The sequence below is a fragment of the Triplophysa rosa genome, linkage group LG17 (genome assembly GCF_024868665.1).
Source record: "Triplophysa rosa linkage group LG17, Trosa_1v2, whole genome shotgun sequence".
NCBI classification, from domain to species: domain Eukaryota; kingdom Metazoa; phylum Chordata; class Actinopteri; order Cypriniformes; family Nemacheilidae; genus Triplophysa; species Triplophysa rosa.
The window spans coordinates 10379958-10604429 of NC_079906.1; the positions used below are offsets into that span (position 1 = coordinate 10379958).

The 224472-nt window shown below is 38.2% G+C and overlaps 13 protein-coding genes and 1 long non-coding RNA gene across 23 annotated transcripts; 6 read left to right on the plus strand and 8 right to left on the minus strand.

The window, feature by feature from the left end:
• Positions 1–40897: 40897 nt before the first annotated feature.
• Positions 40898–42416, minus strand: gadd45ga (growth arrest and DNA-damage-inducible, gamma a). The gene is made up of 4 exons (XM_057356859.1): positions 42283–42416; positions 42103–42204; positions 41779–41989; positions 40898–41679 (listed from the first exon to the last, which is right to left on the minus strand). The coding sequence occupies exons 1-4, from the start codon at positions 42333–42335 to the stop codon at positions 41566–41568; spliced, it is 480 nt and encodes a 159-aa protein (XP_057212842.1). The 5' UTR covers positions 42336–42416; the 3' UTR covers positions 40898–41565.
• A 2135-nt stretch (positions 42417–44551) lies between these two features.
• Positions 44552–48643, minus strand: creb3l3l (cAMP responsive element binding protein 3-like 3 like). The gene is made up of 10 exons (XM_057356730.1): positions 48542–48643; positions 47725–47856; positions 47061–47394; positions 46864–46961; positions 46684–46776; positions 46467–46573; positions 46113–46181; positions 45898–45982; positions 45650–45740; positions 44552–45392 (listed from the first exon to the last, which is right to left on the minus strand). Exons 2-10 carry the CDS (start codon positions 47854–47856, stop codon positions 45004–45006), a joined length of 1398 nt encoding a protein of 465 aa, XP_057212713.1. The 5' UTR covers positions 48542–48643; the 3' UTR covers positions 44552–45003.
• Positions 48644–49949: 1306 nt separating this feature from the next.
• Positions 49950–57818, minus strand: nim1ka (NIM1 serine/threonine protein kinase a). The gene is made up of 5 exons (XM_057356361.1): positions 57698–57818; positions 53050–53594; positions 52315–52672; positions 51500–51768; positions 49950–50917 (listed from the first exon to the last, which is right to left on the minus strand). The coding sequence occupies exons 3-5, from the start codon at positions 52610–52612 to the stop codon at positions 50162–50164; spliced, it is 1323 nt and encodes a 440-aa protein (XP_057212344.1). The 5' UTR covers positions 52613–52672; positions 53050–53594; positions 57698–57818; the 3' UTR covers positions 49950–50161.
• A 172-nt stretch (positions 57819–57990) lies between these two features.
• On the minus strand, positions 57991–61906 carry znf131 (zinc finger protein 131). Of its 6 annotated transcripts, none has more exons than XM_057356360.1 (7): positions 61428–61705; positions 61043–61199; positions 60840–60941; positions 60532–60676; positions 59755–60440; positions 59539–59669; positions 57991–59383 (listed from the first exon to the last, which is right to left on the minus strand). In XM_057356360.1, exons 2-7 carry the CDS (start codon positions 61167–61169, stop codon positions 58868–58870), a joined length of 1707 nt encoding a protein of 568 aa, XP_057212343.1. In that variant the 5' UTR covers positions 61170–61199; positions 61428–61705; the 3' UTR covers positions 57991–58867. The 6 variants fall into 6 exon arrangements, with proteins under 6 accessions (XP_057212343.1, XP_057212341.1, XP_057212340.1 ...); XM_057356358.1 differs by lacking the exon at positions 61428–61705 and adding an exon at positions 61804–61906 and having other exon boundaries at positions 57992–59383; positions 59755–60443; XM_057356357.1 differs by having other exon boundaries at positions 57992–59383; positions 59755–60443; positions 61433–61704.
• Positions 61907–64373: 2467 nt separating this feature from the next.
• selenop (selenoprotein P) lies at positions 64374–68031 on the plus strand. Its single transcript, XM_057356364.1, has 5 exons — positions 64374–64501; positions 65234–65461; positions 65656–65868; positions 65965–66082; positions 66522–68031. Exons 2-5 carry the CDS (start codon positions 65259–65261, stop codon positions 67119–67121), a joined length of 1134 nt encoding a protein of 377 aa, XP_057212347.1. The 5' UTR covers positions 64374–64501; positions 65234–65258; the 3' UTR covers positions 67122–68031.
• Positions 67951–73716, plus strand: LOC130568324 (growth hormone receptor-like). The gene is made up of 2 exons (XM_057357110.1): positions 67951–67971; positions 70568–73716. Exons 1-2 carry the CDS (start codon positions 67951–67953, stop codon positions 71498–71500), a joined length of 954 nt encoding a protein of 317 aa, XP_057213093.1. The 3' UTR covers positions 71501–73716.
• Positions 73717–80183: 6467 nt separating this feature from the next.
• Positions 80184–130442, minus strand: LOC130568119 (growth hormone receptor-like). The gene is made up of 9 exons (XM_057356790.1): positions 130178–130442; positions 119798–119901; positions 88309–88441; positions 86993–87156; positions 86608–86786; positions 84531–84684; positions 84330–84420; positions 84012–84081; positions 80184–81905 (listed from the first exon to the last, which is right to left on the minus strand). Exons 2-9 carry the CDS (start codon positions 119895–119897, stop codon positions 80973–80975), a joined length of 1824 nt encoding a protein of 607 aa, XP_057212773.1. The 5' UTR covers positions 119898–119901; positions 130178–130442; the 3' UTR covers positions 80184–80972.
• Positions 94375–97792, plus strand: LOC130568120 (uncharacterized). The gene is made up of 3 exons (XR_008964670.1): positions 94375–95115; positions 95810–95978; positions 96064–97792. It is a non-coding gene; the product is annotated as an uncharacterized LOC130568120 (long non-coding RNA).
• A 5466-nt stretch (positions 130443–135908) lies between the features above and the next one.
• Positions 135909–140810, minus strand: fbxo4 (F-box protein 4). The gene is made up of 7 exons (XM_057356370.1): positions 140484–140810; positions 139995–140230; positions 139603–139826; positions 139439–139514; positions 138479–138645; positions 137905–138092; positions 135909–137778 (listed from the first exon to the last, which is right to left on the minus strand). The coding sequence occupies exons 1-7, from the start codon at positions 140613–140615 to the stop codon at positions 137695–137697; spliced, it is 1107 nt and encodes a 368-aa protein (XP_057212353.1). The 5' UTR covers positions 140616–140810; the 3' UTR covers positions 135909–137694.
• A 579-nt stretch (positions 140811–141389) lies between these two features.
• On the minus strand, positions 141390–144749 carry rimoc1 (rab7a interacting mon1-ccz1 complex subunit 1). Its single transcript, XM_057356376.1, has 6 exons — positions 144554–144749; positions 143549–143658; positions 143194–143340; positions 142812–142943; positions 142613–142727; positions 141390–142235 (listed from the first exon to the last, which is right to left on the minus strand). Exons 1-6 carry the CDS (start codon positions 144642–144644, stop codon positions 142000–142002), a joined length of 831 nt encoding a protein of 276 aa, XP_057212359.1. The 5' UTR covers positions 144645–144749; the 3' UTR covers positions 141390–141999.
• A 150-nt stretch (positions 144750–144899) lies between these two features.
• Positions 144900–187163, plus strand: oxct1a (3-oxoacid CoA transferase 1a). The gene is made up of 17 exons (XM_057356368.1): positions 144900–145089; positions 146787–146895; positions 147035–147125; positions 150843–150978; positions 151759–151908; positions 152259–152365; positions 153031–153091; positions 162815–162922; positions 163016–163130; positions 163302–163396; positions 167306–167354; positions 167490–167562; positions 172287–172362; positions 179308–179397; positions 182080–182160; positions 186327–186428; positions 186612–187163. Exons 1-17 carry the CDS (start codon positions 144991–144993, stop codon positions 186645–186647), a joined length of 1578 nt encoding a protein of 525 aa, XP_057212351.1. The 5' UTR covers positions 144900–144990; the 3' UTR covers positions 186648–187163.
• A 549-nt stretch (positions 187164–187712) lies between these two features.
• On the plus strand, positions 187713–201831 carry plcxd3 (phosphatidylinositol-specific phospholipase C, X domain containing 3). The gene is made up of 3 exons (XM_057356371.1): positions 187713–187929; positions 194077–194785; positions 197029–201831. The coding sequence occupies exons 1-3, from the start codon at positions 187728–187730 to the stop codon at positions 197183–197185; spliced, it is 1068 nt and encodes a 355-aa protein (XP_057212354.1). The 5' UTR covers positions 187713–187727; the 3' UTR covers positions 197186–201831.
• A 206-nt stretch (positions 201832–202037) lies between these two features.
• Positions 202038–213213, plus strand: c7a (complement component 7a). The gene is made up of 18 exons (XM_057356367.1): positions 202038–203397; positions 203774–203835; positions 204234–204336; positions 204442–204583; positions 204685–204826; positions 205026–205164; positions 205874–206017; positions 206157–206400; positions 206526–206642; positions 206728–206894; positions 207063–207291; positions 210465–210636; positions 210761–210848; positions 210934–211066; positions 211189–211377; positions 211520–211613; positions 212502–212686; positions 212776–213213. Exons 1-18 carry the CDS (start codon positions 203395–203397, stop codon positions 212958–212960), a joined length of 2538 nt encoding a protein of 845 aa, XP_057212350.1. The 5' UTR covers positions 202038–203394; the 3' UTR covers positions 212961–213213.
• Positions 213019–221638, minus strand: rgs7bpa (regulator of G protein signaling 7 binding protein a). 5 transcript variants are annotated; one of them, XR_008964659.1, is made up of 7 exons: positions 221252–221638; positions 221030–221188; positions 220211–220377; positions 218254–218384; positions 217868–218012; positions 214757–217776; positions 213019–214486 (listed from the first exon to the last, which is right to left on the minus strand). XR_008964659.1 is itself a non-coding variant. In XM_057356380.1 (7 exons), exons 2-7 carry the CDS (start codon positions 221159–221161, stop codon positions 214862–214864), a joined length of 738 nt encoding a protein of 245 aa, XP_057212363.1. In that variant the 5' UTR covers positions 221162–221188; positions 221252–221638; the 3' UTR covers positions 213019–214861. The 5 variants fall into 5 exon arrangements, 4 of the variants coding, with proteins under 4 accessions (XP_057212363.1, XP_057212361.1, XP_057212360.1 ...); XM_057356380.1 differs by having other exon boundaries at positions 213019–214953; positions 217706–217776; XM_057356378.1 differs by having other exon boundaries at positions 213019–217776; positions 221312–221638.
• Positions 221639–224472: the final 2834 nt, after the last annotated feature.

Below are 224472 nucleotides of genomic sequence, written 5' to 3' on the forward strand. Positions count from 1 at the left end.
GGACTGGATAAATTATGACAGGTTGGAGAATCCCATGATACATAAATATGTTATTTACAGATTAAGGGTACAGATGCCTGCAAAACATTTGAATCCCTTTAGATGGGTAATTTCCCCACCTTCTGTCCTGTGTAGGAGCAAAGATGACTCAGAATCAGCAACCATGCACACATTCTTTGTTTTCCGAACTTTGTACAGAAGAGGACAGCTGTGTCATTAAAGACTTTGATCAGCCGAAGACACCTGTATATATATGTATTCACACATATGTCATGTTTTGCATATACTGCCTGCAATGTTGTTGATTCTGTGCTCTGAATGTTGGGGGCATCTGTTTTTGTGGGTGAAATACTAAATCTCATCAGCCATTCTGGGAAATAATGAGTCACCATTAAAGGTCCAAAAGAACTGTAGTGTACCGAATATCAACCTTTGCTCTCCTAAACTTAATCATATGGTCATCTGAGAATGAGCTCATCTGCAGAACCCTTGTGTTACTGTTTGTCACTATGGTTTGGGAAAAAGGGCATTCTATTGTCCATAAGGAAACCCCATGATCTAAGTCACCATGGTAAACATCATAACAGAGTCAGAAATCACCCTATATTTATCACAGATAATGGAGACCAGTGTGACCTAAATGGAGTGAAGTGTCATGATGACCATAACAGTCCTGTTCTGTACATCCAAACAACCCGTTGTCCATCTAAAAATCACATATAGAATAAAAACTTAAGAGCACATCATGTCCCTCCCTTTGTGCAGCCAAAATGTTGTTGTTTTAGTTCAGTTTTAAAGGGGCATGGTTGGGTAATTCTCCTGGAGTCACTTGTGTTCCGAGAGTAAAAACATAATATTTTACAATTATCGCAATTATTGTTAGCTTGTAAAGGTGTGTCTCCTTTGCTTTCAACGTGGATTATATTTAAAATAGGCTCAAAGCAAGATTTGAAGCCCTTTACATTTTTATGACAGCCTGCTAAATGCATCAGATTGGATAACACAAATGCATCAAAACAGCATGCTGAAGTGATGACTGCGCTAATCTCGCTCCTTAGAATCCAGAGACATTGCCAATGGCCGTTTACTGTTACAGGCGAATGGGAAGGGCTGGTAATGTCAGTACCGCTCTCTTCACTAATAGATATTGATTGCTGCATGGTTTCCTAGGCTGTAGTGGAATCATTTCTTAGCTCAGAGCCATTTCTGATCATCGTGAAAAACCAGAAATTAAACAGGTTTGTGCTTTCCTGGAAAACACAAGCCTGCTGCGTGGCAGTAATAGCTTGTTTTCAGTACACACAGGAAACCAAGATGTTAAGGGGAATCCTGACACAGAAAAGACCCTCCTTAACTTACTCAGTTGCCCGCCCTCACCTCTCTCACACTTTCACTCACAAACACAGGCAACGCCTGAGTCATTATTTCACATTCTTTAAAACTGAAGTTATTTTTTCAAAGAAAATAGTGAGTTCTTACAACGGCTGTCATTTTAAGTCTTTCATTTAGTGTGAATTTAGTGCCACACCAAGGCCTTCGGATTGAATGCAATGATTGGACGAACATTTATGGACCTGGACCTTCCACAGAAGATTTACTTGGCCGTACTTACTTACCTATTAGGATGTGAGACTTTCCAACAATTCTATTTTACAAGGTGGCAATTTTGAAATATTTTTGTGACATATTCCGAATTCCTGTGAGACCAGGTTGATCCCTTTCAACCAGTAAAACAAAACATTTCTGGAAAGAGTCTTGTACTCTGCTTTTAAAACATGTAAAGTTTTAGAAAAGCAGTGATGATAAAATGGAAAATGATAAAACTTAAATAATATAAATATAATCATTTATATAGACCACTTGGCAAGGTGTAAACACTGGTCCAGAGGCACTTCAGGTTTCATTTTTATGTTTCAATTCTTACATGCATAATTAAATCTTTAAGATATTTGTTAAACATTTTGATTCGGTTATAAATGTTCTGTTGGTTGTACTTTGTTCAAACGTTTGTGTAATATTAAATACTGAAACGGGAAGTTCTTCTGGACCAGTGTTGAACCAGCGTTGTTTACGTCAACTAAATTGGTCTTTTCCATCTTATATCAACAATGAAACATTTTATTACATTTTTGTCAATTAACACATTACCACTCTTCTTATACCAACAATTTAACATTTTACTAAATTTCCTATCAATTGACACCTTACCACTGCACATCCACAAGGTCAGGCCAAATAACCCCTTAGGCTGTGTTCAAGAGGCAGACTAACCCGCATATCCTTAGATCAGCCCTAAACTTAACCCCAACCTACCCATTAACCCTCCACTGATCTTGACCTCAACCCTGTATCTGTCAGCTCTAAAGCCAGGTCATGAGCCATGCCATAAAGAGACAATTAATGCCTAAAAGCTGCTCTGTGAAAAAGTCCATTATGTTACTCACTAGCAAGTTACAAATCGTCATAAATAGCACATTGGTTATTTTGCAGGTTTTCTATGAAACTATTTGTGCTTCTAGGAGAAAATATGGCTTGCATGTGCATACTCATCACTTGATGGGGTCAGCTATGGGACAAACAACACTGTGTGTTTTCACAATTGCTGCACTGCAGTTTATCTTTGAGCTAGGAAAGATGATCAGGCCTTAATGCAAATGCTCTGATGAGTCAGAATAAAGTCCCGAAAGTACATCTCAACCAGGTGCTGCCAGATGATCTACATTTGCTTCTGCAAATGTCAGATGGCATTATGTACAACAGGGTTTTATGTTTCATCTGGAAGTATTGATTCGCTATAGTATTTAAAGGACGTCCAGTATTCTCAATATAAGAATATCTGCCTCTGACAAAAGATGTGCACAATGCACAATATATACAAAGATATATAGGATGGTTCTAAACACACACCTGTTTAGTGTAAACGTATAATTTTCACATGGCTTTTAAAAATCTTGTGCTGTACAGTGGCATACACAAAGGGTAGCATAGATGTGATGCCTCATACTGTAAATGACAGTAGTTTGTGGTGCAGGTGGCAAATATCGACCATTAAAATCTTGACATACTGTCAGTCTTAGCTGATGACTCACTGTTGTGTAAAGGTTTTGGTCAGACCGCACACACTTGCGGTCTAAGTATGGATCAGAAATTTGTGGCTGACATTTAATGACCTTCACTGTAAACTTGAGAGGAGTTTGAAAACATCCTTGTAACATTTCAACGCAATATTTTTTGTTGACATACAATATTAATTCAGTACTCTGCTATTGATAATAATTCTACCTGGGAGCTTATAATCTGTAGTTAAAATATTGTACTGATAAATTAATTGAAACTGTGTTTAGACTGTCTTTGAAATGAGCAGTTTAACTAGATTCCAGAGGTGTCTATTTCAAAGAACTGCCTATTCTTTGTCAATGACCTTTCCTTCTTTTTAGCACAAAAAAAAACTTTCTCTTGTTTCATTCAAAGCAAAGCTAAAACGAAAGCCCCTGGGGATGACCATTTGAGCTGTTAGTTTTAGGGGATCTCTTTTGTTCCTAGAGAAAGACCAAGACATAAATATGAGTGGTGTTTCTATCATCTTCTGAGTTCGTTGGTATGAGCATTCCAACATTTGACACACACACAAGCACAGACATAAACTTGCAAATATATTCTTTATATTTAGCCTACACATAGACACTAACTGTGTAAAATTAAACTGCTAGTATCCATTGTTCAAAGTTAGAGTAATCTCTATGAACAATAAATAACTGTTCGCAATTGAATACTGTGGAGATGTTCTGTTCCAGATATCAGTGAATTACGTAATGTGTGATGCTCATTTTTGGTTAGGACAAAAACCATGCTGACTTGGAATAAGAAAAGCTATTTCACATGAGTTGATTTTTCCTCTCAAATGTCTTATTTCCTTTACAAGTTACATCAGCTTATGTATTGACGTTCAGTAGTCTTTCAAAATGTTTAATATTTTGATGTCTGGGTAGGGTACATTCAATTTCTTGCTCTCCTTGTGTAATGTTTCTAAAATCTTGAAGGAGCATTGCAACATCTGTCAGCTTAACCTGAATGCTTTATTATTCAAGGTCCATTCCAGTGGCAATACATAAAAAGTGCATGTATGCTAAGTAATCAAGTGCCCTTTGTTGACCCAAAGGTATTACACACCACCCATTTGCAATGCTGTGGGCACAGACTTTGGCCTTAGGCAGAATTTGTCAAAGGAGCTTGTTGCTCAAACTGCCATCCATCCTGCACTTAATGAAATTAAATCTTTGTTAATAAGAGCAAAGGCCTTCTTTTTAACTAAGCAGGAGCCTGTCTGAGCCATAAGGTCCTTGTAGTGACAACAAGGCCACCAAATCTGCTCCCTGTTTCAATCCTCTCTCTGTTTCAACCAGACCATTCTTTCATTAGAGCAGTGTGTCAGTGTCACTCGTAATAGTGAAAATGATTAATCTGGTCACTGAGACCTCTCTTTTACTTAATCAAGACTGTCATATTGGGAATGCATTGTGATGGTCATGTGTGCATATACTGTATAAGAACAAATACGGAGGAACTGGGCTAGTTGTCACGTTGTACAAATGTCAGCAATACATATCTATCAATGAATGAGCACCTAATAAACACTGATACAGTACATCAAGGAAGAGCTCTGCATATAAATAACAACACAATGCTTAGCATGTGTCCTTTCTCTTGCTCTAAAATGAATAAAAAAAATGCTTGTTCAATAATCTTTTTTAATAAATAATCATTTTGATGACATAAATCTAAATGTTTATGCATTAAACTAATAAATGTATACAATTTATGAATAATAACATTTGTTTTTCAAAACCATGCTTTGATATTTCCTTAAAGGGGTCATATGGAGGAAGTACGTGTTTTTCTGTGTTTTTGGTGTGTTATAAGTTGCCCATGCATGTATTAGACACGTAAAATTGCACAAATGAAAGTGTGGGAACAAAAGATGCATTCTATCTAAAAGCGAATGCTCAACCAGACTTGCCTGAAACGCCTCGTGTAACCACACCCCGGCGAATCTACGTAACTTTGTAACATGATTTGACTAAGACCGCCCAAATCTACACGTAGTTAAAGTGGGCATAATTGTAAATCTCATTGTATCGTCTGTCAGTACAATTGCTTTGGAACCTGATGTTCCGAATATGGTAAGAGGCGTTACATTTCCGTGAAATGCTTGCAGTATTTGACCAATCACTACGCACTGGTGAACTGGCCAATCATAGCACACCTCGCTTTTCAGAGCCATGAGCTTTGTAAAAAATCAGCGCGTTTCAGAGAGGCGGGGCAAAGAGGAGATACAAAGATGCACGGTATGTGGAAAATACAGCGTTTTTTAAACTTTAAATGCTGTATACACATTGCGTTACATCTAAAACAAACAATAATATTTGTTTTAGCCATGCAATATGACTCCTTTAAATATATATTTTTGTTATTTCAAACGTTTTAGCACTTCAACTGCAATTTAATAACAATTAAGAAGGTTTGAATTTTAAGCAGCTGCTCCACATGAATTGAATTATTGTGGAAATTGTGTCTATGTGCAGAAGTAGCATTCGGCAGATGCTTTTTAATTGACTGTCACTACACTAATAACATGACCAGGCTCCCTGAAGGAACCTGCCGAAAGTGCTCTGTGACATTTAACCTGCTACACTACCTTTGTATTAGCAGCCTAGATCTTCAACCGTTACGTTACCCTGTCCTCAGCCTTACCTGTGGCACGTCCTGCCAAGATGGCACATTCTCTCCTTTGTTTTTCCTGATCTGTGCATTTTACTGCTGAGCACTGTGCTGTTATTCATATGCACTGCAACATATCTGTGTTTTATATCAGAGGTTTGTGCTCATGCATTGAAAGTAGTTCAGCTGACATTTGTGTATGTCAGCATCAAGGTTGTGAAATGAGACGGCTTCAGATGAGCGGCGACTGCACTTCGAATCACGGGCTTCCCCTTCAAGACCATACAAACCACAGCGCCACCCCAGCACATCTGACTATAAACCATGCAGAACTTCCTCTCAAATGAGAAAAGTGCAGCCAGCACTGCAAAACTCACAGGCAATGGGAATATTCATACTCTTGGTAGTAAGGTTAATTTTAACAGACAAACTTAAAATAAAGCTATGAAGATACGCAAAAGTTAAACCCTCTACGCAGGAAGTGTGTCAGTAATGTCCGCATTGTTTCTATCTCCAAGAAGCAGAGTAAACACTTTCCTGAGGGCGGCATATGACCACCGTCCATATGGTTGCTTCTCACTTTGATGCTAATTTAAACAACCTGGTGTGTATATTTGGGAGGGGAACAAATATTTCAGGCTGGAACGTTACTGCATTTGGAAAGTGAATGAACTAAAGATAGAAATCATAGTCAACAACTTACTAAAAATAGTCCACTTTGTTCCTTAAACAGATATAATGGTACTTAAATAGACTTTTATCTCATTACACTAAACCTGCTAGTTACCCAGTGTACTGAGAACATTCCTTTAATCATCCTGTGCCTTTTAACTGGGCCATTCTAAAACAACACTAGTCACATGATAAGATTTTGCACTTTTTTTTAAATCAGCACTTTCTATTCTTAGAGCGTACATAGAGAGTACATATTAAGATCAAAATGTATTAAAGCGGATGTAACACACACACTTTCTGCCAATCTCATATTAATCTTGAGTACCTATAGAGTAGTATTGCATACTTCGTATCTTCGAAGAGTCTTTAGTTTGATCACATTTATTAAAGACGGATACATACAGCTGTACGATTATTTCAGAAATCAGATGTCCTCCTGAACGCGTGCGGGGGGGTGGTTAGAGTGGGGGCAGAACTGAAGCACGAGCACATGCACATCGCATTATCTCTGCATAACTGTTGATTCACTATAAGTTCATGTGGTGTACCTTATGCACATATGCACCGATTGCCAACAAAACACAGACATTTGACTCAGTGTCACTTACCGCGTGCGGTTCACGACCAGCATCTTTTACCGCTCCATCTATCAGTTTCAAACGATCTGCGGATCCAGCGTTATATCCACCGTTTATATAGCATTCCACACCCAAATGCAGTGAACAAACAAACAGCTGAACTTCGCGAACGAAGGGGCACATTGATGGGCGGGATCTTTCTCCCACTCTCCATGGTTGACGCGTGGGCGTGCTTTTCCGGGAGAATTTCATGTTCTAAAATTTGTATTGTATCGAGCACAAAAATACTGCATCATACGTCCAACTTGTTTTTTGACAAGTTGACCATGTCAAGCAAGAAGCCAGCACATTTAACATAGTGAAGAAGTCAGAATGCATGAAACAATGTGGCAACCCCCCTTTATGGGATAGTTTACCTCATTCACACACCCTTATGCATGCAAGATATTTTGAGAAATAGGGACAAATGTTGTTTGGTTACTAACATTCATTTTTGTGGTGAACTATGTCTTTTCTATCATGTAGTGAAAGTGGGTAGGCACAAGAGAAAATACAATGCTAACATTTTTTAAATGACATTTTGCGTGGCCTAGTTCCGGACATTTAGTTTGTAGTTCTGTTATGTTCCTGTTTTCCCCTCATTGTTACCATCAGTGTTTTGTAAGCTCCCTTAGTCCTTTATGTATTCAAGTCTTATGTTATGTTCTTTTTTAACTTTAATGCATTTTTTATTTTTCTTATTCTGGGCTTTTTGTCATTAGACCTACTACATTTGGATCTTGCCCTTTCTTTCTGAGAGACTTTCTGAACTCTGTTATGTTACCAACACGAGGGTGAGTAAAAGACTCCCAAAATGTTTGGATAAACTACAGTATATACTTTTAATATGTACAGATGATTTTACTTAGATGTTATAGTTCTACCCAAAGTTCATTGCTTGACTAATTGCAGAAACGCAAGCTTGTGTTCGACTGTAACACAACCTTTGATGAATTACACCAAATGTTTTGCTAACAAGTCCTCCGACCAATGAGAAGTCATAAACCACCAAGCATTCCAACTATTTGTGGAACGTTTTAAACTGCGTGCTGCATCTGCACAGCTGTGCTGAAGAAATAATGTCACTCACAAATGCTTCCACTGATTTTATCAGGAGAGGACAGAGACAGCTGTGTTCATTAAAGAGTCATCTCTATAATAATGCCCCAGAATTCCCCTTGTGTGAGTAAGTGTGCCTTCTGAGCACTTTAATCCTTTGAAATCGTAGAGGTTTTATATCATCATCTTGACAGGCAGCAGAAGTGTGTTTCTGTGGTCTGGGCAGTTGCTGGAGTGAGCGGAGATGAGGCCTACACCTGTTTCCCCAAAAGACTCTCCAGAGGAACTGAGCTTACGTTAGCCAATGCTCCTTCATGCTTGTTGAAACTAACCTTTAGCATGAATCAATAGAGCACTGCAGACATCAACCCCCCTTGAAAATTCATGAGGTGACTTTTTTGTACAGGTGAGGCAAGACCATGGAGAAGAGAACAGTGATTTCATGCACTAACCACAGAAATACTGTACTCTAACGTGAGAGTCATTTCTATACACACTGACATGCTGAAGTGGGTCATGTGTCCTCAGGGATCAATAAGTTATTGCGGCTCTTTTGTATTTAGTTTGTGGGAATGAGTTCAGATTTAAAGGTGGGTTCTTCCAAAAATCTAGTTGCTTTTTATTTGTAACCTGCTATTTTTATTATAAAAGAATTTAGTTTTAGCCATTAATCTTTTTTTACAATTAAAGATTTCTAGCTCATGTTCACTCTTTATCAGAATCGACTCCTTGTGACAAAGGGGACACTTAAAGCGTTAGTTTTTAGGTTAGGTTTTAATTTGGTCATCATTTATTCACCCTTTATTATTTCAAACCTGTATGACTTTCTTTCTTCTGCAGAACGCACAAAACGCACAAAAAAAAAAACATATTTAGTAGGGCTGCCTAACGATTAGTCGCAACTAATCATTTACAAAAAGTTTTTGTTTACACAATATACAGTATGTGTGTATATAATAATTATGTATATATAATGTATATTTTAGAAATATTTACATATTTACATAACGTATATACATTTTTATATTTATATATAATTTATATTATTTATAAATAGGCTATAAATATTTAATATAATTTGTTTTATTCTGCAAACGATTAGTCAAGACTAATCGTTAGGCAGCCCTACTTTGAAGAATGTTGGTAATCAAACAACGGAGGTAACCATTCACTTCTGTTGTATAGGCACAAAACCAATGCAAATCAGCTTAATTACGTGGTAGCTTAATGAAAATACTTGTCTCTCTCATTACACAAACTGAACAGCAAAAATTAGTTAGCAAATGTGGCCAGCAGAGATGCTACATGGGATGCCTGTGCAAAAGCACCTGTTATTGTGCAAATAGTTGAAGTTTGTGTGCTGATATCTTATGGAAACCTGGAGGATCTGAACGCGAAATGCATATCCTGTGTGTCACATCCTTCTCATTTTCTGTGTTTATCTTAATTCTTCCTTTGGTTTTCGCAACATGTGACAATAACAATCAAGTGTCACTTAAACTAGGTCACGTCTTACACAGCATATCGTTAAAGGAGGTCACTGTGGTACCAGGTTATGCATTGCGAGTGCTATGTATTGACCCACTTACACATAACCTGCATGCATTCTTTTGTCCTTTCAGGGGACACAACAAAAACGGGAGCATCTATTCATCGACGTGGGGCTGTCGCTTTTTTCTTTCAGTTTACTTTGATGAGTAAAGCCCTGTATTAACAACACAATCCCTAATCTGAAATCGTGATGGATAAGGTTACGCTGAGCTTTTTTCCACCTGCTTCTTTGTGTCAGGTGTCATAAATGGCTTGAATTTATGTTGCGCATTTGTGTTGGTTAGGGACAATACAGACTATATCTAATATGTATATTTGCAGGAATTTATAGCAAACTGGGTGAAATGAATGTGTGCCCTAAAGTCCAGAATATAAAAAATATATAAATGTCAGAGGACCCTGCATAAATGTTAAATGTTACACATTTGACGCAGCATGTTTTATACATTATCTGTATTGCTGATCTGCCTCCTATTGTGAAAGCATCTATCCTTTTTGCAACCCATTTGCAAATTTGGTGTGATGACACCACTGGCTATACTGTACATGCTCACTGTCTGCACGTGTTTTTGAACGGAGCCCTGGTTGTCTGAAGCGTTCTGCAATCTGCATTTGACCTGCTATAAACTTTTCAACTGCCTTACACTGACCTACTCGTCTGTTGCGATGCTGTGCTGCGAGACTACAGCAAAGTTCAACCGTCTGTGATATGGCTTTTGTGGTCTCCGGCTCTGAGATGTGTTTGAATAAAGAGCATAAAGAAATCTGATGTCAGTGTGTGAATTATTAGCCACTGGATAGATAGAGCACTGAGTTACAACACAAGCTGTTCTGCACATGTTTTTTAAGAACAAGATTTACAAATTCACGGTCAGATGCTTTCAGTAATAAAGCAGTTTAATCTCTACTGTGTATTTAGAGAGAGAGTTAATGTTGAAATACGTTCATGGGTTTTCCAAATCCATTTGCAATAAACTTTCACCCATTTCGACTAATGCATTTACAAAGCTGCTCAATTATTCAAAGTCTGACTACAGGGTCCTACATGAACACTCATCAAGCTGCAAATGAGAGACTTGAGAGGATATATGTGGTGAGATACTAGTTGCTAATAACTGCAAAATTATTTAAATATAATTGTAAGTCTGACCCCTGATGATGTAAGTGCATGATTCAAATCAAAAACTTACAAACTGTCTATATGAAGGAAAACATCTGTCAAGATGTGTGTATTCTCTAACAGCAATTACTTCTATTGGAGATTTTCCATAAGACATAAGTTGTTTTTCTCCAGAATTCTATGTGGCAATGTGTTTAATATCTGCTGTGTTATGCCACCAAACCAAAAAATATGAGGAACATAATCAAAATCAAACAATGTGTCTTCTTAATGTTTTAAGTAAAGATGCAGTTCCATAAAAACTTCTGGTCTTCTTACCCAAAAAGTAATAAAATTATATAAACTTCAGTTTCATGGCTATATACACTGAACAAAATTATAAACGCAACACTTTTGTTTTTGCCCCCATTTTTGCACATTTTAGAGTGGCCTTTTATTGTGGCCAGCCTAAGGCACACCTGTGCAATAATCATGCTGTCTAATCAGCATCTTGACATGCCACACCTGTGAGGTGGATGGGTTATCTCGGCAAAGGAGAAGTGCTCACTAACACAGATTTAGACAGATTTGTGAACAATATTTGAGAGAAATAGGCCTTTTGTGTACATAGAAAAAGTCTTAGATCTTTGAGTTCAGCTCATGAAAAATGGGGGCAAAAACAAAAGTGTTGCATTTATAATTTTGTTCAGTGTATTTATTAGAGATGCTCCGATCAGGAATTTTGCACCCGATAACGAGTACTGATTCTTGCCATCACGATCTGCACATACGGATCCCAATTACGATGCTTATGTAACTGATATGTAAGCTCTCTGATCAACGATAACTTTTTTAAAGATAAAGTAATACCATATGTTGCCTTTGTTATATTTTTTTGGTTAGTATATAGTTTTTACAGTAATTAATCTGGAATTTGATTTCTGGAACATATAGGGCAAATTTTCATTGTTTCTCGAATTTTCATAGTAATTCCACACTGGTGATGACATGACTGCAGCACCAAATCATTTAATGTCCTCACGCATCATGTATGTCTTTACGTGTTGATGTCATCAAATTGCATTCAGTTTGTGAGGTCGACCAAGTTTAGTGAGTACCGATCAAGTCATAAAATGTCGTTATTAGCCGATACCAATCTGCGGCCAATCGATCGGAGCATCCCTAATATTTATCTATCTAATAAACATGTTTATTTCAGTAATTCCAATTTGAAACAATATTAATGCTACACTGTCCAGCACCATATTAAACTATTTTGTTTCCATCTTTGTTGCAACAGTTTTGGAAGGGCCTTGTTTTGTTCTGCATTGATTGTACCCCAGTGTACAAGTCATTGATGGGTTTGGGTGATGAGTGTTTGGCTCAAAGGTGTTTAGCTGGGTTCAGGTCTGTGCTTTATGCAGACCAGTCCAGTTTGTTCCACACTGACTGAATTGGTCATTGTCATGTTGGAATAAAAAAGGGCCCTGCCAAAACCGTTACTATAAAATTAGAAGCAAACAATTCTATAGAATAACATTAAATGCTGTACCATTAAGGTTTGTGCTCATAGAAATGACTATAGTAGTAAAACTTGTTCATTAGAAGGGGGCGTTCTAATATGTTTGTTTGGTAAAATATTGGTAAATATTTATTTTTTCCCAGCTATTATCTTTACTTTTTGGTATTGCTAGCTATTATCTTTACTTACTCTATACAATTCTTATTCGTTTTATAAATAACCTAGCTGCTGTCTAACAAAAACCTTGACCCTGCTGATGACATTAAACAAGCCATGAAAGAATGTATTTATTTCACGTTTCACAACAGATTAAAAATCATTCACACCCCACACACTTTGAGCAGATTAAAATCTAAATGTAGAAACTTCCCTTTTAAGGCAATGCTGACGTCACCAGTGGATTTGCCACAAAACGCAATGTTTCGGCACAATGTGACTGTGTCAGTGGCATGTGATGCTCAGATGGCTATTTCTAAAAATAAAGCAGAGCTGGCCAAAATAGCCTCTCTGTATAAATACTCAGTCACCTACATTGGATAATGCAGTTTACATGACAAATTCCCCATTCGTCATTGTTAACGTGCAGAGAGCAGCTTGGGCTCGCCAAACAATGAATGTCCAAATTTTAAGACAATCACAGATGATTTCTCAAATCTTGTCTTTATTTTGGCATTGAAGGCTTCTACTAATTGTTTATACTTTTACTGCTAACACAATGCTCTTCCGGCTACAAGAGCTACTACTTTCTAGTAAATATGTGTTTTTGATGTCTACAGTATATGACTAGAGCTCCATTGCAATTTTTAGATGGTGCATGTACCTATCTCTGTGCATTTCATGCTTTGCGAATCCCCTCCAGTATATGACGACTTACTGCAGGACTAACATTTGCAGAAGGTGGGGTTCCAACCAATTACCATAAGAGCCATTAAGCCATTTGTCCGTCTTTGTCTAGGTGGGACTTGTTTGTCTAGATGAGCTCCTCAGTTACATCTATGCATCTAATGCTCTAAATGACAATAAATTAATTCTGGGGCTCATCAGTTAAAATTGCATTGAATTTGCTTAACCTACATAACATAAGCAGGATGGACATGATTCGATTCTTTTTGTGGTCTGACATGGAACAAGAATCCTCCTCCCTCTCCATGCATCAGTGGCTGTGCTCTCCTGTCTTTGGAGGTCTAGTCAAAACCTTAAAGAAATATTGTTCTTTGGTCTATTTAACCACATCAAACAGACCAGGTGATACACACTGTCTGTGTTCAGTCCTTTCAGTTAAATGCATTAACCCCCACATCTGCCCTTTCACATCTCCTCCCACTCTGTCTCCCATATGGAGCCGAATGGCCCCAAGGCCCCTGCACACTGCTTACACAGCAAACACACATCAGACAACAGAGATACTCCATACAGAAGAGATCCTGACTGGATATATTGTAGTGAGGTGTGAGATTGAGTCAGACAGCTGTGTTTCAAAGAAAGAGAGAGTGAACAAACCTGCTTGGCATAACTGCTTTTAACAATTTATTTCCACAGAAGGACATTAAAATCATGATCTTTGCATTTTGTTAAGTTATATGTCTAGAGTTTTTTTTGGAAATCATAGATGGCCATATAGTTTAGATTCTCATTTATCATTTCAGCACCACTGTTGTCTGTTTTATTATTTTGCTATACATATTGCAACTTGAAGTACTGATACAACCAGGTTGACCAATACAATCGTATGACAGTTCTTAACTATTTTACGAGGAGGCTAATTTGTATGACTTTGCATGATCTCATTTATAAGTTATACAGTATTATGATCTGCTTTCAAACTAGTGACATTAGTTTAAGGAATGGGACTTCCACCTGCTAATATTTTTAATACTTGCATGCTTTTGTATGCTTCATATCACATTTGAAGTTTATTTGTCATGTGCACAGATGTGGGTGACAATATGTACATTGAAATGCTTGTTGTGAGAGTCTAAAATAAGATAAAAAAAAATAAATAAAAAGCAAGTAAAAATAAGACAAAAGAGAAAGAAAGGTGTGCAGTGCAGGTGTTTTTTCAGACTTTTACATCATACACATTCATACAAACCCTCTTGTTACATTTACCTTTGAGATGTGGTTGTGTTGACCATAAGTGATGAAAGAAAGAGAATATTTTGTTGAAAAAGTCATCATTTTTTAGTTATTCTATAAAAGTTGAAGTGAGCAACTTTAAGACCTTTTGGAATCATCATGGTTTCAGCGGAAACAACAAACAAACGATATTTGGTCCCAACTTAACTTCCGGTAGACCTCAGCAAACAACCTATAACTGCTGAGTAGTCTTAATGAAGTTAATGCAATTAATACACAATTAAATATTAATATAAATTAATATTACTACAAAATAAACCTAAAATAAGTTGTTTATACTGTAAAATAAATAAATAAAATCACTTTGTAAATGATTAAATACTGTGTTGTCAAAGGTGACAAGCACTTATTAATACTTTTTATTCATTAGATATTTGCAAAACCCAGAGACATAAAGGCTGACTAAAAATAATGATTTCTGGCAAAAAATAAAAATCATGAAATCTGTAGATACGAGGTTTCAAAAGAACAATAGCAATATGTACATTGAAAAACAATAATGTCTACATATTGTTGCACCAAAAGATTTCAGTATATAGTTGCGTTAAGCCACGCTTTAGATTTACATTTGTAGAGAATTTGCTCCAAATATATACTTCTTTATTATAATATTTGGTTCCATACTGAAAGTAGGTCAGTGTGCCACAATAGAGACCACCGGAGTGGCCTTCTGTTTAAAGCTTTACAGATCACCTTATCTGTACAACAGGTGAAAGCACAGCTGGACTCTTCATTTATCCCACTGTATCCCACTGTGTGTGTGTGTGTGTGTGTGTGTGTGTCTGTGTACGTGTCCTGTAATCACTTATATGTGCTGTGTGTCTGTAAAATGAGCACGGCTTTTATGGCTCATAACAAAGGGACCGTATGCTTGCAAATGCGAACGTCATAAAACAAATTTCAGCTTGATGTGGACACTGTGTATTCATTCTCTGACTGAAACATTCATTCATACATTTAACAGATGTATTTTGTGCATGAGTTTAGAAAGCTTAAACCTTGATAAGAGCCACTACTGTTGCAAGTATTTTTGCAAGCATGCTATTTGTTGTCGAGATTAGCAAATGTGGCTTTATCTGTTTTTGATGTGGTTAACGATGATAATCCCTTGACAATTGTTTCTTAGAACAGGATTAAGCACCAAATTTAAAACCGCTGTTTCATTTCTTAACATGTGTCATGTTTAGGTCCACCTGATATGCAAATCCCTTGTAAAGATGTGGATTTAGTGTTGGGCCAACACCCTTGGAAACACAAGGAGTTAAGAAGAAAAAGACACAGTTACAGTTAACTACTAAGTTTGTAGTCCATTCATACTTTGCAAACACCCCTTTGCATGCAATAGGATTATGTGTCATAATTTGAATAATACATAAAATCTGTTAATTATTAAAATAAAAAAATGTTTGGCCTTTATAAATTCCAGTTCTCAGCTGAGCAAATGAAGGCTAGCTCTAGTCTCCATATGACACAGCAGATAGCAATAATGCCAATGATGTTGATCATTCTGACAACTGTATGCTAGAATGTAAGTAGGACGACAGCCCCCGGCTCAGACATCAGAGAGCATTCTTCTCATGCCTTCCGTCCAAGCAACACAGAGGCTGGAACTGACCAGGCCAGGGGAATCCCTGTGGGCTTTACCCATCTCTCTACTGTCACAAACATATACCTTAACCCTTACATAATAAACACAAAAAAGAAAGAATAAATGAACTCCACAATTCTTTTAAAAGCAGAAATCTAATTATTTTATACTTGTTCATTTGTTTAGTTCATAGTATCCTGCAAACAGAGGCATTTACATTAGAGTTGGGGGCATCATCTATTGGTGGTGGGGGGATTTACTGCTGCCTTGTTTTGAACACAGTGTTAAAAACATATTCCGAACAGCCTGTGCCCCAACATAAACAGACCATCTTTGTTCTCGACCTTGAACTTTGACCTTGAGGCTTTTCATTTTTGTGGCGTTAACTCTTACTGTTAGATGCAGAAACTATTTTACAAGGAGGGGTTATTGTCCAATCAAATTTTTTTTGTACATATCTTTCACCCATGTGATGGTTTGATATAGGGAATGGGTTCATTCTTGCTTTTATTTAATAATTGTATGATACACAATTATACATTGTACAATTCACATCATGCAAATTGTATATCCCCATCTTGTAAAAAACGTTTTCCATGCAATCAGGTGGAATGCAGTGACATAACAGTTAAACATTAAGTTATTATTTAAATAAAAATTAATCTATAAAATTGGTTGATTTAAATAGTTTAAATAATATAGCGTGGCAGGTCAAAAAATCTTTCTTGATGTACCCTGAATATCTCATACTGCTTCACCTCAATCTTCCTTAAATGTTGCTTGAAGGACCATTAAGGTTTTACAAGATTGCATTCACTTCTCCTTCATTTTTATTATCCGGTGTGACCAGGGGCGGATTAAGGTGGTCAGGGCCCACTAGGCTGCTCTTTTGGGTGAGGCCCCTTAGGTGGCTTTCAGGTGCCTTTCACGCTTGCAGTTTAGTTTGGAACGGAGCACGGTTTGCATGAAAAGCCGCTAATGTAAAAACTGTCACGCGAGCTCAGGTGCGCACCAGGGTACCGAAAACTGCGCATGCGCTTTAGCCGGTTACAATGTATTCATTAAAACACGTGTAAGAAATGATAGCGTTGGTAATTTAACTTGGATTTGAGCAAGAGTGAGCCTGCATTGTTTTGCGCGTTGCGAGTGGAATCAGAGCGACAAATGAATAGTAATACGATGTTTCCAGATTTAAAAATAGTCCTGATAAATAGTCTGTTTGCAAGCAGCAGAAAGCTCTGTTAAGCGAACATACAGTAAAACCAAGTGTTGTTTACTCTGGGCTGCGCATGATAGCATAAAGTCATTAAAAACAACAAATTGACCAGTGTTCTGTTTACTATCATGTGTCATGCACGTTCGTGATGACGTAGGATGAATGCAAACGCACCAGGGTTCGATAGAATCAAGCTGAGACACAAACCAACGCTGCGAGGGGCGTCAGAACAATCGCACTGACGCACTCGGATAAACACCCACATCCAATACTACAGTGTTTCCTCTTCGTTCCGGGTTACTTTGCAACGGCAAACACCACGAGAGCGCAAACTCCAGTTTTATACAAGTATACGCGAAATACTGTATAAACGGCCCCTAATAACGCCTCGGCGGATCTTTACTGAGACACAAACCACTGTGCATTACATAAACTGTGTATAAAACAAAGACATAATTAAAAACCAACCTGTGTAATATGCGTGTCATTGTGGAATAACTCCCTGAAATATTCCAGATTACATGATGAGCTAACTGCTGCAACAGCTAAGGATCTCGCTGCAGTTGTTTCAACCGCAGCACCGATGTTAGCCAACGCGAGCTGCCAGTCCTCCTGCTGCTATCTTAGTCACGTTGTTCTTTAACCTTTGTGTTTTCCATTTTTGTGCTCCACTATTGTACTTTCTTTCAGACATTTTGCCGCTATGCCGTCTAGCAATAGCAGTGACGTAAATGAAAATGATTGACATGATTTCACCAGCAGCTGATTGGACAGATGTGACCCAAATGTAACATCTATCCAATCACCGGTTTATTTTTTGTTATATTTCTTATGGGCCAATGAGGGTCTATTTTTTATTCGCGCTGAAGTAAATTCAAAATAAATAATCCAATCAGAGCCCCCTAAACAGGTGAGGCCCCTAGGCTGCAGCCTAGGCAAACCTGTGCGTTAATCCGCGTTTGGGTGTGACAATAAACATGATCTGCGTCTAATTAAAGTCATCAAGCATCACTGTGGTCCAAACACAGTTTTCCTGAAGGTGAGGATCATTCCTGGTGAATACACATCACTTAATTACATATTATGTATGAAATAAAAAATTCAAGTTTTCATTCAGCAACAGATGTTATGTCGGAAATACACATTCAAAAGATAAATTAATGGTCCAGTTAAAACATCTAAAATAACCAGAGGGACTCCAAACAAAACAAAAGCTGTAAGGACTAGACCTAAATGCTTTTACTGGTTTGTCATATTCTGCAACACAAAATCTAGAATCTAGAAATTAGAAATGGTATTAAATAATTTATTCTTTAACAAAAGACCATTCAACTCGTTCACAGTTTCAATAATGATTATATAGCATTTGTATAATTTAGGTTATTTGTATATGGAGGTATGGAAACACAATGGAATTTGATTTAGTATTGTAATTGATTTTCTAGACTGGGAGGGACAGAAGGAAGGTTTTGATTTTTGTTTTGTGCTTGTTTACCTTTATAGATTATAACTCATAATCCAGATGACAGATAACTGTTGTTGATGCCGTGGTCCGAGTAATCTCCACAGCTGGATGCTAATATCTACCTGGCTGGGGTGAAGGGGGGTCAAGCTGTTTAAAGAGACTCAGAATCAACAAAGGCAAGTCCTACTTATGTCATTTAATTTATGGCAGTTTGTGATTGCTGGGTTTATAGATAGCTGTCGCTAGGGAGGATAGAATGGGATTATGACAGATTCTCCTCGGCAACAACATGATGGGGATACTTCCCATGAATAATCCACATGGAATCCCTGAAGAAACTGAGGCCCTTTTGTTTATGCATAGAGAACTGTCAGAGCAACTGTATGTAAACATGAGGATGTTTCAATGTTTATGTTACATGCACTATATTTGTTATGCATTGCATGGTGATGGTACGTTGAACAGTGAATAAAATAATTTGTTTTATATACACTGTTGGTAATAAAATGGTAGAGCGCCAGAAATAATCTGTAAAACATTTTTTTTGTAAAGTAAAATTACATGTTTTTCCTATTATTTTGTAAATTGGCAGTCTATTTCTGTATTTGTCAAAATACGTGAAAATTCTGTAAAACAGTTACATTTTTACAATGTATGTATTTGTGGGAGGGGGTTCCCTGCTGACAAAATATTTTAAAAACGTTTGCTAACATTACTAATAAAAAATAGTTTTAAATGTATTTAAATTTTAATTATGAATGTTCTACTAATGATTAAGAATGATATTTTTATTCCGACATTTTTAGAACATTTTTAGAATGTTTAGCCAGAAATATAACATTGATAAAATGCTCTTTTAATATTATTCCAATAAAGTTTTTGACAACTTTGAGAAAACATTTGGAAAACGTTAGCCAAAGTTCTGAGAACAAATAATGCATGGTTTTGTTATTAAAATGTGTAAATATCTTTATATGTGTTAGAGCAAAGTCCATTTACGGAAGTCGTGCCGCAAGGGGGGCCATGTTTGCAATGCCTCTGGGCAGTTATTTACGGCATAACAAGTCAACAGTCCTATCTTCTTGAATGGTGGAAGGCAGAAATTTCTAAAATCGCTGGCAAAAAGGCTAATCATCAAAATTTTGACTATATACAATAAGAAGTCTGATTAACATTAGCTTTGTATCAAGAATAGCAGCCTATGTGCTTATTTAGATAGCTAAGCGAACATGTGTGTCCGTCCACTTGTGTAAAGAAAATGTGTATCTGAGAAACAGTAGTTGCCGATGTGACTAGTAAAAAGCAGCAACATTACCTGTTGTGCACATTATTGTGTGATTCACACACAATGCAACTCGCATACAGAAAGCAAGTCATCGTGGACTGGTATACAGTCACACAGCTGACGGGTTCCCCTACATGTGTGTATGTGTGTAAGAGTGTGTGGGCACATCTCCGTCACTGTTGGCTCTTTTGCGTACATGAGAATGAGGTTATCCAAAAAGCCTCTCATCTCCACACATAACAAAAATTGCACCCCCGGAATGCGTCTACAGTAGAATACCCAGTGGACATGAAAAGGTTCACTCAGTGCCCACTCTGCTTCATAAATACTGGCTTTTTTACGTCAAGAGAGCCTGCAGTGCAAACAGTGAGGACTCTGTTTGGACTTCTCAATGAATGAGACATGAGTTTGAAAACTGAAGAATATTTGTTTTATGGTTTACGGTCAGCCCTGCAACACAGATTCTTTTCTCTGACATAGAGGAGTGTAAATGCATTTTAATACATGCACACACACAGGGCCCAGAACTATTTTTTGAGCCTCCTCTTTCCCAGTTTTTGCATATATAATTTACTCCTCTGTTTGAATTCCACTGATGTTTGACAAAGTGCATAGAGATCAGCTACATGAATGTATATGTTTTTTTCTTGTCTTGGCCTTTTTAGGTAAATCTTCAAATATTGTTGAAGTGATCGTAAGTGATGACATCTGATCTGTTTGCTCAGACTGTAGTTAATATCTGGTGTATCCACAGTGTTGCTATAGTAGTGATGTAAGTGTCAGGAATGAGCCAGGAGAGGAAAGAAATTTTGAATGTAGGCCTACTCATGTGTAGCATGACACTCTACAAGATGCATAAGAGAAGATTAAAAAAAGCATTACTGTTTTTATGCACTTTATGCTTTATAATGTGTCTGAAACAAATCAGTTGTTCAATCATTCAATATGTACTACACAGTGAATGTCAGTTTGTTATATAGAGTGGTGTTAAAAATTGTATTTTGTGTGCTAAGCAGCTTTTATGAGTTAGATAATACAAAAATCAGACTTTTGCTGCGTGTCCAATCCACTTCTCCTATAAAGAAACCACGGTGTCTTTTTTCTGCTGTTGATAGAACATTAAATCATTACTCATATGAGAAGAAAATTGGATATTTAAATAAAATCTTGAAAACTCATTTTCCAAATGTAAATTAAAGGACATTTTGTTTTCTGCACTTACTACCACCATCATTATGTTTCTCATCAACAAGTTCTGCAGAATAATGAAAGGACAAAACCATGAATTTATTCAAATCTTGAAATACACTCTTAAAAATAATGGTGCTTAAAAGGTTGTTCACAGCGATGCCATAGAAGAACTATTGTTGGTTCCACAAAGAACCATTTAGACCAAGGTTCTTTAAAGAACCATCTCTTTCTTACCTTTTTATAATCTGAAGAAATCTCACTTTCTCCCTTCATCTTTCTCCCTTAAACGTACTTGGCACTATTGTCACCTCTGTCCTCCAGTGTACACAACATGTGCTAGATTGTATTACCTGCTATGCGACAGAGGACACGTTTAGGCACTGGTGCCTGCACCAATTTTATAACCCTGACACAATCCGACCCACAGCACAGATTTCATGACATACAAGATGCTATGGGGGGCTGGAAGGAAAAAGGCTTTATAGACGCCATGTGAGATTTAGGAAACAGTTACATGGTTTCTTTCAACCTATAGTTTCTATGCTTAGTTTGATGTATTGCAACCACTTAACGAATTATGCAGCGCGTATCCTTTATCTCCATTCAAAAAGCATAACCTAAAATTGTGACCTCCATGCACGTCATCTAAGACTTGCATCTATTGTGATCTAGTGATAGGCCTCTTTCTAGGGAAACACGTATACCAACCACACACATAACCCATCAGGTTATGTCAGAGTACTGTATATATGAGCAATGAGCTCATATCGGTTAGATCTTGGTTTATGTGTAAAGTTCAGTGTTCGGCTGTACTGTATGTAACAACTGCTCTTTATGCATTATCTGTACTCCTCTGGCTCTGCCAGTGGTATTGTTTGCTTGGCATGAATAAACCACTGTTTATAAATTCCTTCCTTTGTCCTTGTTGCATCTGATAAGATAAGCATCATTACCTGCAACAAATCCATAACAACTGTCAGAGGGGAAAAATCTTTGTCTATTGTTGTTGTGTGTTGCTCCTTTAAAATAAACTGAAACATTTCTTTTATACTCAACAGTAATTGTTTTGTCCAATCCCAGCATGCAGCAGCGATGCTAGGCATTTTAATTGTCTTTCTTAAATGCCCAGAAAAGGGGCGAGTGTGGAGGCCAGCACGTTCATCATAAACGGCGATAAACCCGCATGAAACCAGAGCGCTTTTACAGCAGCTGTCGCGTGCAGCTGGTAACAGGAGAGACCCAAACATGTGGCGCTACCTGTCCAATTCAAATTTCATGCACACAAGGCAGCTGCCAGGGCTCTTAAAACAAAACAAAACAAAAAATACGAGGAAGGGCAGACTGTAAGACTGTAATAGTCATCCGCTTTACTAACGGTCCGCTGGGATGGTTAGCATGTGTCTAATCACGTCAGGCAAGCTGAGGATGGACAGAAGCGCTGTGGCACTCATTGGTCTGCTAACATGCCACAGTGACACTTTTTTCTTCTTAGTTGGCGGTCAAAACGTCGCTTTGGATAAAAGTGTCTGCTAAATGACTAAATGTAAATGTAAAACAGTAGAAACACTTCCCTTAATTAGTGAATATCATTGTCAAACGTTTTTTTTGTTATTTTTAAACGTATATAGTTTATTTGATAAACAAATGTGTGAAAAAAAGAAACTTTTATGGCACTTTTCTGATGATTTAGAAAATAGCTGTAGTGTGAAAAATTGTAAGACACCCTTACAAAAACATTTATTCAAATGTGCTATTTTAAACTAAAAATAAGAAAGCATACTTCCAGTCTACTTTTTGTGTATTCTCAGAAATCTACTTAAAACAACACTTAAGTATAGAGGGTATGGACGTGTCGTCCGTTTACCGTGTGAGCACGCCGGAGCGCGCCACCGTGGGTGGCAAAACACTCCGAAAAATATCAGGAAATGCAATTCCGCGCAACATTTCAGTGTCCAGGAACACCTGATTCCTTTGTAAGTCGTAGTGAAGCCTTAAGGATCACCGTCGAGTCCAGCTGCTTGTAAATTCAGCAAATAATTGCGTGTTTTAGTCCCGGTTTCTTTGTTTCTCCTATTCTCCTCAGCCATTTTGCTGGGTGTTTTGCCACCCAGGGGAGCGTGTCCCAGGGCGTGTCCCGACATGTTCACGTGAGAAAGTGACGTCAATGCATACCCTCTATACTTGACAAATACAGAAAATTCTTAGTATGACCTACACTTGTTTCCCATCTTTTATAAAGATATAAAGTATAATTGTTTACTCTTTACGCCTAGAAAATGCCAATTAATGTAAAAACTACTAAACTAGTAGCTTACTGAGCGTATACTTCAAAGTGTACTTTCATACAGTACAAATGTACTATAAGTATTGAACTAGTAAACTAATCAGTATACCTATAAATTCACTCGTAGTCGTAGTATAAATGCAGTACATGACAAACGTACATAAAAAAGCGTAGTTGTAAACTAGTTTACTACCCTTATACATGGGGTTAAGTATACTTACAGTATAAACTAAAAAGTACACCATTTCAAGTAGAATTGAAATAGAACACTAAACTTTATTTAAAGATCGGGTAACACACGCAGTTTCTGCCAATCTCATATTAATCTTGAGTACCTATACAGTAATATTGCATACGTTTTATCTTCGAAGATTTAGTTTAATCAAATTTATAAACGAGAGATACAGCTGTACGATTATTTCCGGAAAAAGACTAGCTGATGGAGGCAGGCAGGGGGGACAGAACTACAGCATGAGCACACAATACATCATCACATTAATCCCTTCATGTTTTTCACATTATGCACGTACGCGACATATGACTTAGTTTGACTTACCGCGTGCAGTTCATGTCCGACATCTTTTAGCGCTGGGACCGCGCCATCTATCAGTTTCAAACGATCTCCGAATCCAGCGTAATATATCATCAATCACTAAAATGCCACGAACAAACAAACAGACCTCAACTTCTCTCACTATGGCAAGACTAACGAGCTGCAGCTGCAGGCCCACAGTGCAGCCAATCTTGATGCAGCACAGCCAATCTTGATAAGCGGGTTTTCCTATCACTCGTCGGTTGACACGTGGGCGGGCTATTTCTTTCACCTTGCCGTGGGCGAGCTTTTCCGGGAGAATTGCCCAATAAAAGGAATAGGATCCCTGTTACGAAACAGGGATCCAGACTTATAAAAAACTTTCCGAAACAAGTTGGAGTGCTGGGGGAGTGTATCAAGCACAGAAAAACTACGTCCAACTCGTTTTTTAAAAAGTTGACCATGTTAAGCCAGCACGATTAACCGTGTGAAGAAGTCAGAATACATGAAATAGCATGTTACCAGATCTTAAAGTATACTTATTAAAATGAAGTCTACTTTTGTCCAAGGGAAGTCTTGACTATTTATAATGCATATTTTCCTGTATATATTTGTGTTATTTCATAATTTTGTTAATTTAATATAATTTGCTATTTTTTAGGTATATGAAGAAAATAGTAATCATATAATGTTTCCAAACATTTAACTTTTGTCTGTGTATGCTGATGCAAATGTATTAATAATCCGCTCCAAAGGGAAAGCTAAAGGGCAAAGGGGGGATGAGTCGGACAACTTCACTTTCATGTGGTATCTGACAAATAATCAGGTAATATGTAAGCTTTATGTGTTCTTCAGAGCATGCATGATCTTCACATGAGTCAAAACTTTGTATTGAGTCATATTACTACCATAGCATTAATCTGTCACTCATACTCTCGCGAGTCCCAAGAGCTTTTTAACAAAGCCCGTGCCATTGACAAGAATTACATTGGATCAGTCATCCCAGCCCCTCAATCGTCCCCTCAAAAGAGAAGTTCTTCAAAAGTGTGATCAAAGAGATTTCTTTGGATCTTAGCTTTGTCTTTTCTTCTCTGCTAACTTCAAAGTCTGGTATCTTACAACAGTTATGTCTCAAATAAAGGAATGAAGTACACACATTCAACACTGTGGACAAACATTATAAAGCCTCATTGAAGCTCGGTTTCTACTCTTTTTTTTAATGCTTTATCATTTACAACCCACTATCTTTCTTTTTTCTTTCTCTCCTTTTATCTCCCTTTCTGTTTTTGTGTTATGTTATGACAGTATGGTGAGTCAGCTAGCTTAAAGAGCGTTGGACTTTCCTCGCACTGCAGATACTAGCAGCACTTCCCGTCAGCCGCCCGTGGTGCATTAACCCTCACCTGCCGTTCACTGTTCACACACACCGGCAAACTTTCTCCCCCCCTACTTGGCTCTGCTTTGCAGCTCTGTATGAATTCAGCTCATGCCATGCTGACAGAGAGGTGCGTGTGTTATCAGCTCACCGAGAGGTTATGCCACACCGTCTTTCACGTGCACTTGTGGAAATAAGGTTGAAGTGCTTCTAAAAATGTTGCATATTCAGGAATGACTTGCTTTAGGTTTACTCACCTGGGAGACTATCTGGATGAGCTAATAAGTGTGTGAGAAAAGTCGATATTGCTCGAAAGATTAATCACAGGTATACCAAGGAACAAATAGACGGTAAATAAAAAATGAGCTCAGAGGCTGTTAAAAGAATTCTTTACCCAAAAATGAAAATCCATTACTCACCCTCTTGTCATTTCAAACCTGTATGACTGCAGAATACAAAAGAAGATATTTTGAAGAATGTTGGTAACCAAACAACGGCAATACCCATTGACTTGCATTGGTTTTGTCCATACGATAGAATTGAATGGGTACAGCCGTTGTTTGCTTACCAACATTTTTCAAAATATCTTCTTTTGTGTTCTGCGTAAGAAAGAAAGTAATAAAGGTTTGAAATGGCAAGAGGGTGAGTAAATAATGACGGAATTTTTGTTTTTGTTGAATTATCCATTTAATGTTGTTATTAGATATATTTCATTAGGAATAAACAACATGTTCGAAGTCTATATGATTTTTTTATCTAGCAAAATATCTATGAAAAAGCTACGTTTAGACTTTAAAGGTGAATAACGTTTTCCATAAAAGTGATCCAAACAATAGAGAAAATGAAGCAATACAACAGCTTTGTGTGAAGAACTGATCAAAATAAAAACCATTATTTACTATAAATCCTGCAAAAATGGGTTTATTGAACATTTTTAGATCAGCAGACGTTATTATCAGAAATTTCCTTGCATTTGCACTCTTACATTCAGTCACCAACACATGCAAATCCTCTTGCTGTATTGAGTGGAAATAAGTTGTGGAAAACAACACAATCCACCCTCTTCTGATGTTTATAATGGACACACTTCTAATTCTTCAAGAATGTCTTCCTGATTGCCATCTGAAACAGAAATCCGCAGGGACTGATTTGGGTTTTAAGTCAGGGTCGGTACGTGTCGTTCAGTGTATGCACACACAGCACCACATTGTGCTTTCACTGCGCTGAATGAAAGCTGTGTAGCCCTGGCGACTACATCAGATACTACAGGCAGGCAGATACTCGCTCTGATCTCTATCAATCACAGACTCCTGTGTGCTGTTATGAGTGTAAACACAGAAGATTCGGTGGCCAGACAATAAACACTCGGCTCAACAAATTGGCTTTGTTTGGGATGGCAGAAGTGTGACCTTTATCCCCAGCATAATGCATTTGTCGTGGGGAGGTGATAAAAATCTACAGCATGTGTCACAGGTAAACAGCAGGTTGCTGCACATTGAGAGCAATGAAAACCCCTCGTGTTTTTGTGACAGGTCACAGTCCAGCTGTAGTTTTACACAGCTGCCAGCTGCTTGAGGACAAACTGTGCTAATGTAGAATGACTAAGAAAAGGCCTGCTTGATAAGACCTACATGTGTCATGCTTTGGATGCTATAGGTTAACCAGTACAACTTCCTTGCTTAGCCAGTTTGATTAGAAAGACAGTGCTGGTAGACCAAAATCTTTTTTGGTAGATGAATTACATTCCCTATTGAGAATAACGTGAAAAGCAGTATCTACTGTATGGTAAATTAAAGACCTTTACCCACATTCCACCACTAGGAGAAATGATGTAATCATTCACGCTCAGTCACTCACTCACTGATGAGTAGAAACAAGACCTGCTTATCTTTGACTTGATAGCAGAAAATCCCCAATCATAGTATTAACCAAACAACCCCTATTTTTTACTGCTGTATTGCAAAAATGTTCAAGACCTCAGAGCTTTACACTCAGTTCAGAACTGTTTCCACAGGTGTAGAATGCACATGACTTTTTCTGTTGAAACTTGGCAGTGAAGTCCCTCTTACAGTGCGTAACCACAGGCAGCCTGATCTCTGTGCAACCCGTGCAGGTGTCTGGGCAAGAAGTAAACACGCTTTCTCTGATCCACAAGGAAGGAAACTACCTCTTATGTTATTTGATGGAGATCCAAAAACTGGATTAATTCTTACATCAAACGCTTTAATATTCCTTTTAAAAACTCAAACATGTCTTATACGAAGCTTTGATTTCCTTGCTATGGAACTTGGGAGAGTTCTGCTTATTGACAGTTTGAGGTCAAGTCAACATGCAGAATTGCTTTTTCAGGGTTTATGATGTTTGAATCTGATAGATCATATCATTACATTTTTTTGAACTACACTGTCTTTAAAATATAAATCAATTATATACTAAGGAATAATGTACAGTGAGTAGGGTCACACATCTAACTTATATCTATAAATGTCTAAAAATGCATAAATCAATTAACATAAAATATATTTAACTTATATAACAAAGTAAAAAAATTGACCAGAGTACAGTATTAGAGAGTCATAAGGCTGTCAGATTTTTTTAAATATTGGTTTTAAAACAGCACAACATCTAAAGCAAGAACCATCACCACTTAGAAATTAAACTAATACACTGTTTATCTTCTTTGTTTTATCAAACTTTTCCAGTCCAGAATTAACTGTCATTTGAGTTATTGGAGCGTTTTACTGTGGCAGTGACTCATTCATTGTAATGTGGCAGACGGACAGATTGTGTGGGTTACAAAGTGATCTAATGATGACTGAGCTTACACCAAGATTTTGCCCTGAAATATCTCAAGAACTTGCTGTATGCTATTCGAAAGCAAAAAAAAAAAACAAGTATTAAATGTTTGTTTGGCATAGGAAATAATGTGAAAAAATGCTAAAAGAAAATGCACAAAACTACCACAATTGAAATGATCCAATCAGGGGCGTAGTGTCATGGTTCTGCCTCACCTAGTCTTGGATTTCCTGGTCTTGAGGCAGAGCCATGACAAAGTCTTTGGTTTTGTGTGGGAAAACCATGGTGTTTGTCTTTTTGACTCTCCATGTGTTTTACAGTGTCTTGTCATTGGTCCCGCCCCTCTCGTTTCACGTATTGCTTCCCGTCCGTGTTTCATTAACCTCACCTGCCCTGTGTAATTATCCCTCGTTTGTCTCCCCTATTTAATGCCCTCATGTTTCTTTGTCCTGTGTTCGGTCATTGTGTGTGCGATGTGCCTTGTGCTGTATCCAGTTAGTCTTGTTATTCGTCCAGCATCAACCGTCTTTGCCCATTCTTGTTCCCGTCTGTTGCTTCCTTATCTGCTTTAGTAAGTGTTTAGTTTAGTTGAGTTTTTCAAGTGTTTATTCAGTTTAATGTCAGTTAGTCTCCGTACTATTATTTATCCTGTTTGTGTTTTGCCCCATCGTGGGTTCTTGTTTTGTGTTTTATTATTTAAATAAACTGCTTGTTTGTTTAACCCCTTCATCCCCGCTGCCTACATTTGGGTTCTTCCATGCAAACCGTGACACGTAGCTACATGGTGGCCATGGGTGGCCACGGCTACCTCCGAATGATGGATGGCCACCTATCTGGCCACCTCTGTTGTGCGAAGCAGTTTTAAGATGCGTGTCGGAGTTTACGGAGTGCGTATGCACTGAAAGTAACGCGAGAACATTACTCTCGCGTTAATATGATGTCATACGCTGACGCAATGACGCAAACAGTCTGAGCGCTATAGCTGAACAGCTGCTAACCGATTCGTGACATTGTCTGTGTGCCATGGAAGTTCATCGCGAGCAGAAGGATCAGGTCAGTAAAATCAGTCTTGTTTAACTGGATTTCATTCATTGATTAAAAAAGTTTAAGTTGGGGTACTGCAATGTTTATTTTCTATTAAAAAAAGCTAACTTACTGCAAATGATAGCTAGCAAATTATTTTAAAATAATGTTAGCACATGAAAGCATTGCAAATAAATGGTTTACTTTACGTTCTTTGTGTATGTTTTTGACCAGCAAACTATGTGTAATTGAAGAATTGGTGTAAATTACAGTAGAAATTAAAGAATTTCTGTCTGTAAGGATTTTTTGGTCACCCTAATGAAATCACTGGGTCTTACCTGGCCACCTCTAAAAAAAAGTTCTGGCTACGCCCCTGGATCCAATGCATACATTTCCATTAAAAACGCCCTGCTTATTAGTTTGGCCATGCACACTTCACTCAGTCCGTTAAGTCTTCCATTGAAAACGAGCACACTTTTTCCAACAAAAGAGTTTATAATAGGCAACATTTTGCAAGATGAGTGTTCGTTTTCATCCAAATTAATCTTTTGTTGAGATGACGGCTGACCCAGTAGCGTGAACAACGGCTCCATCATTGTGGTTCATGCAAAGCCATCTGCCCAGCACACGCCCACACAAAGAGGGTGATTGTAATTTAATCACCGCATGGTCTGACAGTGTAAACTCGCCTAATTACTACACAAAGCAGAAAGCAATTGAATGAGTGCTGCCGAGCAGTGTGTTGTGATATGTCCGTTATTGTGCAACTTATTAGAGACGTCAGAAGAAATTATGACATTGAATGGAATGGATTGTCTTGACTTTATGATGATAGTCAGAGCATATTTTTGGGTTGTGTATACACTCTTAAAAATAAAGGTGCTTAAAAGGTTCTTCACAGCGATGCCATAGCATAGAAGAACAATTTTTAGTTCCCCAAAGAACCATTCAGTCAAAGGTTCTTTAAAGAACCATCTCTTTCTTTCTTTCTACAATCTGAAGAACCTTTTTTCACCAAAAATAAACTTTTTTGAAACGTAAAGGTTCTTCAGATGTTAAAGGTTCTTTATGGAACCAAAAGGTTCTTCTATGGCATTGAAGAACCTTTTGAAGCACCTTTTTTAAGACTGTAGTTAATGCATCGGCACAAGAATTATTTATAGAGACAGAAAAAATTCACATTGTAGAACATTTCCATAATTTTTAGATACAAACATGCACTAAAATAAGATTCTGGGGTTAATGTTTAACATATATAAGGAAATCCCAATTTGTAATTAAGAAAATTAGCCCACATAGACTGTGCAGTATTTTATGCCAAAACACCACAATGACTATATAGGCAATATAATAATATATTCATAGAAATGGCAATCTAATAATAATTTAGAGCCATAATTGATTTGTTACAGTAAATCAGCACAGCCATACGTATAAGTCACCCCTTGTGTAGCGTCAATGGAGCTGGCTGTCACATGATTGTTTTTTTCCTCAATGGGGGTGAAAGTGTGTCTCGCTCTGTGATCCAGCTCGTTCTTTTCATTTGCAAAGCAGCTATTTGGGTCAAAGCGTGCCTTTTCTTCTCAGTCAAACCCACACACGCTTCTCTCCCCATCCCGGACCACTGTATTCACTCGATTCATTCGGCCGGCCGTGTGTCTGTGAAAGTAACCAGAGTCAGATTTCGTGCACAGGGACAGCAGCTGCTACTGTGGCACACACCAGAGCTTTCAGCACACTACAGAGGGCTTGAGTCAGACGGATCAAACTGTCTCTCTCTTTAGTCTGCCTGACTGCTGCTGCACCCTTTTGTCTTTTGCATGATGTATCTCTGGTTGGGTTTATGGAGCCTATACACTGTAAAAATGTTTAGACTTAAGTTCAATACAACTGAAACTTGTTTAGTATCTGGTAGCATTAAAAAACAGATCTAATAGATTTTCTGTAAACGAATGACTTTGAGTTGTATGTGAGCTCATAAATTAAAATATTTGTTTTTCTGCATCTTTAAAATATAGCAAATATAGATTTTGTCTAAATCTAATAATCCAATTATAATTGAATAGAACATATATTATAAAATCATTAAATAGCAAAAATTACATTAAATAAATGTTCCTATTTTGGGAAAAAAATTTGCGTATGTCATCATATGCCAACATTAATTTTTATGCCTGGCCACCTCTCTTTGTTGCAAGGACAGAAAAAAAGAGCAAGAAAGAGAGAGAAAGAGAAGAGAAGAGATGGAGCTGGGAGGTGCAGGTAGTGAAGGGGTCTATGCATTGTTTTTGCTTGGAGCCAATGCACACGTGCTAACATCTCTCTAATCTTTCTGAGCCAAGCCACCAAGGCCTGAGGCAAGGGCAGCTGTCGAGGAAAAGGAGAGAAGAGAGAATCAGAGAGAGAGAGAGAGCGAGAGAGAGAGAGCGAGAGAGAGAGAGAGAGAGCGAGAGCGAGAGCGAGAGCGAGAGAGAGAGAGAGAGAGAGAGAGAGAGAGAGAGAGAGAGAGAGAGAGAGAGAGAGAGAGAGAGAGAGAGAGAGAGAGAGCACAGCTGTCAGTTCTCTCAATCTGCCACTCATTAGAAACACTAGAGCTGTAGGGTCAAGAGGCCCCGTACTTTACCAAAATTCACTTTAATGTCGACTTTTCAGCAACAGTTTGTGACATGTACTGAACTGATACATGACACCTCTAAAACCATCCATCATGCGTTCAGTGATAGACCAAGCCACACATACTGTTATGTTACTGTTGAGGTAAAGAACGCTGGAGCGCCTGTGGTATGGAAATTGGTGTATCCATGCTCTTTGGAGAAGAGGCTCTGTGGTGTCATTGAATGATGGATAGCCCATCTGACATACAGTTTGTGACATCAATGCATGGTGCAGAAGATCAGCTTATACTGATGGCAGAAATACATCACAATCGCAACAATACATCAACAATGATTTGTGCATTGTTTCTTTAAAATCACTGATTTGTCTTGTCATTGTCTTGAATGTGTGTACTAAAAGCTTCCAACACCAAAGAACATTCCATGTGTATGCAAGCAGAAAGAAAGAAAGAAAGAAAGAAAGAAAGAAAGAAAGAAAGAAAGAAAGAAAGAAAGAAAGAAAGAAAGAAAGAAAGAAAGAAAGAAAGAAAGAAAGAAAGAAAGAAAGAGACTCTACATGACTCAACTGTCAAGGAGATAAAAGCCTTTGAAGATATCTGACTGGATGGATTTCATAGCAAGGTGAGCCAGCCCTGACATGTGTGTGCGCGCGCATGTGTGTTTGATGACAAAAATCTTTTTTAAACTCTAATACAGTTTTGGTTTTGGAGGAGTGTTATGTTATGGGTAAGTAGTCATTATAACTAGCTTTAAACATTAATCTTGCACCTGATGAACCCACTGGACATGAATTTCTGCACACATTTCGAACGTGTGCATGCTTGAGAGGGTATAGACATGTTCTGCTTTGATGTGCCTTGTGCAGATCAAGAAAGCAACGTTATGCATTTCTTTTGAAGAGCCCTGTTCAGTGGGGTCTGTCAGTGGGTCTGAATGGGAGTTCTCTCCCTCGGGCTTCAGACTAACGGTAGGAACCGCATTCCCATCTGCTTCTCCTTGGGACCCCCAAATGTCATGAAGGGAGGGAGGGATGAAGGTGAATGAGTGCAAAGGGAGGAGAGTCCTTAAACGGGGTAATGGAGAGAGCCTGTGATGCACGGTGCAGCTCATGAGATATTGGCACAGATATACAGTATGCAGTCTGAGAATACATGAAAATCTGGGATTTAAAAATTAAACCTGGATATAAAAAGTATATTGTAAAATGTTTAAAAAAAGGAAAAACAATGATGTTACGAATGATAGCTAATATATAAGGTTCTGCATTATGTACATATCACTAATACGATAATAAATAAATGTGTGATGTTGGTCCTTGAAATCAGCTTGAGTATGAAATTTTCTATTAAGATTTTAATTCCCATTTTATTGATAGTAATAGGCCTACAATTGATAGTGAGCATATTTGTATCAGCAAAGTACTGTAAAAAAACAAAAGCATTTTCTATATTGGTGAGGCTTTTGATGTGAATAATGACCAAGAAGAAACAACAGCTGACAGTCAAGCCTCACAAAATGAGGCTTTGATCTAGACACACTTACGTAAAAAAAACTTGTAGGACTGAGCAGGGTTATGTCCCAAACCTGTTCCCCTGCCCCACTTTCCTGCCTCTGTTGTTCTAAGAGGAAAAAGCCAGATATTTAAAAATTAAATACAGTCCGAGATTCCTCTCAGCCCACCCCTCCATCACAGTGGCCAGGAAACTCTTTAATTTGCCAGACATTACAGCCCACCGTGGACCCTCAGGCACAGAAAAAGCCTTTGTGCTCCTTCCATTAGCTCTGTAAGAAGGTCCTCAGCTTCGCATAAAAAGAAGCTGACCCACCCATCTCTGCTTCTGTCTCCCCCCAACAACAAGCTGTGTGCTGTCTTACGGCTCTTTATGATCTTGTTGGTGGATGTAGACTCAATTCTATCTGGTAACCAAAGTGGAGCTGAAACACGGTGGATGATATCTAATAACCACAGTGCAACTTCTTCCCGTTTCCGCTTCCTCTCACACATTTAACCTATTACTTTATGTCTGTATTTACTCTTTTTTTTTTATTGTGAAGTGCAGTGTTCTACACTCTCACTAGTGCAGTTTTACCAGCTGCATCCTGTGTGTTAAAAGCCGGGTGCTTTTAGCCAGGTTAGCTGTTTACACAAGCAGCATGTGTGACCACACGTCCCAATTCACACACACACACGCACGCACACACGCACACAAACACACACACGCGCACACACGCACACACGCACACACACACACACACGCACGCACGCACGCACGCACGCACGCACGCACACACACACACACACACACACACAAAGCAGCACCTGCGCCTGCACACAACATCATGCACTAGCACAGTGGTGGAGTGTTTAAATCCCTGTTGTGAAATTTTGACTGATATTAAAAGAACACTCAATTGATTTTTGCTGCTTCTTCTTTGTTATTGTTGTTGTTGGCACTATTGTTATTGTGACAGCCTGTAGTTTACTCAGTGTCATGTACGTTATCTAAGTGTGAGGAAAGTTTTGAATGACTTTCCACTCTTGAACTCTCGACTGAGTCACATTACACTTTTTTGGTAAGTCTTTCATAATGCGTTTTGTAAAGCTACAGAATTAAAACATGCCCTATAAAAACATTATGAATAATGCGCAGTTCCAGCGTTGTGGATGTGACATTTTCAGTCAAAACTTGAAATATAAATTCTCAGAGTATGTATTTTTTACTTATATATTGAGTCATCTGTTTATATTTTACGAAATCCCTGATGGTAGAGTCCAGACATGACAAAAATATCAGTCTATGCATGGGTTTTCTATTTTTAAAGAGAGAAAAATAATGATAAAAATGATAAAGAAAGATTATCCTTCCCACATGCCATTCAGTTATAAACTGTACTATTCACTGTACAATTTTCTCTGCCGATCTCTGTGTTTGCTTTTTCTCATAACACTGATGATGATATGTTTACTACAGTATTGCAGGATTTCCGGAGGGCTACAATCAAAGTTGCAACAGTCCTCAACCTCTGATTGGCTAACAGCTTACCCTGTCTCCAAAGCAACAGTCTATCTCAGGGCATCCACATTCAGCCGTTTTCAGTTTGTATTGTCTTTTCATACAAAACTGTATGAAATGACCTTGAACTTAAATTGACAGTCAGAAAAACTGTGTTGGACCCTCACAAGAATAGTTTCCCTATGCCCCGTAGGTGTAACGGATTACATATTAACGATTACATATTAAAGATTTTTTGTAGACACCTTTGAAGGCTGAAAATCAATACTGCAATCTGACCTGTGGCACACGACCCGGTTTAGCCGGGGATCAAAGACTAATGGTCTACTGGGTGATGTAGACCTGACCTCAGGAATGTGAAAGATAAATAATAAACACATACGACATCATCAACAGGAGGGTAAACTATGTTCTCCCTTTTTGAGCCAAATAAAAACAAGCTTAATAAAAAACCTCTTTTGATAAAAACAATAATATCTCTGCTGAAAAGTGCCTTCTCTTTGACACCAAACACGGTTGAGCAATCCTCTAACAACCAATCAGAGCTCTGTTACCACCAGCAACAACCCGTACACCAGCAAGGCAATGGATTCAGGCTTATGATTGGTCAACATTCCACAGGCACTCAGCTGGCAGCCCCTCCCTCTTTTCGCTCTCGTCCACACAGATTAAGCAACATCATCAAAACAAATAGAGCTTAGTTTTATTTTCCTTCAGTGGCATGGCTTCACATAACAACAGCGGGCAGTGTTTTGCTGTTTGGTGGAAAGGGGGTCTCGTGCAGGCAACAGGAAAGAAATAGGGTGAATTCTTGTTGCCAGGGCTACAGCATGCCTTGAGGAAACAGGAATGATGATATCAGGTGAAATGATATATGTGCTACAGAAGGCAGAGTGTTGCATCAGATATATGATTTGACCTACAAAATGAAACTTGCAGTTAACATATACAGTGCATGTAAAAGTTGTGTGTGATAAATTGCAGCCTGTATATGTGATGGTACAATATATTGAGCAAATGATTTATATGCAAATAACACATTATTAGAATGATCCTTATGCATCACATTTATTGTTGAAAAACTGTGTGCAGTAACAAATGAAACAATATTTATTTTGAGATATTAGGACAATACATGCAAACAACACATGAAATAAAAAATTTTTTTTTATTTTAAATTATTTTTTTAATGGATCTGCTAATAACCTATTTTATTTATTTATTTCAGCTAATTGAAAGGGATTAATACAATGGTTAAATTAAAATTAAAATATACTGCATATTGCATATTGTAATGTGACACAATTGTAGGATATGACTGCATACCCCAGTTTATTGCAGTTTATTATATGCATATTGCCTTATAAATGTTTGTATGTTCTTGTTGTTCGTTGTAGATCGTGTAATAATGTCACACAATTGTAGGATATGACGGCAGTCGAGGGCTGTAAGCAAACAAGCCAACTGTACTTCAAGGGATGTTGTTGTGAGTGCATTAAAGAAGGAGGAACATACATAGAGTCTCACTATTTGCTGTTGCATGTTTGGGCATGCAAGAGACATCAAGTGGTGACCCTGACCTTTCAGACAACAACACTTCTTACGTCCATCTGTAGCTGTGTAGCTTTGATCCAAAACATCATTTTCTTTGCAGCCTATCTTTGTTTGCTTTGTATTCTGTACATCTGCCCGTGTGTAACTCACCTGTATGTCTCCTTTTTGTTTCATCTCTTAATCAAGTCTTTTTGTGGATCACACTGCAATGGCTCGGCTGTTAATAGGTTTTTCTGCGTTTGTCTCTTTTTTTATGTAGCAAAAGTCTTTGATGACAAGCAGGTGCATTTATGAGTCTGTGGAGTTTAGACCATCATGAAGAGCCATGGAGTCAGCAAGGCTTCTAGACTGCTTTGATACCCTCGAGTAATCCTGTTAAACTCTAGGGCTTCTTGTACCAGGACAGTTCTATTTTATCCTTTTGGATTAGCGAACTATCCCTAGTGAATTGGAGAGACCCTTTAATCTGATTCACTGAAACAGGCAGACTAGAAATCACGGATACTATAACATTGTTAACTTCAAACCGTTTCACGCAGGCCGGGGCTGTTCCTATGTGCTGTTTTTAAGAGCGTGCAACATTTAACAGCTGGGGTGTGCAGTGCTATATGTTTTAAATGGAGATATGTCTATGAGCTATGTAAGTTATACTACTTTGGGAACAGCTGTTAATAACTTGGCCCGGCAATGCCATAATTTGAGTTTCCATAGTGGGAAAAAGTGTGCACCAATGTAAAAACATTTGTAATATTGTGTCCAACAGGTCTAAAATTACATCGACAAGCCACAACTGTATATAAAAGCTGCTGAAGAAATTCATCTCATGCTTTTCATTGCAGCCAAGTGCATTATCCTAAAAACTCCTGAAGACATTTTGTGCATTTTTGTGTAAAAACTATTCAACGTGTTTTTCACATTAAGCTCCATATGTAGCAGGCATTTGGCAGTCCTCTGCCATACCTGCAGTGGCATCTGCCGCAGATATCCCAGGCATGTAAAGAGGCGCATACTGCCGTTATCACGACATACCTCCTGCATTTCACGTCTGTACGGACTGATCCTCCATTTTTGTTATTTGGTTCTGATATTTCACTGAGGTTAGATTTACATGTTAAAATAGCACACAAGCACGCTCACAATGACATATTTAGACTTTGACTTTTAACATTGACTGTGCCAACGTTGTGATCACACCACTACCCCGATGACAGCATTGCGCAGACATATGACTGGACTTCAAAAGATAAGTGTGGAAAAATGTGTGGAATGTTAACACTCTCTTCCACCCTGCAGTAATTCCTTAATAGTAGATCAATGCAGAGGAATGCAGAAGAATCTGAGCAGCATGTGACCCATGTCAGTGCTGTACTCATTCCACACAGCTTTGTACTGAATGTAGAGTCTGTACCCTGCCTCTTTAATACTGTTCTTTACCTAATACAGCCTTCATAAAGAGCAGGCTGTAGTAAAGCAGGAAGGTGGGAGAATAGGCTTATTCTTGCACATGCAACATTTCTAACATTTCTTGGTTAAAAATACAGCATATGTTGCGTTTTTGTGGTGACCAATAATTTCCATGTTGTGCTTTAAAAAAATGCTGGGTTATTTTCAGAAAATGCTGGGTTAAAGGTCAGAAAGGGATGAACCCAGTCGCTGGGTTAAATTTACATTTAAAATGATTATATTTGACCTAACAATGGATTAAAACAAACCAGCATTTTGGGTTGAAACAACCCAGCATACAGTACGTTAAACTATAAACCAGCATTTTTAGATTGTGGTCGACCAGCAATATCTTGTCCACCATTAACCAGCATGCTTGGATGGCTTCAGCAGGGTTGTGTTTGTTTATCTGTTTTATGATGCTGCTTATACATTAAAAAAATTGTATTTTAAAATATAATTTTGAAAGGGAACACATTATTTTGCATATCCATGCAGATTGGGCTCAAAACGTCTCCATGAGGTTGCACAGTATTAGAAGCCTTTAGACCACTACACAAGCTGTAAACACTGGTCAAGAAGCAATTTTGGTTTTTATTAAAGTTTTGTTTAAAATGTTATTGTTTTTTTTAACCTGACATATATAGACCACTTCGCAAGATGTAAACACTGGTCTGAAGTGGTCTATAGTCAAATCATAAAAATATTTGTTTAACAATTTGATTCGGTTATAAGTGTTCTGTTGTTGTATATTGTTCAAACATTTGTGTAGTGTTAAAAAATTTAAACAGAAAGTTCTTCTGGAAGTCTTGTGAAGTGGTCTATACTAGATATACTAAAAAAATTGTTTAAACTGCATGGCTGTATGACCTCCTGCACATATACACAAACACAACCTTATTCATGACATCAATCTTCCAAAATGAATCAGAATTCTGAATGTCAAATTACGTTTGAAACAGCAATTTTATAACCATCTGCAAAACAAAAAAGAAATCTACTCTCATATCAGCACATCGTACTGTTCCTGAGTCATGAGACAAGAAGAACGCTATGTCTGTGACTGGTGATTAGATCAGGCAATAGTGCTAACAGATGCCAGTACTACTGTCTGGCTTGAGTCACCATAGCTGCAGGGCTCAGAAAGGAGGAGCACGTGCTGCACAGACAGACACACAGACAGTCAGCCAGCTGCAAAGCGGTTTCGGGGTGAAGTTTTCTTTTCCCTGTGTTTTGAAACCTTGTGCACCTGTGGACACAAATAAAAAGCCATGAAATGTTTAAATCAGAGGGGAGCAACAAGTCATTGCAGTTTACACAGTGATCAGTTTCTAATGCTGAAACTTTGAAACACGACTAACCACTACCTTGTGCGCAGAGAAGTCCTGTGGCCTGTTGACTAACGTTTCCTGAAAAGTTTCATCTCACTGAAGCTTTGGTTTTCACAGAAAGTCTCTTGGCCTCTGAGAAAAACCATGCGCTTTGGGCGGAAACAAAGTGAGAAAGTTATTTCACATTTAGAGCATGTGAATGCCCGTCGCGTGTTATCACATGCAGCGAGCTCTCTGCTAAGCAGGTGATAAACATATGTAACTTAACTTGTGAAGAATTGTGTTAGCAGTGCAAAGGTCGTGGGTTTGATTTTTCAGGGGACACAAGTAGTGATTTGGACTGCACTGTAAATCACTTTGGATTAAAGCGTTTCCCAAATATAATGCATCTTTTATCTAGCTGTCTTGAGGTAGCAGTCTGATTCTGAGAAAATTTGTGATGAAAAAGACATCCGTCCATGATCATGTGACTAGAGAATTATTAAAAGTCACTCTATTTGTGTCACTGATTAGTTTATAGTTACTCTTTGGTTCATGTATTTAAAAAAGACAGACTCATAACTGAAAAATGTTTAATATTCCAAAAACAATGCATGTCTGCATACTCGTGCATTGTTGCTTTCTTTGAAAAGGTTTGTGGGTCATTGTTACTAGAATGATCATACGACAATCTCCACTATAACCTCACTGTGTAACTCATCCAGTTTATCGACTTCAATGCAATTTTGTCACAATATATGTTAGTTGAAAGGTCAAAAGATCAATCATTATTATCCGTGCGAGGGTAAGATTGTTTTGAGAAATCTCTTTGTTCACTTGCCTGCTGTTCTTTGTTATCAGGAGCAGGTGTGTGTGGCTTTGAGTCTGCATGTGTATGCATGTCTGCATGTGTACGCATGCGCTTTGCAGGATGGTGTAGCGCTCTCAACGGTTGACTTTTAAGAGCTCCTTACAAAGACTTTTCAGCCACTACCCAAAACGCTCTTTCAAGTTCTGATGCACTTTGCTTCGGGCATTTGGCATCGGTATACAACACCTGGTGCAGATATTTGCTGCGAAATGCATGCAAAACTTCCCAGTGATGTCACTTCAGTAGTATTCTGAAGATTGAGAACTGATTGGCCAGAGTGACTAGATGCGAAAGATCAAACGTACCGCATTCGAGTATCTGTCTTACGGGTAATGTGCAACCCATTCTCTCGTAAAACCGCAAACTTTACACAATGAGTTGAAATTGCTTTCTTTTAGTGAGTAAGAAGTACTTTCATTATTGTTAGTGTAGAGTAATCTAGATAATAGTACACTCACATTTAAATACTATGTTTTTGATATTACTGCACTCCAGATGGTGCAAAATCCAAATCATGTTTTCTTTTGTGATTGTTTTACATGATGTTGGAATATTAACCTTCATTGCTCAGCTAATTGTGTTTGGCAAGTTCAATTAGTCATGTAACAGATCTGTACCCTGCCTCTGCTCCAAATGAAGTGTGCAAAACCTGCACAGATCAGAAGTCGGTCTGGATTTGCAAGGGGGCCCCTCAGTTGAGCAAGCCGTTTAAAGACAGCAGCTGGTGCATGGGTGGTGAAAGGTCAGGCGAGGCCTGGAGACCTGCCAGCATCTCTTGTGCTATATCGCAACATCTTTCTCTCTTTAATGCACACTCGATTATTGAACTGCTGTGACCTTACTACTGTGATGTAACAGTACCTCAATAGTGCATTTCTAACTGGGCGAAATAAAACACATTGCATGCCAACCATATTAAACAGCTTTGAAAAGACACAAAGAATCGTAGTATTTTTAAGGCATTTATTTAAATTCAATGGTGACTTTATGCATCTTTGCCATAATTTGACATTGCATTGTGAATATTTGACAAAATAAAGCACAACTTCATAATAACATAAAACATGAAAAGTCCATTTACATGTTAAAAGTGCAAAAGTTACATTAGCGTCCATGTAATTTTAACTTCTCAAGTGTCCATTAGACCACAAACCAATATGCTTTTCAAAATGTCTTTTGTTTCCTCTTTAAAATCCATATCTTCACATTCCAAGAAAGCCGACTCCAATTGCCTCCAGCCATTTTTATATTGTGCCGTTTCTCTCTCAATCCACATGTCCTTTCTCTCTCTCTCTCTCTCTCTCTCTCTCTCTCTCTCTCTCTCTCTCTCTCTCTCTGTCAGTCCTCCTGTCCTTTTTGTCCTCAAGCCTTCGTGACACCGTCAACAATAGACCTCAGTGGCACCATCACTTTTCCATGCTCGTCCATAAAACAAACAAACAAACAAAAGGTTCTGAACCACACTGGCCAACTTTCCAGGACCTCCAACCGTATGCTGGGACAGTCCACATTTAACCTCCTGAGTCGCAAGGGTAATCCAGACAATATCTTGTGTACCCTTCAGGATGGACGTCTTCCACTTGTTTCCTGCTTCGTACATGTAAACATGTTCAAGCCGTCTCCTAATCAGCGTTCTGGCAGGGTAATAGTAGGCACCCATTCATAGACATTGCGGCTCTCCTCGCAGAACATGCCCAGTTTCTCAAGAGCAGAACCTTTCCACGAGTCACTGTTGGGGCTCTTTGAAATAAAAAGAGAAGCGAAATTAATATCAGGTGCACAATAGATGTCTAGCGTGTAGATAAGGTGTAGATGTATTGTGACGAAAAGTCTACTCACCGTTACCAGAATGCAGTGCGCGTCCTTAGGCTCGTCGGCTTGATCGCCGCACACGATGTCAGCAAGCCTTTCAATGTCGTGAACACGGACGATGTTGATGTCGTTATCGAAGCAGAAGGCTTGAATAAGAGTAAAGTGGATTTGGAGTGCGATGTCACACTCGTACTCTTCATCCGTAGCGAGGACGCAGAAAGCCACACTGTCCGGGTCACTGAGAGCGCGAGGAGAGATCGATAAGTAAACGGTTTGACGTTGCATGCGCGTGCGTGCATATAAACAACAAAATAACACAAAGTGTCATTTGAAATACTAAATAACACTTACACATTCATAACTTGTGCGGACTCGTACACCCCGACGGTGAGACAGTCCTGTTTTTTAGCGGAGACCAGGAGCTCCTCCAGTGCTGTTCCTGCACTCTGCATTCTGAAGAACAAAACCGGAGCATTAGTCAAGGTTCACAACATTGCATTTAATAATAATAATACAAAATATTAAACATACCTATCGCCAGTGGCAGCCGCGTTGTCTTGTCCACTAAATTCTTCAAAAGTCATTGTTTAAGTCCAAGTTAAGTCTCGGGGTCGTTCAACGTCTCTTCGCTGTGAGCTTTATGTCTGTGTGGTGTGATGTGTCAGGCGCTCGCTGTGTTATATAGAGGATCAGCTGAGTTTCTCGGCAGTGGGCGGATATTCCCCTCACGGCCCTCTCTGATTGGCTATCGGCACGGGTGTATGTAAATCGATCATCTGATGCAAGCCCTTTGACTGTAAACAGCCCACGTGGGTGTTTGACTATCACCCCGACCCCATCGACACAAAGCACAGCTCGTGCTCTTTCTTACCGCACAGCTTGTGTGGTTTTGGTTAAAAACAGTGTTAATAGTTCGTTAAATGCTAGTCCTCGATCATCGAGAAAAGAACCATGTCTGCGATCACGTACAAACAACGACTGTCGAGGCACACGCCGCTGTTTTGCATTTGTATGGGAGTCATCCTAATTGACCTCTTTGTCGTGTGCCTCTTAATGGAAGCCTGGCGAGCACTAAGGACGAATAATAGCCCCGTGTCCCACCTGCCCTTTGGGTTTGTTACGCACTGCAGAAAACGTGTATGCCAAGACGACCACAAGTGAAAACTTTTGTTTGCATTCATTTCGTGAGTGAGTTTAATTCATGAATAAATGAAAACAAATACCAGATAGGCAACATGACGCATGGTTTAACTTTTAGTACCTTTCACATGAAAGGTCTACACTGGTAAGCAGTATTTTTCCCGTAGAGTTTAATCAATTACTTAGTTGCATCTCACAAGAGCTGCAGTGTGAGTATCAGACTACCACATCAAGTCTTGTTCAAACCAGTCTAGATGCTGTTGTAATTTTGTATGGACTACAGTGTGCCTTGATCTGTTCGCAACGTTAGATGCACTTCAATGCACAGTCAATCTGAGGCGCCATCTAGCGGATGCGCATATATACTGCGCGACCTTTCATGAACGATGCGAGGGGTCTCGATAAATGCGGTTGAGTGAGTCACGCGATACAGGAGAACCATTTTCTCATGTACTCAAATATCAGAGATGATTATTTGCTTATGTTAAACAGTAAACACCACGAATTCAGCCATCTGAAATTCAACCTGCCGGTATGTTACCACAGTAACTGTACAGCTGAAGAATGAAAGAAATTATTATTGAAGCAGTTTTAATTGTCACCACTCCAACAATGCAGAAAGTTACCCGACATCCTCTGGCGTCATCTGCTGGTGTAAGATTGAAATTAGAAAAACAATCCATCTATCCTTAGTAGATGCTTGTGTTAAGTTTTCCAAATTGTAATTTTAATTAAAAATGTTTTTTCCTATTGTTTGGTTACGAGCTGCATGCCAATGTGTCCTTATTCTTGTGTGCTCTACATAGCAACATATGTTTAGAAGTTACCAAAACAAAGTATACTGTTGGTAGATTTACATCTCAGCGTTGTATTTTGGTCAAAACATTTGCTTTCAAGTCAGACAGATTAATTCCGCTTACTATGGGTTGCATGCAATTTGTATTGATTTGCATTTCTTTTTAGCAGTCTAGAGTGGACTATCTAGTTGTACATGCTTGGACAAGTAGCCTACATTTATAAGCTCGTCCCAGTCTTTTTAGAGCACTACTGAATAATCTTGTATGTAAGTAGTGCTGTTATAAGTGTTGTCATATTTAAAACTATTAATCGTTAGGTAAAATGCATTTATCCTGAGATAAAAATGGAAAAGCAAGATTTATGCCATGTTTCATTTTGCATTCTGCTATTTATTTGTACAATACATTCAGCGTGATGATGAATGTAAAAAAATAACAATTGTCTTGATGTAAACAGATACATTTTAATCAATATGTCCAATAACATGATCAGGACAGAAAAAAACAAATAAAAATGTCATTTGTGTAGACACATCAGTGCATCATATGATCACAGACCAACACAAATCAACAGGTAAATAAAAAAGACAATAAAACATACCATAAAGTAAGCCTTTAAAAGGACAAAACAGAATTTTAACATAGAAAATAACTTCTTAGGTAGATATATACAGACATTAACACTATATTTTTATTGTGTGGATATGTGCAACACAAAACCCCTCTAGAAAATTACAATTTAAGCCAAAATGTACAGCAGTGTAAAAAAAGGGGTTTTAAGCCACAAACAATGCACAATGAGAGCAGAAAACAAACCTTTACAAAAAACAAGCTTATCCCTTTTCTAGACAGAGCCCTGATCACTGATCTATATTCAGTAGTAGAATCTCTTTAAGCATTTGCCTCCCTAACTACGAGGGGAAATAATATTCTACACAATACCCATTTGCTTATAATGGCTTAGTCATATTTACACATGAATACATTTCCTGAATGTACTACTCAATGTGGACGCAATGCAGAGTTCAAGACAATCAGACTCCTTCACATTTCCACTGAAAGAGAGTCATAATGTGTGCAGACGGAAACAAAACAACACCATTCTTACAATTGGTTGGGTATGAAGAAAGTGCTACAAAAGCATATCAGTAGATTGTTATAAGGAAGAGAAATGCTTTTGATGCAGGATTTATACAAATGTATAGTATAATGCAATGTAAGTCGCTTCGGATAAAAGCATCTGCCAAATGTATAAATGTAAATCTATTCTAAAACAACAAAACAAGTGTTTTAGATAAAACGCTCCGCTGTGTTCCTACATTTCATCCGAGCGATGTTGCTGTATTATAACTGAAGTGGGTTTCTGCTCTATCCAGGGCTCCTTGGTCTTACTCTGGCTGTCGTAGATAACCGAGGATGCTGCCGAGTTCCTGTGGGATTCTGAGAGCGCTCCGTCTGATTTGAGATCTGATTGGCCAGGGGTGGGGAAGTCGGCAGATGAGTTGCTGTTGACACCAGACTCTGAATCGGACTCCTCGACCCGCTGGTAATCGGGTGTGTGGTTCTGATTTCCTGACAGCAGCACCTGGTTGCTCTCTACGGTGCCCACCAGAAGGAGCTCCTGATCTGGCCCTTCTTTGGCAGGTGTGGATACAACGTCCTCTTTCAGGATGGCTGGATAAGATCGCAGGGCTCGTGACATCCCTGGAAGAGAGCAGAACTATATTAATAATGCGTATTTCATAATAAAAACATAACAGTCGTAGATTTTACTTTATTGACCACTGTAGATAGACATTACAAACTGCTTTGAATCATTAGATGTTACAAGCATTAGTATCGACCACTGACATTTTGGTTTCGTGACAACTATATATAACATAGAGCACAATACATGTTAGCGCAACCAGAAGCACAACATTCTATTACAAACAGAGAACAATGACAAGCTGTGAGGTCACCTGTAGATGACGTATATAGATCTTTCTGTCCACTGCTGCCAAAAGGATTGACTGAAGGAAAAATAATCAGACAGAAAGAAAGCAGGAAAACCTAGAAAAGTGAAAACAGAGAAGGTCAGGACATGAGACATCTTGTATTCCATTAAGAATACTCTGAAAGTTTATCGAAGGTCGTACGTGCAAGTGAAACACAAATGCTAAATGCATTTATGACCAGTAACAAAATAAAGACCGTAGCAAATGCTCACCATAATACAAGTGCTGGTTGTGGTGTTTTTCATTGTGGACATTGTCACAATACTCTGCAGTTTTCTTAGCTGTTCAATAAGGGACCTAAGAACACATAAAAATAACTTATATTATGATAAGGTTATTATTAAGAAAATGATTAGTTTGTTTTCACTAGATTTTTAAATTTGGCACAACAACATGATCTGAGTAAACGTACAAAATAAAAACTTACATGTTTTGCTTCTGTAGCATCTCAACTTTCTTTTGTAATTCCTGGTTTTGAGCAGTGCAGACCGCCACCCTACGGAACATACAATGTTTAAATAAGTACTAAGTCACTGAAGGCAACGAAATACAGATCACAGCACTAGTCTGAATACCCAGAAGAACTGGAGTAATATAACAGATCTACAGTTCTAAATACAAAGATACATTACAATTTCTGTAATTTTATTAACTGAATTATTCAAACCCTAAATATAAATGTGCATTGCGAGTTAAGAATGAAATGATATGATTATATGATTGGTAAGTGTCGGCTAAATGACTAAATGTAAATGTAAGTGTCAGTTTCCTTCAGTCTAACCTGTTCTCCAGGCCGTCAACATAAACTTTCTTCTTCTTGCGACTCTCTTGAGCAGACTGCTTGTTTCTGATTTTCCTCCTCACCCTTTTTAGGGTTCGTTCCTCTGCCTAAAGAAATGTTATAAATTTAACAAGCATATAATTTGTCACATATATACAACCTTTTAAATAAACACAACCTCTGCATCTGAGATCGAAGAGAATGCCAAGGTATTTACCTTTGTAAGAGGCATATGGGCTGGAATGGAAGCACCTTCTTTGGCCAGAAGTCTTTTCTCTTCATCGGTCAAAACAATATCTTTAAACTGGAACTGGAGACAGAATATATCACGCTATGTCTCAGACAGCTATCACAATAAACACAAGCTTCATTTAACCTGAATTGTTTTTTCATGTACCTGGTTGTCTGTTTTGCTGCTCTGTGTGTAATCTTCGATTGTGAGTGAGCAGGGGAGCTCATCTGAGAAATCATCTGTCATATGAACATCCAAATCATCTGACGGGGGAAATTAAACTTCAATGAAACTTGAATCTACTTGGTTTATTATGCACACACATTCATAGAAAACAGTAAAAACCATAATACTCTTCTTACCAACATCAATAAAGACATCTGAGTCCGGATTCTCTGATCGGACGCTCAGCAGGGTCTCTGTGTCCTGTGGGAGGGTGTAGCAGTGGTCTGTCTGCACCACCTGTGCCTCATAGCTCTCTGTCACAAACTCGGGATAAGACAGGGGATCGAAACCTGGACTGGGTGCAGTATCTGTCTCACTGCCGTCATTTGGACTTTGACAGTGTGGGGGAGTGGTGTCCTCTGAAATCCCACTGTCACTGCCATGAGGAGAGTGAGACAGGCAGTTGAGACCATCATCTTCCTCACCCAGCAGAGTGCTCAGAAAGTCCTCTGTATCCATTCCATTCAGCATCTAATACAATAATGCATTTTAAAATTATCACAAATTATAAATGTCTGTGGACTTTCTTAATTAAGATTTTTTTACTAATATTAGCCTCCAAAATAAAGAATAGCGTATGCCGATGTCCTATAAATGGTCGTAATGTTTTTCTTTTTCAAGGTTTTAACATTTTTGTAACTAATTAATTTGTCAAAGAACAAACATTTAATTTGATGTCTCCTTTTTAATATTAGCAAATGAAAGCAACATGCATGATACAGTAAATACAGTTTTTATTGGAGTCATCTATAAATTATTAAAACATGCTTTTAGTTTTCAGATCACTTGAGGAATACATACGTCTTGCTCTGAAAGCAAATCGTCCAGCAGGCTGTTCGCTTCTGAGAGAAACAGGTCGCGGGTACCCCGTTCTTCATCTCGAAAGATTAATTCAAACAGGTCTGTGTTATCGATATCGTCATTAACCGACATCTGAAAGGAATTTAGATATTATATTAATTACACACATCAAAGGAGAGAACATAACACGCTACAACCGCAGTGATACTGCGCACTGACAGCTCGAGCTAATACAGACCCCGCCCACTTATCATGTGACTGGGGCTTTTCTTAATGGAAACAATGGAAAAAACACAATTTCACCACTTTCAAGGACTGACAGTCCAACGTATATCACAAAACAAATTCACAATAAAACAATAATGAATGGGATATATTTTTAAAAGAATATTTAAGTCTGTAACATTACGAGCTCGATCTCATGGCTAATGTAACAATGTATTTACATTAGTTACAGTAACAGCAACAGCATTGTTGCTACATGGCGGATGCAATTTTTTATAATGACTTATTCTGCTTCATGGTCAACACAGTCGACAAAACTCGTAACACGTACTGTTACTGTTATAATAATAACAATAACAATAATAATACTCATAATAATGAATTCATATCAACATTTACAATGGTTGTAGGCTTATATCAATATATTATAAACATCACGTTAAAAATATTTGTAGTAAAGCATGCGGAAGGCTTTCTGACATTTGACAGCATTCTATAAATGCATTCTATAAGAAAGTATGTAAATGTTTAGATTGAGGCAAGGAATCAACCTCTAACACACATCAAGAAAAGCTGTAAAATAAGAGCTTACCTTTCTTGATCCTATAGCCAACCAAGATACGTGGACATATACAACAAATAGGAAGTCACTTCGCTTTGTCTTGAATCTGTCCTGATGAAATCACCCTCCAACGAGGCAAAAATTGCGTCATCACGTAATGCGAGTCAGCAAGGTCACGTCGTCCTCGCAACGCTCATTGGGAGTTGTAGTGAAATATCTCTCCTCGAACAATGTAATATTACAAGTCCGTATAATTTTATAACTTTTTATAAATGTTTAATTTTAATATATTATAAAGTATATATATTATTACAATATTATTTTTTAAATAATATTCAAGCCTGCTGTACGCTAATAGATTATGTAGGAACTCGACTTTTAGTAGGCTAATACAATTGGCAATAACTATCTTTACAGAATGTCTTAAGCTTTATCAGTCCTTCGACTTCAGAAGTAAATTCATGATAACTTGTATAAAATAATGTGTATTGCATTATTAAATGCTAAAATAATTTTGTCTGACTGCTCCTCTCTGTTTGCATTAACATCATTTTTCAGGATCAGGAGTTTCCCAATATTTCACAGTGTGCAATTAATTCCTTACGATCTTTTAGAACATAAACTTTACATCAACCTAATAAATTAGTATAACCATTTGGCACACAAATAACATATTTCATACAGCGTGGTTAATTAATCTTTTTCTTATTTTACACATTCAATTTAAAATATATGTTGATAATATAGCTAAAGTATTTCTAGCTCATCTTTTGAAGGCTGGCAATAATAACATGAGAGTTGTACTCTACAATATTACATAGTATACAATGCCTATGTGTGTGCTGTACATACAGCCGCGGAAATAATTAAGAGACCGTTTCAAAGCATCATTACAGTTTTTCTGAATTTACTATTTATCGTTCTTGTTTAATCCTAAATTTCAAATAAAAATATTGTTTCTATTTGCATTTATTTGCAGAAAATGAGACCTGGAGAAACAGGTCAAAATAACAGAAAAGATGCTCTGTATTTTATCAGACCTCAAATACTGCAAAGAAAACAAGTTCATTTTCACTTTTAAGCAATACAACAGTAATATGTGTGCATGTATTTAGGGAAAGTAAAAAAAATTGTGATAACTTTGATCAGAAATGATGATTAAATTAAAACTTGGAATGGTCTCTTAATTTTTTCTGCAGCTGTATTTAGGTTTATATAGATACATATGTGTCTGTATACATATATTTGTTTTTCCTTACCATCTCTATTTCATTTACTTTAAGTTTTATCTTATTCTGCGTGTGTTCAAAATATTTAGTTTGATGCTGTTTTTGTTCCTTATCTTTTGGATTTGATGCAATACAAATTGTAAAAAACGCTATAAAAATACATTTGACTTTGACTTGATTAAAAGGGTAAAATTCAAAACAATGCAGTCAAAAGTACTTTATTAAATATCTGAAATACAACTTTCATGACATCAGGACAAAAGTCTTGCTTCGCTCAAAAACATTCAGGCCAGCTGCTGTCACACATTCCATTCAAGGCTGAATTCATTTTCAATGAAAAAGATAACAAAAGAGGTATATCAAACATAACTACTAAGTTACCATCCTTTATACATAATCAAAGGTTTCCCATATTTTAGCATCATAAAATGATGCAGAGTTTGGACGTATGTCTAAGGCTCCGGTATGCTTTCAGACGGTCCTTTTTAACTTCAGTTGCATTTACTACATGGGTAACTACTGGCATACTCTCCACTGCTTGTCGTTTATGTGCCCGGTGTAATAAAATCCTATACACTCCTGTAATGGAGCTCCTACAGTCTTTGCCCTGGTTGTTACGAATGTGGTCTGCAGTAATGCCAAGGTTCTCCAGGGCGTTCTTAACTTCAATCTCATGCTCCTCCAGCTCCCTCGGACCGGACTCAGCCAAGTACAATGGGTCTAGTTTAAATGGCTCCATGGCTTTGGGAAACTCTATCGGCAACAGCCACTCACAACCCATCATCTGTTCTACACTGTAGCGGTCAGACGGTTGCGGTTGTAGGATTCCTCTAATCAGCTTCTGACACGGTTCGGGTACCCATGTAGGCACCGTGTACGTCCCATCCAGTATACTACGTTTCAACTTGGCCACCGTTTCGGCACGGAAGGGCATGGTGCCGGTCACCATGAAATACAGCAGGACCCCCAAAGCCCAGATGTCTACGCAAACACCGATGTAATGTTCATCTCTGAATAGCTCAGGGGCGGCGTAAGGGGGAGAGCCACAGAAGGTGTTGAGGGTTTCATCGCGACGGCTGACGGTGCTGAAGCCAAAGTCACCTACTTTAACACAGGTGCTACAGGTGTAAAACACGTTCTCTGCTTTCAGGTCTCTGTGAATGATGTTGTTGTCATGCTGGACAAGAGAAAGATCAACAATTATTTTATAGTTATTTTCAAACATAATGTTAATAAAGTAACAATTTGGAGTTTATTTAATGCATTCACAGGGCTGAAATGTACTTTTATGATGTTATGGCATGGTGATAGAGTGTTTCATAAAAAAATAGATCACAATGAAATCTAGGAACATGACTGTAATTTTCTTGAAATACCAAATCATGTAAAATATTTTTTATTTGTACTCCTGGCTGAAAACTGAAAAGTTGGACTGAAAACAAGGCAAATGTACCATGATGACTTTGAAAATCAAATCAGTTTTAATTTGCGCAAATAGTTTAACACAGTTTAACAGTTAAGATACATATTTTTAAGCACACATCTCACAAATCTTCCAAATATAATAATATAGATATCAGACCTTTTTCAAAGTATTTGCTCCTATCTTAATACTGTAATCTCATCAATTTAACATTAAATTATGATTCTTTTAATAGACATTTTAGGGCAATGTTCAACATGAATCTTCCTACAAACATTCTTTACTTTACAAGGCACTCAAATGAACATGTCCATGATTAATTCTTTCATAACTCACCATATGTTTCACAGCTGAAAGAACCTGAGAGAAGACAATCTTGCTGTCGATATCAGAGAGCTTCCCCTCTGTGCTGATCTTTGTGTAGAGTTCCCCTCCACTTGCGTACTCCATGACCAGGTGCAGACGGGTCAGCGTCTCCACCACCTCATACAGACGGATGATATTCGGATGGTGCAGCTTTTCCATGCTGGATATCTCACGTGAGAGCAGCCTCTGGGTCTTCTGATCGAGTTTGGTCTTATCCAAGATCTTGATGGCCACTTTGTCTGTTGATGACAACGTGAACAGTTTCTTAGATATAAACATGCATTGCTTTTTACTGTTTATGAATATATGAATCATTCAGTCAAGACAGAAACAATAATCCCATGTAAGCAAAGAAAGTCTTGGGATAAGATATTGGGTGCCATGCCATATGGATGTCATTCTAAACCCTAACAATCCGTACAAAATGCTCGGTACATGTACTTCATATCGCTTTGTAATGGCACACCACAGGATCCTATCACGCACACCAATCTTTGATGAGACCTGTATCAATTCCAAAGGTCTCACCTGAAATACAACACTTCAAAACAATCTGATGTCTGATTCAGACATTTGGGCTCAGCTTGACCTTGACCAAATTCAAAATATTCTGATTTGGGCTATGTAATTGTCATAAAAGCAACTTAACACTGCAAAACACTGTAACGTTTCAAATAACAGATTTAGTTTATTATTAAATCTGAGAAAAATCATTTGCTTCTCTAGAAATTTACCAAGTCGCTCTTACGAACAGGTAAAATAACAAATTATTCATCATCACTCACCTTTCATCAGAGCGTGGATGCCTAGTTTGACATGGGAGAAGTTTCCGCAGCCGATCTCACCGCGTATCTTATAGAAGCCAATGCGTCGGCCCACAGTGAGCTCTCGTACCATCTTCTCATCTTGGCACATGTCCAGATTGAGCTTTTCCAGCGGGGTGAGGCGACGCAGCTGGGGTCCTTCATCGTCTGTGCAGATGTCAGAACTGTCCTGTCGGCTCCATCGTGCGTAATGCTGGGGGACCGTGGCCACGGCTGAGACCCCGACGGAGCCCCCCCCAGCCGGGTAGACAGCAGTCATCCTGCCACAGGCCACTGGGGGGCTTAGCTCATGGCAGGAGACCTAACCCTACAGCACCACCTTAAGGTGTAAAACGATACACAATCAACAGAAAATGTAGAATTACACCATGGCAACTAATTTACAAACAATTGTTAAAAATAAAAAAAATATGAATTATTTATCTATGAAAAATGTCAATGATACAATGGCCCCATGTATTTAGACACTTGTTGACACTTAAATCACACGTAAAATCAAATTCACTTATTTCTTTGCTATAATTTTACCCCATCTAGTCTCAAGGTTGATGTATGTTTTTGTAAAAAAAGTACATTTGTGCTATATTTTAATTAAAAATGAATTTCGGAGTCACTGCATATGAGTGAAAAAATGAAAAATGAAAAAATCCACCACTTATTCACATGGGTGCAATTTTTAGATACAACCTTGCTTACCTTCACATGTTGTTTTGTACGCCTGTGTCAATTTCCTAAATTAGCTTTTCACCTCCTCATCTCGACTCAAAGTGACACGCATATCCAAGCGCAAACGAGCAGATGTCTAGAGTCGTCTGTTTCTTCAGCCGAGCGGCCAGGTGCACAGCGACAGCTTTTCCTGCCCCTCAATCCCACATCTCCCCGGCCCTCATCAGATGTTCCTGATTTAATTGGTGCGGTGTATTACCAACGATAAAAATAGACAGAAGAGGGTTGTGATTTTTGCCTGGGTGCTATAATGAGGCTCCGCACTGCTCTCTCTGGTCCATGCTTCTCGTACGCCGCTTCCTCTCATTCAACATCTTTGGCTGTTTGGTCATTCAGAAATGGGGGCCTCACGTGGAAAACAGCCACTCCCTCTCATTTGTTCATCTCTGTGTGCTTTTTCTCTGCTTCCCACGTGCGTCTTCTTCTCTGGGATTAGTGTGTACACAGATCCTAATCCCTGTCTTTTTTAGTCACACACTTGTAACTGAAGGATGCCTAGACTGAGGACTTTTTACCTGGAGAGAGAGGGATAAGTAGTAAATATGGACCATGATCTTTACACTGGACTTACCTCAACATTACTTAAGGTAAAGGTAGTAAAACATGTGAATTACTATTTATTGTGGATCTGTTTATATACATAAACAATGATCTGAAATGAAAACTATAATTACATGAAAATTTTAATTAAACATTTAAAATATCTATGAAATATATCGTTGCTGTTCTTCTGAGACCTAAGATGTTCTTTCTGTACTTTTTAAATTATTAAATAATGTTCTGTCAAGGTTGACAAGCACTTTTATTGGTTAGATATTTGCAAAACCCAGTGACAAACATAAAGGATGACTAATAACAATAATGATTTATGACAAACAATAACAATCACGGAATATGGAGGAACAAGGTTTCAGAAGGACAGCAGTGATATCCTACAAATATCAAAACAATAGATAGACAGATAGATAAATGTGTTTGTTTGTTTGTGTGTGAGTGTGTTTTCAGGATGTAATTAGTGAGTTTGCTGATGGAGGTTCCGTAACAATGTCCCTATAGTGCTGAATATATGAACACAGAGTGTTCTCACCTCACTCTCTAGAGCCACTGAGCATCAACACTGAACATGCAATACACACATTTCCATATTCTTATGATGCTTGAAGCAATATCAATTGAATATGTGCATTTTTATGAATTTTAAACAAAATCTCATCAGAAATTGTACAAATCTAATTGGTAACATCAAACATTCCGTCCACAAACGGCTACCAAAGAACACATACAGAAAACAAAAAACTTGTTATAAAAACAACACCAAGAGTGTTGAACTGCAGAAGTTCATCTCGCACCTGCATCAACACTTTTAAGTGTAACAATGTGTCCCTTGATGCTTGAGATCAGAGGTGATGCTGACAGAAAATGCTGAGCTTAGTTTTGCGACAGGATTTATTGATATAATACAAACAAACTGTTTCTGGTTTTATTCTTGCTGCAAAAACTCCCCAAGCATCAACATCAACACAAAACAACCCTATTGTCACAAAAACGTATACGTGTGTTTGTGTGTGTGTGTGTGCGTGTGTGGTACATATTTGTGTAATAGCCAAAACAGTGATTGGACAATCCAATAAAAGACAAACAGCATGAAACGGCAGGATCTCTTAATCCCTTCTCATTCATTCACTCACTCAGAGTAAGTGTTTAATTCCAAATCGGGAAATCACCAAAGGCCATATAAGCAAGACCTTTGGTATGAAAATATAGAGGTTCTATGCCGATTCAAAAATGTAGATTATTTGAGGTAGATATTTGACCCACATTATATATTATTATATTTTATTTGAGATCGGGTGCTCTTTGATTCCTCTACTTCACAAACTCTATTGAGTACAAAAAATCAAAGTGATGCTTCTCATGAATACTCAAGGTCCTCTGACTTCAAACGTCTTTCTGTATATGTGTGTGCACCACTGTTGAAGATTCAGAAGCAAGCAAGAGTCCTAAAACGACCCTTTCAAGTGCATAGATGTCCATGTACCTGCATAATGATCCCTCTCAATCCCCAGTGCAAGTGAATATAATCCCCAGCCAATTGCATATAAAACAATTTGTACTTTTGCACAAAAATGATCACGTCTGGTTCATTGAACTCTGGTCTGTAGGGTAAGTAAACTGCAGATGGGGCTTAAAACAAGAATTGTATATTCACTAATGTAGTCTCTATGTTCAGATATCAAGCCACACATCATTATCAATTTCTTCAAAGTAGAACAATCAAAAACATTATTATCATGAGCCCCCAGAGCAGTATTTAAGATGTGGTACTTCAACTGTGAATCCCTTCATGCCCCACGGGACCTGAAGCGCTGACTGTGTGACGCACCATCCGCAGGGGCCTTTCTACTTGATCTGCCTGTGATCTAAACACTTTTCACAAGGGATATGAGTGGCCCTTGGGTAAGAAAAAGCCCGGTTTCATTAAAAGGTTTAACTAGAATCTTCTGAGAAGATTGTTGAGATAAATGCAGGCGCATTTAGAAAGAAAATCATTTTTACTGCTTCTTTATTCAATCATTTTCCTCGCTGTTTCTTCAACATTCTCACCATGTTCTCACTTCTCAGAACCATTCTTTTTTCCTCCTTTGCTCCCACACTCTGTCTCTGTGTACACTCAAACCCATAGCTGACTGCACAAAGCTACCCTGTGTGTGTTTTGATTGAGACACAAGGCCCGGAGGACAAAAAGAACTCAGTAAAAAGACAAGGACAATAGGGTGTCAGTAGCCGGGGGCCGGAGGAGCCGATCTTGAATCTTCAAGTGCAAATGTAACTTTGCCTCTGTCCGAACGCAGCTGCCTTGTTGGTCAATGGCCTCAAAGACATTTTATGCTTAAAGGTGCATCATAAGTAAACTAGTTTGAGCCTAGCTTTAAATGTACCATAATGTCTATTGACATTAAATACACTGAAAAAATTGTATTGTACTTTTACAGATAAGATTAATAGTCCACAACCACCAAACTGTATACTCAAAACTGAAAGTTACTATATTCAGTCTTCAAAAATCAACCAGATGAAAGAAAATCAGAAGACAATGCAAATGTTTAATTTGGACAAAAGCTAAAGCAGCATTTTAGCCTTGATAAATATCTATGCCCCGGTTTCACAGACAAGGCTTAAGGCTAGTCCCAGACTAAAATTTTGAGCGGTTTTAACTGAAAATAACTTGCCCTGACACAAATTAAAATATATCAGAGCCATTGTTTCGTCTCAAGATGCACATCAGTAATGTTTTTCTAGGGTATTTTAATAAAAGCGACTTAAATAGGCTAAATTCATAAAAGGCATAGTCCTGTTTTAGGCTAAGCCTTGCCTGTGAAACCGGGCCTAAATTTATGTGAATTCAAACTTAAATAATGATAATAAATAAAATCCTAGTGCTTTTAGCTAATTATTTTGACTAATCTCCTAGTCCAATTGTCTCCAAAATCACTAATCTCCCTGACCAAGATTAAAAAAAAAGATTAGGATTAACTATGCATATGTGAAATTAACTGTATGCTTTTTATTCTAAATAAAATGAATTCTTAATAATGGCAGTATTAAAATTTTGCATAAAACCACAAGCTTCATGCGTTGGAACATATTCAGATTTTGATACATGCCCGAGTATGTCCATATTAATGAGTCTTTAAATAAGGATTATAATTAAGGAGCTCAATTGATGTTTGGATCTTTGAGGAAAAAACATGCAGATTATGTGGCGAAACCACAAAAAAGCAGTTTCCGTTGCATTGTGCCCTGGTAATGTATTCGCAACCCATCAAAGCAGCTTTAATCTCAGTCCTAAAACCAAAGGCTAAATGTTTCATGTCATCCAACTAGGAGTCATCAAAGGAGCCTGAACAAAAGTTGACATCAATCTGTGAGAAACTAGAAAGGATCATTCAATATCATAAATTAAAATTACAATATCCACACTGGATAATTAATATTCCTATTCATTGGGCATTTGGGATCAGCTATTCATTCAAAGATGCACACACCTGCACCTTTGTCCGAAGTGATGTGACCTTACAATATAGACATGAGACCCTCTGTAGCAAATTCCAAACAACTCGAGTTTTAAATCATTTAGCTTATAATTGGCATCTGGGTATTGTAGTGTTTAGATGTAAGGGTCAATAAAACTAACAAAAAAATTATTCTCCCCTTTTTGTAGTTTTTTGTTCTCAAAATAAGCACTAAAAGCGATACCAGACGAGTTGGGATCATGTTTCTGGAGTCTATTATAAGTACTGTATATTATGTATGTTCAATATAACCATAAAACACGTCTTATAATAACACACAGCTTTGTGAAATAATGACGCTCTCATCTACGCCAATGATGAGTTGTAGTTTTACGCGTCCATAACAACCGTTGATGGGAAGTGAGTAAATAAATAGCAATATTTGGCGATTTTTATCCTAACAATTACGACATTTATTAGGTGAAAACGTACGAGAAAGCATGGATTGATTCTGCTTTTATGAATTCCTTGCCAAGGATCCCGTCATAATAACGGGACCCGCTGAAACCCAACACATTCAAAATAACACGATAAATACCTCTTACCTTTCTTAAGCGTTGTCTCTTCATCTCATTTTATTATTTGAGAGACAATTTGATCTGTTTTAGATCGGTACGTCTCGTCGGCTTCCTCTTTACAGCTAATGCGGCTTGATGCGCGAGGACTTCAGGCACAGTCACAACAGGGAGGTTAATTGATTGACGTCTCTATTAGCCAATGAAAATTGTTTGGGGGTGAAACTAACGGTAGTCTGAAACCAATCGACTATCGGCATATTCCAGGATTAAAAACATATTTTTAATTACACTAATCTAAATTATAAATATACACATATTTTTGGCGGATAGACAATGTGGTATGTAATAAAAACGTCATTACAAAGAACAATTTCTTTAAAAAGCAAACAGTAACTGTTCGTGTAACTTGGAACTATCCAGGGTCCTGATCGTTTGTGATTGTTTTTCCCTTCCTAGAAAAATCTGAACTTTAATACTGCAATGACATTTGGAGGTGAAGGTGATACTGTAGTCAATTTACACCAGTGTGTATAATGACATCCAGCAACTACCGACGTTTTATCAACAATACAATTATTTTAATTCAGATTCACATTAAACGGCACTACTGAACAGTCTCACTACTGAACATGCCTCAACGTGATATGTGGGGAGAAACATTTCGTACATGATTTTATTGCTCTGTACAGCCCAAAAGCAAACTTGCTTTTTAAAAAATGAAGATGTGGACATTCAGTTTTTGCTTATCTGAATGAAAATGGAAAGTTGACCATTGTAATTTAGCACTAAGAAAATTTAGAAACAAGCCATAATTGCATTTTTAGCATTTCTGAACCAGTTGCGGGCAATCAGTTAATTCTTTTAAGAAAATACGTTTCTTACACACATAAACATAACTTACAAAAAAAATCACATTTCCTCCACCCCAAAACAGTCATGGCGACATGCATTACTCCTGAAACAAATTGCACCTCTTACAATCGTTCCTATCCACAACATGTTGAAAGCATAACAAACCTTTGATCAAACTCAAAGATCATATCAAAAACACAGTTTTCCTGGTGAGCCCTTTGAGAAGAGCAAAACTGGAAACAATCAGTTTTTTTCTGGATGACATCACACTTACCAAGTGCCTTTGCACATTTATGACAGAATTAAGGGTGGAAAAAACAGATCTGGTTAAAGCATCAAGGCCTCTCATACATTCGCAATCTCAACATTTTCATTCAAACTGTCCACAGCCTCTGGTTGAATTTCAGAGTCTGCTGTGTCAGATACAGTCACCTGTTCTATGTGGATTTCCACTGGCTGTTCTCTTAGTCTCTCGTCCTCTACTTGTAAAACCACTGCCTCTTCCACCCCGCCCACAGACGGAGAAGCCTGTAGCGTTGTCTCCTCCTCCACCACAAGAGTCTCCTCGACAGCAACAACGTCCATCGGTTCCACGGTAATATGTTCCACCCTCATACCATCCTCAGAATAACCCTCCTCCACCTCTGCCATGGTTAAGACTGTGGTTGGGTCTGCAATAATTACTTCCTCCGTGACAATGACCTTTTGCTGTAAGCCGTGGAATTCTAGTAGATGGGTTTGGAGGTCTCGGGGTTGCGTGAACCACTGATCGCAGATTGTGCAGTGGTTGGGTTTCTCACCCGTGTGGGTGACCAGATGGTCCTTGAACTGATCCCAACTATTAAAAACACTGCTGCACACCTGAAGAACAAGACAGAAAAACAAATGAGGGCGTGGGCTGATTCAAAATAAAAGTCCCCATTGCACACCTGAAAAACTTTTAAATAAGGCTTGCTTTCTAATTAAATATGCTTTTTATTGGTACATAACACATCCATAGTTGAAATGTGACCAACCTGACATTCATATAATTTTTTTCTGCCTTTTTTGGCACCAGAGCCATTTTGACAGGCTGACATATGGCACTTCAGTGTACTGTTCCTGGCAAAACGTTCATGGCATTCTGGACACTCAAAGGGTTTCTCACCTATTACATGATAAAAACATTAGCAGCATTTTAACTTACAGCATAAAAAGTAAACTTCTTTGTAAAAATAAACAGTCACACATACCAGTGTGCTTCCTTAAATGCTCTTTGAAGTGTCCAAAATGGTCAAATTGCTTTTCGCAATATTCACAAACGTGTACTTTCTTTTTCTGCCGTCGAGACTGTTCCTCTGCCTCGAAATGGTAATTATTTAGGTGCTGCTTAAGGGCTCCTTCACGGGCGTACGCTTTTCCACAGTGCCTGCAAACAAAGCCCCTTTCCGGGGCAGCTGTGTGACTCTTCATGTGCTGTTTGAGATGGTAATACAGCTTGAAGCAGCGATCGCACTTGTCGCAACGGAAAAGATTGTCCAGCTGAGAAATCTGGACCTCCACCACTTCGATATTCTCAAGCGTCTTGGAGGCCATCACAGTCTCTTCCTGCACGACCACTGAATCATCCTCTTTTTTAACCACGTGGAGCGTCTGCTCTCCTTGCTGGTACTTGCTGGTGATGTCAGCCAACAAGGCCAAAGCAGAGTCATCTGAGGAGGGTTCGGCAGTAGTCCTGGCAGCATCCACCACTTCCACCAAACCACTTTCCTCCACCTCAATATGGTCCTCGCCAACTTCTACCTCGATTTCAACCGATTCAGATTCTACAGAAGGGAGGGTCTCTGTGATCACATTGAAGGTCTCCGCAATCTTCCTTTTCTTAGCTTTGCTCTTTCCAGCTAGGCCTTGTGGCGAGTTTGATGAGGTGGTACCATTCCTTCTGGGTAGAAGAAATAAACATTTATTGAAAAATTTTATTTCTAAAAGATGGCAGAAGCAAACTTTCCAAAACTACTATGGTGAGTAACCTGTTATCTAAAGCTTTGATAGCCTCCTGCATTTGAAGATATTCTGCAGCTCTCCAGACATCATTGACTTCTGCCTCACCATTAACAGCTAATGTAGCGGTGTATGTGAACTCCATCAGGTGGCGGAAAGCGGTGTTGCTAACCCCTGTTTAATACAAAAATAATAAACAACATTGTATAATTTTCATAGCGTCAAAATGTAAACCGTGTTGTCACTGTACTTGAATTGCATGGGGACCGATATCTCTTTAAGCATATTTCCATGTTTCACAGACACTTCTCACAAAGTTGTATGTCTGTTTACATACCCTCAATCTCCACTAGAGGCTCTTGAGTGAAGTCTTGAAAGAATTTGTGGAAGAACTGACTGCAGGCAGCTAGTACAGCTTTGTGAGCTCTGAACTGATGTCCTGTCCAAATAAAGGCCGTCATCAGCAACACCAAATATTTAACCTTACAACATTTTGCAGAAAGGCACTGAAGTGACATATGCACTGCCAGGCAATCTTACCATCCACAATGAGAGTGATATCTGTGAACTGATCCAGCTGACGTTGCTCATTCAGTTTGTCAAGCATCACTTTGTAATGGGCTGGAAACTCGTGCCCACAGTCATCAACATCTCCATCAACAGACATGATTCAGCCCTTTCCCTGCTCATGTAAGTCCTAAGAATGACAAAATGTAATTTGACATAAAATATACGCAAGGAATTTTAATATGCTGGTATTACAGCTAGGAAGCAAATGCATGCAAAATAAATACGCAAACACATATTGACATCATTTAAAACACAAACTGAACACAATTCCGATTCCATAATCCATTAACCGTTATAACAGTGAGCTGCAAATATTATTCTGACAGATTATTTTGAAAGCAAGTTTCTCACATACTGTACATTGTAATGGCCCATATGCCAGCAGATCCACAGTGTAGCGATCATATTTGAGCCGCATGCAGAAAAAGCGCGCATTTCTACACAGAAACTCCACACGCAAGATGAGCGAATTTAACTGCTGCAAAAGCCACGCAAAGCCACTGTACCGTATAAACATTCTACAGAAAAATAACACAAGCAGTAGCGTTCCCCAGTCCGCTTCATGTAACTTCCACGCTGGGCCTATGACTAGTTACGCACTCGCCATTTGTTTTTTGGACCATTGTCGTTACGTCATCAAATCGCGCATTAAAATGCACTTTTAATCAGACATATTCCAATTCGGCTGAACTATAGGTGACACAGATCGCATAACACTTCGGAGTACTTACCCCAGATGAGCCTTTGATGCTCAATGCAGCTGTTTATGTGCGTCGCAGGCCTGAAGCGATCAATGTGCTGTTTTTCCTACGCTCGTCGGAAAAGGGCGGTCGCTTGCGCTCTGGCCTCAAGTTCCCAGAAATCACCGCGAAAAGACTCTATCGCGTATAACAATACTATATAAATATATATCCTGACAAATATAATTGGCATACCCTTTGCATACACTGCATGATAAAAGCCGAAAACACTTGTGTAAGCATTTCAGCTTCTGTGAGGCATCTATTAATATTTATTTTTTCATCATCTGCATTTTTGACAGTTTGAAAAGGCGCTATACTGCCCTCCCGAGGTGATACTGAGATTGCACATCCCAGTACCAGAGGGGTTTCAATCCTCGCTAACCCACTAAACTTATTTATGCTAAATTTATCAGTACATATAGACTGCATGCAAGATAACATTAAAAAAGCAGGACACAAAATTGTATATTACATAAGCCTGATACCTTTAAGCACAATGTCTAGGAAGAACTAAGATTTGGTTACTGATTTTTTTTAATGTTATTTCTTTTATTTACAGAGAGGATAAATGTGACCCTGGATCACAAAACCAGTCTTAAGTAGCACGGGAACATTTTTAGTAAAAGACAAAAATACATTGTATGGGTCAAAATTATCGATTTTTCTTTTATGCCAAAAATCATTAGGATATTAAGTAAAGATCATGTTCCATGAAGATATTTTGTAAATTTCCTGCCTTAAATATAAAAAAACTTTGTTTTTGTGAGTGGATGGCCTGCTACAGTGCCCCTGATTAACAACTTCAAAGGCAATTTTCTCAATATTTTGATTTTTTTGTGTGCTCTCAGATTATCTCTGTATTATTATCAGAGTATCTCTGCCAGATATTGTCCTATTCTAACAACTCATATATCTATAGAAAGTTTATTTATTCAGCTTTTAGATTATGTAAAAATCTCAATTTCAAAAAATTGACCCATAAGACTGGTTTTGTTGTCCAGGGTCACAAATATGATAAACCATTGCCAGTTTAACTTAGACCAATTTACAAATGATTCTCCTAGAATGAAAAACATTAACTGAACAGGATCAGTCAGATGGGGGATTCTCAATGGAGGTGTCCTAGTAAAAAGCTGAACATCTCGGCTGGCACGTCATCAGGTGCCATCGAAGACCAATTCTTTACATAGATTCCCAAAACACTGTGGGAAACGAGCTGATATTAAACTTGCCCAATTTCATTTCAGAAATTAATTTATTTGTGCTGTCTTTTATTTTTTGAAAAATTAAACACATAATTCTAAACTGTTCATGTTATTAAGCCGTACATCCTTCCATTTGAGAAGCACCTGCTGCAGAATATCAAGAGTGATGTTTTTGGAATGTGCACCAAGGTTTGTGGGTGATTGGAAGACATGAAGGAGATACTTCATGTATTATTCAAAAGAGGCCGATGAAGGACACAAAATGAACGCTGCCTTGTAAGGTTCGTTCAAGTTGAGATGGCCTTCGACATCGCTTAATGACGTCACGTGGCAATGAAGATATTCTTTAAAATATGTTCTTTAGTGTTCTGCTGAAGAAAGTCAAATCCCTTTAATAATATTACATTTTTGAACTGTCCAATGATTATTTTCATTATTTTCTCTTTCCATTGTTTTAGTTAATCATAAAAAATGCCTTTATAATAGTTTCCTCAAGTTAACCATGATCTAGCCAGACACTTTAAATCTTATGTGTGTATCTAAATTGCATCACTAGGAGGTCAATGTGTCCTTTTAATGCTTACTAAACAGATCATGAGACCTGATTTTGAAGATTAACTGCGTGATAAATTGTTCAAGGACACACATAGTGGTTGTCTAAATGTCAGAAAGAACTTTGAATGGTTATGAAAGTATTAAGCGCCATCTTCCATAAGAAAACACATCTTTTTTTTTAAATCATTGTTTCTTCAGTTTAGACAGAATCGGGTTGTTTACCAAAGTTCAGCGATGAGACAGGAAGCTCTCAAAGTTTCATCTCAGCAAGAAAAGTGCTGACACTAACTCAGCTGTGCACTGCTGCACAAACAGTGTCAGGAATCATGTGAAGATTAACACAAGAAAGCAAGCAGTCTACACTAAGCATGTAGAAACGTGTAAATACATGGATCAAAGACAAACAAACAGATCTCTATAAATGATTTTCAGTTACAGGGTTCTGATAAATAATTACTTGTGGTTACTTGTCAATGTTACATGCACCCCTCCCCCGCTCTTTAGCAAAACATAAGTCTGGAATGCAGTGTACATTAACCATTTATTTTCTGGATACTTTTTAACAAAGAGAAAAAAACAACTTTGGTATTAGAATTTGGTTGTTTTTGATTCCCTCAATAAGATGCGCTGAGAAAACAAAACAGACTTATGCAAAGACACGAAAACATTTATAACCCAGTTGATTGGTTTTCAGCTCCACTCGAACGCATTTTGGAGGTACACATATTCATTGTTTATGCATCAGTCTCCTGGAGTGAATACGTGAGCTATTACAGTTTTTTGAAACAGGGACACGGGGAACTTTGCCCTGCTTTGAGTCAGGAAAAACAAGAGGAGTATAAATAGGAGGAGCCGTGCTGCAGTGAGTTGTTTTCGTCTAAAGGCAGCTCAGTGAGGATCACTGCTGAAGGATTTTAAGTGAACACGTAAGTGCACTCAAGAATTATGTGACATAATAAGATTTTGTCCTTTTAATTATTTTGTAAAAAAATAAATCTTTGCGTGTAATGTCTATTACAGTTTTCTTTGATAAATGGGTGTTACTTTGATAACGTTTAATAACTTACCATTTTGTGAACATTAAATTGATAAATGCCAAAAGCAAATGGTTTAGTAGTATCAGGATGGACTATGGAATTTGTCCAGATACTCAACAAACTTTCAGTATATCCTTGTGACTGCAGGTTTAGGTAATTGCTGAACAGACAGCATGTTTTGTGTTGCTCGACCTGATTTATTTTGGCTCCTGACCAAAATATATGGTCCTGACCAAAAAAGGCTGAAAAGGAGTTTGTTTCCTTTATGCTAACTCTGCAAAGCTGCATGGAACTAGTCTGAAAAATGCTATGGAAATGAAATCGAATAAAACAAAATTTTGGAAAAAAGTCCAAATTAAAAATGATAAAAAAACATATTTTTACATTATGATTTTCAATAAATAAAATAAAATAATGAAATAGAATAAAATAAATCACATAAAAAGAATGTGATAAAATAAATAAAATAAAAGGCAAGTAAATATAATAAGTAAATAAATAAATAATATAATAAAATAAAACATATATTACTCTTACTTTGGTTAGAATTGTATTAAACATTTCAAGTCTACCATTGTAGTCTCTGCTTGCAGTCTCACTGCTCATCATCTTTGTCTTTAGGTCAGTGGGTCTGTTGGTTGGAGGCATGTGGAAGGCACTTAGCCTTACTCTGGCTCTCTGCCTGCTAGCGGGCTGCAGCGCAGAGAGCGAAGGAGACGGAGCCCGCTGTAAACTCCCCCCCGTGTGGAACATAGGAGAGGCAGAGCCCATGAAGGAAGCTCTCGGACGGGTTACAGTGGTTGCTTACCTCCAGGCCAGCTGATTATTCTGCTTGGAGCAAGCATCAAAGTGAGTCGCTGAAAATAACAGCAATGCAAACCCATTTATAATAATAAAAAAGTCTGACAACCACTTATTATATGACATTACGATCAGACATGACCTTGTTTTTCAAAGCCTTATCAGGTCACATTTTGATCTGTTCTCTCTGTACTGTTTACACGGAGTATTTTCCTTATACAACTTGTTGAATGTTCTTCAAGGGTGAACGGCTTGCTCCTGAAGTTGGAGAACCAAGGCTATGTAAACATAACTTACATGGTGGTAAACAACAGAGAGGAAAGGTCCCAACGGCTCCACCACTTGCTCAAGGAAAGGTTGTCTGAGAGTATCACGCTGTACGGCCAAGACCCCAACCAGCCTGACATCTGGCAGGCGGTAAACGCTGTGAAGGATGACATTTTGATCTATGACAGGTTTGGAACATCATCCAGTTTATTTTACCTGATAAACCCACAATGCAATCATTTTATTACTTTATCAATATTTCACTAAATACTCTTTTCTGACAGGTGTGGCCGACTCACTTACCATCTATCTCTTCCTTACACCATCCTGAGTTACCCATACGTGGAGGAGTCTATAAGAAGTACTAATTGTAAACGTATTTGTGGAGAGTGCGACATGGAGGTAAACACTTCTTTATTTTAAAAGCCAAATAGGCCACACCCATCCCATTTGCCATTGGATGGACAAAAAATCTCCACCCCAAACTCAAGCCACTCGTTGACCCAAAAGAATCTGATCAAACTAACAAAGCTTTTACACTTAAATTAGTATTTTAACACAAAAAGGATTTTATTTTACAGAATTTTTCTGTTATATATTTTTTCACAGATTTTCCACATATAATGTAAAAAAGTGTAATTTTACAGATTTTCATGTGTTTTTGAAATACGGTAAAAAAAAAACAGAAAAAGACCGCACATTTACAAGAGAAACAGGGACATTTTACAAAAACTGTTATTTTGCTGTTTATTTCTGGCGTCCCAGCTGCCAGAAAATGTTCATTTTCACTGAATTTTTTAGTGTTGGAAATAAGTGGAAACTTTAATTCATTTCATTTCAGACTTCATCTGAACTCGAGGAGTGCAACAAAACAGCAGATGACAAACCTGAGGAGACTCGTGTAATAGCAGAAGAAGAGCGTACCAATGGAGAGCCCGATCGTCACCATCATGGTCATCATGGTCACCACCACCATCATGGTCACCACCACCATCATCGGCATCACCAAGACACACTGGAGAGGCAACCCCAACAGCATCGTCATGAGGGTCACCAACACGGCCAACAACAGGTTGATGTGGGTCAAGTCCAACTCAGCCAGGTAGACTTCGGTCAGGTTGCCCTCAATGAGCCACCAGTCATGAAAAAGCCTTGAGCTAAGCACTTGAGGTGAAAAGTTCAGTACAGCTGACAGCAGGGGGCAGACTCTCCCTCGGTCAGCTGATGCTGACACTGACGACAGCTGTTTTCTGAGGAGGGCAAAGGGCACTCGGCAGGTCTCTGACAGTGTGAGGAGGCACTTCCGGCCTCCTGACACTGACAGGGCCTGAGGGGGGAGGAAAATCAGATAAGAGAGACCTGACAGTGACGTACCGCCCCCCCAGCTGAATGACAGCTGTCGCAGCCGATCTGAGTCTGACCAGCAGGTACCACGAGTTGAGTGTGACAGGAGAAGTAAACTGCTGGTCAGTGCTTTGGATTGTGCTTGCCAACTAGTATTTACACCTCAGTGTGTGGCGGCACTGGATTTTGAAATTCGATTTCCAAATTGGGTCTTAAAAATTATGTTATCAGAGTCAACTAAGAAACATCTGAAAAGCATAAGGTTGACATCTTGTTATTTGTATTAAATCGGTGGGGCAACAAACTAGTCCAGTGTCTGATTCCTCCTGAGAGTGTGTCGGGTGTAGTCATGTGATGGTTTTTCGCCTCTATAGGCTTTATGTGGCTTTTATGAAGGCAGGTGCAGAAACTATGTCCTAGTGGTGCCTGTCAGATGTTAGTCCACGTAGAGCGGAGGGCAAAGGCCATGTAACATTCTGCACTCTTTGATAAACCCAAAAGAAGTTACTATGCAAACATATTGGGTAATATAAGAAGTGTTTTAATCTGATATTCAAAAAAGATGCTATTCTATATGAAAGTTGTATGAAAGGTTATTTGGAAGTAGGCAGAGAAATTTTGATCAAACTAGAACCAAACACTGTTTGAATACAACATAAAGAGAAATCTCTGGAATTGTTTTTTATTTTAATCTTGTTACTAACACTGACATAACATACTTTATATTACAGTTAATGGATCATAAAGAAATGATGAAAACATCTAACATATGCTACACATTTATTAATAGTTATTGGTATTGGTAAAGGTTAGGTCACGGTTGGCTTGGGGAGAATTGTTTGGAACGTTTTACATAGGCCTACTTAATGAAAGTTTTCTGGGAAATGTTTTATCACCTGGAAGACCTGAAAAAAACTGTATGCAAAATGTATGTTGTGTCAAAGAAGGTATGTGGGAAGTATGTTTGTGACCAAGATCAAATCAAATAAAGTTTTGACTTACATGAATGTGCATTCAATCATTCACTTTTTTATTATATTATACTTATTTTTTATTTACTATTTATGTATTCATTTGTATTCACATGTATCAAATTTTAAAATAACAAAGTTCTAGTTTTTATAAACCAGTATAAAGTGTCGTATGCTCTCATACTGAAATCCACCAACAGATGGCGAGCACGCATCTATTATTCTAGTCCGCTTTGCTCTCCCATTTTGAGCCCCCCTAACATTTTTCTCCCAGGCAAGAACTGGGTGTAGAATCTGTCTGCGGCGTTTCCTTTTAGAATATCCGTATTGACCAACGTGTGTCTCTACATGTGCAACTTTAATACTGCACGCATGCAAAACAGAGAGACGTTTACCTTAAATTGCTCGCAAAACACTTACATTACGGGTAACATTAAATATTAAGTGTGCAGATCAAAAAGTGCAGCAGTTTAAGATGTTTCTGTACGCACGCATACCCGTTGTGTTTCCAGGTTTTATGGGGACTTTCCATAGACGTAATTAATTTTATACTGTAGGCCTACAAACTGTAGCCTATTCTATCGCCTAACCTCTAAACCTAACCATCACACAAACCTTTCTGAAATTGTACATGTTCAAATAAGCATGGGCCTAATTTAGTTTGATTTTTAAGCTGTGTTCCTCATGGGGACAAAAAAAAAATGTCCCGACCAGGTCAAAACTTACTGGTAAAATTGACTTTCTATCCATAATACCTGCTGTTTTCACTTCTTTAAATTCATCAGTTCATAAAGAAACACATTCTTATGCATGCTGAAAAAAAACATCAAAGAATTTCTAAGAGATTTAAAGGTTATAATAGTAATGGTATTGGTTTTAATGGAAACTCCACTGGTCTCTGTGGATCTGTGGTGCAATGTGTTGGTAATGTATACCCCTACTGGAGTGTATACGGTTTCAGCAGCAACAACATTAACAAACACTATGTGGCCCAAACTTAACTTCCGGTAGACCTCAGCAAACTGTTGAGTAGTTTTAATTTAATACAATTAATATACAATAAAATAGGAATACAAATGAATATTAATATTAAATACATTGTTATATTATAACCAAATACAGACCGTAAGTTAACTTCGGGTCAGGTACGTATGCTCGATGCAACCGTATAAGCCCCAAAACACACTACATTAAAGAAATGGTTAATGGTAAATAGTTGTTCGGTCATAAGGGAGTTTGTAGTTTTAAACATTGTAAATTAGTTTTGTCAGCAGGGCTATCATAAAAAAACCACAACCTCATAGGACTGTAGATAGAATAGAAAAACAGCAAGGTCGGTCTGGATGGCATAGCGTATATAAGCAGCAATTTTACCCTGAAACTGTAATATCAAGAATCAAGTCACCTCCTCTTCAATAACCCTTGAGAAACCAGGTAAACATCACTTCCTTTAAACAAATCTTAACATCCCATTCACAGCCCACAATGATAAAGGTCAACAAGCACACAGAGGCAATCAATGGTGAGGGCGGTCAGTTTGATAGGCATAATTGGCTTGAAGATACAATACAGGGCTACAGGGACTCGTGGGCAATTACTTACAATGTCCTGACAAGCAGGCTGTGAGAGTGGGCGACACAGATTCAATCAGCATCACGCAGTGTTGTTAAGTAAGCAGCACTCGCCAAATTGCCTGATCTGCTTTCGCCATCATCTAGTTCCTATCTCTTCTGTATCCACTTAGCAGAAAGCTCCCATTCGGTGCTTGCTGGACGTCTGCTCTTCCCCTGTTTCTCGTACATTAAGGCTTCAACGGTGTTGACCCGGCCTTCATAATGCACCGAGCTCTCTCAACAGCATGGCTCTGAATGATGTAGTTAAGCATGTCCGTCATACACATCAGACAACACCAAACTAATGGACCCCTTTTGCTGTGGGTTCCAGTTTTTTCCAGTTTTGCATACCCCGTGAAATGAGGAGGATGAGGAAAGTAACTTGTTGTTTTATAATCTGGATTTGTAATACGTTTTTATTACTCATATCGTAACGGTCTCATGTCAGTCTCTTGTCCACTGTGTCAACGATTGAATACAATATACTGTCTATTGTCCTTTTGTCTAATATTGTCCTTTTTGTCAAATGTGTATTGTCTCTCACATATTTATTGTTTACGTTTTGTTACCTGTGCCTTGTCACTTTTTTAACCTGTATGTGTGCACTGGAAGCTCCTGTCACTAAGACAAATTCCTTGTGTGTCCAAGCACACTTGGCAATAAAGCCCTTTCTGATTCTGATTCTGAATACTGTCTAATAAATGTTTAGATGGACAGTTTTTTCTTATCAAGAATATAATCTTACAAATTCATACGAATTAGCCATCTTGTAAAAAAGTTGTGAATTCCTGCGAGATATTGTTTTGAACATGTGATTATTTCAGATATATGAACATTTNACTGTGTATTACATGTATTACACACATAAACACTGTAAAGTCAATCTCAACAGAATAATTAATTATGTAATACAATATCCCATACATAATAATTCTTCACATTTTCTCCTTGTCTGACAGAATGGAAAGTTAGACCAGCTTAATTCCTTGCTGAGCAGTCAGGAGATGTACAAGCCTGGCTCGTACCATGAGGACCCATGGGTGGAGTTCATCCAACTGGACCTGGACGACCCCGCGGAGAAGAATGAGAGTTCGGACACACAGCATCTTCTGGGCCTGTCCCGCTCAGGTTCTTCTCACGTCATCCATTTCAAAAGCGACGATGATTCCGGCCGTGCCAGCTGCTACGACCCGGAGATCCCGGAAGACATGCTCACCGCTTCCCTTCTGCCTGGGTATTCCGGTCGCGGAGACCAGCACCCTCTGGTTTCTAGGAGCAGCTCGTCCACCCCGAGCCTTACTGCTCTTCAAACATCTGAGGGGGCGGAGACACCTATTAAACCCACTACACCAAGTTGGGCGAACATGGACTTCTACGCCCAAGTAAGCGATTTCACACCTGCGGGAGAGGTGGTACTCTCACCCGGGCAACTAAACAGCCCTCCGGAGAAAAAGAAAGAGGACGACAAGAAAATCAAAGACGACGTGAAAATACAATTCCAGCTTCTTTCCGACGGAGCTTATACCTCGGAGAACACCGCGAGGCAGCTTGCCGCCGATGTGCCGTCCAACCCTGGACCCAATCAGGGGTACCAAACATTCCCACCTCAGGCTGTTGAAGGAAACCACGGCTGGAACGTAGAGTACCTGGCTCCTGTGGACGTCTCCCAGATGCCGTACCTTCTGCCTGTAGCTCCACCAGCCTCAATACTGCCACCGGTGTCAGACTATACAGTAGTGCAAGAGGTGGACGGCCAGCGCAGCCTCCTCCTTAACCCTTCTACCCCACAGACATCAGTGTGCACACACAGCCCAAACAAACAGCTCCCTGCCATGCCAAACATGCCCATGGGGTATCTCACGCCCGACCTCCTGGGGACCCTGACCCCGTGAAGTCACGCAAGTCATCGCTTGATGATGTTCTACCTTCTGACTGCTGGAAGCCAAAGTTGCAGCAATGATGGGACAGAAATTCCATCGCGCTTGCTGCGGGATTCTGCTAATGTTTCTAGGCTTTTCTCTGCTGTAGGCTGTAAAGACGATGAAGCCAAAAGCGTTTCTTCTCTGTTGGCTGTTTTGAAGCATAGTAGTGCCTGAAGCTTGCTTGCCGGGAGAGTTTAAACACATTATCAATATAAAATCAATGACGTTGCACAGAAAAAACAAGTCAATACAGAATATGCTGGCTTACTTTATCAGAACAATTTTTAAGATGTGTTTGTCATAATACATTGACAGAGATCTAGAGCTGTGGCATTATAAAATAGATTTAAACAGATTTAGATAAAAGCAGACATATCTTTAGATAAAACTGTTTACACAGAGGTAAAAAGACTTTTATTTTATTTTGATTTAGCGTCCCAGCTGTATATGGAATGTTATATTTGGAAAAATCTATCGCATTATTTCAGGGTTGCTTAATTTTTTTGGTCTGGCCAAGTGAGCAAATTATGCCCTGACAGAAGATGAGTCATCCTTTGGACGACGCCATATTTTTTCCGACTGAAATTTCTGAACAGCCTTGATGTTGTTACGAGAACCAGCATTGTCAGATTTATGGAAGCCATTTTGAGCGCTTGAACAATCTTGCTCATTTTAACCAGCTCATGTAACTACAACGGCCAGATGTCTAAACGGTGGAGTTTCATACTTTTCTTAAACATCACTGTATATGGCTGTGATATTCTGCGATCCTTAGAAAATATTGTGAACTTGTGATGATATAAGCCCAGTGAACGTGTCATTACCTAGTTGACCTTTCTGCTGTTTGTCTTGTGGGTTTTGCTTGTTTAGAAGCAAGCAAATAACACTCTTTATTTGTATTAATGTGTCCGGGGAAATGTTGACAACACTAAGTGCTTGTAGGGTGTAGCCTTTGCTGTGCCATGCAAACCGTATGGCAGATTTTCGAATGTTACCTTTGTACAGCAGTTTTATATCGATGAAGACAGTTCTCTTACACTACATACATTTACAATGGGAGTTACATTGCCAACAAGCTGGGATAGAAGTGCCAAATTTTTGTACTGGTTTTAATGGACTTTAGGGTCTCAAATTGTTGCCTGGACAATTTATTCAACAACATGTATATAGCATCATGTAATGCACCACAGCCTCTACATGTGGCAAAAAGCTGCTTTTGACTAGTTATTTTATAAAATCATGCATTGTAATATATAATGAATAATAACTGGAGAGTCAAAAAATATTTTTATTCAAAATTATAGAATGGTTTACTTTTTAAGTTACACAGTAGAAGCATAGCCCACAGATTTCTCACAAATGTAATTCTATGCTGTTTGTTTGTATAGAAAAGTGCTGGTTGGTTGTTATATAGATGAGCTTACTTTGAGCACTTTTGTGACTTGTACATGTTCTCTGTTTTTAGAGAAAAACAATGGAGTTATATGATGGTGAAATGGCAGCCATGGGGACTATAAACTCAGTTGGTCCTGGCTGTGCAAATGATGCTTGAATCCTGGATCCTACCTTGTTTTAGGTGTCTCTTGTACATTTTCCTACATTGCCTTTCAAAACACTTTAAAGGGGACAGATTGCCAAATTTAAATCCCATATTTTTTGGTTCTTGACCTGTGGTTGGCTTTGCTATGTAGACCACAAGATCTGTGTTTTGCGATCTCTGGTCAGATCTTGAGTATGTGAATGGTCTAAAATTTGCATGTTTAAGCTAGAGGGATAGTTCACCAAAAAAACAAGATATTTTGAGAAATTACTCTGTGGTTTTGTGTCCAGACAATGGCAGTAAATGGGGGCCAATAGTGTTTGGTTACCAACGTTCTTCAAAATATCCTCTTTTGTGTTCTGCAGAAGAAGGAAAGTCATAAAGGTTTGAAATGGCATGAGGGTGCGTAAATGATGAAAGAATTGTTTTTTTTGTGATAACTATTCCTATAAAGAAGTCCACGAAGAAGTTTTTCTTTAATCTTTCTTTAAATTTCTTTTGGAAGGCAATGTGTGTGTTTTCATAATAACAGCTCAGGCTAATCAAATGTATTGTCTGATTTAATCATTTATTTTTTACGACTCTGGTGTTTCATTGCAGTGTCGTAGAATGGAGTAAATTGTCACTTAATTGCATGCTAAGCCTCTGTTATCTGTTATTACCTGTGTGCAAACACACAGGTACACCTAAGACAGTTGGGACCAAATACTGTCGAACAATGAGCCAGAGGAAAGCACTTGATGCTGAAGCTTGTAATCTGTGATAGAGAAAATATGGTACAGTTTGCGTTGGAGAACTTGAGCTGGAAAAAATATCAGATATTTTGGACATTTTTGAGATAATAACATATTTTGTCATGCATTATACAAATAGGATCAGATAAAAGAATGAAGGTAAACCACTTAGACCCCACAGCCCACACGTATAGTACAGAATAAACAAATAAGCTAGTGGTAAAGCATAGATGGGGTAATTATGTCACATTACTGTAATGTTTAACAGTTTCACTTGGAAAGTCCTGCACACGTATATATGTGTTTATGATAAATAGTGGACTTATATGTAATGCATTCAATCCTAACACTGTGCTAAGCGACGTGCCATTCTTTTATATGTAAAGATATTGCCTTACTAAGGAATATAAAGTATTACACGCCTCTTCTGCTGCTGGCATCGCTGTGAAATCAGCATCTTCATGTTGAAATGGAAATGTCTTAAGCTGTGTACGACATGCATATTAGCTTGTGCTGTATGTTTCAATGCTGCTCTTTCTGTACTTTTCCTCTATACTTTTCCTCTTTATGTAGCATCTCTCAATTTTGCTTCTTACGTTCTTGAATGCAAAGCCAACTTGGCAAAGATATATGTGTGCATGTGCGAGATGAAAAATGTACATGATATTTTGACATACTAGTACTATTAATCCTCTTCGTGGTTTGTCATGTTTGGGACTATGTAGGTTTTGTGCCAATTTTTATATCAAATGATGTGTTTGCCTAACATGGATGCACACACGGCTAAGCATTCGAGACCGTATGAAAGAACTTAATTCAGGTTTGTTATTGGAACATTTGTATGGTTTGCTGGTTGGTTGAATTTATTATACCTCAAATGAACAATTTTCAGTATTTGCTTTGTTTTCTTCAGTTTAATAAAGATGGCTTCAAACAGTTGGATTAATTGCTGATTTATGTATATTTGTTATGTTATGGACAGACTTAATGTAATATTGGTAGACAACAAAATGTGCCTGTGTGTATGTGTCTGTACTACTGTTAAGTAGTGAAGATACTGGAGAAAAGATTGTGAAGATATATTTCAGGTTTTCAAGCATCAGTTTTGCTGAAAGTTGAGGGCAGACTGTGGAGAATGAATAGAAATGGCCCTGATTTTGAGTTTTATATAGAGAAACCTGCCATGTTCACAATTAATTTATTTTAAGAGAAAAGTATCGAGTTACAGTGAGGGAAATAAGTATTTGATCCCCTGCTGATTTTGTAAGTTTGCCTACTTACAAACAAATGAAGGGTCTATAATTTTTATGGTGGGTTTATTTTAACTGATAGACACAGAATATTAAAAAAAATCAGGGGAAAAAATGTTATATAAAGGTTATAAATTGATTTGCATTTCAGTCAGTGAAATAAGTATTTGATCCCCTACCAACTAGCAAGAATTCTGGCTCCACAGATTGGTTATGTGCCTATATGGACCACAGATTAGTCCTGTCACTTTAAGAAAGTACTCCTAAATCAGCTTGTTATGTATATAAAAGATGCCTGCCAACAGAATCTGTATCTTCCAGTTCAACCTCTCCAACACCATGGTCCAGACCAAATAGGTTTTAAAGGATGTCAGCGACAAGATTGGAGACCTGCACAAACCTTGAATAGGCTACAGACAGAAGCTTGGTGAGAAGGAGACAACTGTTGGTGTGATTATTTGGAAATAGAAGATATACAAAATAACTATCAAATGCCCTTGTTCTGGAGCTCCCTGCAATATTTCCCCAATGGGGTAAAGATGATCATGAGAAATGTTAAAGATCAGCCCAGAACTACACGGAAGAAGCCTGTTAATGATTTCAAGACAGTTGGGAACACAGTTAGCAAGCAAAACATTGGTAACACATTGGTAACACGCTATGCCACAGTAGACTGAAATCCTGAAGCACCCGCAAGGTCCTCCTGCCCAAGAAGGCCCGCCTGGCTCGTCTTAAGTTTGACAATGAACATAAAAATGATTCAGAAAAGGCTTTGGCGAAAGTGCTGGCACTGCTGTGAGACCAAAATGGACTCCTGTGTTTGGAGGGAGAGAAATGCTGACTATGAGCCCAAGAACATCATGTCTACAGAGAAGCACAGTGTTGGAAACATTCTGCTTTAGGGCTTTTTCTCTGCTACAGGTATACAGGATGACTTCACCGCATTGAGGGGCTGAGGGACGGGCCCATGTACCGTAAAATCTTGGACGAGAACCTCCTCCCCTTAACTAGGTCACTGAAGATGGGTCATGGATGAGCCTTTAACATGACAAAGACGCAAAACATATTGCCAAGACAACCAAATAGTGGCTTAAGGAGAAGCACATTAAATGTCCTAGCCAGTCTCTAGACCCTAGTCCTATAGAACCTCTGTGAAGGAGGCTAAAACTCCAATTTGCTGAGCGACAGCCAAGAAACCTTAAAGATTGACAGAGGAGTGGACTAAATGTATCCGGACACATGTGCAAACCTGGTGACCAACTATCAGAAATGTCTGACCTCTGTGCTTGCCAACAAGGGTTTCTCCACAAAGTACAAAGTTATGTTTTGCTTGGGGATCAAATACTTATTTCACTGACTGAAATGCAAATCAATTTATAACCTTTATATAACATTTTTTCCCCTGATTTTTTTTAATATTCTGTGTCTATCAGTTAAAATAAACCCACCATAAAATTATAGACCCTTCATTTGTTTGTAAGTAGGCAAACTTACAAAATCAGCAGGGGATCAAATACTTATTTCCCTCACTGAAATTCCTTGTGTGTCCAAGCACACTTGGCAATAAAGCCCTTTCTGATTCTGATTCTGAATACTGTCTAATAAATGTTTAGATGGACAGTTTTTTCTTATCAAGAATATAATCTTACAAATTCATACGAATTAGCCATCTTGTAAAAAAGTTGTGAATTCCTGCGAGATGTTGTTTTGAACATGTGATTATTTCAGATATATGAACATTTTATTATTTACAATTTCACAAAAAACGTGCTTGCAAAAAATAACCTATAGTTTATTTTTAGGCTATTTAAACCAAAAAACACCCTGCAATGTTCTGGGAATGTCATTTTCTGGTTGCAAAATAATATCCAAAAAGAGAACCATTAAGTTGACGCGTGGGCGGGCTATTACTTTCGCCTAGCCGTGGGCGTGCTTTCTCCGGGAGAATTTGAAGAAGTTGTTATGTAACGGTTTTTTGCGTTAGAAAAAAACTTTCCGAAACCTATGAACCTTGGGGGAGTGTATCGAGCACAGAAAATCTTTCTTTTTACAAGTTGACCATGTTAAGCATGAGAAGCCAGCACATTTAACATTGTAAAGTCAGAATGCACGAAACAGCGTTAAAACCTCCCTTTAAAAACACTTTGCAACGTTCCGGGAACGTTATATTCTAGTTGCAAAATAGTAACCTAAAAAGAACCATTTGGTGGTCAAAATAATAACCCCAAAATAACCGTAATGGAACGGTCTGTATAAGTTATTTTTAGGTTATTTAAAACCTATAAAAACATTAGGGGAACGTTCTGTGCTTGCTGGGTTTGACAAATTTCTTCTGTAACATTATGGGCAGTACGTTTAAATACAAAAATAGATTCCCAGTTGCCCATAACTCGATACTTTTCTCTTAAAATAAATTAATTGTGAACATGGCAGGATTCTCTATATAAAACTCAAAATCAGGGCCATTTCTATTCATTCTCCACAGTCTGCCCTCAACTTTCAGCAAAACTGATGCTTGAAAACCTGAAATATATCTTCACAATCTTTTCTCCAGTATCTTCACTACTTAACAGTAGTACAGACACATACACACAGGCACATTTTGTTGTCTACCAATATTACATTAAGTCTGTCCATAACATAACAAATATAATACATAAATCAGCAATTAATCCAACTGTTTGAAGCCATCTTTATTAAACTGAAGAAAACAAAGCAAATACTGAAAATTGTTCATTTGAGGTATAATAAATTCAACCAACCAGCAAACCATACAAATGTTCCAATAACAAACCTGAATTAAGTTCTTTCATACGGTCTCGAATGCTTAGCCGTGTGTGCATCCATGTTAGGCAAACACATCATTTGATATAAAAATTGGCACAAAACCTACATAGTCCCAAACATGACAAACCACGAAGAGGATTAATAGTACTAGTATGTCAAAATATCATGTACATTTTTCATCTCGCACATGCACACATATATCTTTGCCAAGTTGGCTTTGCATTCAAGAACGTAAGAAGCAAAATTGAGAGATGCTACATAAAGAGGAAAAGTATAGAGGAAACGTACAGAAAGAGCAGCATTGAAACATACAGCACAAGCTAATATGCATGTCGTACACAGCTTAAGACATTTCCATTTCAACATGAAGATGCTGATTTCACAGCGATGCCAGCAGCAGAAGAGGCGTGTAATACTTTATATTCCTTAGTAAGGCAATATCTTTACATATAAAAGAATGGCACGTCGCTTAGCACAGTGTTAGGATTGAATGCATTACATATAAGTCCACTATTTATCATAAACACATATATACGTGTGCAGGACTTTCCAAGTGAAACTGTTAAACATTACAGTAATGTGACATAATTACCCCATCTATGCTTTACCACTAGCTTATTTGTTTATTCTGTACTATACGTGTGGGCTGTGGGGTCTAAGTGGTTTACCTTCATTCTTTTATCTGATCCTATTTGTATAATGCATGACAAAATATGTTATTATCTCAAAAATGTCCAAAATATCTGATATTTTTTCCAGCTCAAGTTCTCCAACGCAAACTGTACCATATTTTCTCTATCACAGATTACAAGCTTCAGCATCAAGTGCTTTCCTCTGGCTCATTGTTCGACAGTATTTGGTCCCAACTGTCTTAGGTGTACCTGTGTGTTTGCACACAGGTAATAACAGATAACAGAGGCTTAGCATGCAATTAAGTGACAATTTACTCCATTCTACGACACTGCAATGAAACACCAGAGTCGTAAAAAATAAATGATTAAATCAGACAATACATTTGATTAGCCTGAGCTGTTATTATGAAAACACACACATTGCCTTCCAAAAGAAATTTAAAGAAAGATTAAAGAAAAACTTCTTCGTGGACTTCTTTATAGGAATAGTTATCACAAAAAAAACAATTCTTTCATCATTTACGCACCCTCATGCCATTTCAAACCTTTATGACTTTCCTTCTTCTGCAGAACACAAAAGAGGATATTTTGAAGAACGTTGGTAACCAAACACTATTGGCCCCCATTTACTGCCATTGTCTGGACACAAAACCACAGAGTAATTTCTCAAAATATCTTGTTTTTTTGGTGAACTATCCCTCTAGCTTAAACATGCAAATTTTAGACCATTCACATACTCAAGATCTGACCAGAGATCGCAAAACACAGATCTTGTGGTCTACATAGCAAAGCCAACCACAGGTCAAGAACCAAAAAATATGGGATTTAAATTTGGCAATCTGTCCCCTTTAAAGTGTTTTGAAAGGCAATGTAGGAAAATGTACAAGAGACACCTAAAACAAGGTAGGATCCAGGATTCAAGCATCATTTGCACAGCCAGGACCAACTGAGTTTATAGTCCCCATGGCTGCCATTTCACCATCATATAACTCCATTGTTTTTCTCTAAAAACAGAGAACATGTACAAGTCACAAAAGTGCTCAAAGTAAGCTCATCTATATAACAACCAACCAGCACTTTTCTATACAAACAAACAGCATAGAATTACATTTGTGAGAAATCTGTGGGCTATGCTTCTACTGTGTAACTTAAAAAGTAAACCATTCTATAATTTTGAATAAAAATATTTTTTGACTCTCCAGTTATTATTCATTATATATTACAATGCATGATTTTATAAAATAACTAGTCAAAAGCAGCTTTTTGCCACATGTAGAGGCTGTGGTGCATTACATGATGCTATATACATGTTGTTGAATAAATTGTCCAGGCAACAATTTGAGACCCTAAAGTCCATTAAAACCAGTACAAAAATTTGGCACTTCTATCCCAGCTTGTTGGCAATGTAACTCCCATTGTAAATGTATGTAGTGTAAGAGAACTGTCTTCATCGATATAAAACTGCTGTACAAAGGTAACATTCGAAAATCTGCCATACGGTTTGCATGGCACAGCAAAGGCTACACCCTACAAGCACTTAGTGTTGTCAACATTTCCCCGGACACATTAATACAAATAAAGAGTGTTATTTGCTTGCTTCTAAACAAGCAAAACCCACAAGACAAACAGCAGAAAGGTCAACTAGGTAATGACACGTTCACTGGGCTTATATCATCACAAGTTCACAATATTTTCTACGGATCGCAGAATATCACAGCCATATACAGTGATGTTTAAGAAAAGTATGAAACTCCACCGTTTAGACATCTGGCCGTTGTAGTTACATGAGCTGGTTAAAATGAGCAAGATTGTTCAAGCGCTCAAAATGGCTTCCATAAATCTGACAATGCTGGTTCTCGTAACAACATCAAGGCTGTTCAGAAATTTCAGTCGGAAAAAATATGGCGTCGTCCAAAGGATGACTCATCTTCTGTCAGGGCATAATTTGCTCACTTGGCCAGACCAAAAAAATTAAGCAACCCTGAAATAATGCGATAGATTTTTCCAAATATAACATTCCATATACAGCTGGGACGCTAAATCAAAATAAAATAAAAGTCTTTTTACCTCTGTGTAAACAGTTTTATCTAAAGATATGTCTGCTTTTATCTAAATCTGTTTAAATCTATTTTATAATGCCACAGCTCTAGATCTCTGTCAATGTATTATGACAAACACATCTTAAAAATTGTTCTGATAAAGTAAGCCAGCATATTCTGTATTGACTTGTTTTTTCTGTGCAACGTCATTGATTTTATATTGATAATGTGTTTAAACTCTCCCGGCAAGCAAGCTTCAGGCACTACTATGCTTCAAAACAGCCAACAGAGAAGAAACGCTTTTGGCTTCATCGTCTTTACAGCCTACAGCAGAGAAAAGCCTAGAAACATTAGCAGAATCCCGCAGCAAGCGCGATGGAATTTCTGTCCCATCATTGCTGCAACTTTGGCTTCCAGCAGTCAGAAGGTAGAACATCATCAAGCGATGACTTGCGTGACTTCACGGGGTCAGGGTCCCCAGGAGGTCGGGCGTGAGATACCCCATGGGCATGTTTGGCATGGCAGGGAGCTGTTTGTTTGGGCTGTGTGTGCACACTGATGTCTGTGGGGTAGAAGGGTTAAGGAGGAGGCTGCGCTGGCCGTCCACCTCTTGCACTACTGTATAGTCTGACACCGGTGGCAGTATTGAGGCTGGTGGAGCTACAGGCAGAAGGTACGGCATCTGGGAGACGTCCACAGGAGCCAGGTACTCTACGTTCCAGCCGTGGTTTCCTTCAACAGCCTGAGGTGGGAATGTTTGGTACCCCTGATTGGGTCCAGGGTTGGACGGCACATCGGCGGCAAGCTGCCTCGCGGTGTTCTCCGAGGTATAAGCTCCGTCGGAAAGAAGCTGGAATTGTATTTTCACGTCGTCTTTGATTTTCTTGTCGTCCTCTTTCTTTTTCTCCGGAGGGCTGTTTAGTTGCCCGGGTGAGAGTACCACCTCTCCCGCAGGTGTGAAATCGCTTACTTGGGCGTAGAAGTCCATGTTCGCCCAACTTGGTGTAGTGGGTTTAATAGGTGTCTCCGCCCCCTCAGATGTTTGAAGAGCAGTAAGGCTCGGGGTGGACGAGCTGCTCCTAGAAACCAGAGGGTGCTGGTCTCCGCGACCGGAATTCCCAGGCAGAAGGGAAGCGGTGAGCATGTCTTCCGGGATCTCCGGGTCGTAGCAGCTGGCACGGCCGGAATCATCGTCGCTTTTGAAATGGATGACGTGAGAAGAACCTGAGCGGGACAGGCCCAGAAGATGCTGTGTGTCCGAACTCTCATTCTTCTCCGCGGGGTCGTCCAGGTCCAGTTGGATGAACTCCACCCATGGGTCCTCATGGTACGAGCCAGGCTTGTACATCTCCTGACTGCTCAGCAAGGAATTAAGCTGGTCTAACTTTCCATTCTGTCAGACAAGGAGAAAATGTGAAGAATTATTATGTATGGGATATTGTATTACATAATTAATTATTCTGTTGAGATTGACTTTACAGTGTTTATGTGTGTAATACATGTAATACACAGTACGTTTAGGGTCTCTTCTTTATTTATACTGTATATATTTTTCGACATTTACAATAGAGATTAATTGATACTGAATTTCTCCCCGATAGCGATTATTCAGTGTGATATCTGCCGATACCGATTCTTTAGATTAAATTAATATTTCTTAAAGGGGTGATATGACACGGCTAAAACAAATATTATTGTTTGTTTTAGATGTAATGCAATGTGAATACACGATTTACGGTTCAAAAACGTTGTATTTTCCACATACCGTGCATGTTTGTATCTCCTCTTTGCCCCGCCTCTCTGAAACGCGCAGATTTTTTACAAAACTCATCGCTCTGAAAAGCGAGGTGTGCTATGATTGGCCAGTTAACCAGTGCATAGTGATTGGTCGAATACTGCAAGCGTGTGACGGAAATGTAACGCCTCTTACCATATTTGTAACATCAGGTTCCAAAGCAATTGTACCGGTATGCCCACCTTACTTGCGTCTTAGTCAAATCATATCACGAACTGACGTAGATTTGTGGGGGTGTGGTTACACGAGGAGTTTCAGGCAGGTCTGGGTGAGCATTCGCTTTTAGATAGAATGCATCTTTTGTTCTGACACTTTAAATTTTGCAATTTTACGTGTCTAATACATGCATGGGCAACTTATAACACACCAAAGACACAGAAAAACGCGTATTCGCGCCATATGACCCCTTTAACTTTTTGAATGTTACAAATTCATATAGACGGTTTCAAAGTAACAACATAAACAAACATTGCTGCGCATGCACACATTTATTAACTGCCCTTAACTTTCAGTACACATTCACAAATAATAATGTAGATGATTTCTGATAACAAAAAAAGAAACCGAGAAGAACCGTTACTTGGCTAAACTTGCCTCTCCATTACTGTGAATTTAGACTGCGATACTAAACAGATAATTTTGAACATCAAACTGGTGATGTTTTTTTACATTTTCTATATACAGAGCCCAAATTCATTGCATTTTCCTGTCCTCTTGTGATTGACAGGATATATCAGCCCTGATCATCGATAGACGATAGTGTGAAAAATTGCTTGTATTGACCGATTATTGGACCAATACATCGGTGCATCTGTAATTTACAATAATAGCAAACTCATCAAAACTATAAAATGACACAAATACAGGTTTTATAAAAAACTAAAGCAAAACAATGTTATATTTTAGCATCTTTGGTGTAGTCACCCTTTGTCTAAAAATGTAGAAATGTTGTCTTGTCACTTTATTAATGTATTTTGGTCTTAATCCTAAAATGCTTTATAAACAGTCCTAAGGGAGGTCTCATATTAAACAAATTTTCTTCAAGTCCTTCATGTATTCTTTAAAAAAAATTTATGATATTTTTATTTTTATGATATACTCTCAATTATATTATTATCTACAAACTAATTTCTAACACTTAAGCATAGACCTTTAGATAAAAACCAAGAGAAACATTTATTGAAGTGACCCTAGACTTTTGAATGGTAGTGCAGATATATGTAATATTTAATATGTATTACAATATTTTCTATTATAAAGGGGCAACATTTAAAGGATTGTTCTGGGTAGGCATAGGTGTGTTTGTTCTGTGTGTTTACCGCTTACACTGCCCTCTAAAAATGGAATATGAGGGTTGTTTAATGAACAATTCCCAATGCTTTCAGGAGGCAGAAAATTACAGGAGAAGACCCACAATATGTCAACAACTATGACCTTTTTAAAACCACCTCGCTGTGCTATAATTCATGCCACACTGCAGATAGACTTCTCGTTTCAACTTTATTATGATTGAAATAATGCTTTTGTAAGATTTTGCATAATGTACCCATTCATAGAGGCATCCCTCATTGTTTTACTAACAATTTTGGTTGTAGACCTTTGTCATTCACACAAAACAACATTTTTAAGTGTAATATATTTCTAAACAAAAAGTCTTTGTACTTTACATTACTCATGCTAAACACGGTACATGTTTAACATTACCTTCAGCAATTCTGAGTCAATGCCTTTGATTTTAGGTGCAGGAATAGGTGGTAAAAAGATTACCATCAACCTGTGTAAAACAGCAAAATTTGGTTAATTTATGCCTTAGTGTACATTGAAAAATAAACAGTATTTTTAGAGTATAAAACTAATTTATGTGCATTATGACATTTTCATAAACATTATGCACATTTCCCTAGTAATACAGTAAATAAAAATAAAGTATATCACTTAATTTAAAGCTGTAGATTTGTTTGAATGTGGTTCTTCACACTGTAGGTTTAAAAAAAGTCACTATTTTTCCTGAACCTCCCTCACCTCTGCTGCTGTGAGAACACGAGAAGGATGAGAAGAATCACCACACCTACCACTCCAAAAACCAACACCAATGTAGTGGGGAATGTTGATTCTGTGTGAAGATAAAAACTTGTAACTCTCGCACCGATGATTCATCACGCTTCAATCACCCATGACTTCACTTTGTGCAAACAACAGTCCAGTTTATTGGCATCGTCTTACCTTTGCTCGGTATTTGTGCCACATGCACGATGATGCTGTCGCTGAACTCGCCAAAGTTGTCAAAGGCTGACATCTTGCAGCGCACCCACACTTCGTACTCTTTGTCAGTGTGTAATCCATAGATGGACTGCTGCGTGCCGCTCTCCAGTTCCAGCTGCAAAGTAAACAGAAAAGGGGATTTGTGGGTAGGCCAATATGTAAAAGGATATACTCATTTCATTCTAAAACCCAGCTTTGCAGGATTGCATTTTTGTACTAGGACAGATTCAGTAAGGCAACTGTCACTAAAATAAACGTTAACGTTTATAACCTGGAAGACACCAAACAGCTAATGTACTAGTGTGTGATGTCTGCAGAATGGTTCCCCTCTGATGTGTTAAGGCCTGCCAGCATACGGCAGTGATTTACCATGTGGCTCAGTGTGGTTTCCCTGTGTCTCCTCAGTCTGGGCAGGCCGGGGAAAGAGTCTGTCGGTGTGTAATCTGAGATGGCTCCTCAGGATTTTGCCAGATGAAAAACTCCCACAGCAACAGGCCTGAATTACATAGCACATCTGCGCTTTGGAGCAGCGTAAACCATTTTAGAACGGCTAGATAGTACCATTATATAATTTATAATGATTCATTTTCACATTATATTTTTAGTCATTTATATTGTTGTATTTTTGTAATGTTTTCATGTAGTTTTTGTACAGTTACAGAATAGAGTACTGCAGAGATTACGTATTTTTGTATGCAAACTCCGGAAGCGAGTTAGCATTTTATCGCTTCCATTGCCACAAAGTCTATTCCGTTGTTTAGTCTGACGTCACGCACCACCATACTGTATATTGAAGGTCATATTTCCGGGTCCAAACGCTCAATAAGATCCTATAGGCAAACAACAAAAAAAGGCTAATATATACTCATGGCGAGCTGTAAAACTATCGGAAAACCACGATCCTAACCTTTATCTTCGTAACAAAATCCCACATGGCCAGTCAGTGATTCATTTTTCATAATTTATTCAAATATTGATGTCGGAGATTCTGTAAGCATGGAGACTGTAGTGTATACTGTGAGTTAATAAATTCTCCGCTGAAATATGCGATGTGAGAAAACAGTGCTCATTAACAGCTGTTTAAGATGTAGCCCCGCTTGAAATGAATAGATGATTGGACCCGGAAATGGTATTCCATACGCCACAACTTTACAACCGAATAGGTTTTTTTAATGGGTTTTTGGTTAATTGCCTGAAATCAGATCTCTCAAAATATTTTCATGTTTTCATCTGTTTTGTTAACACACCAGTTAAAACCTACTCGTAATGCTTTAAAGCTTTATATCATGTCTTAAAAATGGTGGTTGCTAACAAGCAACTACATTCTTTGGCAAGGGTTACACGTCATCGTGCATATAAATCTCACAAATAATGCAACATGGACACAAATCTCTACTAAATACTTCTTCATACTGAAAGTCTTTAGCCGCTTTCTTTGGTCAAGGCCTGCCCAAGAGGCCATATGACTGACAGGTCAAGCAACCAATCATGTTTCGTTTTGTGCCACGTCATGTTTAGAAAAGTGTGTCTTATGCATCAGATGTTTAGCCAACGGTCCGTGGGCCGAGACTACACAAATCATTACCCAATCAAACATCAATGGATTAGAGTCATTTTCTTCGTAATTTCATTAAGTGTCCATTTGTTTTTTTGTAGTTTCGGTTTAGTTTTCAATATGATGAACTCCAGCTTTTATTTCCGCTACCCAAATATAAGTAGGCTCTTATTTTTCCATGAACAGAAATAACAACCTTGTTCGTAACACAATAAACATGTCGATGAAGTACATCCATTTCATTTAAACTGCAGAGGAAACCGCTATTCAAGTTCTATAGTCACCTAGAGAACACTGAACTCTTATTTTTCCACATGTATTCGCTAAACACATTCATTTTATGGTCATCAATGACAATAAATGCTGATTGCTAATTGTAATCTGCACAAAACAAGTACAAGTTTGAAGTTCTAATTAAGGTTTCTTGAACAAAGTGTCTTAACTCATCAATTCCTTCTTCAGTGAATGCTGATAAAGACATACCGACTCCCAGTGGGAGGTGTTCCTGACCCGGTACTGAACCTGGTACACCAGACTCATCCAGCCCATCTGAACATCCGCTGATGGAGGGGCGGCCCAGCGCACGAGGACGTCAAAGTGAAGCCCTGAGCGGCTGACGTTCAGCAGGGTCCAGTTGAGTCCAATTGGTGGGTCAGGATGCACTGGAGGAAGTTGCCGGAAATATTAACGTTAAATGGAGTGAGCCAATTCTAATTGAATCAAAATCTAATACATGCAACAACAGCTGAATTACCAGCAAAACTGCTGTCTGTAAGCCAATTTCACAGACATTAAAAGAACAGTCCAGCCATTTATAGAGGGTGAACAAACCGAACAGATTGACAGAGACTTCTTTGTGCCTAATTACCTATGTTTTCCACTGTAAAGCAGTGTTCATCATAGGTTATGTTCTGGGGAACTGAGCGTAGCTGCATGCAGTAAGAGGTCCAGATGTGTGTGAAGGTCTTGTTGAAATAACACTCGTTCTGCACAGTGGGTGTGTAGTCTGGACACTCCTGCCATTCAAGGGTGCTAGATACCAAAGCATAACGAAATGAATAACAGACATATACAAACGTTGTGTAAAATTCATAGAAATGTAATTTATAAATAGTTTAACAACATCTCGGTGAACTACACTGCATAGATGAAGACATACACAGATTAAAATGCTTAGCTAAACTCACAAGATATAACATATTTAAAAGGAATTGGATTGTTAATAGCAACATAAATCATTAGTTTACTTAGGAGCCATATGGTCCAACAGTTTTAGTCAACCATGGCTAAAAATATATATATTTAAAGGGGTCATATGACACGGCTAAAACGAATATTATCGTTTGTTTTAGATGAAATGAAATGTGTATACACCATTTAAGGTTCAAAAATTATCCACATACCGTGCATGTTTGTATCTCCTCTTTGCCCCGCCTCTCTGAAACGCACAGATGTTTTACAAAGCTCATCGCTCTGAAAAGCGAGGTGTGCTATGATTGGTCAGTTAACCAGTGCATAGTGATTGGTCGAATACTGCAAGCGTGTGACGGAAATGTAATGCCTCTTACCATATTTGGAACATCAGGTTCCAAAGCAATTGTGCTGACAGGTACGCCCACCTTACTTGCGTATACATTTGGGCGGTCTTAGTCAAATCATACCACGAACTGACGTAGATTTGTGGGGGTGTGGTTACACGAGGCGTTTAAGGCAGGTCTGGGTGAGCATTCGCTTTTAGATAGAATGCATCTTTTGTTCCCACACTTAAATGTTTGCAATTTTACGTGTCTAATACATGCATGGGCAACTTATAACACACCAAAGACACATAAAAACACGTATTCGTGCCAAATGACCCCTTTAAAAGAATAGTTCAACCAAAAATGAAAGATTCCTCAGAATTCACTCACTCTAATGGTATTCCAGATGTATATGACTTCAAATAAGTTGCTGAACATGCTGAAGTTACTGACATGCCACTGAAGTGGATTATTTTAATGATTTAAGCACATATAAGATAACATGATGGGATTTTAATATAACATTGTTTTATGTACACCTGAATAAAGTCAGTCCTATACTGGAATGACCTACGGGTAAATGTGTTTACTATTTTTTATCTTCGATTAAACTATTCTTTGAAAATGTATATTCCATGGCTGGAAATTGGTGTCTTTCTCATACTTTTTTGTCTGGTAGAATACTCTGAGAGCTCCAGGCTGAGTCAGATTCTGGAAGATGCCGGTGCTCCACCAGCATCTGAAGGTCTCCTGCTCTCTAGAGCGGCAACCAGTGAAATGAGGTCCTCTGGATGGATCTGAAGCAGAAGGAAAAATAAAAAGGCATGTTACAAATGAAGAAAAACATAAGTGTATGCTTTCTGCATTATACAAAGTGAGGAAAACTAGATTTTCTGGAAGAAACTGTAAATGGGAAATGAGGTGGGCACAATGTCAAAGGCAGAGTCACATGAACGTTCTATGGAAGTATGACATATTTGGTGGGTGGGTTGTGAGACACCTAATTTTGGTTACAGCCTTTAAACTGTAAGCACAAGCTGCAAAACAACAGCGGTACCCATTCACTTCTATTGTATGGACACAAAACCAATGCCAAACCAAAGTAAATGGGTACCGGCATTGTGCAACGTTCTTCAAAAGATCATCTTTTGTGTTCTGCAGATGAAAGAAAATCATACAGGTTTGAAATGACAAGAGGGTGAGTAAATGATGACAAAATTTTCATTTTTGGGTGAACAACCCCTTTTAATAAGCCTTGCGTGATTTAGGGTATGAATCACTGTTGGTTGCACCCACAGTATGGGATGAGGTAGACACCAAAGTTTAATAACTAACTAATATGGATTTGTTTAAATCGCTAAATCTTTGAGAAATATATAACATTATACTACACAATATTATATTTGCAATGTGCTCATATGCATATAAAACATATTTTAGCATACTCTTTGCTCAGTCCTCTGCAGTCGAGCTCCTCTGGTTGCCAAGTTCTTCATTTTGCGCAGCCATAAATAAGACTTGGAGGGTGCAATTGATTTCTCGCCCTCTATTTCTCCGCTCCTTCACTAACTGCAGTATAAATCAGCCGGACTCGCATGTGGCAGCAAATCAGCTGGGTATCAAGATTTTCTATGACACCTTGTAGAGATTACGCTTTTATTTGATGCCCTTCTAAACTGCACCTGCTGATGTACATCTAGTTTAAGCTAATGCTGACTTTGGGGATTGGGAGGGCTGTTAAACATCAAATTTACTCTAAAGCAATTTTTCTGCTAAGGAACCCCCACACACAGTTTCTTCTTTCAATTTCTTTCATCTAGTCCTCTATAGTGACAACAAGATGTATTTCCCTTCTGTCCTGCAGATGCTGAGCAGTACAAAACAGCACAGAGATGTCTGGTTTGTCAGTGCATGGGTATACAAATACACATCTGGGGACATGCACATACGCATAGAGGCAAACCTAAGCCTTGCTTGTAAAGGTTTGGGGATTACACTACACAGAGAAAAAAGTAAGTGCTGTTATACAAAATTATTACAAGGCTCGTTGGAATGCTTGATTCTGATTGGCCAGTCGCGACATTTGCAGGTTCGTTATTCCCAGATAACAACCTCTCAAAACTAATAACACACGGTAACCCGGATGCAGCAAATAATTTTGACAGATTTTTTTGACAAATTAAATATTAATATGTATCTTAATAACATATATGACATTATATTTACAAATGATTAAACCAAATTGCCTGTTCATGACATTTGAACGTCGTTTCTTACCTTAAAACCGAAAGTAAATGGCTTTCCTCGTGGAAGATCTGCATTCGGTAATGAGCTAAGAAAATATTTCAAATTCACATTTCATATCCAGTTTTTTCTCATGTGGCAAGTAGACGTGTAATAAGCGGGATAATGTACAAGCAGCCGGCTTTTATCGCGAAATAAGCCCCTTCAGTGTGATACAAGCTCCTGATCACACTGTCGAGGCTTATTTCTGCGATAATAACCGGCTGCCTGCACATTATCCCTTACGTAAAGATCTGTTTGCTGACTGTTGGCAGATGGGAGGAGTGTCACTGAACTGTTTGGTTACGCTAGTGGGGTGAAAATGACACACTTCAGATATATACAATATTTCCCTTTATCTTACAAAACCTCTTCTAAAAAGCTAAATATAAATATGTAATATTTTCATAAGAGCATAGTTATGATTTGATTCAGTTGTCCCCACCACTTTAAAGCTCCTGACATGGAACTGATTGGGTCTGAGATGAACGGCTGATTTGGGGAGCGCTGAAAAGAAGACAACAGATAAGGATATTATCACCATTAAATTGTTCCTGGTCAATATTTGCCTTTGTGTTGAAAGGGGGGCAAACAGCATGGCAGCGCGCACAATTCGCTTTCAAAAAAAGTTGCGAAAGCAGCTGTAAAAAGGGTCAAATTTCAACACTGGGAACAGATACAACTGTGTCAGATGTCATTTTTTATGTCATTGATACATTTGTTTCCTAGTGACAGAAATATCAATACAATTTTGTAATAAACTCTATGGGACACATGTTAACTCTAAACTAAATAAGAATTTAGTTATTAATATTTTATTGTATTTTTCTATGAAATTACCTGTTATTTTTATTATCTTTATTTGTAAAAGGGGATCGTTCACAATTCTTTTATCATATACTCACCCTGCAAAACACAGAAGATATTATGATGAGCATTTGTATCCAAACAACACTGGCTCTCATTGACTTCCATTGTATGGAAACCTCCGAGACATTTCTCAAAATATCTTCTTTTGTGTTCCACGAAGACATTCACATTTTAAAACACATAAGAGTGAATAAATGCTGATAGAATTTTTATTTTTGGGTGAACTATTCTTAAGAACAAACATGAAATTTTCATTGTTTTCTACAATGTGATGGGCACATTCACAATGCAAATGGCATGTCACCTGTGGTATTTGTGATTCTCTTTCTAAAATTATACAAACTGTTTTGCTTCATGCTGTTGTGAGCTGTGAATGCTCAGCAGTCGGAGCCTTTGAGCCAAAGTACTTGTGCAAAAAGGTAATCTATCACTCCGATGTTTGGCAGTGTTGATGAATGTTAATCTGTGTGCGTGCTTGTGCAGCTGTGAAAATTCTGGATCTGTACTGAGCTGTGATTCCTTGCAACTCAATAGATATCACAAATCATCCTGTACCGGGATGTTGACTGAAGAATTGAAATCAAAATATCTTAATGCCCATAAACAACAATCAAAAAGCATCAAATCAATATCTTTTCACTTAAGCCCAAATATTTTTTTCTTTAGAAATGAACATACAGTTGCTGAGACACACATCTCCTGCTTGATAACCCAAAGCAGCAGCTCGTATTGGTGAAGGTTTCCCGCAAATGATAAACATGTTTACTCAGCTCCCTGTGAAGCCAGACCACCGGTAACCAGGATACCAGCCCAGACAGACAGTCAGGATTAATGTTTTTCACTTCGGCAAGCAGCAAACTTCTGAATAAATGGCCCCTTTAGGCAATTAAAGCATCTTGATGGATAACAATAACTCCTTTGAAAAAGCACCTTTATCTGTGACCGTCAAGTAAATGTCTTGACTGGCTCAGAGTTTATGAGTTGCTGAACAATCTTTTCCACCTCATTTGATAAAAGGACAGCATTAGTGGAGTTTAATAGCAGAATCAGAGAGTGTTTATCGTACTGACACTAAGAGACGAAGAGCATCGTCTGGTAAATGGCTTCACGTCACTTACGTAAGTGCTTCTGAGTATAACTCTACAGCTGTGCGTCACCCAAAAAACATGATAAACCAAGCGGGAAAACAAAACTTAACCCTTGTCTGGTGTTCGGGTCTGCAGGACCTGTTTCCAATGTTCATAAAAAGATGTAATTAGTAGGGATTTTTTACCCTGTTTACCCTAATTATATATAAACATGTTTTTTTGCACACATATACTTGTTCGGTACTTTTTTACAAAAAGAATAGCAGCTTGGTTTGAGGTAAATGACAAATATAAAAGGGATAGCAGGGCTGTACAGCATGCTACGAAAACATCGGTCTGTGCTACGAATAAAATGTAATAGTGTAGCACACGTGCGATACAGTTTGGCAGGTGCATTAGACAGAGCCGCTTGTTTGTGTGAAGTGCGTTTGTCGTTGTGCTTGTTCGTGTGTGAGATTAACTAATGGCGCACCACTCTTTATTTTCATTTTGCGATTAAAACTTGTTTTCCGGCTGCATCGAGTCCATTGATCTAGAGCCCTATGATCTGCGCGATGTGGGAAAACATGGAAGGAATCACGAAAGTGGAATTCTACTATTTAAATATGTCCTCTGCTTGTTCTGCATGTCTATGAGTGAATTAGTTGCACACTTTAACATGTTATAAGCGTGACACTCGTGGATTTGTCTGTATCTTACTATACAAGGACATGAACACATGAACTTCATCCACAGAGTTGTTCTAAGTTTATTTTACGAGCATTTCACTGTTTGTGTGAGGCTACTGTCAAACAAGCTGAAGCTCAAGCATCTTTGCGACCACCCGCCAAAATAAAAGTCAGCTTAATTTGAACCAGATGATAAAATAATTAACTTGTAGTAAATTTATAAACTGTAGTAAACACTATAGTATATTTTAATATTTTTTATAGTAATGTTCAAATAAACTATAGTACACAAGAATTTTACTGCAGTCTACTGTAGTAAATACTATAGTATACAGTATTTTTATGGACAAATGTATTTACTACTGTATAGTAGAGCATTGAAAATACAAAACTCAGAAAAATTAACAAGGAAAATTTTAAATAAAAATTTATTAAATTTAAATAAAAAAAACACTAACCCTCTCTCTTTCTCTCAACAGGTAGTGGTCTAGCTTTTGTTGAAACTAGTAACTTTGTATTAGCACCTATTGTATTATTGCTCCTGTATGACATATGGCTTATTGCTCCCTGAACTCTCTGTAAGTCGCTTTGGATAAAAGTGTCTGCTAAATGACTAAATGTAAATGTAAGTGTGCCTGTCTAACAGGTAGGAAATATACAGAAAATAAATAAAGTTCTCAAACACTTTACAGTCTTTACTGAAATACAGTACATGAAATACAGAAGAATCCTCATTAAAGCTACAAAATCAAACTGATTTCTTCTTTTCTTTTGTTCTATGATTAACATTAGTGACAGGAGTCACAGCCACATGTTTAAGAACGCAGCCCCTATAAGAGCTGCCGCTCTAAGCAGGTCTAATGCACTTCCTATTTTCACTACTCTTTACATTTATTTAAGACTTTATTTAACTCGTTGAAGACTATGCTTGCGAAAATACTAGACAAAATGTGCTTTCTGGCATAATCTTGTGTGTTTTTGTCCATTCTAGCACGAAAGAGAAGTTCATACTGGTGCGCTGTCTGACAGATTCTGACCCGGCCTTTAGCCCATGTGTATACACACTGTAAAAAATGTATAGATTTAACAGTAAAATACCGTATAAATGCTACAGTATAAAACCGTATTTCATAAAACATGCGAAACCCGTAGAATTTACAGTGGAAAGCTGTAATTAGTTTTACGGAGTAAGACCGTACATTTAACAGGTAAAAACATATGAAAATACGGTTTATTGGAGTAAAACATTACAGTACACTGTATTATTTGCCGTAAAAAAAGAACGTCTTAAAAATATTCTTATTACAAATAGGCTACATAAACATATCTGACTCCCCTGTGCAGTGTGCACTTAAACCAGTTTTAATATGTGTTATAAAATCATCTTTTTCTGTGTAAAGTTGTAATATAATGACTTCTATACATTGTTTAGCTTAAATTGTCTGCCTAAACCCCCCCAAAAATTTCACCTTGACATTTGTCACTTTTGATAATTTAAATATTGTTTTTATGTAATTAGCAGTGCTTTTACATTTTTAGATTGTGTGAAACAAATTTTTTGTCTCTGAACTCAAGAATGTATTTTATGGTAAAGCAATCAACTCAACAAGCATTTAAAACATAACCGTTAAGCATCATCCAATCAAGATATACGTTGCGCCTTGGCTTCGTGAACAAAGGATGTGATTGGTTGAATACTCATTGGCGCGGAGCACACAGTAACGTAAAGTTTGCGTTCCCGCGTTTCAACAGTGACGATTCTGATGAAGCACTGTCGGAGCTGAACTACAAATCAGTGGAATATATATATATATATATATATATATGTATATATGGCATTGGGCATATTGGTAAGTTGGATTTAACGGTTTTAGCAGTGTGTGATTTTAAACACGAGTAGAATGTACACTGTTTTCATGGGGCATAAACATATTTAACTAGCCAGCGCATGTAGGCAGACTTGCAAGTCCTAAAGCGTGAGAGCTCTTGATCCGTGGAAATATTCTGTAAAATATATGTTTGTTAAGTACTTTTGCTAAATAGAATCAAGCAGTGCATCGTTTTAAATACGAGTAAGTTAGCATGTAGGCTACACTGTTTAAACATGTCTGGCAGCGGATGTAGTAAAACTCGCAAGCTCTAGATGTCCTGCCCAGTTTGTGAAATATAATTTATGTGTTTGAAACCGTAGTAGAGTGTGTATTTGTTCACGTAGTTTAAATGTTTAGCTGTCAGTTCTGTGTGATATCAGTGCAAATCCTTAGGTAGCATGTTTTACATAACAAACTTCACCTTAAACCACGGTGCGTGTTCAAGTGTGCATTTTTACCGTAAACAAAATAGATTCACGTGTTGCTACTCCACATGCCCTTGCTGTCACAAAACTAGAAGTTTTGAGAGTACAGAAATGGTTGCTCAGAGGATGTGAAAGGCATGATTCTTCTACCTCTCTCCTGTTTTGATGAGAAAGAGGAGCTCCTCCATTATGTAGAAGAGACAAGCCTGGCAAAGGATGTGGAGTTAGAAAACCTGCCTGTGACGCCTTGCATTATTGTGTGTGTGGTAAGTGAACGTTTTGTTAATATACAGTAGAACCCTAAAGCTTTAATGATTAAATGTTTAACTATAAAGTTGAGTTTATAAGTTTACATGCCCCTTGCAGAGTATGCAAAATGATAGGGATTAAAGTGATAGTTCACCCACAAATGAAAATTCTGTCATCATTTACTCACCCTCTTATCATTTTAAACTAGAACACAAAAGAAGATATTTAAAAAAAATGCTGGTAACCGAACAGCAGTGGCACCCATTCATTTCTATTGTATGGACACGAAACCAACACAAGTCAATGGGGGCCAGTTAACAACATTCTTCAAAATTGTGTTCTGCAGAAGAAAGTCATACAGGGTAAATGCTGAGACAATTTTAATTTTTGGTGAACTATCAATTTAAGAAATAAGATACAAATCATACAAATTGCAATTTTTAATTAGTTCTGCACAGAACAAACTGTTCCACATAATATATGTTTTTACATATATTCCACAACACAGATTAATAACTCGGTTTACACAAATCTAAACTTTAGAACTGGTTTATTTCTATTATTTCTAAAATCTATTTTGTGAAATGGTTATTTCAGGGCAGTACTAAATAAACTGCAATTTGTATAATATTCTTGCCATACTGTATATGTAAATACACAATAATCTTACGTTCATAAATTTATGTATATTGCATTGAAATGTATCTACAGGACCCTCCTGCTATGCTGCTGTCCGATTCATGCTAGCTGTGGACCGCAAGATTGTGAATGATGACATCACTTCTTTCATCTCTGCTGTTTGCCTAATGTTCTGCAGTTATTACTGCTCCAAAATTAACTACCCTACTGAACTGGCGTCAGTGCTTGAATTCCTGCAAAGGTATGTAAAGAGACTTAGGAGGGGAGATTCATTACGGTGTAGCTTAATTTACAGACTTATAAATGTTTTTTTTTTTCTTTTCAAGGTGTTTTTTTCATCATCAATCCGGAGAAAGGGAATAAAGGAGGTGGAAAAGAAAAACAAAAAGCTACTCCCAGTCTTCACCCTAATCGCTGACCTTTCTGATCATGAATGGCGAGAGACTTTGTAAAGGTGGTCTGCAGACTGTTTCCAAGTTTATACTCGGGGTGAGAGACTTTGTAAAGGTGGCCTACAGACTGTTTCCAAGTTTTAATCTCTTAAAGGGTTATTTCAGGCTTGAATCAAATTTTCCCCATGTTTTACTTACCCTCAAGGCATCCTAAGTGAATGTAACTTTCTTCTTGAGGAATAATGGAGTCAGAGTAATAATACCACGTATCCTTTTACTTCCAAGCAGTAGAATGGGAGTGAATGGGGGGCAATTTTTTAAATCTCCAAAAAGTGCATCCATTGATCAAAGAGCGGCTCGACACGGCTCCGTGGTCTTAACAAAGGTCTTCTGAAGCGAATCCATGCGTTTGTTTAAGAGAAATATACATATTGACAACGCTATAAAGGATAATGTCCAACATCCGCTGCAGGCGAGCGAGAGGCTTGTTTCTCCGGCAAATGACGCAGAGTCTTCACCCTAAGTAAGTTCCTGTGACGAACACAGCATTTTTCGTTTTCGCCAATATAAACACCGCCTCTTCTGGGCGGGAGCTTTCGTCGCCATCATTTAACGGAAAAACAAGCCTCTCTTTCGCCTGCAGCGGCTGTTAGACATTATCCTTAATAGCGTTGTCAATATGCATATTTCTCTTAAACAAACGCATTGATTCGCTTCAGAAGACCTTTGTTAAGACCACGGAGCCGTGTCGAGCCGTTCTTCTTTCATCGATGGATGCACTTTTTGGAGCTTCAAAAAATCCCCCCCATTCACTCACATTCTGCCGCTTGGAAGTCAAAGAATACGTGGTATTATTACTTTGATTGCATTATTCTTCAAGAAGAAAGTCACATTCACTTAGGATGCCGTGAGGGTAAGTAAAACATGGGGAAATTTTGATTTTAAGCATGAAGTATCACTTTAAAGGGATAGTTCTCCCCAAAGTGAAAATTCTGTCATTTCCTCACTCTCAGGTTCTTCCAAACCTGTATACATTTTTTGTTCGGTTAAACAAAAAGGAAGCTATTTATAAGAATGTCAGTAACCAAACAGATCTTATCCCTCATTTACTGCCATAGTAGGGAAAAAAAATACTATGGGAGTCAATGGGGGATGAGATCTGTTTGGTAAATGACATTCTTACAAATATATTCCTTTGTGTTTAGCAGAACAAAGAAATATATACAGTACAGGTTTGACATGACAAGAGAGTGAGTAAATGATGACAGAATTTTCATTTTTGGGTGAAGCATCACTTTAAATGTAGACTGGACTGAACGATTTTAATTAAACCACTGTATACCAGTTGAAACACGAGAACAGAAAAATGCACTAATATTTTGTCTTAAATGCCTGCCAGTCTTTATTAAAGATACTTGGGACCTCACTGATGTCTTTGTCTTTTATAGATTTTGATGGGTTTTGATGATTTGATTTAGGTTTGCAAATGTAAGATATTTATCAATTAGTTTAACAGTAATTTTAATAGTTTCTTAAAGGTTAAATCTGAATGTTTAGCAAATAATTATAGAGTTTAACTGTAATTATTACAACATAAACCTTTAAATTAGACAGTGCTGAACTGTAAAAAAGATGGTTATGAACCGTAATTAATACAATGTAAATCCTGGAATTTGACAGGTATAAACTGTTTTTATAACAGCATAAACAAGTAAATTAGACAGTTATGAACCGTAAAAAAGAAAATTATCAACTGTAAAATATACGGTACAGTGGGTGCAATCCCGTAAAACCAATAACGTTGCAACCGTACTTTTGACGGTAAAGTTCTGGCAACCACAGCTGCCGGTTTTTTACTGTAAAATTTACGGAATATTTTTTACGGGACCGCTGTCGCGTTGAGCTGTGTTTCACAGCCAGAAGCTGTCAATATATGTACTGGACATGTCAATACGACCATTTCAAATCGCACTCAAATAGTTTAAAGGCCTTTATATGAATAAGAGCGTGATTATATCATGTAACGCTAGACAACGATGACAGAAAAAACTGATGTTTCGTTAAGGCCGTTAAATATTTTAATGCGTCAATCTAAAAAAATGTATCGCATACGTTAAAGCGTTAACGTTGACAGCCCTAGTTTATATAATAAATACAGACAAGGTAAAAATATTCCATATGCTGTCTATGCTCTTTGTTAATAGGATAAGGTAAACATGCAAGTAGCCTATAAGATTATTACAGTTTACAAAAATTAAACTATTAAAAAAAATCTGATTACTGAAATCAAAATATTGTTCTATACATTATTTGAAAAACTAACAATTAAACAGAAATTAGAATTGTTATTGGAAAGGAGGAGGAAACGGCGCGACCTGTAGTTTCCCTGCCTTCTTTTAGACGTGACGTAAAAATACGAATTTGAAATCTGAATAAGTAATAAATAATGTTTGTATTTTGCGCGGGTATAGCAGAACGGATTTATGTTTAGCAAGACACATTTATGTGGCCAAGTGCCCTCTTTGAATATTAATCCTCGCTGGTGGTAAGCAAATGAAATGCCCTTTCCGAGGCGTTATCTCTGCATTTCCGGGACATCCATGCCATCTGAAAGGGTGTTTTGGGTTGCGGATCTAACCGTCAACAGGCTCCAGACTGTCCCCACAACACGTAAACATGTTATTTTATTAAATAAAAACTAGCCAAGCTTTGGATTGAGATAGGCCTGCTATTTTTATTTGATGAAAAATCTTATGCTTTGGATTTACAGTGAGGGAAATAATTATTTGATCCCCTGCTGATTTCAGCCTTTTCTGAATCATTTTGATGTTCATTGTCAAACTTCAGATGAGCCAGACGGGCCTTCTTGGGCAGGAGGACCTTGCAGGTGCTTCAGGATTTCAATCTATTGTGGCATAGCGTGTTACCAATGGTTTGCTTGGTAACTGTGGTCCCAACTGTCTTGAAATCATTAACAAGCTTCTTCCGTGTAGTTCTGGGCTGATCTTTAACCATTCTCATGATCATCTTTAACCCATTGGGGAAATCTTGCAGGGAGCTCCAGACCAAGGGCATTTGATAGTTATTTAGTATTTCTTCTATTTCCAAATAATCGCACCAACAGTTGTCTCCTTCTCACCAAGCTTCTGTCTGTAGCCTATTCAAGGTTTGTGCAGGTCTCCAATCTTGTCCCTGACATCCTTTAAAACCTCTTTGGTCTGGACCATGGTGTTGGAGAGGTTGAACTGGAAGATACAGATTCTGTTGGCAGGCATCTTTTATATACATAACAAGCTGATTTAGGAGTACTTCCTTAAAGTGACAGGACTAATCTGCGGTCCATATAGGCACATAACCAATCTTTGGAGCCAAAATTCTAGCTGGTTGGTAGGGGATCAAATACTTATTTCACTGACTGAAATGCAAATCAATTTATAACCTTTATATAACATTTTTTCCCCTGATTTTTTTTATATTTTGTCTCTATCAGTTAAAATAAACCTACCATAAAATTATAGACCCTTCATTTCTTTGTAAGCAGGCAAACTTACAAAATCAGCAGGGGATAAAATAATTATTTCCCTCACTGTATTATTATTTATATTATTGTCCAAAACGCTGCAGGCTCGTGAAAATGTAATAATATGTGAATGTAGGTGCTGTTGTTGATCTATTCGTTATGCTGCTGTTTGCATGTTCAAATAAATTTGTGAAAAAAATGTTTGGATTTTTAACGTGTCACAGACCATCGTCAACTGTAGCTGTGTTTCATTTCGAAGTCTGCGTCCTCCGGATGTCGCATGCGAAGGCATATGCGGCCGACTAACGTGACCTCCGGAGGACGCAGCCTTTGAAATGAGACGCAACATGTATTTTTATTTAATTCCAATTTAATATTAAAATCTTATCAGTTACGGTTAATATTCGGATAATGAGCGCCGGTTCTCGGTTAGTGAAATTAACCGAAATGAGCATCCCTAGTTAAATTCCTTGTCTTCACGTCATCTTTGTTTAAATCTGTTTATATATTTGTATTTAAAGATACTGTAGTTCTGTTACAATTGTTGAACTATAACAACTTTGTTTAATATGTTTCACTTAATAAACACTGCTACACTTAAATTAATAAATTGTCATTTTTGTTTTATTTTCACTTGTCAAATTACAGTGCTATTACAATTTTTACACCAGTGGGCTCATTTTCAAGGTCTTGCCTAGGGCCGCACAACCCTGCCCTGGGCCTATGTTCTCTACATTCTTATGGGCAGTCTTCTTTGTAAACAGGTTTTTCATTCGCTTTTGCTTTTGCTCTGTAAGGTATCCCTTTACTAACACACTGCATATTTTCTATTAAGAAACTTAGAATATGAGGATATAGCTTATTTTAAGTAATATTATGGGGAATTATATTGATGAAAATGCCATACCTTATACAGTATATAAACCGTTTTTGTGTTGCATTTGTTTTGCACAGTTACTGTATTGCTGCACAGATATTGCCTTATTTTCGTTTCATTTAGACTCGCTTTGTTCCGTTGTCATTTGTATTGAGGCTCCGTATGTATGCAGGCTAAACAATTAGCTTTTATTTATTTTTGTTTGACAATTTATATTTAACTTTATATGCCTATAATGTGTATAATTTTTTATGAATTAATAATTGCACCTGTTGTTCCGCATTAATTCATAAAAACAAAGTGTTCAGATGCAAAACCCTTTAAAGCCAACGCCGTCAAAAATGATTTCACGATTTTGAGTGAACGCTCTCCACACATAGTATAGCCTATGTAATTCAAATAATTTTGCTTCGAAACCCGCTAAATACCACACTCGCCCAGTCTAAAATATCTGATATTAATGAAAGTAAATATAGGAGCCTGATAAAAAAATGCCCATTTAAAAGAAATTAGGTCTGACGGATTCAGAGGGTTTTGCATCCGAACTCTTCATATACAGTATATTTCCCGTTATTATTTTAAACATAAAATAACCACAAAAAGGTTACTTATTTCTTTGATTATTTTAGCTTATTTCTTTGACCTTTGTCAGCATTTCTCTCATTGTTTCTGCCTGTATACTATCTCCTGTCACGGACGAGGAAGGGGAAGAACCCAAATGCAGGCAGATGGTGGTGAAGGGGTTAAACAAAAGAGATTTTAATAATAAAACAAAACAAAAACCCACAATGGGGTGCAAAACAGACTGGACTAATTGTACAAAAATGCAAAACAAAGACTTCCCGCAAGGGGGAAAAAAACAACAAAGACAGGAAAACTAAACTTACACGACGTACATAGGACTGGGGAACAAGGCAATATGGGAAACGAGAGGGGCGGGGCCAATGATGAGAGAAGCACATGGAATGTCAATGGTAAACACCCCATGACTTTCTCACACTAAACATAAGGGATTTGTCACGATCCTGCCACAAGACTAGAAAATCCTGAACAAGAAGGCAGGACCATGACAGAGCCCCCCCTTAATGAACACCCCCAGGTGTTCACCAAAGGGCCGACTAACAAGACAAGACAGACCGGGACAGTGACAAGAACCAGATACACATAGAAAACATAACTAAGGGCAACACAGCAATGACAATAAATGGGTTGGGGTGGGACAGCAAGAATAACAAACATTCAAGACAAGGGTTCATAAGGGGAAGTCCAAAAGGGTGGGGACTCAGGGGAATAGTCTTAGTCCCTGGGGGTGCTCGCATGGGTGGAATCCCAGGAGACTTAGGGGCGGCCGACTTGGCTGCCGGCCGGACACGGCTAGGGGCCAGACGAACTGCCAGCTGGGGTGCCGGCTGAGTCACTGGCTGGAAGGCCGGCTGGAAGGCCGGTTGCACCGGACTGGACGCCGGCTGCACCGGGCTGGGCACCATACTGGGCACACGACTGGACACTGAACTGGATACCGGACTGGACACTGAACTGGACCCCGGCTGCACCGGGCTGGACACCGGACTGGATGCCGGCTGCACCGGACTGGACGCTGGCTGGATCACCGGCTGGGACGCCGGCTGGATCACCGGCCTGGACACCGGCTGGATCACCGGCCTGGACACCGGACTGGATGCCGGACTGGACGCCGGCTGCACCGGACTGGACGCCTGCTGGATCACCGGCTGGGACGCCGGCTGGATCATCGGCTGGATGCCGGCTGCACCGGACTGGACGCCGGCTGGATCACCGGCCTGGACGCCAGACTGGATGCCGGACTGGACGCCGGCTGCACTGGACTGGACGCCTGCTGGATCACCGGCTGGGAGGCCGGCTGGATCATCGGCTGGGACGCCAGCTGGATCACCGGCTGGGACGCCGACTGGATCACCGGCTGGGATGCCGGCTGCTGCACCTGCTGGGACGCCGGCCGCTGCGCCGGGCTGGGTGCTGGACTGGACACAGGCTGCACTGGAGTCCGTGCCCCCCTCCGCTGCCTCTTCTTCTTTAACCGAACCACAGGGCCTGTGGTCGGTTGCGAGGCAGCGGAGGAGGGAGTGGCTAGCTCTGCACCAGAGGAGTCCGTAGACGTCCCCCGGACGCCCTCCTCCCCCGCTTGCCGCGGAGGGTCGTAGGAGGTCCAAGGGCCGCGGAGCTAGCGGAGGGAGGTGCAGAGTCCCCCAGGGTGACAGTGGCCAGTGTGCAGTCCTCCGGTTGACTACATACCGGACCATGTCAGCGATCCTCAGGGGTCTCAGCGTCCTCCTCTCCCAAGGCGTCAGACGGTGGGTGAGGCAGCCATCAAAGATCACCTGCAGTTCAGCGTCTCCGAAGTCTGTCTCCCTCGCCACCACCGTAAACGCCTCGGCGAACTCCTTGGTCCCGTAGTCCCCTTGGTGAAACCCGAACAATAGGTGGGCCTCGCGGGACCGCAGGAACACCTGGTCTCGGTCCATATTGCCTGCTGGGTTCACTGTGCTCGATCGTTATGTTGTGTGGGTGAGTTCTTGTCCTGTTAAGTGTAGCTTAGTCTTGTGTAATATGTTATAGATGTTATTTTATTCTTGTTTAGTGTAGTTAGCCTTTGTTCTTATTATACTCTTGTTTTACTCCCTCGTGGGTTTTTGTTTCGTGTGTTTTATTATTTATTAAAAGTCTTGTTTAACCCCTTACCCGCTGTCTGCATCCTCTCTCCTTGTCTCACCTCACCCGAGAATCGTGACCTCCAGTGCGGCTTTGATGTCATTGATCGCAGCAGCCAGTCGTAATATTAAACACGTTTAATAAAATCTTTAGTGAGGATGACTGCAACGACTGGCTCATAAATTCTAAGACTAGAATCATAAGACACCACACACTGAACGATCTTTTATCTGCGATTCTAAACAATCACCGAGCACAACTGGAATAGACCAGGCACGATTATTGGTGATCAAATTCCATTTTAAATATTAGTAAAATCGTTAAGTGTGTTCCCAGCTTTAGGAATTTATTTTCCAACAAGATAACAAGTTTAAAATATTTTTTCTTATAATTCTTAAGGAAAAATAAAAAGTCTATGTTTTCTGTTGCTGCTGTTGCCATAAACACTTTACAAAACATGTTTTTTTCCCCTGCAGATTATACTGACCTCAGCATCAATGGATTTCAGATGCACTGTTCATAAACAACACCAGTAATATGACAGCCGCGATTATGCCATTTTCCTTCTCTCTGTCCTTTAAAAATAATTACCAATTACACACATACACACAGTGCTTAATGAGCGCATATCTGAAAAGCCCCTGACCCCAGCGCATAACCGCAACTAAAGTGGTTCAATATTTACTGAGAAATACAATTCAAATAATCAAATAAGTTTCAGGAGAGCACGAAGTGCAGCATCAAACCGCTCCAACAAAACAACCCTGATGCATGATTAGTTTTGCAGTGTAAACAAGAGTGATAAGCCACTACATGCAACAAGAACATGCTACCAACCTAAAAACATGTGCAGAAATTTAACTACAAATTCAGATGAAGTAACCATTTAAATGATCCAAAACTGTGTAAGTGTTTGCTTTTTACATTTCAAAAGAATTTTCCAAAACCAACAGACATAGAAAATCAAACTTTACCTTTAATGTAACAGTCTGACTAATATCCTAAAGATGCTTCCATTTTAGTCTGTCTTTAGTTAGTCCTACAATGTGTTTTTTGTAAAGATGCTTTGTTACAATACAAATAGTGAAAAGCTCTATATGAGATAAACACAAATTGAACTGAATAAAACACAAAAAACAGTTTCTAACACTCGAATAAGATTTAACGGAAAGACATACTTTATGCCAGGGGTCACCAACTAGCAGACTCCGGTACGAATGCGGATGGCAAGATGTGTCCGTCCGGACCTCAAAGCCTTTTGACATAATAAATAAATGAACGGCTAACATTATTTTCTAATGCAATCAAATTTATACCAGGCACATCAAGGTCCGCTCAGTAGCAGTTTGGGTCCTATGGCGCCACGGACAGTTAACATATGCGCACTGTTGCTACGTTCAGACTAGGGATGGGCGATACCACATTTTTTTGATTCGATACGATACTGATACTTTTTCTTGAAATGTTACCGATACCGATACTGATGTTTTTTTAAAATAAAAATCTAATTACAATCAAAAAAACAAATTACATACTTGTACTGGCTACTAATAACAAATAAAAAAAAGCAATTTAAACAAATAAATAAAATGTTTAAACAACCTTCTTACAAAAATATTGATTAAATAACATAAATCTTAATAAAATGAACAAAAATACCAACAACAAAAAATGTGCATTTTTCACTGTCTTATTTTTAAACAGGCCATTTTTCTTAGGCTTTAACATTCTTTTTGTACTATTACATACAGTATTTAAAATATATATATATATTTATTAACTAACAAAAATGTAATAAAGTTAATACAATTAACAACATTACAAACAACATAAACTGTGCATACTTTCACTTGTGTTTCACTTCAATTGCTGATTAAGAATTCCTAATCTTTAAATTGTAGATAGGAGTTTAAGAAAAGCAACATGTCAACATCTCCTCTGTTTGATGCGGAAGTGTGCAATGCATGCGTGTTATGTATGTGTACATGCCTGAATATCACGTGACCACGTCGCTCACGCTGCGCAGCCGGAGACCGATCCGTGTGTGACATCAAACTGCCGCGAGAGCTACTTTCATAACATAGCGTCACTGATCGGCATGCGCAGAGCTAACAACATTTAGTTATGCTGAAACTATTAATGTAATTAACAAGATAATTGATACTTTTCAGAAAATATCGATACCTAAATAGCAGCTTTTGAGTATCGATGTATCGATACTGCAGCATCGATGTGCACATCCCTAGTTCAGACGTCGATGAGTGATGAGAGCCGAGACAGAGTCGCTGCACAACGCGCAGACAGATGTAACTGTCAGTGACGGAAAAACAATCCTTTTCAAAAGTTAGAAAAGTTGACGCTGAAAACCATGTTTTCCGATGAATGGGTCGAGAGATTTGCATTTATTCTTCTTGCATCGACATGCACGAGTCCGGTTTGTCTCATTTGCTCGGAGTCTATTGCAGTTGTCAAAAGTGGAAACCTTAAATGGCATTATGAAACTAGACATAGACACTATGAAGAGACTTGCCCGCAGCAGTCCGAGGTAAGGACACGGAAAATATATTAGCTCAAAGCCCAGTAGGAGCGATCTACACGGGTCCTCCCTCACTCACTTACCGCCCAACAACAAGCATATGAATGTTCCCTAAGAATACAGTGGATCTTAGGAAAACATAAAAAGCCCTTTACTGATGGGAAAATAGTAAGAGTGCATGGAGGCTGCGTGTGAAACACTTTTAGAAGGAAAATAAAGACATGAACTAAAAGAAAATATGAAACAAACCCCCCTTTCAGCTGCAACAGCCACAAGAAGAGCTGAAATGTTATCAGAGGATGTTCAGTCACGACTTGATGCTGCTATTTGTTCATCTCAGTTCAGCAGAAAACAACACTTTAGTTTTCTTTTAAAGTTGTTAATGTTGAAATGAATGTATGTTCAGTGCAGGTTTAGAGATTGGGGCATTTTGCACATTTGTCAGAAATTGTTATGCCGTCGTATAGATATGAAAATACATGTTTATTTATTTGGTCTGCCAAAAACCATCAATTCATGTTTTAAGGTATTTAATTGTGCGGACCTCGGCTGGTAAGGAGGGTTCGTTTACAGGACCTCAAGCAATTTTAGTTGAAGACTCCTGCTGTATGCACATGATGCACACAGAATCATTTTAAACAAACACACAATTGTATGTAGTGGCCCTGAAACATACATGCAAACATATAACAAGGCAAACACTCATGTAAAGGTATGAATTCACCTTATGTTTGAAATTACACTACACACTGTTTAAAATTAAGAAAAACTAGATATGGACCGATACTAAATTTCTCCACCGATACTGATAGCCTATTATTCAGTGTGAGTGATATCTGCCGAAACCGATTCTGAAGATTAAAATAATATTTCTTAACCTTCTGAATGTTATTAATTCATACAATGACTATTAATATTGAACATCAAACTTTTTGCATTTATTGCAGAGCGTATTGCCGATAGCATGAAAAATTGCTTTTATTGGCAAATATATCAAGGCATCTCTAATAAAAGCTTAAAACATGTTCATATGATCAAACACACCTGTTGTTATCCTACTAAGACACCTGTGTGAACTTGAAATGAACGGGATTTCATCACTTGATTTTTTAAATCTAAATACAGTACAATGACATCCAGACCTTTTCAGAGCGGCTTGTGGGGTCACTGTATATTGTTTTACATCTCTCGGCTCACCGCAGGGAGAAAGCTGAGACAGACGTGTTTTTGTGTCAGGACAAAAGTGCATTGAGTTTTGCCAGCACAAGAATTTGTGTCAGTGCAAAGGAAGGGTCAGACTGCCATCAGACCTGCACATAAAAATACACACGCTGCCATGACAGCTTGGCACGTGTATCACCTGTTGTGCTTTATCTTTGAAAGCAGCATGATGCTGAAATGGGGACACAATACACTTCTGACAATGTCCTGGCCCACAAGTTGTCGCTACATTGTTGATCTTAATAGCAAGTCATATATTGATCATCATCCTACACATCTGAAATATCAATGTTTCATAAATTTTACAGGATTTTCATGTTTCTATTTACAAGGTTTTGATTCTAAACAGTTCAATATGAGTTTTCAGAGCATGGTGAACAATGTGCTCATTACGTGAACACCCGTGAGACAAAACTCACCCTAAAACATCACACACAGACCTCAGAAGAACATGTACATGAAACAAGACAAACTAATTATTGAACGATTATTTAAAGTAGAGGAACACATGTTTTCCAACGACTAAACATGACAACAAAGCAAACTGTCAAGCAATGCAACCATATTATTATTATTAATCATTTAAAAGTATTAAAACAGTGGACTGTTATTCAATAAATCATGCACTTGTGTTATTTCATAGAGCATTCTTTAAAATTATTAATTTATTTGAATTATTTAGATCTTCGAGTCATTTGTGTAGAATAGAAAAAACTTTTACTGCTCAATATATTGTGATAATCTACCTGTCTTTGTATGTCTGCATTTGTCTCTGTTGACTTTCATTTTGGTGTGTAGAATACAATTACCACCAACTAATTTGCGTGGATATAAGGAATATCTTGGGGTGAGGTGGGGGTTTAGACTACAGAGATGAAAGGTTTGAAGAGCAAGTGAAAAAGAGGGTGGCAGAGTGAAAAAGTGTCTTGAACATAAACGAAAGGTCCAATGAACCCATGGATACTTACAGCAGAATGTAAACTGGTGTTATAAATAACTGGTGAGAACACACACGCAGTCTACACTCAGTAACCTCGCAAGTGTTCACTTAATGCAAACACAAAATGTAGAGAGGAAGACCATTATAAAACAATTCCGGTCCTCTAATTTGATAAGCAAAAGCAGCACTCCAAGAGTGCTTATATGTAGTATAACAGCACTGGAAGGCTTTCCTGTTTGTATGCCTTTGCTTGTCTCAGAAAGTGGCTTTCCAAGATCATTTTTGTTTACAAAATACACTGGACTAACATTGTGGGATGAGAAATTATAGTATTGTTATTTATACAATGGCACATCACACGTGTCAGATATACGCTTTGGGCTCCAAAATTCTTGTTGTGTCATGGACAAGAAACAGTGTCACATTATGTGGCCCAAACTTAACTACTGGTAGAGCTTTGCAAAGAATTAATAAATGTTGAGTAGTTTTAATATAATTGAATAGAATTAATGAAATATATGAATAAAACATTAATATTAATTAGTTTTAATATAAAATAAACTGCTATATCATAACCATCACAGGCCACAAGTTAACTTCGGGTTAGGCATCTGAGTCAGATGAAACAGCATACAGTACGATACTTCCCGACACGCAAAGCTTTTTGTCTTTGCCGATGATGTCCTCGAGAAAGGCAGAACTAGTGTGTGACTTCCACAAACAAGACAGTAAACAAACAGTGGCTATTAATGCAAGTGTGTTTTGTACTGGTCGTAAACCATGACAAACCATATAGTACGAAACTATCGAATCTTGCCTCCCGACACCCCACGTTATTTAAGGATCACTACAACACCCTATGACACAAATCGTGTCAAAATTACATTTGCCTGTAATATTCAGTACACAGCTTTCTATGGTCTTGTGATATTCTCACACATCTATATCAATTACTGAAAAGCCACTATCTGCATTTTCCTACATGCATATAAATTAGGGCTGTCAAACGATTAATCGTGATTAATCGCATCCAGAATAAAAGTTTGTGTTTACATAATATATGCTGGTGTTCTGTGCATATTAATTTTGTATTTATAAACACATACACATAAATGCATATATTTAAGAAAAATATAAAATATAACTATTAATGAACTTTTATTTACAATTTCAATTATTGGTAAATATAAATTAATACATTTAAAATTTATAGACAAGTATGTGTATGTTTTGTCTTTATAAATACAAAATTAATATGCCCAGTACACAGATATATATTATGTAAACACAAACCTTTATTCTGGATGCGATTAATCACGATTAATCGTTTGACAGCCCTAATATAAATGCTTTTTAAAATTTAACACAAAACGCAGAGAGCTGTGAAATACATCCATTATTAATGCAACTCAATACACAAATCTAGACCTTCAGACAGAAGTACAGCAGATTTGTGTAGAGTGGAATGCATGAATCTACAAAAATGACTATAATCCTTCCTAATTCCATAACAGCAAGACTTGACTTTACTTGACATTACTTGAGTTAATCTACTAAATAATTTCTCCAGTGGCATTTTGCAAAAGATAATTCTAACTGACCAGAAATGCTCCTGTAAATAGCTTGCTGTTCTAATTTTTTATTACCACAGATTAAAACCTTCACAGTGCCATCCCTCAAAATCCATCCACAAAACCTTCGACATTTTCCCCTCATATTTCCGCAAACTAATATGCTGATTCTGCAAACGTGTTCACCGCAGTTCTAAATGTTTTAAATACGCATTCAGAATGGTTTTATTTGCACGCTCCTTGTGGTGAAGTGGAAAAATGTGTTGCATGTGAACAGCCCTGCAGTCCCCACTGCTTTCTATTTGGTAACTGGACTCAATTTTGTAAGACCACTGTCTTACATAACGCTAGGCTCTTCGCTGCCCTCCGCTGTTCCACTTTCTCCCCAGGTCTCAAAGACAGCGGCCTCTCCTCCCGATTCCTCCCCGCTGCCTAACGTAAATAAACTAAAGTCCAAAAGCAGCTCCGCCTGTGTGTTCAACTCACTTAGTCACAGGAGCGGGCTCTTGTGTTCCCCTCCGCCCACAGCAGCCTGTGACGCGCGAGGGTTACGGCTATAAAAACTACAGAATCGGCACGGCAACATAACATAACTCTCGGGCCTTTAAAACAACACGCTCTGTGGAGAACATCATCTCAGGGGTGCAGTGGCTTGCGGCTCAGTGAATGTATTGCTAGTGGAGGTAAAACAGACAGACTTCCAAGAATCTTCCCGTGTTTCTTAATATTTCCTTTGTACACACACAATGCTGTGAAGTCCTCGGCGCTGCTGTTTGTTTATTTATTTATTTAAAGCACAGTCCCCTTGAAGCAACTTGGCCTTGATAAAGGATACAATGGTAACACATCAGGACTGTGTTATCAGAAGCAATCTTTGGGACTGCAGCGGATATATTTATGTACAAACCCGATTCCAAAAAAGTTGGGACACTGTACAAATTGTGAATAAAAAAGGAATGCAATAATTTACGAATCTCATAAACTTATATTTTATTCACAATAGAATATAGATAACATATCAAATGTTGAAAGTGAGACATTTTGAAATGTCATGCCAAATATTGGCTCATTTTGGATTTCATGAGAGCTACACATTCCAAAAAAGTTGGGACAGGTAGCAATAAGAGGCCGGAAAAGTTAAATGTACATATAAGGAACAGCTGGAGGACCAATTTGCAACTTATTAGGTCAATTGGCAACATGATTGGGTATAAAAAGAGCCTCTCAGAGTGGCAGTGTCTCTCAGAAGTCAAGATGGGCAGAGGATCACCAATTCCCCCAACGCTGCGGCGAAAAATAGTGGAGCAATATCAGAAAGGAGTTTCTCAGAGAAAAATTGCAAAGAGTTTGAAGTTATCATCATCTACAGAGCATAATATCATCCAAAGATTCAGAGAATCTGGAACAATCTCTGTGCGTAAGGGTCAAGGCCGGAAAACCATACTGGATGCCCGTGATCTTCGGGCCCTTAGACGGCACTGCATCACATACAGGAATGCTACTGTAATGGAAATCACAACATGGGCTCAGGAATACTTCCAGAAAACATTGTCGGTGAACACAATCCACCGTGCCATTCGCCGTTGCCGGCTAAAACTCTATAGGTCAAAAAAGAAGCCATATCTAAACATGATCCAGAAGCGCAGGCGTTTTCTCTGGGCCAAGGCTCATTTAAAATGGACTGTGGCAAAGTGGAAAACTGTTCTGTGGTCAGACGAATCAAAATTTGAAGTTCTTTTTGGAAAAATGGGACGCCATGTCATCCGGACTAAAGAGGACAAGGACAACCCAAGTTGTTATCAGCGCTCAGTTCAGAAGCCTGCATCTCTGATGGTATGGGGTTGCATGAGTGCGTGTGGCATGGGCAGCTTACACATCTGGAAAGGCACCATCAATGCTGAAAGGTATATCCAAGTTCTAGAACAACATATGCTCCCATCCAGACGTCGTCTCTTTCAGGGAAGACCTTGCATTTTCCAACATGACAATGCCAGACCACATACTGCATCAATTACAACATCATGGCTGCGTAGAAGAAGGATCCGGGTACTGAAATGGCCAGCCTGCAGTCCAGATCTTTCACCCATAGAAAACATTTGGCGCATCATAAAGAGGAAGATGTGACAAAGAAGACCTAAGACAGTCGAGCAACTAGAAGCCTGTATTAGACAAGAATGGGACAACATTCCTATTCCTAAACTTGAGCAACTTGTCTCCTCAGTCCCCAGACGTTTGCAGACTGTTATAAAAAGAAGAGGGGATGCCACACAGTGGTAAACATGGCCTTGTCCCAACTTTTTTGAGATGTGTTGATGCCATGAAATTTAAAATCAACTTATTTTTCCCTTAAAATGATACATTCTCTCAGTTTAAACATTTGATATGTCATCTATGTTGTATTCTGAATAAAATATTGAAATTTGAAACTTCCACATCATTGCATTCTGTTTTTATTCACACTTTGTACAGTGTCCCAACTTTTTTGGAATCGGGTTTGTATTTGGAAGAGGCTTTGCCTTATGAAAATTAACCATGGTTGCATTATAGTAAAAGTATAACCATGGTTTTTTTGGCAGAAAACCGATTTCACATTTTACTCATTTTATTAACAGTTTTATGCTTTCTGAGTCCTGGGGTGTTGATTCTAATCTGATTAATTTTTACATCATTTACTCACCCCCATGTCATATCAAACCGATGTGACTTTCTTTCTTCTGCAGAACACAAAAGAAGATATTTTGAAAAACGTTGGTAGCCAAATAACATTGTCCCCCATTGACTTCCATTGTAAGGACACAAAACCACTGAGACATTTCTCAAAATATCTTCTTTTGTGGTTCACAGAAGAAATAGTCATATACAGGTTTTGAATGACATGAGGTGTAATATATGATGACAAAATATCTATTTTTGGGTAAACTTTTTCTTAAATCTACCTTTCAAAGCACAACAAATCTACATCATAATCAGCATCTCTCTCTCATTACAGTCATTACAGTACTGCATGAACATGATTTTTTGCCAAGCAGTGGAACAGCATTCACAACATTGCCTTATATCTATAATTTTTTTCAGTATAGATGTTTATTTGCATGCACACATCATCTTAACAGCGCAAGCCTGCCACAGCTGGTTCAGCCACCGCCAGCTCATTCTCTCCTCCATAAGGCATCCTCATGTCTTTGAAATTCCGGCCAAAATCGGAGAGTCATGCTAGCCAGACCTCCTTTGGAAAAGAGTCCACAAACATGGCCCCTGTCCGAAGGAATAACTCAAGCTGTATAAATGCTGTTGTCAAAAAAAGTGCACTCTGTCCTCAGAATACCTTTGAGATGTGTTTATGAGGCATGGCTACAACATTTTCCTTAACAAGCGAGGTGGGGGTTTATTAAGCAAACTAATGCACATTATGATGATGAGCTCATATGGTGCTGAAAACTCTGGGCATCACCTCCTGCACCTACAGGCCTGATTTAATAGGACAACATGTTGAAAGCTTGAAATAAATATATTAGACTGGAAATACAGATTATTTGCACAAAGCCTGGCGACAGTATACAGTATAAGCCCTTTACGGGAAAGATTTTCTTTTTTAAGAACATTGTGACATGATGAAACTCACAATAGCTCTGTTTCCATCCACCTGTTTTTATGCACATTTGGGATATTGCATATTAAGCTTGATATAGATTCTAAAAATATGTGCTAAAAAATGTATATGCTTAGATTTTTGGAACAAATTTTCATCCGATAAGAAAAAACACACAAAAACTATTTTGTCCCAGAAAAGTCCATGTTGTGCATAAAAAAGTCATGTGATGTGTCTTCAATGGACAGCAGAACTGGACTAACCAGCATCCGATCTTGTTGTGCAACATCTGTAATGTTGTTAAACGCTTAACCCAAAATCTGTGAAAGTGGTTCAGTATTACATCCCATAACTGTCTTTCACGACTGCATTCCTAAAGAGCATGCATATGCCCCCAAAAGCTTTGTTTAGTGTGTTTCGTCTGTGCGCAAGTAATTTATTATATACAGTATATATATATATATATATATATATATATACATAGATTTTTTTATCTAAAAAAAGACAACCCATTTTGTCTGATATTTGGTGCAAGTTTATTGAGAAGTTACGATTTTGTTCGGTTTTTGTGAATGTTTCCTGCGATATTCCAATTTTGCAAACTTTGAATGGAAACATAGCTGATGAAATGGACAAATGAACTGGATAAAATGTTAATGCAGTAGTGGGACTGTATGCTGCACCAATGACAGTGCCTAACAGACCTCAAGTTCCAAGTAAAAATATTTTATTCAGCAGTAGTTAAATACTAACTGAATCTATATTCAAGCAGTCTAATTTCAAACATAAAACACTACGATGAACTTTAGTTTAGTTTAGTTAAGTCTGTGCTACAATTTATGTGCACCTACTGGGTCATTATTTCAAGAAACTTCACTGCACACCTAAAAGTCTATTATACCATATGTAAGGTATTAATGTCACTACAAAGAATGATCAATATTTCATTATTAATCTTTTCACTTTTTTTGTATCCACGTTTTTCGCAATTATTATGCCTTGCGCATAGGGCTAATGCTTAAGACTTCCGGTTCGCCGCTTGATCCCATTAGTTAGGCATTACCGAGTTAGCTTGAAAGCTTTTAAACTGACGTTATAATGTAATTTAAAACAGCATAATGTCAAAGAACCGTGTCTAAATTATTTCACAGGGGTCGCACTTTTATCCTTTTTAAACGTAAAATCCACAAACCTTTTATTTTATGCAATACATAGGTCATAGCTCTTTCTACAGTTTTTCTAATGCCCGCAAAATCTCTTCCCTGCGTCAACATGAGAACGACATCTTTTTGTACTGTGGTGGCCACCGTCGTGTTTGGACTGAGCGATTCGTGGCAAATCTATAATACAACGCTAGTGGCCGCTGTTAATTAAGAACTGCGCCTTTAAATACATACATTACATACAAAAAACGTTTAAATAGTGTGTATTTCCTTCGTCATCCAATGTCAATACGTATGTTTGAATACAGCGCAACTGTAACTTAAACTTCATTTGATATTATAATAAATTATTATAATGTCACTTAGCCCTGGATGTATGCTTCATGTGTTAATAGTGATGTACTATGCAATAACAATAAAGTAAATAACGAAGTAAACAATATGTTGTGATGTTTTTGAGAGGTGCAGAATGCAGTAGTCAGAGCTAAGACCGAGCTGTCTTTAAATGTTATTAACTTTACGCTCTTGTTGTGTCACGTGGTAACACTAGTTCGTAAGGTCTGTGGCTGTTGTTACAGCCTTTTCCAGCAAAAATTCTTCGAGAAACTTTATTTTTAACCATTAAGAGAAATGTCCTCTAACATAGTAACAAATACAAAATGGAAGTGTGGAGCAACAAAAAGGAAGTCACTCACGGTAATGCCGCCCTCCATGGAGAAAAAGGTGGATTTCATCAATAATTTGCTACATGCGGTGATGCCATCTGTATTGGCTCATCGTCACTCATAAGCACCACTGTATCCTGTCCCTGGACTTTGGATGACCACAGTCAATGTGTTTACTTTCAAACAAAACTATTTATTGAAGGGTTGTTTGACTAGACCAAAGTAAAATGTTCTGTGTGCTCAAAGGTGAATAATCTTGACACAGGCCCAATGATTTTGCGATAATGATCTGGCATATAGATTTACAATTTTATTCTGTGATTGATAAAAGGCATCTTTGCAAATGTATGCATTTATAACCAGTCTTGGGGAAAGTTACTTTTAAAAGTAACTAGTTACAATATTTAGTTACTCTATAAAAAGTAACTAAATACGTTACTTAGGTACTTTTTGTGGAAAGTAACTGAAAGTACTTTTGCGTTACTTTTTCTCACCTAACTGATGCTCATGCTTTTCCAGACTTTGCTGTTCTTTAGTGTTTAACACTGTAATGCATTTAACAATCCTATATAGCCTATAACACACCTTTAGAGGCTGTGTCCACCGAGGCGTTTACGCCTGTGGCCGGCGTGTTTTTTCAATTGTTTTCAACGGAAATGCCGTCAGTTGACGTTTTTTTCCACGCTCAGCGCTGGTGCTATGCGTTTTTCCCACGATCAGCGCCGGCGTTCGACCGGGCGCCCAGAGTTGAAAAATGCTCAACTTCGCTGTGCCTGTAGCGGGCGTTTTCAGCCGAGCTCCTGCCGTTTTCAGCCACGTAAATGCACCTCGGTGGACACAGCCCCTTATTTTCTTTAAAAAACACATTTCAAATATTTCCTGACCAGTAGTCCTCCACCACATCAGAGATCTGTCTACTGTTGACACTGCTAACTTCGGTGTCACTCTCCATATTTATTGTGTTTTGACAGTGCGGCTAGTTGCACAAGATGGCGTCGGTGAGCTTTTGGGACGGCAGAGTCGGCAGAGTAGTTTCCAGTCGTATAACACTGTGTGGGAAAAGGAGGATTTTTGGCCGGCAAATATGGGTGTTTTTTTTAGATTTAAAAAGTAATATATAAGCGATATGACAGATCCTTTTTTGCATTGCTGAGCACTTCGTTGAGCCAAAACAAAATTAATCTAATATATAATATATTACTAATATTATATAATATTATTTTGAGGGGAAAATGACACTTAACATATTATGTAGTCAGAGATGGACAGTAACAAAGTAAATTTACCTGAGTACTGTACTTAAGTACACTTTTTGAGTATCTGTACTTTACTTGAGTATTATTTTTTCTGAGTACTTGTACTTTAACTTCACTACATTTGAAAGACAAATATCATACTTTTTACTCCACTACATTTATAAAAAGGTCCAAAAGTAGAAAATGGTTTCTATGCAGCGGGGTTTCCTGTGTGCGCAATTTATCTGGTTTGCGATCTGCCAGAACCTTTTACTGTTGCCAAGTATTTCAGTTTTTCTATGCTCGCCGTTTTCAGGCAAGCTTTGAATGGCCATTTGGCAGATTTTTTATTAACACAAATCTGGCAACTCTGGGATCTTCCCCGCTAAACTAATGTAAACGTAGGCGCTGCTACACCATTGATAGCGCTCTAAAAAGGCAAATAGAACAATAAAAGACAAAAAGGCACATGTTAAAGTGTGGTGTAATCATCTGTGGGTTATGATCAGTCAAAGATCGTAGAAACATTGTCATGAAAATGATCGGCATAACGGCTAAACGGTAAATAAGCATCACATACACCTTGAGCTACACGTGCGTGTTAACTTCTGATCTGCTGCTATATCATTTAAAGCGATTTGGAAAATAAATGATGTTTTTACTGAAGTTACTATAGTTGAAGTATTCCTGTTGAAATAAAAACAATAGAACCCTGCCCAAAATACAACAGAAAATGTAATGGATTTAATGGTTATAATGGGAATTGTACTATGGATACTTGTTGTCTAGTTGTATGTGATGGATTCTACTGGAATGACACGGCACGAAGTACATACACGGTACAAAGTACAATCCACAAGCACAGGACAAAGAAACAAGAGGGTATATATAGGTAAGACAAACGAAGGATAACGAGCGAGGGCAGGTGTGAAACAAGACACGGCAGGGAGACAATACAGGAAACGAGAGGGGCGGGGCCAATGACGAGACACTGGAGAGAACCATATTATTGTCAAAAGGACAATAATATGTTTCTCTCCACACATAACCAAAGGCTTTGTCATGGCTCTGCTACAGGACCAAGAAAATCATGACTAAATGAAGCAGAGCCATGACACATAAGGTATACGACAGTAAAACAATGCACAACTGACATAAAGGAAATTTACTTTTAATACTTGAGTACTTTTAAAAGCACGTACTTCTGTACTTTTAATAAAGTAAGAATCTGTCTTTACAACTTTTACTTGTAGTGGAGTAATATTTGACCAGTAGTATCTGTACTTTCACTCAAGTAAGGAAGTTGTGTACTTCGTCCACCTCTGTATGTAGTATATATGCTGGTATTTGGTGAGGAGACTAACAGGTGACAGTTGTTTCCTCTCTTTCTCCCATGCTCCGCCTACTCCCCAACCCTTCTTATAACAGAGACCATGCCCATTTAAATCTGCAGATCTGTCTGTGCGTGGAGCACCACAAACAGTCGAACACAGCTTGTTTACATTCACGAGACATGAGACCATTGATTGCTGTTGCGTGTCATGATTTTGGTAATTTTGCGATCTGAAAGTTATATTCCAAACATGATCGGCATTTGCAGGACAATTGATTGTTGTTGCGACTCGTGATTCGCGCTAATTTCACGATCTGAAAGTTATCTATTGAGCATGACCGGCATTTGCAGGTATTTTGTCCATGGTGGCGAGTGCGGCCACACTATAGAGGGTATATGCACGTGTCGTCACTTTCCCACGTGAACACGCCAAAACGCGCCTGCTTGAGTGGTAAAACACTGGGCAAAATGAATGGTTACAATATCAGGAAACGCAATTCCGCGCAACATTTGAGTGTCTAAGAACACCTGATTCCTTTGTAAGTCATAAGGTAGTCGTAAGGATCACCGTCGAGTCCAGCTGCTTGTAGTTTCAGCAAATAATTGCGTGTTTTAGTCGCGGTTTTTGTTCCTCCTATTGAATGCAGCCATTTTGCCTTAGTTTTACCACTCAAGGGAGCGTGTTCCCGTGGGAAAGTGACGTCAATGCATACCCTCTATAGCAGTGGTTCTCAAACTTTTTCGTTGTAAGGCCCCCTTTGTGTTAAGTGCATCGCTTTGCGGCCCCCCATATAAAGACACATTCAGTTATACAATGCTGAAACCTCAATTCTTTTGGTTGGTGGTGTCATTTTTCTGATGTTTGATTGCATAAAATCTATGATAAATTTCTATGTTTCATAAAATGCCACAATATATGTCGCCCCCCTAGATCCATCTTGGGGCCCCTCAGTTTGAGAACCACTGCTCTATAGCTCCGCATCTGAGCTCTGGCCTCCCATCGCTGCGTCAAGGGTTGCCAGATTTGCTTAACAAAAACGAAGCCGGAACACTGCAGCACTGCAGACACGGCAACATTGCCTATGTCTGACTAGCGGCTGTTTCTGTGCAAGCATGAGCGGTCATGTCTACACTACTTTTAATTCAGAATTTCACTTCTGCAGTTTAAAAAATGTTCATATAATCAATGATTAGACTGAAAAGTAACTTGAGTTACTTGAAAAACAAAGTAACTCAAGTATTGATATGTAAATTTATAAAGTAACTGCGTTACATTACTCGTTACTTAAAAAGTACTCTGATTACGTAAGGCACGTTAGAGGTCGACCGATATGCCTTGTCGATGTCGATATAGATTATTACAGGTCAAGTAGACCGATAACCGGTATTTTAAACCGATATATATGTCAGGTGTAAAAATGAAAAATATGTTCAAAATTAAGAATAACAAGAGCTTTGACAAAAACTTTGCCCAAAAACCATGGTTACTACACGTTTACTATAGCAACACCATGGTAAACAGTAAGGAAATAAACAAACAATAGTTAAATCAACATATTTAATGAAGATTATTGCTGTTTTGTTGTGCCATTGTTTGGGGCTTGCGCGGATCATGTGAAATATGAACTCAATGCGAAAATAACTCAATCTGACACTTGTTGCAAGCAGTTTGAGTGACAGCTGTGTCCCGTTTGCGCGTGCATTTCCTGAATGCATTGACTGAAGATCGTCTTTTGAAAGCACGCGAGTACATGATGCTTTAAAATGGTTTGTGATTGGCATGACTTAAAATAATGTTCAAATGCCTATTCCGTCAACTGATGCGCGATCACTGAAGCAGCTCGAACTAGCAAATGCTTTCAGTACGAGTAAGTCCAATCCTTCCAGTGCCTTCAGCCTCCCGCGTTGATTGGCCGGACTTGTGACTCCCAACAAATCAGATGGGCAGTGGGTGGGCATTACTCTAGGCAACAGACTAGAGTGCCGTGTTCCGATGGCTCTCACTAAATACTTGGCTGCATCAGAGCCAAATAGCGCATTTCAAAATTAAATTCCTTTACCGATGTCGATAATCGAAAAAAAGCTTAATATAGACGTCGATAATCGGCCAGTTCGATAATCTGTCGACCCCTACTTGTAACGCGTTACCCCCAACACTGTTTATAACAAATAAAATTCTGCTTACTCAATAAATTTCTTTCTTCAAAAAAAAAAAAATATATTAAAGGGGGCCATGGGGGACAGCTGTGGTTAATAAAATGAGGATAGATAGCACAGGTGAGCAACATTAACCCTGTCTGTGATGTGAAATGTTGTGATGAATACGGTACCTGGTGCAAACAGCTCGGACCCTCGTGTAGACACGTTCCCACACAGCAAGCCCAGGTACAGCAGACTGAGAGAGAGCGTGTGAGCCATAGCCTCTGCCATATCCCTGTGCCGCAAAAGAAAACAGAAAAATTATCTCATAGATGACACTTCTCTTCGAATTACCAAGCTGAAATCCACAGACCCCAGGGTCATCTCAGCCAATTAATCTAGTCCATTTCACTCCTCCATGCCAAACGCATTGGCTGTGACCAACATTCATTTTTTGTTGGTCTTTGTGAAACCCTATACTGACACCAGACAATTAACATCCAGACACAACCCCAGCAATGCTCATTACTCTCAGACACGAGATGGTTTGTCATTACCCGTGGGTTCATTTTAAGCATGCTGTTATGAGGATCCTTCTGCTTGTTTCTGAGAACAACTTTCTCAAACTTTATTAAAAACGTGTTCCCTGATAAGTAATTACTCTGTGAATGAATCCCCAACAATGATTTTACACATTTGTGCACATGTTGCATTATTTGTGAGCTTTATATGCCCGATGACGTCTAACGTCCCCACCAAAGGAAGTAGTTGCTTTTAGCAACTTGTTAGCAACCGCCTTTTTAAAGACACAATAAAGGTTTAAAAAATCACAAGGGGGTAATAACTGGTGTGTTTTATGTAAATATTTAGAGGTTTTTGTTAGTCACCTTTTTCAGGCGATTTATCAAAAACCCATTCAAAAAAACCCAAAGACTTTAGGGTGATGGAACTGGAAGTCTTATAGAGCGTTCCCATAAATCGCGCTATTCCCGCGTAGTTGGACGCTTGAACATTTTGAGTTTACTCGCGTCATTCGCGCGTGAAATTCACTTCACAACAGACGCGAATTCGCGTCATGGGAGGGGCTTCTGCCAGGCGGCTCCAGTCTCGTGTATATATATATATATATATAGCTCAAATTGAGTAAGGATAATTTTTTACAACTTACCAGATTGTCCGACCTGCTCACTCACTTTCTTCCAAGCAAGATCCTTTTTTCGGATTTCTGCCTCCGCTCGCTACGTCATAATCACGTCACTACTAGAGCAAGCTCCTGATTGGTTAACGCGGCGCGAATTTTCGCCAAAGTTCAGATTTTTCAACTCGCACGAATCACGCGTTACACGCCTCATTCGCGTGTTACGCGCCGCAGGATGTCTATGGCGTCTTTGCATTGACTTAACATGTAAATCACTCGCGCTTAACGCTTCATTCGCGTTTGGTGGGAATGCAGCATAAAAATGCTAACTCGCTTCCGGGGTTTGCACACAAAAATATGTCATCTCATCTCTGCGGCACTCTATTGGGTGTACACTCTTATTCTTCACTGGCATTCAGGCTGTGATTAAAACCTGACCTGTCTACTGCAAAAAATAAATAAATAAAAATACATAATTTACATTATATGCAGCTGAGCATTTTAATACCTTTTTATAGTTATCTTTCCTTAAAAAACACTATATTTATCACTTCATTTGTTATGCTCACTTGGAAACGACTCAGTCTTTCTGTTCCTCTGAAGATCTGCACTGCTCCAGGCTTTTCTGCTAAACTATTATTTCCATTATAAAATTTCATTAGACTGCCTGAATTCAGCTTCACAATCAAAATGTCAAACGCTTGTGCTGTTTCAACGAGACATCATCGCATACAGAATGAATAATTTAAACTGGATAAATAGAATTTATATGAATGCAAGATGTGTTACAGAAACACTGTTGACAGGCTGCCATGCATAAACCACCATTCACTTTATTCTGCCGAATGCTTTTTTTGCTTTGTCAGCTTTACTGCATTCCCTTGACAATTTTAAGTTTCATTTAAAAATCTTTAAAAAAAAAGATTTGTCTGAAATGACATTGTGACAAAGTACTTTCTAAACCAAGTGGAATAAACAGGTTGTTTCAAGCTCTCAAGAGCTGAGCTAAAAATAATCAGCTCATTCTATTTTTGCTTTGTCACACCACAAATCATTAAGCTATGAGACAGGTGACCGGTGTATCAAGTCTGACGATTTCAATTTCATACATAGATTTATGTAGACGGCCAAATAGACATCTTATAAAGGTAAAAAAAAACACAAGAGCAATATTATAAATGTGCACCAAATATTTAACCTCACACTTGTAGTAATTTTAACAAAAAGTATCTGGAATGGACTGTGTTGTGCGTTTATAGATTCAGTTTGATTAATGATGAGTTCTAGACTATGGTTTGGTTTCAAAGCTGAAACCTGGTTTTGTCATGCTTTTGTCATGCTTGACCTGTAACTTTAACCTCACCATCGAAGCGAATTAACAAAATGCATGTGACTACAACGCTGTTTATGGTTACACTTATACTGAACACTTTCCATCCCTTCTCCCTACCGTTGGTCAAGAACTCTAGAGTCAAGTAGTATTCTGCCCTTGAATGCTGCTACACAAAGCACACCCAGACTGACAGCTTGTCCAAACATTGCTATCTGTTCTGTTGTCACTAGTAATGAGAGAATCACGATTGTGTAGCTTCGGGCTGGGAAAGTAAAATGTGGCTACTGTGCATTAACAGCCCCAGACCCTGTGAAAATAGATACAGTGACTTAGTGAATGATGAAGGCTACCGTACGTAGTGAATCAAGTCCAAGTGGTCACAGATTTACTATGACAAATTCCGATGATGGTCTATCGCTCTTGACAACTTGTGATTAGATTTCTCGAGATGAATGTTACAGTAACACCATAAAGGGCTCGGCATAGTCCAGGCGAATTGCGCTTTCGTTCTGCGTTTGGGGGTAAAACGAAGCTCGAAAACGTATAGTGTTTTCGAACAATCCAACACCCCTTTGTTTTTTTACATGACATATGCAAATAGAATAACAGAAACAGAAAATACGCAATTCTGTTTAACTCTTGTTTTTAATGTGGCATGTACAAACTGAGCTTCTCTGCTGTAGTATATGGGAAGGCCTTGACTGTAAGAAGGTTCCCACCCCACGAGGGATTTCGAGGGGCCAGTCATTCAACACAGAAGACCTGATTGTCTAGATAGCTGTGAGAAGGAGTGGAAATTCCTTGACTCTCATTGGATGAAAGAATTTCCCGCTCCTGTAGAGCACATGCAGATTTGCTACAGCAGCGCATGCTATTTGTTTGCCAATGTAAAGAAAATGTTAAACAGCTCCTCTCTAACCTCTAAAATATTCTGTTGACATCACGGCGCATCATGAACAATATTTAACATTTATGCATTCAGGAATGCATTTTAGAAACGTGTTAAAGTAACATGTCACTCTTAAACTTTAAGGGATTTAACTTAAAGGGACAGTTACATGTTTTCTAAACAGTAGTCAGATACAACACACCTGAACAAGCTAATCAACGTCTCCAGGAATAGGCACATTCAACTTAACGCGGCATGGCGCAGCGTAGCGTATCTCACTAAAGTACCGCGAGACTGATTCAAAAGCTCACGGAGCATTCAGCACTTGAATCGCTCTCACGGTACTTTAATGTCATACGCCGATTTGCTCAGCGCCACATTAAGTTGAACACGCCTATGCCTGGAGACGTTGATTAGCTTGTTCAGGTGTTTTATATCAGAGTTGGGGCTAAACTCGGCATAAAAATGGATCCCGCGGGCCAGAGTTGAGAACCGCTGGTTTAGGGCATTTGGTCTATAGTGCAACTTAGTTCCTCTGTAAAATATTATATGAAATATTCAGTAAAATGTTTGTCGCAGTCAGTGTTTAAATGATAATCCGATGCAACCATGAGGGATGTGCTTGAAGGGATCTGGTTTTGCTACCTTTTATGTAATCTTGGTCACAAAAATGACAATCAAAACAACTTCTAAATGCTGCTGACTGCTTGTAGGCATTACTAAAGGAACTACTAGGTTCACAAGGCTAACAAGTGTGAGGGTAAAGTATCATTCACATTGGGCTAACATCCAAAACTGAATTGATAACATCCAGATTTATCAGTGACTAATCCTTGTATGACAGTTTATAATTTCAACCTTGCTGGTCTCTGAACCAATAAATACTCGGAGTCACGCTCAACTATGTATGTCGAATAAGAATAAATCTTTAAAGGTATAGTTCACCCAAAAATTTGAATTCTGTCATGATTTATTTACTCTCTAGTTGTTCCAACACTGTATAAAATTCTTTGTTCTGTTGAACACAAAAGAAGATATTTTGGAAAGTGTAGGAAACTAAACAGTCCTGGGGCACCATTGACTACCATAGTAGGTTTTTTCCCTACTATGATAGTCAGTAGTGCCCCAGAACTGTTTGCTTACAAACGTTCTTCAAAATATCTTTCTTTTTGTTTAGGACAACAACGAAATGTATACAGGTTTGGACCAACTTGAGGGAGGGTAAATGATGAGAGAATTTTCATTTTTGGGTGAACTGTCACTTTAAGACTTGTCACTCTTGAAAACTGCTCTGTAATAATTAATTCATTGTACTTCACCTTCACCGAAAAATAAAAATTCTGTCATCATTTATTCACTTGTATGTCGTTCAAAACCTCAGTGACTTTCTTTTTAGTGTAACACCTGCTAAGCAACTTTGTATTCACCCTCAGACAATCAAGTGGAGACTGAATCTGAATCTTCTTCCAGTTTTTTGAGCACAGTCTTCCTGACTTCTGTGATGTAAAACATATATGAGCATCAATTACGCAGAATTTATATGCTGCCTTTTGTTAACTGTTGTGTTGAAAATTTTACAAGAACGCTATAAGACATTTGATAAAATGTAACATTGATACAATGCTACATTGTTTCCAGTGATTTCAGATAGTTTAGGCCAATACTGTCTTACATTTGTTAGCTCTGGTCTCAATGTAGAATTTGGTTGAGCTGTGGTTTGAGTCCAGTCAGCCAAAGTCAACGATTCTCTGGGGTGAGTTTGGTTTTGCCAAAGATAAACAGACAAAATGTACATTCAGCTGTACTCTGGTCAAATTCTAAATTTTGTGATTCCTATGTAAATAAACTTATACCACATTAAAAACATTGCAAAGCAAAACGCACACAATAAAATAGACTATTATAGACTATTTCGTCTTACTGCATGTTGGCTGTACTAAGGGGAAATACTTGTCCACAGTAAAAAAAATCCAATCTCAATGTCTGCAAGATACACATTGAGCTTACAGTGAGAACTGAGAATAAAAATAAATAATGCAAAAATAATTGAATGTGTTCAAAATGTAACACAAATCTTGTAGGACATTAAAGCCACAATATGGAATATTTGGACCGCTAGATGGCGTACTTTCGAAACAACAACAAAAGGCGAAGCTAAATGACGTTATGTAGGAGAGTGGAATTATGGGACATGTCGTTTTCACCATCCAGAGGCGTATGGAGATCGCCCTTCATGTTCACGGATGAGGTAATTAATTAATTAATTTTATTTTATGTCATCCTAATGAATTAGCTGGCAAGAAACGTGGAATGTAAAGCTACGCTAGCCCGCGACTGATATTGGACTTTGTCAATTGATTTGGTAGCGTAATGCTACACAGTTTTACGTGTTTAAAACATTCATATAGTCGTCATTTAGAAAGTAAATTTGAACGAACCCACAGTATTTACAAGTAATGTTACTGGCTACATATTTTTGTGCGACATATACTGTATTTTATAGGGTAACTGCATTCATAACTATTCAAATAATTTGTGCATGAGTATTTCATGTACAATAAAAAAATATTTGCTTACCTGTCTATTAAAACACATGCGAGAGTGGAGTCTCTGTCGAGTCCAAGTTGGTCGCGAAGCTCTCTCCATTTAGAAAACACCATGCCGATATTAATCCTTGTTTTATTTCTTCGTTTGTCCATAAGCCTGCTTGCCTCATTTGGCCTACATTTACGCTTTTTTGTGTTTCCTTTACTCGCCAAAGAGTAATCGTCATCCATAATAACAGAACAACAGATGCTGCGTCCCAGATGCTGTATAACCACTTCCGCATTTGCAAATACCATAGTTTCTACAACCGGAAACTGAGGGTAGTGCGGAGCACCGGATATTAAGTCACTGATATGCGACAAATACAAGGGAGACAAGGGACGGGCCATTATTTTAAATAGGAATTTCTCTGGATTTGCACATTCTTGGGAACATTTGGGATAATGTAAGTACACAACTGCATGAAATTTATCACACTGTGCAAGTGATTTTTGGATATTTCATAACAAAATTCTTCCATATTGTGGCTTTAAGAATAGGTTTAACTTATTTTGACTGCTTTTTAAAACAGCAGCAAGATGTTAAAACATACAGATAACAATTGGGTTATTCCTACCCTGACAGGGCATCTAATAAGTATTAAATGGTCAATCAGTCCATATTTATTTTCAAACATAAAATCATATTCATGAAAGCATCTCGTAATTGGCTGGTCCAGGTAACGCCAGCATAATTCATAGTGTAATAAGTGCATTGCCACAGAAAGCTGTGGATCGTTTGACTTGGATCTTTGAGACAGGATCCAACCTTATATCACGATCTATTCAGTCTGCCGAGGAAGCTGATATGCAAGGTTCAAAGTTGACATTCAACAACGGCAGTTGCACAAGCAAGTCAATAATCTGTTGTTGAAACAAGCGCAGACCCTTGTGTAAGCTATTATACATCAGTGTCTCCATGTGCTCAAAAAAATCCATAAAAATTGAACGTCCAATACAGAGATGGGCCAAAGGTGTGGTCATTCTGGTGAAGCAGGGTTATAGCTATTCACTCGCTTGAATGAGGATTTTAAATCCTTGATGTATGAACTGTCCTGGTTCTCTGTGTGCTTCCTTATGGCATTCAAGTTCTGGCTGGTGAGGCCCGATCATCTTCCCAGCTCCTATTTCACAAGGGCAGTGGAAAAGTCTGGGTCGCAGAGCATGCTGCTGGAGCGTGTGTGTTTGTGTGCTGGTAGGAATGATTTTACGATACTAACACTTAACAAGAAGGAGAGAGAGAGGATGGGAGGACAAGAGAGGAATCGCTCTTGCTGTACTTGTTGTAAACCGAGGTCATGCAAGTTCATGGAGAAAGTACTGCAAACCTGTCTGTGTTTTAAAGGTCTGCAAATGTCTAGCCGTTTTTCATTCCAAGCCATATGGTTTGCATATAATAACATTTAAATATTCCAGAAGCCATCTTGCGAAACCCCATTCTGAAATTCCCCATATTCTAATTTCCATTTGTGTACATTCAATGCTTGACAAGAAGCAATTACCCTCAAACCAGACCATATTTAATTCCAGACAAATATTGAACTGGAGGAAATATATCAATCTGCTGATGGTAACAATGTTTTTGAAACATAATGAATTGAAACGGTAAAGAATATCAGGGTCAGTAACGGAGAAACACATTTTAAAATTAGCAAGTGAGAAACATCAACTGGACTCCTAAGTACCTTTAAATGTTTAATGTCTGTTTTAAAAACTCTTAAGCAAAAGCATGTCCATATTTTGCAAAAGAAAACTAACTAACGTAGTTTAACATAAGTTGCTTTGTGCATGCTGTGCGTTGAGAAGAAAAACTGTACAACCTGCAATCTTTTCCACAAGGACAAACCTTGTCATTGGGGATCTTTTCAAGTTGGCAAATAGGCTGTAGTGGTCGACCGATATGGGTTTTTTAATGGCCGATGCACTGTGCACTGTGGCCGATATACTGTACACTGCCCTTCCAAAAAATTCACACACTCTAATATTTCGTTGGACCGATTTTAGCTTTGATTACGGCAAGCTTTCACCGTGGCATCGTTTCGATAAGCTTCTGCAATGTCACAACATTTATTCCCATCTAGAGTGGCATTAATTGTTCGCCAAGATCTTGTATCGATGATGGGAGAGTCAGACCGCTGTGGAAAGTTCCTCCAAAGATCCTCAATGGGGTTAAGGTCTGGACTTTGTGGTGGCAAATCAATGTGTGAAAATGATGTCTCATGCTCCTTGAACCACTTTTTCACAATTTGAGCCCTATGAATCCTGGCATTGTCATCTTGGAATATGCCCGTGCCATCAGGGAAGAAAAAATCCATTTATGGAATAACCCGGTCATTCAGTATATTCCGGTAGTCAGCTGACATCATTCTTTGGGCACATAACGTTGCTGAACCTAGACCTGACCAACTGCAGCAACTCCAATCATAGCACTGCCCAGGTGGTGACTTTTTTTGGACGGGCAGGGTTTTTCCTGGCTCAAAATGAGGCGGAGGTGGTGCTATACTGATCTTTTACACACACACACGCCTACCGTACCTTTAAGTGACTTAACCAAAGTGACTTTGAGTTTGACATATTAAAACTTCTAATAAAATTAGATAAAAATGACAATTATTAAGTTATATAAAACATTACTTTGATTCAACTAAACTGATTTTTTTCATCAAATAAAGCTTTTTTATCATTTTCAACTAACTTTTCAGCCCACAATAGCCAACTGAATTAAACAGTCTTTCTGAGCAAAGCTCATTCACATCTTGCATTCTCTGTGGTTCACTTTAAATGACTCAAAGATCTCTTATGTTCGCTAGTGACTGAAAAATTCAATAGTTTAAATGAATCGGTTCAAATGATTGTGTGCGAGTCGTTCTGAACGCAATGTGCGTTCATACATATACGCTGATTCAACGATCCAACTGCACAGCTAAAGACATTACAATGATGTACATCATGTTCATTTAAAAAATATCAAGAAATTAAACATACTTGGATGCAAAACAAACAGCCGTGAAACACAGGCTGGCTCTTGTTCTGGAACTCTTTTTAGCGCCTCGGTGTGCTGATAACGAAAAAGCACCTCCACTGTGGCGTAAGGTCGCAACTTCAGTTACAAATGACAGTCTGTTAAATGCACGCAGCATTTCTTGTGAAGACTCACAACATAATTTGGGCGAGAGCCTGAGGCGGCACGACATTAGATGGAGGCGGCCGCCTCCTATTTCTCAATGCAGGAAAAACCCTGACGGGCAGACTAACACAAATGCAATTTAATGAGTAAATGAGAGACATACAGAAAATTGGTGAACGTAAATGAACAATTATTGTGTATTACATATAGTTATTAACAGATTAGAACACATGAAAAGGTCCACACATGACATTATGGCAGCCAACAAAAAATCATCCATTTGTAAAAAAAAATCCATTTGTCACTGCGATATATCAGTCTATCACTCATGGGCTGTAACAAAAAAAGCAGCAGATCTTCAAACTTTAGATAAAGACAAATCTTTAAATATATTTCAGTGTTTAAGGAACTTCAACAAATCTGTCCCACTGTTGTTTCTTTGTTATTCCAAGACTTTTGAATAAGACTGCATTTGAATAAGACTATCCTGTTGAAGCTTCTCTTTAAAGTAAAGGTGTGGCTACAAAACATGCCTACATGAGATATTCTGTATGCAATCCATTTGTATCTCTTTGTTCAATATGAATCGCACAGGTAATGACAAGTATGTTTAGTGGATTTTGCAGCTTCATTCAATGAAGCTTTTCAGTCTGAAAAAGCCGTTACCACTTGTAAAGGCTGCAATTACCTCATTATTCAACTGTACTGTACATGAACTGATCAGTTAGGACGTAAACAGCCTAATTTAGATGGTAATTAAAATGATTGTAAAGTGTTTTCAAAATATTTTCTGTTACATCATGTAGCTGCACCTTAGCACAATGACATATTACAATGTCTTCCGTTTAATTAAAAAGAAACTTTAACTATTAAAATAAGTGAAAAATAAAGAATGAATGTGATTACTCTAAAATAGTAAAAGACGCTAGCTGCTTCAGCTTGTAAAACATCTAAAGTGTGCTTTAAATACACCTGAAGCACCTTCAAGTATCGTTACAAAGTATTAAACCTTCATCAGACATCTGCAACACTGGCGCCATGTGAATAAATCCAGCTTTGCATTATATCGGGGATAAACAGTAAATGTATACCTTAATTTCCATTCTGTTATTCTAGTCTTGGTTTAAACAAACCTTTAAAACGTTTTCCCAGCTAATAAACCCATAAACGAGCCCATGTGAGGCCCCTTTAAAACATATTGAGAAATTAAAGTGCGCTACATTTGCTCCACTATATTTCTGCCTCAGGTACACTTGACTGCGGACCAAAGTTGAACAGCACTACAGGAATTTGAGTTGAACAGAAAACGATGATCTTTTATCAAACTTTCTAAACAAAACACGTAAAACGTGTTTGCGTTACTGTTTGTCCGTCCAGTGCTACAGGCTTGTCATACCACTTTAAACCAACGTCCAGTCCAGTCCATCTACAACACTCAAAATCATCATTTTAAAAGCATAGCATGCATGAGATATTAAGAAGAAATCAGCGAAACTCACTCGGTCTCACAGAAGTTGTCCGCGGCACAAATCTGGTGCGAGTTTACTTTACAAGAGTTTGTTCATCCGGATCAACAGACGCGTGGGTCTCTCGTTATTCTCCCCCGTTGAAAACGATGCAAAAACGTGGCAGGGTGACCCTCAAAAACCACCCTAACATTGTTTCGGAAATACCGCTCAATGCGTGAAGTGTTGCGGGGTTTTCAGATATAACGCGCTGGGAAGTGTTGACTGGATTTGGAGGGGGTGGGGGGTACAGCGCTGATCCTGAAGGGTCTCACGTTGACTGCGCAGTAGTGCATGTCTCCAGATTCACGTTCACTGGACTCGATCAGTGTCATGGGCTCGCGCCCCCTGCCGACAGATATTCAGGTCCTGGCGCGAGCTGCGAGGTGAAGTGTGCACATCCGAAACATTCGTGAAGCATATGGTTAGAACTTTTTTGTTAATTGTGGACAGTTTTGTTATTTGTTTTAGACAAGTCACATTTTCTCATATGTCATTTAAAATGATAAGCTGCCTTTGACTAGACATGATTCTAATGAATGACAATTGATTCAAATAGCAATTGCTTTAAATATCGAGTATCATGCTATGTCATGCATTCTGACTTCTTTACACTATTAGACGTGCTGGCTTTCTCATGCGTAACATGGTCAATTTGTTAAAAAACGAGTTGACTTAGTATTTCTGTACTTACAGCCCAGAGCACTTCAACTTGATTCGGAACGTTTTTTATCACGTCATTTTATCACGATTTTTATTCCTTTTATTGGCCATTCTTCCGGAAAAGCACGGCAAGGCGAAATAAAGAGTTTATTGTAAACATGTTGTTTTTGTATTGTTTTACGAGCATTGATAAAAAATAAAAAAAAAGATTATCTGCGCTGCGTCAAGATGGGCTGCGCTGCAGCGCGTTACTCTTGCGATAGTGAAGTTTAGGTGTCTGTTTGTTCACGGCATTTCAGTGATGGATGTTATATAAACGGTGGATATGAGGCTGGATTTGGAGATCGTTTGAAACTCTCGATGGCGCGGTCCCAGTGCTAAAAGATGCCGGACATGAACTGCACGCGGTAAGTCAAACTAAGTCATACGTCTGTGGGTTTTTTTGGCAATCGGCGTGTATGTGCACACTCAAAAAAAACAATTTTCCAAAAGTTGTGGACAAGGAGCAAAAATCTTTTTTTTTGAGTGCATGTACAAAACACGAAGGGATTAATGTGATGATGTGTTGCTTGCTCGTGCTGTAGTTCTGACCTTACCCACTCTCCCCACTAGTACCACCTCTAGCAGCTCGTATTTTTCCGTAAATAATCGTACAGCTGTATCTCTCTTTTATAAATTTGATCAAACTAAATACTCTTCGAAGATACGACGTATGGAATACTACTGTATAGGCACTCAAGATTAATATGAGATTGGCAGAAACTGCCTGCGATACGCGATCTTTAATGTAAAGTGACATTCATCTAAAACCATCTGCTGACCAGTCTAAAATCTGATCTGATGTTAATCGCTTATTGATCTTTTTAAAGGTTTTATAGACCAGTGTATTATATAAATCTATTTTTTTAACTTTATGAAATAAAATATTCTAGTGTTCATCTTGGCATAACACTAATCTTGATTTATATATCTTGGAATATTTTAATGCTTTAAATATGGCAAATCTGGTTTATGGCCTGTAATGTGTTTATAATTTGCATCTGTCTTCAACTTCAGCTGAATGACACACAAGTTGACCTGTTTCTCCGACATTGAAAGAACTTACACGCTCAGTTTGGGTATAATTAAATCAGACCTCCCCAATAAATTTCCACTTCTGACTTAATTATGTTTCGAAAGGGTTGTGAAATGTTAAGTACTAAATTAAAGCAAGCATCTTTTATTACTGACACTCGTGCCTCAAATATGATGAATCAGTGTCAACATGCTGTGCGGCTATTTTTGAAAGACCTCATGCCTACTGTGGAGGTTCAATGTGTACAATATAAATGCATGGTTTCTATAGCTTTTGGGAGAAAAAACAAACATTATGTTGTAATGATTTACTTTAGTTTAATTTACATCAAAGAACACTCAAGTGGGGTACTGTTGTGAATTTTGATCAGATCGTAGAGGGGTGGTCCATTAAAAGAGGCCACAACAGAGAACAGCACATTGAAAGCTCCCTAGTGCTGAAGTGAATGGAAGTGGAAAAACAGTAACTTCACACTAAGTGAATGTGGCATGTGAACAAAGCGCTTGGATAAGACGCCAATATCCACAACGCCTCTCCTAGCACACTTTTAATAGAGCAACTGTTGTCCTTGCCTTCATTGTTTATCTCAAAAATGTGCATCACATGTTTGTCCAACATATTTGTTGTTGTTAATTGATTTTAAGTCAGGGTCACGGTCACACCCTTAACGTTTTGAACCCTTAAATACAACATACATGCACATAGAGTATACTGTGCATATCTCGCCCAAGTTCATGTTATCATCATTTCAGCAACAACTTTTTCTTGCAGATATGAAGAGTAAAGAACTTGGATGTAACCTTCACTGTAAAAAACTGAGCTGCTTAAATTTGAAAAAGTAGAAAAAGTGAAATGAACTAAAAATACATGCCTTATAAATGAGAATACATATAAAGTTTCAGCTATTTCTTTAAAAAAATAAAAGTGGCCTTTTCTGTCTACAAATAAACCGTAATTCACTTTGTTGGTGTCACACCAACCAAGCTTCAATTGGATTAGGAAGACTGTTGTGCACAGGCTGTCGGCTGGTTGGACACAGCTCCAGATTTAAGTCCCCTGAGGCATTAAGATAACAACGTTTGTATAAACTGATGCGTAATTTAAACGACAGTAAGGTGTGAAGAGAAAAGGGAAATGTCAGCTTATTGGACAGGAATAGAGACAGAATGTTTGTTCCATCCACATTCAACAGATCGAATTGCTGTTTACAAAAAAATACATGATACACTATTGAACTTTTTGGGATGTAAAAATCTGCTTCTTGAAATTATAGCCGCAGAGTACAAATAAACCAGACTAGGCCAACCACAGTCAAAATATAGACGTGAAACAGTTATTTGATATTTTTAGTTAAAGGAACAGTTCACCCAAAAATGAAAATTCTGTCATGAAATACTCGCCCTCAAGTTTTTCCAAACCTGTATAAACTTCTTTATTTGGTTGAACATAAAGAAAATTATTTGTAAGAATGTTAGCAACTGAGATTTCTGGGGCACCGTTGACTACTGTAGTAAAAAATATTTTAAAGAATTTAGAAAAACAAACAGTTCTGTGGCACCTTTGACTGTCGTGATTCTGGCTCGTCGTGTCATGTCTTTCTTGATCTTGTGGTAGAATCACGGCAGGATCCCTTGTTATGTGTGGAGAGAGTCATTTTGACCCTGTCGGCCTTCGATACTCTCTTCGGTCCTTGTCTGTGTTCCCGCCCTTTTGTATCTCTCGTTATTGGTTGTTTATTAGTTCATGCCCCACACCTGTTCCCCTTTGATTTGTCCCTCTATTTAATGCCCCTGTGTTCTCTGTCTGGTGTCAGATCATTGTTCTGTTATGTTGCACTGTGTCGTGTGGGTGAGTTCTTGTCTTGTTAGTTAGTCTAGTTTGTAGTGTTCCTATTCGTTGTGTTATTAGTTTAGTCTTGTCAGTTTAGTTAATCTTGTTCTTGTTTTGTTATGTTTACCCCCACGTGGGTCTTTGTTTTGAGTTTTGTTAATTATTTATTAAAAGTCTTGTTAACCCCTTACGTCCCTGTCTGCACTTGGGTCCTTTGTCTCTCACCTCACCCGAGTTCATGACATTTGACAACCAATGGTAGTCAATGGTGCCCCAGAAATCTCAGTTGCTAACATTCTTACAAATATATTTAACAGAACAAAGACATTTATACAGGTTTGGAACAACCTGAGGTTGAGTAATTAACGACAGAATTTTCAATTTTGGGTGAACTATCCCTTTAAGATGAGAATTTTCATATGCAATATGACCAGTATGCAGTTGTCACATAAGCAGCCACCCTCTCCATAGACAGCTATGCAAATGACATGTATAACTTATAACTATAATGAAATGCGGATAATTATATGAGCAGTGGTGCGAATCACCTCGCCGTACATGTACATCAGCACGTGGCCCTTGTGAACTCAAAAGAGATGTTTGTACCCACCTGCAGACAGTTGCAGTGGGCGAGTAAAAAACAAAGCAATTATCATCTCTGTCTTCGTCACAATTTTAATACAGTGTGCAAATTACATGTTTTCCTCATATTTCCGAGCGCATGGGTGATCTTAATGGAGGTTAACGACAATGAATACAAATAAGATATTTAGTTTTAATTGGAAAAGAATTGCAAAGTGTGGGGAAGGTGGAAGAAACAGGGCCAGATGCATAAAAAAGATATTAATCAGATTGCACTGTGTCCATAATTCATGATATGTAACAGGCGTGAGACGCCTGGCACAAAAATCTATGTAGAGACCTATATAGCTGAAATTCAGGCCTGTGGGTGAATGCTTTATCTTTGTTTGGAGGAAATGATTCAGTGAATATGTTAGTTTGTATATAAAGACAAAAAACAACAGCTGTTACAGAAAAGCAGCTATTTACACTTGGTATAACAACGTGTGACAGATTATTGGCACATTATCAAAGAAATGTTTTGAAAAACAGCAGGTATGCTCTGACCCCCTATGTCAATGTGGAAAATCTGAATAAACAACACATACTATCACAACTACTGATATGTTAGTCACGCTATATCTATGACCCGCCTCTTTATCTCTGCACCTCTGTCTGAGATGCATTGAATCTATGCTGAACTGCAAACACGATATAGACCTACATCAAATTGAATGCACAAATGTAATTTGTTTGGTTGTTTTTCCTAAATGGCCAGACTATGTAATCCTGTATTTCACCATGTGATATCAAAACCCTCCAGAAAAGTCCACCATGGACATTTTCTTCTACATCCATTACCAAATGAAATAGAGTGCACCATTTTATGTCCACATGCAACATCTTCCACTCTGGTAATTTTGTGTGATTGAACATGTTTGATTATTTTTTTCTTAACCTCCCTCTGATGAAATATTTGTCAGAGATGGTGTATTTCTAAGCCGCACCTGAGCACACAATGTTGATACAAACTGTTTTGACATAAGGAAATCATTTAAAGAACACTGATGTAAAGATAAGAATAAATATAAGTTAATCTAATTTTAATCCTTTAAAGTAGAACATTCAGGCTATTTGTTTGTATAAGAAAGGTATAACATAGATTCTGTAAATGTATGCATCAATTCATATTGCAATAAATAAAAACCTACTAGGTTTGGAGATTTACGTATACATTATTTAGTCAGTGTTTCCCTGAAATCATTTGATTTGCGAATAATCAATGCAAACCAAGAAAATCATCAGAAATCAAATCCAAATTTCATTCTTGTCATTCTTCAAGCTGGTTAAAGACAATGCACAGTTTGTCTCGCTACACAAAATCATGGCACGAGTGAGAGAGACGAGAGAAAGGCATGTTGAGGAAAACAACACAAATCTCCATTTTGTCAAGTTTCACCACAGAGCAGACAGTCATTTCTACCTTTCAGATTAGATTTAATGCATCCAAATTAGAGCAATTACAATTTCATTTTAAAACAGTGTTTTTTTTTAAACATAGATTTTTGCTTTAGTCATTTTGGGTGAATAATAATAAAAGAGACTGCAAGAGAAACATCTCGCATGTTCCACCAAGGAAAGACAGATTATTACTAATTTTTTACTTAATGGGTCTTGGACAAATAAGACCATATAGTGCCGGAAATGACTCACCTTTTTATATAAAGTGAAGTACCTGTCAAACCTTTTAAGAGAAAAAAGCATCTTATGAAACTAATTTCTTCAGTTCCCAGAGTGGCAGAATCATGTAGCTATACTTTTTTTTTGACGTAGCACATGCTCAGTCAAAGTGTGGCCTTTAGTGCATCTGAATGGTAGGATTAGTTTTAATTGCTTTAGTTTAGCGTATTACTCTGTGAAATGCCACAAGCATAGACTGGTTTTCACTTTAATAAACAGAGGAAGAGAGAACAGGGCCACAGGGAGTCGGAAACAAAGAGAAGACAGAGACAAAGCAACACCTATTTCTCTGGAACACTGGCCAGTGAATGACCTCCACCCTGAATAAAACCGGGCAGCAGGATGATGAGGTTATGCTGGGTCAGTGTTCTTATTGTTGTCAACAAAGCTCTTAATAAAGCTGAGGCTGCTGCCTCTCTGTGGACAAAAGAGGTAAAACACCCTTCATGGGTCGTTTTTAAAAATGCTGACAGGAATGCATTATTAAGACAACCTTAAATATTAGCATTTTATCAGCATTATGCCATTTTATTTTATGCAATTACATACCAAAAATATTCATGTTGCAACGCTACATAATTATAATGCACCTGGTCAAAATATAATTTAAAGTAAAAGACAATTTTAAGACAAAAAAATAAATGGAATAGGTTATATTACACGAAGTCAGACAGATGAAAAAAAATCAAGTATAAATATAGCTGCAAGCAGCAAGTATCTGGGTCCAAGCAGGTTTGGGGAACAGGGCCTCAACTGGATGATTTTTAAGAAAAGATCCTGTGGATAATGTGGATTCAGTTGAGATTTTATGTTAAAACGGTTTTGGAGTATCTGAATGTAGGACTACAGTCAATGACTGAATCACAGATCACTTCATCTGGTTCACCCAGTAATATAACAAAAGAAGCTGCATGGTCTCATGTTTACAGTTTCAATAACAATCAATAAACTTAATAGCAACATATTTTAGACACCAAACATGTATACTGTCTACATACTGCATAGAAAAAAATATAAGAAACAAGCATCCACTATATTTAATAATAGGGATATAACGATTCATTCAGCTCATGATGCGATGCGTTGCGATTCACAATACTGATGTTACGATAACATTTATTCACGGCTTATTTTTACAAATTTAAGTTGAGACCAATTAGAAATGAACAACTGCCCTTGTATTATTTCTCAAATGCTGCACATTTACTTAAAATAAAATATATTATGTCAAATAACAAGTGCAATTTTAAAACAAATTCAAAAGCAAATAAAAAATGAATAATACAGAAGTTTCTATAATACAAACAAACTAAGACTTGGATCTTTTTTTACATTAAAAAATACCAGCATGTCCGCATTTAACACAGCGGCACCTGCTGTTCAAAAATGTATTGAGATTCAGTTAACATTTCAACTGACTTGAATCGTAACATATTATAATCTATTTTCAACCGGCTCATGGGGAATCGTTACATCCCTATTTCATAACTCAAAATCAGATCCACTGTATTACAGTTGTCACCACCAACGGTACAAACACCTGTAATAGTGTAAACTGTGTCTTGTATCTTATTTTATGTCTGAAAGCATCAATCATATGCTTTTAATAATATAGTATATCCAGCAGGTACAGTCTTATAAATTACAGTTTAACCCCAGAGTTTCCCAGTAGCCAATCAATCCCATCCAGTAGTCCTGTAAGTGTTTCTGCAGCTGTGTTCTGTACCTACAGTATGACAAAACACATTGTAGGGTACACATTTCTTTGCAATTTACGGTCTTATTGTACAGAGTTTGAAGGAGAAACTGGAAATTTTGAAAGTGTCACTTTTTGTACAAATGCTATTCTTACCATCCAAGGGTTAGACAGTGAGCTGAGCTGAAGATGATTGGCCACAGTCACACATGGAATTCTGTGTCTGTCTGAAGCTTCTCTAGATACACAAGAGAGCACCAGAATGGGCCGGGAGACAGAACCCACCACAGGGTCTAACATGATCCTGATGTGAGCGCTCTGCTCCTCCCAATTTCTGTCAGATCCTACATGATATAACAAAGAGAAATCCACCATGAGGATCTGCTGATATAATAATCAATCTTTGTTGTACATGCTTAATGAATCTAGAGTATATATCAAAATGCCATATGAGTTCCTAAACAAAACAATTTCAGACATTTCAATCAACTTTCAATGATTCTTAAAGGGATAGTTCACCCAAAAAAATAATTCAAGTCATGAATAATTCAAAATGTCTCAGGGATTTTGTGTCCATACTATGGAAGTCAATGGGGGCAAATGTTGTTTGGTTATCAACGTTCTCCCTAAACATCTTCAACTTTGAGGTGAACTATTCCTTTAAGGATATGCTAATGCACTGTATGTAATATGTTGTGGCTTGTATTTTTATTTGTAACGTCGATCATACCTTCCGTCTCAACGTTTGCTACAAAGATGAATCCGTTCACAGCCTGACACATTTGATTAAACGCAGGGTTAAGACCTATTGGCACATTGGACTCACTATCCTGCTGAAAGACAAAAAGTTTACTGCGCAGATTTCGGTGCTCCAGACGGGCTCTCTCTCTCTCGGTCCTAAACCAAGACACACTCTTTAATGAAACTCATTTTAACACTGACTCCATTAAAAACTTTTTAAAGCGACATCTGCATCCAACACAGCCAAGGGTGTAACTTTGGTTTGAAAAGTGGGAGGGACACAAAATGGGGGAAAATGTTTTTGATTTGAATCCTATCACAAATTCAAAATTTTGCATTGTTTTTGATTGTTTGAATTGATTAAATTTCAATTTTTTTTGAATTTTGATGAAGTTGATGTTCATGAAGGGGGAAAATGCGAGTATCGATTGAGAAATGGAGGAAAACATGGCTTGTAAACCTGAATCTGCGGTCGGAAGGAGACGAGCTGGATGACTTTCTAAAATGCTTAATGAGGTTTAACGTACCTAAACAATGACCAGGGAAGCCCACGTTTCTGTCAAGCCTTGTCATAAACACTAAAAAGTAATAAATTATGCGTTTCTTCCCCATATAAGTCCATTATAAGGAAACAGCTTAATATAGCCTACCGAAACAATGACCACATAAAAACAAATTTCTATTAAATTCAAATCAAAACCACGTGATTGAAAACAATCTTTCAGTGATCTATTTTTAGAGTGTACAGGCAGACTCTCTGTGTCCTGCTTGGTCCTACTTCTCTGTGGCGATGACGGCGTGTGGTTAAAAAATCATTACAAACAAATTTGAGGTGAGGGGGACACGGATGGGATTTTTAAAAGTGAGGGGGACATGCCCTCCCTGTCCCCAGTGGAAATTACACCCCTGAACAAAGCTAATATTTCTGAATGAGAAAATCAAACCTTACCTGTTAGTTGAATACAGAGTTATAATATTGAATCTGTGTTGATCTTTGTACTTAAAACTGATTCCAGATCCAATGCCTGAGAAAGAACAAACAAATGTAAATGAGATCAAGCGCAGAAAGCTTGAATTTACCTGCATTTCTGAAATATAAGTAATAACTGGCACCGTCAATCTGACGTTGAGGTATTCCTGCTCTAGGTAGTACATCAGGGGAATTGATGATTTTAGTCAACAGAGAAAACTGTAACTGTTCAAGTCCTGGTCCAAACATGGCGAACTGTGGCTCTGTAACCGGTACAAAGGAGTGGAAGAAAGAAGTGACGGATTCAAACGTGGCCTTGGGTTGCTGTCTCCATTGGTTGCGACAGGCTGGGCAGACCCGTAGATACCTGTGGGTGCAGAGCAGAATTCTAAGGTAGATTTGATGTCATAGCAAGACAACATACACACAGGACTTTCATACGCTTAGTAGACTTTTACATTACCCTATCCAAAACCAATTTCCCATAGTCCTTTATTAACTAACTGCCATCACTGTCACTGTTAAAAACACTTACTCAGCCATATAATCAAACTGCTTCATCTCAGTGTTCCCCAACACTGATACGCCAGTGAGCTTGACCTCAGGCATTGACAAATGGTCAACTGACTGCCACTGTGGCAAATCACGCAGCAGAAAGTACTTCCACAGCACAGGGTCTCGAACCATTGACCGCCAGTATGTACTCGTGCCTCCCAGTCTGCAGAGGTCTTGTGGAGTGAGGAAGGTCATAATATGAAACTGCATGTCAACCTGGGTGGATATAGACAAGGAAGACAAAAAAAAATGCATATAGGTTACACATAACGATGATGTCAATTGCCTTATTTGCTAAAAAAAAAAAAAACATGGTAAGGTTTTAGCACTTTTAGCATACAGCTGTAGTCTGTATACAGTTTATTATGTTATGTTTAAGTATCAAGTATGTGGAATGGACACTGTACATACAATAAATTAATACCAAAACGAATTAATTATTAAATGAACAAAAATAAATATGTCTTACCGACAAATTGTCGAGAGTAGGGCCGGTGACGTCATGATCTGGCTCAGACCAACCATCACTTTGTTGTCTTGTATCAAAAAACCTATCTCTAATACACCTGAGGCTTTGCAAAACTATATTTCGGCTCAGCATGCTGACAACTGTTTAAAACGATTTATTAACGATTTCCTGTTTCCTATACGTGCAAATTCGACAGCCTAAAAATACAACACTTCACATTCTTTCATAAGAAGACATGAATCATGTAAATCAGGTCTTTCTGTTAAAAAACTCAATCTCAAGATAATTCCTGTGGCTTTTCCCGGAACTGTCAAAGTTACACGTCTCTCGTGTTTTCATAGGAGTGTGTGCAACGTCATGCGCGGCTTTGCATTGTGGGCATTGTAGTAGTTTCGCAAAGCGCCGCTGTCAAAATAATAAACGAAGCGTTATGATGATCTCGGTTTGTTTAGTATTTGTGGAGGGACATACTGCGAAACGGTCAAATAATCGTAATATTGTTGCTGTTAATTCCAGTCACAAACAGTTAATGACAATCAACTTTAAATTACTTATTGATTAAACCCAGTTTTAGTCTGTTCGTTTACAGAACTAGTTTATTCAAATAAGCCGGACAGCCGCATTTTTTTGTTGTTGACGGATTTGGATTTAGCCATCGGATAAAAGAATGTCAACCAGCAATATTTAGATGTATCAGTTTTGGAATTAATCAAATATTAAATTCATTGTATACATTTACTTTTGTTTCAGAAATTTATTTTACATTGGTTCTTAATCTAAAGATGAACTACTGCTGCTCACAATTATTGACACGTGTCTGTTAGCTCTATTTATTAAAACTTTTCTTTGGTGTACTTCAAACAAACCACCTATACACAAACCAAATTATCACATACACATTTACATTTCTTAACCCAAAATTTATTTTCAATGAAGACATAAAAAACAAAAACGGAACGTCTTTTTTTAAAAGAATATGACCAAAAAGTTTAGCTTTTTAAAAGTACACTATCAAAATATCCAGATTCCCATCTGTGAACATTACACCTCATCACCAAATAAAATGAAGATGCAACTTTAATAAGTGAGCAAAAGGTGTCATACAAACGTGTTATTAAAAGAAAAGTTCCATACTTAAAAATGGTTATGAATACTTAAATATGCAACATATATATGTACTCTCCTTCTCCTTTGTACCATTTCTTTTAACATATAAATGACATATATAAATGTAATTAGAAATAAATAAATACAAATTAAAATAAATAAAAAGTAGCTTGACGTTTCTCAGCTGGAATATTGTTTTTCTTAAACAAATAGTTATTCGTGTTTATTTTACATTAGACGTATTATTCCACATTCTTTGAGAAAACAAACATCCAGAAAGCCAATCTTGATCGGTAGATAAGTGCCCTTTTTTGTTTTCAGCATTTACCTTTTAATTTTTTTCCTGTTTGTTTTGTTTGCCGTTTTTGCTTTAAAACAATAACATTTTGTGAAACTCCTCTCTCTTGGTTTACTGTAAAATACTAAGGATTTCCTTTGCGTTTTCTGTGTTCCAGCCCTGACCCTGAAGCGGCCCTTCACATGCCAGCACATACTTATGCAGGATTTGTGTGCCGATATCCCGGAAATGAAGCCTGTCCTCTTTTCGCTCTGTGCTATCCATGCTGCAGTCCTCATATTTCACTGCCCAGAAGCACATCTCACCAATGTACATCATTGTAAGCAAGTGTGTATCAGAAAAGATACCTAAAGGAGATAAAAGGAAAACTGTCATTTTTTTCAAGTAAAATAAACACACTTATCACTAACATTTCTTCTTGGTTATTAAAACATTTGTTTTTTGATTGCTAGGCATTAAGTCACACATTTCTCGAATATCCCTCTCAATAAACCAATACTTGTTAAGATGGTATAAATCTTATTTTAATTAAAAATCAGTATGTGACAAAAGCAGAGATGCAATGCATGATCTGTCGCACACAGACACATTTTTAATTCAATACAGACACTGGGCTTTGGGGGCTGACTTGGATAACATACACACAAACTTTGGAATTGAGAAATCAAAGAAATCAATCATTTGACTTTTACTTTTAAACAGAAAGTACACTTGCAACATGTACCTTCTGCCAGAAAATTGGCGGTCGCAGAGTCATGAAAAACCACACCATCGTTCAACTTCACAGAGTTCCTCACTTGCAACATTCTCATAAGGTAACGCACACCTTCTTGAAGACACTGTAAGACATGCAGCGTTGTAATACTTACTCAGATCATGGCAACTTAAACAGGCACTGTGGAGTGAGAGATTGGAAAAAGAACCTTAAGGAATGTGGCTTTGTTCTTCTTAATCCACTGCTTGCGCTGGTGCAGTGTGTGGCAGTACATATATAATAATGCCCCACGCCTCCAGTATAGGCACTCTAAGAGCTCCAGGCCTAGCACAGACTGCACCTGATCCAAAATAGAGGTTCATACAAAAAGTTGCTTCCAGCAGAGTGTTTAACAAGTCCTTTCAAGGGTTTTAAAAGGGGTAACGGCTTTTTTTGTCTAATTAACATCAAGTCAGGTCGTAATGCATCAAAATTCGCAATAACATGCATGCATTTTTACATTTCATACAAAAACATTACTAACAAAAAAATGTAACAAAGTTGCACATTTCCAGATGGCATAGAAAAGATTGTTTACAGGCAAATACTACCTCTTGAGCAGGTACCAGTCGTCCTGCTAAAACCTCTGGCTCTGTCAAGTCTTGTAGTAACTGCTGAATTTTAAAAGGAGAAGTATCTTCTGGAAATTCCTGGTCTACAAGCTTGTTTTCCTCATAAAATGTAATGTCCAAGACAACCTGTGAACACACAGCGGAAAAGAATGCACAATATGATCCACAGTGTCAGAAATGTGGCCAAAATGACTTTTAGCTTGGTGTGATGAAAATCAATAGTATTACTCATTATTCATTCCACATATGCCTGGTCTTGAGAAAATTCATAAGCTTAATAATGCCTAGACATATTAGTAAAAAATAAGAGTGTGATATGCGTTGCATGCAGTACCTGTGTAAAATCCTGCAGCAGTTTAGGGAGACTGCTGCTCTCTCCACCGTGTCTGTAAAAGGTTTTCAACTTGTCTAGTATGGAGGATGCATTCTGTAAATAATCATCATCTAGGAGAAAAATAAATAGTACACTTTAACACAGAGGTCACACTACAGTAGTTTTATTAGGGAACTGCAAAGCATACACTGAATATGACCTGCACACATTGTGCCTGGTAGCACTTGGCTTAAAATAATTATCCAATTATCAGATTATACACTACCCCGTAATAATACATAAGATATCAACATGCATATTTGTTTCAAATAAAAGCATGTAAAGACAAAACAAATATGTAAAGCACTTATGCCTGGCTGGGCCTGAAACATGAAAGTATCCATGCAGAAAACTGTGAAACAAATTACACTTTTGCAGACTGAGTAACAAGACAGGAACATCATGTAATTGGACATAATGTTTATTTGCCTTGCCAATAAACATAATTACTTTTTACAAAAAGAGACAGTGACCGTCTACTAAACAACTGGTGTCTACACTTTCAACGTCACGTTTTAGGCAGGTAACGTTAACGTTAGTGACTACAATTGCAATCGTTAATATTTTGTGCGCATTGTGTTCCCCTGTAACGTTAGTTCACGTTTAGTCGCTGCATGACTACACGCAACTTCAATGCAAACCGCATTTAACAACTGGCTAATCAACAAATAACAAAATACAGCTTATAATAAACGAAGTTTACCATGCATTGTAACATAAGGTTTAGTATAAGTAGTAGCTTACTGTTTTAAACTTGGTAATGTAACATTTTTTGTATAAACGGGGAGAGAGAGCAGCAGGGAAATGTTTGTTTTGGTTCGCAGTGATGCTAACGCACACCGGCTAAGCTAACTGACTAACGTTAGCTAGCTATGACAACACAGCGCTGATGCGGTCACTAAACATGCCATTTCTTTAATAAATATACACCGCATTTATGCCCTCGGCGACACGGTCTCCAGTTACCTGGTTTTTCCGTCCTTAGAGTGGCACACTTGTTATCTAACTCAAAAATCCTCCTCTCCAGCTCGACGCTTCGTCTGTAGTCGTCCGCCATGACTGCAAACGACAGTCACGTGACGACCGCGCGCTTTCACGTGCGGAGGATTACTAAGGTCGCTTTTATGTTTTATTTCTGCAAATATATTTTGTTTATAAACGTAACGTATCACAGCTGCGTGAAAAAGACAGTTAACTCTATCACAACTAAACATACACCCACAAATGCTATGTGTTAATAGCAGTGGATTCAAACGTACATTGGTGGCGACAGGGTTAAATGCAAATGAGCAAAACCGAGCCCCCTTCACTCCTCTGCTTCCCATCTCCGCCTCTGACATCATCGAGTGCATACTGTCACCCACCATCACTCGAACACAAAATTGGACCTGTATTTTAGAAACATGGCGACACTTAAATTGCTTTCTAGAGCGGATAATGTGAACTTAAGGGCCGTGTCCGCGACGATCAGATCGAGCCTCTCGCGACACTCTCTCGGCAAGGTCAGTGTTTACAAACAAAAGAAGATGCATCCCAAATATTGCTTGACTGTGAACGTGTCGGTACTCATGTTTTGTCTTTTTGGTTGAGCAAGGTGGACTTTAAAATGAATCATAAAAAATCCATAAGTGAATAGATCAAGCACGTGCATCCACATTATTAGTATTTTGCACTAACACATTGATTGGTTATTATTTCCTGTTTACAAGTTGTATTGTAATGTAGAACAGCGACAGTAATTCTTTTGTATTCATGAGTTTGGGCTGATGTGAGTCATCTAGTCTAAGTAATAAATATGGAGTCAAGTTTTCCTGCCTTTTCTATAGTTGTTTGTCTGTATAATATTTTGACTGATTTGTTCTGTATTGTTATCTATCTCAGGACCTTATAGGTCACACAACTAGCAACCATACTCACAACCTACAGTACTAAATGTATTCCTGTGTTTAAATGTTATTGTTTTATTGTTGCCCTTAGTACCACATAGTCACAATGTGATTGCTTGAGTCACAGATTCAAGAATTTGACTTTCTTGGATGTGCTTTTAGTTCTTAAACTTTGATAACTAACCCAACCATAACACAAAACTATTTAATTTCTAACTCTCTTCAGGTATTAAACTCTCACTTTTACACGTTCCAAAACACCCATATCTTTTCAGTCTCCTTATGTCTGTCTGTACATGTCATTCAGAACCTAGTAACCCTGAAAAATAACCTTGCATGTTCAGCTATAGGTGACTGTTGTCAAAGCTTGGGCCATTTATTTATACAGGATACTTCTGGCACAGTTTCCTGTGAGTGTCATGTGGTTGAGAGATTCATAAAGTCATCAGTATGCAGACAGAGCAAACCTTTAAATGACTGTTTCAAAGTATAACAAAGTGCTAGGTAATGATCTGTTTGTTAAATAAACAATGAAGTCGTTTCCTTGACGAGAGAGATGATCTCAAAGCAGTCAAACCAGCACATTGTTTATAATGTTCTTACCAAGTCTTGTTTTGGTTTCTTTTTTTCTTACGTTATGGAAGATTAGACTGTAAACTATTAATGTCTTACAGCAGTGACACCCAAGGTTAATGGAAACAGACTTAACTATTGACCCCTGTAGTACAGTGTTATTCAACTACACCAAAGATAATAATATTAACAAGATGCAATTGAAATGAATGGGGAGGAACGCAACGCTCCATATGGACGCCATAGCGAAGCTTTGCGCATGCCTAGTATCTAAACCAACATGAAAAATAATGTTTTTTTGTCTATTTGATCATAGGAAACAAACGTTGGGTACAGTTTGTCATTTTTAATTTTAAATGATGTTTTTTAACATGTTGTTTAATTGGGATTTTAGCAGGCGATTGTAGAAATATCAGTATTCCCAATTCACGTCTTGTTTGAATTACGTAATAACTGCCCTAACTGCCCGGAGGTGTGATGCAAACATGGTCGTCGGGTGGCACGACTTCCCTGAACGGGCTTTGACTACACCCTTTGTCTAAAACCATATCTTTTATGTTTGGCTACTGCAAAATAGTGTAAACACTAGATTTCATTCAATGGTAAATTGGCAGGAGGTTCAAAGAATCACAGAGTCAATCAAGCGAGCAATTCTGTTAAGTCAAGACTTTAAGGCTCTTGCTTGAGTGTCTGATTTTGTTTAACCCAATTCATTCATTCCTAATGTCTGATGTTGGCAGACTTGTGGCTGCTACTTTTCCACTTCAAGTCAACGATCTGCACAGTTTTGCTCTGACCCCTTAGATGCTGTCAAAGATATTCCTAATGGTGCTACTATTCTTGTTGGAGGTAAGGATTATTTTATAATAATAATAATATAATAATTATACTACACAATTCTTAATATGTATTATATGTATTATACTCTACTTGTCAGTGGCCCGAGGGTCATGTCACCAAATAATATTTTTTAATTGCGTATTCACAGGTTTTGGCTTGTGTGGCATTCCAGAAAACCTGATCAACAGTTTATTAAAGACAGGAGTGAAAAGTCTGACCGCAGTCAGCAATAATGCAGGGTAAGTAGTATATGTAGAATTAAAGGAGTCATTCGCCGGAAGTACGTGTTTTTCTATGTCTTTGGTGTGTTATAAGTTGCCCATGCATGTATTAGACACGTGAAATTGCAAAAATTTAAGTGTCGGAACAAAAGATGTATTTTATCTAGAAGCGAATGCTCACCCAGACCTGCCTGAAATGCCTCGTGTAACCACACCCCCACAACTTGACATCAGCTAGTGGAGTGATTTGACTAAAACCGCCCAAATCTACACGCAAGTAATGTGGGCGTACCTGTCAGTACAATTGCTTTGAAACCTGATGTTCCGAATATGGTAAGAGGCGTTACATTTCCGTCACACAATTGTAGTATTCCACCAATCACTACGCAGTAGTGAACTGGCCAATCATAGCATACCTCGCTTTTCAGAGCAATGAGCTTTGTAAAATATCCTCACGTTTCAGAGAGGCGGGGCTAAGAGGAGATACAAACATGCACGGTATGTGGAAAATACAGCGCTTTTTAACCTTAAATCATGTATACACATTGTAATACATCTAAAGCAAACAATAATATTCGTTTTAGCCACGTAAAATGACCCCTTTAAACATTGTATGCCCAGCCAGGTTTGACAGAATTATATCTTCCGAAGAACTGAAAATAAAAACCAAAACAAGCAGTAATGTTTTGCTCAGTTGTGTTTATGAGTGGTATAGCATTATATGAGTTACACTATAGCTGTTTGATTTCCAGCTATTGTCACGTTACATACTTTTTGTAACGAAAATAGCAAAAATAAAAGTAATAGATCAACAAACAACAATAATAACTCCATTTAAACATCTGAGGTACAAATCAACATTATTTGTTTTCCTCGGATGTGGCTTCAAGGCTTTGTATAAATAGGTGGGATCGGATCTGATGGGATAGATTAAGAGATTACCAGTATGAAGCATCACACCACCCTTTACAAGATACACATTACACAAGTCTAGTCCTACTGGTAAATACAGAAGAGGATACTCTGTGAAATGAGTGATTAGGATTCCTTCTTAGAAAGTTAAAATGTTTTTTAAATGGACTGTGGTCTGTTTAGTGTTTTAAATCATGTAGGACATTGGTGTAGTTCATTGCCGATGTGTTTCAACTGCTCTGGCTGAGCGTGTAACTTGAGGCTGGTCTATGAATAGGTCTCTCTCTGTTGGCATTTTCCCAGGGTTAGTTGTAGGCTAGTTTTCGAGAATGGGCCCATTTTGCATTGTGACCAGTAAGTAAAACCTGTTTGTGAACCTTCTGAAGACTGTACGAAAAAGTCAGTTCTAATAATCCAGTCAGGCCTAAGCAGGAATTTGTGGAGAGTTAATGTTATATTGTACAGTATATAAATATACAAGTTCAGATGTAAATTAAGCCTAAACACAATTAATGTGTTTTAACGTACTGTAGCTTGTTACTAAATGCTAGAGCATGACCATGATAATAAAGTAACGGTTCTTCTACTGGTGGTAACCCAACATAATACTGGCTAGATATACTTTTAACTTGGTAGCTAATGTAATTTTCTTGTTATTTCTTTTGTTATCAGAAATAATCTACAAGAACTCGATTCTTTGCGGATGTGTACCGGAATTTAAGTTTGGGCCACAAAGGCGCGCATACGCAGTAACGTTTGTTTATGTTGTTTATTTGAAACCGTCTATATGTAAGATCTAAAAATAAAATTAAATATAGAATTTATGGAATTACATATCAATATATCTCTAATATGAGACTCTGACTGTTGACTTTCTAGTGGTCTGTTTGACAATTATCCAAGAATAAAAGTCTTCTGAAGCACTCTGAGTTCGTTTTTGGAAAACCTCAAGAGTCTACACAAATATAAAATACTCCACATGCAACAATCTCGTACTTGAAGTTTGTCTTTTTCCCATCTGACATTTTGAAGCCTATCGTTTGTTGTCAGAAAACGTGCTCTGTGGGTCTAGAGTCTCTGTAGTGAAGAAATGCTTCTGTCCTACCAAAGAGAAAGAGAGAGAGAGAGACTGCTCAGCTATGAATGTAATGTGAAACTGGCATCACACAGCACTTGGCATTAACATGCATTGCTCGCACAGAAGGACACTGTTTCCTATGCAACATTTTTTCCATCAACAGTCCCTGCTGATACTTTTGACGCCCAGCTTGTGACTTTTAGTGTACTTTTTTACTGTATGCTTAAAAGGCCTACGCAGTTTTGCCACAGTATTATATACATGTAGATTAGTATATAAAAACATAAAATACATACTTCTAATAAAAGAATATGCACACTTGAGTAATTGCTTTACTCATTACATTATACTTTAATGAAATTTGGAAGTCAGATCTTTTTGCCTCATTGAATTCTCAGCGCATTTGACCTAAATAGGGACTTTGAGAGTATCTTTTATCTTGTCATTTAAAATTAAACTCTTAAGCACAAAAGGCTATTGTGTTTTCTCTGCCAGCATATACGTAAAGTGAGCAGGACACATTAGGAGAAAGTTAATGAGAACAAAGAATGACACAGCAGACATCTAATTGCAACCTTTCTCGGTCTGCTGAAGAAATCGTGACAAGAGATTGTACTCCCTGTTGAATGAATGAAACTAGAACATGTAACTGTTTGTATTAACTGCCATCAAACTTTCCCCCTTATGTTTCATCAGAATGCTTTTGGCTTTAACATGTAAACCCCTAATCTAAACCAGTATATTGTTATGATTGACAGACTGTCATAAATCTTTCAGTGTGTCCTGTATGTCTGTCAGAGGAATTAGGGCGCTGACATAAATTGTAATGCTAAATACAGCATTTATTTTAGTATGTGTTAGATGATAGATTGCTTTAGCTGTACCACCCTAATCTGAAAATTGATTTATGTTATAGTTGTTTTTTTTGTAAGTAGAAATATGTTATTGAAATGTAATCTTGGAGATATACTTGCGATACGTGGAGCCGTTACCAAAATGGCCACTAGGTAAACTGACTTTGGTGTCTGTTTGTAGTAGATTGTATGGTAAAGTGCTGGCTGTGTTGTTCAAACTAGCCGGCTAAGCTGTAAAACTGTCCAAATCTGTTCTACTGCAGATGTATAACTCTGTATAAAATGTGAAAATGGCTAGCACACGGCTTGCTTCAGTTTCACACCTCAGTGCATTTCAAGTCACAGTAAGTCATGCCATTTGTTAATGGATGACAAAATCAGTTTTGAGTCACTGCTTCAATAACCGTATCGAGCCACCGTACACACTGAACCGGAGAGACCACAGAGAGCTGTAAAATGTTTCTATGTTTCAGGCTGTAAAAATGAATTGTGTGGCCTTTGGCTCAGTATTCTCTACGTGTTTGGAATTTTAATGACTTGAATCTCAGTTGCTTATTTGACACTGAGTTTAGACCCGTTTAAAAAACACGTTTCTTTCCCAACAATAGTTCAGCCTGTACTGAAAATTAGTTTTCTAAACAATGTATACTTGTTTTTCAAGTGATGTGGTATCTGGACAGGTAATTGAATGTTGGTGGATTTAAACCCTACAAGTGAGAAATAATTAATGAATTACTTAAGTAATTGCTCTTTCATAGCTCATGAGACTTTATAGAGTTCTCAGTTGTTTCATTTAAGTATCGCCTTGTTTGAGATGATCCCTGTATTCTAGATGACATTAATAGCACAAACTATTATCTTTGATGTTTTAGTTGTGCTTGTTTTCTGCAGAGTGGATGACTTTGGCCTCGGTCTGCTTCTGAAGACCAAACAGATCAAGCGTATGATCTCATCGTATGTGGGGGAAAATGTGGAGTTTGAGAGGCAGTATCTGGCCGGAGAGCTTGAGGTGGAGCTGACCCCACAGGTGAGAGGGCACTCCATTTTTTAGCATAAACATCAGATCCATTTATCATAGAAGCACATTTTGTCTCTGACATATCTCAGTTTATTTGCTTTTGTTATATAGATGGTTTCATCGGGAGCACGAGCCTGGCCCGAAGTTAACTTCCGGTCTGTGTTTGGTTCTGACAATTTATTTGATATTTTATTTATATTAAATACATTTATTGATTCTTTGCGGAGGACTACCGGAAGTTACCTTTGGGCCACATAAGTGTGTTCATATTGTTCCCACTGAAACCGTCTATTTTTATTCTATAAAATACAGCGAGGTCCAAATGTCTGAGAATATACTGAAATTCTGGGATTAAAATCTATTTAAAGCCACTAATCTATGTGTGTTTATAGAACATACTGGGAACATGAATCATCGAGTTTTGCACAAACTTGTAAACTCCATGAGTTAAGGCTAAAATAACTCTACAAGACTTTTGCTCAGATTTTGCCCAGATTTTCAGTCTGGACTTGTTGCAGAAAGTCTGTGCCAGTCTTCAGATTTGATCAGTTAGTGTGTTTCTATCTGAAACTTTCAAAAAGTCTGCAAGTGTATGATGTCTAGTTAAAAAAAAATCTGTTCCGATTTTAAAAGTCTTGTAGTGTATTCCTGCCATTAATTCCTTTTTTGAATTTGAATAAAAACATAGTGGTCTCCGACTTTTGGACCCCACTGTATATGGGGTTTTATATTTGTTTAAAATGTCATATCAGGTGGGTGTTAATTTCTGTCTGACTCTTCTGATGACAGGGAACGTTAGCGGAGAGGATCAGGGCAGGTGGAGCAGGTGTGCCTGCTTTTTTCACCGCCACAGGTTATGGCACACTGATCCAGGAGGGCGGCTCTCCTATTAAATACAACAAAGACGGCACAATCGCCATCGCCAGTGAACCCAGAGAGGTCAGAGCTGCTACTTATCTCCCATTCCTACTGTGTGCTAGAATAAAACAGCCTGCTGATGATGTTGCTATGTGTAGCTGAAGTGTAATGAGTAAAAAGGCCTTCTGTTAACTTATGGAAGGGCGTTGCACTAGCAATGCTAAATTCATGGATGTGACGTCTAGACAATTGACGTGATGATAAAATCTAAATTTTGTAGCATCTTCTAATGTTCTGTGTGCATTGGAAGATTTAAAGTAATTAGAAGATAATAATAATGATGCCAAATGCATTCATATGTAAAAATTCATACAGGATTCTCTGAGATTTTCAAGTCTAAATCAATTCTTCCTGAATGTGTTCCATTACAGGTGCGTGAATTTAACGGCAGGCATTTCATCATGGAGAAAGCCATCACGGGTGACTTCGCTCTGGTCAAAGCTTGGAAAGCAGACAAAGCAGGAAATGTTATCTTCAGGTACCCAAATGTTCTTCACTTTAATCCCCTTCTTAGGTTATTGCACTCCACTTCAGAGAGAAGGTAAAGATTTCCTCCAACTGCAAAGTTTTCAATCACATGTTCACTGGCGTGGCTGGTGCTTTGCCCAAGCCTGAAAATAACTCTGAATTTCTCACCTTGCCGTTTCCATTTAACACATGCCCACAGGCAATACTGAAAGGCAACATAAACCACACTTTTTTTTGACTAAATTCATAACACAGTCAAAGAAGCACAAGTTAAAAATAACTTGAATTTCTAACATAGGCCTTAAACAACCTACGTAGAATACAACTTTGTGTTGGCGGACAATGGTCATGTTTTTTATATTGGATTGGAAAATAGTGGATGTAAAGATAAGTTAAAAACACCTTAAACCTTGACAATATAATGACATGATTGTATAAATTCAATTTATCTGCAGGACACAAAGTAATATGCAGTATTTGATTTTACCACAAGGTTGCACTGTTTCAATAAAAATGAATTACGCATGGGCCTGCTTAAATTTCTATGGTTTTAATATTATTAAAAGATTATTTAAGAAAAAAAAGATTTTACATCATTTTAATACAGTGCATCAGTTTTATATACATATTTGATGTTAAGTAATGCTTTTAACCTTATAACGTTTTTTTCATCAGAAAAACAGCACGAAACTTCAACCAGCCTATGTGCAAGGCAGCCAAGGTCACAATAGTAGAGGTGAGTAAGTACAGCTTCTTTATACAATCTACAGGCTTTATACATATAGTATTACAGCTATGTGCAATCTGCAGGTTTTCAGTGACATTAAGTAGCTTCAAATCACTTGGTCTCTTGTGGTTTCTTGTGTTTACACTTTAGATTTTTACTAAACACACCTATTTCATTAAAAAGCAAAAATGGAAAAAGTAGAATGGAAACATAGCAAACCATTGTTTTGACCAACAAATACTGTATTAACTATAGATTTATATGTATACATTTTACAACACATGTAATTGCTTGCTTTAATCAAAATGTGAAGGATTCCCCTGAATAGATGTATACTCTTGACCCCTAAATGTAAATATTTGGTGGTGTTCAAATTTTATGCAGGAGAATCGAATTTTAAAATCATGACTCAAAACTTCAGTTTCCCTTGTGACAACCCTCCCATGTGACAACTAGCTTTAGCGCTGATCATCCCTATATCATGTTATCATGTCTCTGAATTTAATTCTCCAATATCTGTCGTCCTGTGCTTCATTTGATTATTTTTACAAATTGTCGGTTTCATCTGGATCTTTGAGGTTTTTGTTTCTTATTCGCTCCTGTTTCATTTCCTTTCTAGCGAGAGCCCTTTTCAAACACTTGTCTGCATATCAAATATGCTTTTATCTAAGCCTTTGTTCAAAACGCGCACGTACGAACAAAAGACTTATCAAAAGGCATTTTCAGTTGCCGTGAACGAACTACATTAATTAATGTGGTCTTTCAGGAGCCTCCTGAATCCTGCAAGCTTGGATCCAAGCGGTTTATAGTAAAATCACTACTGAATGCAGGCAGATATTTCTGGAACTAGTCCTCACGTTTTTACTTTATCATATGGAAGAAAGATTTTTCGCTTTTCTTCTGCAATCATTTCATATTCTATCAGCATATCATAGCTTTTATTTGCCTGGTTTCCAATCTTTATTATAGCTATACAGCAATACAATCTTTTTTACAGCCCAACATCATCTCATAATACGGTTATCGCAGACCCACTAAAGATACTGTAAGCTTATCTGTTCATTGAACACACAGTAATTGTTATAGGCCTCATCCCATGTTTGTGCACCCGGTGGTGAAAGTCGCCCTGCTTGGTGAATGAATGAGTTGGTGGAGTGCTGAGCAGTAATGTGTGTCTTGAGTTCTGACTCTGACTGGTTAAGATGATGTTTGTGGCAGGAATCCTTCAGCATTCACTGCAGGGATTCAGAATGAAAATGGGGTATTTTGTCAGAGGATAAGTTATAGAAAACAGTTGACTGGTTCAATACAGGTGATATATTCATCTCATTTGATTTCTGGCACATCTGTTTTTTCCAGACGGTTTCAAAGCAACAACATAAACAAACGTTACTGCTCATGTGCGTTTTAGTGGCCCTAACTTAACTTCTGGTACGCATCTGCAAAGAATGTCCCTGTATATTATTTCTGATAACAAGCAGAAGAAATAACAAGTACATTTCATTAGCTAGCAAGTTAAAAGTATGTCTAGCCAGTATTATTTTGGGTTACCAGTAGAAGAACAGTTACTTGGCTAAACCTAAATGCGACAAAGTTAAACGACCCATTCAACAAATTAATTATTTAATACAATTAATATACAATAAAATTCAACAAATGGTTTATTCAATAGAAATTATTATACAATAAAACTATTATTATATATTAATATAAAAATATATATAAATAGTTGTATTATTAGCCATTAGCCAGACCAATCAACAAACACAGACCGGAAGGCAACTTTGGGCCAGGCGTGTGCGTCTGATGAAACCGTCTGTAGGGGGAGTCTATTTCTGGTTTATGTAGCTGTAGGTACAGTGGTGACCAAAAGGTTGAGACTAAGTCACAATATATGTCAGGTAAAGACAATAATTGTGATATTAAAACCTATGGTTAATATCCATAGTTATTCTACGTTAATAATTTAGCAATGATTTAAAGTTTTCCCTTGTAGGATCCACAGTGGTTACAAACTCTCTCTCCGTCTCCCTACAGTCATATTTTGGTTGTGATTCATTGGACAAAACAAGACTAAATAACTTAAAGATGAATTTATTCTATTGTTTATTTATTTTTAAAAACATTTCAGAAAATATTGCGATAATATAATTATTATAAATCTTTTGGCCACAATAATTTCATAGGTAAAATTGTGACTGTCCTAGTTAAGACTCCTGATTCAAAATCAAGCCTTTGATTCAAAATCTAATTTAAACCCCAGAAATTGTAAGACTTTGAAAAGGTAAAACAAAGAAACATTATGATTCAAAAATAAACATTATAAAGCTAATAATTTGTTAATAACAATCATTGAGGCACACACGATGCTAACTCATGCTGCAATACATGCTGCCTGCCTAAGCAGACACCTTTTGCAATCTTTTGCTCAAATCATTTTTGTATTGGAAAAACAATATTTTTATTAAATATATGCAAAATAGACGTTTGGACCCTTTTGTATTTTCTGTTGGGAGTGCTTTATTTCATAGCTTCATGTAGTATTTCCTTTGCATTCCGGTCAGATTTTCACTCCAAAATAGCTGAGGCCATATTTAGCATAGTGGATGGAAGACAGTGTTTTATGATCACCCAGATCACAGCAGCATCCATGTTGAATTATTTCCTCTCAATTAGCTAGCTGATGAGGCTTGCCAATGGAGAGAAACGTCCCCGTTGCCTGTCAGAGGCAGGCGCTGAAAACGCTGATGGCTAAAACATGTCACGGCGGGAAACAGCACCTTCATTTCATTCTATATAGACCACACGAGCGCTGTGCTGTGATGTGATCACGATATCGGACTCGTCTTTAGATAGTTGCTGCTTAATGTGTATTAAATTGTAAAAGACAATTATCATCATTAAGCAAAGGAAATTAACATGCACTAACAAAAGTAATATTAATAGAGCAGGTGAAAAATAATCGATTTGGCCCAGTGGTTGCCAGGCAACGAAAGCTTTCACGGCAGGTCTGTGGCATGTTCCAGTTATCCTGTTATGGCAGATACAATGAGGGTCCCAAAGCATTGTGGGACACAAGGGCAGTGTGAGTTCAACAAGGCTATACTGTATTTGCTGGTCACATCATATGTAGTGAACCGATCTGTTTTTCACATTTTGTTGAAGCTACAGGTTGCACGAAATGGGTTTTCCAGGATGAGGCTAATTGGTTATTGATGAAATCCGTCCTTAAAGGTATTATCTCTCCTTCTACCACTGTCCAATTTCAAAACGCTGATTATCCTTTGGTTTGTTGCACATAAATTACCAGCGCAACAGCTGGGGCGTTGTGAGGGAGGGAGAGCTGGAATATTGTTAAATGTAATGTTATTCAGTCAAATACACCTTGCAAAATATTTGTGTCTATGTAGGGATATTCTGTTTGATTCAATTTAGAGATTCATCTCTATATCTTTGTCCTAATGAAAGCTGAATATCATAATATATAATAGTGATTAATGTGCCAAGATCATCAGCCACTGTTAATATTGTAGTTTGACATTTATTTATCTTAAAGGTCCAGTGTGTCATTTTATGGAGGATCTGTTTACAGAAATGCTATATAATATATATATACAACGATGTCTTCAGAGGTTTATAAAGACCTTATAAGATAATGAAGCATTATGTTTTTATTACATTAGAATGAGCTATTTCTATCTACATACACCGCGGGTCCCCTTACATGGTACTTGTCATGTTGTTTCTACAGTAGCCCTAAACGGACAAACTGCTCTACAGAACGCATTTCGTAAATATGTTATCTCCTTCAGCCAAGAAGCAAAAACTTTATTCCGCTTGGCTCTTGGCATAGATTATGAAAACTTACTCCATTTTACATTACTACAAGGTTTTAAATCTTACCTGTATTTTTGGACATCCCCTTTTTCATATTTCCCCCTCAAGGTCCACTTGAGTGAAGTGGTAATTGTATTTAGCCTCAGGTTGACAGCCCTTCAAGGTGCTCACGGCTGATAGGCAGAGTTTCCTCTCGGTTTTAGCATACACACACTGAGCTGGAACCTGCCTCAGAAGAAAACCATCTGGAGAGGAGAAAGTAGAGAAAAGTACAATTTTAGAATGTAGAAATAGACAAGACTGCAACCTATTTCCAGACATACCTTCTGTTATTTTTGAAAAGTCACCTACAGCTAACTCAATCATGCATGCCTTTATTAGATTTGTTTGTTTCATCAAGCTTCATATTAATGTTTCTTTGCACGGCATCTGTTGCTCTGTAAATGACACGTCATGTGAAATAACAGTAAATGAATGCATAATCATTAACCTGCCTGATTCAGAGCGATATACACTGATTGAAATGCTTCATATCGAGACGCAGACTGTTTCGTAACATGTGCCCATCAGCTTCTGCAGATTTAACAGGCTTTGACAAGGTCCAAAAAAAGAACAAACCATTGAAAAAAAGGTTAATCTGTATCCCTCAAGGATTTTGTATCCTTGTTTTCTTTCTTTTTTAGACATCAAGCCTATTTACATTCCCATTGAAGTGCAAATGCTACTGTAGGCAAATTGATGGGGCTAATATCTGACTTTACTCCTGCTGTGTACATAGTGAATATATGATATACAGATAATGCATTTATGGCGATACATTGATTTGTAACAGTCAATGTCAATGATTTAAAGAGAGGGAGAACAGTTTATAAAGCGTTTTTATATGCCATAGAGATATACTTCTATCTCTGTCATTTCTCTCTAATAATAACACACTGAAAATAGCCCAGCATTATTTAAAGCATTCATAGTCCAAAAGGTACAACAGTTGAGTTACATTAACCTAGAAAATATATTATACATATTTGACACAACATTTGGGTTGAAACAACCCAGCATTGGTTAATTTCTAACCCAATGGCTGGTTTTGTCCCTTTTTGACCCAATGTTTGAAAATATCCCAGCATTTTCTAGAATGTACAGGAGACATATTTTGAGTTTATACCACGGGGCTGTTGAATGCTTCATTCTGATTGGCTGACGAACGTTCGACGGGTGTGCATTATTTTTCAGTTAAACGCACACCTATGAAGTAGTTCCAGATTTGTCGACCGAATTACAGTTCCATATCACTGCGCCCAGTTTAACTTAAATGTAGCCTACTGTCCACCAGTGAATACGTATCTAACAACAGACAAAGTGACAGGCAAATTCCATTGTCTGAGAAGAAATAACTATTATTTATGGACAGCATTTGAACAACAATGGCGAGAGCACTGTACAGGACTGTTCAGACGAAAAACTAAAGCATATATCAAAGGTAACGGCAAACTACATGACACAATCATCGGGTTAAAGATAAAACACGAAGCACAAACATAACAAAAACAACATGTTAAATTCGTCTGTGGAATGGGTAAACGGGACTTAAAACACACAGCAGGAAGCTTTCTATGCCACTGCGAGAACCGCAGCTGGCGCAGAAACCTCCGTGTCACATTTTTTTCTCTTAATACTTTTCTTATACGACAGGGGTGTTAAATACGACGAAAACAAATCAAATATAGATATTTGTCTTTTCACTCTCAGTGAAGCAAACGCGTATGCATGTGCACTGTCTGTCTTCCTCTCGCTCTCGGAAAACTGCATATGCAGCTCAAGCAACGCCTTCAGATGAGATGCGTAAGAAATTAGTTCTACCAGCAAGAGCATTCCGGGACAAATACCATACAAATGTCTTGACATAAAACATCGTAACAACGTCTTGTGGTGTTGTGACCGTGGTATAAGCGGAATAATTGACTCCGGTCCTTTCAATTATCGAAAGTTAATGCACACCCGAGGTGTAACGGCCACGACGCGAACTTTCGATAATTGAACGGCCCGTCGTCAATTATTCCTTACATATTTTATTGTCCACCCTCAAGTTAGATTAAACCATCAAAATATGAAGTGTAGTAAAAAATGGATAAAACGCTCAACTTTTAAAATGCTTATTTGACAAAAAATTTTTCCGCAAAAATGCAAACTGCAGCATATCAGGGAATATGTATTTATTTCAGATAAACTTGAAAATGCTTGGAAAAATAAAAACTTTACATAAAACATTTTGTATATTTGAAGTCATACTTCTGTGTCTTGGCTCAGTAAGCTTTGCGCATGTGTTGTGTGTAATTTTTTGCTTAATCTTTAACAGAACAAATAAATGTATAAAGCAAATTTTCCTACTATGGTAGTCAAGGGTTTCCAAGAACTGTTTGGTTACAAGCATTCTTCCAAATATCTTTCTCTGTAGTCACCAGAACAAAGAAATTGATACAGATGCGGAACAACTTGAGGGATAGTAAATGATGACAGAATTTGGATGAACTGTTCCTTTAAATTCGTAAAGATGAGCTTTAGTTTACACTCGAAGACACCAGTGTTTCCGAAAGTTGGACATCACTTTTGGCCGTGACCGTGTCTCTCTATGTAAAGATACCACCATTTATGATTAAAATAATATAATTTAAAAATATCAATGTAAAGCATTATTTTTAGCTAAGTATACATCCACCCTTACTGTCACTTTAAAGAAATAGTTTCCCCAAAGATGAAAATTCTTATTATTTACTCATTCTACAAATTTACAGATTTACATTAGAACATTTCAATGCAACTACAGTATATAAGCAAAGAGGGAACTATTCCTTTAAGAAACGTGGTGTCTGTTTGTATCCTACTGTACATGGTAACTGTACACATACAGGGTTAATGGGGTATGGAACTCCCCAGAGAGATTATCGTTAACTCCTGCAGATTTCATCCTGCTTTCTGCTATAGACCCTCAGGCTGTCTAGAAGCTTGAGCGTCTCAATGATTCTTCGCCCTGTGCAGCTCAGCTAATGATAAAAAGCCAAACGCCACCAGCAGTAACCATGACAACAGCTACACTGCTCAATCCAGGGTCATCTTTTTGCCCTCTTTAACAGTGCTGCGTGCAAAGGACAACTCAATACACACTAATTTCTTGAAACGTCCCTTCATGTATGATATGCAAGCCTATCGAAACTGACAGTCAAAGTCACGCTGGTGTGCTGCTAGGGTTTTTTGGATGGCACGGCAGCCTGCCTTTTGTTCTCTGTTTGTGCACGACTGCAGGCTTAAAGGCGCTTTGGGTGCATAGATTTGGTTTTCGGCAAAGTGCGTTTTCTCCCCTGAGCCTTTATCAGAGCCTCAGATTTTTGTTCAGTATTTTAAGAGCCTATTTTGGTCCTTAAAAGCCGCTCTCTGCGCTCTCCATGGCACATTAATTCACTGTGTGGGGATTTGTGCAAGGTACAACATCAAAATTCAACATAGCAGGATATAGATAGAAACATATCTGCAACATAAGAAATATGTGATGAACAGAATCACTACACTACATTTATGCATTTGGCAGACGCTTTTATCCACAGAGACTTACATTGCATTATACTATACGTTTTGGTACTGAGTATGTGCAATCCCTGGGATCGAACCCATGATTCTGGCATTGCTAGCGCCATGCTCTCACCACTGAGAACTTGAATAGAATTTAAATTGAGATAGCAAACAGGATGAAACATTTTAATTTACAGGATTGTAATTGCAATAAGGGAAGTGAAATTTAAAGGGAATAGACTTTTTTCTAGAAAAGTTGTTTTCTTGTCATTGCAATTAAACTTCCAGTCGGGCATGGCCAGTTTAGTTTAGACCAATTCATATATTGAAAGTGAGCCAGTTCTTCAAATTCAGAGTTTGCCCTTAAAGTGAGAGTTCACCAAAAAATGAAAATTGTCATAATTTACTCTTTAAAGGTTAATTTAACCTTTATGACTTACTTTCTTCCGCAGAACACAAAAGAAAATATTTTGAAGAAAGTTGGTAACTGAACAACACTGGCCCCCATTCACTTCAATTTTATGGATACAAAACCAAAGCAAGTGAATGGAGGCCAGTTAACATTCTTCAAAATGTCTTCTTTTCGGAAGAAAGAGTCATACAGGTTTGAAATGACAAGAGGGTGAGTAAATGATGACAGATTTTTTGGGTGAACTATCACTTTAAGTCCCCTAAAGTAATGTTGACATAAGACCGAAGTTGCAATGGTGTTTTCTTCCGAACTGTGATTAAGTGTTATTACTTCTGGAATTAGAAACATGTAGTAAGAGCTTTATTTTGTCTTTTGGGAATTGATTGGATTATTGAAAGTTGGAAGCCTGGCCGTTGGACAATCAATATAGTCAATATAGTCCCACCTTCAGGCCAAGACGTACATCATACAAAGAAGTTTAGAGTGAGAGCGTCTGATTTTGATCAAAGAGGGCACATAAATAAATAAAAAAACATGGACAAATACATTATTTTTAATATACTTTCCAATATTCCATAAAAAAAATTTGTCATTTTTGATTTCTGACTTTACTCTTCCAAAAGTCAAATGATGAATAGATGGGTTTGTGTATGTATTTAACTTGACATTTGCAGTTTATGGAAAATCCATTTAGTTGACTTCAGCTGCTGTCAGCACTTTATTTATTTTATTTTTGCCCTTCTGGTCTCCAAAGAAAGCTGGGTAAACATTTTCCCATTTGCTCGATGAGGCTGCTTATGTGAGATTTTCATTTAATTTCCGTAGCTCCAAAGCCACCCATATGAATGATGTGTAACAACTCTGAAGGCCAACTCTTTGAATTCTGAAAGCATTTTCTTCTCGTAAAATCTGAAGAATCTCTGTCCTTCTCGCAGGCCTTTTGATCTAAAATGTAGAATATACTTTCAACTGTGATTGATAGCAGCCAGACAGAAGCAGAAGAGGGTGGATCATGATACGGGACAGTGAAGAAGCGTTTGACATTGAAATAGCGTTTGACCATAAGTCATGGTAACCATCTGTTACTACTGAACTCTCATCAGTTTACTTTAAACATTATAAAAGTTGATTTTACCATTGCTTGCATAGAAACCAAAATAGAAATGTCATTAATGACTGATATAGTTTCAAACCTGACTTTAGTGGAACACAAGCGGAGAAATCCAGCCTCTTTTTATGCCAAAATGTGCTCGCACCACATGAGCTTAGAGACCGCGTCGCCCCCTATTTGCACGCGCCTACATTTAAAATAACGAATATGCACACGGAAAAGACGCAAATTTGAATCGGGCCTAACGGAAGTCTATTTGAATTATAAACAAAGAGCGTCTTTGCAATAATTAATCACATATTTAAAAACTATAATACTAATTTCTTGCTGGAAATGCAATCAGAAGTTGTTGAAAGTGAAAATTAAACTTACATTTATACAAAACTATGCTAACTATGGTTAGCTGTGAAAAAGGAGCTTGACGTAAGGCGTTTTTTTTCAGAAAAGTTTAACTTTTTCAACCTCAAAAGATGCTCTGAGCTGCAGAAAAAGATGCCGATTCACATTTCGCGTCTTTTCCGCGTGCATATTCGTTATTTTAAATGTAGACGTGTGGGCAAATAGGGGGCGTCGCGATTGCGACGCGCAGTTTTTCGGAGTGCCGCGCGCGGACCGCGGGTCATTTGAAGAGAGAAAGAGGCACGGCTCGCGTTTTCTGCGTGGTTTGTTTACTCCATAGAATAATAATGTAAAACAAACGTTAGCAGCTTCAAAAAAGAAGTCAAGTCTGAACACAGACCAAGGATTTGTAACAAAGTCCTCATCTCAGGCCATCCTATAGCACATCTAAAGATTTCTGTCTTATCAGGTGGAGGAGATTGTAGACGTTGGTACATTCGCAGCGGAAGACATCCAAATACCCAGCGTCTACATCCACAGAATTGTCAAGGGAGATCACTATGAGAAGCGAATCGAGGTTTGTTTCGTCTTATTTCTATCGGTTTCTCTTTATCCATTTATCCTCCATCATCTCTCTCTTATTGCTACCCCTCTACCTGACCTTTTGCAGAGGCGCACGGTAAGGAAAGGCCAGACAGAAAAGCCCAAACCCAAGAAAGATTCTGATATCGTGAGGGAGAGGATTATTCGCAGGGCCGCGCTGGAGTTTGAAGATGGAATGTACGGTACGTTTATGAAACATTACAAATGTGATATTAGCTTAGACCTTTTAGGTTTTTGCATCATAAATGAAATGAAGACTAATGAAAATAATAAAGTGGGCTGTTCATGAGAAAAGAATATTTTCTTTTTATCTCTGATGGTAATTCGTTAATGCAGTTTGATAATCTTTTTAGCAAACCTGGGCATTGGAATCCCCATGCTGGCCAGTAATTTCATTAAACCAGATATTAAAGTCCACCTGCAGAGTGAAAATGGCATTCTGGGACTGGTAAGATTTCCTTTTCTAATTGCTTAATACTCTTACAAAAGCAATATAAAATTCCTGTTATGAAATTTGTTTCCTTATTTGGTTCATGTTAATGAGAGATGCAAATGCTTCTTTTGAAGTTCATATTATGTTGTAAATTTACAGTATCTCACAGAATACTGTGAGTACAACCCTCACATTTTTTGGGTAGTCGTGGCCTAATGGTTAGAGAGTTGGACTGTGACCAGAAGGTTGTCGGTTTGATTCTCAGGGCCGGCGGGTAACGACTGAGGTGCCCTTGAGCAAGGCACCTTACCCTATACTTGCTCCCCGGGCGCTGCAGTGATAGCTGCCCACTGCTCCGGGTGTATGTGTGTTCACGACTCTCTGGATGGGTTAAATGCAGAGGTCACATTTCTTGTATGGGTCACCATACCTGACAAATAGGTCACTTTCACTTCACTTTCACATTTTTGTAAATATTTAATTATATATGACAACACTGAAGAAATGACACTTTGCTACAATGTAAAGTAGTGAGTGTACAACTTGTATAACAGTGTAAATTTGCTGTCCCCTCAAAATAACTCCACACACAGGCATTAATGTCTAAACCGCTGGCAACAAAAGTGAGTACACCCCTAAGTGAAAATGTCCAAATTGGGCCCAAAGTGTCAATATTTTGTGTGGCCACCATTATTTTCAAGAACCGCCTTAACCCTCTTGGGCATGGAGTTCACCAGAGCTTCACAAGTTGCCACTGGAGTCCTCTTCCACTCCTCCATGACAACATCACGGAGCTGGTGGATGTTAGAGACCTTGCGCTCCTCCATCTTCCATTTGAGGATGCCCCACAGATGCTCAATAGGGTTTAGGTCTAGAGACATGCTTGGCTAGTCCATCACCTTTACACTCAGCTTCTTTTGGGGTCGTTATCACATTGGAATACTGCCCTGAGGCCCAGTCTCCGAAGGGAGGGATCATGCTCTGCTTCAGTATCTCACAGTACATGTTGGCATTCATGGTTCCCTCAATGAACTGTAGCTCCCCACCATGCTTGACTGTAGGCAAGACACGCTTGTCGTTGTACTCCTCACCTGGTTGCTGCCGCACACGCTTGACACCATCTGAACCAAATAAGTTTATCTTGGTCTCATCAGACCACAGGACATAGTTCCAGTAATCCATGTCCTTAGTCTGCTTGTCTTCAGCAAACTGTTTGTGGGCTTTCTTGTGCATCATCTTTAGAAGAGGCTTCCTTCTGGGACGACAGCCATGCAGACCAATTTGATGCAGTGTGCGGCATATAGTCTGAGCACTGACAGGCTGACCCCCCACTCCTTCAAACTCTGCAGCAATGCTGGCAGCACTCATACGTCTATTTCCCAAAGACAACCTCTGGATATGACGCTGAGCACGGGCACTCAACTTCTTTGGTCGACCATGGCGAGGCCTGTTCTGAGTGGAACCTGTCCTGTTAAACCGCTGTATGGTCTTGGCCACCGTGCTGCAGCTCAGTTTCAGGGTCTTGGCAATCTTCTTATAACCTAGGCCATCTTTATGCAGAGCAACATTTCTTTTTTTCAGATCCTCAGAGAGTTTTTTGTCATGAGGTGCCATGTTGAACTTCCAGTGACCAGTATGAGAGAGTGAGAGCGATAACACCAAATTTAACACACCTGCTCCCCATTCACACCTGAGACCTTGTAACACTAAAGAATCACATGACACCGGGGAGGGAAAATGGCTAATTGACCCTTCGCTAAGCCCCACCCTCCTTAGTTACTATTGCTACGCCTGTCAAACTTTCACGCCTGGCAAGTGTATTACAGTGTGTATGCACCGATGTCAGACATTCCCAAGGAGATAATTAGTCATTTTTGGCGAACATGTGAAATATCTGAGAGAGCAAGACAAAAGGGACTGCAGTGTGCATTCGAGGGATATATCCACGACATAATATGCAACCGATTAGAAAATAATTTAATCAAAATTGAAGCTAAAGCCTATGAATCATAACATTCTCCCGCTTATATTTTAGTAGCGCGCCAGGCTACTGCTCACAAGTCGTGGGTCTAATCTACGCCTTGGACCTGGCAAGAGCCAGAGATGCTGAGCTGAGCCATACATCATCAACAACACAAACAAATTTCCGTCTTGCCTTTAATCATCTTATTTTACGTTCAAATATATGCATTATGAACAAAGAACCGTCATTATTTCCAAGCAATGATGTGCTGAGTTAGCTAGCTAGCTAACATTAGCGTGCTCTTACCTTGGAGCAAACATAGGTGTTTTTGTTAATCCTGTCGACCTTTAGTGGGACATTCTAAAACGCTTAACGTGAAAAACTCTTAACGTACCTAAACAGCGATAAAGGAAAACCAAGTTTCTGTCAAATTTGACTTCTAATAAACATACTGCTGTCAAAAGAACAAGCTCTTGGTCCACGGATAAAGTGAATATCACGTTAAGCGTTCTCACCATGGAAGTCCATTATAAGAGAAAACAGCTTAACGGGGCTTAGACAAATTTCTGTCATTTTAGTTGTAATTAATACTTCAAAAGCCACCGTGTATTGTGTTAAAAAGTGCAGTAGGGGCCTCTTTATGCCCTGTCTGAAACCAATATTAAGAAATGAGGCTGAAAGGCAATAAAGTTGCTAACTCCTGGCTTCAGTGTTGTTACATCAAGCTGAATAGCCTGTGGAGCAAACTAGAACAAAACAGCACAAATGTTTCTAAAAGCTCTGATAAAAAGGGACAGAAATATAAATGAGATGATACAGTGCGTTCTTGTGGCACGTATGCTCGCGTCGCTATTGCGTCAGTAGGCTAACTGGCGTTGCAGTTTATCCGCGGAACAAGAGCTCATTCTTTTGACAGCAGCAAGTGTTTAGTACAAGGAACGTTTGACATAAATTTGGTTTTCCTTGATCGCTGTTTAGGTACGCTACGCCACGTTAAGCTGTTTCCTTGTAATGGACTTCTATGGGGGAGAAAAAGCTTAACGTGATATTCACTTTATCCACGGAACAAGAGCTCGTTCTTGACAGCAGCAAGTGTTTAAAACAAGGAAGGTTTGACAGAAATTTGGTTTTCCTTGATCACTGTTTAGGTACGTTAAGCTACGTTAAGCGTTTTTCACGTTAAGCGTTTTAGAATGTCTCACATTTAGTTGTGAATGAGGCCTTCCACACTGCTTGATCCACGTCCGACATTTCTCCCCTTGGGTTTTAGGTTTCGGGAAAATTCCACCACCCCGTCCAAACTTTTAGGATACTGGCTATCAGATTTACACAATCCATACGCACAACGCTTTGGCATGTTTCCCTCTCTCGAAAGCTTGACAGACCTCCCGCGCCTAGTTACGGTTGCTAAACCACGATTGGCCTGTGGCGGTTTTCGGGCGTGGCTTAGCGAAGGGTCAATTGGGCCCAAAAGGGTGTACTCACTTTTGTTGCCAGCGGTTTAGACATTAATGGCTGCCTGTTGAGTTATTTTGAGGGGACAGCAAATTTACACTGTTATACAAGCTGTAAACTCACTACTTTACATTGTAGCAAAGTTTAATTTCTTCAGTGTTGTCATATGAAAAGATATAATAAAATATATACAAAAATGTGAGGGTTGTACTCACTTCTGTGAGATACTGTATCTGTGTCTTCTATGAGATGAATATTAATAGCGGCACATATATTTCCAGTATCTAAAATAGCAATCATATATGAAAGAAGTAATTGGTACATTGAAAGCATTATGTATTTGATTTGTATTTAATCTACATGAAAGAACAATCAAACGTTCAGCTCCATTTAACTTTAAACGCTGTTGTTGTTTGTCACGCTTATTTCTCTATTAATGTGAGCTGATTGATTTTGCACTCATCATAAATGCATAAATTCATGAGCACTGTTTTTGAATAATTCAGGGTCCATACCCGACTGAGGAAGAGGTTGATGCCGATCTCATCAACGCTGGTAATAATTATCCCTCACTTTCATACTTAGACCTTTATACAGCATTAGCATTACATAAATTGCTTTTTAATATCCTAATTTGTCCATTCAGAGCACTTAATAAAAGCTCTTCACATTTCACCCTCATTCTCTCAGGTAAAGAAACTGTCACAGTTCTTCCCGGAGCCTCGTATTTCTCTAGCGACGATTCCTTTGCCATGATCAGAGGGTAAGAATCACAGTTTAATGTTACACAAACATGTATTCTGATGGAAAAATCATTTATTGTTTTGTTTTGTTGAAGGCAAATCAAGAGCTAAAAGAAATCTGTCAATGTTTACTCAGCTTCTGTTGAACACAAAATGAGAATTGACCCTTCGCAAGCAGTTTGATTGACAGGCGATCTGACCAATCATAACGCCGATATTATCTGACAAACCTGGCGTAGCAGAGCTTTGGTGATTAATATGAAAAATAGCTTTATAATTATTGTAATAGTAAACCGAGAGATATGTACCCAACTTTAATAAACGTTCACACTATAAACATAAACGATAAATAAGTTATAACTTTTAAAAATCATTCTAAATGAAGGAGATTAGCAGAGTTCACATCACAACTATACCAATACAGATACGAGACACGATATTGTTGGAATCATTAATGTACGAATTACAGATGAAAGTGTTCGGCAAGTGGTGTTTTAAGGCGGAATATAACAAAAATAAAGATTAAGACACTGATGGATTGTTATTCTTTTCTGTACTTAACTAATATTTAAAAGTTTACTTTTGTTTTCATAAAGAAGGATCACGGCCGACCAAAACTCTGCCCAAAGTTACTCTCTCTCACTCTAAAATTGTCATTACTACAAATTTCAGAGTAAACATAAACACTTAAAGGGCTCGGCATACTACATTCGAAATCGAAAAACGACCGTCTGTGACCTGATTTCGAACAAAATCTGGTCCAAACGACAATTCGTTTCACTAGTTCGCCGCAGCAAACCAAACAGAACTCTCCGGGAAAGTTCGTGTTGGCCGGACACCCTCGAGCCACCATTGGTCCATGGCCATTATGTAATAGGTGGGTGTGTTATGTAGCGCCGCCTGGTCTGTGGGAAATAACGCGTTATTTTATTTGCATACGTCACGTAAACCCCGCCTCCAGAAACAAAGGCGTGTTGGATTGTTCGAAAACACTATACCGTCTCTCAACGTTTTCGAGCTTCGTTTTACCCCCAAACGCAGAACGAAAGCGCAATTCGGCTGGACTATGCCGAGCCCTTGATACACCACATTTTGGTTAGCTATACATCTATTTGTGTAGCCTAATGTTACTGCATCATGCGAGTTTAGAATTAACGTAATGTTATCGTCTGCTGGTGTGGATGCAATTATAGGTATAATTATTGTTAAAGTTATCTCAAAACCTGAATGTATCCCTCGAATGCATATTGCAGACCTTTCTGTCTGAAATCAGCGTGTCATTTTTCCAGAAATTCTTCACTATTCCCCCGGGGGAGTATTACACTGGGAGTGCATGGCTGATATCGAAAGCTTATCGGACATAACAACAGGAACGAAGAGGGATGGGGTTTTGCGAAGGGTCAATTGTTACGGAATTTTTTTGGTTTTCTTACAAAAAGTTTAATTGAAGATTGAACTTTTTAAACTTTATTTTATTTTTTTGTTTATTTTTTTTATTTCTATAAAATTTAGATTTTTTTATTTCATTTTTATTTCAATTTTATTTTATATTTTCTTTTGTTTTATTACTGTAGCTGTAACAGACCAATAAAAACACACGTTTCACAAAAGGTTCTTTGTGGAGAAAAAGGTTCTTCAGATTATAAAAAGGAAAGAAAGAGATGGTTCTTTAAAGAACGTTTCACTGAAAGGTTCTTTGTGGAACCAAAAATGGTTCTTCGATGACATCGCTGCGAAGAATCTTTTAATCACCTTTATTTTTAAGAGTTAAGAATAAGGATGACATCATTTTTATTTTTGGATGCACCAACAATCCCTTTAAGCTTTCCATAAAATACAACATTTTGCTCTCAGTACTTTGACCCAGACACTTTTTAAAAGAAATCAGCTGTGGGTGGAAGAGCCACTTAAACAATCCAGCAACAAACAACATGCGCGTAAGCTGCGAACGAAGCTCTTGCGGCTGTTTTCAGGGCTGAGGGCTTGATGTGGAGTGGCTGAAGGGTTGTTCACCGAGTGTTAACGGAGGAAGCAAAGAATGGACAGAGGCAGAATATGTAATGAGTTGGCCGTGACGCTGACTGCGCCTCGGGTGGCGTTGGCTGACATTTTCAGCTCTGTCAAAACAGGTGGCTGCTTTAATTGGACACGTCTTGTACTGCTCGGTAGGGTGAGGCGGGCCAGAAGCGGGTGCTTTGTCTTTGCTAGGGCCTTCAGGGGAGAGGCCGTGTGGAGCTGTCGATAAAGCAATTGACTCTTGCTGGTCCTGAGTGCGGGAGTGTATGATTGTGCATCCTGTCAGCTTGTGAGAATATCAATTTTCTGATTTAAACCATTTTAAATGCTGTTTTGCTCAGCATTCTGTATTAATACATATTATCTGCTGTAAGCTGTGTGATCATTCCAGGTGCCGTTTACGTTCCTCTTTAATAATTCTGCTCCCGTGAGAGTAAGCTATTTGCTTTCTGTATGTTAAACATCAGTCCCATGTTGTTCAGAGTCCTCGCTGTTGATATTTTATGGGCCTATTCGATTTTTTCACGGATGGCTGACGCCGTCTTCCCACAAGCCTCTGCATTATTTCTGTGTTCACTGTCTGCAAATCCAGCAGCGGTCGTATATTTAAGTCTTAATTGTCTGGTGCTGTAGGGAGCGGGGAGAGTGGTCATGGGGTCTGTGCTGTACCGAGCACAAGGGGAGTCATGTCAGCACATGCATTAACAATAGAGCCCTTCCGCCCACTTACTGTCTGTCTATAGATTCATGAATCAGACTTTATCAGACAAGCCAGTGGTTTACCGGTGCACTATTTCAGGATGTGTTGGCACACAGGTCCTTGCCCACTCAAATCATTTGGTCTGGTTCGTTCAAGTAAGTAAATGTCGACTGTATTTGGACAGTCATTGCTCCACCACAGCTCATGTTCCATTTGCACTTCAAGACATTTAGATTTTGCACGAAAGCAAATTGGATTAGTCAGATGTAGAGATTTGGAGCAAACACTGATTTATATTTCAGTCTGTTTCTCACATAAAACTGTCAAATGACTTGAAAAACTCAAGTTTTGAAAGGGAGAAAACAAGTTGTATTGATACTTTGTCCTTCTGGAGCTTGATTGACTCTATTGTATGCTTTTACTGTACAGACAAGAGCAGCTTAATTCTGCAAAATAACGGCGTTTATACCTTTATAATAAAGAAACATAAACAGCATTTATGTTTTATAATAAAGAAAATTATATTGTGATCATATTGTATCATAATTTGGAGAAAAAAAAAAGGTGCTATATAGCACCAAAAGTGGTTCTTTGCTCGTAATCATAGGGGAACCACTTTTAGTGCTATATAGCACCATATCTTGGTGCTTCAGTGGTTCTGCAGAGGTTTTTTGGGGTGACCGAGGTGCTATCTAGCACCGTTTCCATATAAAGAAACTGTTAAGCCCCTGTATGGTTCTTCAGCGGTTCTATATGTACATAAGAGTGTACATAAATGATGAAAGAGCAGAGATGTTGGTTTTGTTTTTAATTTGATTGTAGTTTTATAAAAAAAATTAGATTATATCTTTTTATTTTTGTATGTTTGTTAGCAATTTTGTTATTTGCTTTTGTCATTTTATTTTATTAGGCAAAAAAGTTGTAGATAAGATACTGTCAGGGAACGTAGTCCACACAGGATCGCGGCGGGTTACACAATTATTAACAGAGTCAAAACACGTAGGTAGCACACGGAATAAACACACTGACATTCAAACAACAATGGACAAGGTTGGAGAAAAAGAATGAGTATATATAGTCCACTGGTGATGAGGGGATTGCTGACAGGTGTGGGGATTGCAGACGAGACACAGGTGCGGGAGCATGAAGGATCGTGGGAAGTGAAGTCCTTGGGGAAAACATGGGGAGAAATAGAAGAGAACAGTGACAGATACAAGTTTTTTATTTTAGTTTTAGTTTATTTTCGATTTACTTTTAGCTAATTGTTTTAGTGACTTTAGTGACATTTCGGTTTATTACTGAAGCGACATTTCTTATTTGAAGTTTTTCAAATAATATTTAGGCAGATATATTATATCATTTTAATTACCAGAAATGTTTAAATAGTTTGAGTTGCTATTTAAAGGCAACTGTAAAACGATTGCGGCATTGACCAACTAAAACCTGGTCTAAAGTCAATGGAGCAGGATTTTCTTTTATTTAAAGGACACGTTAGTAAAATGTGCCTATAGGCAGATGCACAACTCGCCTTCACGCTGCTTATTGCACACAGAGGGATGCAAAGCAGGACACAAACATGCCAAATATTAAAAATTAAATGACTACAATGTGAAAGATTATTATACATAAAGATAACAAATCTGTCTTGTCTCATAGATGGTCTGCTCGTATGCTTCAACCTTGTGCACGAACAGATTTTTTTCCTTTCTGGAGAAGCGTTTATTCTTTGCTATTGCAAATTCCGCCATGGTGCCATGGTGCAAGTGCGGGAGATGAGACTCATTAAGAGATTAGGTACAAACCTTTTTGACCATGCGCCTGGCGGGCCGACCATTTTTTCTGTTGTTAAACTAGGAAAAGTGGATTCGGACACACCCTAAGTGCACCTTAGATGGTTAAAATAGGGCCCAGAGTCTTCATTTTGTAGCTGAAGTATTCCTTTATATTGTTGGTTAGCATTAACCTCTTGTTCTTATTATCAATTTTTTAAACCTGCTGAATTTGTTTCTGTTATATTTTCCTCTATAGGGGCCACATCAATCTGACCATGTTAGGAGCCATGCAGGTATCCAAGTACGGAGATCTAGCCAACTGGATGATTCCTGTAAGTTTATAATTTAATTAGGTTGTACATTTCTGTATGTCAGACTGACTTTGAGGAGGCATAGCGAAGCTAAAGGATTTTACAGAACAGAGTCTAAAGAATTATTTAGCCTCCCTAAGTGCTCCCACACACAGGCAGTAATTCTAACACTGCAGCAGGTAGATTCTCAAGCACAGTGTGTTTGTAATTGCTTATTGTTGTATCCTGGTCTAAAGTATGTCAAAATAAAGGCATGTGAAAAAGTTTTGAATCAGCATTGAGACGTTGAATCAAAGCGACCTTCAAGAACGCTGTGCTTTTTTACCTGCATCTATTTTCCTCCACCTCCTGCTGAAATTAACTCAAGCTTTTCTTTTGTTTTATGGAAATTGCTGAGCAGCTAATGACAGAATGCACAGCATGAAATCAGAAATGATTTATGTAGATGTTCTCCGAGGAGCTCAAATACCGTTGTGTGGTCGTATTTTAAGCTGTTACGATCTCTTTTCAAGCGGGACAAAGATGATCGCTCAGGTAGAACTTGTACAAGCCCATGAAGAATGTCATTCATAATGCTACGTTGTAGTGCATGAGTGCATAAAACTTGATGTTTTATGCAATCATGCACTACAGATTTTACACTGAATATTAACAAGTGATCAAACACCAGAATTATTTGCACCAAAAATATACAACTTTGTAAAGTGTTACCAAATTCATACATAATAATACGTAGTAATATTAGAGAGATAGTACACAATATAGTAATACATAATAATTGTTATATAGTTAGTACAACATAATTATTCAAATAATTATATAACATATAATAACAATTAGCAGCAGATACGACACAAAACTTCACAAGGGACCCGGTCTTTAATGTAGTTCATAGTTTTCAAAGATGTCACGCTGCACACAATCTGTCCATATTGGCATCTACAGTAGCTAATTTGGCTTCCTTCTGCCACATGACAGATGAATTTGTGCCAAAATACTGTGGAATCTTGATTGGACGCACAGCCTTTGACATTATTTTCTTATGCTAAATATACACGATTATGTGGTTAGTTGCATTTTGTTTGTATTCATCATTGCTGTCTGTAATTCTGTCAAATCAGTTAAACTGCCATTTTGTAAACATAAAAACACAACCAGTAAAACTAGTAAAGCTCATCAATTGATATGTACAATGTACAAGCAATGAGCAACACCTAAATGTGACACAAAGTCAGTTAGACCTGCCGCAGGTCAGTACACAACAGTTTTCTCTCTCTCTTATTATTTTTATTTCCGTTCGCATTATTCTGTCTTATTTTCCCCCGCAGTCGCTTGGCAGTCAGCCTGCTTATTTCCCTAAACCCAAAGTCATTTCTTCCCGCTAGTTTCAGGTAAAAGTTCCAAGCCCTAATGAGAGTCACTGCCGGCTGTGGTTTTGGGAGCCATACTTCTGTTGGCTGTCGCCTCTGGCGTCTGGTCTTGCTGTCAGTTGAGGGGGCTGTCGATACTCAGCTGCCCTTCATGCAGACACCTCTGCAGGGTTATTTATAGTCCTTCAGGACCCCAGCCAGTCACTGACAGATGCTTCCAGCCTCCTGGCCCTCTGCGCGTCTCGCTTATCGAGTTTGGTTGAAGGTTATTTCTTGCAAACCGGCGCATGTGGACCTTAGCTGCACTCTGCTTTCTTTTTCGTATCGCCGCTTTTTTGAAGTCATGTCACTTGCACTTTGGGAAAGGGTGAAATGTGAGTTCTGAGGTGAAGCGATTAGAAAAGCATTCGAAGAACATTGTTTTTGATGAGTAATGTTTGGTAGCACTTTACACTAAGGTTGTATTTGTTAGCATTAGTTAAAGGAACAGTTCACCCAAAAATGAAAATTCTGTCTTCATGTACTCACCCCCAAGTTGTTTTAAGTCTGTATACATTTCTTTGTTTTGATGAACACAGAGAAAGATAATTGGAAGAATGCAAGTAACCAAACAGTTCTTGGCCACCATTGACTACCATAGTAAAATTGCTTTATACAATTCTTAGAAAATTTGAAAAATGTTTTGAATGTTTTAAAGAATGTAGGAAAGCAAACAGGTCTGGGGCACTTTTGACTACCATTGTAATTTTTCCTACTATGAAGAAGATGAAGTTTATTTTATATAGCGCCTTTCCACAAGCTCAAGGTCGCTTTACAATGAACACTTTCGAGCAAATTACATTTTCAAACAAACACAAATATACAGGAAAAGAGACAAGATTATCGATAATACATTTCAAACAAGTATGTTTTCACTTGTGTTTTGAAGATGGATAGAGAAGAAGAGTTACGGAGCGATATAGGTAAAGAATTCCATAACTTGGGGCATTAACACTAAATGACCTTCTGCCTGCAGTGGACAGTCTAAACTTGAGAATGATTAGGCGAATGGGGTTTTGATTAGGCGAATGGTTTTTTGGTCCTACACCTTTCACAGACGATATATAATTATAAAAATATTATTTGACCACTATGCTTCTTGATTGCTATCAGGATGTAAAGAGATTTCCAACCAACATGACAAAAAATGTTTCTGGACAGGATCACCCACCATGCCTTTAATTCCCCATGTATGCATATGTTTAAGGCCAGTAGCCATCAGTAAAGACATCAGCATACATTATCAGATACAAACTGGTTTGCATGCAGTGCTACAGATTGTTCTAAGCTGTCTTTAGCCTTTAAACTCTTAATGAATCAGATGAGCCTGGCAGACTAATTACAATAATCCCTCCAATTACTCTGGGCTCCCTGGCCACCCCTCAACACTGCAGGGGCAACAAACCGCAGGGCCCGGAGCTGCAAGATGTGTCAAGAGATGAACTCGGGCATTACAAGACTCCCTCCCCACTTGTCCACTGATAGCAGTTCTCTCTCATCGGCATCCCAGATGTTGATGAAGGCACGCTACATCAAACAGATCATAGCATTCTCATCAGGGAGCCAAAACTGTTAAAGAGGAAAAGTTGCTTCAGGTTGTGCCAGTTTGGAACGAGTTCTGATATTCATTGGAAAATTGAGCAGAAAGAGGGTGCACATTTCATTCTGCGTGTTCCATGGTTGGTAGAAGCATCATAATGGGGATTTGTGAATTAGCATTCAGAATGTTCCAGGATGGCTTAATCTAACAGCAAAAAAAGCTGAAGGTGCTCATCAGAGCTTTTAGAAGAGCTGGTTGTGGCTGTTTTAACGGGAAAGCTCTGTTATCTTTTTTGGATAGAAGAGGGAAAATAGAGCCATTACTCGGTTTATAGTCATGCGGTGTTTTTAATTATAATGTACAAGCCTGATGGAAAAATGGGGTCGAACTAGATGAAATAGTCCCGCTTACATCCAGATACCAACGCCCACACATTCTCTTGTTAAAAAGATGTGATTCGTGAATGCAAATTGTTTCGCTAACTCTTGACCCACGTTCAGAAATTGTGCTTTCCTTTCAGGAAACACAGACATGAAATTATAGTCCACTTCAAATTACACAGAGGAAACTTGAGGCCACTGCCGTTACTTTATCTCTGCAACGCTTCTGCAGGAATCTTGTTCTCTGTTGTTCACATTTTTTGTTATGATTATTATTATTATTATTAAAAACATAATAGACACACATAATAGAAACACAAATTCACACAGTCTCTCAGACAGATTTTAATGCATACTTTCAGGGTTTTTCCTGGGTGGTGCCATCCTGATCTTGTACTCACACATGTAGGCCTACCTTACCTTTAAGTGGATTAACCAAACACTTTACAAACAACATACAAGTTCTAAAATTAGATGAAAAGGACAATTATTAAGTTATATAAAACATTACTTTAATTCAACCAAAAAGAAATGTTTATTAATCAAATAAAGCTTTTTATCCTTTTCAACTGACTTTTCAGCCCACAACAGCCAACTGAATTAACCAGTCTTACTAAATGAGCAAAGCTCATTCACATCCTGCGTTCTCTTTTGGTTCACTGATCTCTTATATTCGCTAGTGACTGCAAAGTTTCAACAGTTTAAATGAATCAGTTCAAAAGAGTCATTCTTTTACGAGTCGTTCTGATCACAATGTTAGTGGCAAAGTCGCTGTGTACATTATAACACTGATTCAACGAGCCAACTGCACAGCTTAGAACATTACAATCATGTACGCCACGTTAATTTAAGAAACGTTTTCAAGAAATTGAACGTACATGAATGCAAAAGAAACAATATTCACCTGAACAGCTGTTAAATACAGCTAATACAGCTCCTAATAGCTCTTGTATGCGACTCTTCAGCGCCTCACTGGTGCTGACAGCTAAACAGCGCCGCCATTGTGGCGTAATGCAGCAACCGCAGTTACAATTGACAGTCCATTGAGTGCACACAGTTTTTTTTTGTGAAGACACCCAACATAATTTTGGCTGAGGTGGCATGAAATTTGACAGAAGCGGCCGCCTCCAATTCTTCTATGCAAGAAAAACCCTGTACTTTGCGTACCGCCATTGTTCGGTGGTACCCTTTCACTTCTGTTGTATAGACACAAAACCAATGCAAGTCAATGGGTACCGCCGTTGTTTGGTTACCAACATTCTTCAAAATATCTTCTTTTGTGTTCTGCAGAAGAGAGAAAGTCATACAGGTTTGACAAGAGAGTGGGAGACATAGGATAACACCCCTGGCGTCGATGAAATCCGACTTGCCAAAGGTTATGCTCCAATTTAATTGTTCATTAACAAAGAACATGAAATGTTATCCCCTAAAGTTCACAGACTTCCTTCAAGATGTGATAAAGAATTATACAATTGTCTGCAATTGTTCCGCTCTGTTAAACTACACACAGCCTTTTGTCACACTGTTGCCACTTCTATAGTTGTCTAGGAAACGACATTAACGCTAGTCGCCGTCGAATTACCGTGCATTTAAATGTCCAGCCGGTTTGTGTAGGGAATGGATAAGGATGCAACCAGACGAAAGCAAATTGCCAGAAGTGAAGGACATAATTTCTCATCTTCATCAGTAGGAATGAAATGCGTGTATAGTGCGATTTACAGGAAAAATATTTGATATGTTGTCATGGAAACTCTCAGTCTGCTGTCCACTAAAGTTGTGCTTTTTCCATGAGAAATATCCCCTCAACACACACACCCACACACCACTTCCATGTGCCACTTCCCCGACGTGTAAAGTGTTCTCCTTCCTGAATGTGTGCCGCCTTCAAAGCCTGCACAGTTGAAGGAGTAAAAAGCCCAGATGCTTGCGCTTGGACCTTCCACTTACCTGTTATTTATTTGCACGCTGGTCAACCTTTCTGTGTTAAGAGCATTTTGGAGTGATGATGAAACTTGTGGTGGACAGATTTATTTGCTCTGTGGTTTTTCATATAGGTTCTTGGACCGTTCTCAACTGGTTGAACTTGATGCATTATTATTTATCATCTGTCAGATGACGGTTCAAGTTTCATATCATATGCGTTATACGTCAGTATGTGAGTGTACATGATGTCATTCCTGAACTTATAACAAGAACAAAAGCTGAAATTAAAGCTGTTTTGTTACATTACTCTCCGTTACCCAAAATGTGTTGTTGACCCCCAACAAATGTATGGACACGATTACTTGATTACACTCATGTGTTTTGTACTTTTTAATATAACATAGTATTGATGCCTTTGTCTATACAGTACTGGTAAAAATGTGTGATCTTTTTGAGAATCTATTTACATAAATGCAAAAATGCAATGTAATATACACAACCATATCTTCAGAGGGTGTTTAAAGACCTTACATAATGAAGCGTTATGCTTTTATTACCGTAGAATGAGCTATTTCTGTCTACACACGATTGCATGGAATTCACTACATTGTTTCAACAGTAGCCCTAAACGGACAAACTGCTCTACAGAGTGTGTTTTGTAAATACGTTATCTCCTTCGACATATAAGCAAAAACGTTACGACATCGTAGTTCTGTTTCAGCCTCCATAGTGCTTCGAAAAGGGGGGGTGGAGTGAGCCGTTGGTTGCAAAATCGCAACCTCACCTCTAGATGCCGCTAAAATTCTCACCTTTAAAAATCTTTTAATCTCAAGGTGTATGCTTAAATGTCTAAAATTACTTTTGTAGACAAAAATACTCATTTAAGTTTTAACCTGCTTTTGGACCACATGCTATCATAGTCATAGACCTTGAGAAATATTATTTTTAGGATTGTGCATATTATTCCTTCTTGACCTTTTACAAAACCTCTATGGCTCTGGGAAGAAAAGCCCCTTGAGAGTTTGTTTATTCCATTCATATACACTCGTTTTATTTAAGCAACTACTCGAGCATTCAAGTATAAGACTTTCCGCCTCTGTAGAGACATGCTGGTTGAGCTGCAGCCAGCTGAGTGAGACGTTTCCTTAAATTAATTTTCACAGCCTAAAAAATAAACGTTGAACGTTTTTTTTAAATTGAAACTACAGGGAATCAGCCAGCATGAACGGTCAGGGATATCATATTTTATTTTTACAAAGGAAGTAAATCATGCATTGGCATAACCAGGAACATTATGGCACAAAACAGATGTAATTCTCAAGAATTGTGTTGGCGTGTACACTCCGCATCGATTTTCCCAGCATTTGTGTTTGTGCATGTGCACATGTGCGTGCATGTTAGCGAAAAGACAATAAAATCAGCGTCACTCAGAAAGCCTTTTTGGTAAGTGACTCCAGCCACAGGTAATCAGGTTTACCGTTTCCTAGCAACAATGCCTTTTCTGATTCCCTTCCAAAACAAACCTGACCGATCTCTCCTGTCCTTAAATTGCACAATGCAGCCACTGTAGAATCGAGTTTTAATTACTTGATTCTTGTCTCTTTGTTTGGCATTTGCTGAAATATTACGTGTTTACAATGCTAAAAATGTGTGTTTGAAGTGAATGTGTGTGTTGCTCATTTCTTGCACCATCTTTATTTGTGTTTTCCCTCAGGGTAAGATGGTGAAGGGCATGGGAGGGGCTATGGATCTAGTGGCCAGCGCTGGGACTAAAGTGGTTGTTACAATGGAGCACTCTGCTAAGGTAATCACATGTACATGAGACAACATCATATTGACTTTTTATTTAAAGGGATCGTTCACCCAAAAATAAAAATTCTGTTATCGTTTACGCACCTTTGAGTTGTTCCAAATCTTTATACATTTCTTTGTTCTGATGAACACAGAGAAAGATATTTGGAAGTATGCTTATAACCAAACAGTTCTTGGCCACCATAGACTACTGTAGTAGGAAAAATTACTTAGGAGAGTTCTCTGTGTTCAACCAAACAAAGACATTTATACAGTTTTGAAACAAACACTAGAGAGTAATTCATGACAGAATTTCATTTTTGGGTGAACTTGTGCAAGATCACAACTGTGCTGATTTTCAGTACAACAGTTTCAGTACCACAGTTGTGTGGTATTGCTTTTATACAACATATAGACTACTACGTTATCATGCACCCTCATAATGCGATTATAATGAGATTTTGGCAATATTGCCATTTAACTTGACCTTATGTAAACACAATACTTCGATCTAAATAATGCGATTAAGCACATAATCGTAGTAAGCATAATCGTAGTAACATATGTGGCGTATGGCGACTTAACTAAACGCCGGAAGCAACATGAAAACACCGAAGTGTGCATCTCTTTGTGTCACGCACCTTGACCATAAATTCATAGTAAATGTGGCATTCGGAAGTTTCACCGTCAACACAACTTGCTGCCAGTAGTCTCTGCTCTTTAGCTTCATCCAGAAACGACACAAACACAATGTCAGCGTAGACAACGGTTGCAAAAGCATTTTCATCATATTTATTTATTAATCATGGCACCGAATAACTATAAAATACATCCGTAGAAAACTTCTGCATTTAAATATATTAAATCAGTGGCTAGTAACACACCTACTGTATCCAAATTTACGATTTTTGCTGTGCCCTATAGCAAATAATCAGAGTAATAAAAATTGCATGTAAACGGGAGTGAAGAGGTCATGTTAAAGGTGCTATGTGTGATATTTAGGAGGATGCAATATAGTATACATAACTATGTCTTCAGATGTGTATAATACCTTACATAATGAAGCATTATGTTTTTATTACCTTAGAATGAGCTGTTTCTACCTACATTCAGGGGTGGAGGGAGCCGTTAGTTGCAGTTCGCACCACTAGATGCCGCTAAATTCCATACACTGGACCTTTAAGTGGTTATTGCGAATAATCTCATTACTGGTGCACATGTAAACGTGGTCATAGAAAGAGCCGGAAGGTGTGCAATGGACTGGAACAAAATCCAGATGTTTGGCTGACTAGTGCTGTAATTGCACTTAGTATAGAATTAGTATGTCCCAAATCACAGTATGCTGAAATTAGTATTATCAGAGTACCCAGATGTGACTTTTTGTGGTGAAAATTGGATGTTTAGATCCAGCCGGAGTTTAGTGACGCTAGACCACATTCAAATAATTAAATAAGTGATGCTTCACGTAATAAAATGCAAAATGAAGTGTTGAATGCAGCTTAACTTTTGAACCGATTCTTTTTGAGTCACATCGTATGGCTTGTAGTCACAGCAAGAAAAGCATAATTATTTCCTGTGAGTGACAGAATCTCCCTTCTTTAAGCAGACAGTTGGAGAGATGTCAGAATTCGAGGAAGCTTTCAGCTGCGCACACACTGTATCTGCAACCTTAAAGAAACGGTTCGCCCAAAAATGAAAGTCCTCTTTATTTACTCATCCCTACGTTGTTCCAAACCTGTGCTGTTGCTGTTGTTGTTATTCTTGAGAAGAAAAACCTTGCACTTAACTTAAAATGTCGCTTTGCCATACAGTGACAGTTCATGCTGACCAATCAATGGCATTTTTGGGTGAATTACAGTATAACCGTACACAGTTTTTAGGTAAATGTATACAACAGTATATGCAGTCTAACTAATGCTGTCGATTTGTGTATTCAACATGCTCTGCCCATATACTGTAAAATAGATGACCCATATCAAATCTCCAGGCTGTCTGTTCCAATAAGGCTTGTTACAAGGAGAAAAAATATTCACCTCCTAAAATTTCAACCATTCAGACATAGATTTAGATATTTTTTGTGTCCATCATTACAACCCTCCATTAACATAAATGACACTGATCCGTGTCAAAGTTCAGTGTTCCCATTTGTGAAATATGGTATGATTATGATTGCCTTGAATCCCTACCCAGCGCTCTGATCTCACTGGTGCATCCAGTGATCGAGCAAAAAAGAGAGAGAGTACGGCATCGAAAGGTATGCTGCCCTAAACACTGCCCTTGCATGTCATCGTGCTGGCATTGGCTACCCTGGGGGAAGGGGCTTGGCGGGGTTCACTGTTGCACTGCCAGCTGCCTACCCCTGGTGTGATGAACTCTCTGGACATGGGTAAAATTATCCACTATCAGCTCTCTAATTATCATGCCCTGATCCAGCAGCACATGACATCAGAGGGGCCTTCTCTCCATTACGGCTGGCGATGGATATAGCTAGCTTAGGGTGTTTGTCTTCTGTGCCCATGGGCTGAGTGGTCGACAGTGCAACAGAAAGATTCATCAATATGGAACAGGAGGGGAAAATGAATCTGTGTAATACAGTATGTGCCGATGAAACTACAGTGCGTTTCATTGCTTTTTTATCTTTGTTTTGTGTCTGCTAAATGACTAAATGTAAATGTAAATGTGTTGTCTTTCTTAGGGTGGCAAACACAAGATTCTGGACAAATGCGACCTGCCTCTCACCGGAAAACAGTGTGTGGACCGTATAATTACAGAAAAGGTGGGTTTCGATTTATAGGAATCATTGATTTTACGCTTTTAATGTTAATCAACAGCCCACACAATGTCTAACCTGCCTGCTTGAATATCAAACGTACCTAATTTATTCACCGGCTATTCTGGATCGCAGGATAAAATTTTATATCTGTGAAATGTTGTGAAAGGGTTCGTTCTTTTTTTTCTATCGTGCAGTTGCATAAGGGAGCTGATAAATTGTTGTGATACTGCACATAGACAGTGGAAAATGGAAATCCAATTATTGGGCTAACCCTAATCAAATCTCCTGATCAGAGCAACATATCAACTTCTCTTTTTTCAAACACAGAGCTTCCTAATGTGAATGTTTGTTAATAATATCATCTCGGCCACATGGCCTGGGTATAGAGGGCATGAAATCCAAGCTGTGTCTCGGAGACTCTGACACTGTGGGCCGTCACATTGCATCAAAACTACATCACTCCCATTATAATCAACAAAGCTGTCTACAATGGAAATGTTTGACCACTTTACTTCCCTTGATTTGCAGATGTCTAAATTTAAATCATACCAATCAAAGGGATAGTTCACTCAAAATTGAAAATCCTGTCGTCATTTTCTCATCCTCTTGTCATTTCAAACCTTCTTTCTTTAGCAGAACACAAAAGAAGATATTTTGAAAAATGTTGGTAAATAGAGGGGGCACCCATTGACTTGCATTGTTTTTGTGTCCATACAATAAAAGTACTGTAAATGGGTGCCGGCGCTGTTCGGTTACCAGCATACTTCAAAATATCTTCTTTTGTGTTCTGCAGAAGAAAGAAAGTCATACAGGTTTGAAATGACAAGAGGATGAGTAAACAATGACAGACTTTTCATTTTTGTGTGCACTATCACTTGAAGTGCAATTGCGTATTTTTTTCCTGAAGATCCTGATGTTTCTCATTTCTGGTGCACTAATTTAGATCACCCTTTGTTTCTACCCTCACAAAAATATGTTTATTCAACGGTGTGTACTTCATTTTTAGCAAAAATAAGTATGCTTTTGTCTATTTTTTATGTACTTCTAAGAAATATACTTTATTTATTTATAAAAAAAGTATTATATTAAGTATACTGACACAATAATATTTGACCTATACTTGTACTCACTTATACTTTAAGTACTTTAAGTAAAAAGTAGTAGCTTGTAGTTGTGTTTACACTTTTGTTGCAGTACAAACGGAAAAAGGAGTTGTTAACTCAAAGTTTACTACTATTACACACAAAGAATACTTAAAAGTATACTTTTAAAGGACCAGTGTGTAGTTTTTTGGTGGATCTATTGACAGAAATGCGATATAATTTACATAACTGTGTGTTCAGAGGTGTATAAAGACGATTCAAAATGAAGCGTTATGTTTTTATTACCTTAGAATGAGCTATTTCTATCTACATACACCGCGGGTCCCTTACATGGAATGTTGTTGACACGTCGCCATGTTGTTTCTACAGTAGCCCTAAACAGAACGCGTTTCGTAAATACGTTTCCTTTCGGGAAAGAAGTAAAAACGTGACAACATCTTAATCCTCTATCGGCCTCTGTAGTGCTTCGATAAGGAGGGGTGGAGTGAGCCGTTGGTTGCGATTCACAACCTCACCACTAGATGCCGCTAAAAAGATACACACAGCACCTTTAAGTAAAAATTGTGTCAATTTGGTACCAAGTAGTGTTGAAATAGTACACCTATAGTATACTATTATTTGATATTAGTATACATGCTACATTAAGTATACTTAAAAATATACTTGAACTTAGTAGGCTTAATAAAATGAACTATGCTTATTTTTTGTAAGGGTAGCCATAAGTAAACCCACTTTTGTTATGCAAAAAATATATATTAATATTGTTTTTGAGTCTCAAGCCTGTGGGTCTGTTGCTAGTAAACATTCTGATAGCTGATATGAAACGTTGACACTTCTATTGCACACAGCCTCAAGCCGTTGCAGTTTCTTCCACTGCAGGCGCAGAACAAGGATTTTTTATGCTCTCATCAAAAGCACCACGGTCTGTATGCTTGCTCGAGGGCCGCCTTACGACACCATTCAAGGGCACTTGACTGATACAGGCATTCACGGGCAATCTCAGCGCCTCAAAACTGCTGATTTTATGGACTGCTGCTGGCACTTGTTGATCCAGCCTCTTGTCTAGTCAGCGGTGCCACGGGTGGACTATATAACAGTGCTCTGTTACTCTTTTCTTGCCTGCCTTTCTCCATGCTTCCCTCTCAATCTTCTCTTTTCCTGATTCATGCCCCCTCTCTCTCCCCCTTTGTGTGCTTTGCCAGCGTTTGCTTTTATAACGGTTACACAACGTGGTTTCCAGTGAAAGGATTCTGTCAACATTTAGAAAGGTTAGATCTCTCCAGCAGCATGGCCACCACCTTCTGTTCAACCTGTGTTTGTCATCTCACCCTGCTGTTCAACACAGACCCTGCCTGTCAGCCTTACATGCTGACGTTTAGAAAAAACAGGTCAGTTATTTGACCGCTTATGAACCTCCTATTATTAAATGTTACCCGGAAAGAGGTGCTGTGAGAGCTTAAAGGGATAGTTTACCCAAGAATGAAAATTCTGTCATTCCAAACCTGTATGACTTTCTTCTGCAGAACACAAAAGAAGAATTTTGAAGAAGGTTGGACTTTCCCATTGACTTCCATAGGATGGACACAAAACCACTGAGACATTTCTCAAAATATCTTATTTTGTGCTCCACTGAAGAACGCATCATATACAGGTTTTGAATGACATAGGATGAGACATTTTACGTGAAACAGAATTTTTATTTTTGGGTGAACTGTCCATTTAATATATGTGATTTGTAGAAGGTGTTCCAAGTATCTTAACTGGTAGGATGTCGTGTTAGATTATGGGTTCAATTCCCAGGGTATGTCCTTGAGAAATTAATTAAAATTATACTCCAAATGCACAGTAAATTGCTTTGGATAAAAGTGTGTGCCAAATACACCCATGTAGATTGAACTAATACATTGCAAATAATCCCATTTCATAGAATGCCAGTGAAACTAAAGCTGGTTTACTGATGCCAATTTGCTACTTGTCATCTCAGGACCACGCACGTTTTTATAAAAATATCGCTAGCAAGCTGTGATGTGATTGCGCCATCCATCTTTGCCATATTTGACTGCTCAATTCCTCATTCCTCCTCCACTACCCTGATTGTCTAAAAAATAGACAAGCGTGCACAACAATACGGCTGAGGAGGAGAAACATTTTTTGGACTGTCAGAGCTCACAACCAGAACTCTGGCAGGTAGATTAATCCCATCGACTGCACTATTATGGACTCGAGCAAATCTTCCGGCAATTAAGAGACTCGCGTTCAGGTGGAGATGAGGAACAGAGGCAGCAGGGTAGAGGCAGACTAACAGCGAGCGTGCTGCCTGTGGCAGGTTGTGCTCCACGGGTCATTCGTGAAATTAGACTACAGGAGGGTTTGATACGGGTCGCGTCGGGACATGCAAAACTAGACTGCAGGTTTAATGCAAACATGCATGATGTGGTTCGGTGAAAGCATGTGCTTTGCACAGCACTCAGGCTGAAATTACAAAATGCATCTAGAGGTTTCCTGATTCTCAACTCTGGTTTTACTGAATTTTATGTAAGTATTATTGTTTGTGCTGGGCAACAGTCCTCATATGGATCGCAAAATCCAAAAGATATGCAATAACAGAGGGACCTGAGTCATAGGTACCATAGTATCATAGGGACTTGAGGGTTGGGGATTTTTGATTGCTGCTCCATCCTGAACACCCTTGCAACACTTAACAACCTAACAACTGTACACTAGAACACTTTGATTGAAAAAAAAAGATCGAAAGGGTCTGTGCAAACCTGCAATGCATGTATTTTCACATGAACAATGTTATAGTTTGTGTACTCCCTCTAAACACTGAGATTAGTGTTATTTGACTTAGTTGATGAACCTGTTTAAATGTTCTCTCTGAAAGAAATAGTTTAAGAGTTCTGGGGGAAATCTATGCACTACTTGGGTGGATTTTGGTTTTAGCAGTCATAATGATTAAGCCTCAACAGGCCAAATCTCTTCCATTACACTTCATTTCTCCTCAAGGTGCATATGGTTGTATTTTATGGCACTTCTATCATGGTTACATTGCTCTTGTTTTTCCAGGCGGTGTTTGATGTGGACAAGGATAAAGGTTTAACCCTGATTGAGGTTTGGGAGGGTCTGTCACCAGACGACATTAGGAAGTGCACAGGGACAGAATTTCAGGTAACGTTGAATGAATTAGGAACACTCAATGATATCGAACACTTTGCACTAAATGTAGTTTCCATGACACAAGATGACATTTAACGACACTTAAATCCCTTTAATGCTTACTTGAATTAAAGCTAACCGCATCAGAATGCGGTCATATTTTTGAGTCTTGCCTGTTTTTATTTTCTCATGCAGGTCTCTCAGAACTTGAAACCGATGCAGCAGATTTGACGCTTAATTAACGAAGCGTTTCGAGCAAAAACTTGCTTAGGGTTGTTTGGACTCTTGTTAAATCCTCCACACAAATCCTTCAGAGGCTTGCACTAAAGATTTGTGTTGAAATGTGACCGAAGTAAGCTCAAAACACTTACTATTCAATGAGGTCCTCAAGCCACGTTAGTGTCTTCATCTGTTAAAACAACATCCATGAATGTGTTATTTAAATTACTAATAAAAACCTTCGGGTTTCTTTAGCGTTGCTATAGTTTGAATGTGAAGGTATTTCTTTATGGTTTTAGAATATTGTCAATAGATATTAAATGGAGAATATTGTCAACAAAACAACTAGCATTGTTTAATCAGATAGTGTGTACATTTCACTATTAATTTATTTTGGTCTAATTCAAGTTTGCAGGTAAATTGTTTGGTCATGTTTCTAAAGCCTTAATGTTATGCTCACAGCGTGTACATATGCTTTGTACTAAACAATAAACATCTATTTGTCACTCCAGTAAAAGCGCCTTGTTTTTGTGTTCGTTTCAATACTCATGAACTGCAGTGGAGTTAACCACGTGTTAAACAAGTAATATTAGCAGACTTTTGAAAAGAACTGTCAAATATGTTACATTATTTGACAGCTCTATTCAGATGCCTTTTGAATTGTTTTTGTAAACACTTGGATGCTGTCTAACAGTTTAATTATACACACAAAAACACAGTAGATACAGAAAGAGCACTGAAATGTTGCTGTAAAAGAAATCTCTCTTTTGAGAGATTTATTTTATTTGTCATGTATTTGTTTTACACTTGTTGCTGCCGCCTCTGCAATTCAGCACCACAGTGGTGGACAGCGACCATGTCAATATCCAGAAAAGCTTGCGTAAAAAAAACACATGTAAGACTCACTAATTCTTCTATAAAATCAAATGAATAAATTAAATCCGCGCGCGCAACACTGTCTTATTAACACTGTCACTGTCCACACCCAGATACGACAGTTATGAAGGAATATACTTGTTTCATGTAACGAGCTTGTTCATACTACTTGTAAAGACGTTGTTTGAATCTAGAAGGTTGGTTGAATTGTGACGTATGCGCGGCGCGCGCCGTCTCGGGGGTGTGGTGACGCTCGCGCTGGAGCTGAATAGTAGAGACAGTCAGAGAGACACCGAGCACCGGAGAACCGACGGCATGGCTTCGTCTCAGGGGAAGAGCGAACTCCGTAATGCGGACTGGATGTCAAATTTACCGGAAAGCATGCACAGCATTCCTCTAACTAATCTCGCCATACCGGGTAAGTGCGCTTTTACATGAACATAAAGGAAAGTGGATGTGATGTTTGAGAACGCATTTGATGTTGATTTTATTTTACAGCCCTTTTAAAAAGTTGTTTGAGTAATTGTGTTGGTAATGTATGCATTCGGTAAGCTATAAACTCTTTATTATAACTCACATTGCAATAAGAGGTCACACAAGCTTGGATGAAATGGATTCTGCTTATGACATAATCTCTACTGCGTGACTCGTAGTCATACGATGGCAATTGGCAAACGGCAGTATAATAAGGTTAAGATGTGTGTCAGAAATTAAATGGGACAATTGTTGCTCGGGGCTTTTTCCAGTTAAATATAAAAACAACACACAACTCTCATATAGTTGCAGCATAGAAACAAGCTTAATGTTTTAACGTTATTCAACACCAAGTTACACAATACAGTACTCTTCTTTATTATACTTTATATTTGTGCTCATAGTATCCAGATTGCATGTATTCTCTATTGGAACTGCGCATGTTGAAACTGTCAGTAAATGGATGTTGAAATAGAGTTTATAGCCCTCTATCATTTTGCACTATTTGTTAAGTGTATGGTTATGATTTCTGGTTAGCCAAATGCACTAGAAATCTCCAAATGCTCAATGGTGGTGGGATGCTGTTTTATCTAAGATTTCTTTTTTAATCCTAGGTTAAAGCCATTTCACGCATCATTTCACGCACTTTAAGGGGTTCACTCTTTTTTGTTTTACAGAAGTTTTGTGCTGTTTTTGTGTACTCAAAATAATAGTAATAATAGACACTAGGCCATGGTGAAGTATGAACTGTGTAAACATGGAACAAGATAACCCAGTGTAACAGCGGCCAGCTAATCTCAAGCGCCTCCCTACTAGAGCACCAACTCCCATTCTTGACCGATCACCAGTTCGAGTCCCATTTTGTGAATGGGTTTGGGTAGGACAGGTTACACCAGGATAATGAAAACCTTTTTTTTTACTTTTACATCTGAATGGTCTAGTGGTAGGTTTTTAGTAATGTGGATTGGATGTTAAGGTACGCTGCTGAAAATGACATGTTAAACAGCGGCAAAAGCTCAGGCAATCAGCCAGTGCAGGCCTTAAGAGACTCTGCCTCTGATTAAACCCCCTGATTAACATCTGTCTCACTGATTTCAACCTATTGCCACAGGGATTAATTAACAGGCCAGCCACCTCCAAATCATCTTGTTAACCATCAATTATAGATTCTGATTTCGTGATCGTACAATAAATGCTCTGACTGCAACATATGAATGCAAACTAAATCTTACTGATATAGGTCGAGGTTGGATTCATGGTTCTGTAGCTGTACTTCAGGGCGACTTGGCACAGTATCATCCTCTCTCTTTTGTGTAAGTTTTCTAAAACGTGATGTCAACAAGGCTGTGGGTGGGTGATGGAAAGTTGTAGCAGCTATTTATCAAAACGCTCTAAACAAATTAAGTCCTCGCTAAGATTTCTGGGACACATCACTCCCACACAGAAATCTTAAACTGAAGGGAGCTGGTGAATTGGTCTCATAATGCGGGGTTAGGATCTCGCTCTTCAAAGAGATGGAAATGAGATCCATGGAAATGTATGCAGCATGTCCAGGAGCTTGTGTCCTGGTGTGTAGAACAGCGTTTTTAGGTTAGACACACACAGATAAAATTAGAGGTCATTTCATCTTAAATCATGAAGTATAGCCAAGGATCAAGTCCTAAAACAGCCTAATCGATGATCTCTCGCCTTTGTCTCATGCATATTGTAGTTAGTGCTTTATTTGAGCTTCAGGCAATTCTGTCATACATACAGCCTACTTGAGATACTTGACTCAAACTCAAACTCTCTAACCACTAGGCCACTGAAGCTGAGGCTGAGGCAAGAAAAATGTGTCAATGCTGAAGGCGGCTGTGCTAAAGTGACACACACAGAATAAGCAGGGCACCAATGCTTTATATGTCACCAAAAGTCTTGGAAAGTAGGTAGACGGTTGCAGCTCTTGAGACGTGTATGGAGCCTCATTCATTTTTATGGAGAACCATTATTGATATTTGAGCAATGGCTGCCTTTTATCCTGAGGGGCTATTGCCTGTTAGTCATGCAATCATCTTTTAAGCGCAAGCCAGTGACAGACATCCAGAAAAATCTATGCATTCTTTCTTTGAGAGCAAAGCATAGTTATTTTGCCCTTGAAATATTTTTCATGTAGTAGTGTTTGTAATCCTACCTATTTGCTAATGGCAGAATCGGAGCTTTTGGTTGATGGATTTACAGAAGCTGGCAGAATCTAGTACTCCTGTCAGGTCTAGACATTTGACCTTGAGACAAACAGCCGTGCCAGGAGAAACTCATCATCTATGCCAAGTCTTTTTTGGCACATTTGTATCTACTTGTATGATTCACCATGCTCAATTGAAGGCCTAAAAAGAAACTCAAAGCACGTCTTTGTTGCATGGATAATTGCTCTTCCTCAGATTTTTCCTTTCTTCCACCTCTGTGTCTTTATTTCATAGAATTGAATTTTTTCATATCAAAAGCGCCTCTCCAAAATGTTTTTAGAAAGATGTAGAAATTATTTATTTACCCGACAGATACGTACATGCTGCATACATTATGATTTCAATAACTTTAAGTTGCACCAGTGGCATGAAAAATTGTAATAGCTTCAATCCTGGAGGGCGTGATTGCTCCTGTCTGATTCCTCTTTAAATCTGACCATCTGTCCAATTGTTCATCCATTAATCCTGCACTTTAGACCCAAAAGAGAGGATTTCCAGCCCACTGTGTCTCAATAAACAAGATAAATGGAAAAGATTAGGTGACCAGACATGAAATTGCACAGTCACCAGTGGGAAAAGGGTCTCATTCCTGTAACGATTCATTTTTTGCCTGATGAACTGTAAGGTTGTCCCCTGTGGTTGACAATGACATGTCAATCTATTGAAGTTGGCACTTTCAGTCAGCCCAGGGGTTTATAGTCAACCCTTGAATAGAACTTAAAATCCAATATTGCCTGTTGCGGATGCTGGATTGCTTTTTATTTGTATATTATTGTTAAGCAATACGATGCAAGAGGCAATGTGAATATAAACAGCTAAAGAGTGTAGCTAGACACTCTTTAAATATTAAAGGCATAGAAATATTAAAGACTTAAATATTAAATCAAATTTATGTAGTGCTATCTGTTCACAAAATGATATACTGTATGGAAATACTGTAACAATCTGCTACACATTTATGCATTCGTCAGATGCTTTTAACCAAAACAACTTATAGTGCATTCAAGCTATACATTTTATGAATGCCAGCATTTCCTGGAGATCAAATTCTTGACTTTAACATTGCTAGTGCCAGTAAAGCTGCATGACATACAGTAGCACTGCTATACAAACAGTAATATGGTATATAGGTCTTCTGTTGTGTATTTATCCATGTCTGGTGCTATTCAACACTTTACAGTAAGATTCCATTCACTGCTCAACATTGAGCAATATATTTTTACAGCATTTATTTGTTGAGGAAAGTTAAAAGTCCTGTAATTTTTTAGAAGGATCTATTGACAGAAATGCAATATAATTTACATAACTATGTCTTCAGAGGTGTATAAAGACCTTACATAATGAAGCGTTATGTTTTTATTACATTAGATAAGCTATTTCTATCTACATACACTGCGGGTCCCCTTGCATGGAATTCACCATGTTGTTTCTACAGTAGCCCTAAACGGACAAACTGCTCTACAGAGCGCTTTTCGTAAATATGTTATCTCCTTCGGCAAAGAAGCGAAAAAGTGATGACATCTTAGTTCTGTGTCAGCCACCCCAGTGCTTCAAATGGGAGGGGCGAGCGGTGGAGTGAGCCGTTGGTTGCAAATCGCAACCTCACCGCTAGATGACGCTAAATTTCACACACTGGACCTTTAATAGAAATACAGGTGTTTGGCAATGTTCATTTATTTTGCATTTAATAATGTTAACCTTTGATTTTTAATGTATTAGTAAATTAAGATTAATTTATATACCTTAATATTAAGGTACTGTATATAAATGCTGTAAAGTATTTGTATATTGCTATTTCTTGATAACTTATAGTTAACTATAATAGTTAACTACTGTACCTTATTGTAAAGTGTTACCGTAATCTTAACACTATTCTTATACACTTCACTTTTTATATACTTATACTACTAGATATTCAACACCTTTTATATTAAGTTAAAGACGGAGATGTCTAATTGTAACATAACTGTGACACTTGTAGACGTGTGTGACTCAACAAAAATTGCTGTCTGGAAAATCTCTGGTTCGCGTGTTTCAAAATCAGAAATGGGCTAAATTGTTAATGTCTTTAATCGGCTCTGATGTTCCTCCTCGACGAGGTTTAGAGATGAAACATGAGTCCAATCTCTTGCTATCATTTTGTTAAATGGTCCATTTTCCCAGAAATAATTTTCCTCAAATCTACATCAGTGTATCTCAAGGCAGGGATCCCATAACACTCCTCTGCATTTAGCAGATGAGCTGATAAAAGCTAAATAAATGCACTGGGACCTCTCAGAACAGCAGTTACTGAACAACCATATTCCTATTTGTGGATGTGAATTATGAAGTAATAGTAGTGTAGCTATAATAATCTTTTTTACAACGCCCTAAAGGCAAGGCTAGTTGCTATCAATGGATTACATTTCTTGAAAGAGATTGTTTCATAACACTTCACAGGTTTGTAGATGTTTCCTTATATGAGAGCAAACGAGAATTAGGAAATGTGTTGAAATATTAATATGTTGGGCTGTATGATTGAATAAAACACGTAGATCAAGTGTTTGTCAGTCTTAGCAGTTAGCACAGTAACCAAGCCTGTGTTTAGACCTCATTAATAAGCAGTCATTAATTCTTTCATTCATTCCTTTTTCCTTCATTGCTGACCAGTATCTCCATTAGTTGGAGCTCTATGGCTTGTGAAAAGCACCCTCTAATGTTCTCATGATTTCGACTGGTTTCGTTGTGGTGCCGATTGCCGAGATGCATCTGCCGAGCAGACAACTGTTTGCCTAATGGCCCTTTCCCATGGTGAATGTTGATAGCTGCAGTTCTGCCTTCGGGTGGAGGGATGCATCGTTTATTCATCAAAAATAACATTCGGCGAGTCTCTCTGATACGCACTGTTTATAGGCTGCTTACTGCTTTCATTTCACGAGATTAGCAATGCATAAATAGGTTGTAGTTGTTTGTGATTTGTGAGATCAAACATAGCACCTGGCTTTGCTCTGTATTTACATTGAAAGCGGGCTTGTGAACTCGTGCTATTGTACCGCAGGCCATGGCAACGGTTTTCTCCCTCAGTTTATGTTATGGTGTGGTTTGAATTCAATGCTTTGCAATTGCATTATACTGATTTAGCCTTAAAGGAATAGTTAACCCAAAGACGAAACATTTTGTGATCATTCACTCACCCTCTGGTCATTTCAGACCTGTATGACTTTGAAAAGAAGATATTCTGAAGAAAATTGATAACCGAACAGCGGCGGCACCCATTTGCTTCTATTGTGTGGACACAAATCCAATGCAAGTCAATGGGTACCGCCGTTGTTCAGTTACCAACATTCTTCAAAATATTTTATTTTGTGTGCTACAGAAGCAAGAAAGTCAAACAGGTTTGAAATGATGAGAGGGTGAGTAAACGATCACAGAATTTTCATTTTTGGGTGAACTATCCCTTTAACTGTGAAGGCAGCCATTATATTACATAGTGTATTTAAGTTCCTATATTAACACGATATATTGTGTGACAAAAAGATCACATGAAGGCTGTTCAAATTGTCAGGCAATATTACACTTTTTAAAATGGTATAAGGCAGCCTAAGTTCACGATGTCATGATTTTTATGAGCAGAGGACCGTTTAGTTGTAATGGAAACACAATAGCTATTGAGAAAACAACAAACCGTGTCCACAAGACATCTAATCGTCGCCTTTTCTCTATAGTTAAGTGAATGTCATCAATGTTATTTCACAGACCACTAACTGTAATTCGTCTAGTTGCATTTATATTTGAGATACAATTCAGTTTCCTTTCTTGGGACGATAACACATCATCATTGTTGTGCTGTGTTACAAAAAACATACTAACTCAGAAACCTTCTCATTCAGGTTCCCACGACTCCTTCAGTTTCTACATCGATGAGGCCTCACCCGTAGGGCCGGAGCAGCCTGAGACGGTGCAGAACTTTGTGTCTGTGTTTGGCACTGTCGCCAAGAAGCTGATGAGAAAATGGTTGGCTACGCAGACCATGAACTTCACCAGCCAGTTGGAAGCAGGCATCCGCTTCTTTGACCTCCGTATCTCCACCAAACCCAGAGACCCCGACAACGAGCTCTACTTTGCACACGGCCTGTTCAGCGCCACCGTGCGCGAAGGCCTCGAGCAGATCAGCATCTTCCTGGCCTCGCACGCTCGCGAAGTGGTGTTCCTGGACTTCAACCACTTCTACGGAGTACAGAACCTCCACCACGAGAAGCTGGTCCAGATGTTGCGCACCATCTTCGGGGACCGGCTCTGCCCGGTGGTGTTTGCTCAAGAGGTAAGCCTGAAGTACCTCTGGGAGAAGGAGTATCAGGTGCTGGTCTTCTATCACAATCCCATGGCGCTGGAGGTTCCTTTCCTATGGCCGGGTCAGATGATGCCGGCCCCTTGGGCCAATACCACAGATCCTGAGAAGCTCATTCAGTTCCTCCAAGCCTCAGTGAAGGATCGGAGACGTAAGGGAACCTTTTTTGTGTCCCAGGTGGTTCTCACACCTAAAGCGAGTACCGTCATGAAGGGAGTGACCAGCGGACTGAGGGAGATCATCACAGAGAGGTGGGCACCAGGGTTGTTATTAGGGGTGTCACAATATGCCAGTATTTACAATAAACCTTGATGTTTAAAACCATGATAATCAATATTGTGCTAATTCGCACATTTGATAATATCGTAGTTTTGCTCTAAAATACATAATGGTTACAAACTCTGCCTCAATGGCCAGAAAAAATAAAATAAATAAAAGTAAAGATGAATTTGCCTGATAATTTATTTATTTAATATTTTTTCAGTCACAATAATCGTGTAGTGAAAACCTCATGTTGTGACAACCCTAGTCTTTTTGGTTGGAAAATTTGTTTTGATGTATTTTTATTTTTACTTGCTTTTAAATAGTTTAGATGAATTTGCCTGATAATTTATTTATTTAATATTTTTTCAGTCACAATAATCGTGTAGTGAAAACCTCATGTTGTGACAACCCTAGTCTTTTTGGTTGGAAAATTTGTTTTGATGTATTTTTATTTTTACTTGCTTTTAAATAGTTTATATTTAATTTGTATCTTTAAAAAATAGTTTGAGTTCATTTATGTATTACTGTGACTTTAGTGTTATTCAATAATAACGCAACACCACAAATCTTTCAGTTTGCCTTTGACAACACATTTTTATTAGAAAATGCAACAAGCAAACTTGATTGTTTTATGTTTTAATCAGATTATTACGTCTTTTATAAATGGTTGATTCAATACTTATCGTTTTGTAATTGGGTCGTTTTCAATAATAAAATTAGTAATAACATTAAAACATCCATCTAAAAACTATTACAAAAGCAGTTCAGCGATGTTCGTCTTTGCAAAAACAGCACCAGGAAGACATTATACGGTCGCAATTTAATCTGTTTACAGTTATTAGCCGTTGCTCAGAGTCTCTTGGGCTGAATTGATCAGGATTTGTCAGGCTTGGTTAGAAACATGAAACTTTTGGCAGGAGGCACATTTTAAAATGGCACTGGATGACAGAAACACCTATTCGCCATATTAGTTCTAAAGTGAACCAATATTCTGGTCATTCAAAAGACTGAGAGGGTTTCTTTTCTCTTCCCTTGTGGAATAGATTGCCATCTGCATCTACATTTTTTTAGCCAGCATGCACAATATATTGTGCCATTGAGCCTGCAATGTAGCCCAGCCTTAATGCATCGTAGCTCGTGGTACCACCTTCATATTGTCCAAACCACATAGACGATGTGAAGCATTGTATTATTTCTGCTCATTGTAACTAGAACATTAGCTAAAGGGCAGAGCTGACACCAGCGTTAGTCATCCTGGTTACTAGAAGACACATTCTGAAGTCTCAGTCTGTCACAGCATTTGCGGATGTATTTAAAGTGAAACAAGAATATTTTTGGGAATAAGTATATTGAGTACCCATCAGAGCACAAGGCAAAGTGTATTAAGAAATCCATTATTTCTGTTCACCCAAAATCCAAACTGGGAACAAGCTCAGAAGATAATTTCGTCACTGTCCTTCCGAAACCTTGTATGTCCAAATTTGCTGTTTTTCAGGAAATGGAAAAACACTGTACTTTTTCAATGATCACATACTGAGTTGCCAACATTGACAAGCACTTTTTAATACTTTTTATTTGTTAGATATTTGCGAAACCCAGTGACAAACATAAAGGGCGACTAATAATAATAATTTATGGCACAACAAAATATGGAGATACAAGGATTCAAAAGGACAGTGGCGATTTCCAAGTCCAATGCAGTTGAAAGAAAAACATGTAAAACAGCGATACATCGCAGCTTTCTTTTACTATAAACATAAAGAATGACAATATTATCATATTCTGACCCAGATATTGATATAATATCCTAATGGCAGGTCCCTGTTGATTCCCTCCCCCCACCGCATGTAATGCACCATCCCAAGCAACAACTCTCTTTCTAGATCTGTTTGATTGTCATTGTTTGTGCAAAGAGAATGTGCATTTTGATTAAACAATTGTATTAAGAACAAAGCAAATGACATAGTTTGGTGGAGTGTGTCAGATATTTTTGCATCGATTGTGCTGATGGCAGATTTATTTATAGAGAATAGGGACACAAAAAGAAATTAAAGGACCTCTGCTACCTCACTACAATCTGAATGGTGCAGTGCAGAATAGCTGATTCAGACTGCCAACCATAGCCTCATCTCAAATTGAGCTTCAGAGACATAACCCTCACAAATGTCCCCACCACGACACGAGGAAGATCTATACACCCCCTTTAAATTGAAACTGTATGTGTTCTCAGGGCTCTTCCTGGCATGATGCAGTGGATCCGCTCACAGCGACCTGGAGAAAGCGGAGTCAACATCATCACGGCCGACTTTGTGGAGCTGGGAGAATTTATCAGCGCTGTCATCACCCTCAACTACTACCTGGATGATGAAGAAGAGAACGCCACCTGAACCTTCGAATTTCCCTACTCGCTTGTGGTATCAATTACACTTGCTCTTTTACTATTTGCCTTGTTATGATTTGATTTCATTCATTTTTCGAAACAAGCTCTGTTTGTCTCTGACAGTTTAGGGCTGTTAAACCTGCGAGGATGAGGGTAGAGCGCAGACAGGTGGTCGGGTGGAATAATTTCAGGTTTTGTCTGAGGATAAATCGAACAGTGATTTCACTTCTTTCTGGGCAAAAAGATGGCTGGCCTTTTCCCATGTTTCTCTATTGCACCGATTCACACGCTTAAAACCTAAATTTCTGACTTCTGCTTCTGATCGAGTAACAGTAACTCACTTCATGGGAAATAAATATTGTCTGTACAGTGAATGTGACTCTATAGTAGCTTTATTTCTAGTGGTAATAGTAACTAGTATGATTGTCACGTTGTAAATACTTGTAAACCTGTTGAATTGTTTCTCGGCTTACTATTTGTCATACATTACGAGTTGAGGTTCCCTTCAGGGCCTCGGTCTGGTCTTACGATGTTGAAAAAGTGAACTATTAGATGTTTGTATTCACAACCAAAAATCGCAAATGTATGTTAATAAGAGTTTTGCCATCATTAATACTAACAGGTCAGGCTTCGTTATGAGGGGCTGGTCAAGCCAAAATTCATTCTAGTCTTCTCACACGCTCACATTCTCCTTTCGCACACATACGTTTCTACACTCACTTTTATCCACCCTGCTGGAGATGAAAGCATAAACAAGTTCTCTAAATCTTGGTTTGACACAAAACATCGGGAAAAAAAACATTTTAATTTTTCAATCATTTTTATATTAATGATATTCATGCATTAATATAAATTATATAATAGCCTAGCCTATATAAATATAATATAGTCTATGACCCTGCTGAAAAAACAACAGTTTTAGACTTCACGCACTCATAATTAAGGATAAATAATTTGGTAATGACAATAAGAGTTAAGGGAGTTATTTATTATTCGTAAAAGTAAAAACAAAATAATTTACATAATGCTGTTTAGCATAATTCCCAAACTAAAACTGAGATAAGTGAATGCGGCCTCGCATTCATAAAAGAAGGCAGTATTTATGGTATAGGCTATACCCAAAGCAGCGCGCCTCAGAGGAGCGCGTTTTTCCGCAGCCGGCCTCAACAGACTGAGAAACAAACTTACATTTCGATATGATTTATTTTTCTCGACAAAGCACGTGTTTTTCCTATAAAGAAACTTATCTCGATGTGGATGGAGCGTATTATAAACTAAATATCCAGTGCTTTTGTGTTGCATATACCGTATACGTTCTGCACAGTTAGCCGACTGTGTGTGAACAATGTTTTTATTTCATTTCGAGTTTCATTGTAATTGAGAATCCGTAAATGTGCATTAAACAGCCTAATCAATTGGATTTTATTTTCGTTTGACAATTTAGCTTAAGATAGCTGCACGTGTGAGAGTAGATATGTATGTGCGTGAAAGGAAAATGTGAGTGTGTGAGAGGAAAAATGTATGTGTGCGAAAGGAGAATGTGAGCGTGTGAGAAGACTAGAATGAATTTTGGCTTGTACGGCCCCTCATACTTTGTATCAACATTTTTGTAGTATAGTCCACGATACTGCAACAAATCTTTTTGTATCCGTGAAGAAACAACATATTTGTTTGCGTGTGACTGAGGACTGTTAAAAAGCGGACATTGAAGTTTGCTGACCAGTTAAATCTAAATACAGTACAGAAAAAAAACTGTAGTTGTCTTTTAGTGTGGTGAAATATCACTTTGAAATTTATTACTTAAAGAGATAGTTTACCCCAAAATTTAAATTCATCATCCTGTATGACTTTCTTTCTTCTGCACAAAAGAAGATATTTTGAAGAATGTTGGTAACCAAACAATGGTGGTACCCATTGACATTGGTTTTGTGTTTATACAATAGAAGTGAATGGGTACCGACATTGTTCAGTTACCAACATTCTTCAAAATATCTTCATTTGTGTTCTGCAGAAGAATGAAAGTCATACAGATTAATGTAAATGGTAATGTAAAAATTTGGGGTAACTATCCCTTTAATAGTGTACAAGTGGCATTTTAATATAATTTACTGTATTTAATATTAATGTTATTTATTTTCAGATTAGGCTAACTAATTGGCTAAATGGCCTTGCAAATATTTTAATTACCCAGATGCCAATTAATTAAATTTGTTCGGTATGACATCATTAAACAAAGTGACTAGTTCACCTACGGTACACTCCAGGCTAGGAAACATGGTCACCTGAACGTAAGTGTAGCTCAGAGATTCGCGGGATCATTTATTTATTAAAGTGTTTGACTCATGTTGATTAATATGACAATCCCACACAATCCCACAGGCAATCTCCAGCATGGACCTGAGTGTAAATGCATTAATCATGCATCTTTGTACAGTATGAAACTGCATGTAGTTGTCAAGGTCGATGAGCTGTATGTCTAGCATTCCATCACAAATCTGGTGTACAATAAATGTAAATACTGCATATATACTGCACAGTGTCTTTCTTTCACTAAATAGCTTGAATCGTGTATCTTCAGTATTTTAATTGTATGATTTTATTGTGTATGTGGTTGACTACCAAATGACTCATGACTGTTCTGTTGCAATGCAGATGTGAAACTAATTTGAATAAATAGCAATAGAAAATGTAACATTTGCGGTTTGCCAATTCTGTCTCATTCTGAAGCAGAGAGTAGAGTCCATGGCCTCATTACATGCTTTCTCAATTACAGCTATTCATTGCTGGCAGAAGTCCGCTCAGCTTGTTTTGACAATGGCACTCCGCAGCTGTGAAAAACTCTCCTCCATTATTTCGTGCACTTCATGCTCACGTATCATTGTGAATTTATTAGTAGATGTTCGGCTGTCTATTTTTTAAGATGCAGTCATGTGTTGTTTTTCTGAAAGTGTGACGCCTCTCGCTCTTTGCTGTTTAGCGGTGTCACGGCCAATAAGTGACCCTTTGAAAAGCACGTGGCCTTGAGTGAAGGTGACTTAAAATGCATTTTTAAATGTCATGCTAAGTCATACTGTATAGAAGCGAGAGGAACATAAATCTGTTGTGGGTGGTAATCATGATTGAATCATTCTGCAGTTTCAATTTCTGCCTGATTAGGAGTGGACATTGTCTGGCTGGCTGTCTCTTCTGCCAACAGAATCTCTTCTGTGCTGTACATGACAGTTGCCAGCAGTGTGAATAAAAACGCTAATCAGAAATTGACCAAATAAGGCTGGCATAAACCTCAGATTTTCTGTCGGCAGTGTAATTACAAGCAGCGTGCTAGCATTTTGAAAGCGTTACTAAAGCAAGATAAGAGTTTCCCTAATGCGAACACCCTTTCAGACAGACAGCTGAACAATATTAGTCAGTTAGCTCATCTCGGTTTGACAGCATCCCTTTACAATTCATAATGAGTCGGCAGCTGGATAAATTATTGAGTATCGAAAATGTCAATGTGGTTAACATTTTCAAAAATAATAAATATTGCTTTTTGCACCACAATGCAGGGCAGTTTAAGATTTCAAGGCATAAAGACTTGCTCATGTATATCTGATTCAAATATTATGTTTATGTTGAACTACAGACAGAAAAAATAAGAGACCATTCCAGATATCCATTTTATCAGTATTTATATTGGGAGTCATGTGTTTGTTAAATTTCAACAAAATCAAACCTCAGGAGTGACAAAGTCATCCAACAGCAATGTGAAAGACTGACAACATGACAAGACACACGAAAAGGTTATCACATAAAAAATCGTTTTAAACTTTTCCTATACATGTACAAATATTACTGTTGTATTGCTTAAAAGTGAATATGAAATTGTTTTCTTGGCAGTATTTGAGGTCTGAAAAAATACAGAGCGTATTTTCTATTATTTTGACCTGTTTCTCCAGTTTCATTTTCTGCAAATAAGTGCAAATAGAAACAACAGTTTTATTTGAAATTTGGTGAAACATGGTTAAGAATTAAGAATGAATAATTTTACCTAAACACATACCAATAAATAGTACATTCAGAAAATAATTTTGAAATGGCCTCTTAATTTTTTCCGCGGCTGTATATCGTTGATGTGCTTCCGAAACCCGAAACAAGTTGACAAGCACTTTAAAAATATTTTTTATTGTTTAAATATTTGCAAAACCCAGAGACAGGGCTGACAAATAATAATGATTCATGACAAAATCACGAAATATGGAGGTATAAGGTTTCAGAAGGACAGCAGCGATACAGTATATGCTATGCTGAATCTGTATAGAAGACTTTTTGCACACTAAATTTCTACGCCAATGTTTATACGCTGTGGTCCAAAAGTCTAAAGGCACATTGAAAATATGTAAATAAAAATCTTATTGTTTTGGAAAGTTTTTGGAAGGTCTCGGAAGGTTTTAGAATAAAAAAAATGAAACACTGTGTTGTAACTTTTAATTAAAATATCTGACTTTCACTGCATCCCAGAAAGAACCAAATGTGACCCTGGATCACAAAACCAGTCTTAAGTAGCACGGGAACATTTTTAGTAAAAGACAAAAATACATTGTGTGGGTCAAAATTATTGATTTTTCTTTTATTTAGATTTAGATTTTAGATTTAGATTCAATTTATTGTCATTGCACATGTACAAGGCAACGAAATGTGACCTATTTTGTGAGTGGATGGTCTGCCACAGTGCCCCTGATTAACAACTTCAAAGGCCATTTTCTCAATATTTTGATTTTTTTGCACTCTCAGATTCCTGAGTTTTGAACGGTTGTATCTCAGCAAGATATTGTCCTATTCTAACAACTCATATATCTATAGAAAGTTTATTTATTCAGCTTTCAGATTACGTAAAAATCTCAATTTTGAAAAATTGACCCATAAGACTGGTTTTGTTGTCCAGGGTCACAAATGGTATGTATGACCTCTGGGTGAGTTTATTGATTCATGCAAAAATGTTCTACCTAATATGACACCAACAGCTTTAATTGCATTGGAAATATACATTTTTAAGGTCTAGTTTTCTTAAATTCCCTTCCATTTCGTTTGCCAAGCCATCCCCTTTAAGGGATTTACATTACATAAAACATTTTGCGACAATTAATGTGTTCTCAAAACACATGAACATAGATACATACACACATACACTTACAGTACAAACTCTGAGTGGCCATGTGAATCTGACTGGATTTATGATGCATTAACTGTCAGCTGAACACATTACTAATAAAAGCATGCCAATGGGCGGCTCACTGAGAAACGCAATTACCTTTTCATTATGCAAATGAGATCCTGTGAGCAACTTTGAGTTCTGAGGTCTAGGAAGCGGAAAAGCAAGCAGATTAACCCCCATGACCCAGAGACAAGTGGTGAGGGTGGATGGGGAAGTGACCCTTCGAGTATATAAACATCTCAATAAGTTGAAGTGACTGTATACAGTGTATTAAATTACACATTTGCAGATGAAATAGTTTACCAATATATGCATCTGTCATTGTTTACTCCCTCTCTTGTGTCCCTTTTATATCCGGAGCACAAAGGAAATTATTTACAGCTTGATTTGCAAACAACTCTTTTTTTTTAAACAATGAAAGTGAATATTGACCAAGTTAAAGTTAAATTTTGCAGGGTGAGATTTTCCTGAATTGTCTGTCTTTTCCCCAGTCAGATCTACTTTGTTGCTTCAGAAGGCTTTGTCATGCTTTTTGTGTTTGTTCATTCTGCTGAAATTCAACTGACAGTGATTTGGAAAGACACGTGGGTGAGTAAATTTCAACAGAATTTTCTCTTTAAACTCAATGACTGAAGAGAAAATGGAGCTTTGTCTCCATCAAGTGTTTATTATGTATTTCTCTACAGGGTGCATGTCTTGCTCTCTTTAGATGCGAAACTGGTCGAATCTGTCTATTTACGCAAATATACATGCAAATCTAACCATGTAATTCTCAGCAATGTTCCAGAAATGTACTCCATAGTCATTAGAAAGATTGATGTGCTCCAGGCCCCTCTTACATTCCCGTGACATGAGGAATGCGTCGTTGCACACATTCTTTGGCAGAGAAAGGAGCATTTCCCGCTTGTGTTTTTTTTTGCTCAGAAAAGAAATGGACTGAGGGTGTTCCCATAACGTTTTGTTACAGTTGCACACAGTAAAGAAAAGCAGTTTTGGAGTGGATATCTGCATGCTTCTTCACAATGGTAAGCAAATTAAGATCATTTCAAAATCTAAACAAACGCACTGCCTTGCAAACACATTGAAAAATACAACAACATTATTTTAATGGATCATTAAGAAGGTTGTAGTTATTTTACAAGCCTGATACTCTCCTGCAGAAACTGATGTTTCTTAACATGCAAATATTCAACTTTGGTATAACTGTAAACCATTAATCAAATGCATTTATTTCATTTCACAAATTGAAATGATGTTTAATGAAAATTAGCACAATGTCTTTCCAAAACCAAACTTTTTGAACAGCTCAGACATTCTACATTTCTTATTTGATGTTCTACTTCTAAGTAAATAATGACCGTTTCATTTTTTGGTGAACTGTCTCTTTAACTGTGTTCTCAGCGTGTGCTCGTGCAAGGAGTTGCATTTCTCTTCTCTCTGTTGTCTTCAGCAGCTCTTAAACAGTAAGCAATTGAAAACATATGTGTCATTATCAGACAGTTCGGTAACACTTTACAATAATGTTGTATTAACGATGATATAGTTTTTTCCATTTATTGTTCTTTGTTAATGTTTGTTAATGTTAATGTTAGTTCACTACATTAATACTATATGTGAACAGCTACAACGTTTAATTTGAAAAATGGATTAGTGAATGCTGACAGTAATATGAACTAAGATTAATAACTGCTGCTAAATATGCTAAATATTGATCATGTTAATTCATTTTAACTAATACGTTAATTTGCTGTATTTTATTTACAAAGTAAATGAAATGCAATTTAATGTTTTAATATATCATCAACATTGATACAACAAAGTGGCTCGTTTTTATAAATCATATTGCTCACTCCTGAATCAGCGGTGCGTTAGTGAGGAACTCTCGATCTGTGCTTGAACCCGTGCACTGCCAGTGGGGAACTTATGGAAGCTGGTCAGCCTGTGATGGCTGCTCCAAGACACAAGTGAGGCTATGTTTTCCCAGAATGATATAAACCTGTTCCACAATTGCTTAACGTTCATTTGCATGCTGTTCCTTATTACACAGAATTTTTCTATGTGTCTTACAGATGCAGATTCGATCCATTGCAGTCTATCCTCAGTTTGGTGGTCTCCCCTGTGCTGGAAGCTCAGTCCGCACACAGCCGTGTTCCACGGCTCAGGTCTGCCCCCTAGAAGAGGGCTGTGGAGGAAGATTTCGCTGTCAATCTGGTTTGTGCGAAGATGTATTTTTGCCTGTTTGAATGTGCAAGACTAAATAGTTATTTTTTTCAGTTGTTCCTGTCTATCAAGTTCCCTGATTCTGTTTGAAGGAAAATGCATCAGCCAGTCGCTAGTATGTAATGGAGATCAGGACTGTGAAGAAGATGGTTTGGATGAGCAACAGAAATGTGACAGTATAAACGTTTGTGACCTGCACCAGCCTCCACCGAATGTAGAGCTAACTGGTCAGGGGTAATTATTCCAAACTTATCATATATACTCTTTTCCAAAAAAAAAACCTGTACATACTGTAAACACACACATTTTATAGGAACTTTCCTCAACCGATTTATACAGTACAAACTGTTCACCCCCCTAGCCCTCCTAACACACACACAAGCCAGGTTCATTAAAGCATGTGGCACTTCAATTAAGTGTGTTTGCACCACAGGTTTGATGCAGTGAGCAGACAGCGGAGAGGAACCGTTATCAACACTAAAAGCTTTGGTGGTTTGTGTAGAAAGACCTTCAGCGGAGACCACTCGCAAATGTTCAGAATTCCCCAAAATGTGCTCAGATACACCTTCCAGGCAGGTGGACTTTACTGTAACAGTTTAGGAGATAAAAATAAAAGATGATTGATTAGACATAACTGCATATAATAAATGTAAATGCAAATGTAGAAAAATGTAAGTGCAGAAGACTAAACAAAAACAGGGCTATTTATAATGTCATTTATTGATCCATTTTATATTTAAATATGTTTTTGAATATATTTATGCTTGCTAACTACATTAACCATATTTATGCTACTTACTCAACCAGATTTTTAAAATATATTAAATATGTGTCTTAAGTATACCATCAAATTGGCTTCACAAGTTATTTCAGCGTACTATTTAAAAATGTGTTAAGTGGTTTAGTTGATGCAACTTAAAAAAATAAGCGGACTTAACTTATTTTGATGAGTTGAAATAATGTAAAGAAAATTAAAAAATTAAATGTCAAGTTGAAATGACTTGTAAAGTCAAGTTGACTGTACTTACAAACTTAAAGGGATAGTTTATGAATTAAAGTTCTGCCCAAAATCTATCCCTTCAAGGCAGCCAAAAAATGTTACAGTAGCCTGAAATGTGTTTAAGCAGCTTCATCAGCTGTCTGGCAGGACCAAACCATCTAACCAGCACCCAAACAGCCTAAATCAGCATGGACTGGTCTAAATTAATCTCTACAGAAGTCTACAAACTGTCCTTATGTTATGTTTTTAATGTTTAATTTGTTGTTGTCTATTTTTGCCAGGTGACAGCAAAAAATGAATTTTCAGAGGAATCTTTTCAAAGCTCTTGGCACTACCTTCATCACATTGAACGACATAGTAAAACAACAGGCACAGATTATGGGCACGAAGATTACACCTTCCACGACGAACTGCGACAAACTAAGGTATGATCTTGTCTCAGAAATAGATATATGTGATGTTGAATGTATATTGAATTAAATTGTTCAGTATGATTTTCTAGAACCCAATTCCTGAACGTGCACTTTCTTCTAAGAAACCAACTTTGTTTGTTTAACCCTTCAGTCTGAACAACTGATCATCATTAAGAGTGATGTGGAGGTTGGCCAGTTCCAGAATCAGGCTCCAGAATATCTTTCCCTTTCAGAGGAATTCTGGAAGGCTTTGCTTTCTCTGCCGGTCGTGTACAATTACGCTGCCTACCGTAATGTGCTGGAGAGATTTGGGACACATTACATTTCAGAGGGCACGCTTGGAGCGCATATGAGAGTATTTCTGGCAATGAGTGAAGATATGATCAACAAGCTGAGTATGTGACTTCTGTGGCATGTGTTTATTTCAATGCCTTACTGTATAACACGTGTCACTGATGTGCAGTTTTTATTCAAAATAATTGAACTGTCCTGTCCTGTTCTGTCTGTTTTTTTTATGTAGGATCGGAGAAGAGAGACTATGCACATTGTGTTGTAACAACGCATTCGATATTGTTTTTCATCCGGTGGACAACTAAACGTTGTGAGACAGATAGATTTGAAAAAAATTATCCCTTTTGTAAGTCAGCGAAAGCAATATCATATCATATTTATTTATATATTGATTTTTTCGGACCTTAATGTCTAAAATGTCTTTCAAACAGACAATAAGATAGCAAAAAGTGTGAAAAGCACAGATATCATTGGTGGATATCCTGGACATATCGCGAAACTGTTACTGTTAAATGAAAGCACACCAGAGGACAATGGGAGGGCTTTCTCTCAGTGGTCTGGATCAGTGAAGAACTTTCCAGAAGTCATCAAACAGAAGGTTAGATTAAATACCTCAGTACTCATGTAAGATTCATGTGTGCAAATGAAAACTTTGCAAATCATAATCAGCTCTTGAACTGAATTCAACTTAGAGACTGTGTTAGCATAAGATAATCTACACATTAATGTTTTTTTTCTTACTGTGTTTATATTGTCTTATGAGCAGCTTAGGCCTCTGAATGAGCTGGTGAAAGAGGTGCCATGCGCAGGAGTGAAAAAGTATTACTTAAAGCGTGCCATTGAGACATACCTCAATGAGAAACACCCGTGTCACTGCAGAGAATGCCAGAACAACGGGTTGCGGGTAATTCTAGATAACGTCTGTCAGTGTGTGTGCAAACCGGGAACTGAACGCAAAGCATGCGAGCATGGGACACCACTAGATGAACAGCCAGGTAACACAAACTATTACTTTTTTATATGGCTGTCAAACGATTAATTGCAAAAAGTTTGTTTATATAATTTATGTCTGTGTACTAAAATATATATAAACTATAATAAAATATAAACACTTATATATAATTTAAATTTTTGGTAAATATAAATAAATACATGTTAATATTTCCTAAATGTGTACATGTATAAATACAAAATGAATATGCACAGTAGACAGACATATATTGTATAAACACAAACTTTTATTCTAGATGCGATTAATCATGATTAATCATTTGACAGCCCTACTTCTATAATATTGTTATTTTATATTATTTTTATTACGAAATATGACTGTATGAAATATTATGACCTCTGAATGTGTCTCTATACAATGCTTTTGTAATTGTAATTGACAGAGCACTGTGTTAGCAACACATTGATTTGACCCCAGGGAACACATACTAATAAAAAATATATACACTGACCAAAATTATAAACACAACACTTTTGTTTTTGCCCCCATTTTTCATGAACTGAACTCAAAAATCGAAGACTTTTTCTATGTACACAAAAGGCCTATTTCTCTCAAATATTGTTCACAAATCTGTCTAAATCTGTGTTAGTGAGCACTTCTCCTTTGCCCAGATAATCCATCCACCTCACAGGTGTGGCATGTCAAGATGCTGATTAGACAGCATGATTATTGCACTGATGTGCATTAGGCTGGCCACAATAAAAGGCCACTCTAAAATGTGCAGTTTTATCAAACAGCAGAATGCCACAGATGTCGCAAGTTTTGAGGGAGCGTGCAATTGGCATGCTGACTGCAGGAATGTCCACCAGAGCTGTTGCCCATGAATTGAATGTTCATTTCTCTACCATAAGCCGTCTCCAAAGGCATTTCAGAGAATTTTGCAGTACGTCCAACCGGCCTCACAACCGCAGACCAGGACCTCCACATCCAGCATATTCACCTCCAAGATCGTCTGAGACCAGCCACCCGGACAGCTGCTGCAACAATCGGTTTGCATAACCAGAAGAATTTCTGCACAAACTGTCAGAAACCGTCTCAGGGAAGCTCATCTGCACGCTCGTTGTCCTCATCGGGGTCTCGACCTGACTGCAGTTCGTCGTCGTAACCAACTTGAGTGGGCAAATGCTCACATTCGATGGCGTCTGGCACTTTGGAGAGGTGTTCTCTTCATGGATGAATCCCGGTTTTCACTGCACAGGGCAGATGGCAGACATGGTGGAGAATGCCCTGAAACCTGGGCGGGCGAACTGGATCGCATAACCGAGACGGATCGTCCTCTCTAGCCAGCGTGATGGGCTGCTGCGCTCGTGCCAAGCGCCCAAGAACCGTGACAGCGGAACTAGAGGGATGATATGCTTCACCGTGCTGTGGGAGGCTGGTTCAGGGGCTGACAGAGCGGTCATCTTGCACGGGGGGAACCTCGGGGAGGTCGACGGCTCTGTTGATTTTCCTCCTTTGTGCCGCTGACCGACGCAATGTCCGGCAGAGGTTGCGTTTGGCAGCGTATGGATTCGTCCGAGACACCGCCGAGTCGAGTGTGCTGTGAGGAGAGAGATCCCAGGGAGAAAAGCTCTTTTTGTGAGAAAGTGGGCGCCAGGCCCTGATGCACCGCGACTGCACGCTCCACCTGGGAGATGTCGACATAGCCCTTAGCCGCCCCACCATCCAGGGAAGTAACAGCACCTGAGCCGCACCTAGCAGGCGCGTTCCAAGACTTCGTGAGCTCCTCATGCACTTCCGGGAAGAATGGAACCGGGGCGGGCTCCGTCCCCAGGAACCACGAATCCAGGGCCCGGCAAGCATGGCCGACATCTCAGCGTCGACCTCATCTGGGCTCGACCGCCCGGGGGCAGGAGCTCCAAGGGGTCTTCCGCATCTGATGCCAGGAGGTAGCTTTCCGATGCAATGACAGAGAGTTCATCTTCATCCCTCTGTTGAGTCTGCCCGCTATGGGACGGTCCACCGCTGCCCATCGGGGACGAGCCAGGTGAGCATGCTGGGGTATGGGTGGTCCGCGAAGCCAAAGCTGATGGAGCGACATCCATAGGAACCCCCAAATCACTCCCGCTGCTCGCCGAAGCGGTCGACCTTGCCGTAGCGGCAGTCGAACTCACCTGGTAAGCAGACGGGGTGGCGGCAGCGTTCACAAAGAACGTAGCCAGCTGTGACCACAACACCTTAATCGCCATGTTCTCACGTACGGAACATGCCGGATCGACAAACCCTGCCTCTGCATGCTTGAGCCCCAAGCATGTGACGCAGGTGTCGTGCCTGTCTGACTCAGGGATGAGTCTGTCACACCCAAGAACACAGCTGCGAGACATGCCTACAGCTGCGAGAAATTTGCTCTTTTAGGTCTGTAGCTCGCTGCCGAGATGCCCAGGGGAAGTCTGCAACTGAGAGGGAGAAATCCGCTGCACCGCGTCGTAACTCCAGCAGACTTGAAGAAAATCTCGAAGAGAGAAGCGCTTGACATGTACGTCTAGCAGGTTCTGAAGAACAAAGGATGAGTGAATGGCCGCCTTCACTTCCCTTTTATACCCGTATGCACAGGGCAGAGACTGGCGTGCGTGTGCCTTTCGCCAAGCCCATTGGCATTTTAAAATTCCTCTCGGAGATGATAGGTTCTCAAGATCAAACCCCAGTCAACACAATGTCGAGAGACCGACTGAAGGGGAACAGGTTTCTTTTATGAGCTGATTTTTGATAGATATCCCTTTATTTTGTGCATGTAAATGCACTCACTAACACAGATTTAGACAGATTTGTGAACAATATTTGAGAGAAATAGGCCTTTTGTGTACATAGAAAAAGTCTTAGATCTTTGAGTTCAGCTCATGAAAAATGAGGGCAAAAACAAAAGTGTTGCTTTTATAATTTTGGTCAGTGTAGATTGAATGCAGTGCAAGTCATTTACAAATGCATAAACGTAAAAAAATGTAAATCTGCAATATTCATAGATTACTGAGTAGTTTAGATATTGGATATTGTCCGGAAATGATTTGGACACAGTGTTTACATCTTATTTTATCTTCTGACAAAAAAGTCCAAATATATTTCAAGTTACAGTATATCTGTCATTTTCATTTTAAACCCATCAACTGTGATTTCGTAACATGCTTGTGCATGAAAAGTGTGCTTAAATTTGTATCATAGGAGTGATCCATGGAGACTGGGCTTGTTGGTCATCATGGAGCACTTGCAGGGAAAGTCAGAAAAGCCGCACCCGCTCCTGCAGTCGACCCGCCCCTCGAGGGGGTAAGGACTGTATTGGCAAAGCTCAAGAGACTACGGCTTGTGAGGATGAGGAGGAACTGGATTACCTACGGTGAGAAGGTTATCTCCAGGTTAAACAGCATAAGCTCAACTGGCCCAGAGAATGTTTGTGCAACAACACTGCCACTGTGTGGGAAATGTGGGTGACTTATTGGTGTCAACCTGTTGATTTCCAGCACAATGGAGCCTCACTGCTTTGATGAGTCCTTGACACCCAAGGAAAGTTGTAAAACGCCTCCCGCCCTTGCCAATGGGTTTGTGCTGGTAAATTATGCTTGCATACAATATTCTCCATTCAAATGTGATGTTTGTTATGTGTTATAATGCTACTGTCATCCTACAATTCCAGTACCCCAAAGATCAATATCCAGTAGGCAGTAAGATCGAATACACTTGCATTGAGGGCTATCACTTGATTGGAGACGCCATCGCAGAATGTCAAGAAAATCTAAAATGGCAGCAACATTCAAAAGAGTGCAAGAGTAAGAGCTTTTTTTTGCTGTTGTTTTTGATGAGATCAGATGTGAGAAGTTGTACTGTAAAGTTAAGCGTTTCATAATAAAAGTTGTTTTAATAAATATCAGTTTTTATTTTATGCTGACAGGAACATTATGTGATCCACCTAAGCTTCCTCAAAATGTCACAGGAAGACCATGGAAGCTAGACTATAAAATCGGTGAGGCCATCACACTGTCATGCCCAGATGGGAAGGAAAAAGAAGGTCCACCTGAGATTCAGTGCAACGCTGGCCTTGCCTGGTCGCCTCAACCCAAAAACGCAAGGTGCCTCACAGGTACCAAACTAAATTACAAGATATTGTGAACTCAACTATATTATTAAGGGACAACTCTTACTGGGTGGTTTTACAGTTCTGTTTTCTAAAAAAAGATATGTCAGTGCATAAGAATAGAATTATGTGACCTGTTCTTTACTAGTGTCCGTGAAGCCGACCCCTGAAACAACGAAATGCCAGCCATGGGAGAACTTATCGAAGGAAAAATGTGTTTGCAAAATACCCCATGAGTGCAAGTATGATCCATAACCAGACTCCACATTCACAAAAAAGGACTAACCTTTTTAAAATTGTACTTTACAGTACTGTACCCTGTTAGAATTATATATATGCAAATACACTGTGAATTTAAAAATATACACTGCAAAAACTAAATGAATTTCTTTGTATTTTTAGCTTGTTTTGCATTTTCATCAGAAGCAAAATGACTTAAATAAATGAAAGAATTTTCATTTCGAAGGTGAACAATATTCCTTTATTATTGTCATTTCAAACCTATATGACTTTCTTTCTTCTGCAGAACACAAAATAAGATATTTTGAAGAATGTGGATAACAGAAAACCGTTGGCTCTCAATGACTTGCATTGGTTTTGCGTCCATACAATGCAGGTCAAAGGCAACCAATGGTTTTTGCTTACCATCGATTTTCAAAATAAATTCTTGTGTTTCGCAGAAGAAAGAAAATCACACAGGGTAAGTAAATGATGACAGAATTTTCATATAGAAGTTGAACTATTCCTTCAAGATACTGAGTGTTGTTTTCTGAAGAAAAAAATGTACATTGATTTTATGCCAAATATTTGCAAATGGGGTAGAAATAGACTTGAATTGAGTTTTACCCCTTGACTAATTTACACTTAATTTAAGTGTATTTTTCTTAGTCTTAGTGTTTTTTTCCCCGCATTTTACCTCGTTTTAGGCATAAACTTAATTAAACTAGAGTTAATATCTAAGGACACTTTCCTTGTTAGATAAATGTATCCTGATTTAAGAATGCTTAGATATTTGTACTGTAAAAATCCTAAATACTAAGAAATTCAGTTTTTGCAGTGTACAACCATCCATCTGCAACACACATATTTCTATTATTTCTCAATCTGTGTGTTTTTTTTTTTTTTTGCAGGTCTTCTTTGGATGTATGTGCCACAAATGTCAAGCGTGTTCAGACACAGAGACTGAGCGTGTGTAAGGTACAGGCTATGCGCTGTCTGGGACACCAGTTCACTCTTGCTAACGACAGCGCCTGCCAGTGGCCAGATCGCTCATCCACCGACTGCCCACACTGCACGCCCTGGGAAAATTGTGATGGTGAATGATTTTTACAGCAACCATTATTTTTAACATTGTCTTTAGTTTATATTCCAGAATGTAACGCTGTAACAACTGTGTGGTTTTAGAGCAAACCAACACCTGTCGCTGTAAGACGAGTGAGGAATGCTCAAGCCTGGGTCCCTGGATCCACGTGTGTGCGCAGCTGGAGGGAGTATCTGCACCTGTGACCATGACAGAATGTGAGGCGGGAGTGAGAAAGTGCAGAGGAGAGACTGTCCGCGTTGTCAGTGTTCAACCCTGTCAGTCATGAGTCTCAATCATATTCTTTTACTTGTAGTATTCTATCACATATAAGCACAATTTGTTTGTGGCAAATAACTCTGAGGTTGTTTGCTTTTTGAAAAGTTTAATGAATAGTTGAATGAAAAATGGAAATTATGCCAGCAGCATTTACCTAAAGTACAAAACGTAAACCCACATGACTTTCTTCTGTGAAATACAAACGAGTTGTGAAGTACTGTATATACTTCTGTCCTAATAAAAAGAAAACAAGTTTTAAAAGACATGAAGGTGAACAATTACAGAATTGTATTTGTGGGTGAACTATTCCTTTGAGGCTTGGTGATTCGTATGGAGAATATTATTACTTAATAATTTACTTACTACTACATTACTGCATTAATGTACACAAACCAACATTGCTGTTCATTTCTGCAAACTTGTTTTGGCCTTGAACACAGTCGTATTCATCCATCTCTATACTCCCTGCCAAACTCCTGACAGCCTGTCCAGTTTCAGCGTTACGGCCAAATGATTAAGTGTCCTTGTGAACGATTTTTGTACGTCCTCCATTACAGCTTCACTATTGTTGTGAGAAAGTAAAGGGTAGGAACCGCTGCCAGGTGCAGATTTCGCAAGCATCCTATTAATTTGCAAACATATCCAATTACCCACAGCTGACTGAGATCCAAATGTGATGTTTATTCTGAGAGGCTGTTTTTGCTCTTTTAATGGAGGAGGTCATATTAAAGCTCTGATAGAGGATCTTCAGATGGTTTATATGTTAATACATTGATAAAAATGTTATTGTCAAACCTCTGATAAATTATACAAACATGACGGCTGTATTTGTGGCACTTGAGAACAGAATAGAAGCCAGATTTCCTAGAACTAGTATTTTTTATACGTTGAGTAAATGTACTTTTGCCATTTTGTTTTTGTATACCACCTGCTATTTACTGCTTTTTTGTGCATTAAATAAAATACAAGACGCATACTGGCCGTTTTGTTAAATCAATAAAAAAAGGTTTATTACCCATGTAAAACGACACTGCGCCTTTTCATAAACACTACAGTATCTGCACCATGCCTGACACAATTAGAACCGTTATTAATAAGCAAGACCCATGCTGAGCCCCTCCAATCTGGACTTATATCACACCAGATGGATAGACATGCCACACTTCACTGACAATCTCTTTAAAAGAATCACAGTTTTGAAAAATAATTCAGAGGGCTAGGTTTACATTGTGTATGTACAACTCTACAATTTCCATGTATAGATATATTCTTTATTTACAAAGGCTTCTTCAGGTATTTTATACTCCTAAAGACTCAAATGAAAAGAAAAGAATTACAGGATTTTCGGTTTATGGAAGACTAAATAATACTGTAGTAAAAACATGGTAACAGATTCCACATTCGCTCATGTTGCGCGGTCTTGTTTTGCCTCCGTGATAATTTAATAAAAAAATAAGCATCATACATGTTCAGCAGTAAAACTACATAGTGTAACCTCAGCTGGAATTTGCAGTCTTGAACTCCTCATAACAACATCTGTCTTGACAAAAAGCACAGCATATGTATTGTGCAATAACATAACAGAGCCTTGTGTCATACTCAGCTACGGTAACAATTGAATAGGACAAACATAGTAGATACTTGTACTATGAACCATTATCTTTGCTAAGCGTAATGTGGACGAACATACATTTACTTAAAAATGAAAATCTGTTGTATTGGTGATATATAATATTCGTTTTTATGACTGTTCAAGGTATTTCTTCTATTTCTTCTCATAGCAGTGAGAAACTGGACAGCACTCACCAAATGAAAGCACTGGTTTAGGAAATGGCAGTAGTACTGTTGATTGGTGAGTGTCACACATTGTGAGGAAATGCAGTCAATCGTGACTGGACACAAGGAGAGCTCTTAACTGGACACCAGACAGCAGAGGCCAAAGAAACGCCTCTTTCTTTGTCTGACCAATGGGTATGGCGTTAGATTCAACAAACTGCTGTCATCTATATAGACAATAGAAAAAAGAAATCAATGAATGCACATATGTTAGCTAACAATACAGCCGCTGAATAAAAATTTAACAGACCATTTAAAAATTCTGTTCAGTTTTTCCTGAAATTACTATTTATGCGTATAGGTAAAATGATAATTATCACAAATTTCAAATGAAAAGTTTGCTTCTCTTTGCATTTATTTCTAGAAAATGAAAAAAAAACCTGGAGAAATGGGTCCAAATAACAGAAAAGATGCCCTGTATTTTTCAGAACTCAAATACTGCAAAGAAAACAAGTTCATATTCACCTTTAAGCAATACAACAGTAATATTTGTACATGTACACAAATATTTTTTATATGATAATCTGGATTTTTATCACAGTTTTCATGTTTCTGTTGTGACTTTATGCCACTCCTGAGGTTTTGTTTTGTTCAAATTCAACAGACACTGGTCTGGAATGGCCACATACCTACCTTCACAAAATCTAGAAATGCTGATAAAATTAACATTTGAAACAGTCTCTTAATGTTTTCCACGGCTCATGTATAATTAATGGTAACTCATTTCCAATTCTTAAACATTCTGATGTGAAATCTATAAATCGCAAATGAGCGCCAAATTGCGTGCAGCTGAACAGTTTCAGATCTCCGCCTTTTAAAGATTTAAAGATCCGCCTAATTAAAGGCATGGTGGGTGATCCTGTCCAGAAACATTTTTTGTCGTGTTGGTTAGAAATCTCTTTACATCCTGATAGCAATCAAGAAGTATAATAATATTTTTATAATTATATTTCGTCTGTGAAAGGAGTAGAACCAAAAAAACATTAGCCCAATCAAAACGTTCTGGCCGAACGCTGTGACTGGTCATGTGTACATTTTCAGCCAACGTATTTTGCATACCACTGCGCACCCTCTTCACGCAGACATCCTACGTCATCAGCGCGCTCACGTCCGCTGTGTCAATGCAGGGAGAATGGCGGACAATCAGCAACAATCAAACTTTACTGCTGAACTGACAACAAGTAAATCTACAAATGAAAGTCAGTTTTTGGAAAAGCAGTGACCAAAAAACATCTGGATTATGAAAGAGGAAAAACTCGAATTAACATCGGTTCAGTTTTTACACGATGGAGACAGCTCAGGCAGGCAAAGGGTCTGAAAGACGATACCATGGTTGCTCTCTTTCTTTTGGACAGGTTTGTACATGCTTCGAGAAAAATTTAATGGATTTAGTTTGTAATTCGTTACGTGGATTTACGAAGTACATTCATGTGTTTGGAGGCGTGGCTTTGGACGGCGAATCACATAGAGGGTGTGATAATAATTTCAAAAAAGTTAGCACCTTTCCAAATCAACCACTCCACCTTTAATGTCATTGATATATGTAAGAGCACCTGTCAACGACAGGTCAATGACTTATATTTCCAAAAACCTGCAGCACTCGGACAAGCAAAGTGCGTATGTCTGCTCAGACCCTGACGTGGCGCTAAGCACTTTTCCGCGTTAAAGACCAGTTTCATAAATATGAACGTTGCCGTGGATTTTTGCGTATGCACGCTTTACGATCAAATCTGTGCGTACGCACGTTGTATAAATGAGGCCCCATGAATAAACACGCTATTATTTGCTGAAATTACAAGCAGCTGGACTCGACGGTGATCCTTACGACTTCCTTATGACTTAAAAAGGAATCCGGTGTTCCTGGACACTGAAATGCTGTGCGGAATTGCATTTCCTGATATTGTAAGCAGTCATTTTGCTGAGTGTTTTGCCACGTGGTAAAGTGAGGACAAGTTCATACCCTCTATTATGTAAAGCATCCCTAATATAAAGCTCCTCTGAGTAATTCCAGCATTAGATGTGACATTTTCAGTCAAAACTTCCAATATAAGCTCTCAGAGAATGTATTCATTACCAATATATTCAATTATCTGTTTACATTTTACAAAACCCCCTGATGATGAGTCCAGACATCAAAATTATTGGTCAATTCACATGTTTTTAGATAACAAATAAAATGCGTTACGGATGTGACTAAAAAGATGCATGTTTTTGAGAAACAACATATTTTGTAAGAATAATTAAAACAATAAATTTGTGAGACAATTATAACCAACAAATGGAGAGGAGATGGCTTTCTACTTACTCTAAAATATTTAATCTGCACAAAATGAATTCCTACTAAGCATTTTTGTCTTGTTTTCTAGTACAAACATCTAAGAATTCTTAAATCACTTGACGAGGAAAGAGACTCAAAATATTTAATCTTGTTTTATGAAAGAAAATATAAGAATTAATTAAGTTTATGTTTAATACAAGCAAGAAATCTGCCAATGGGGTAAGAAAAATAAACTTAAATTACACAAAAAAACTTCACACAAAAAATTAAGTAAATCCTACTAGTTGTTGTTTAAAGTAAATTTACAGAAAAAATAAGCAGATACACAGGAAAGGGTAAAACTAAATTCATGTTATTTTTCTTACCTCATTAACAGATTTTTTTCCTTGCTTTTAACATAAATTTACTTAACTCTTGTATGTTCTTCTTTTTTTTTTTTAGATATTTGCACTATGAAACAAGACACCCGAGTCAATCAGTATGCTAAAAAGTTTGGTAAAATCTTTATTTTTTCATGGTAGTGTTGACATTTGCATGGAATTGCTCCTCTGCAGAAATCCTTCTCTTCAAACAAACTATTCTGTAATATTTGCCCAAAATATTCAGAGCGCAAAAAAAATGTAAAAATGCACAAATCTCACCTTGATTCTTCAGCGGTAAAGGCATCGTCTCCCTGAGTTTGCTTAACAGATTTTTCATTTCCGTCATGTCCCTACAAACAATGTAGAACAATATTTAAATTTGCGTGACAGGACAAGGCAAACAAACAAGGAGTAAGTTTATGTTTAAGGAGCACAGACTACCTCTCGATGTTCTCGATGTCCGTGACCACCAGGAAGTAGGTCTGCGAACAGTCTGGTGGAGTGGAGGAAGTGTCTTCTAGTATGGGAACATCAGAGCTGTCCTCTTTCTTACTGTCTACTTTTGTTGCTCCTGAATGATGTCTCCCTGGAACACACATGCACACACAGTGACCGATCTTAGCCTGATGGAGTCAAGAGAAACAGCTAAAAGACCAAACATATTTTTATCAAGGTTTGGGCAACAGCCAACTGCTGTCTGCCATTTATATGATAAATTAGAAGCTGAAAATATTAAAAGGCTCTGGACATGGACAAGCCGGGCTTCCTCAACATCCTTCGTGTTGATGTTTCCTTCCAAAAGTCCGTGAGCGCCTTCACTGCATTACCTTTCCTGTGGAGCTGCAGGGATCCCAGCAGACACACAGATTTAAGCATCTCCGTCAGGTACATCTCCAGACAGCACTGCAGCTGGATGAAGAGACGGCAGATCTCTGGATGTATTTCTCCATCCTCCGGGCTGTGGGCATTAAAAATGCATCTTAGAACAGGATTCTAAAGAGTTCTGGCCCTGAGCCTCAACCAGTCTAATTTCTAGACACCACAAGTCATAAATTGTAGCAGTCCATAACAACACACAGGAACAAAAGACCTTTGACAGCAATCATGAGTATTAAATAAAGTATTATTGATGAACGTTTCCAGGTAGCATTGAGAGCTGAAGAGATAAACAGGAGCTCTATGCACATCGTGGAAGTGTGGATTCTCAGAAAATCATATTTCTCAGAATCCTGTGCCTGTAATTACTGCCCTGTTATTCCCAGGTGAAATGCTTCGGTACAGTGGATACTTTGTTTTCCTGCTCTTGAATTCTCAGAAATGGAGAGATGCATCAAAGCTGTGTAAGCCAATGCAGCTTGTAAAGTGTCTATAAAGCCCCATTGCTCTTTGTTCAAGAGATTGTTTCTTCATAGAAACAATAACATGGATTTCACGTCTGACAATATAATGGCTTTAGAAAAAAACCTGCCCAAAAGCAAGCAAATGGACAAACAAACCCAAATGTTTAACATTCAGTAAAGGCCAAAGTATAACAATTCATGCTAAAAGATAAAAAAAAAAGACAGACCATAAAATTATATATATGACATATTTAAAAAATAAATAGCAGAGGAGCAAAATTCTGCAATTCCATTTCTTATAAGCATGGAAATAGTCCTAATACTTAATCTTATTTCACTATCTGAATGATGTTTCCATTATCTCTGTTAAATTATTCACTGATGAGAGCAAAATCTGACAGTCCATTCACAATGTCCTGCTATAATTGACATAAGAGAAGCTGAACATTTTCCGGTAAAGAACCCATTGTGAAGAACTGCATTTGCAAGCAGCGTTTTAAAGCCTTTTAAAGTCACAGAATAAATCGAGGATATCAGTAATGATGGATATGTTTTAGCTAATCAGGAGCGGTAGTAGACTAAGTTTATTGTGTTAATGGCTTCCATTTGCAAGAATACAACATCACGTTACACGCCTGGGATCAATGGAACAGCACAGCAAGCACAGCAGGAAACAACATTTCCAGCTTAATCAGCATTTATTCTGCTCTCTGAATGTACTGACTAGCACACGATAAGACCGTTATTAAAAAGAATGTAAAGTACTGTGTGATAGGCCTATGTGCTAAGTGATGTGATTATAGCCATACAAATGCTATTCTATGAAGCGTGTTGCAACATTCAGAATTCATCTCAAAATATGTCACGCAAGACAATAAAAATATATTTCATGCTTATGGGTGCATTGTTTAATAAGGATTTAAGCAAAAAAATCTCTTAACTTATATAACTTCTAAGAAGTATAGGAACGGTAAGCACATTACAAGACAGCAACTTGGTTGAAATGTAAATGCCATCATGCATCACACAGCTCGGTTATCTGTGACTACAAACAAACAGTCAACTTTTCCAGAAAGTGTGACATGATAAAAGATGATGACGTGGCCAGCTTATTGAACATGTTAGGCATGAATCTTACTGTACTGAATTTAGAGTCATATTTGATTAACTTTGTATACTCTGCAACAGCATAGTTACAACATTACTGTAATCTCTAACTCACACTGTGTTCTTTGAAATATGCTATAACTAAATATATTTAAATAAAGATATAACCTTGAGTTTATTAAATACAGTGAACAAAGAAAAACGAGTTCAGAATATGATGCGATATACTGTATTAACGATTATATAGCTTTTCAAATCCACTCAGTTTTGAACCCTGTTAGGCAGTGTTTACTATTACTGTAATAAACACGACTCACTGAAACAGCATCAGTTTTACCCTGATATTGCAGAAAGGTTTTGATGTGCAGTCCGCGCCATTTCACAGCCTTTTGTGCGTGTTTTGTGCATCTCCGCGCGAAGAGAGGGACAGTCTGCAGAAATCTCTCCAATAGAGATAACCAGCTCCCTATAGAGGGCCACAAGTGTATTGAACTCCTGGACAACCTGATGGAAGAGAAAAACAAAAGCAAACAAGCTGAGAAAGCATAGGGCTTATAGTGAAAGTCTTGATACATAAACACCCTGAATGAGAAAATCCCTTTAACCTTGAAAATGCATGAAGCAGAACAGCATCGGAAGTCGGCCGCGAAGAGAAATTGTCAATCAAAGAAGTCTTTTTTCTGATCATGCACTGAGTTTACCAAAAAATAACGGTTAATCATACACATAAAAACACTGTTACGAAGGTAAAACAGGCCATTTGTTTGAGAGCAGCGCCACGGGCGACAGTTGCTTGTGCCATATCAATTTTAGCTTTCTGATAATGGGGCTCAACCACAACGAGACCGTTTGCTGTGCAAATCTTCCCAAAATACAGCAGTAATTATTATTTATTGATAGATGCCATATCAATATGCAATAGTGCTATCCATGCTGATCGCGAAAAAGGATGCGAACTACCGCCGCACTACACAGGACAAGTCACAAACCCTCTGATCTTCACCTCAGACCATTTTATTGAACGTCCCCAGTGTCGCATTATACATTTAGGATGTTGTCAGCTTCATAAACACGACTAAATCTCATATAGTGGTTGAACAATGATAACAATTCGGAGAGGAATAATGATGCACGAGCATGACGCAGGCATACCCACCATTCTGCAGTCCGCTACAGCTGCGCCGCTCTCCCTGCGCTCCGAGTCTCTGGACAGGGGCTTATTGCTTATCTGGAAAACGGTCCCGGTAGTTCTGGGGCGGCTTTTGCGCCCATTCGGTGCAGAACTCATGCATACACATCAAGTGGATAAACTGCCCTGAAATAAAATGCCGATTAACTGATATACTCCCACTCGGTTTTTTATTTCTTACTCTCTTACTAATTGATCGATCCGCTCCTGGATTCTCTCCGCATTGCAACGATCCACAAGGCGAGTCACCTTCATTCACACCAGCGGAGAGCCGAATCTTCCTGAAGTGTCCTTGCAGGTTTTCGTCTTTATGAGAGAGAAATGCGATAACAAAGAAGCAGATGCAAACATGTCTCAGGCAAAGATGCGCCGTGCAGTCCTCAGAAATAATATCGGATTTAAAAAAAATCAACGTCTGGAGAAAAGCACCTCCCCAGTCCCACAGCAGCGATCGCCACTAGAAATAGACCAAGATGTATGACAAGTTGAAATGATACACTCTATAAGGCGTTTATTGAGAGTAAGTAGCAGAAGGTGATCTAAGAGCGCTATTCTAACCTTGATAGGTGCAGTTGCTTGAGGCGTGACGTGGTTGAACACACTGCACTCTCATAGGAGGAGAATACTAATGCAATCACATACATCTCTGTTTATTTCACTTTCTTGTAATGCTGTTATTGTATTATATTTGAGATTTACAGGTAGGCTATTTGCTGTTCGTGTATGTATAATATTCTGTGGTAAATAATAATGATAATAATAACAAAAATTCTTAAAATCAGATTCACAAACTCCAGTGTGTTTACAGCTTTATCAATTGTGGCACTAAATCACAAAACAGAAGCATATAATCTACACTAGTGAAACGTAAAAATAATAATAATAATAATTGGTTAAATGTAGCCTAGCTAAAAATTCAAGTCTTTGAATAAGCCATACAGTCGCATTTTAATTCTGTATGGATATCATTTTCTACCTATATTTGGTCAGAATACTTAGCAAAACTTGCTTCTGTAAATTATTCACTTTTTTAATTATTAACAATTCAAAAAACAGCATGCACAATGTTGCTATGGTAACGGTCATTTCAAACTGATGACTTGAAACATGGTTGAGCAAGCACCTGCACAGATCGACCCATAAGAACAGCTAGTAGGGTTAACTTAATTTTTGTGCTATTATTCAATTTTACTTCAAAATAACTTGGCAATAATAACTTTTGTGCAAAAAAGTCAAATTTACTTAAAAAAAACTATGTGCAAATTAACAAAAAAAATCCTGCTAGTTGTTTTTTCAGTGCATGAAGTAAAATACAGGCCAGCAAACAGACAGTTTAACATTTTAACAACATGAAGTAAAGAGCCAGCTAAAGCTTGAATCATTCAAGTTGAATGCTACATTCTGCTGCTGTGTATTTGAATAAAAGTTTCTTATAGGCTACGGCAAACTTGACAGCATAACGTTTTAATAGCCAAACAGACCCCCTTGAAACACGCTTTTAAAACATTTAGTTGAATCATTTTGTGTCTTTTAGTGGAGTGACTTTACAGAGTCTCTACTGTAGAGTTATTGGAGGAAAGCATGTGGTTGACAGAGATTATCCACAGCTAATCTTCTTTCCCAAAAACTGTGAGAAAGTGAGGCGGAACTGATCATAAGCCTCACTCACATGAGATGGCACAATGACATAAGACATGGCAAAAGAATCAAAAGATGTCGACCTTATCCTCTGTGGTCATGACCATAAGTGTGATGTTATGAGTTTAATCATCAAAAGTGGATTTTGTAAAGAGCAGTGACATTGAAGTATGCAGTGCAAGAAATTGATATATTCAAAAAATTAAGGAAGATCAATGCATTAAGACTGTAGGTGAATAATCCACTGTTCAGGTAAATGTGAAATTTTGAATGTGATCCACCTGTTTTTGTCATTAAAGATAAAGATCAAGAGATATTATTGAACTGTATACAGTATAATTTACTTTTAATAATTTAGCTTATTTATTTATATAAATATTTATGTTAATAAAACTAGGCACAAATGCCAAATGATGAAAGAAACTGCAGAACTAAAGAAAGTAAATAGTGAAAGAATTTTCATTTTTGGGACCTATACTCCTCTAATGAGTTTCATCTTCTGAAACAACTTTTTTACTGGAACAGGCCAAAGCTAATTACCATTAATACTTTTTTGAATCGTACATGCTCAGGCAAGTTCTCTGCCATACCAATGTGGAATTGGATGGGCAGGCGGTTTGTAACTGTGTCGGGCTGAATGCAGTTTGGGAAATCTAATCACAAAAACCATGCTGGCGGCCATTCATGTTGAGGTTGCAGTTCTGAACTTACTGGGTATTACCAGGGCTTTTCTCACAACCATGTCAAGCTATGTTGTGTTGTCTCTATAGTTAAAACACAACTTTTCACAAGCATATTTAACTTTTTCCCCAGTTTGCATACATTTCAAATGAGGTCAACCCAAGTAACCTATGGAGTGGCTTTGATCTGAAGGTTCAACCAAGGAAAAGAATTCAAGACCAAAATTTAGGACATATTTAGTTGCCATCAAGGAATTCAAAACACTTTGTGAGCCATAATGATGTGTTTAGACATGTCAGTTTTCTTTGAAAGTTATTTAATATTGAAAATGCTGAGATACAGTCCACCATAATAAACTATTTTGAATCAGGAAACAGTCGCAATGGCCTGAAAACATGCAAGTCAGGCCATAAAATGGACTTTGCAAAGTCTCGGACAACTTCTTCGTCTGCTAAGATTCCTATGGAAATAATCTCATTTGGCATTTATTAAAAATTCATAAAAGTCTAGCATCTATTTAAGGAAATGAACCAGCGGTTGAATCAAACGTTTTATCCTAATGAATCCTAATTGTAGAAAAACTAAAAAGCAAGAAATGAGAGTAGAACTAAAGACAGCTTTAATGGCAGCCTAAGCTTGCGTTGAAAGAGTGTGTCAAACCGCTAGAAAGAAACCACTGTATTTGTGATTGTAATAATGTAACCAGTGTAATCTCTGTGTATGTGTTGTGCAGATGTTGAAATGACTAAATGTGATATGATGGAGATTTGGTAACCGTGGTGCCTGCAGTGGAGAAAAGGATAATGTGCACACATACCTAGACAGAGCCTATGAACACTTACATAAAACAGTGTTTTGTTATCACATTTGCTTTAGATCAAGATTCAAGCTTTGACAGTGCCTTGACAGCAATAACTGGACAAAGTCTCTTCTGTTAACAGAACATGTTAAACATCAAATATAAGCTCAATTGTAAAGAATTCTTTCTCCAAATGTCACTATCACAATTTCTCCAGAAATCTATGAAATAACAAATGCTATGTTTTTAAACCCAGCGTTGAGTCAAAAAGAGGCGTAAACAACCGTTGGGT

Bases quoted from the DNA above. Each gene is read 5' to 3' on its own strand.
- gadd45ga (XM_057356859.1), bottom strand. From the start codon at position 42,335: ATGACTTTTGAAGAATTTAGTGGACAAGACAACGCGGCTGCCACTGGC. The intron at 42,205-42,282 runs GTATGTTTAATA...TTTGTTCTTCAG, and splicing joins GCGGCTGCCACTGGCGATAG to AATGCAGAGTGCAGGAACAG. The intron at 41,990-42,102 runs GTAAGTGTTATT...TCGCGCTCTCAG, and splicing joins TCCGCACAAGTTATGAATGT to TGACCCGGACAGTGTGGCTT.
- creb3l3l (XM_057356730.1), bottom strand. From the start codon at position 47,856: ATGTCGGTTAATGACGATATCGATAACACAGACCTGTTTGAATTAATC. The intron at 46,962-47,060 runs GTAAGAAGAGTA...TTCCCCCGTCAG, and splicing joins AGATGTCTTTATTGATGTTG to ATGATTTGGATGTTCATATG. The intron at 46,182-46,466 runs GTTAGACTGAAG...TATGTTCCGTAG, and splicing joins GTTGACGGCCTGGAGAACAG to GGTGGCGGTCTGCACTGCTC.
- nim1ka (XM_057356361.1), bottom strand. From the start codon at position 52,612: ATGACTGCTGTCTACCCGGCTGGGGGGGGCTCCGTCGGGGTCTCAGCC. The intron at 51,769-52,314 runs GTGAGTGATGAT...TGTCATCAACAG, and splicing joins CATCCACGCTCTGATGAAAG to ACAAAGTGGCCATCAAGATC. The intron at 50,918-51,499 runs GTGAGTTATGAA...TCTCTTGTCCAG, and splicing joins TTTCAGCTGTGAAACATATG to CATGACAACAACATCATTCA.
- znf131 (XM_057356358.1), bottom strand. From the start codon at position 61,169: ATGTCTGTTGATGGAGATGTTGATGACTGTGGGCACGAGTTTCCAGCC. The intron at 60,942-61,042 runs GTAAGATTGCCT...TTATTTGGACAG, and splicing joins TATCACTCTCATTGTGGATG to GACATCAGTTCAGAGCTCAC. The intron at 59,670-59,754 runs GTATGTGTGACT...ATCATGTAATAG, and splicing joins GCATTTAAGGAAGCACACTG to GTGAGAAACCCTTTGAGTGT.
- LOC130568324 (XM_057357110.1), top strand. From the start codon at position 67,951: ATGTATGTTGTGTCAAAGAAG. The intron at 67,972-70,567 runs GTATGTGGGAAG...CTTGTCTGACAG, and splicing joins TGTATGTTGTGTCAAAGAAG to AATGGAAAGTTAGACCAGCT.
- LOC130568119 (XM_057356790.1), bottom strand. From the start codon at position 119,897: ATGGCAGAGGCTATGGCTCACACGCTCTCTCTCAGTCTGCTGTACCTG. The intron at 84,685-86,607 runs GTATGTCTTTAT...TTTACTTTGCAG, and splicing joins ACACCTCCCACTGGGAGTCG to CTGGAACTGGAGAGCGGCAC. The intron at 84,082-84,329 runs GTGAGGGAGGTT...TGTTTTACACAG, and splicing joins GTGTTCTCACAGCAGCAGAG to GTTGATGGTAATCTTTTTAC.
- fbxo4 (XM_057356370.1), bottom strand. From the start codon at position 140,615: ATGCTGAGCCGAAATATAGTTTTGCAAAGCCTCAGGTGTATTAGAGAT. The intron at 140,231-140,483 runs GTAAGACATATT...ATATCCACCCAG, and splicing joins CTACTCTCGACAATTTGTCG to GTTGACATGCAGTTTCATAT. The intron at 139,827-139,994 runs GTAAGTGTTTTT...CTGCACCCACAG, and splicing joins CAGTTTGATTATATGGCTGA to GTATCTACGGGTCTGCCCAG.
- rimoc1 (XM_057356376.1), bottom strand. From the start codon at position 144,644: ATGGCGGACGACTACAGACGAAGCGTCGAGCTGGAGAGGAGGATTTTT. The intron at 143,659-144,553 runs GTAACTGGAGAC...TTTTTCTCCTAG, and splicing joins TCTAAGGACGGAAAAACCAG to ATGATGATTATTTACAGAAT. The intron at 142,728-142,811 runs GTTCTTTTTCCA...CATGTCTTACAG, and splicing joins ACAAAGCCACATTCCTTAAG to TGTCTTCAAGAAGGTGTGCG.
- oxct1a (XM_057356368.1), top strand. From the start codon at position 144,991: ATGGCGACACTTAAATTGCTTTCTAGAGCGGATAATGTGAACTTAAGG. The intron at 172,363-179,307 runs GTAAGTTTATAA...GTTTTCCCTCAG, and splicing joins TAGCCAACTGGATGATTCCT to GGTAAGATGGTGAAGGGCAT. The intron at 179,398-182,079 runs GTAATCACATGT...TGTCTTTCTTAG, and splicing joins CAATGGAGCACTCTGCTAAG to GGTGGCAAACACAAGATTCT.
- plcxd3 (XM_057356371.1), top strand. From the start codon at position 187,728: ATGCGCGGCGCGCGCCGTCTCGGGGGTGTGGTGACGCTCGCGCTGGAG. The intron at 187,930-194,076 runs GTAAGTGCGCTT...CTTCTCATTCAG, and splicing joins AACTAATCTCGCCATACCGG to GTTCCCACGACTCCTTCAGT. The intron at 194,786-197,028 runs GTGGGCACCAGG...ATGTGTTCTCAG, and splicing joins AGGGAGATCATCACAGAGAG to GGCTCTTCCTGGCATGATGC.
- c7a (XM_057356367.1), top strand. The intron at 206,018-206,156 runs GTATGATCTTGT...TTAACCCTTCAG, and splicing joins ACGAACTGCGACAAACTAAG to TCTGAACAACTGATCATCAT. The intron at 211,614-212,501 runs GTATGATCCATA...TTTTTTTTGCAG, and splicing joins AAAATACCCCATGAGTGCAA to GTCTTCTTTGGATGTATGTG.
- rgs7bpa (XM_057356378.1), bottom strand. From the start codon at position 221,161: ATGAGTTCTGCACCGAATGGGCGCAAAAGCCGCCCCAGAACTACCGGG. The intron at 218,385-220,210 runs GTAAAACTGATG...TAATGCCCACAG, and splicing joins AACCTTTCTGCAATATCAGG to CCCGGAGGATGGAGAAATAC. The intron at 218,013-218,253 runs GTAATGCAGTGA...TGTGTGTTCCAG, and splicing joins CCTGCAGCTCCACAGGAAAG to GGAGACATCATTCAGGAGCA.